Source organism: Centroberyx affinis, unplaced genomic scaffold (genome assembly GCF_046629955.1).
Source record: "Centroberyx affinis isolate AG114_WGS23_722 - 3 ecotype Tasmania unplaced genomic scaffold, CSIRO-AGI_Caff_v1 ptg003531l_1, whole genome shotgun sequence".
Classification (NCBI taxonomy): domain Eukaryota; kingdom Metazoa; phylum Chordata; class Actinopteri; order Beryciformes; family Berycidae; genus Centroberyx; species Centroberyx affinis.
Genome location: NW_027281475.1, coordinates 413,624 through 652,996, shown reverse-complemented (window position 1 = coordinate 652,996; position 239,373 = coordinate 413,624). Strand labels below are relative to the sequence as shown.

Here is a 239,373-nt window from a genome sequence, read left to right as displayed (position 1 = left end):
CTGCCTCACAGTCAATCATAGGCTTTACTTGGTTTCAGCACTCCGCCCGCGACCCATAAATTCACCCTCATCTACTGAAGAATTCTCCCAGTCTGCGGTAGGCCGTGAATTCCCGGAAATGTCCCTGTAGGAATCAATAGGTCCATATCTTTTCCCACAGTCCCTGCGATGACTGTATGCTGTCTCAGTAGGGGGAGATCTGCGTGAGGCTGGGATGGACAGAGGCTCCCTGGAGTCATGCTGGATGGCCTGGACACTTGCCAGAGGCCAACTCCCTGCGGGTTTGATGAGGGTCAGCCACAGTATTGATAACATGTGTGTTCTTTACAGTGATTATGGTGTAGACCACAACCTTGAGAGTGGACACTGCCTTTTAAAGCAAATTGATCTGAGTGGTTGCATTCAAATAACTTTGAAAAAAAAAAAAAAGCCTTGGGCTATTTACTTCAGAGTATAGAGGTTTGAGATTCTATTTAATATAAGAAGTTGTTAGCGTAACACACTTGATTGGTATCATCTATTTTAAAACAAATCAACAACACTGTTATGTGACTCCTTGCTAGTTTATCTGTGGTTCTTGTGACATATGTACTGAAGCTAAGATCGATTAACATTTGGGTATATTCACGAGTACAAACAAATAATAATAATCAGATGCATATCTTGTTATTAATTTAATTTATAATGGTTTGATCATTACAAATGGTGAGGGGTTGATTCAATATGTGGATGTATATTGGATGGAATCTTTATGTAAGCTATGCCTACTGGTACAGCATGAGTTTTATATAAAAAAAAATACGAGGAAAATTTTTAAAAAAAAAAAGTACATTTTGGGGCATTTATATAAGTAGGTGTATGTTAAGATATGGAGAATTAGCTAACAAGGTGAATAAGTCATTTTTGTGATGATATTTTGAACTCCGCTGGCAGCCCCTCACCCTTTGATGTACTCAGGCATCATTTGCTATTAATCTGAAGGAATTCTAAATCCACTTATTATGATCATTCATTCAGCACAGCTTCAAACACAGCCCAAACTTTGTGCAAAGCTGAAGGAGCAATGCCCCTTTATTGTAACTGCGTGAGCCATAAGTAGGGATCCTATTGTGTACCCATGTCATACAAATACAAAAAAGGGCCCATATTCAAAGCCATGTACGGCATTAATGATTCAGACATCTGAGTATCATATATTGAGTTCCTTTTGCAGTTGCCTTTGATAGAACAACCGCCTGCATCAGTTGGAGAGTTAATTCCCAGTGTAACATGCTTGCATGAACAAAAACCCCCCAGGAACCCCTTTCATATCACCCTCCCTCTCTTCTGTATCCAAGACATGGACAATCCTCCCATGTGATATCTGACTAGGGACCAAGCGGCACACCAAAGAAGAAGTCATTTACATATCCCATATCCCCTGTTTACATGGCCCCCCATTTATCATGAAAGACAACTTTATGGATAGGTTTTTCAGTGGGTGAGTAATGTTAATCATGCACAAATTCAATACGAAACACGGAAATCAGAAACGTGTGGAAAAAAGAGGGCAGCATCTTCTCGTCTTAGTGGTGAAGGCCCATGTCTTGAGTAAATATTGCATGCAGATAAAGTGTAAGGGTAAGCAGAAAAGGCAAAGGGAGGCAGCCCAGTTTGCAGAAAGCAGGTTTCTTGGACTCAGCACTTTGGCCCTAGGTTGATGTGCTAGATTATACAGTACATTGGTGTTTTTGAGGGACACGGTGATATGTTTGAATGAGGAAGTGTTAGGTTTCATTTGAGGGAACAGGATATTGATAGCATTACCAATGAAGAAAACATGTGTCAGACAGGTAGCAGCAGGTGTAGACATGCACTACACTGTTCCCTCGGAAAGGACAGCTTTGAGCAGTGGCTGCCGCTATGCCCACAGCCCCATACTGTGTATCCTGTGGAGAAAAAAAAGAACTGTTACAGTGGTGTAGGTGCAGTAGTGGAGACACGCAGTAAATGCCCACATAGCCCAGCCTCAACGGGCCCATTAAATGGACTGTGATGAAATACCCAGGAGCATGGGCCATTCGCTGTTGAGATCCGTCCTCTGAACTAAAGTCTTCTGGTTCGTGGTAGGGAGTTCAAAAGGATCTTAGGTACCATGGAAGTAGCATGTGGGGAAAAAGCCACCATTGTTTATCCATCCCTTGAACTGTGGAGACTGGTCAAGCACACAAACTCACACAGAAACACAAACTGCAGGTGTGGTCCCTCCTACACACACAGACACACACTTCCTCGTACGCCCATATGCACACACTCGACAAAAAGACACAGTCACACACACACATGCGTGCACATGCATGCACACACCTACAGTGATACACACATACACACACACACAGTTTTTTTCACACTCTTTGTCTCGCTCCACATAACACAGACATAAACAGACAGACACACACACACACACACACACAAGCACACACAGCGACACATGCACATCACCAGCAGCAATTCTCCCGGCTCTCACCACCAGTTTGTTGTGCTGTTCACATGTTGTCCCAAGAGTGCGAAGCAGCGAGTGGGGAGTGGGAAAACAGAACAGAGACAAAAAAAACAGCTATCAGACCAGGGAGGATTGCATTATGCAGTAAAATGCTGTCCAGTAACAATACCATGATTGTGTCTTCAAGGTCTCAAGCATGAGGAGTGCAATAATATTATTGTTTTTCATATTCATCCAGCAAGGTGCAAGTTATCTTTCGATAACAAGCTAGATTCTGTCATGCAAAGGTCAGCTATGGATACCATAGTCTCATTTCTAAAAGAGCATTTTGCCTAATTATGTGGACGTCCAGTCAGGGCTGGTTGTCTATGTAGGCCATTAAAACTGTAAAAACTTCTGTGAGAATCATATTGACAGAGAACAGGACTTCTCCTGCTCAGAGATCCTGTCCCACAGGGCCTACATGTACCAGCATGCACCTGAGGTTCTCAACAGCCAACCCTCAAGACTAGCTCAGCTTGGGGAGTGGGTGTGTCTACCTGGCTGCCAGTGTAAGCTCCCTATCACATTCGCCTACAGAAAGCAAGCGTTTCTGCTTGCCTGCCACATAAGCAAACACATGATCTCTGCATGTAACATTGCAATACACAACATGTAATAAAATGTGAAGGTATCCATAATGTCCTCTGTGCGTTTATACTGGGAAGTCATTTTAGCTGCTGTTCTCAACTACGATGGCTGACTGATATCTAGTACACGCCCCTAGGACAGATGCAGAGATAAGAAAACGAAGCTTATCTCAGCCAAACTCTCCCTGTTGTTCTAACAATAGGATTTAGGGAGCTGTTCATTCTCCAGACACAGGGAAGCATTGCAGCTGCCATTCACATGTTCTCCCAACGCCGAATACGTGGGGTTATGGTTGAAAATAAGAGAAATGCCCTTTTAATAAACAATGAATGGGCTAGTTGCAAGAAGTTCACTCACTGTCTGCAGCCTGCTGCACTGCATCTTTCACACAGACAACTGTGCGTCATGGAGACCTATGCTCATAGGACAATTAGATTCAAAATAACATGTTATTTTTGAGCTTGACTTCAGTACCTGAACAGCAATTGTCCTCAGCTTGTCTCACTTGGCACACAGGGATGGGCTCCATACTGTGTGAACTTTTAGTTATTCTCCCCCCTACATGCTATGATTATACAGAGGGAACATGGGGACTGCAGGAGCATAGCTCCAGGTAAGTGCTTTCATCTACAACTCTCTTGAAAGAGGCACTGTAAAAATGGGCAATCCAGACTTGAAGTAGAAAAGCCACTCACTGGCATGGAATTAGAAATGAAGTAACTAATAGACATGGCCATGCAGCTTACAGCAGCATATTTAAGCAGTAATGACTTAAAGGCAGTGGGCTATTGTGCACTATTATCACAGATGTTGGTAGACATCACAAAGTTACAATATTGCATTATATCCCACAGCTTAAGGTCAGTTTACTTTAATGCAAGTTTTTCAAACACAACCATGAAAATGACAACTAGCTTATGATTATCTAAGCATTTTGTTATCACATGTAGTGCTAGTTAGCATGCACAATACACATACATGTGTGTGTAGTGCACATACAATACATTTCATAATGTATGTGCACTAGGCAGGTGAAAATGCTGAATATCCAGAATTATGAATAATGTATCTAGAATAATTATCCTGCAATTAGTACATACACCTACTTGGCTATAATAAGTATTATGGTTGTAATAAGTATTGCAGTCACTGTTACTTCAACATAATGATGTTGACAGATCACTTAAAAACCAAAAGAGGCAGAGCAGAACCATATCAGATTTACATTATTACTCTCACATTGCTCTCATAATCTTATTATGCTGTGACAGAATTTTATGCTGCTTGAGACAATTCTTGAAAGTCACTTGATACTCCGGGTGGGAATAAGTTAAACTTCACTGAAACCCGTTCATTATTCATCTTTTCCTTTCAATGCCATCATGAAAACATCAATCAAACAAAAGAGAGAGTGAAATATAGACACTCTCGTGCAAGGCATCTATTCATCTATTCATCTTCGCCTCAGACTCTTTTGCCCCAAGTAGCTTTAGTGTAGATGGATTGTACAGAATTTCAATGTGACCCTGCAGTCTGCTAGGTGGATGGTATCTGACACCAGTATGTTTTCTTTTAACTGCTACATGTTCATGTTCAGTCTGACCTACAACAGACACGGGGACATCTCTCCTGGGTGACAATGCTTAGGAAAAAGGAGAAACACTTCAAAGGGAGACTATGACGGATGCACTGAGAGGAAACGGGAGAAAACTCTGGGCCCTCTTGAGTATTAGAGATGTGTGTCTTTGTGTATGTGAGGGAGGCAGGGGGCTACGGGGGGGACAGACAGGCAGACAGACAGACAGACAGACAGACAGACAGACAGACAAATCTACAAAGGGAGACTGAGAGGTTGGTAGAATTTGATAGAAGAACCAGACTCTGGCGAATCTTGCAAAATGTGCATTATTGTGGAGGAGCCATCGAGCATACAAAGAGTGTATGGGTGAGAGGTGGTAGGTCAACGGACCGATGATTCATCAGCTGTTGTGACAGTGAGGTGTTTTGTGTTCAACAGGGAATACATCATTTTCTGGAAAAAGCTTCTGGGGTTGCGACACGTTTACACTCATTTACCTGATCTTTTGACATCCTGACCCTCTGATGTGCCCACAGTGGTGTTGTGCAGTCTAAGTTGTTATCATTATGAGCAGCCTTTTATTCTATTAACATTTTTGTACTTAGATTTTTTTCTAATTATAAAGCTCGCATTGCACAGTACTTATCACAAATAATCAGCCAAGTGCCTCCTTTGTTCGTATGCATATGTTAGTAGCACTGAATGCTAAACTCTTAAGTGCATTAAAGTGCTCTTACTAAATTTGCAATGTGTTCCATAGAAAATGGTAAAGACTATGCATTTATGGTTGGATTTACTGTTGATGTGGCAACACTACATCTCTCTCTCTCTCTCTCTCTCTCTCTCTCTCTCTCTCTCTCTCTCTCTCTCTCTCTCTCTCTCTCTCTCTCTCTCTCTCTCTCTCTCTCTCTCTCCCTCTCCCTCTTTAACTCCTACCTTGCTGTCTTTAACACAGACACACACACACGTGCATGTGCACTTAGACACACACCCACACACACAAACACACATATAAGCACTATAGTTTAGACACCAAAAACAAAGACCCAGTAAATTCCCAAAAACAAATAGACTCATCGTTGAATGAAAACCAGCTGCAATTCCTCAGGTAGAAATAAGGCATGCAGAGCTTTTTGGAAGTGTAACTCCCCAAAGCCATTGCCAGCAGTTCTTGAAAACAAGAGAAAGATCCAAATAGCCTGCATAGTTCTGTTGCATGCAACATGCATGTGTTTTGTTTCAGGTCAGTGGTTCTCATTGTACTGGTCACTCTGCAATACTTCTACAGTACACAATTGCATCTCACCGCCCCACCCAACAGCTGCTGTTCAGTCACTTTGTTTTTGTTCTGGTTGAGCTGAATGTGTGATTAATAATTCTGACGTGTTTTTTCACACAACCCATGTGGGAGTTGCTGAACCACCAATGAGAAATAATGGAGTTATTTATTATCTAGAGCATGGTTTAAGTAATAGTTCTCTTGTCAAACTATTGGAATCAAATTGAGATCAAAGCTTGTTTTGTGTGCCACTGACTAATATGTAAATGTTTAACTACAACTGACATAAAAAAAAAAATCACTATGTCTGTGTGTGTGTCTGTGTTCACACATTCCTAAGTGGCTACAGTATATCCTTCATTTTTTCCAAGATAAAAAAAATGTATGGTGTGTAAATACAAACCATATGGAGAAATATCCCTAACAAGTGTGTAATTAACAGTGGTAAAGATGCAGAACAAAACTATTCATCTGCATTTGTTTGTGTGTTTATCGTGTTTATCTCATACACGCCCCTCTGAGGTTCATGGTTTCTATGGAGACCAACGTGGGTGGCAGTAGTAGGGAGAGACCTCTTACCTGATCAGGTTCTGATGTACTGAAGGACAGGCTCTGATTCACAACAGTCAACATGTTTGTGACCTTGCAAAATGCATAATTCATCACCTGGATGAAGATATTACACTCAAGTCCTTGTTGTGTTTAGTCCAGCAGCTTATTACTACATGATGATTTATGCATTTAAGTGTGGCTTTAGTTGAGCCTCAACTCAAACACAAATGCATAGAATAATTGTATGAATGTGAATATATTTGCATTGTGTGGTCAAGCTTTGCAAATTCATTTACACATGTCAATATATTGGCACATAACAATATGTCAAAAAACATTACAGTGCTACATTTCAGTCAGTTTCAAATGTTTGATGTTTCATGGGCTTGTTCTGAATATGTTCATATTCAACAATTATGATACAATTAGCAATCTCTGCTTGAGGAGAATGTGAAATGTTATATTCAAAAAAGACTCGACAGAGAGAAAATAAATCATTTCTTGGACTTTCTAAAAAATACTTTGGCAGTGTATAAGGACAGTTTTCCCCTTTTCTTTCCATTGTACTGCTGTGCTGGGCTGATCCAAACTGAACTGTACCCAAATTTATTAGAAATAAGCAGTTTTAGCTAAATAAGTAGTACTGTAGCTTGGCATTTTCAGAAGTCTCAGAAAAGGCTCAAAGCTCCTTATCGATGAGAAAAAGAGGATTTCTACATCTGCAGCTTCGCTTCCACCAGCAATGTGCTAATTACCCTGCAGTGTCCTCCATTCCCTCTGCTGTTTTCCAAATCAGTAAGGGAAAAAGAAACAGATTTTGGAAGGCTTACGCTCCTCAAAGATGGCCCTTGAATTGGAATGAAAAAATGTCAAGTGTGCCGCTTTGCAAAGAGAAGGATGAGAAAATTGAAAATCCTCCTTTGCCTAGCAGAGAGAGTTTCTCATTGCCTGACACAGCCTCAGCCAAGACAATCCCTTGCATAACCACTGAATTATTTACATCTTCCAGTGGGGTGCATAAACATTACTGTTACACGCCTGGCTGGGTGAGAATGGACACAAACATGCCATGACAGCTATCATGTTACAGCCTTCAGCCTCCGACCATGTGATGGTGGTACAGCCCAGAGAAGAGCCGAGAGGACAGTATCCACAAGCAGAGTCAATATATTGATCCCATCCCAGGGACCAATGGAACTGTCATGTCAGTGGCCATCTTGGCTCCGCTTAACTTATTGATCACTTAATAGTTTTTGTCAATTCAGTCAATGCTGATGCAGAGATGAATCTTTAACAGCTACCTTCCCGCTGTCGCAGTGAATGAGACTGCTGATTGCAAGATGGCAGGGCATGGCCTTCTTTTGTTTAGAATCTGTAAGGTAAATTGGGAGCAGATGAAATAATTTCTATATTTTCAAAGGATAATACAAACTCTTTGACAAAACAAGCAGATAAAGTAATGTGACAATTGCTCCCCAAATGAAGAAATCACATTGGAGTTGTGTTTTTTTTTTTTTTTTACCAAGCTACAATATTTTGTTAAGATTGAAAGGTTTAAAACAGCATTGTCTGTTTGGTTGTTTGCCAACCCTGAACATGCAGCTTTTCAGTGACACTGGGCTCTATCAATACCAGTTAAAATAATGTCTCTGCAGCTTACTAAAACATGAGGGCATTGGATTGTTTACATATCCAGATGCTTGTTTCCATTATAAATGAGGTCCTTAGTTTGGGATGCACGTCACAAGAGAAAATACCATGGCATTGTCTTCTGTTCCTTCCCTCCTGTCATTTCAGTCTATTTCACTTTTTCAAACACACTTCTGTTATGGTAGCTTTGTTTGAAAGTTATTCATTTTAATAGGTCTTTGTCACAACTACGCAAGTTTGTGCAACTGATTGCCTAGTCGTAACCATATGAGGCATATGCAGTGTATATCCATCAGTTGTTGAGCTTATCAAATATTTGTGAGAATCAAATTCATCCCACAAATGATTGAACAATTCAATTTCAGTAAAAGGAGAATTAACATTTAATACCAATCTGTGATATTTGCTGTCATAGCTGCTGTCATACTTTGTCAACATCCTCTTCTCAAATTATTCAATAATTCAAGGGATAAACAGTCTTCACACATATTAGCAAATAAACACAGCGATACTGCTGCTTACTTTCTATAAATGGAACCTTGATGTAAAGTGTCACCACTTGTTTCTCTCTTTCATCTCTGCCTTTTCCACCCACAGAGTGACTGCATGTCCTTGAAGTCTGCCTGGGCCTAAGATGTATCATCATCATCATCATCATCATCACAGTGCCTAGGCCCTGGAAAGAGTGCTCTTTGAGCGCTGAGAGGCACAGAAACATTTGCTCATACCCTGAGTCAAAGGTCTGAGATATCATAGGAGATGAATGTCTTAATTACGTTCCACACAACCCAAACCCAGGTAATCCCTTCATTTGCCGTAGAAAAGAGCCACAGGGCCATCAGCCCATTACCTCCAAATGGAGTGGTTTGCAGTATTGTTGCCTTGCCATCTCAGAGAAACCTCTGTGAAAGGCATGGAAATCTTTTTTCAGAAGCTGACAATGTAAAAGGTGTAGGTAGGTAACCATGAAGGTGCCACAGGGAGCTCAGGCATAGCTTAGGCTTTCTAATGGCTCAAGCATTATTTAACATTTACTGTGGTGCCCCTGAGACAAAGCCATAGAGTAAATGAAATGTTTTGTTGTCCATGTGTGTTTTTTATGACAATTTAAATGCCACACACATGCACGCACACACATACGCACGCACGCACATGAACAACAAACACACACTTTATTTATTCAATTCCCAAATGCCTCTGAAGTGCAGCTTGATCATGTGTGAGACCCTCTGGGCGGCAGTGAATACGTTCTATGGTACCACTAAAACAGTGGTCTTAAATAGCCTCAGTAAATGGTTTTTTAAGCAGTTCACTGAACCATGATGTCTCTTTACCAGAAACTCCTAACCATTATCCCTCACAGATTAGCACAGATACAATTTATTTTCAGGCCATTGCAGCACAGACCAATGATTCCCTTGATTGATTCTGTTGCTCGGGCTAAAAATCTGCTCTCCATCTTTAAAGAAAGTGAGTCACCTGTGCGTCTATGTCTTTTACTCATGGACTTTACAACCAACCTCTAGGAACTAGGGCATTAGGAAAAGCTAAATCAATGGGCAGTTTCTTTGTGAGTCAAGTCCTCTCCAGATATTTTTGGTGTAGGCTAAATGTATTTTAAGAGGGCTGTCTAGACTGAAGTTACCGCAGAGGGCAGACAAGGGCCGACTGCCACTGCATATTACTCAAAAGCAAGTTTCAGACAAGATTTATTGTCACTGCTGACATTGAAAAAAATGCTCTCTCCAGTCTCTCCTGTCCATTAGGCTACTCATCAGAATACCTGAAATCATATTCCAGCTTCATATCTCATAAACTGATCTAATGATAATAAAGCCACTCCAGTGTCTGTCAGTAGAGAATAATGAGGGGTGAATTAAAGAAAGCAATGTCATTAACAAACTCAGTGAAGAGAGTATGTACATCAAATAAACACATTATTATTATGTATAGGATCACTTTTTCAAGTTTATGTTGTCTTCATATACACAAATGAAAAGAGGCGAGGCAATGCCAAACACCTCAACACACTGCGGCTGTTGATTTGATCAAACTAGCAGCAGTGGAACAGCTGATTGATTGAAATGCTAATCAAATCAAACAAAACCTCTAGTAATTAACTCAATTCACTAAAGATTCCTGCAAAACAAGGATACCTTTTTAATCATTGAAGACTGTAACCTGCCTATACCATTTAGTTAACAAGGCCTTTGCTTCCTCTGGTTCTAATTGCTAGCCACAGATGGGAGGGAGTGTTTACTCAAGTCTTTGATGGTCATCATGGTGGAGGAGGAGGAGGATGGGAGGATTTGTTCATAACTCACACTGTTACGATATAAATCCTGCTGTCTCATGCAGGTGAACAGTGTATTGATCTTTGCTCGAGAAATATAGTCCTCCCAAGCCATTTGACTTTGTTGATATATGGCATTGTAGTGTAGAAAATGAGTTGCCGAGGCCTTCAGGAAGAAGACAGGCTGAGATCAAGCTCTTATGATGGCCTGACCTGTCCCTTAGAGAACCACCTTTCAATGTGACCATGCGTGTGTGTGTGTGTGTGTGTGTGTGTGTGTATCTGTCAGTCTGCGTGTCTTTCTGTGTCTGTATGTGTGTATCAAGTCAAGTTTATTTGTATAGCCCTTAATCACAGTCTCAAAGGGCTTCCCCATATTATGAAACAATAAATGAAAACCATGAGTGAAAACAGCATCTGTCAACCTTACACCCTCAATGAAAACAGGGAAAAACTGCCACAAAAACCTTGGGAAGGGCCTCACAGAGTGCGGTCCCCGTTCCAGGACTGTCAGAATGAAAACTTGTAGCCTTTGCTTTGCAGTTTCGTACAAATTCAATATAGTCTCATGAAAGTTTGTGAAATGAGCATGGAGTCTGAAATGCAGATTATGTGTTGTGGACACAGAATTATGTGAACAAATAGATACCAAAAAAACAGCCTAATTTCATGTAGGTAAACAAAGCTGTGAGTGATTAAAAGGGGTAAAAGTGCAAACGGAAACTTCTTTCAGTCTTCTTTGTTTAAATAACACCCTGCTAATCTTCCCGCTTTGTGGAATGTATGGGTTGAGCTAACTGGAGCCTTGCTGAGCATCAGACAAAGTCTGTTCTTTTGAAACATTTGTTTCCATGTCCTGAACTTGTTGATCACTGGCAGCTTCAGATGTTAGAGTGATGCTGTCTGAAATGAACATTGACAGCTATTGTATTGAATTTCTGTTCAAGAAGAAGAATGCCATTGACACAGAATGTATTCATAGGGTTACCAAAACATTGCCTATGCCAAAAACACACACAGATTCAACCAACAAAGCTTTAAAATAAGAAAATATCTCAGAAAACGAGGATAAATCAAATTGGAATTGATGGTATGCTTTCATTTTTGGGTTGAAGTAAAACCCTTTGCCTACAAGAAATACATACAGTATATTCTATTTCAAAAATAAAGTAAGTCAGTGATTTAGCAAAATCCAAACCTCAGTCTCCATTTCTATCTTCTTTGACAAAAACAGCTATCAGATATTGACACTAGAACTGGGATGTATGACAATTTACACAATTCCTGGTAAATGAAACAGTGTGAAATACGCTTTGTAGGAAAGGTTACAATAGGGTAAATGATCATGTCAGTCATTCAACAGAACCACCTATACACTGTTTGTTCCTTGTCCTATCCAGTCTATATATACCACTCTATTATGCATTCAGCACAAACTGACAAAAAGCTGCAGAGTGGAACGTCAGCGAACCATAGATGACTTAGTCAGCAAACCCAGCCAAATATAATTTCCAACCATAGTTTAAATTGAAAATGCAGGTTCGTGGATCTGGTGGCTCAGGCTTGTGTTTCAAAAGGCCGCCAGCTTGTTCCTTTGGATGTATTCGTAGTGGAAACAGATGGGAAGGGGTGTACAGTGGCAGATATTATGGTCACACAGTGGGGGAGAGTAACGGAAAATGTTCTTTGCAAGGCAATGTATCATAGTTCACTCACACTGGAACACTATGAAAGAAAATCAATGGGTGCCATTGTAAAACCGCATGGAAATCTTAAAAAATGTAGTAATATGTTTGATGAAACTTATTTTTTTGTGATAAAATACCCAGTGCTATTATGGCAGTTGTCAAATATGTCAAATCTCCAATGAAAAAATGCATGAAACAGCTTTATATTGCACATCACAATCAAAGCTCTATCAAAAGCTCATTTTCAGTGCATTTGTAATGTCAGCAGCCAGTGTATCTGCTGCAACTAAAGTATAATAAGCAGAATGACAAAGAGAGGGAAGGCACGAGCTGATGCCAGTGGTATCAATGGCCTGGGACTAACAGTAGAGAGAACAGAGAAACAGAGAAGCCTGCTGGGGGAACATAACTCCGCTCTGTGTCCCGATGCTGGGAGAGGAAGGGAAAAGAAGATACAATGCAATATTCTCTTTGGAATTAATTCAGTGTCTCTGCTCCTAGAGTATCTAATTTGGTGTTGCTTGCCTTCCTTACTGTCTCAATCTGCCCCTCGCTCTCTCTGTCTCTCCCACTCTCTTCATCCATCTCCCTTACTATCTCCCTGTTTCCATGCCGCTCTGTGCTCCAACCCACCCCCCCTCCCACCCCCCAACCACCACCTCTTCCTCTTCACGGTCTCTCGTTCCTCTCCTTCTCTGCCTAAGGCCTTTGTTAGACTGTCTTTGTGGCAAATGCAGCGAGAAAGAGGGAGGCCTTGAACACGATTCAAGAAGTCTGATTGGGAAGGAGAGCACAAGGACCTGGAGACATGGGAGATGAAAAAGGGAGCGAGTGGTTATGAACCCCCTCCCCACACACACACACTCCCCCTCCCTGTGAGAGACAGAGGAAAAGGGGGAGAGAACAAGAAGAGAGAGGGTGAGAAAGGGAGAAGAGAGGGAAAACACTGATAGAGACACGGAGAGAGGCGAGGAAGGAAAAAGAGGAAAAGTGGTTATCCCCTTAACCACTTTTTTAGAGAGGTTAACCTCATTAAAAGTATGCTTATGCCATGAGAATGCTGAGGGCATATTAGATAATAATGCCTCATGCCAATAGTACGTGTTCAGTTTGAATTCATAGAGACTACCCATTACAAGTCTGCATCTAAAGGTTCTACCTTAACATAAAAAAAAGCATTTAGCCCTCTTGTCCATGGGGATGAAAGAATTGATTATGCCCTTCAAAGTGTGGATTATGATTGGAAAAGAATGACTGGACAGCCCTTCCGACTCTGCAACTTGGTTAGAAATGAAAACACAGTGCCCGTTTTAGTGGCTGAAATAAAAACAGCAGTAAATGAGTCAAATATGAGAAGGTCACTGTGTTTTCCAGCCCGCTGCTCATCCTAAATGGGTCCCCGTGGTCTAAATGAGGATGGATGTGAGCTGAAGAGGATTCACTGGTCTGAGCTCAGCCTCTCAACAAGCCTAGGGAAGACAAGGTCAAAGGAGAGGAGAGGAGCTGTGTTCAAAGAAGGACTGGCTGTGAGGAGGTTTAGATATACTAGTCTGGAGGATTTGTTCTACAGAATAAAGTTCCTACAGTGTAGGCTGGGAGTAAAGACTGGGAGGAGGTCAAGGGACTCGTACTTACTGTATAAACTTGTCAGGAGGGCTGGTTGCCCCCCGGCTGTTAGAAAACACTCTCTGGTCATCTCTCTGCTGTTTGATAGCTTGCTACTTTTGGCACAGACGAAACAGAAGCCTAAGGAGAATCTCCTGTTACTGTTACTTTTGAGAGTGTCAATGCACAAAAGCTAATCAAATGAATAATTTATTTATATATTTATACATTTATATGTTTTTTTGTGAATTAAAAAACAAATCCAAGTCTAAACAAAAAGAGAGCACCACCAACATAATATTGTTGTTCCTGTACTTGTCTTGATACAAAGACTGACAAGGACTATATGCCACATTAGCATGTGATGTTCTCCGGAGATTCAGAAGACAAGAAAACTGTTTGGGACTTTTCAGTGTGCAGTTATTATTAACAGTTAATCGAAAGAAAAAAAAATAATGAAATCGCAATATGAACTTCTGCAATTTCTAAATCACAGAAGCTGCAATTAATTGCTTAAGATAGAGGGGCATCCAAAATGAATTTCTAAACAAGGTGTTTTAGTGCTGTGGGTAATCTTTGATCCATGAATCAAGTCCAATATTGGTGAAAACCTTTCATCATATTCAAACTCAGTAAATCCTGCACACTGACATCTATTTTTTTTTTTAACAAAATCATTTTTCTTTAAACAATTTTAAAGTTCTAAAAAAAAATGTATGACAATAAAAAAGTTTTAAAGTTTTTTCTAATCTAATTCTTACCAATCATACGTTCCACTAAGAACGACCTGCTGTGGGAGCAGAGACTGGAAACCTGAAACAATGGGAGGTGACTGTGATCATCGGAAGAGAGGACGATGTCTCATTAAGATGATAGCAGACTTTACTGTGGGCATTCTGGGTGATTTATTGGTTGTCTTGACCAAGTGCATGCAGTTATAGGTCTCTATCTACATTAAACCATGGCACACCTGATATCGTTCATGATTCCAGTGGCAGAGTTCTAAAGCACCTCAAGGTCAGACTGATAACCATGGAATGCTGGATGATGACATCAGCTTAAATTCTGAGCCTCGCCCTGTTCTTTGTGCAATTATAGCACATTCCTCACTGCAATGTGTGGAAATATTCAGGAGAGATAAAGAAAAAAAATCAGTGTCATGGCACTGCAAGTAACACATATAAATGGGTTCACAAGTACAGTACTGAACAAAGCAACATGAAGCATGACGCCCCCTACAAGTGATGCAGTCCTCCTAACTGCAGGTGATTATCAAATCCAAGAATCCAAAGTTGATAATTGTGTCCTTGAGGAAAACATTCTTCCTAAGTTCTTTTGGAGAGAGCAAACTTCTAAAGAATGTGAGCACAGATAATGGATCTTTAAAGTTTGAGATGGGCTGGCTGCCTGCTGTTGTGAGATCAGTTACGACACACAGGTTTTTATTTTCCCAGCTGTGTCAACCAGCTCTGTACTATAGGCCATAGTGCTGTTTGGATGTGATGTGTTGTTCTTGTAATGAATCATGAATCTTGGGGCCTCCCAGTCCTTCTCATTGGCCATGTTGCCATCCAGTGAATCCAGTGCAGACTTTTGGGATCTTTTTTCTCCTTTGTCCTCTTTCTTTTGTTTTGGGATAGTACTTTGGCCATTATATATTACATTAAATGGGTCATGGAGGACACAAGAATGCACAACGCATATTGAGAAAGACCTCTTGTTTATAGTGGCTACCGTAGGCTAATCAATGTAATTTTGAAAATGCCAAAATGCAATGGTGAGATGCATCATTCCTCCAAGTTTCATCAAAATCCGATCAGTGGCATCTGAGATATTGCACGTGGCACGTCGAGGAACAAAAAAGTAATATAGCGCCCCCGTTGGGCCAATCAGTGTAATATGGAGACTGCCAACACGTAGTAGTGAGATGCATCATTCTACCAAGTTTCATCAAAAACCAATTAGTGGTGTCTGAAATAACGAACATGGCACATGGATAAACAAACAAACAATGTGGCAGCACATGAGCCAATCAGTCTAATACTGAAAATGCCAAAACTCAGTGGTGAGATGCATCATCCATTTGACAGATGAACATACAAAAATATTAACAAACTAAAGACTGAATGAACGAATGGAAGAAGACTGAGACTTCCCCCACAATAAAATACAAAAGTAATAAACCAGTGCAAGGAGAAACATCTGAAGCAGGATGCTTGAAACCTTGATATGAAATGAAACCAATGGGCAATGGAATCCACATATGGTCTATAAGCTACGGCATGTCACCTCACTGTATATTATGCATTGAATAAACTTCACTGGGTCCCACTGCGCTGAATATAAGATACCACCTGGAGGACATGCCCTAGGAATATTGTGCAGTCATCACACTCAAAAACTAAAACTTTTATATTTATTGGGATAGAACAGATGGATGGATGGATGGATGGATGGATTTATATTTTTGAAATCCAAAACTGGACAATAAGATCCTTGCCTACACTGCCAATCTTTTATTAAAATCAACATATCTGATGTAATTCATCTAAGTAGCTTATCTGGATTTATCTGTGTGAACTGGAAAAACAAGGCCTAGGTCAGTAAAGTGTCCACAGCGGGTGCCATCCATTCTGAAGTTTAAACCATTTCAGTATGGACATTTGATAAACTTTAACCCACTTGCATACTTTTCAAATGAGCAGTGCTCATCGGAGCTCTTCAAAGTGACCACCTATACTGTGCCTCTTTTCAATGGAATGGCAGCATACCATATCACAAGAATCCAAAATATTAGCCTAATATAACATTATAAGATAATCTTATGTCCAAAGAAGACTTGAGAATCAAATGGTTCTATTTATGAATTTTGACCATTTACTTGCTGTTATACTGTTAAAACTCTCTTTTATGATGCAAAACAAAAATCACATCTAGTTATTGTGAAACCATCGAGGTGGACATCCTCGTCCAAAATCTCACCTCAAAACTCAAGAAGACAGAGGCTTTCCAGAAATAAATGGGACTTGAAACGGCTAAATTCATCAGTGAACACTCCAACCTCCTCGGGGTTGAAAGTGAAACCGTGGGGACTGAGAAGGAGGTTCGGGAGAGGTAGAGGCTGAAGAGGCTGATTATACAATTTAAAGTCCTAACCCCCCAGGATTTTGGAGGTGCTTTTCATGCGGCGGGGAGGAGCAAGGGTTTGTCTCCATCAGTGAGACAGCGCCCCAGTCGGTTCGCTGTGACCGACCGTAAATCGCTCTCTCCTCATCAGTCTCCGGTGAAACCGGCTGCCCTGGAAGCTGCGTCAAGCTAGACAGCGTCAGCCAGAGCAACACCGGATGTTAGGTGATGTCGCCTTCAAAACAAAAGCATAACATTTTTTCAGGGGGGGGGCGGGGGGGGGGGGGGGGGGCAGAAAAGTAAAAATGATAATTAGCCTATTGGACTCAATCTCCCCCTCTCTGGTGTTTGGGTGTTCGACTGCCAGAGCCGAAGTCCCCAGGACCAGAGAGGGGGAATAGCGCAGGCACTGCCCCCGCTTCTCCCCCTCTCTGGTGTTTGGGTGTTCTACGCAACATCACCAATCACATAAAAATGCTCAATGGAATAATTACATTAAACTATTTGTAAACCACCTTGCATAAGCCTACAGAGCTAGCCTATGATTAGGCCTTGCAAGCTGCAAAAAGGATTTTGTGGATATACTTAGGTTAGTACAGATTTAGCTCCTTAAACAGATCCTGTATTAAAGTTTATTGTCACTTTTAGTCTGTATTAGTGAAGAGATGTTGCAGCACATTTTCTCAACAGAGGTTTTATTTTGAAGGTTATAACCGGAAGTGCTGTTTTTCTTATTCTGGCGCGTTTGACACTGATTGTCCAGGAGTGTTTAGCGCGCGCGCAGACACACACACACACACACACACGCACACACTACTCTTTCCCACTATCGCACCACTGCGGTAAGAGAGGGGAAGGCAGCAGTAGCGGGGGACCTGGCAGCCTCTGTCCACTTGTTTCTGCACTCGGCGTAACATCCAGGCGGCGAGTGCGTCTCTGCCGACTTTTATCATAGACGGAGACTGGGAGGACTTTACGCGAACCAGTGTGAGAGGAGATAACCACAGCTCCCAGGGCAACCCCACGGCTCAGCGAGAGAGAGAGCGAGAGAGAGAGAGAGAGAGAGAGAGAGAGAGAGGCAAGGAGAACTTTTGGGTATTGCTCCGTGATTTTACCACATCCCCATAACCTTGGAAGTGAGACCTGCTTATTTTGAGAGAGGATGGGACCGCTACTCGTTTCCATCGTCCTCTGTTTGAGCGCCGCTGTCCCGCAGTTGGTGAAAGGTGAGTGGAAAAGTGACTGCCAATACGGACGTTGTCAGAATCACGTTTTATACGGGTGGCCTCTGCTATGTGGTATTAGGGACTATCACAAACTGATAAATGATGATTGGAGCATTTTTTTCCACATTGAAGCTAAAGTAACCAACTGAATAGCCTATTATTTTGAAGGAAACCAGGTAGCCCATAGACTCAGAGTTAAGGAGTAAATGTGTGAAATCTATTGTGCGACTGGATAGCTTATGTTGTCTGCGGAATGCGAGCACCAATAATTTATTGCCTGCTGGAGCATTAGCGTTTGGCTGTAGAAAACTGTCGCCTATAATCTGCCTGTGTGCACGTCTGCTTAGTTAACTTGATTGGCTTATCAAGGCTTAAAAGACACTTGTTTGAATTGAGTGAATAGTTTATGCATTTGCTTTTTTTCATCCGCGCGTAATTTCTCTGATGAGGGCACAAGTCAGCCCGTGCCTTAGGCGCGCACATTTGTAGGCTATTTGTGTAGTAGTCTTTTTGTCAGCAAGGTACACATTGCTACATAGCAATTTGTGCGACCTCTCAATGATAACGCTCATCTGTTTGCTGTACTGGTCTGTGATGTTTCCACAGGATGTAAAGAAGCTGTGTGTCCAGCGCTTGGCTCCTTGTGGTCCTCTTAGACAGAAGGACGTCTCTTTCCCTTCTTTAACAAACTGAATTACTTAATCACGAAAGAGATAAATGGAAAGGTCCCTCGTATTTAGGCTACAGACGGGACCAGATGCTATCACTCAGAGGAGGGATGCTAGAGAGCCTGTATTAGTAGTTGCAACGCGGTACCGTTATTGACCAGGATGACATCAGAGAGGGTCAATTGCGCATTGTAAATCTAATGTAGGGTCTCACCCAACACTGTCAGACCGCTGTGTGTAGAGATGGTTAATGCTTACAGATTCATTTGACCCACTGGATCAGCATTCAGACATTTCATGTAGTGTGTCCTCCTCCCTCCCTCGCATTTCCCTCTTTGCCCTTCCAGTTCTCTGGCGAAGAGAGCAATAGGAATGTTTAAGCAAGAGGAATGTTTCAGCTCTTGCCCACTGTAGATATTTCCTCCTACAGCACAGCAGCAGTATGTGGTGGATTTGCAGGAGGAAAGCAGAGTAGCCCTGTTAGAAGTGGGTCATGCTATCCCTCCTGTCTCTGTTCATTTGGCAACACACTTGCCTCAGGAGTCACCCGTGTCAGACAGACCTCAGTCTCTATACCAGGAGTGTGCCTAGAGCAGAGTTTGTAAGACCGCTTGGCTCCCTAAGCCTCACAGTGTCAGCCGTTACAAGACATAATACTCCCTAGTAGGCTGGCATAATGAATGCAGAGAGAGCGAGGAGCCGAGGTGCCGTGGGTCGACTTGTTTCAAGGCTCAGTGAGTTAAAAATACACCCTGAACTAGTACCTCAATTAATCATATCCAAGTTAAATTTGTGGAAATGTGGAGGGATTTTGTCCATCTGTTTCAAAACTGAGTGCAGCTGTAACCTCATCCACAGTGGGATGCTGGGTCGATGAGGATATGGTGGGATGAAGGGTGTTGCATTTTATACCTGCTGTGTCTCTGTATGAGTATGGAGAATACTGTGCCTTACAGTCCTAGTGGTCACCCTGGCTGCTATTCATCAGTGTATATAAAGAAAGAAAGAAAGAAAGAAAGAAAGAAAGAAAGAAAGAAAGAAAGAAAGAAAGACAGGAATTAAGAAAAAAAGAAAGAAAAAGACTTGCCGAAAAAGACAGATTTGGTATTCTACCAATTCTATTTCCCACTTATCTCGTCCTTGTTGCTCAAGGTAGCGGGTGTCTTTGGAGACAGTTGCTAACAAACGCTCTATTGAGGATGTCACAGGGCAGCTCTGCCCTCTGAAACAAATTGATGGGCTAGAAACATCCGCCTTCAGGTAAAACGGGCTGCATTGTTCCATGTCACTGTGCAATACATCACTTCCTCTGGTTGGTTGCTGGGGCCGACTCTCTCCATTGTGTGGGATGCTGCCTGGCCCACTGGGCGACCTGCACCCAGCGGACCTCTATATCCAAATGGAAGATGCTGCTGTTCCTGTTTAGAGAGTCAGTTGAGATGGATTTTATGTATCTTAATTTTAGTCTGACTCTCATTTTAATAGCTGTACAATTACAGCCTTTTAGGCAAATAGAGAGCCATCTGGAGAGGAAATGCGATAGCCTGTTGTTAGTGAATCATCATTTGTGAGTGTTTGTGCTGGGCACTACTGATGGTCACTGCTGAGTGAGCTGAATAAATTGCATTTGTGGAACACTGTTAGAAGTTTGAAGTTTGTTAAACCCAATCCCCCTGATGTAGAAATACTGCACTTTCTGTAATTATTGAGTGTGCTTTTGAATTGGCATGATCAGCACAGCTACCTATCATGCTTGCAGTCGCAGGATTTGTGGGTTTGGAATTTGAGGGGAAGACACGCTCAGAAGAAGCTGATTCCTTGCTAGCATTATCAACATCTGGTACATTTGGATAAATAGTATGCCTGGTTTGAAATGGGAGAGAGGGAAATGTTTGCTCAGTGTAAATTAATACTTTAGGGATATTATGGTGCCACAGAATACCTAAGAAGTAGTACATACTGTACTACTTCTTAGGTATTCTGTGTAATTCACTTGTATTTCCCATGGAAGTTTCGGTCATGAAAGTGGACTAATGATATTCTGTGGAAAATGTGTCATCTGTAGTATGCTTCATTTGACTATATGCATGAAGGGCTATTTTCATCATGGGGTTTGATGTATTGATCACTGTACCAAGGGCCCAGTCAGGTGTACAAAACTTCAAATCAGTTTATAAACAAATTACTCTAGCAGTAACAAGATACACTTTGGTTTATCCTGAAAACATGAAACCATTTATAATTTACTCTCCTGTCCTTGGAGACTGAAAAAAACAACATTAAAATTGCTGAATTGTCCTTGGTTAACTTTGAGTGAGAGTATTTGAAGTCAATTGGTGCTCATTTCCACAAAGGAAATATGAAACAAAAAGAAAATCAAAGACGCAGTTGCCCCTGCGCTGAAATAGCAAATAGATTTAGAGCTTGTTTTGCCAAACGGCTTGATGCATACGAATGGAAGATGTGCCGCTTAAATGCATGCAGATGATAGTGATCTATCTAAAAGCTCATTACATTTACCAGCCGCTGAAGGTTATGGACGGTGTACAGGTCACTTTTAATAACACAGACTTGCAATCTACCTCAACAGTGCCCTTCAATGTGGTTTTAAATGGCATAGTCTTCAATCAATGGAGAGAGGTCAGACCTCTGTCAGATCATCTGCCACGATAACCGAAGGAATCCAGGGAACTCATTGGACGACAAGCCTCGCATAAGGAAATGCAACATGGGATACCGGAACGTAACCGGAATTAATCTTTCCACAATGCTCTCTTCCCCCGATGGAGTGACATTGGCTACACTCATTGTCTTAGTTTTCTCGTGTTTGCGGGACTTGATTGGGCTATTCATTGTCAGTGCAGATGCTGCTTAATCCTATTAATATTTGAAGGGGAGTTCATTTGTCTTCTACGGTGACAAGTTAATGGATATAGTGCTATTTGTCTTTGCTGTAGTCACGCTTGTGTTGTCCTGCCTACATTTCATGGCTGAATTATTGGGAGGGCACTAGAAGGAGGGTTATAGAGGTGACAAGGACGCGCACCGAGGAAGTGCTTAGAAAAGAACTTCAGTATGGCACTGAGATGAGGATGGGAAGCTCAGTGGTGAAATACACTGTTTTACAAGCCAATACACTCTCATATAACCTTTTGGACAGAAAATAAATGTGTTGTTTTGCTTTGTGTTTGTATCAGGGTTTCTCCCCTTTAATTGATTGGTCAGCTAACTGGTCATTAAAGTCTTGTGTTGGGGACAAAAGACAGTTATTGTGGACAGTTCTATGATATATTTTCACTTGAGGCAAATCTGTATTTTGTACATCTAAGATTGAGGGAGAACGGTGTTTAAACACATCTCACTGACAGAAGAAAGACAAAGACTTTTCGGCAGTCAAAATAGCCTCTTTTCACAACCGACTTTGCCATTTTTCCTCTGTTCTCTAAATCAATGCTTGATGTTTCTATTCAGAAACTCCGGAAGGATTGATTCTGAGATTTCCCAGACACATTAAAGGTCTATCATTTACTAAAAGCAGCGTGTTAGATTATGATGAGTGGCTTAAGCAGTGATCCTCTTAGCATTCTATTAATGCCAGTGTCAGAATTCAGACCATGACTGTGCAAGAAAAAAGAAAAATCAAAGTCACAGTTACAGAAAGAGCCCTCTGAAACAGTAAAAAGATTATTCTAATGCTTCGTTTGTAGTTGATGCTGAGTGTACTTAACTTCTTCAGCTGAGAGCAATGCAGCAGCCCATTAGGGTTGGGCAATATGTTGAAATTTTCCAACCGGCCACCGTCAGCCCATCAACCGGCGATTGCCGATATATTTGCGCAGGTGTGTGTGCGGCGTGCGCAGGGGGTGGGGGAGTCCCCCACTCCCCACACGCCATCTTCAGCAAACAATCATGGAAGAGCTCATTGCCAAAAAGAATACAAAATCCCCTATTTGGGATTATTTTGGTTTTAAACGGACGAAACTGGCAAGCTGAAGGCCCTAAATGAAATCATTATTATTATTATTATTATTTTGTGTGATTGTTGTGTGATTTTTGTGGACCAAATATTTATTCTGTTTGAATAAATTTGCCTTCACCTTATCCTCTGACATCCAAGGTCTTTAATGTGAAAATCTAATTTTACTGAAACATTACAGCCTATAGGCTACTCTTCTTAAACAAAATAAATCACCTTGAGATCTTTGCTAAGCAATAAGCTGTAAAGACTGAACAGCTGAACAGCTGTCCAACACTATTTGAAAAAGAGTCCGATGGCATCAGATGAAGGACGCCTCCGCTTGCAGCCTCCAAATGAACAAACAGGTGGGGATAACATATTATGCTATTAAATTATCAGGGTGCACAACTGCACATACAGCTTTTGGTCTAGTTCTCAAATATGATTTATGAATTGACGTTGCTTTTCAGCACCAATCGATCGGACAGCAACCACTAAAGACAGCTTAATTGTCATTAGTCACTCACTGCCCTGTTTTGTGAAAGACTCTGACTCTGACTCCGACTCGGAAATCAGTGCAATAAGAACGTGCATAATATGGCCCAACTCCAACTGCCAGTTCCTATTCGTGCATGCTTTGAATTGCGCTTTACAGGTTAATTATTTACCATTAAATTAGACCATTAAATTAGCAAAATAAAATGACAAAAATCGCCCAAAAAAATCTACCGGCGATGGACTCAGCTAATCGTCGATAGCCGATATATTCGTCCTATCACCCAACCCTACAGCCCATCCTTTCATAGTTGGGGCATTCATAAGACCTCATGCTGGCGTTAAGTAATCCAAGTGAATCACAATAAATGACTCAACGTTTGGAGGAAAAATAGTGTGTGTCTGGCCCAGCTCTCTGTTGATCATGAAGTGCTGAAATAGAGTTTGATTAGAAGCACTGCTCTAACAGTTGGCAATGGACACCTCCAAATGTTTTTTCTCAAGTTCTTCCTGGTACCAGAGCTGTTATATTGGCTTCCTTCATGCAATACTTAATGCAGGTAATCTTAACACCATTATGCTTCTCATTTGGTAATAACAGCTATGTGCAACCTATTGAAAACAAGATGAACAGCGCATTATTTTCATACACATATTATTAGCATACAGTGGCTTCCTATTAGGACTGGGAATGGTGAAAATGCTGTCATGCTTTTTTGTAAATATCATTATATACATTTAATAAAGTTATATTTAAATGTAAATGTAGTGTTGAGGACTATGCCCTGAAGACATGATAATGTTTGTTATGGCTTAAGATAGAGGCCACAGTAATTATTTATCAGACTCAGTGATTTGACATACTGCATAAACGCAACAGAAGAAATGTGGTGCAAATACAAAAGAAGAAATGTAGACTCCTTTATATTGCTCATATCTTGCATCACAGCAATATGCTTGGCAAATAAGGAGCATTAGGCTATACTGTATGCTAGGGCTGGGCGATAATTACAATTACATTTTCCCATTTGGCAGACGCTTTTATCCAAAGCGACGTACATATGAGATTTTTATACAACACAAGCAAGGATCTAGTCTTGAGAGAACAATGAGAGTAAGTGCCATAAAGCTAAGTTCTGGTCCAGCAGGACATAGGTGCTACGAAGCAGTGCTACGAGGCAGTGTATAGAGGCAATGCATAGAGTGCATAGAGGAAGATAAAGATTTTTTTTTTTTTTATTACACAATCCATCAGGTGAGAAGGTGTTCACTAAAGAGCTGGGTCTTTAGCCTTTTCTTAAAGATTGAGAGGGACTCTGCGGATCAAATGGAGTTTGGTAACTCGTTCCACCACCGAGGAACCACAGAAGAAGAGTCTGGCTAGAGACTTAGGGCCTTGTTGTGGTGGCAGCACCAGGCGCCGCTCCTTGGCAGAGCGAAGTGGGCGGGAGGGAGCGTAGACCCGAATGAGGGAGTTCAGGTAGGTCGGAGCCGTTGTGGTTGCTGCTTTGTAGGCGAGCATCAAGGACTTGAACTTGATGCAGGCAGCAACTGGGAGCCAGTGGAGGGATATGAACAGTGGAGTGACATGTGCTCTTTTGGGCTGGTTGAAGACCAGACGCCCGCTACGTTCTGGATCATCTGCAGAGGTTTGAGTGATATTACAAGCGCCTGTACTAGAAGTTGTGCTGCATGCTCAGACAGGTAGGGTCTGATCTTCCTGATGTTGTACAGGACAAATCGGCATGACCGAGCAACAGAAGCCACATGCTCCTTAAAGGTTAGTTGGTCATCAATCATGACACCCAAGTTTCTGGCAGATTTTGTGGGAATGAGCTGAGCTGATTCGAGCTGGATACTGATCTGTTGTACAGAGGGACTAGCTGGGATGACAAGGAATTCAATATTATCGTTTATCGTCTTTCAGTGGAATCATATCGTGATGATATGAAGATATTTTGATCTCGTGACACACATTTCTGCTGTCTACATTGATTATGACAAGCAAATTTTACTCATTACCATTCAGTTCAATGAGATGAACATTCATTTGATTATTTAACGTGATTTTGCATGCATGAACCATAACGTGATATATATTGACATCGAGAAAAATCCTTATGATTATCATGATATTGATTTCAACCACATCGCCCAGCCCTACTGTATCCTACATGAAATGTAATATTCATGCAGATAAGGTCTGAGGTAATCTGGGTGCATTGTGCTTATTGTGTTTGAAAAGCATTACCTCTCTGCCTTGCTCACGATAGCTTGGCAAACTCCCAGCTTGGCCTACAGTTTCTGTGCGAAAATTGGAATAATATCAGTGCTGTTAATTTGAGAAATATAGTCCAAAGAGGTTTATATTGGCCTTGTTCTGATAGTGGCACAAGACATTGTGTGGCGTTAACGCGGCCTCATCCGCACGCTGCTTCTCTCTCTGTTACATGAAACAGGAAAGCAAAAATGTCATCATTCTCCGCTCTTGTTAGTATTTATAATTTCATTGCAGTAGCCTATTAACTCCCTTTGAGGGTCAGGCGAAAACACTGTGGAGTGGAGAGAAGAGAAAGAAAAGTGTGCGTTGGTGTGATTGAAAGCTCATGTTTTCTTTGTACTACCTGTCTTGTTGAATCAAATCAATCATCTGACTCAGGATGCATAGTCTGCATGAAGCCATATTTGTCTCATGATAAACTTCCCATGTGAATCTAAAAAACAATCTAGCATTGATTTGTCTTTTTCAAACAAAGTTAGTATCTGCTGTATGCAAGCTAAAAGTAGTCTATTTTCAATAGATGATTTTATAAGCCTAAAGAATGCCATTCATAGGATGCAGCTTCATCTAAAGAGCTATGGTCAATATAAGCAAGACCAGATGCACCTCAAGTTAAAACCTGCAGTCAGCACCAACAAAAATGCCCACTTATCAAAAAAATATAGTAAGTATATAAATGAGCCTCTTTTTAGCTGTTTTTAAACTTTGAAAACACGTGGTTCTGCAGCCCAAAAGTGAGTCAGCCCATTTAGATTTTGCCAGAATTGCCAGCCTGCCAGTATGTGTGTGTGTGTGTGTATGTGTGTGTGTGTAGGAGGGGGGTTGGGAGGCAGGAATGTGCATCTCAATGACAAGTATTTGAATGGATTTTCATTGTGTTTGTTATGTGAGCAGAGCGCCATCACTTGCTGGAAATTTGGAATCACTGAAACGAGTCTTTTAGTGGGCGTGGCTACTGAAGGCTCTGGCATCACCAAGTGCATCAAAGTAGTGTCAAAATAGCACTGGCTATGTTGGCCAAGAGTGAAAGAGTCCACTTTTACACAGCAGGTAGGATGAATTATATTGGATAAAGTGTGTAACTGCAACAGCATGGAAATCAGAGGGCTTGTGAAGATTTTCAGCTGGTTTAAGCTTTATTGTAAGACCAAAGCTTCAAGACTGTGAGATTAAAATTGAAATGTCATTTTTAAGAGATTATAATGCTGGTACTTGGACAGATGGATTGTGCATAGACCTTTGAATATGATGCTATTTTTTTTATCTATACACAAGAAGCCGGCTCCAGATGCGTTTTTACAATGTTATATTTGCTCTTGAAGGCCCAGCAAGGAGGATACAAAAACTCTTTCATGTTCAGTGGGTGAGTGGGTGGTTGTGATATATATATATATATATATTCCATATCTGAAGGACTCTTTTCTAAAATGAGTGCTTAATGCTTTCAGTTTCACAACATTGTTCGATCTGTGTAGGGCATCCCAACTCAATGATAGGCAAACGGATTAAGTTTGTTTTGTAGGTAACTTCCCAAATAACTCCAAAGCTTGTAACATTCATGCCTGTAATATAATGGATAAGGATGCACTGTTGTTGCTTTGGTAGTGTTGTAGACTGGACTTAAGCCTGCCTTAGTCAAAATAAGATTGAGGGGTTAAAGCAATGAGCTTTGCTTTGGTCTGATAAAGTCTCTCCATGGGGCTCCAGGACGCCACTGCATTTTCAATAAGCCCGATCTTCTTATTTGAGATCAGATGGGTGCAGGTGGCTTAAGTTCTTACCTCCAACAAGCCCTAAGGAGATGCGGCCTGCTCATTCCAATTCTGGAGACGTACACTCGATAATCATGGGCCTGCATCCAGGTAACACTCAAAACATAAGGGTTAAAAGGTTAATATAATGGTTAAAGGCTGAATAAAGAATTCAGCTGATTTCATAGTGCTTTCATCTTTTGGATGAATGAAGCCCACAAGAGTTTCAGAGAATCAAACATCTCACAAAAGAAAAAAAAAAAATCAAAATTCATGAAAAAATTTACATTATATTCTGAATTTGCATGTTTCTAATTATACTATATGTGCTGCTGAATGCATATACATTGGTTCTTGTATCAGTTAGGCCCATTGTCTAACGGATAAGTGATCAAATATTGAGATTAATTTTGCAAGGTGTCATCTTTTGCTACTCTCTGTCCATCTGTCTCTCTTTCTGTCTCTTGGCCTGTTTCTCTCTCTCTCTTTCTCTCTCTTGTTCTCCCTCTCTCCCTGCTGATAATGACTTAAGTGTATTAGACACAGGCGTTATCCTTGGATTTGTCTGTGCATTTCATCTCATTCCCAGACTCATTAGTTCTGTAGAGTTTACAGCATTTTAACTTTCATTTGATTTATGTCGGTACCTGTAACTGTACAGTACGCTGTGTGCTTGTGTGTTTGTGTGTGTGCATGCGTGCATTTGTGTGGGTGTATATATGTGTAAGTGTGTGTGTGTGTATGTGTGTGCATGCATGTGTGGGTTTGTGTGCTCGAAGCTTTGAGAGGTAACCCAGAAATGTCACCACACAAATTCGAGGCAGCTTTCCTCACGGTTCCCTTGCACAGTGGGGATGTGCATCCATACTTCACTCATTTGCCAATAGACAAAACAACATCCCTTTATTTATCATGTCAGCCTGCCTGGCCTCACACTAAATTGTGCTGAATGCCAACAAGGGGGTGTTTGTTGAGCGATTGATTGAGAACAAGATGGAGTGTATCTGTTAAAGGAAATGGTAAAATGCAAAAACGTCGATATAAACAAATATCTATATATGCCAACTTTAAACTCAAAGCTTGTTCTTCAACTGCAATGCGAACAAAACTCCTTTGGCTCATTGCCAAGTCCTTTTGAGTCGGGTTATTTGGGGTAATGACATGTATACTTTCCTTTGAGAACTGAAGTGCAAATCGTTAAAATGGAATATCTCCAGTCCAGATGTTTTAGATTACCCTTGGGATGTGTAGTAGAGAATGAGAGAGGGACAGAGAGAGAGAGAGAGAGAGAGAGAGAGAGAGAGAGAGAGAGAGAGAGAGAGAGAGAGAAAGAGAGAGAGAGAGAGAGAGAGAGAGGGAGCTGGGATGAAAATCCCCTTTAATGTGAAGTTCAATGAACAGCAGCCACTCACCTTCAAACTTCAAATTAAAACCCATTAGGAAACTGAAAGAGGCTCTTCTTCTCCGTTGTGTAATCACAGCCTAGTGTCACTCATAAAAAGGGCAAGGGTTGCAAGCAGTTGCACTATTTTGGCGATTAAGTGGTACAGTATGATGGGATGTTTTTTTTCTTTTCAAATTTGTCTTTTGAAGCTACACTTACAGGCAGTCCTGGGCCAAATTCTATTTCAAAATACGTTTTATGGTTTGTTCTAGCTTACCTGATAGAGAGATTGATACACATGCCATCCAGTTCCTCTGAGTTACAGCTACTTCACTAACAATGCCACCAGTCTCTGTTTATTTACTGTTACCTGTTATTACTTATTACCACTGTTGACACCACCAAAAAGCCAAATATGTAAGATACAACACTGAGAACATCAAAAGGCAAACAAATACAAAAAAGATTTAGATTTGGTTCACCAATGATCAAGAAATATACAGCTTTAATGTGAACATATGAGGCGATGAGTATGAACCTCTGATGGCATGTTTTTCTGCTTAGCTCTTGAACAAGTATCTGCAACTAGTGACAGAAAGTCAGGAAAATCTCAGGAAAATATCTAAAAGTCAACTGTGTATATTTTTCTGTGCTTGACAAGCTACTGGGTATGATTTGATTTGTTGATTTGGCCAACCACATCTATCCAGTACTCAAAGCAAGTGAGAATTATTTGCAAATACTATTTTGACCTGGGTCTGCTGGGAGGAGATGGTTGTTTAAAAGTGAAGTATGTGAAGCTGAAATGCTTCACCTTGTTTATTTCTTTCCTTTTTGGGGAATTTTGGAAATGTATTCACTTGATTGTATACTGGTTGAATAAAGACGGTGCCTGCTTTGATCTACAAATGTGACTAGATCTCAATTTTTTCAGTTTGTTGGACGAAGTAAACACAGTTTGTCTGACATTCACTGTACTGCATGTAGGCTCACTGCTGGCTTGTCACTCCTGCAGCTATACTTATTATTAAGACTTCTCACATTTTTTGTAGACAATAAGAACAATGAGAGGGTAACAGAGGGGGAGACACAGGCAAAAAGGCATGGATTCAGTCATAAACCTGCAGTGTCACATGAAGAGATTTTCACCACTACACTGGGTATCATTTAATGGCATTTACTGTAAAATGAATTTGAAAAGAACCACCCATGCATTATCCAGCAATTGCACAGCTTTCTAGATCTGCAGGATCACCCCTTTTGAAAAGTTCATGTTTTTGCTCACATTTATTTTTGTTTTCCATGTTACACAGCCAAGCTATTCCATTGAAAAGGACAAAAATGTTGAATGTTGTCTCTCTTCTCCTTCTGCTATACTGTATCCTCCAAACCAGGTGGTTTGACAGTATGGTCACTGTATTATTCACCACTGTTTGAGGTGTATGAAATATTTACTAGCATGATCTTTCTAACCTGCCCCTTCTGCTCTAGGTAGGCGTACTCCACTGCAGACAAAATCGTACTGAAATACATTGTGAACACTTCGCTTGCAAATCTCGCATGTACTGTTGAGGCTGTGAAGTGTCTGGCAAGTTAAATTAGCACCTGAAGAGGTTCAAATGTTACCCAAGTTCAGTGCACTGAAGAGTATTCTCCACACACAGGCGCCTTTGTAGGATTTTAGCACTAAGAATCATCACACATGCACGCACACACACACACATGCATGTGCGCGCACACACATACACACACACACACAGCTCTAGGAGCTCTAATTATAACACATCAAATCATGTTTCTTGGGTGGCTGCTACAGCTGCTTTCAGATTTAGTTTGGTGTCATGAATAAAACAATTTGATAAGTTTTGCCTACACTATGTACTGTATCAGTTGGGTATGTGTGTCTGATTGTGGAGCATATTGTGTCTGTGTGCATGCAAATCTGTGTGTTTGATGCCATCTGCATTTACAGTGTGTGTGTGAAGAGGAAGTCTTTGATAGTATACAGGTGCATCACAAATCCCTGAACCTGCTGGTTCCAGCCTGATGTCAGGATCAGTTGCTTGACGGCTTCAAACCATCCTATGGGTTGGTTTCACTTGTTCCTTTCTACTTCTACAATTGAACAAACCGAATAGTGATTTAAAGGGACACAAAATAATCACTGAAAAATAGCTGTAGTGTGGGATTTTGATGAAAAGCAAGGATCCACGACCTGCAACATCACTGATAAAGCCACACTTACCCTTGTCTTGCTCTCACCTACACTCTCTCAGACAGAAGAGCCTGGTGCACTAAATTCACTGAGCAAGGGGTAAGCAGGGTGAAAAAATTCAATTTGTCAGGGCCTGCCCTCTTCAGTGCACACAATGCACAGCTCTGGCCAGTGGGTGCGGAGTATGAGTGGAACAAGGATCTGAAGACATTTCTGACTGCTTCATCATGCGGGCCAGTTCTTACATGCAGAGTAGAACACTAGCAGGACATCTTGTACTACTTCCTGGCAACACTTTCACAGTTTAAGTCGCCAGCATGACCTTAATCAAACAAATTAACAATAAGCAGTAGCAGCTCTTCAAAGACCTGCTGTGTAGTCAGACAGCAGGAAGTGGTGTAGTGTTTGTTAGCCTGATGAGGCACGAGTGGGCATCTGTACAGCAGTACTTCCCACAGAAGGTTTGCTCAGCATTAAGTTAAGGTGAAAGCCCTCCTGAAATAACATTTAGACCACATGACCTTTAAGTTCTCCATTAAAACCAATGCACATTAAATTAACTGGGGGGGGGGGGGTAGCTGCCGTAAGCATGGAGCGTATTTAAGTGTAGCAACAGGAAATGTTGCTGTAGCGCACATCTGTGAGATTGATCATATTGGCCATCCAGCAGAGAGAAGAAGTCTATTACTCATGAAACAAAAATTCGGAAATGTTTAATTCAAGGCTATTCCAGAATTTATGAAACTTATTATCCCTGCCCCCCACCTACGCCTACACCCACCCACACACACACACACACACGCACGCACACACACACACACACACACACACACACACACACACGAACATGCACACAGACACAGACACACACACCCACAAACACAGAGCCAAAAAGACTTAACATTTGAATTTGCCGTACGTGTGCATTCTTTATGAATTTTGAATCAGAGGGTAGCTCAGTCAGTGAGTGTAATTGTGTGTTGTAATTTCCCTCGCATCCAAAATGTCACATGGAAAACATCATGACAACAAGAGAGCTAATGAGGTAAACATTTAATGAACAGGGTCACAGAAATGCCTTAATATGCTATTGAATATGCATTAATCCTGCAAATCAGTGACACAGTTTTCAAGTAAAAATGCGTTTTCCCTTTGCAGAATGTGTTTTTCTCCCTTGTTAATCTGCAGTGGCACCTCCCATCACACACACCTTCTTTCTCGGCACTTGCTGTGAAGATTCAAATCAGATGTGAACTCCACTTCTTTATGCATGTTTGATGAGTCTTTTTATGCTACATCTGGGATACAAGAATGAATGTGGGAGATCTTGTCTGGAAAAGAGGTACAAAAGATGGGAGGTGTCCAAGTTTGTAATGAGGCTAGCAAGGCTCTCCTGGCTCACAAGCAAACTAGGGCATCTGTAATGAGCGTGCAGAGCGACGGGGGTGGGGGCAGAGAAGAGAGAGAGAGAGAGAGAGAGAGAGAGAGGGACAGAGAGAGGGAGAGAGAAATGATGCTAACCTGACTGATGTGTTCAAGCCACAAGCTCTAAGATCAGCTGTCCAGTGGATGAGTTGTCAGTCGGGACTCCTACTCAACAGGAGGTACTGAATCAATGTGATAATGCCCACTTTCTATTCCCACTTTATCTAGATGTTTTTCAGAAAACATCAGCCAGCTACATTTTTTTCATAGATCTCATACTAAAAAAATTCAAAGGAATTTCAGATGGATGATGCTGTATGGCAAGCAAGACTAATGGCAGTATTCACGCCAATGTATGTCACCGGCAGGAAGCACAGACGGCACTGTGATCTAGAGTGTTAAAGAAATGTCACACCAATGTAAAAGTAACATTGGTGTGATTCCTTGAGTAACTTGAGTACATGCCATTATGCAGGGTTGGAACCATACGGAATAAGTCATTTGTGCAACACCCTTTTTGTGTTGGCAATATGTCATGATAGTCATATGTTAGTGCTGAATGTAGTGGGCATACAAATGTACATCAATATACATACATCATAGCCATAATCTGATAACTATTTGACAAAATTCACACTTGAAAATCACAGTGTCACAGTGCCAAAGTGACATTATCCTCCATACTTCCCTTCCTTGTTACAATGTTATATTGTGAGTCCAGTAACATGTTGTAATCATATGAGCTTAGCTGACGCTAGAACTTGAACTGGGAAACAGCCCTATTCAGCAATGCCTTTATTGGATGCAGATGAAATATTTTAATTAAAATGACTCATGTTAGATCATGAGGCTTTGATTTATTTCTGCCACATTTTGATTTAACACAGACAGAATCGCAGACAGTTATAGTTTTTTTGTTTTGGTGATTTGTTTTTTGTTACCAAAGTTTTGACAAACATCTATTTGAGCCATATGATCATCTTTTTTATTGTGGGTTTAGAAGATGTGTAAGTTAGCATTTGAAGACATGTTTATGTTTACTTTCATTATACAGCATATAACCAGTTTAGTTTACAATTTGGGAGATGTTTCTGCTTTATTTCATCATTAAGCTGTAGAGCAGGCATACTATTTGTCAACTTGGCATTCCAGCCATGCTTTATAAGCCTATAAAGCATGCATGGCCATGTAACAAGGTTAACGATGTTATAATCATTCATTATAAATTATACTCCACTATAGACGCGGATGCTAAAAAAATACTATCCCAACACGTAACTTACCTCTGAGCAGCTTGTATCAGTTCGCAAACTGCATAGGGCATCACAAATCACTGTAATACAATATGAGGCCAGCTAAGGGCGGGCAGAGATTGGCAAATGGCAGTAGATTTTGGGAAAAAGTTGATAATCCCATAGGAAATAGTGAGCAATAACATAAAGCCAGACTTGGTGTTGTGGTCAGAGACAGAGTGGATAGTGTATTATGTTGAGCTTACAGTGCCATGGGAGGATGCAGTATAAGCATATGAAAAGAAAATGCTTAGGTATGCCAGTGGGTAGCAGAGGTGGAGCAGCGGGGTTGGAAGCCTGGGCTACGCCCCGTGGAGATTGGAGGCCGAGGGTTTGTAGCCAAGTCCACTTGTTGTGAAATGGTTGTTTGACTGAAGCATGCTTGATGTTGCTTTTTGCTAGTATGTAGTATGTTTGCTGGTATATTCTTAGCAGGTTGATATGTTGGCTTGTTAGTAGCATGCTAGCTGACATTGTTTGCTAATGGCATGGTTGTTTTGGCTGTTTATTAGTAGCTGTTTGCTGGGGTATTGACCTGTTGAAGCTCTAACGTAAGACATTAAATATGGAAATATTTGAATATTCATCTCATGATTAAGACAGGAGTCACACATCATATGATAGTATGGTAGCCGTAATGAGTTAGATACACTAATTAGCTCTTGGTATAATTGTTTGCTAAACTGCTGAGCGGGCTGTTCGAAGCAAGCAGTGTTAGCTGTCCCTTTAGCTTTTTATCGCTGAACTCAATTGGGAGTTTAGAAATTATAGGGCTAAGCCTAAGTGTAGGTATAGGGTAGTGGAGGCGTCTTTAGCTGTGTTTGGTGTCCAGGGCGGTGGTGCTGGAACACCAGAAATCACTGTTGAGCCTTTCGGAGCTGTTGTGGGCCTAACCCAACGAAACATCTGTGACGGGATGTACGTGCCCATTTGATAACACCAGTGACATACCTGCACTCACAAACTCAACCATGTAAAATTAGATTAGGTGGCTGGTGAATGGTCTGATGGTTCTGCAGATTTATGACAGCATAGCCTGATGTCCTCTAGTCAACATTAGAGGGCTAGTAGATGATTCTTTTGACATCTGAATTGGGCTTCTGTGTGAATGCTCATATTGGATTATGGCACAAAGGATTGTAACATCATATCCTGTGTACTGAAATACTAAAGCAGCTTCAAGTTCATTTAGACTTTTTCATTATAAATGAATCTGTGAAAAGATCACACAGAGTTTTCACCATTTGTTAAATAGTTTTGTAATACAGCTCACAATCTACAAATTCAAACACATAAAATATCACCTTAGTTTTAAAACCCATGCACATTTTGATTCCATAATGACGTCATGGTCTCTAACGTACATGGGTAACAGTTTCACCTCAGGAAAAGCTAGAGTCTTTGCTCCCAGGTTGCTGTAAAAGCCTGTGAACCGTCCAGGCCCTGAGCTGAGTGCATTATCGCTGCCCCTGGCCCATGATGAGGAGAAGTATTGATCTTATCCTCAGACGAAAGCCCTCTGTGCACCTCTGCAGGGCTTAGAGTTGGCTGAGAAGAAGACCAGGCAGGACGCACAGTAATGAGGGTGATAGAGGGCAGAATGGGGGACCAGCTTATTCTTAACAAGGAGGGAGACCTTTACACTAACAGGAAAGAAGCTAGCTGTGCAAAATTTCTGTTGTTCTGTTCTTACTTTCTTTGAACTCGGTTTAGGCCCACACCACACAGAATGTAGCCATGATGGTTGTGTCTGGAATTTAGGACTCCAGTGGGGATTTATCTTACCACAAACTGTTTGAAAAGCAATTTTGGTTCAATCTCAGTATTAAGTCAGGGAAGCGGCAGAGGTGGTCTTAAACAATTGGAAGCCCTTCTCAGAAAAAGTGGTCCGCGCTTACCCAAACCTAGAAGGGTGGAATACTTTTGGCTGGGAAGAAAGACCCCCAGCCCTTTGACGCTATATAAGGAGACGGAGCTTTCTGTGGCAGCCAAAGTTGTTTTTTAACATGAACCCTGAAGAGAGGGATTTGTGTGTGCACGTCTTTGAAACTGAGGTGATGATTAAGTTGGGAGAAGCCACCTACCTCACAGTGGCCAAAGCTCAACCGCACCATGGTGATTATGGGTGTTGGTTCTGTGCCATGACTGCAGTAGTTTTTGGTCATGCTTGCCCAGAGCTTACATCACATTGTGCGGTCGGGGCAGTGATGGAGTTGAAACAGAACTTTGTTTCTTCTCCAACAACAGATGAATAAGATTGACTTTTCAAAAAGGAGTCATATCGCATAAGCTTTCGCCACGTGTCATGTCAGTCTGCATTAGATTTTCCCTTGTTTGAAATTAGGAAATCACTGCTTGGATCTCCCTAAACACTTTGGCCTATTCTGCCTCAGTCCCAGTAGCTGTAGAAATGTATTTAACTCAATGAGGGCGGAAAGTTTAAAGGACTGCCCTCAGCAATTTACTGACTTCACAGGAGCACCAAGGGCTCCTCTCATCTTCAAAACACCCCAGCAGTAGTGGAGTATGGAAGACCTAGATCCCTTCTCTCTGGACTAGGTCCTCCCAAAAGCTTTCACAGACTTACTGGCCAGCATGCTCCCTCTTATCAATACCCGTTTCAACTCCTGTTTGATGTGCTGATTTTCGCATCTCTCTTTCTTTCTCTCTCTTTCTATCCCTCTCTGGCACCTTTTATTTCCAGTCCACATTCTTGTGTGTTCGATTTATTCTCTTTTGTGCATTGTTTTCAGAGGGCTGTGTTTCTTTGTGAACAGAGCCTGTTTTGGCTTGCTATGACCACACTGCCTGTCTTTCTAGTTTTCCACGGATGTTTAGAGTTTCAGCCCTCTCTAAACATCTCTCTCTTCTCGCTTTCCCTTCCCCGAGGCCAAAGCAAGCTCATTCCCTCTAGCTATTACATCCAATTAGGAGGAGTGAGAGTTTCACCCCTCCTCCCTTTCTCCACTAACAATGTGGAATACAGTAGAATGATTCAGGGGTTTCTCTTCTGTTCTTTGATGTGAACAAATTATGCCTCAAATACTCACTTGGCAAGGACACAAAGATCCAGTTTATTCTTTCATGTTTTGATTCTTTGTCATTTGGTGAACAACAAGATACACAATGTAAGAATAGATCATTTGGAATGGAATTGTTGCCTTCTTATTGGCTTTTTTCAGCAATTCTCTTTCAACTGTCTTTGTGCTACTAAAATATAGTGCTTGTCTTTAGATGCGTTTTTCCTCACATACCATTTGCAGTGTATATTCTGCTGGCTCTTAAACAAAGTCTCTCTGTAGCAGCAAACTAATTATAGATTAATGTCTTACTAAAATTTGCTGTTGTGTGTCTTGTGCTTTGTTCTGCTTCCTTGTGTTTGTCTTACGTCATCCTGTTCTATGATTCATTGTTGATCAGTTAGATATAGTTAGGCTCATCCTCTGTAAAGTCCTTTGAGACATGCTTGTGATTCAGGGCTTATAAACTTACATACGTAGGTAGGGGTGGGCAATATGGGAAAAATATCACATCACAATATTAAAAAATTCTAAAATTTGAGTTTAATAAACTGAAGTAAAAGATTAAACAAAAACCACCAGGATCGATTAAAATAGGTTTTCAGGCGTATTTTGATTAATTTTCAAAGTAAACAAACACTGCAGAGCTTCCACTTACAAATGAAATGAGTAGTAAGACTCAAATAGTTCTCCGAAGTACAAATAGACCTGAAATTGCATTCCAAGTACAGTTGTGGACTAGCAGTTTGAGAAGATTTGAGGACATTTCATTATATGATTCAGTCACTATGAGCAATCTATTGAAGACTTCATTTTCATCTGTTTATATATGAATCATCCGTTGGTACGTACATTACAGCACCCAGTACCTGAGTGCTTCTCTCAAATGACTTGACTAGTAGTGTTTGATGCATGCTACCTTCAAGTGGTACTTGTAAGCTTTTACCTCTGAGTTTGGAAGTGCATTTGTTTGGAAATAAGCACAATTTCTGAAATATACAAGTTAAGATGAATTGAAATAGTAATGGAAGTGAATGAAATAATATAATACATATGCATTATGATATTTTAATGCACTAACCATGAAACACAAAGTAGTAGCAGCCTATTTTCAAAGCCAAAAATATGATATACTGTAAATTGTTGAATCTGCATTTGTAAATCAAATTATATGTGATGGTTTGCATTTTGTGAATTTTTGAGACTTTAATTTTGCTTGTCTTGGTGAACTGATTCACAGTAGGATGACTCCTGCCATCAAAGTGGGCTGTCTATGATGAGAGGAAATCTTTGCGGTGGTTCAATGTCCATGTCCAAGTGACAACAGCATCAAAGTGATTGGCTGATCCATCGCAAAGATTTCCCTGTGAGATGTTCAACCATGAAATTTTAAACTTTCAGCGTAGTAGAAAAGTTACACAGTAACTTGGGGGAAAAGTTGGGTGAACGCAGCTAATGTAGAACGTTATGGTGAAAGTTCTGAATGGAAATAAGCATGGATTGGAGCCACAATAATATATCACGATGTCTGCCATCTCCCTGTGAAGGCAAATTGTGATAAAATTGTAACCGGTCACAGAGTAAGATCATCATATTTCCCACCCCTTTCCTAGGGGTATAAGATTTTTCAGTGGCTTGGCTCTGGATATTATCAGCTGTGCAGAGAGTATTCATGCATAGAGCAGATGTCAGTCAGCTTCCAGCGGTACAAATTTTCTCTCAAATTTCACTCAAACCTGAATATTACTCTTACAGTGGTTATTTGTAGACATAGCAGACCGATCCATGAGAACGACCAGGTGCAACGCTTTTATTGCAGTGTCAAAATAAAAAGTCTTTTTAATGGAGAGAGCATCGTGCCTGGTTGTTCTCACCCTCATCTGTAAGGTAGCACCTCTTCTCTAAGTTGTTTGAGCTCAAACTTTTTTCTTAAACATAGCAGAGAGCTATAAATCCCTGCACAAACAAGTCGGCTTCCTGCATTTGTCAGGCCAAAGAGGCCTTTCAGCTGAATATTGAGTAGGGCTAGCTACATATGAGGGAGAGTATTTCAGATGACCTTCTAAATAACTTTTTTTTTCCCCATGAAAAATCCCTGGCCTTACGGAAGCCCTGAGGAGATGTGGTGGAAAAAAAAATCACGGCTTCACAATACTACTTTGTTCTCCCCATATTTTTTTTCTTTGCCACCATGTCCCCTCAAACCCTCCGTACTGGCCTATGATCTTAAGTTACAGGCTCCAGAGAGAATCATTTCATAAGAACTGAGCTAATCTTACATTAGCATCTCCTTTTTTTTCTCCACAAACCCATTTTTTTTAGCACTTACAAATAAAATACGTAGAAAAGGCTATATCACAATTCAAGTTAAAATCAGTATTGATAAAAGAAAAAAGAAAGAATGATATTTTTATTAATATTGTTCAGCACGAGCAACATGCTGTAGGCATCATGAGTAGCTAAGTAAGATCTAAATCCTCTAAAACAGGTGGTAGCGGTGTGTTTGCATGGGTGCATCCAAAGCCCATGATGGGCCCACACTGTGCCACAGATTATGAAGCAGGGACATGTGTGACTAACAATGTGGTAGCAATGTGTTTACAGGTGGCGTGGTGTTCTGTGTTTGTATTCTCAGAGGGACAGTTCAACCTGAAATAAAAATGCTAAACGTTGTTCTCTACATACCCCCATGTCAGTCAAAACTTTGAAATTGAAATGTGCATGACCACCAAAGACACTTTGAGTTAGCCTTTGGAGTTCCAAGTGTTCTCACAAACAATTGAAGGAAACAAATTCCTATAATCCAAGTGTTTTGTAGCCAAACTATTGCGTATTGCATTGTGAGTTCGGAAAGCCTGTATTTACCCCATTCATTCCTATATTTACCTCACTGACACTTCCTTTTTTTTGGGGGGGTGCTAACACTCTAGGAGCTAACTCACTAGGGCTGTGCAAAAAAATCGATACGAGTATTGCAATATTTTTTCCCATGATACTGTATCGATTTTCCAGCCCCTTGTATCGATACATAAAAAAACAGATTTAAAATGTCCTTAAATTTCCCTCAAATTCCTTTGAATTCAATAGTTTTGACTCAATTTGTTGATTTGAGTTATCAATATAATGTGATGTACATATTAGACTACCCAGGTGGTACACAGCAAGTTGTATTTCAGCTCTATTTTAAAATTTTCAGTAAATTATGTAGAGTATTGCAATGTATCGCAATATGTATCGTATCGCAATGTATCGTGATACGTATCATGAGGTCCTTGCCAATACCCAGCCTTATAACTCACTGTGTGTTTTGTGGTCATACACACTTCAATGGATTTTGACTGACCTGGGGGTGAGATAATGACAGCATTATCATTTTGGGGGGGACTGTTCCTTTAAGATGGAACCCATCTGTTGTAAGAAGGCTTTGCTCGGCTTGCACTGCTGTACTTTGCTGTCGGTTCCTCCTTCCGTTTCTTCTTCTCTCCCTCCTTTCCTCTCTCCCTCTGTTTTTTCCTCCTCATTGGCATTCTTGTGGTTTTAATCCCCACTTTCATTATTCATCCGAGTACACAGATCAAACTAATATTCCATATTCCTGAATGTTTCTCTATTTCGTGGAACTTCAGTCACTCCTTCCACTCTCTCTATACACATCCACATTCCAGGTCTATGTTTTATGCACATACACACATGCTGCTTTAAAAGCCACAAAAAGTGAAACGAGAGAAGCTGGGGGTTTTGACCTGACCACATGTTCATCATAATGCAAGTGCTGTGACTTTTAGAGGAGACAAGAGCAGCAGCTGAATGGCATTTGCATATTGTAACAGCTTTTTACAGGAACCTTTTTTGCAGTAGAGGCAATATGGGTCTGCACTCTGTTTATGTGGATTTCATTTTTTTTTTTTTTTTCAGTAAAATACATGAGGGAACACAATACATTCAATGCAGGAAGTCATTTTACAATTCAGCTTAACAGCACCATAGCTACTGCATGACATTTAGCAACTGCTTTGTCCCCCCGACTCTCAAGGGATGAGCTGTGCTATCTGACAGACTCCAAGTCCCATGTATGAATTAAGTGTCAGGTTTAAGACCTTGATATGACATCCATGTACGAGAGTGGTTTGGGTTGTAAGAGCATTTTTGCAATGCATCGGGACATGGAGCAAGATGCAAAAACCCGCTGGAGTAACAACATCTCCTTATTGAGAAGCAACACTTTTCGCACTTAACTCTACACAGAACACGCATATCAGCCATGTTGCCAAGGCATCTGGTAGTTGCTCACTGAATAGAGAATCAGACATTATTTGTTTGGGAATTATTTTTGGAAGAATAGAAATGATTAATTTTTAATTATACAACAGGTAGTTCCGACCAAGCAATCTGATTGGTCAACTAGACATTTAGAACGTGATCAAATCAGCATGACAGCACACCTAGCCGTGCTCATCGCTAAAAATATTACTCCGCCATATATTATCATACAATATATTTAAATATAACTCTGTTCAGCCTTGATGTTACTAGACACTCTGGCATCCTTCATCAGCCGTGCCGGGGAGTCGGTGACACGGCGCTACTAGCTTAAAAATACATGTGAAGTTCGCGGACGTAGTAGCTAAATCTGTCCATGAAAAAAATATTTTTTCAGCAGATATCTTAGTTACAACAAGATTGAGCTAGCAAGGCAGTTTTGTGTTTATATGTGTGGTATTTATTCAGTTTGGGAAATCCCACGATCTCTAGAAAGCATTAGCTCAAGTTGGCTGGCTGACTCAACAGGGACTAGAAATCGTCTCTGTTGCTAGGTCGTTACTAAGGGTCGGCCTACTTGCTGGAGTAGTAAACTAGGTTTCGTTACATAGGAGTCTACTGACGTGACTGATTGCTTTCCAGTTATTGGACAAACCCCATGTATTTCCAGGGAAACGGAGATAACACTAGCAAAAAGTTTTTTATTTTGAGAGCGAATTGCCCCACAATATGAATACATTTTGATTATATCTTTTATTTTGTTGGTAACCGTTGTATAGTCGCAATATTACACGAGAGGGTGAGCTTTACCATCATTATTGGCACGACAGTGATGCGGTCAGTAAGCATCACTGAAGCTCCGTAAGCATCACTGAAGCTCACGGGGGTCAGGCGGGTTCGGATATGTGTATGTGTCGGATCGGGTAGTCGCGGGTTGAAAAAAACCTGACCAGTGCATCACTAATGTAAACAGTAACCTGATAACTCCTAATCTGCTGCCCTACAAACGTTAACGGTAGGTAGCATCATTACCTTGTGGTATTTAAGTAACGTTAGTGTAATTACTTTAATTGATAACCATGTTGCAATGCATTGAATTGAATTGAGCTCAACACACGCGCTGTCGGCCTGTCAAAGATATGCACTTTTAACAGACAAAACAGCTTAATTCAAAGGCTTGATGAATCCAACACTTATAAAAACAATTAACTTACATCTGTCTTCTTCTTTTATTTAGAACACAACCTTTGAACAAGTGTTCTCCCGTGTGTCTATTTTTTTCCATTATGTCTCTCTCTGGAGTTGTTTTCCTTTCTGCCTGCTCTGCATGTGCGCATTTCGTCACGTGGTGAAACGGTGTTGTCACTTGTCAGGAGCGCTTGGTTTGATGCAACAGATGTCCCTGATGAACATGCGACAGAATCATTGCCATTTAGAAATGAAATCGCATAGAGGTATGAATCGAGATCGCGATTTTAATACGATTAATCGTGCAGCCCTGCACTATGGAGGACATAAGCCACAACATTAAAACCACTGACAGGTGAAGTGAATAACATTGATCATCTCCTTACAATGGCACCTGTCAAGGGGTGGGATATATTAGGCAGCAAGTGAACAGTCAGTTCTTGAAGTTGATGTGTTGGAAGCAGGGAAAATGGGCAAGCGTAAGGATCTGAGCGACTTTGACAAGGGCCAAATTGTGATGGCTAGACAACTGGGTCAGAGCATCTCCAAAACGAAAGGTCTTGTGGGGTGTTCCCGGTATGCATTGGTTAGTACCTACCAAAAGTGGTCCAAGGAAGGACAATCGGTGAACTGGCGACAGGGTCATGGGCGCCCAAAGCTCATTGATGCGCATGGCTAGCTGATGCGCGTGGGGAGCGAAGGCTAGCCCGTCTGGTCCGATACCACAGAATAGCTACTGTAGCACAAATTGCTGAAAAAGTTAATGCTGGCTATGATAGAAAGGTGTCAGAGCACACAGTGCATCGCAGCTTGCTGTGTATGGGGCTGCGTAGCCGCAGACTGGTCAGAGTGCCCATGCTGACCCCTGTCCACCGCCGAAAGCGCCTACAATGGGCATGTGAGCGTTAGAACTGGACCATGGAGCAATGGAAGAAGGTGGCCTGGTCTGATGAATCACGTTTCCTTTTACATCATGTGGATGGCCGGGTGCGTGTGCGTCGTTTACCTGGGGAAGTGATGGCACCAGGATGCACTATGGGAAGAAGGCAAGCCGGCGGAGGCAGTGTGATGCTCTGGGCAATGTTCTGCTGGGAAACCTTGGGTCCTGGCATTCATGTGGATGTTACTTTGACACATACCACCTACCTAAACATTGTTGCAGACGAAGTACACCCCTTCATGGCAACGGTATTCCCTGATGGCAGTGGCCTCTTTCAGCTGGATAATGCGCCATGCCACACTGCAAAAATTGTTCAGGAATGGTTTGAGGAACATGACAAAGAGTTCAAGGTGTTGACTTGACCTCCAAATTCCCCAGATCTCAATCCCATCAAGCATCTGTGGGATGTGCTGGAACAACAAGCCCGATCCATGGAGGCCCCACCTCACAACTTACAGGACTTAAAGGATCTGTTGCTAACGTCTTGGTGCCAGATACCACAGGACACCTTCAGAGGTCTTGTGGAGTCCATGCCTCGACGGGTCAGAGCTGTTTTGGCGGCACAAGGGGGACCTACACAATATTAGGCAGGTGGTTTTAATGTTGTGGCTGATGGGTGTGTATTATTTGCTGACACTCAGTTGGTTTTGCACACTGACACTTGAGAGCACACTTTAAAAACATATTGATTGAGAGTCTGAAACATAGTAAAACTCAGACATTGGACAGGTCTGCGCTATGTATTGACCAAGTTACAAAAACACTTCCCTCCAGACAGTCTGAGCCAATGTGTTTTTCTTTATGTTATGCTTGGAATAGCAATTTGCTGCTCTATTTGACTGAACACTATCCCAAAGAAACATACACTCAGTGCACTCCATGATATTATAGATTTGAAACAATTTCATGCTTTCTTTTATTTGATCCAGCCACACTTTTTAAAAGAAAATGAACCCAAGATCATTGCTTTGTTTTTAGAACTATTCATACTTTCAAATGTGTTATTATTCAATTAAAAGAGGTTGAAATGGCATGTAATGGATTTCCAATGGAAGCCAGATGAGTGGCAAGGAAAGAAATCCGTAATATCATTCCGGAGTGCGGTGTATTTTTTTCCCCTTCCTAAACCACATGTTAACAAAGCAGCCATTAGTGGAGGACTTTACCCCACACTTCTGCTCTGCTGACAAGAGGAAAATAGGGATGGATGGATTTCTTACTTACAGAGATATTGTAGACCATTCTAGCTGAAATAAAGGAGTTTGCTACTGCACTTCCTTGTCATTAGTTGAAAGAACATCAACAATGCCTCCCTAATTATCACATCTCTGAAAAGTGTGTGTTTTTCACTGTCTTAGAAGTCAAAAGCTGTTGGTATTATGTGAGTCATTTCACAGATAGCCACCCACACAATGGTAAGCTGATTTAATGTTAATAAGTACAGTTATGGAACAAAAACTATAAGAGTGATGTTATGTGGGAGATAGATGACCGGGGGGACTAGGGAGTGTGTGTGTGTGTGTGTGTATGTGTGTGTGTGTGGGAGTGGGGGCTGGTACAAGAAAAGGTGATATCTCATGTGGTAATGTAGAAGAAATACCATATGTGGCACAATGTGGCAAACCAAAAATGTATTTTCATTTTTTACAAGGGCCCTTTGTTCATTTTTTTTTAGCACTGGTAATTCAGCTTTTGTCAAAAGAAAAATTGTGAAGATATAAATTCTGAGATAGTTGCCAGTTGGATCATGCTCTATAAATATGTAAAAAATAAATATATAAATCAAAATGTCTCATCCTTGTTCACCAATGCGGTCGGCTATTCCAAATATTCTAACCATGTAATTATCTGTGAGTGACATGAAATCACAGCGAGCGTAAGTGCTGATTTGGTGCCTCATATATTACTGGTAGCGTTAACCTAGTATTACCATTTCAACCACATAGTTTTTATAATGTTTATTCTGTCATCTGAGGATGCATGACAGGTTTATTATTGTAGTTGTTAATGTTGCTGGATTAGAAGACAGTTTGATGGCTAACTGCTCAACATCTCTAGATAGAAAAACTGATGGAACATTGTAAACAGCAACTTCATTCTGTGGTGCAACTGCAAATTTGCAAAATGTGTTTCTATGAAAGATCATTTTAAGCCATTCTGTCTTTTTCAAACTACCCAGTTTAAAATAGAGATCTTGCTCATATCTCCCACTCACTGCAAAATCCAGGAGAGAAATGCTAAACTCCAACAAAACCCAAAGTTTTATTGCTTGAGATTCATGACAAGGGACACTTGACAGACACAAACAGGATTTGTCAGCCCCAGAGAGTGGTGTCTGGGCTGCCAGCATTAGCGCTGACAGCACACTGTCACTCTTGATGCCACACTGCTAAATAGAGATAAGATCCATTACCCAGATTGTTTCTGACTTTGTCATGGGCCATCGGCCCAGTGGCCATGAAGGTAAGAGTGATATGCTTTACACAGTCGTCACGTCAGATCCAGCTCAGTGTCAACACTGGCCAGCCATCATTGTTGCAGTTTCCATTTCCAAGATGTGCTAAGTTGTTACATCACACGTTACTCATGTTAAGCAAGCTAATCACTGATATTTGGCATTGGTAATTTCTTCCAGGTCTGGGCTTACTAGCAACCCACAGTAATGGAAAGCATCTTTACTCCCCAGCATTACAATTAATTTCAAATATATTAGTCTAATGCAATGAACACCTACAATTAGTCGCAATTCGCAATTTGCTAGTCGTTAATTATTTTATAGATGTTTTGTGTGCAAAAGCTTCTTCTTTATCATAAAGCCTTAAAGTGTTAGAAAAAATACAAACTATAAGGAAAACAGGACAATAGTTCTAAACAGAGCATGTAATGCTGTCCTACTCAAAACAATCACAAACTACTACGACTTGTCACAGCCTCATCAAACATTCTCACCTACTATGGACAATCGGTCATTCCAATTATAAAAAATATTACATAAAATATTTATAATGAAGATTTGCCAATGCAACAGCTCAAGCACAGTTCATTATCACACACCTGCACACATTTTATTAAATGTATTGGTGATGATATCAAAATGATTTGTTGGTTTCTATGCCCAGAGTATCAATCTCACTCAGCAGTCATAATGTAATCCAAGACGGTAAACAGATTACTCCAAACCCTTTGTTGTCACAGTGATTGGTGTTACCAAAAGATTCCAAGTGTTGTCTGTATCTACGAACCCCCCCCCCAAAAAAAACAAAAAAAACAAAACACACTCACGTGTTGCATTATTTGCCAAGACGCTCACAGCTGGCAAGATTGTAAGTACTGCTAAACTAGTTTTCGCTTGTGTACTTAAAATTTGAGTTGGCCACATGAAAGAGAAAGAACTGAAAGCAGCCATAACTGGACCACAGACCAGATGAAACACTTTGTTGTTAAAATCCTGCACATGCTGCAAAATCTCTCACGGAATTCTAAATAGATGACTTTTAGTAGAAGTAATATTCTTTACTCCTACATTGGTTTTACCAATTTATATAATATTGCCCACCAATGTGGTTGGGTGGGGAGGGGATGCAATATACTGATATTAGCAATTAGGTCCATCGTTTTCTCAGCTTAAGTGATTAATTAGGGGCCTGAAGTTTCTCTCACTCTCTCTCTCTCTCTCTCTCTCTCTCTCTCTCTGTCTCTCTCTCTCTCTCTGTCTCTCTCTCTCTCTCTCTCTGTCTCTCTCTCTCTGATTCAGTCTTGGTCTCTGTCAAGTCATGAAACTGAGATCACAAGGTTTATTTATTTATCAGAGATGTTCCGAATGCATTTCACACTCTGCTTCAGTTCAAGTGAATCCTACTCCTCTTGGCACCTCATTTATCACATTAGCATCTGTAATTCAAGGTTGATATTATTCTCAGGAAACTTACCTCATGCACAGTGGATATTACAACACTAAACCCAGTCCTGCCTCTCACTGCCTCTCCTCATTGTACATGTATGCATTAAAGTGCCACAGGCTTTAGTAGTACAGTATGTGACATATTATGTCATCATATTAGTTCCAAGGTTGGGAGTCAATTAAGAATTTAATATAAAGTAAGATAAAGAGGATAAGATAAATTGGAATTTGATTTTCCTACAGGACGTTAGTTCGAAAAGGATGTTGGAGTTTGAGGTTATTATACATTGGAATCTTTTAATTTCATTCATTTCCATTTATTTCCAGTTCCATTTGAAATTATTGATTTAAATTCTGGATTGACCTCAAACCTGCATATTGAAGTGCTTTGTGAATTCACAATAAAATGAAATACACAGCACAGATTTTTACTGCACCTAATTTCTTGTGTGTACTTTATTGTTGTTGTTTTTGTGTACAGCGGGTTGGCATCTACATTGACACAGTCGAACAAGGTGTTTCTATTTTTTTCTTGGTCCGTAGGTGCAGATCATGTTTCCAAACCAACAGTGTCTCATTCAAAACTCCACTGAATGGCAAATGGAAAGAGAGATTACATGAACACATTCCCCACAACCCCAATCCAAACTTGTCATCTGTTATGTGTGTATCTGTGAGCACTTGTGTGTATGTACTGTATGTGTGTGTGTGTGTGTGTGTGTGTGTGTGTGTGTGTGTGTGTGTGTGTGTGTGTGTGTGGGGGGGGTTATACTTGTACGTGCTGTGCATAGCTCCGTCTATCTCCCCTGAACACCTTGAGGTCATATCAGCCCGGTGCTGGACAGACTGGCTGGTTCCCATTTAGATTATGGATGGTTATTACTTCCTCCTGGCTGTCAGTCAGATTAAACCAATATGTCCCAGGATGGAAGCTTATCATGCTACAGAGAAGCCCTTCTCCTGGAAAAGAGGAGGGGCTATTTGAATGAAGTCATCTCAAGAACCTTCCGTGTTTCACTAATTTATTAGTAATAGGTCTCTTGATGTAGCCCTGTGTTGAGTATAGTACAAAATGGGAGAATGGGTTAGGTAATGACAGTGTTGCAATGGGTTCGGACTCCAATGGGACATCACATCTGTCTGTCTGTCTGTCTGTCTCTATCTATCTATCTATCTATCTATCTATCTATCTATCTATCTTTAATACTCTTGTCATAACGTGATTATCACTACAGTACACAAAATGACATTCTCACCCAGCTACATTACCATGCATTACAGGAGTCATCTGCTGAAATTAGACTTAGCAAAACAGAAGTAAAACAAAAACAAATCTCCACTGGTGCATATTAGTCGTTCCATACATAGGCATGTTACACATCCACAGGCCTACAAAACCTCTAATTTGCAGCTTTCAAGGTGGCAACTCAAGCATGTTTACAGATCAAGTTGATGAAAGGGATGGAGTTTTCATTTTCACTACTTCTTCATGATGAACTGGACAAACACTGAACTCGATCACACCACTTACCGAGACATGAGCCAAGCACACTAGAGAGGTAAAAATGATTGTTTCAAGATTTAGATCAGTTAAAGGAATAGTTCACCCAAAAATGAAAATTCAGTGATTATCTACTCACCCCCATGCCGATGGAAAGTCGGGTGAAGTTTCTTAGTCCACAAAACAGTCCTGGCTTCCGGAGACTTGGATTACGCCAGACGAGCTCTATGGAGCCATTTTATGGGTTTTTTTTGGTTGTTTTTTTTACGTTTTAAGACAAGTCCCCAGCAACTTCAGTTGTTTAGGAGAATGCTGCAATGCTGTTTTGCTGTGAAGCTCCAGGACTGTTTTGTGGACTAAGAAACTTCACCCGACTTTCCATTGGCATGGGGGTGAGTAGATAATCACTGAATTTTAATTTTTGGGTGAACTATTCCTTTAATGGTCCCAGCCCTGTAGGAGATAGGCGGTTTTGGGACTGATGACAAGTGGGGAGGGAAATGAAAAGATCTGCCAGATTTATAAGATTTTATGAATAGAATGATTTAAATGCTAAGAAAGAAATATGACATGCACAAACACAGACATGTAAGTGCTGCCAAGATCTGGTTCAAATCAAGCCTGTGTCTTCCATCGTTTTCATATCTATCTTTTTAAAATTTCCTTTCGAATGTTGACTGTATAGGTGCAGTATTTAAATAGGTTGGCTCTGTACTTGATATTCTCATCTTGATATTAGACAGTTGTTCTGGCATGGCTTTGTAACAAAATATTAACTCTTAAATATATTCATATGGCCTTGGAAAAGAACAGTACATGCAATATTGGCTCTGGTAAAATAAGCTTTGAGCTTAGTCGTGCTTTTTATTGCAGTTTTTCTCAGTTGCTTTGGTACATTTCTCGAATCATCCTTACAGTAACAGTTGCAAAACAGTGAGTGCATTTCTCAAAACAATTTGTACAAACAGCACCACACAATGGATTACCTGCAAAAGCCTGTAACTTGCTCAAAATCCTTAGTTTATCTCTCAAAAGTACATTTTTATGTCAATGAACATGTCAGTGCCATCAGAATGACAAGTCCTTGAGTCATTGTTTACAAACAAGATAGTCAAAATGCTTAGCCATGTTGTCAATATAACTGTACTCTGTAAGTATTTTCTGATGTAAACTATGGCTAAGGTTTTGATGACAATGACTGAAAATGCACAAGGCTGCACTTTTTCTGTATGGCATATATCAATTTCAACAGTACAAAGTTACACATTACTGTATGTGGGAGATTGATTGCGAGAGATTGGACAGGATTCACATTTACGCTTTTACTGTTTGTACTGTAATTTGTTGACAGACCATTTCATTGCAATACAGAAAAGAAAAAGACAAGACTGTTTTACAGCACTGCATAGCACAAAAGAAAAAAATGCAAAATTAGAAATGTAAACATAGGAAACACCCTTAGACAGAACTGTACATGCAGCGCTGTATGGGGACTTACAGTGCAGTATTTCTACACCTCCTGACGTTCCTGCCTGTCTGCTATTTTTGAGAACTGGTTGATCATTGGTTGATCTAACGCTTCACACATTCCCCTTCATTAGTGAAAGTCAAGATTCACCTGAGAGCAATTCATCAATTCAGGACACATTTACAAAAAAAGTCTAATAGAAATGTATAGAAAATATGCTTGACAGATTATGACAACTGGATCAGCCATTTTGCATGTGATGACTTATGCAATGAACTAATGCCTAGATGTTTTGGGGGGTAAGACTATTCAACAGAGAATCAGTGTAATACATTTTGGTCAACATGACATAAGCAATTGATAATGTAGGAAACAGCAGACAATTGCACATAATCATTTGCATGAATGTGCCAAAGCATTTGCAATTTGTTCAAAATAATGATAAATTGCTTTAATGATGTGCACAAGTGACTAGATGATGTGGAGGTTGAACAAGTAGTTTTGAGAATTTCAATGCTGATCTGAGAAATGTACCAAAGTGAGAAAAACTGTAATCTCTCGGATAAATCTAAACAGTTCATATTAAAGACAGCGCATCATTCACAAGACTCAGTTATGTGCTACTCTACACACAACTTTTCAGAACTCTCAAATGTAGATTTACTGGATATTTGTAGACTGGAACAACCAAAGGGAATAATATGCAACAGCTTTTTGCTTCTGAAGTGGTTTTCTCTGTCAAGTCAACAGTCAAGGCTCTTTTTAAAGACATTTTGGTAATTTCTTAGCTATAATTAAATTGCATTGATAAACTGTTACATTACGTTGTTAAATAATCCTTCTGTATTGACCACCATGTTTTCACATCTGTCATAAGTGGGTAATAATAGACAGCAGATGATTTTCATTTGAAGACAATTTAATGTCAAAACATATTTGTCTCAAAACCAGCTGTGTCATCAACTATGGTCTCCAGGAAGCAACATCTGCTCTTGCTTACTGGCACTGCTGTGTTTGCCATCATGCTGGCTCTGTCTGTCAAATATCACTGGTGTGCAGCAGTTATATATGTTGATAGTCCTAGAGCTTGTATACAGGATTTCAATTTGTAATTTTCCTTTGAAACAATCAAAAATGACTTTACCTTGACCTAACACACTATTACATCAATGCTATGGTAACAGCAAAAGAGGAAAGTTTCAAGACTTCCATTTCAATTAAATTATGTTTGGGATCTTTGAGGGCAAGCATGAGAACATTCCCTTCCACTGGTTGTGGTTAAATTTGTGGGTTGAACATTTCAATTCTATATGACAATATGTTGTTTGAAAGAGTGATGTTATTGATTGCGAAAATCATGTGTCACAGCCACTGAAATTGAGCAATAATTCAAGGCAATGCCTTTGCTCATGTTGATTTGCAGCTTCCAGCGTTAAGCAAACACATAGCCATAGGCCTTTATCAATAGCACAGAAAAACTGGGACTACTGGCTTTGCTTCTGCAATAGCTGTCCAGAAATTTCCCTGGTGCATAGTGGACCGCGGTCTGAAACAGGGACCACACAGTGGGAGGATTGCAACATCCCCGAAATCTGCACAAAGAAACAACGGCCTTGTAACTCATGCAATTTATTATGGGTGTTCAAAATAGAGGTCATGGCTTGTTAACCAAGTTTTATAGTGGAAGTCCAAGTAAGCATAAGGTGTTATGTCACGGGCCACACCCACATGTGATTGGCCAGACTAAGAGATACACATTTTTGGCATTTGCACCATCCTCCATGGGTCAATATCAAAATGCCATTACAGTCTTTGTTCCTTACCTGTTTTTTTTTCATGATGATTGGATAAACTGTTCTTTTATACATTCTTTAGTTAATCATGGCCATATTGTTATTCCAATTGGGTTAGGGTTAGGATTAGTCACTATCTTTCAATGCTTGGTGAAAAAATGAAATGAAGCCATAGAGAACTAACTTCTTCCAAAATGGGTTCAAAATTCATCATGGTCATCTGTATGCTCACTTCAGGCCAGTTGAGCCAAGTCTTGCATTTATGTTTATATCACAGCTATTTTTTTTTTGGTGGCTCTGAGTTAAACGTGTGAAGATGATGGTAGATGATGTTGATGGACATTACAAGTGCATACATACTCAGTAGAAGTAATGAAGCCTCTCGGATGAGTGGCGAAACATCCTCAACTCTTCTTTTTTAAGTACAGTGGATTTTGTTTCTATTTTCTTGGACATGTTACTACCTGGATGACTGAAATGAATCTACACAGACATAATGCATACACACATGATTTGACAAACACAATGCATCTCCACAAGGAATGCAATCGCATCGCCTTTACGATCACTGGGAGGAACATGTGATTTAGGAGATTAAGTTTGTCAGTACAGTGCATCATGGGACTCGCCCTCAGTCTTTGCCTTTATGCGCTCTTGGCGATTCTACAATGGTATGCTTGGATAAAAACCTGCCTTTTATCTCTGTCTCCTCACCCCCTCACATAGTGTGTGTTTATGTGTGGGTGAGCGTAGCTGTTTGCACTTGGAGGCATGTGTGTTGGTTTGTGTGTATCTCTATCTATGCATATATGTTGGCGCATATATGTGTTTATGGGCTTCCATGTGTATGTCTTGACCCCTGTGGTGAGAGAGAAGAGAGGAAGCAGCAGAAGGAAAACCACACCAAGTGAGGCGTGGAATGTGCTTGGTCTTGGGATTACAGTGGCCTCTTCGCTGCATGGGGAAATAAAGATGAGAGGTTGGGAGAGTGCTTGGCTTTGGCTCCCTGTGACTTCAATTTAAGCTTACCCTCTCTTTTGCAGCAAAGTTAAAGGCTGTGGTTCATAGTTTAATTCTTCGTATCTGTTAGAATGGTGTCTGAGTAAATCTTTTTTTTTTTTTTTTTTTTTACAGTTCTCAACTGCTAAGCAAAAGATTCATGACCGTAGTTGGAACCATATGTTCCACGAGTGTCCTAAGTCTGTCAGAACAGTTAGTTCAGTTCTCCTTGCTGGAAGTTTAGTAGACCGACCCCAAGATAATAGCGTACCACATTCATTTAGCTTTGGCAATGTAAAAGTTATTCAAACACTCAGGGACCATTTTGTGTCTGTGAAGTGAATTTATTTTTAACTCCAAAAACACCTCAGGGAATGCTGGCTGACACAGCCACTGAAGTTTGGTTTGAGAGAGGAAAATAAAACTCTATTCTCTGCATGTTTTTCTGTGCTATGATTGGAAATGAAAAGACTTGATTAGTTTTCTAAGAATTGGATACACTTGCAGCTGCATGGCACGCTGACATCCATAACTGTCTCCCTCCCTTCCTCTTGATCTATGTGCCCTTAACCCTCTCCACATGCTATTAATATTCCTAATTAGTATTCAGTGCTTTAGATGAAAACATGCACATGACATTGAATCCTACTTTAATTAAACCAGCTTATACTCAGTAGTTGGCAGTCTCATTAGCCATTGAGAAATAATAGATAAACGTCTTTAATCTGGTGTTTACAACACTAAAGCCAGATACATTCATGTCCGCTTTGTTCTTCTTACATACAGAATGAGAAGAAGTAATGAGAAGAACATTTCCTCTAAAATATCTCAAAATATTGCAGATTTTTCTTCAGAGATATTAGGGACAGTAAGATGAGGCATTTTTGCAACATTGGATTTTTGGTTGGTCATGGTTGGCAACACATTTCTGACCACCTGACTGTAATGTTTTATCTTGTTTGTCATCCCATGCATCCCACACCCTCGGTCCTCCATCCCTGTATCTCTGCCCAGCACCCCAGCAGGGTTTTGGAAGAGTTTTACTGTAGCAAGTGATGAGGGAGATAGAGGGCTTCGGTAATGATGGTAGACAGCCCAGACCTCAGCCTTGCCATTCAGCCATGGCATTAGACTGGGGATTAGGAGCCAGAGGATGCAGCAAGCATGTATGTATGCCTCAGAGGGTAATCCTACACTGGTCCAGAATGATGAACACATATTAGTCAAAGGCCACTGACCAGGACTTAGTGGAAGGCTGTGGTTGGGGGATGGTGTCTGATACAGTGCTAGATTATGTTTCATGGTGCCACTGTGTAGTATTTCTGTTGGTAGGATCTTACTGTACTTCCTGGTGTCTCCTGGTTTGCACCTGCTCCCTCCCGAGTGTTACTGTAGTGCATAACACAATATATAGGCTAATATTGTTGGATCAGCAATATGATGTTCACCTGTGGCATTGAATATTATGGCATACTTGTGATGAAACTAATGTATTTTTCTCTCTCTCCTTCCTCCCTTATTCCCTTCTCTCTGTCTCAACAGCAGCAGATGGTGAGGAACCAACTTCAGCAGGTGGGAAATTTTTATGCTTGGTAACGTGCACTTCCCTTCATTTGCGTGCGTGTGTGTGTGTGTGTGTGTGTCAGAGAGAGTGAGAGAGAGAGAGAGAGAGAGAGAGAGCATTTTTCCCAATATTGAAATAATATGATCTTTTTTCTGACCTCTCTGCATCACACACACACACACACACACACACACACACACACACACACACACACACACAGCTCTTAATTCGTAAAGCTCATCCAAGCCTCTTCCTTCTCCTCCATTGACTGTAGCTCCTATATCGATTCACTGATCACGCCTGGTCAGCAGCACTCATGATTGTATCATTTGGTCGTCTGGTTCATAAGGCAGTCCTACTTCAACCTCTAATAATTGTATGACTCATAAGAAATATCTCATCCAGGAAAGAGTTGTGCGATTGTTTAGAGATCCTCAGAATCCAATTCAGTGTTTAATGTTTCGTTTTGAAAGCTTTCCCTTGTGAGTGAGATTTTCCAAATACCTGAGCATGCAGCAGCATTTGTCTGTATGCTGCCAAAGAATACAACATAAGAATTCAGTCATGACACAGTATAGGCTGAGAGTGAATCTCAAATAGAAGTAATTATTGACAAATAGGGGAGCAGAATCTAGGTTGATGAGTAGATGGGATTCTTGTTTTGCAGAGGCTTTTATATATTCTTCCATTATTATTGCTAAGTGCCTTTTCCAAAAATCATTCCTGGTGTACTAGTATCAACTTTATAATCCATTAACTCAAAAGAAGCATAAATCAACTGCATTTTTAACATCTCAAACCTTTACCATTTATCTCAACTTAAATCATTCAGCAGTGCAATGCATCACATCTTCATGAGAAGCAACACGATTGGTTAATGTTACAACTCTTTACAGGGAAGTGAATCCCATTAGCATCAGTCTGAACATAATCCAGTCCCTAAGGAGGAGTGTGAGTGTGTTTTCTGCTCTGTCTTAGTGTAGTGCACGATACAGTAAAGATCTGTGAATTACTGTATATGAAATGTCTTTTAAAGATCCATAGCCGGAGAAGCCATATTTGGTGTGCAGAGGTATTACTTCTCATTAATGAAAGAACTAATGTAACAAGAGTTTTATTACAAAAATGAACATCACAGAGGACAACAGTAAACAAGAACCTGATTAATCTTAATCAGAGATAGAATTAAAATGTCACTTCACATCCTGGAAGTGCTGCAACTGAATACAAACTTCCCAGTTGCAAGTGTAGTATTATTGTTGAGTTGTCTTTGTCTATTATGCTTTCGTTAATGTTAATCTCTCCTGGTTTATTTAAGATCAAATAGGTTGAACAATAATATTTTATTTATTTTATCAAATATTATATCTCAGAAATGAAAGGCATGTTGGTGAGATACTAAGCGTAATGTAATCTAATGATTTGTCAACAAATACAAATACAAATGCATGCACACATGCACTACATATACAGTTGCTATGATAGAACTCAAGCAGGTATGGGGGAGATTTGTGAGCGTTTTGTAGAGTTTGCAAATTTATACTACATATAACAGTAATTTTGAAACTGTTTTTTCAATGAAATTGAAACTGAATATTGAAAAACTGAATTTCAAACAAGTAAATACAAATAAACAATTCAGATTCAAATGCCAACAATCAATTTCTCTGATCACATTCAAATTCAGAACACATAATTCGACTTTAGTTGTTTGGTGTCACAAATCTCACCCCATAGACAGGCCATTCATTCTCTTGGCAGCACAAGGATAGGGGATGGTAGAGTAGATGCTATTGCCTGGCTAAGTTCACTGACCTTGGCAAATTCATATATACCATCCCTACCCTCATCATATATATAAAATAAATTATTTTAATGCACATACTTCATTTATTTGCCATAAATGATTGAAAATGTGTAGGCCTTTTTGCAGCTTGCAATAATAGTTAATAAAATCCTATTACCAAAGCCTTTCCTAAGCTTTTCCGATGCCCCCCACATTTCAACTAAAAGAGGGAATGAGGCAGACAGCATAAGAAAAGGTAATCGGGTCTTGATTTTGAAAACGATCTGAATTAGGTGTGACTAGTGAGCACTGACCTGGAACTGGACTTGGAGTGAATATAGGACAGACTGATGCAGGAGCCCAAATTGCTCATGACAGGCATGAAGAATTTAACATATCAGCTGTTATTTCACACTCTTCATATCCATAATATACATACCCATGTCCTTTGTCTGTATGCATAGAAACATAAACTATTCTTACAGCACGTCTGTATTTATTTAGATCTTGTTCTATGTGTGTATGTCTTGTCTATATTGATCTGAGTCTGTGTTGCAGTCTGTGGACGTCGCCCCCCACCCACACAGCACCCATGCCTCAAGCTTCCATTTGTATTCAGAGTTTGGGGTTGAGGGGGGGGGGGGAACTGCTTAGGGTGCTAAACATGCCAGAATATTGGATTTCATTTTGCCCCAGTAGAGTAATAAAATAAAGAATAAAGAAGTATTTTATCTACCTATGGTATGGTGTGATTCTTTCTGTAGAGAAAAGTCCATTTCCTTTGAAAGAAATGGAAAATTCCTGACCACAATAAGGAATGAAACACAAAGGAGGAGGGCAATGTACCTTCATATTTTTGCTGCATAAAAACCCATGGAGAAATTGTAATGGCTCAGCCGAATGTGACACAGAATAACAATATGGCCCACATAGACTTCAAGTGCCTCATCTTTCTTTTTGTCCTTCATGATTCTGAACATGGTGCAATTTGTAGTTTTACTACAAAATATGTTAAAAAAATTACAGTATTGCCCCTTAGCTAAATTTAATTCATAATTACATTTGACATGGAATTTTAATATGTGTTAAAGGAAAAGTTTTGCCTAATGGGGTCGGATTAGCCACCAAAAACTTGTGTAGTGCATTAAATTTGGATCCGTTTTTCTGTTCGTAAATGGGAAATGAAGTTGCAGTTTTAATGGACACTGTACTTCCACCATGTAACAAAAGATTGAAGCACTCAAATACTCAAATATCTGCATTAAGCAGAAATTCTCCTCCTCAGCATCAATTCTGAGACGTCCGTCCACTCAGGCTGTCACATGCTAAAAGTGGCTTTCAGCAGCGGCTGTGCACCGATAGACATGCTCATGATGTGCATACGGGCACCTCTTAAGTAGCCAATTCATTTCTCTATATTGAATATCTGAGATATCACATTTATGTCAGGAAGGACAGAGGGAGAGAGAGAGAAAGAGAGAGAGAGAGAGAGAGAGAGAGAGAGAGAGAGAGAGAGAGAGACAGACAGAGAGAGAGAGAGAGAGAGCGCTTGCCGTAACAATTTTGCTTTTGTCAACAATTTCCTTTAATGCCTTCTTTCCATTTCACTATATAGAAAGGTTCCTCATAATCAGCTTGATTTGCATTTTGATTTATTTTTGTAGTTCACTATTCTACTTTTCTACACTATAATACACAGTTCTTCAAGTCTGAGCATATTTGTTTCATGCACATTATTAAATGGGATGTACTTTTAGTATATCAAATTGTGAGATGCATATGAGTTACAGCAATTAATCTCTACCATTTTGCCCTGCCTGCAGACAAGCCAATTTGTGAAATGAACAGAGCAAACATCAAACGTTTGGCCTAACAGTCCTTTAGATCCACAGCGTACTGGGTATTGATAAATTAAGGTTAAGTGGATATAGATAGCTGACTGTCTGGGAGCAAAACACTGGCCAGCAGTCCTCCATTCACCCTGTGGGGGAAAAAGGTTGGAGCCAGTCTTTGCATGATTATCTCAAATCTCATTAGGTTAGGAGTTAATGGCTTTTAACATATACGGTTTGGCGTCGCTCACAAACTTTGGGAACAGGAAATGCCTTCTTTAGAGGAGACCTTTGGATGACAGGGACACTGCTCTGACATTTCCCTGGCATTTAGTCTCTGACAAGACATACCTCCGTTCCCGTCTGTCTCAGGATCTTCCCAGAGTGATGCTGATCTTTAGTGTGACCTCACCATTTGGATATTTATTTGACATATTCAAGTCCCAAACCATTATGTTTCTGCATGACTCTTAATACTTTTCAACTCTTAAGTGCATTTGTCTGACATTGTCAAATGCTGATGTGCTGGCTCCATTTTGTAATGGCCGAGTTGCAAGGGCGCATGAGAAAAGAAGGGTAAAGCTGAGGACTCACTAAAAGCATCAACGTACAACGGATCAGGAGAGCAACTGATGTTATATCGGTGGTTCAATGCCAACTTTCATCAGAGGATAGGTGAAGGATGGGTGCAGTGACCACAAGTCTGTGAACCAGTGAAACCATCATATAAAAAGAAGCTGGGTTAAAATAGATTTGACACAATTAGGCCATGTCAGATTTCTCTGTGATCTGGCTGTGTGCACACGCAGAGCCGAGGCTCTTAAACATAAATTTAACATCCTTGAGTGAGTGTAGGTAATGGCCGTGGTTGAGAATGTATGGGAATGTGACGTTTTTTCAAGCAATAACTCTTTACAAAAAGGTATTAATGTGGTTTGATAGGCTGGATTGGCATCATTGTTCACATAATGCTGTATAAAATGCTGAAATAGGAACTTGGATTTACAGTTGACAGTTTTATCTGCGGGAGTGTTTTCTGTTGACAATCATTTCAGTTGGCTAGTTTAGATATCTGCTGAATCCACACTCACAGTTTCTCAGTAAAGGCTGTAACTGGAGGAGGGTTGCTCAATGCAGCCTGCAAGATCAAGGCATGTGTTGGGGGTGGGGTGTGGTCAATATGAGGGCCAGATATGCAGGAAAGCACTGAAGTCTCCTAGTACTGTAAATGGTCAGTTCACCCCCACGTCTTGACCCACTTAACTGGGATCAGCACAAATCTATATCAAGGCACAGGCAGCCAGTCGGTAATGCCAAAGGGGCTGAGAAGCAAAGCACTGACCTCGTCCTGACCCTACTCGACCATGTAAAGGTTATTAAGATTAACTGAATACCAGTTCAGTAGCGAAACTTATCTTTTAATTTCCCTGTGTGTTACAGTCAATAAAATAGCTGCCATATTGTGCACATATAGAGGAACGAGTCGCTGTAATAGAGAAATAGAGTGGAGAAGCTGCTCAGTATTTAACAATATCCCTCTTCTGAAGTCAAGTGAGTCTCAATACTGGAGGCTTCTCAGCTTTAATAGTGCAAAAAATTCACTGTGGATATAGTTTATAAGAGACTTTGAATTATAAGATGCAGTGTGTACAGTACATTATCCCTCCCCCTAATGAATTTCATGTCGGAACTATTCATAGTAGCGCTCCTACATTTGAAATGAGGTGATTTTTGTGAAAGCTGCCACCTAAGATTTAGGAGCACACATGTAGCCTTAACCCTGGAAATGTCACGCCTCGGTGATTGATCTGCAAGGAAACAAAGGATGCTTTTCTGTGTTTAACCATTGGTCAGGTTTTCGCAGCTGATTGATTGGGCTCTCTTCGCAGCCAGAGAGGAAATCACAGCGCTCGTGCCGGACGTAGCGCAGGCTCACATCAATCACAGCCCGAGGGTTAGCTTGTACAACAGAACAGCGGCTGACACTCGCACAAGAAAGCTGCCAACGTTTCCCGCGGACACGCAGCTCGCAGACACACGCATGAAAACGTACACTTACACCGACGGGAGTATCGAGTGAGATCACCAGGGTTTGGTCTTGGAGGACACAATGCTCACTTCCCTCTCTCCCTCTGTCTCTCTGTCTCTGTCCCTTTTTTATTTCATTTACTCAAAAAACAAACACTATTGCCAAAGCAGTTTACAGAATCCAATGTTTATATTCTTAACACTAACGGTTATATATTATTGCACTGATTTGCAGATAGTTGCATAATATTTTGCACTGAAACTCTGTAAATATAGTAAAAATAGTTATTATCATCAATATTCATAACAATCTACAGCAATGCCAAATTCAAAAATATGTATTTATGGAAATCATTCAAAGGCCTGTTATTGAAACAACTGATTTATTTGTGCTTGCATGTGCTTGTGTGTGTGTGTGTGTGTGTGTGTGAGAGAGAGAGAGTGTGAGAGAGAAAGAGAGAGACAGAGAGAGAGAGAGAGAGAGAGAGAGAGAGAGAGAGAGAGAGAGAGAGAGAGAGAGAGAGTATGTGAGTGTGTGTGTGTGTGTGTGTGTGTGTGTGTGTGTGTGTGTGTGTACACGTGCACACATGACACCCTTCTCGTGGAACCCAGCATGGCCTTGGCCAAGGGGGTATGTTTACTAGTTGACAGCAGTCTTGGATGTGTGTGTGTGTGTGTGTGTCTGTGTGTGTGTGTGTGTCTTTTTGTCTGTGTGTATGTATTTATTGGTCACTCTGTGACAAAGAAGCTGTTATTGCCCGCAGCATAAAGTTAATTTCTAATCAATTAGACTTGCTACGTTGCAGTGTGCAGAGCTTGCTGTGTAAAGGGCTTGAGGTCGTCGCTGGCTGTGGACAGAACAGCACACTGACTGCTCTCCCTATGGCATTGTTGTGTTTTGTAATTTGTATACTTTCTTTCATTTCTGAATGGATGTCAGCTTGCCCAGGGATTTTATGTGGGAGTACCAAATAAACATTGTTGAACAATACAAAAGTGCTACTGTGACTGTGCCATCTGATAATGGAGGGCAAAGCTTCGCCTCTTGGCTCACAAATACTGTCAGCATCCTTTAGGTTGTGGCATTTATCAACACATCGGGTGGAAAAAATATGTAGTGTTTAACCCACCTACAAGTATTCTTGGCTTAGAATTGTCATCCGCATCTGTAAATTGTGGTATCAGTAAATCAAACCTTTTGAAATATTGCTCTCAAATATTTTGAAGCTTTTCATATCTCAACAGAAAGCAAATCTGTCTCAAACTCACCCGTTGTACAGGACATGCTCTCTCTCTCTCTCTCACTCTGATTTTCTCTTTCCCTCCACCTCCGCCTCCTCCCCTCCCTCCCCTCTCTCTTTCTGCTTTATGCGCTCTCCATTAGGGAGGCTGTCAGTAAGGCGCGGTGCGACTATAGATTGTCACGTCAAAACAGCCCTGAAACCTGTCACCCCCTCTCCCTCAGAGAGCAAGGCCTCTGTGAAAGCTATTATACGTTCCTCTGTTCAACTGATTAGCCACCGGTCTCATTATTACTGATACAGGTCCAGGCTCTGAAATGGCATGACTTCGATAGGATTACCTCGTTTGTAATTCATATCCAGAGGCCCACTGCTGCTGACTAGAAAACAGTAATAAGATTGCTTGTAGTGTTTATTTATTTATTTGTTTATTTATTCTTTACTGACTTCATTTTGAAGACTATGCATTTTTGTGCTAGTGCTGATCTTTAAGAGCCGAGCAGATGATGTAGTATACAAGTCAAAACTTGACATTGTCAGTTGTGCTGCTTGTAGCTTTTAATTTGTCAGCGTGACTTAAGAGGGCATGATAGCTTCACCCTTGAGACTTCTTCTTGTTGCTTATCACTTAAAATGAAATAAGAGACCTGTCAACGCACAGTTTACCTGTCACTGGTAAGCTATGACTGGAATAGATAGAATAGAAATACATGTCAAATATTTGAATGAAAGCTTGTGGACTTCATATTGGATATTTGTCTACCAACAGACTTCACTTGAAAGGGTTGTTGGAGTTAAAATAATGTTGTTTTAAGGTTCCTAATGTAAATGTTGACCGTATCCCTGTTCTTCCCAGGTAGACCGACCTTTACCGAATATAGAAACCACAAGCCTACGATTTCTCCTCTATCTTTTATAGTATATCCTTCAATTCAGCTGTGTTTGCATTAATATCCTACCCATGAGAGATCACTGAAGTTTTTCCATCCAATCTCCATCTGTGAAGTTTTGACAGCCTCCATGCAGTTGTACAACTCAATGTTTAAAAGATGAGGCAGCTATTGGCAGGCCCTGAGTTATGAATCCAATAACCCTGCGTCAAGGCCTTGTCATTTACATTTGGCCCCACACTGCAGGTTAGCCTGAGAGCTTTTAGATGGCAGTGTTATGGCACCATGTTGTGGTGGGCACTGCCAGTGAAGAAATATATTGCTGTGTCGTAAGCAGTTGGTTGTAATAACTTTGATTCAAAGCCTTGGTTATCATCATTGCTCCCAAAGAGATAACATTATGAGGAGAATGAATTGGAAAAAAAAAACAAAAAACACAAGAGCCCAGAGAGAAAAAGTGCTCCAACTGAGTTATTAATCATCACCAGCCATGACAGTGCCGGCTCTCTGTATTTTGTAAGATTTTATTTTTTTTGTATTGAGATTTTGGTCTTTCTTTTGTTTGTTCTGTTTAGATCCCTTAGGCTTGAATTCACTAGAGGCTGCAAAGCTTATGAGTGTGCCCAAACATTGAGGAGAAAACAATGGCAATGATGAATGGGACATTTCATGCACAGGAAGAATGTATGTGCTTGGTGGCTTTGAATATGAATTCCTTTGCAAATTAGGGTTTGGCATTTGTAGGGTTTTTCCGTACTCAGCTGTACTAGCCTTACTAGGGCTATGTTACACTGTGAGCACTCTTTGGTTTTCAGCTGGAATCCTAAGCTGTTGTAGTCATTTTGGTAGAGAAGAGCAACATGCAGAAACCTTTGAAAGTGAGCCATTACCCAATGTGATTGGTTGCCTTACGATCTCTGTCTGGGAAACTTGCCCTCAGACTGTGTATAAATCGAAATTGTCAAAGTAAGTTTTCAATGTTTTGCCAACTAAACAAATATCTATTAGTGCTGAAGTTATGCGCTAGCTGCAGAGCATTGGGAGAACATGGAGAGCCTGTCCTTTTTACCTTACATCTATCCAGGGAAACGTTTTGCTGAGCATGCCTGGTTTTTCAGCTTTACTCTACATCATATGCATTCATTAATTCATACACATTCACACCTGGTAGCTGCCCAGTAACCACACAGTCTTCCTAAGAACACCTTGAGTCAGAGCATCACCCAACCCAAGCTTGCAGGGTTTTCTTTTTCCAAAACTTAAATTAATTCTATTCATTCCATTTTACAGAACTAGGCAGTGTGTATAGATCCATTACTTCTATGATTATTATTATTATTTTTTTTGGTCCCAATTCTGCTACAGCTCCCATACTTCCTGCCCAGGGGCACCAACTGTTGCTCCATTCAATCCTGCTATTTCAAGGCAACAGCTCTCCCCAGCACCCAGGACTTGTTGCAGTAGCTGGTCACTACCTTACTTCCGTTATTAATAGAATGACTAGCTGCAACAATGACAAAAGGTCAGCCACTAATTAACCAGCTAGCCGGTGCTTCACAGAGAGTGGAGAGGGAAATTTCTATGAAATCATTCAAACAAACACTGTTTGAAAGATGAGCACTTTGCACTGTGGAATACAAATGGAATCACTGTGGAATCACTACTGATAATTGGCCCTGGACATTAAGACACACAAAGACCAAAACGAAGCAATTTACATTGTTTTAATGATGAATTGTGCATTATTATGTTCACATGCAGTTTGTAAATAATTTTTAAGAAAAAGCTTGTTTGTATTGTAACAAATAACCTACTAATTGCCTGTATTGTGTTTTGGCAATAGTAATGTAATTATTTTTATATCTCAAGTTATTCCTTTGTCCAGCCAACCAAAATCTAGCAAAGTCTATCTAGAGCATAGGCGTAATCAGCGGACGCGTCAAAGTATAGGCAAAATTGTCGCCCCCAATAAAATTGACGGTTCATATGCTGCGTATTTTGCAAAACCTCATATCATCAATCACCAAGCATGCCAATCATATCCCAACCTCATCCCAAACTGGACTCTGCCTTGTGTTTGATATCTCTAGCATTTTGACTCGTCATAATGTAATAAAATATATCTTAAATTAGCAGTTTGACTGGTCATAATGCAATAAAATATATCTTAAATTAGCATTTTGACTAGTCATAATGTAATAGAAGATATCTTAAATTAGCATGTTTACTAGTCATAATGTAATAAGAGATATCTTAAATTTGCATTTTGACTAGTCATAATGTAATAAAATATATTTTAAATGAGCATTTTGACTAGTCATAATGTAATGAGAGATATCTTAAATTTGCATTTTTACTAGTCATAATGTAATAGAAGATATCTTAAATTTGCATTTTTACTAGTCATAATGTAATAGAAGATATCTTAAATTAGCATTTTGGCTAGTCATAATGTAATAGAAGATATCTTAAATTAGCATTTCGGTTGGTCATAATGTAATGAGAGACATCTTAAATGCTAATTTACAATATCTCTCATTACATTATGAATAGCCATGCTACTTTAAAATATTTATGATATCTGTAATCAGAACTAATGGAACTACCACTACTAGCCCTATACTGCTGCAGCAGCTGTAGTAGTAGCAGCAGCAGCAGCAGTGTTGTTGCTTGCCACTACTGACTACGACCACCTGGCTTAAAAGTACTGCTGCAGCAGCAGGGGCAGCAGCGGCAGCACTGACCACATTCCCTGGAGCCCCTGATAAAGCTCTTACTTACAACTCTATAAGATAAGATAGCACTTGATTAATCCCCTTGGGGAAATTCAGGGAAGGGAATTGAACCCCGGTCTCCTGCAGGGATACTAGCCACTATACTAACGGGGAGCACAAACTGTTTGGACTAGGTGGCAGGCTTGCTTCAGCGGGAGGTGAACCGCACCTCAACCGTGACCGCCAGACCACCGTTTGGACTGGCTGGCCTCTGCGGGAGGCGAGCCACGTCTCTTCGTACCAACCACCAGCTCTTCAACGAACCGCATTCACTAGCTGCCACGCCACCTGGTCCAAACTATCAAAATTAACTAGAAAAAAAAAATAAAAACTTCAAAGCGAGCAGGTTTTGACAGGATTGTGATCATATGAAGGCCTGTTTTCACAGGGTCCTCATTTCACTCAGAAAAACATTTCAGTGAACTATTAACTTAATATAAGAGAAAGTTTCCAAACACGCCCATCAAGCCAATAGCTACTGGTCTGAAATGAGGGCCGGGTAAAAAGGTTCCCAAAGAGAGCCTCTTGCTGCGGTCCAAGCAACAGCTGTACCAGCACCAACACTCTCTTCAGCTTCATACCTGACCACACAGGTCAGGTATGAAGAATCAGAATTCTGATTGTGATGTCATCACTGCAGCTGAGGCAGGCTCTGATTGGTAGAGCAGAGTCCAGCTCCATCCAAAGATGTCATAATCGGTTAGAATGGCAAAGCGAAGCCATGTTCTGATTGGTGGAGGAGAAACAGCTCAATTCCAATTATTTGAAATGATATTATGTAGAACTTTTTTTCTATTTGGAGTAGGCTTATAGATGCATGCATTTATAAGTCAAACTTATCACTTAATATGTAAAATAAGTCAAAATGTATGTGCAGTTGGATGTCACATGCTTCTTAGGTGTGTGCGTGCGTGCGTGTGTGCGTGCGTGCGTGTGTGTGTGTGATATAGGCCTAAATGTTGTCTAACAGCCTTGCAGCATAAACATGCCGCCAAGGCTCCAGCCGGTCCAGCTGCACCGGGATGAAAGCGGCAAACAACTCAGAGAAATTAGAGAAATTGTGTGGCTGAGTTCATAAAATAAATAAAAAATAATAAATAATAAATGTATATGAATATAGTTAAGCTCTCCAAGTAGTCCATTCTGATCTAGAGGTTTGAGCGATTTGTTCTCACTATGAAATCTCAGTGAATTTGGGCCTCAGTCTTGTACGTGCGTGTGTGTGCCTGAGCGTGTGTGTGTGTGTGTGTGTGTGTGTGAGTGTGCCTGAGCATGTGTGTGTGTGTATGTGTTAGCATGTGTGCTTTTTTGAGTATATAGGTGATAGCGCTCTGCCTTGCACCCGCTCTGTGCTCGCCACTTAGCGCTGTGAGAATGATGTGTTGCCTTCCTAGAGGGGACATATTCAATGATTTTTAGACTGTGCCTTGGGCTGCCCTCCAGACCGCAGAGACCAGCAGCAGTCACTGAAAGCCAGCCACTCCTCGCTCTCTTGTCATCCCCGGTTTTGCCTGTCAAACAGTTTTAGTCATACACTGTTTCACAAGGTCCAACCCACTTTATTTTATTAATTTAGACTTTTATGTAGTCACTGTGAGTGTGTTTAAATTCAGGATTCCAGGTCATATCCCGGTTAAGGTCACCTACAACAATATGTTAGCTGTGATTACCAGTACTATCTGGGATACTGAGGCGTGTAAACACCTCATCCCATTTACTGTTGGTTTTAGCAGTCTGTGTAAGTTCTGTTATTATGGTAATATTCCGAATATTCTGTTTATTCTTGTACACAGTGAGGAACAGAGTGATCGGGGTATGAAAATGCTTATAAACAGCTTATCCTGCATAAGACCTAAATTAGGATATGAAGCTATTACCTGGGGCACTGTGTACAAGTATACACAGTGAATGAGAATGGGAAAGCACATTATCATTGTGTCACAATCTACCTCACTGGTTTCAATAGTGGCACAAAATGGACTTTTTGACGATTAGTTGCTCCCTCTTTTCCCACTCAGGTCCTTGCCATCCAAACCCTTGCCACAACAGAGGGACATGTGAGATCAGTGAGACCTACAGGGGCGACACCTTCATTGGTTACGTCTGCAAGTGTCCACCAGGCTTCATTGGAATCCACTGCCAACACAGTAAGTCGGACCGCAGTCTTCTTTGCATGTGTGTTCTTTACGGCTGCCTCTGAAAACCCTGAACCACTTTAATTCTACTGATTCTGAATGCTAAATCAAAGAGACGATAGGTCGGTGGACTATCTCTGCGCCTCTTTTTACACATTTCCACAAAATATGACTTGGCATTTTAATCTGGAGGATTTTCCAGCACAAATAATGACCTTGTGCGGTGAATAAATGGTGTACAGCTGACAGGAAGTAAATCGCTGTTGAAAGGATGAGTTCAGCAAAATGATAGTGAGTTTGGTATAGAGAAAAGAAATGCTGAACTTGCTTTCTTTTGTTGAGCATGCTCTTAATAAAGGTTAGTGTCAGAAGGTTTTTGCTGCCTATGAGGTAATACCTTGTGTTAGATCAGGAGCATTGTTCTCACCCCCACTACAATTTCTGTTCTTTCTTTAAAACCACCCTCTGAAAACTTTGCAATGAATTTAGGAGCTATTGCAGGCGTTTTACAAAGGGAAAGAAAAGAAATGGGAAATCAGCAACAATACTGTCCATAAAACAACGGAAAAGGCGCTTTTGATAACTATGCAAAGCTTTCTCTAGCATTTCTCCAGAAAATTTCATACAACAAACAACTGTGAGCTGTTTGATGTGATAACTGTTCACAGCAACAACAAGGAGCAGCCAGAGTGAGCTGTTTTGACATTTCAAAAAGTCAACTTACTTTTTGTGCAACATTTTGTTTCACTTTTAAGTATTCTCAGCAGCAGTTACTGTTCTCAGCAGTTTTGAAGTCAATTTCACAACAAATATTAGATGGTGTCAAGACTCTCTTGTGCCAATATTACTCGCAGCCCCACTTACTAAAAAAATCTGTTATTTACTGTCAGGAAAGCGAAACCTAGTTAATGGAAAAAGGAAGGATGTCAAATAACAGGCAGGATCAACATCAGCTAGCCAGGGGTGGAAATACACAAGCATCAGTATCAATTCCATACATTCACATCCCGTCTTGACATCTTTACCCATTCTGTACAGATCCCAGGATTTAGAAAAAGCATTTAGGCTTTCGTGAGTGAGCGTTAAATGTTCGTAAATCTCCTTGTGTCTGCTTGGCTGAACATTGCATTAGCCTGCCCCCAACACAGTTGTCCCTCATTGCAGGTGCGCTTGTAACTAATGAAAGGGGGATTTAATGTATTCTGATGAAAACTGCTTGGAGAGATGGATATTTATTGGTTTGAAAAAGAGAGAGAGAGGGAGAGAGAGAGACAGAGAGAGAGATGGTAAGCAATACTTAACCATCTGCATCTGCCTCATAACTCTCCCGGAGTCTTTTCCCACTTTACATCAAGGTTAAACAAGACCCCAAAGTTAGAGACATTCTAAAGGGAAGAGGTTTCGTAGAAAGAGTCTGCGAGGCACAAATTATGGGACAGTCATTTTCATACGCAGTGATATTTTATCATAGAACGGCCCTTGCTTACTTTTTTCGTGTTTCTAATTTTGTTAAGGTATACACCAGAGACTTTCTAGTTTGTTGTGAATCTCTCTGATGCTAAAGAAGAACATCTTCCCAAAGAAAAACATTTTACCTTACCTTGTTTGTTGTGCAGTACCCAAATTTGTTTCCCCATCTTGATTGTTCATTTATTTTATCAGGAGGACATAAAATACAAGAGGAAATGGAGCAAGTGACCATATCACCATTAGTCGATTCATTCGATATCAGTCATTGTCTCTAGCCAGAATTGAGTATGAGCAATTGGCTAGCATTCATGCCATAATTCAGTTATTGTTTCCTATTAAGCCCTTAGGGTTGTGAGGAACCAATTCGATACAGGCTGAATACACATTAATGGCTGCCAATTTTCTTTACGGTCATTACAGTTGAATGAGAGAGAGAGGGAGTGAGAGAGAAAGAGAGAAAGAGAGAGAGAGAGAGAGAGAAATCTGTATCTGAAGACATTAATAATAAAATCTAGCGTCTGGATAATTCCTGCAATTAAATGATAAAGGCACACAAATAATTGTTCCCTGAGAATGACAGCTTAGCTGGCTTTGTTATGGTGCGGGTGGGCTTTTAATGGATGACAAGCTTAATGAAAAAGATAAAATTGTGAAAAGTGTTGGCTGGGATTTCTGTAGAAAACAAGCTGACAGGAAACAAGATGAAGAAAAGTGGTTGACTGTTTAGTACAGGCTAACAATCTTTCTTATAATGTATGTGCTATTTTAATGAATATCTCCCAGTGTAATGGTTAGATAATGATGCACAAGTACACAGTACATCACCTAAGACATGCACTAACACCATCTTTCCACTGCTGAAAAACAAATCCAGAGTGCATAACTAAGTACTGCATCCATTGATTCCATGCAGTGTCCTCTCCTTAATAACTCCACAGCTGTTAATAAAGAATGGACATCCGCTGCTCGGGATACTTCCTATCCATCTAAAAACATTAAGCCGCATCCTCAAGCTGGGAAACAAAAACTCCACCCTGCTTATGTTTTATCCTAGATCAATTTATGGATTGCATCGCATAATAGCATTATCTTTTTGCGATATCAGATCCAGAGTTATAAGCCAGTGTGTGGATGTTCTGGATTGTACTGTACACTATACAGAAACACATGGTAACACAAATATGTGTAGGCCAACCCCAAATTTTCACTGTTGCTGTTACCTGCCTGCTCTGTCAGAGCCAAATCCAATTTCACACCTTTGAGCGTTATCCTAAATACAGACTGTGCTACACATCCTGCTTTTTAGACCAGATTTATGAAGCACAGACAGGAGTGATGTTGCATGGACAACTAGGATAAACACAAGCTAATTCAGACTGATGGACAGATGTGTACTTCAGCTGACTTTTTTCACTACACAACCACTTATGAGTCAACTACAGGTGCTGGGATTTCAACAGTGAGGGCAGATATCACACAATGAAGTGGGAGATTGCCAGCTTAAAGTCACAAAGAAATGGCATTTTGAGGGCATTTTGCTTCATTCATTTAATGTTTTTACTGTTTAAACAGGATGTTGGGGTGAGACATAGTGCAGGGAGGGATCATTCATCAGTGTAAATCAATGGGATATTAGTTAGGGAGAGAAAGGCAGTTTTATTTGATGGGGAGGGCGGGAATGTTTAAAAATCTGTGATGGTATAATTGTATTTTATTTACAGCTACTGGTACACCTTGAGGTCACCATTAAATTGTTTTCCTGGAAGTGAAGGATTTTGATATAAAATACAAGAAAATAAAAAATATATATCATTTATTTTTTTTGGCATTTATTGGTAAATACATAGGTGTATATTGTGCCATAAAAAAATAGCTAACAAGGTGAAAAAGTCATGTTTCATTTCATTCTGACTTTAAGGTGATGGCAGTGTGCAGCCAGTCAGGATTTTATATGTTTAATTTAACTCAGCCATAAAGTACCACCTTAAATATAACAAAAGTGCATCTTGGTTCCAGCTCAAAAGTACATTTTCTTACATTTTTAAATGCCACATGAGTAAATACTTGTTGATGTTGAATTCAGTTTGTATCTCCTTCTCTTATGTTCAGGGGAAGGTGTTCCTTATGAATTGCTCCTCAGAAATGTGTTATTGTTGAATAGCACTATATAATAATAACATTAATCTTTATTTGTAGAGCGCTTTTCTTGACCCAAGCCGCAAAGTGCTTCACAGGAATACCGCTACTCCTGATAATAATAACCCTGATAATGGTTAAGTCTTGTGGGTTGGGCTAGTATCACTGCTGCTATTATCACAGCTCTTATTATCACAAAGTGAATCATCTTTCAAGCAGCGTGGCGTCACGTCCCGGTGGTGACAAGAGGACAAGTGGCAGGCCACGGTTTTGGGAAAGTAGCCAAATATTGTAATGAACTGTCACAGTGTGAAGATGGGGAGTGATTGCCCCACTAGACATGAGGTTGCAGGAGAACATTTTTTTTTTTAGGATGCATGTTCTCAATCTACCAAGGACAAACTGAATATGAACTGTACAGGTTTTTCCGAAGATTTGTTGTGGATAATTTTGCCATAATATCCCATAACACAGCTGTGATATCTTAATTGATTTCCTGCATGTCCGGTCCACTCCTGTTGATTTGCCAGCCACATAATATTCTGCCCAGGATGAGTGCTGAAGCTTGATCACTGTTCTCACAAGTTTCTCTGGCTCCTCCTCCATCTTTATTCTCCCTCTGTGATGTTGGTTTTGTCTGATTCATCTTTATTCTCAGTGAGTGATATGTAAGGCTAAGATTACAGTGGACTCACAGTGAAGTTTATAATGTCCTGGAAACTGTCAGAAAGGGCTTCCAGTATGAGCCAGTGGGGAAGGCCTGGTGGTGATTAATGCACAGTTATACAGTATATAGGCACTGCAGAAAAAATAAATAAATTTAAAAAAACAAACAGGTTAATTTGGTTAAATCTTCTCTCAGATGACTGGTGTTCACTCTTTGACTCTTGTCTCCCTCCAACCCTTTCTTCCTTGGCTAGAAAGTCCTTTGAGCGCATTCCATCTTGCTTCTTGATCAATAAACGTCTTTGCCGCTGCTTTTGAAACACTCCAGCAGGGTGCGATTGATCGGGGCTAAATGTGGGATGTGTGGGTTTTTTTAAAGAGTGCCTCCATATTTGATCATGATTTGACAGTTGCTATCATGGCGTGTTAGCCCTGCTGCCTCTGCAGCTTCTTGCCACGGGATAATCAGCCAGTGTTTATGGCTGTGGCCTGATGCAAAGCTGCGAGGAGCCATTACTGTTAGTCAATTCACCTGGGGAAGATCAGAGACTGCCTTTCATCAGCACAACAGAGGGAAACAGACCCCATCTGGGCTCACGGGTGCTTCAGTTAGGACTGCATTAGTGAACTGTTTATTTTGTTGCAGGTAAGGAGGTACCTAGTAGTGCTGTGGTGCTAATATCTCCTCCTCTTGTTTATTTCTTTTATTTTTCCGTTTCCTCCCTCACATTTGGCCCGGCCCCTCTGACACATTTCTCTCACATTGATTCACCCAGAGAGTGAGCAAAAGAGTGACAAAAGAGAGAACTCATCTCCATCCAACGCTCTCAGTAACTTGTTTTCCATTCGCCTCTATTTCTTATGCTCTATGTTCTGCTTAAGGGCGTGATGATCTCATCGACAGGACGGCACCACAGCCTGAGGGAGGTGCGTGTGTGTTTGAGTGTGTGTGTGTGTGTGTGTGTGTGTGTGTCCTCAGCCTGTCAGTATGATCAGTGTGTGTCAAAAGGACAAGTGGTTAGCAGTTTCCCTTACATTATAACCCCGTAAACATTTGGGTACAACAATAGTCGCTCTTCTTCACTGTTCAGAAGTCTGAGAGACAGATCTCTTGCAACCACTTCTTCTTCACCCCTTCCTCCAACCAGCGACCCCCAGCCACCCACCCACCAACCCACCCACCCCTCCCATCCCCCATCCCCTCACTTTACTAGCACACCTCATAGTGGTTACCTGCACCTCTTCAAGCGAAAAATGACTTTCAGACTTCTCAAACCTGTCACTGCCTCACAGGAGGTGACTTTGTAGCGGCAGATCTATGCTGTGATAGCAGGGGTTGTGTGTGTGTGTGTGTGTGTATGTGTGTGTGTGGGGGGGGTTCTTGTTAGAATTTCCTCCACCTCTCCCATGGAGGCCTGCGAGAAACCACCAAGAGAGGGCAGTGAGTGAGGGAGAAAGAGCGGTGGGATAGCGGTGGGCTTGTGGTTTTTCTATTCCCTCTCACCGTGACTGAAGCAGTTATTATCTCCTCCGTACTGTGAGGCTCCACTGTTCGAGTCACATGTCACACCGTTTCCAGTAGAGACAGGGATTAAGCATGAAGATTTCCTCCTTTTTTTTTGGGTGAATAAATACGGATTTTAAGAGATACTTAAAGATGATTTGTATCTCACTGGGTCTTAAAAATAATCCCAAATTGTTTGACGTAGTTACAGACTTTCCTTTTCTAACAAATATGTGCTCTATGCATTGCTTAAAACATGGATATATGTATTTTGTAACAGGGAAAAGCTGAGCAATGTCAAAAGAAAAATAAAATTAAGATATGTGTGTATTGTAGTGTGAACTACATGTGTGAGTGTTTGTTTGTTCTTCCACATACAATTAACTTTATTTCATGGAAATGGTAACAGCTCTGAACCAGGAAATAGCTAGAAAATGACCTTGGATATTGCCACAGTGTCTGCAAAGTCAGGCTCCTGTTCATCTCAAAGCAGCAGCTCCAGAAAGTGTTGTTGAGCCCTTTTGTAATCGCTCTGGGGGAAAAGTGTTCATGTACAGAAATCGACTTAACTGTCTGAGATCACAGGAGAAGCATATTTGAATTTTGTTTTAGGGCGGATTTCCGCTTTGAGTTTGAAAAATTAGGTTTTGGGGGTAGGCTTAGCTAAATGGATTTAGATTGATTTATGTATGACTAAAAGTTGCTGAAAAAAGTTTCCGCCAAATATTTTCCATGGTTCCAGGAGGTGGAAGGAATGTTTTGTCCAGAGAAAATCAACTTATTTCCCCAAAAAAACAGAAAGATAGGTTTAGTCATAGTGCCTCAGGTCTGTTCTTGTAGGTATAAATCTGTCTCTCCTTAAGAGCCTCCGGGATGCAAGGGGAGAGTTTCATTTTTTATATGTGTAAATTAGTATGAATAAATTTCACTCCCAATAAAACATCAGTCTATTTTGTCAACATGATATATACAGTATATCTATATATACGTACAGTATATCTGTGGCTCTATAACTTATAGTCTACTTTCTGCACCCCACAATATAGGTATCTTATTGGTAAGACAGAGGCATCGATTGACTGTTCTTAGATGCTGAACAGGTAGAAATTTTGAAAAGTAGTATAGCAGTTTTAGGTAGTAGAATATAACAATTATTGTCATAGAAATGGCATATCACAATGTTAATATCTCATATTTTTCATTCAGTCATTGGGTCATGGATGATGAATTAATCAGGACATTTCTTTAATGCAGTTTTGTATACAAGGTAGATTCCATCTGAAACATACTGCAGTATGTAGGAATTTCTAATGCTTGTTAAAAAGGGGAAGAATAAAAAGGATACTGGACAGTGTCATATTTTGTGAAAATCTTAAAAAATCGTACTCAGTTTGCCTTGAGAGTATTCATTTGCAGCAGAACATAAAAGCTATTGAAAAACAGAGGTTCACCCCTGCCACAGCACTAGAGTTTCCCAAGATCATCATCATCATCATCATCATCATCATCATCATCATTGTATCACACATCTAAAAATGTGCTTCGCTACTCCAGTTGCCCTCAGAGCTACAATGAACACTGGAAGCCTGAAGGCTCTCCCCATCGGTCCATTACTGTGATGTGGAGCTGTGTGGAGGACATGCCCATTCCAACATTACATTCACAAACCCACAGCCCACCCACTGCTCTCAGTCTGCGGCCAGAAAGCACCATTTACAGGAAGAGATGAGTGTAGAGAACCCGGGGGAAGGGTCTGTAGTCCACCAAAAACCCAAAGAAGAAACCACGATCACAGAGCCAAACCAACAGACGCCACTGATCGGCAACTCACGGAGAGACAGTAAGAGTGTGTGTGCTGACTCTCTCTCACAGGAGTCACTGCACATCAAAATGGAGAGATGGATGCGTTTGTGGCCCAGCAAGCCCTCTTGTTTTAGCCTTATACTGCGCATTTGCTCTTTCATCTTCCAAAGCGGAACACATTTCTGTCGCTGGAAACAACAGAGGATCTCCTTCTGCGGTGGTTCAGTCTTACAATTGTAATCTGGTCAGTCAACATATCGCTTAAATCCAGCCCACAGATCAGTTGCTCGTCTCTGTGTGCAGAAATAGACAGCAGCACCTAAAACAGCTTTTAACCCTTATTTTGGGAACCTTAAAAACATCCACTTTGTGAATTTTATCTGTATCAGATTTTGAGCTTATATTGGGATGAACACAGAGTTCACTGGAGCACAAGAAAACACATCTATCCCATGTATATTTTTTGTCTTTCCTCACATAAGCAATCTGTGCTTCCAAAGTTCTACCAGCTGTATCTTCTCACCTGTTAGATAGCTTTGACTTTAATGAAGAGGGAATAACACATGTATTAAAACATTTTTTGCTATTTTTAGTAAGCCTAAAGGCAATTTGTGAAAAACAAAACAAAGCAATACCTCTAGATCATTGTCAGATTAAATAAATGTCATGTCCATGTCATTGTTGGTGCTACACTCTATAGGCCTTGTGAGTCGCTCTCTATCAGGATGCGTCAGTTGTTCCCTTTCCTTTCCGTTCCTCATTTTACTTGTCAACTCAAAGAGTTTTGCTGAGTTTTGTAATGAGTTGTACTGAGTTCTTTTTTTTTGCCACAGAAATCCTATATTGGACACAAAGAAAGCTTCAAGCAAATAATTGCTTATACTGTTTTCAGTTCACAGTAATTTCACACTTATATGCTTATGGGAAAATCCATGCAGAAAGTACCCATAGCACTTTCATTTATTTTTTTAATATCTACAACTACAAGGCTTTGTGTCAGATGCCAAAATGTAGCAGCCACTATTCATGGATGGTGATACAAAAACAAGTTCCGTTCCATTCTTGAGTAAAGATATCTTCATGAACATTACATTTTCTAAAAGTTCTTTTGAATAATCTAATTCAAAAATATTTTGTATGAAATGACTTACTCTGCACTTTTATATCAGGCTCATAATAAACTCTCAGTGAGTATGAAGCCCTTTACTTTGACAGGTACACCAATACTTTGTACAATGTCGTGGCCATTCTCTCATGCACAAAGTTTCCAAACCTGGAAAACACATTTATTTTTAACAAAGCTTCTTTCATTACCTTCCTTGGTTAGAGGCCATCCATTTCAGCAAAATATTTTACTTTTTATAATGAGATGAGTCTGTTTAATAGAGCATTTTGTGATTGGTTGCATGGTAGCTAGGAGCTAAAGTGGAAAAGTGTTGAGTTAAATGTGGTCCTTCCAAATCCGTCTCTCCAAGCTATGTTAATGAATAATTATTAAGTGAGGTTCATTTACATAGACAATAAGCAAAACAACAAAACAAAAAATGGCAGGCAAGGGCCTGGGCAGAAGCTTTGTTGTTAATGTGCTTTGTTAATGAAATTATGTTTTTTGCTGTTTCTATTATACTGTCAGACAATATTTTATTCATAATCCTGCTTCCTGTTCTGCTATGTATGTTGGTTTTAGATTGCTTTTTTTAGATTATCAATGTGTGTGTGTGTGTGTGTACGCGTGTGTGCGTGTGTGCACATGCATCCAAAAAGTGCTGGGAACCCAGTCAAAGATCAGCATTGTATTTCAAATGCCTATTTTCCTGGGTGAATCCAGCTCCCTCTCTCAGCCCAGGAGGAGTTGACCCTATCTCGCCTCTGTCAGAGGGCATTCTGGATAACAAGCTGGGGAAACAAGCTGGAATCAAGGTGCTTAGGGGCACGGAGTGCTGTGCCACAGACATAGATGTCTTGTTTAGTCAGATGAAACCCTTTGCCTTGCAGATCAAAACTGACCTTCAATTTTTGGATGGGGTCGTCTGCTGAGTGACCCGATGTGCATCCGCACACGCAGCTCATTGGATGCTAAGACTGGCACCAGTCAACGTTTGCCGGGGTCAATCTGCGCTTGGCCCTTGTGATCCTCTAGATGTTGCTCTTACGCATCTGTCTGGCAGACAGGCAGATGAGGGCTGATGCAAGTTGACAGTCTGAAGTCATCTGTCACCTCTTTTGTATGCACCTACAGTTATCATGCAGTTCTACAAATCCCACTTCTTAATTAAGAGTGCTGGGAAATACATACTTTGTGAGCTAGATGACATTCTTAGTGTTTTGCTAGCAAAATTACTGGGCCTTTGTTTTTTAACAACGCAATTCTGCTGTTAAATCAAGTATAATGGCACAGTGTGCCACTGAAAAGTTGAAGTGATGTTAAGTGGTCAGACAGGTGGCTGGAAGTGCAGTCTTGTTAGCAAAACATACTGCGCTAGAGAAAGGCCAGCACTTTATGAGGATGTTAAATATGCAGAACTGCTACTGGAAGATGTGTCATTAGAGCCGAGGTTCTTCAATAAAGTTTATTTAGATTAAAAGAAAAAGGGAAAGAAACAAGAGGCTTGCAAATGTCTGTACTTTGGATGTTATGAAGAAAAGCAACAAGAAAATAATGAGATGCGATTAGCCGAGAATGATCCTGGATACATTTGTTCCAGTTAGGATGTTTTTCCCTCTCCCTCGCTCTCAGTCCCTGAACACTTACTCACGTGGTATCCTTCCTGTGGAGGAGTTGTAGAGATCGAGCCGTTACCAGGGCCTAATTGTGTAAGGCCCCTTCGGTCACTTGAGTTGCACTGTCACCTCCTGGCCTCTGCAGTAAGGATGGACCTGTTGGCAGATGGCCAAAGCATAAATAGAGATGCATTTCCAAATCCCAGGTGGCAGAAAGAGTTAGAACTGAACCTGCCTGCGGCTTTCGGCCGGCGCTAGCAGTCAAAACGGAGCATTACTGAATGTTCAGCTTGACCAGACAGAGCTGCATTAATTCTGGATGGTCAGTGTGTGGCCAAATTAGGATCAGTGTTATTTTATTACAGACTTTTCAGAAATTTTCAAAATGGATGGATTCAATTGGAAGACAAAGCGGTTTATAAAGGCTTGATGAAGGGATTTAAATCATAATGAAATGCAAGTTGTGTGGTCATGAGAATGCACAGCTGTGAAGCCATAACCATAGCAGGCGGTTCTTACATTAGTTTTGCAGCTCTTAATCATTTATTTGACTTTGCATAGACATAGTGATATACTGTAGCTCTGTGAGAGGCTGTTTTAATATTTATATCCCACTGAAGCATTCCTCGAATCTCCTCTTATGTTCATTAAACAGAGAAAAGGGATAGCTTAGAGGGTCAGCAATGAAATGAATTAATGAATTATGTCTGCAATGATTCCCCATTCAAACCACTGCTGCCCTAATTTGTCACAGCAATATCAACACTGAACTCTGCATAAGTCATTAAAGTTCTGATTATTTCTCAAAACCATTTTTTTTTCAATGAAAATGATGTCAAATGGTTAGTCATGATGCAAGTATTTCTGTAGTTTCTCCAGATGTTGTGTTTTAAATCACTTCTTACAACCTATTTTCATACACTTGCTTTTACACAACCCTAACCCTTTGTTATTTTTACCCTCATATTGTCTTACTCTGTGTTCTTACATTTTATTTGTGGTTTCTTGTTTTTACCCTTTTTTATCTTGTTTTTACTTATATTATTTTATGATTATGCTGTTTTATTTGATTGTTGAGCACTTTGTAAACTGTGTTACTGCCAATTTATTTATTTATGTATGTATGTATTATTTTGGATGTTGGGTTACATGGGAATTGCACTGACCTGTGATATTGTGTAAGTAATCTGGAACTGGATTTAATACAGTTTAATACAGTAATACAGTGTCAATGCTACACATTTAAGGTTGGGTTACCATACTCTTGTTGATGTTTCCAAGAACCCTTTTGTTCTCCAATCATTCCAGGACCATCTATATTGGATTTGAGTGGTATACTGTTGGATCACAGATATAAAAAACAAAATGTGCCAAAAAATTCTGCTCAGTTTTGTGGACACAGTATTCTCATAACAACAGATCTCACTCACTATCACTATTTGCCCGGTGTTCAGCTCTCCCTTGTCTCTCACCTGCCCTCCACCTCCTATCTGTATCTCTTACCAACTGAGTGTCTCTTAGACAGTCTAGTAAGTGTACCTTGGTGATGTTAAAGTGGTTGTGGATCAGAGTCTCTTGTTCTGAAGTAGATCAGTATTCCCCTCACACACCTGCTGTGGATGCTCAGTCTCTAAGCTTAAAATGACACTTAAGGCTTTCCTCAGAGTGTCATTGTGCCTCCGAGTCGAGGGTTCTTCACATTCCACGCAGCCCAGTCCTCGGCAGAGCCTCCTGGTCTACATGTCCCCGAAATGATGGCTGTTTTGCCTCTCAGATACACAACCCCCCCCCCCCCCAATGCGTTTTAAGATACCTTTCAAGGGCTGCTGAAGTGCGGCTGTGAATAACTTCCCAGTAGGCTAATCCCACTTCAAAAAGCATGTCCTTGGAATACACTATTCTTAATCCCTCATTCACACCTAAATGCATCATCATATCCCTCAGCTTGAAACATAGTATATGTGTCGCACACAATAACAAGTAAAGGGAAAGCTTTCTAAGTTGTGTATGAGATTGGGTTTAAGCTATTTCTGTATGGGAGATCAATGAAATCAAAGAAAATACTCATGATGCTAAGCCTAGAGATCCATTCATCATTGTGATTGAGTATGACCACGGCTAAGATATAATACTGCAAAAGCACATTTCAAGGATACACAGGCAGACTTTAAATGTCTCTCTCTCTCCACTGGGCTTGTCTTGTTTTGTGACTTCATCAGTCCCTGGATAGTAATCCTAGTAGGGCTGTATAATATGGTTGAAATCATAAGATAATCATAAGATTACCCTAGATTCCCCTAAGACCCCTAAGATACCCTAGGCACCCTAGATTTTTTATATACATTTCTTAGAAGTCTTAGATGTTTATTTGTTTTCTGCATTAGTGTGCCAGTAGACTGCTGTTTATTGTAAATTTTTGATATTCAGAAACTTTTCATTTCATTAGTTTTGAAAGCATCTTCGCTTTATGGATATCTTTGACATATGCCTAAGACTTTTGCACAGTACTGTATATCACAATATGTCTAATGTACTGTATGCAAAATGTTAAATAATCAAGGGTAATGTAGGGTAATAAATACATTTATTTTAAATACATTTTAAACATTTTGTCAGTTTTGAAATAAAATGTACTTGTTATCAACAATGTAGACAGCAGAATTGTGCCACAATATCCCAAAGTCATCATATTATCACAATATGACTCCACTGAAAGACGATAAACGATGATATTGAATTATCGCCCAGCCCTATGTAAGAGTAGTAATTAGTAGCAATAGTAATTTCACCTGGATTTGGTAAGGCAAGCACAGGCTGGCAGGTTTAGATTGACAGTGGACAGCGGAGACAGGCACTTCCTTATTCCATCTTCCATCTCTGACTCGACTTGTAGAGACAGGCCTTGTCTTGGCCTTGTGTATGTCACAAGTGTGGACAAGACACATCTCACTGCAGCAGAACCTGTCAAACACAACATCCAAGGCTGATCCACCCTTAGACATATAGGAAGTTGCAACTTTGAGGACATGTCAGCACTTGTTGAAGTAGCACTGGTCTATTTAAGTATCCAGCGCAGGCTGGAATTTATACTGGTAAGCCATAATGTATTCATCAGGTCAAATATTAGTGAGAAAAATATATAAACACAATGGCATAAATATATAAAACAAAGGACAATCACAAAGATATGTGCAATATGTTTGCATGAATGTGTGTTCTCTGCATGCTTGGGTGTAAAAAGTGTAAACACACTGCATGAATGTGGGTTTATGTAATAAAGCCCTCGCTCTGAACACTCAACCTCCTGAGGTGTCCTGTCTTTCCCGGTGAGATGTGAGCAGATGGCTCTTTTATCTCTGCCTCTTTCGAGTGGGTGCTGCGTTACATCAAAACTGCCAAAAATGAGTGAAAAAAAAAATAATTCACAAAAGAAATAAATAAAAGAGTGAGGATTGCACCGCAGAATAGATGAGCACACCAACCCTGGAGGGAGTTGAGGACAGCCAAGAGATATGCTATTTCTTCTCCATATGCATTCTTATCAAAACTGAAACTCTATCATTGCCTGGGCGTATGTTTATATCTTCTCCACTGTGTGAATTATACGGTATCATGTGTATAACATGGTTTCTATTGCTGCCCTTGCTCTGCTGTACGGTTTTCACGCTAGCTAATTTTGTCGTGGACAACATGAAATCTTCTCTAATGTTCTCGGCTGTTAGATATGAATCTGGGTGGTCACTGAATGATAATACCAGGTGCTGCTGAGTATTTTTGATGTACAACACTATTGAGCTAGTGTTGTACATCACGTCCTTGAGGTGGACCCCAAATGAATGTAACACATGATCTTTATCCCCAGACCTGGAATTCCCATAAATTATTGTTGTTATCGCTTCCAGTATAAAGTGCTCTGTCATAAAGCTGATAAGCTGATGATACACATGTCTTCCTACTCAGCTTAACACAAGTAATGCAAATAATGGGATGTCTGTTTTTCATTTTTTACCCCTGATGAATTCACTCCAGGTGTCCAAGGATTGCAATCTTTTCCAGTATGATATCTAACATCTGCAGGACCACCATGAATCACAAGGTATCAGCCGCAGCAGTGTGTCCTTGGATAGAGCCTAACCCCTGTAAAAACTAGGATGATTACTTCCCAGGAAGTATGCGTGTTCGAGGTCAAGGGTTAATTATGTGGCAGGAGTAAACAACTGGATGTCCACTTCATCCCTGTCAATCACCGACCCTCGAGGTCAAACCGCCGCTCATCGCATAGACAGAGGGTTCAAGAGGATCGGCTTGCTTACCCAATCGTTTGTGTGTGTCCCCTGGCTTGGTGACACAGGATCAGACAAGATAAGATGAAACCTTCAGGATTCCTGTGGGGAAACTGGGCATGCGGGTCACAAAGATGCACAGATGGAACGCAAGGATGGAAAATCTTTTCATTAACGATATGCTTTGACCACCCTTCAGTTGTGTGCCATACGCTGTATATTGGCAGAGAAAAGGGAGGCTGTACCCAGTTACACTCAGCATCCGACTGTAATTTAATGAAGGGGGTGGGTGAGATGTAGAGGCAGCTCTGCAGGGAGATTCCCTCTCATTCTCTTAATTCGGTTAATTCTATTAATTCAGACATTCATTGCAATCAATTATTGAATTTATTTTGTTGTTAAGGGTCAGTTTAGGCTTTCCAGGACTACTGAATATGTATTAAAACATGCGTCAGTTCTCCAACTCCTCATTTGAAGAGTCACCTAACAGCAATTACAATCATGTAACACTCAGGCAGGCACAAGAGTCTTAACTACAAGTGATCCAGTTTCATCTTTCCATTGCTTCATCTTTATGGCTCATTTAAATCCTTGAATAATTCCCCTTTGTGCGGGATTTGACACAGTATCAGTACTATTGAATGAACTGGAAAGTAGATGACTGGGCCTGTGTGTTTCATGGGCTGTAGCAGGTGCAGCCTCTGCAGAGGTCAGTGCAGCCTGGTGGAGCGGGCGCTGCTGACCCCTCCCACGGCAGGCCCGTTCCCCGTCCCCGGACACACTACAGCCAATTTAGCGCTCACCGCCAGTGTTAGTTCCTGACACATAGCGCTATTCATTGCTCTCATTACTATCCGACTGAGACACTTTTTAGAGAGCGGTAGGAGAGCAGAGCCAGGGAGTGAGACGTTCCAGTGGACCAATCAGAGCTTGGTGAGAGTCTACCTCAGGTGTGTAACAGGGTCATTGAGAGCCCACAGTGTGGGAGTCTTAGGAAGCTTTGTGCCAGGGTTAGTGATGGTAATTCTGTGGTATGTCTTTGCTATTTGCATATTTTTGCATATTTTAGCCCATTTAGTGCAATTCATGTATACGTTACATTACTACGGACCATTTTCCAAAGCATTCCATACTTTTTTAGATGTTTGAATGTGTTTTTCCTACCTTCCAGGCAGCCATGGTTTTCCATGCATTTCATTACGGTACAAAAATCTACTTGCAGAGACTTGCTTGAGAGGTAATCCATCACAATGAACATCCTGCCCAGGTTTATTTTTGTCAAAGTTACTTTATCGTTATGTGGATGTTTAATGCCCACATTAATTTGAAAAGTCTAAATGTATTCTGGTGCGTTCACATGCTGCTGTGAAGCTCCGACATCCGGAACTTGAAAGTTGGCTCCCAAACAGCATTGCATTCACACACTATTTGGTCGGAAAGTCAAACCCAGAAGACAAAAGATAAGCAAACGTGGACATCGTGAGAAGGATGACTTGGCTTCTCATTTCTTTAAAAAAAGTTATATTAGTTATTCTGGCTAACTATCAAATAGGAAATTTGTTTTTATGATTTATTCAATAGCATGTGAATGTACTACTCCTCTCTGTCGAACTTGGAAATGCTTTCCATGCAGAGACACCCACACAACAGAATGTACGTCCTTGAAGAAAATATATTGTTTTACGAACTAAATTTCAAATGTCCAGGACTTCTAAAGCCGGGCACAAATGTTACCTGGAGCAGCAGAGAATTTTAAGGTAGGTTTATCACCTCAATGTTTGAATTAAAACAAATAATAGAAATAGGGAAATCAAGTCAATATTAAAAAAAACCTTTATGGAACCTTCAAGTGCCTTAATAGACTCATGCACATGCACAGTGACATACAACGTATTCAAAATGTAGAAATCTTCACTTAAACAGGCCTGTTTAATTGTCATAACCAAGATAGCATCATCCTCATCAAATAAGCATACTCAAGATTTCTTTCACAATATGGTGTGCTGCCATGCTTGTTAAGGCCTTGATGACATATTTAAAAGCAAAGAGGCAGACTTGGAACAGTATCAGTGATTATAAGTCCTTGGACGCGCGCCTGTAACTGTCTCTGTGTTGGAGAAGCAATGCAAAGGGAGTTTATTTACCTGACCATTGGACTGGCACTCTCTCTCTCTCTCTCTCTCTCTCTCTTTCTCTGTATCTCTTCCCTACTCTCGCTCTTTCACCCTCTCTCTTTCTCTCTCTGCTTCTGTCTATCTCATCCTCTCATGCTCTTCTCCTCATCTCTCTTCTCTATTTTCTTTTTTTGCTGGGTGGATTAACTGCATTCCCTGAAGTAATCCCTTTTCTCCCACCTGATTTACTGACAATACACAGCTTTTAAGTCTCACTTTCCCAGCGCTGATCTTCCAGGGGCTGATGGCCTCTCATAAAAGGGAAGGAAATCGCAAGACTGTCTGGCTGTGTTTTCCTCTCCCCGTGGTATGTTGTGCTTCAGGCTATTTGAGTGGCTTGCCCATTTGGCTCACCTCCGTATTTGAGCCCACTGGTAGCCTTAAACAAAGCAGGATAGGAACATAAGATAAGAAAGAGGAACAACAGCATCAGTTATCTAGGTGGCATGGAATGTAGTGGTGTTGTAGTAAGCAACAACAGTAAGGCATGGAAAGTAGTGGAATGTAGTAAGCTGTTGCTTGTTTAACTTTTTTTGTCCAACATGACTGTTTTTTTTTTGCTTCTCTGCCTGTTCCTGTGATACTTGATACTCCAGGATAGAGAGCAGACCATTCACTTTCTGCATATTATGCTGAACAACCTGTGAGCCGTTCATATGGGATTAAAATCTACAGTGTAATTTGTGTCATTATGTTAAGAATATTCACACTGGTACTGAAGTGTTGATACGTAGATTGACTCACATTCAGTTGATTCAATGGCCCTTAGATCAACACATCTGAATGCCGACAAGTGGCTGTACAATCACAATCCCATTTGGCAATTAGCAAATTATTCAGCTCTGAAATGCATGGCTGATGTTTTGTATGGATATGTTCTATCCTTAGTCATATTATTATTACTGTTATGGTAGATAACACCTGGTGGTTGATGTGGATTAGAGCCATTTTCAATGTTTGTTTAATGATGATTGGCCATTGTTGTCCTCAATAATGCACTTGCTCTTGTTGGCATTTGTTAGGTTAATAGTTCTTAACAAGATTGTAAGGCCCCTCTAGCTAGAATTAATTAAAACATAATCCCCCTTGATTGCAATAACCTCCCACGATCAAGATGTTTCCCCTCTGACAAGTGCTTGTTGGTTAATTTCTGTGCTAATAATGTGTCAGTAGGAGACTATTCCAAACTGACTCATTTTAGTCATGCTGACCTTTTTTTGATGTGTAATTACCTCTGATTGTCCCATAGCAGCTCCTCAGAGCAGAGTCACAGCCGAGGCTGGAGTGTAGAAAAGAACATAGGTAAATTGGAGATAGGCTCTGTAATTTGAGTCAGAATAACATTTAAAACATTTTATTTACTGGATGCAGCTCAGGAGAAGTGAAAGTGAAAGTTAACCACTGTACAGTTTGTACAACATCATAACCCTGCAATCATATATGGTCGTCAGTAACAACTGTGTTACTTCTGATTTTCTTGACAAGCAGACAGAACAGTCATAGGGCTGCAATAATAAACCAGCAAACAGCCAAGTCCACCTCATTCATAATATATTTTGAGTGATAAGCTTATTGAAATTGAAATGTTTTCAATTTCAATTTCATGAAATGGAATTGACCAGATTAAGAAATAATTTTTTTTTGCTGTTTGTGGTGCCCCCTATTGCTCAATTTCAAAATTAGTTAAAACCAGTCTGGATAAGATCACAGAATCATTTTTGTCCCACAGCCTCACTAAGTTTTGCTTTAATGGTTTTGTCTCTGATGGCTGCAAGTATGTTTTGGTGAACAGACACACAAAAGCAGACAGACACACACACACACACACACACACACACACACACACATATGGCGATCACAATACATCTACACAATAACAACATACTAAAATCTGTGTGCATCTATGTATCTAGACCTCTTGACCTCTTAGCAATACTAATGCTATAACTGTGAAGACCTGTTTCACTTCTCTCCCTCCTACTTTATACCTTCAAATATTGCAGTATGTCCTCTCCTAATTGTAATCAAAGACAAGTGGACCCTGCAGTTTGCTTTTGATCAACTTAATTTGAGCCCAGCTTAGCTGTGAGCTGAAGCAGCCCATCTTTCAGGACCAGTGTTTTCAGCGCCAGCTGTGAAAATCAGCTCTCTTTTGGTCTCTGTAAAGCAAAAGTCTGGATGCTGGTGTGCTATAACTATTTTCTTCAATCTTTCATGCAGTGATGGGCTAAAATGTATATTTTATATACATTTGATATACTATTTCACTACTATGGCAGCATAGCAGAAGAATAACCAACAGCAGGGATCCCCTATCATCCAATACATCTGAAGCAGGGGAGGCCTAGCTTTATGCTGTGAGAAGATGTGTTGAATGAGAAGATGTGTCAGATGTGTTGCAAGAGCTGTTTAATATTTGAAATTATACGCAAGACTCCATACATGCCTTACACACACATACACACACATGCACACACACACACACACAAACACAAAAACAGGCAAAATGCCCTTGCATATACACCAGATAAATATACACCAAATAGATGTATATTTAAAGTTCAGGCTGCAAGACTTGTGGTGGGGGTTTTTTTTGTTTGCTTTTTTTTTTTTATCATCTCTTGGGAAAGGTTCAGATCTCATTTTCATCCAACACATTTTCACCCAAATATAGCTATCTGGATGTTCCCCCATGGATTGTTTGGGTGAATCACCAATTTTTCTTTTCTCTATTTCTCTCACTTTTTATTTTTTTATTTTTTTATTTTTTTAATTCCGCTCAGCTGTAGATTAAAGATGGCACTATACTTCTAGTCACAGCACCTCAGTGACCATTATGTGTGAAGAGCATGACTATATTTCTCTGGAGCGTACGGCATCAGCCGATGAAGATATATTCTGAGATATTACAAATGTGCTCAAGTGAATATTATAGATATTATAGATAAAATCTCAGAGAGATGAAGCACCGTAACAGACTTACTTTAATCATGTTTCACTTTCTTAAGCTTGCCAAATCTCAAGCCTAGTTACATATTCATAAAGTAAAAACTTGGAAATGTGTATGTGTGAGTCACTGAAGACTAGGGGTATGTTTCAGAGAAGGATTAAGCATCTTAAAGCTGCCATGGGCAAGTTTGAAAAACAGTAGGAATCTGTTAAAAATTTAAAGTTCACCCCTTACCTTTTCCTTCCTCCCCTTCTAATCCATCTCTTTAATCTCCTTCCCTTCAACCATACCGATAATGAAATGGAGTTCACATGGGTGCGATTGGCGGGGATTGGGGGTCTTCCACCTTCTCTAATTGGTTGGATGAATCTGTCAGAGCAGAGGTGTTTGAGAGAGTAATTACAGAGCAAAGGAGGCTGCACCAGATGCTAATTCTGCAAGAATTTCTGATATTGGCAGCAAATGGCTTGTAACTGCTGACAATTGTGCAGCAATTCTGTTCCGCATAATTTGTACTTACGTCTCCATTTCTCTATGATATTAGAGGGTGAACAGAATCTAGGAATGTTTAACACTGCAGCTTTAATTATTAACTCATATACCACATATGGGTATGTTGTCAAAATCAAAATTGTAAACATGTTATGCTCCCTATACAAACAAATCTAACTTTCTGCTTGTATTTACAAGACCAACAAAATCTTGTAGAATGGATATACTTATATAGATCCATATCAGCAAACCTTAAATCCAGACATTTCTAACAGCAGACATTTCTAACAACTGACCAAAATCAGCAACAAATCCTAGCCAAATCCTAGACAAATGGTTGTAATTGTTTCTGAAATCCAATCACTGCTGATCATTTACGATACAATAAGACTGCTGACTTTTACTTTCCTCAGCATTGTGGGATTTTGCAAACGTTGATTTGCCGAGCAATCAAAAGTTATTGTGTATAGTTTGAGCGCTCTCATTGTAAAGCACGATAATTCTTTAAACTACAAAGAAAGTACACTAGGTTAATTATTCTTAACAATCCCAAACTTAAGCCTGTGTTCTAGCATTAACAGTCTCCCAAGGAGCTATTTGATTTATTAGTTCCAAGAAGCCAGTGTCTCCGTGAAAGCTTCTATGGGCAGACACAGAATCAAGTAACAAACAGAGCAAATTCAATAAATGCTCCCCACCAATGCATGCTAATGAGGATGAGGTCTTTTTAATTGCCTACATGTCTGCTTCAAAGAAATGAATGCGCCTTTTTTTTGTTTCCTTGGCTCTTCTAGATGTTAACGAATGTGAAAGGGACCCGTGCAAGAATGGGGGCATTTGCACAGATCTGGTTGCCAACTACTCCTGCGAATGCCCAGGAGAGTACATGGGGAGGAACTGCCAATATAGTAAGTGCTACTGCGTCTTATTTTATGTTTATCTTTTCACTCTCTTTTTTAACTACCCGTGTGATTTCTTCCCGGTACACCTGCCGATGCAGGTAATTATACAATGGGTAGTATTAGCCAAGCAATCTGATCAATCCAAGAGTAATTCAGATTATCTGCTGGTAATTCCCATGAAGCACAGCTAACCATGCTTTATGGTTAGTATACCAACTCTTGTACTCATCAGGGAGCTAGTCAACAATCTTTTTAGTAGTATATATACAGTATACTACTTTGATGAAACCTTTCAGACATTACACATGTTGGTAAGTAGTAAATACCCTTGAGGACGCTATTTGCTGTGAGCATGATGATGGTGTGGTTAGATATGGAAGGAAAAAAACAGGCCATCAAATAGCTCATGTTTTCTCACTGTTCATGCAGAAAGCCATAATTCACTTGATCTTGTTTCTAGAAATATTCTGACTCAAGTCCCTCATTAAGCTGTACATTATGTCCTGACTGCTAAGTATTAGTGAAGGAGTACCATGCAGGATGTGCAGACATATGCTTACAAAATTAGATTAATTTAAGGAGGACATATAAGTGTGGGAGCCACCATGCGCTCACTGTTCACCGTTGCATTTAGAGTACTACATTTTTCAGAGAATCTAGAGTGGCCACAGGGAAGGCAAGTGGGTGTTAGCAAAATTTCAGAGAGAAAAAGGTTTGAGGGTGGACTAGGATGCATATGATACATTTCAGAGAGAAAAAGAGAAAGCAGGGTGGGAAGGCTTTCTCTGCAGGTACTGTATCTTATAACATCAGCCTAATCTTTCGCATTGTGTTAACACAGTTTGATGTTGAGTTTGAAACCGGTACTCAATTTCAGTCCACGCAGTGTCTCGCTCAAGAGCTCAGAACATGGCCGCACAGTTTGAACTGCATCACAAATGTTCCTCCTCAACAAGGATTACATTCTGCCTTGTGAAATTGATCAAAGTTTGACTCAAAAGTCGCTAGAAAGCAGACCCCCCACACCACCAGCATTAATGTGTTCTGGCAAACCCTGATTTTTTTATTGGCCCACCATTATGGAGTAAGCTAGAAATGGCTCTCTTGGTAACTGAACTGGGAGAATGAAACTTTAATGTTTTTAGGGTTTCTAGACAGCACAGAATGTACTGAAATATCTCTTGGTTATATTGTTTAGTGACACATTAATGGAGCCTTGAAGCACACAATATAAAATGTTTGAGTACACAAAACAACTACTTTGAAGCAACTTTTGAAAGTTCAGAGTTTTCATCAATACAATTAAAGACAGTGAGCCTGTGGAGGTTTACACTCTGTAGTCTCTAGAAACATCTATGCATAAATGGTGAATTCATTTACATTGAGTGTACCAACACCATTAGAGTTGTTTTTAGTACTCATTGTTTACACTCTTGATTGCATTTTGTTTTTTGTTTTTTTGTTTTTTCAAACACAATTTTGTGTTAAGGCTGTATTTCCACTAGTGTACATAAGGTGCGGCAAAGTATGAAACAGGTTATATTTATATATAAGCTACATCAGATAATTGGATCACACCATTTTTTCACTCTCATTAAATTTGACTCCAGCCTTCAGCATGTAAATCAACACCACACCTTGTTATTATGTTATTATAAATTGTGGTGAGCGGTATTGAGTGGTATCATATTACTCAGTAACGTCTTCCAGTAATATTATTACTTTCCTCCTCTAGTGTCATGAATTAATTCTTCAATTTCAGTAATAATATTACAGTTAGCAATCAAAAAATAAGTTGTGACTTTTGTTATCACCCCTCTACATATCAGATTGAAGTCGAATTATCCAAAAACTCTATCTTACCCCCATCCCTATTTCATTTACATCACTATTAGTTGTTGTTACGTAGGGTAATAACAAAAAAAAAAAAAATTTTTTGAGTAACAAACCCAACTCTAGTGGTGAGAATTCAGTAGATGAGACTCTGACGTATATAACCCCCCGCCCACCCACAGATGTCTCAATAATCAAGGAGGTGGCGGGAGATTCCTCTTATTCAAGGTTTTGCTACTGTGATCATGTAGTCATGAGTTGAAGACGTCTTCCAAAAGGACTTTAAAAGCTTGAGAAGGATGAGCAACTGTGAGAAAGGGCCTTGTAACTAGAGAGAAAATACAAGAATATAAATGCTAAAGCACATTTAAGCAAACACAATAAACCCTAAAACACAATCAAACCTTAATAAACATCAAAACATTTAGACGCTGAGGAGTCACAGCCACTTTATGCCAGCATGCCCTCATTTCTTTTAAACCCCATGGCTGTATAGAGAGAGAGAGAGCAGTTCTCTCACTTTCCTCAGAAGTGGCTTGCTTTTTACAAGACACAAGAGAGCTCAAAGGGGCTTCATTTGTTTATTATGCTGTTGTGGGGAATTTTGTCTTCTCACTCGAGGAACATGCTAGGATTATTATATCAATGGACTCTTGAGCCCTGAGCCAGTCCCTGAATTGCTTTGTTAAATAAATATATTCATTTGTTTTTCTTACCAACAAAGTCTAGCGTAGGTGCACCCCAACTGGTCGCCAAGGCAACTTGCCACATTTTTCTATGCCAAGGATCGTTGGCAGACTGCTGTCTTGCAGTCGGATGTTTTGGACGAGTAGGTTCCTTGATCTATTTTTTGAATATATCGGTCTGTTAACTCCCTACATGGGCTTTTGTTGTAGTGCCTATCTCCATTTCCAAATTTCCATTTTCCAAGTTAAAGCTGCACTAGGCAAGATTTATATATAAAAATACACCGGTCTTATCAGCCAAAATCACAAAGTGGGGTTGCAACAGAGAAGAGTTTCCCTTCCCCTCTGATTGGTGCACCGCAGATTTGCCCTATTTACCCAAATTAAATTCTGGTGCTGTATGTTCTTGTTATGGACACTAGAGGGAAATGTTCTTGGTCCACGTGAATCAACACTTAAGAGAAAAATACGAAATTGTTTCCTAAACAGCAGTGTGCTCCAAACCTGGACTCAACAACGACGGTTGAACCTGCTGCAAAGATTTTCTTCACCGTCTGCACCGCTACCAGCTAATAGGAAATTGCAGTGCAGTTAACTGATGTCACATTACATGATTTCTGGGTATTGCAGTGAAAAGAAATTCAGTTACCTCTTGCTGCCAATGTGCTGAAGTGGCCTTGTGCAGTTTTTTCTTTTTTTTTTTCTTTAATAATGCCTGTTTCCATTTTCCAAGGTAAATTTGACCCTTAGTTCCCTGTCAAAACACATTTTTTCACATATAAATATCAAACTGAATGACAATAGGAACACAATCTGTAAAATATAAATGGATATCCCTTTTGAAATTTTTTTTTTTTCTCACATGTTTTAAAAAAGGTTGAAAACATCAAGTCAAATATATTGTGCAAAAAGAAAAAATACACAACAAAGTGGCCAGGGATCTCATCTGTGGTTATCTTCCTGCTGGAAGGTGAAATGTATGTTCCTTCGTCCTGCAGGAACTCAACCACAGGCTGACCTCAGTGAATGAGCATTGGACAATTTTTTATTTCATTTTAAATTGTAATTAATTTAAAAAACTATAGCAACAACTGCAAAACTGCATCCTGCATCTAACATCATTTGCCACTAAAACATCCAAACCCCCGACTAAATTTCTGTGTACAAGAGGAGAATTGACTGATAACAGACAGGATATTATTTTGTCAATGTGATAAATTACTGTCACCAGTGTCACCAAAATACCATCTTCATAGGGAACATTGGTCCTGAATGGTCCCCTGATGTTATAGCTTAATCCCAAATTTGATTTTCCAAGTTAAATTCATTATTTGTTCAAACAGTTACAGCCTAATCCTAATGAATACAATCAGTTCCCCGCTGCACACTGGCTGGAATGCCTGGAATGTACTTTTATGCAGGGACTCATCGTCTCCTCTGTCTTGTTCCTTCAGCCCACGGTGTTTGTGTGGGCAGGTCCTGCACACAAATCGGTTGTTGCAGATCAAGCCGTCAGCACAAATGCTCTCTGACTGTACCAGACATGAAATCAGCGTGAGAATATTATGCAAAAGCAGTAAGCTTTTGGGGCATCGCCTGTCTGTTCGATACAAATGACTATCCTGCTTTACGGAAATAATTAACACCTACAATTATTGATGTGCACGATCCCCGGCAATCATATCCAAGTTCAAGTTAATTTATTTATAAAGCGCTTTTTCACAGGCACGTCTCAGAGGATATCCCTGCATCCCATTGTATCCCAACTACATATGTGTTAAGTACTGTAAGATAATAGTTTGCACAATCTGGCTCGTCCGTCCTACTGAGACAAATGTGGGACTGTTGTTGCTGTAGCCATCCAGACACATTCCCACTTTCAGACACTGTGGTTTGACACTAATGAGGGTTAAATGGTCAGTGAAAGATCCAATATTGAGGAAAGGTAGGGACTGTTCAGGATGGATTGGGAGATGGGTGTGGCTCAATCCATTGAACTGATCCTTGAAACTATAGGGAGACATTCTGGTTTGCAAAATATTTAGTAAATCTGATTGTTGTACCATTGTGCTTAATGGCTGTCTGGAACAAAGCACATTTAGTCCAAAAGTTGTTATGAAGTTGCCTTTTAATTACCTTTTTTTAATGACTGTTTTTTCTACATTACACATCCCTCTTAGAAATATACATGAATTAATGCTCACCTTTCCTGCCAAAGAAATATTTTTTTATCTGACAAATAAATCAGCGTTATAGATAGTTTAACAATCTATCTATAACAATCCAACATGCAGTAATTAACAGTAAAGGGACACAGTTTTATGGGGAAAGAAACTTCTATAAGTGCATCGCATGTTCATCTATCAAAAACACACTGTACATTTCTTGGAGAAGTAGTCGGGCTGGTCTTCCCATGATGAGGTTCTCAGTCGCCTTGAAATTTTGCAGAGTGTGTTTTCAGCATGCTGGGGGTCGACCCATCGAGCCGCACTGCTGTCTCTGAGTCACAGCGTGAACTTCTTCTTTTGGCCAGTTAGTAGCACTTCAGAAACATGGGAATGGTCAGGCTGTGTGGGTAAAGCAGGCCGTGTTAAGATTAGAGCTAGGCCCTGTGTGTTGGTCAGTGCTGTCTGTGAGGACGTATGCACAGGATTAGCTCCAGTGAGACGCTAGATGGCGTTGAGATTGGATGTGCGAGCATGTGTGTATTTACAATACAGATGCTCCCTGCCACTCTATGAGCAACTAAAGAGCACTAGTGCAGTTGTTATTGTTCAACTGTTAAGATTCTCTGACATGTTAATTAAGCAATATCACACTCGAGGTTGTGCTGTTGTACTGTACTGTATATCAGCAGTATAACAACAGTTTATACAACAGTTGTATAAACAAAGCTATTCATCAAGTAATGGCAATTTGAGACAACAGATGATTTTTGTCTGTTATTTGTCTCTGCCAACAAAAAGAGTTCCCTCAGGATTCTACTACCAAGTGTTGCCAAGCAACAGGTAAACTGTTTAGGTTAGCACAGATTTCACCTTACTTTCTTCCCAAACTTCCGCCTCGGCCGACTGTTCATAATTAAGGTCAAATCTATCCATATTTGCGTTGTCGCTACTAGGTGCGAATGAAGTTAGCGTTTTGTGTGGACAGATATCTGGTAAGCATTTGTTTGTTGCACAACACTGTATTGTCTGCTATAAGTGCTAACCAGCTGGTTAGCTTGCCAGCTAACTTACTCAGCTAATGTCAGATGACGTTGTGGTGATCCGCTTTTTATTTCTCCTCACAAGAAGCGCTCCAGGCAGAGCTTTCTCCACACAAAAAATGCTATGTGCGAACACAGCCTAATCAAGGTTACATTAGAACACCTGTGAAGCGGAGTGATACATACAGTACAGCGACCCAGTGCTGTTATACTGTATATCAGCACTCATGGAATGCCTCTTGTCCAATCAAATTGCTGGACCGGAACTAACTGTTGTATAATGATGATTCAGTAACTTTTAAGGTGGATTGGAACAATTTCAGCATCAGTCTAAACCCTGCTGTGGTTGGCTGATTGAATTTCAGGATCAGTGAATGGCAAGCTAAGATCAACCAACTGCAGATGTTCTACTACTTTGATGAAGTATGACCTTCAGTGGTGACAATTGTGAATCACCTCAAACCCAAGAAAATGTGAATTAGAGAAAACAGTTGTCATGCGAAACCTTGTGAGTGATAAGCAGAACCACAAGTCTCTTATATTTTTACAACAGGTAACATATTTGCACCTCTACTGACATTTTTTAAGCTTTATACTACCTGTACTCTTGAGATTTCAAAATATTCCTATTTTTGACCTTGTATATACAGTATGTTCTGTATGTGTATATATGAATGTGGGTATGTATGTGTGTATGCATTTGATTGTCTGTTTATCTGTTTGCGTGTTTGTTTTTTATTTGTTTATTTTAAGTTTAAGTACTACTTTTGAGCAAAGTGTGCATTTTTAAATGCATGAATAAACACTACCGTTCATGTGCCTGTGTAAACACACATACAGTATGCAGACACGCATGTGTACACACACATACAGTGCACACACACACCAAAATAAATGTGAAGTGCACCCAGCCTCATTTGTCACCCATAGCATCTCTATTGTATGGCTAACGTCTATTTTGTGTGCTTATTATTCTCTCCCTCGTCCCCTTTTCCGCCGCACGCTCATTAGTATTGCTGTGCTGGCATTAATTTCAGTGGGGCTCTAATTTGTTTAGGCTGTAGGTAGGGCTTGTGGGAGATGGATTCAGCTGTCACATCACGGTAGTGGTGGCGTTAGTGATGTGTGCTGTCGCAGGGCTGATGTATGCACAGGGGCCAGCAGGCCAAGGCCCGGGGGCTGGCTGCCTCTGCTGCTGCGACGGACGACTGGCAGACAGCTCGTTAAGACTGGCCCGTCATCGCCGCGAGGTGAGAAGGACCGCAGCTTTGCAAGAGTGTCTTGCCACAACATCCAGATAGAATATCTTACAAGAGAGCTGCCCAAGAGGTAACGATACCACATCTATACAAACATTATGCTGTGCTGATGGAGGGCTGCTGGTCATTTTGCTGTATGGCAACTTTGTACTGCAGTCTTAACAGCCAGGCAGGAATAAAACGGATTCCATTTCATTTCCACAAATGAAATAATGAAGATATGCTCTTGTGCACTTGTGCCTGCATAGTATGTGTAAGTCCATGTGGTCCCTAACATTATTGAAATGATTTATAAAAGCTATGCAGGAATGAAAGTAAATGGCCAATATCATAATTTAGACCAATCATATCATAGCTAATCATAGCCAATCATATCTCCTGCTATAATAGGCTACATTAGCTAGAAGTTACTTTTCTGTGCCTACCTTATCCTAGGCCTACATATGCAATCTAACATTACAGCACAGGTAGGATCGGTAGCAAGTTAATTTCCACTGTTGAATATTACCTAAAGTCAAGGTAACTAACTAACTAAAAAAGCAATATGTCAGCACCCATAAACCCCTTATTTCTCAGCACTTTCTGCACCATTTTGAAAGGCATGGAAAATCAACAGGGGAGTGGGCGGGGCCAGATGATACCTTACTTCCATATAGTACAATAATTCCATGGCCTATATGCACTAATCGCAGCCAAACTTTTCATCACATAAGGTACATGAACACATGAACTACATTTTCTAGTCAATTTGAAAAGGTTAAAAAAAACATATTGAATATGTTTTTCATGTCATTAGTCTCAGCAGGTGTAACATAACATTCTTCTAAGTTCTGAAGTTTATAGAGACTAAATGGTGTGAACACAGAAAATGTTTTTCTTGCAGACAGAAGGTTTTATTATTAAGGCACCTATTGCACGCTCAGCCGTCCTGGTGGGGGATCCCTCATTGAATTACACCACCCAAGGTTTCTATCATTTTTGCTCCTCATCAGGTTTTCTTGGGAGTTTTCCTTGTCTTCACTGAGGGTCTAAGGTTGGTGCTGGTTAGGCTAGGCTGGGCTAGGAAGGTTAGGTAGGCTTGTTATGTATTTTAAACATGGTATTTTTTGAGTTTTATTTTGTTTGCATACTGTATTGCATCATTTGGTTTGTGATTGACTGTTGATTAGTTGGATCTAGCTAGGCTCATTCTCTGTAAATTCCTTTGTGACATGCTTTGTGGTGAAGGGCTATATAAATAAACATGACTTGACTTAACCATGCGTGAGGCTTTGCCAAGACATGAAAAACTCTGGCAACTGCAAGAGTGTGTGCATAGGGACAATCCATCTTATAACTAGAAGGCACTTGGAGAGCACAAACCTCTGCCAACGCTGAGCAATTTTACAACTTGCTGTTACACCCAAAGGCATCATTCCTATCACTTAAATATCACTTTAAGTTGAATTGATTTCTTGGCCCTGTAAACATGCCCTTAGGATTTAGAATCAATTCTCTATCTCCGTTAGTGTCATTGGCTATAAGGAGATAATTGTCTAATTGTGAAAATCCCAGATCTGGATCACCACCAAATTCTAATCAGTTGTTCCTTATCCAAAATACTATCTGCCCAACAAGTTTTATGAAAATCCACATATACGTTTTTGAGATATCCTGCTGACAGAGAGACAGACAAATGAACAGATCATAACCTCCTTGGCGGAGATAGAAAAAAATCACTTAATGGTGCACTTTATTCATTCCGTGTCACATGTTTCAAGGAAAGACAGCCACACAGGTAGAGACAGTATTCATGGCCACTGAATATCAGGGATTAGACAGAGGATACGAACCTGCAAGTGGAACTGGGATTACTGCACCTGTACTGTGTATCGCCACACAATGGCGTTTCTGGAAAGTGTGAGCCAACACGACTGTCTGAAAACGACCCCCATTTTTCCCAAACTTTTAACGGGTTTGCCTTGTCTCAAAATGGAAGGCAGCTTCCTTGAAGCCATTTATCTTCTCTAACCGTTTGCGAAGAGAACTAAATGAAGTCGATCACACTTCTCTTGCTGAACTCACCCTCTGACTCACCAGCAGCTCCAGCAGCACCAAATCCACCTACACCGCCCTCTCACCAGTCTGGAAGGGGTGAGTCATGTAGTGAAGCGAGAGTGATTTACCATAGTGGAATATATAAACACGTCTCTGTCAGTACACACACACACTCGGCTGTGACGACATCACAGCCTTTTGATGACTGTTGCTCCAGGCTTCCCCTGAAGGCTGGGCTTCACTGGCACTCACAATTGGCAGGGGTAAGCAATGCCTCTGGCTGAAATATTCACTTGATATGTCCTCATCCTTTGGGGACATTTCCAGGATCCCCCAGCTTTGCCCAACACTTTTTGGTTCTTAGGCTCTTTCTCACAGTTCTTCATTCAGCTGTGACCGGAGAACCAGTAACCTCACTTGGGAGAAATCACATGTGCTGAGGTAATTTTATATCAGTTCCACCATTGTTCAGACACACACACACACACGCACGCACGCACGCACACACACACACACACACACACACACACACACACACACACATATATATACATGTATATATATATATATATATATAAGTTTATATGGCTGTGTTTCATTACCCCAATCAGTGTTTTCATTAGAAGTGAACACCAGGAACTGAGATTCTGGGAATTCCTTTCTGTATCATCTCCATTTTCCTCTATTGAGTAAATTGGATGTAATTAAACATAGCATCCACAACAATCTGTTTACTGTAATACTAGAGTATCATGCCACTCTGAAAATAAAAATTGAACAACAAAATGTAAGTAAAAAATGTGCTGGCATCTCCAATGTAAAACTGTCAAACCCATTGGTGCTCTGCTGCTGCACGTTAAATAAGCCGGTGACACATATTTGATTTTGCTTCCCGCTCCAGGTTTATGCTCAACCTTATGATTTTCAGCTTTTACTGAGAAATAAATGCCACTGACTGCAATCTCAGGTATACTTTTTCTTTCCAACGCTCACTGCCTTGCCATTACAGAGGTTGTTAAAACGTCCAGCAAACTACTAGTAATGTTCTTTCTACACATAATAAGCTCCCGCATTAGGTTTTTCTTATTTTGCTCCTGAGATTTTCTCCTAATCAATGTGCAGTCTGTCACTGTATTGGTGGTGTCCACTTTGCTGTTGTGAAGGCAATTTACCACATTTAATTGCACTGCAGATTTAACCAGCTGCCCTTGATATTGGAATCTGCATGTTTTCCAGTTAACTAAAGGAAAAATAGGCTATGTGAAGGGTGTGCTATTCAAAACAATCACAAACTACTCAACCTTGTTACAACCTAATCAAGCCTCTCAGCAAATATGCATCAGTTATTAAAATACTTTATTTATAATGAAGATTGACCTAGGACCTACTCAATCACACTCCATTATCACCCATCCACACACTTTTCGTTAAACTCATTTATAATAATCACAAAACATTTCAGCTGCAATATAATAAATGAGATTAGATATGTTTTGTTGTTCTGTATGCTTAACTTGTTATTCTCGTCACACAGCAGTCATAATAGTATCCAAGACGGTGAACAGATGACTCGTAAAATCTCTCCACTCCAAAGCTTTTGTCATCTCAGTGAGTGGTGTTTCTAAAAGATTAGAAGTGTTGTTTGTATCCACAACTGAGAAAAAACATTTACACTTGCATTATTTGCCAAAACACTCACAGCTGGCAAGAATGTAACTAGCTCTAAGCGAGTATTCACTTGTGTCTACTGTGTGTGTGTGTGTGTGTGTGTGTGTGTGTGTGTGTGTGTGTGTGTGTGTGTGTGTGTGTGTGTGTGTGTGTGTGTGTGTGTTCACTGTATTTTTCCTTGATACTCTATTGATCCCCAAAGAAGACATTTCCGCTCACCCCCTCTGGGAGGTCAGAGTGCAGAGGCTTGAATGTTGAATGCTTGTTGTCATGGGGGCTTGAACCCACAGCTTCTGGTTAAAGGATGGTCTACAGACTCACTACACTTCCCTGCTGCCCCTACATGTTCAGCACTAATCATTTGCTTTCTACCAAAGGTGGAATTAGGGAAATGTATTAGGCTGTAAGTAAAGGAGACACTACATGTCATTCATAAAGCTCCCAAGCAGGCTTTTTATCCATCCATGTTGGCTCTCTTCCCTTCATGGTCTCGAAAATCTTCTGTTGCCTTAATAAATAATAGCAGGTACTGAATGAAAGCTGAAATTAGTTTCACTGGCAACATTCCCTCTCTTAAAGTTAATTCAATATCATTTAACATCATGTGTCCCAGCACAAATAAAACAAACAATAACGTGTTTGCAATATAAAAGACAGGTTTTCACTGAAAGAAGCCCAGCTCCTCATGACAAGAGAACAAATACTGTTAACAGCAGCCCAGTTGATGCAGTGTAGGATACACAATAAGATACATAGTCTGAGAAATAATAAATACTTAATTAAGTTTGAAATGAAACAATGTACAATGCACTGTCTGTTAAGGCAGTCGGTTAACAGTTAAACATACATTAGTAGAGGGATAGTCAAATGTCTCATTTACTCTTTACACGTATTATATAACATATTATACTTGTTATTATAATAGATAGTCATTATTATTACACAATCAGAGAAAGCATTGCATTTGCATACAGGGTCTTCTTCGTTTCACTAATGCCAGTGTGCCACATACTTAAGCCTCAGTTGCTGTTGTGCCAGCTATTTCTGGAGAAAACAACCACAGGAGGTAGACATACTGTTTATGGATGCACAGCTTACTTCTTATATGCAAAGGGGACAGCATATTGAACAATAGCATTGTCACCAAAACCAGCCAAATCCTCCATAATACACACCGTGAGCTTTTCCTTATACAGTGAAAATGATAGTTGAATGGGTGGTAGCTGCACAAACCCCAATCATACATTCATATATTGCAAATCATGTTCAATCAGGGAAGCTATTTTAGAATGAATGAACTACTGCTCTAATTACTTGCATTTAAGTCAAGTGTATGCTTGACTAAAAGCACTAATTAAAACTTAAGCATCTGTCACAAGTGTTGCAAATGCAGGACATCTTCAACATAGTTGTGATGCTGCTTTACTTTTTCTTCACTAATGACACCTTTGTTTATCTACTGAGAGTGAGACATAAGGTAGGGTGGGAAAAAGGTGTGTGCGTGTGTGTGTATGTGTGTGTGTGTGTGTGTGTGTGTGTGTACCCATTTAGTGTCTTGCATTTCCACAGTACATATTGTACAATGCTGTTGATACAGCCTTAAACCCTGAGAATAAATAGAACTAAATTGAAATTGAATACATTTAATTAAACATTTGTCACTTCTTTTGATAAGCGGTCTGATGAACTCTGTTGGATAATGTAGCAATGTTAAGTTGCTGCATAGGAAACGTAGCAAACTGTCTAGCAGCATATACCAGCTCCGTGTCGCCTCTCAGCCCTTTTGTGTACTTCAGATCATGCCATTTTTAAACGGGTCTTGCCTGGCGTTTGTTTGGCTTCGCTGTTCTTTTGTTTATTAGTGCTTTGCACCACTGTTGTTGCTATGACTTCCCTGTAGGGATGCCCCGAGTCCTGATCCAATGCTTTTGTCATTACATCTATATCTATATCTATATCTATATCTATATATATATATATATATATATATATACAGATATAGATACAGATATATATATATAGATATGTATTTATATTTTTTTAAACAATTAAACATTTGTGTGCTACAAGCATCACTCTGCTGGATCAGTAAAACCAAACTAAGTTAGGAAAGATAAACTTAATACTCAAGTTACATAACTGCATTAAAAATAAATAGCCTACAGCCTACTGCAACTTTAATAGTATTTGTCATTGGTATTATGTTCAAAACAAAGTACAGAAATAAATACCTTTGCATTAGACTAACCACCATATGCCATCATCTAGCCTATTTACTTCACTATTTACTAGCCTGTGCCCGTAGATCCCTGTCCCACTGAAGACCCTAACCTTTTTGTGTGATATCTTCTCCTGGTCGCAGTCAAATATTTTACAAGACTGGTCTGCATTGCTAATAGCTTTAAGTATGACTTCCATTGGCTTAGCGCACTTTCAAACAAAAAGATATTTGAAAACATAAATTAAACTTCCTTTATAGTCGGCGCCATCTTTAACAGCTAATCAGTGTAAACAAGTGCTTGTGCCTATCTTGTGTCACTTAGCAACAAAGCAGTAGTGATTGTGTGTGAAAGGGTACAAACTGGCAGATTGAGGGTTGCTAAAAGTTAAGGTGCTTGCTAAAGGTGATAAAGGCTGTTTATGGCACATACATTTTTTACCACAATCGGTGTAAATGGAGGAACGGGAGAGCAAATAAATAAATGGATTGGGATTTGATCAGGTATCATGTTGCCAATACCGATCAAACAAAATAAGCCTATTAATCCTATTAATATATTGTTATTTTAATGTGAAAAACGTTGCATATAACAGCTTTAAGTCAGAATAAAATCCAATGACATTGCAGTTTCACAACTCTGTAAAACAATTTATTCAGGTTGAAGTCAGAAAATCTGCAGTCTCATTTGATTCACTTTTGATGCCAATGCGCTACAACTGTTGAGAACAAGAATTGAACCCCAATTGAACTGTTTAGGATCTGTTTTCTTGGCACACCTGGGTCCTCCATCGCCATGCCTCTCCAGTCTCCACAGCCTCAGCTATCATGACTATAGTTCTCATGCATATCACATCCTAATTGAATCCACCCTGAGCTGATGGAATCTAACAAAATGTGGTGTGCTTTGATAGCAATCCAGATGTTTTTGTGTGTAAATGAGCAATTCCGAAAATCTCATTTGGCTAGTAACAATGGCTACTTTGTTCGGCTTTCCTTTTAAGACAATGATACATTTGTATGTTGTGGCATGTATTGTTCTTATCTGGCATATATACTGTATATACGCCCCCTTTACATTTGTCTCTACACACTTAAATTGATCGTGTTTTTTTTTTTATTATTAGATTTTCCAATGATCTTTTTTAACAAGACTTGTACTTGTTGTGCAGCACAAGAAAACCTTTATTTCTGAAAAAACATTGGCACAATCTCTTTTACCACAGGTATGTCTATTAAAATGCTCTCGTTGTGCCTGAATGTCCCAATTAGAACTAAGAGGGAAAAACAAGCAGTTCAAAGAAAAGATAGATAGGTCTTAAAAAGATTGGTGTCACGCCTCCCCACTTTAATGTTGCAGCCTTTAGGATATTTAAACCTGCTGCAAACCATGTTGACTTTGGGGATGATGCTGGCCAGAAGACGTCACAGCTCCTGGGGAGCGAGCCTGCGGGCTCGGTTTCTGATGGAAGAGATAAAGGAGCACCCTATTGCTCCCTGGGATGTGAATAGCGTGAAGGGGGAGAAGAGCCCTCTTATCAACGGCTGTGACTCAATAGGGCTTTTTCCTAGTGGAAACATTAAGGATTTTCCTGTGATGAATGAAAGCAACAATGGAAGTGAGATAGACAGGAGTCAGGGTGAACTGGTCTCGGATGACCTCAAAGAAGAGGTCTCCATAGGAGATAGTAACAAAGAAACAGTATCAGACAGTGAAGGAAAAGGTGCAGCTTCAGTGACAGAGACAGATACAGTAGAAGCAGAGTTGACCGAGAATTCCATCTCCGAGAGCGAGATGAACGAGGACGGCAGCTCTGACGAGGGAACGGCGAAGAGTGAAGTGAAACAAGTTGAGGAGGAAGAAATCGTTAAAAAAGAAGAAAGCATTAAAAAGGATTGCTGTCCATGTGGTACAAGTAAAAATCTATATGCAATCCATATACTGCGTTGTATTTCTGAGTATTGGAAGTATATAGACATCAACTGTAACCACACAAAACAAATAGTAACATACTTGCTCCTGATCTCTCTCTCTCCCTCTGTTTCTCTCAGAATGCTCCGGACCACTGGGCATGGAGGGTGGTATCATCTCCAACCAGCAGATAACAGCCTCCTCCACCCACCGCGCCCTGTTCGGCTTGCAGAAGTGGTACCCGTACTTTGCACGGCTCAACAAGAAGGGCCTGGTCAATGCCTGGACAGCTGCCGAAAACGACAGATGGCCGTGGATCCAGGTAAAGCACAGTCACAGGACAGGCGACACACGAAGCCGGGCCAGGTCCAGACACAGATGAATGTAGACACAGGCACAGTCTTAATCACAGATGCTCTTTGTTTTGTTGTTTGCTATTGATTTAAAATGTTATTTTTTTTGTTTTACATTTTTCAGTTGCCTGCTATATACCATCATTCAGTCATAGTTGACGGTTTGTTGATTCTGAGAATGTGCCTTTTGAGTCTATTTTACTAAGTTGTCAGATTTTACTGTTAATTACTGACGCAGTTGATTTGATGGCTCGCTACTGATTCATTTTAGAGGGCAATTAAAAGTGTAAGCTGAGGGTAGAACAGATGCTAGGTCTAGTCAAGTGTGAGGAACCAGCGTAACAGGGCTCAGCTATTTTCAGCTAGTGCCTGCTGCGTCTCGCTCTGTGGCAGTGATTTCCTAACAGTTATTCTTTACTCAACTGTGCCATCTCCTATGTTTTGATGTGCAGTTGTGGTGTCATTTCAGGCATTTCACTGCTGGCGGTCACAACTGCATGGGCACATTTTGTGTAATTAATGAGTTTGGCAATAGAGGTACCTTGGTAACACAATTAGAGTGAGCTGGAATGTGATTAATTGATGCATCACTGCTTTTCCTTTGTCATTCCATGCTGAAATTTGATGTGCAATTTGCTATGCTGTCTCTACATATTTCCACTAATAAAAATAATAATAATAATTGTTATAGTACATAAAAAAGATGGACTTAAGCTCAGCAATTCTATGCCTCTTTTTGTCCTTTTGTAAATGCCCCAGAGTATTTCCCTGAGCGCCTACATCTAAACCAGTCGCTCAGGGCAGTAAAATGAAATGAGTTATATGTCCACAGACCAGCAACTATCCTCTTAGCCTTTGTGAAGTTAACCTTCAGAAAAATCCATCAGTTGGTGCTTCAAGTGAAAGAGCAATAGACAGACAGACAGACAGACAGACAGACAGATAGACAGACAGATAGATAGATAGATAGATAGATAGATAGATAGATAGATAGATAGACTGTTTGGTTTTTAGTTGCAGTTTTGAACATATGCGAGCCTGTCCAGACTCATATGTAACTATAGCAACAGCAGAACCATTGCAACCAGTCTCAACATCAACAACAGACACGACCCACAGACCCACAAGAGTCTATTGTTGTCTTTTGCCTGGGATTGTATTTTTCTTTTGAAATAATATTGCATCAAAACATACCAGACACACAAACTGCAGCAGCAACAGTTAGCGAACGCAATATTGATCGGCCTTTTCTTGTCAGCTCATAGCGTGATTAGTGCTTGTATTTCTTCCGATTCCCATTGTTGCCATGTTTTGTTGTTGTTTTTCATTGTTTGTTTTGTCTCTTTCTCTCTCTGGCCACTTTTATTCTGTTGGTTTACACCAACTAGGTATTTAAAAATGGTTGTAGTAGCTGATCGTTGCCCTGTGCGTTGCTTGTGTGTTACTTGCGTGAAGAGGAGAATGCTGCCAGCACCTTTTGAAAGTGGGCTGGTGCCAGACACCTAAGGGTGTTGTTTCATCACATTCTGACTGTGCCTTAATCGTACTGAAATGTTAACAAATAGGATAAAAAAAACACACTATACTGGTTCAGTATGGCACAGTAGTGCAGTGGAAAGCATAATGGAGAGAGTGAAAGTGAACCAAAAAATCAACAGAATAGAAAGACAGGGCAAAAATGAAAAAAAAAAAAAACATGTTCAGTGTGAGAGAGAGAGAGAGAGAGAGAGAGAGAGTGCCAAAGAAACAGCAAACATGAGTGAGAGGAAAGAAGCCTGGCACACAGACAGTGTAAGGAGAATGGGACATAAAACATTCAGGCGGTTTGTTTGACTTTAATGATGCCACGTGGGATGTTGCACCGGATGCTGGAGGCATTGTGTGTTTCTAGAGAGGGCCTGGGTAATTGGGACGTGAATACAGAGGTGTACAGTTATGTCAGTGCTTTGGGATTATGCTAAGGAGCTGGTGTGCTTTTGTAGCGTAGTGTAGTGTAGTGAGTGTGTTTGTGATGTGGAACAGGCTATACTGGCACATGACAAACCTAGACTAGTGTGGTACTAGAGCTGTCTGGCTATTTGTAATGTTTTTTTGTTTTTTTCCCCTGGTACAGTGTGTAACTCTGTATGCCAGCCACTCCCAGCTCAGCTCTACCCCTAGACCCCAGCAAATGAATCAAACATAGCACAACATACTTTGAATAATACATCACAGAGCTGCTTTACAACTAGTGTAGACAAAGCGTGTAGGTGTGTGAGTATGTGTGTGTTTGTGTCTTTATGCTGATTTGCTTGTTTGTGTATGTGTTTGTATGTTTATTTGTTTATATGTATGTGTATGTGTATGTGTGTGTGTGTGTGTGTGTGTGTGTGAGAGAGAGAGAGTGCACGTGTGTCCATGTGCGCTCACTAGTGTTCACACATCTATGCATTGTCAGAATATCAGTTTCCCTCAGCCTCTCCACAGCTAGCTCACACATAAAATTGCATTTGAACACTCCAGGGAAATATGCTGCTGGTCTGACCAATATCAGCAAAATAGCTCTGGTGGTCTGTGTTGAATGGGACATGAGACAAATGAAAGCACTTTTCAAGACTAAAAGGGCCTATACATAATTAAATGGAAGCAAAACAGTTAATCACTTAATATTCAGTTATAAATCACTGATGATTATCCATGTATCTCTTCATATTTACTTAGATATATTAAAAAAAAATCCCTGCTTGGACTCATGGGGACTGCTTTGTCTCTGTCTGAGAACTTTCCCCTTTTCATACCATTGTAATCTTTTTTATTGAGTTTTAACATTCAACTTTATAGTCATGTGGTTGAGAGATAACTCTGAGAATTGCCTGTTCATTGCAGTTTATCTTAATTACATCAAGACTATAATCACCTTCATATGATTTATAAACGAATAAAGCCTCTGGATACATACACTGCCATGAAAAAAGTATTTGTCCCCCGTCTGGTTATAGTTTTATACTGGATGTTATCAGATTTTCAACCAAAGCTATTATTAGATAAAAGTGAGTCTGAGTGAACAAACCACACAAATCCCGTGCTTCAGCTCACAGACAGATGGCCTGACATCCTCCTGTAGAATTTGTGATACAGTACAGAGCCAAGTTCATGATTCCTTCAGTGGTCCTCCAGGACCTGATGCAGCAAAGCATCCACCACCGTGTTTGACTGCTGGTGTGAGGTTCTCAATATGGACCACAGCCATAACGTGCACATGTTGCCCAAACAGTTCCACTTTTGGCTCATCGGTCCATTGAACATTGTTGCAGAACTCCTGAGGATTATCCAGGTGCTTTTCGGCAAACTTGAAGCAAGTGTTCATCTTTTTTTCTTAGTGAGTCGGGGTTTCCGCCTTGCTCCTCTACCGTGAATCCCATTTTTCCCCAGTGTCTCTCTAATGGTGCAGTCATACACACTGAGCCTAGCTGAGGGAGGAGAGGCCTGCAGATCCCTGCCTATTATTCTTGGGTTTTTGTGACTCCCCGGATGATTGTATGTCTTGCTCTTGGAGAGATATTGGCAGGTCACTCTTAGGAAGATTCACTACTGTCCCAAACTTTACAACATATAAAACATATTTTTGACTTGTTACTTAGACCCCCAAAGCCCTGGGAATGGCTTTGGAACCTTTTCCAGATTGAAAGGTTCAGGAACAGTTTTGACTGTCATACTATGTGCCTCTAGAACTTGTGTCCTGATGGTAAGAGCCAACGTTTGTTAGATCTATATTGGACAGGGCTGGCCCAAAACCAAAGTATTCAAACAACTGTCCCAACTCAAGCTTTGGCAATGGATCCCGATTTCTCACACTTCCTGAATTCTGAGCGTCATCAACAAAGAAATGCCTGTAGTCAAGTATAGGGAATGATATATTCATTTTGATACAATTTATTTTCAAGTCATTTTGTGATCAGAACTCTTAAAATGCGATGGGAGGACACAACTACTTGCTTGATTTTTGGTTGACACTGCAATGTTTCAGCGTTCATCACTCACTGCATTTCTGTTAGGCTGCGTTCACACAGCGTTTTTTTGTATGGAAAAAGCGCTGCCTGGAGCGCTTTTTGTGAGGAGAAATAAAAAGCGGATCACGATAACACCATCTGGTTAGCACTTCTAGCAGATAATACAGTGTTGTGCAACAAGCAAAGGCTTACCAGATCTTCCCAATTGTATGATCGCAGACTGCCTCTTTATGATTGGTGTTGCCGTAACGGAAATTCACTTATGACCAATTTCTCCACAGGCACTTTCTCCATCTTTGTTGTTGTTATGGAAAACGCCCTCTCCTTCAATGTGATTGGCTGGCTTAGAAAAAAGTGGTTCACGTCACCCGGCTCTTTTCTGAAAAGCTGAACTTTTCTCAACTTTTGAAAGTGCTCCGCTCCACCAAAAAAGCCGCCAGGCGCAACACTTTTTCGGGACCGGCCACCTTTTGAGCAGCTTGCAGCTGCTCCCTATATGTTTTAATGTAAAGAAGGCTGTAGCAGTTGGGAATGTGTGAACAAGCCCTTAATGGCTCAACTACACCTTTTGCGTTTCTGTTCCGTCCATTTGTGTCGGAAAGGTCAGATCAGTATTACTGTTTCACACCTTAAGCTCACATGTTTGATTACCTTGCACAGCAAACACCAAACAAATGACAGAAGAACCTAACTTTGATGGCATTTTTTGTTTCTCAGTAGCCACTGCTAGGACCCTTTGTTCTTTTTTTTGTTTTGTTTTTTTATCCTGATACTCTTTAATTACAAAACAGTAAATAAAAGTAACAGTAACAAGGTAAAACAAAAAAAGATACAAAATGAACAAGAGTAAAATAAAAAGTCAGAGAGAAACAAAACTAGGGTTACATGAAAAAAATATTAACATGATATTCATCAATAGGCTATTCACTGGTTGGTTTAGACCAGTAGTTCTCAACCTTTAAAAGCAATGGCACACCTTCATAAGACAAAGAAATCTACTACATGCCAACAAGTTATTAACTGTGTGGAAATGTCACATATGTCACAGCCTAGGCATAATGCAATTTGGCATGCAGTTTGAGTTTAATTTTCTTTACATATGAACACAATCTTTTTTTTTTCTTTTTTTTTTATTATTGAGCAAAAACATGACATAAATCACCAGAAGACAAACAAACAATAAGAGAGAGGGAGAGAGAGAGAGAGAGAGAGAGAGAGAGAGTGAGAGTGAGATAGGGCTCTTTGGTCTGTGTAATCAACACACAGTATCTGTTCGGTTTATATGCTTTTGACAGGTCTGCTAACTTTGAAATTGTCAAGATGAATGTGTAGTACAGTATGTGCTGTTGAATTTCATTCAGTATTAAAAAGACAAAATGTCTCACCTCACAATGTCTAATGTTCCATTTTCTTGCTTGTTGTTATGGTGATATTGTATAACAGTTAGTAGTCTTAATATCAGAAAAGCAGCCTTATGACTGGAAGGTAGCCAGTCCAGATCCCTGCATGGCTGCAACTACAGCCCCAGGCTATTTCTGTAAATTAATGGGTTCTTGCCTGTTTAAATAAGGCTTAATGAACCCTGGAAAGCATTTATAGAGTATGGAAAAGTTATTTCTTCTTGTTCTGCAATGTTAGGCAGAGGGCTCTTAATTTCTGATATACAGTAATTAGATAATTTCAATCCCTTAGAACAGGAACTCGGTCTCAAATTTCACCAATGCTGAAATATGTATACTTAACATGAGGACATTTAACTGATATTTTAGTCACATTTCATAATTAAAAACTGCTTCTGATACTGCGATATGTTCATTAATATTCCTTTTCATCTTCTGTTTGAGAAAATGTCCTGTTTGTTTAGGTAGTTAAAAGTGCTACATGCAGAATTTGTCCATGAATAAATTATTATCACATTCATGTGAGACATTAGTATAATTACCGTAAACAAACGACACCAGCATTTACACAAAATTTTACATTGTGTGCCACCTTGTCGGGTAGCACGGGAAATCGTCTGGATTGCTTTACAGCACAAAGGGAGATTACTTTACGGCACAAAACGGGAAGAGGGCCGCTGTTCTTCCAGTGCAAACAGAACTTCAGGATTCAGAGTTTCTCTCAGTGTCAGATGGTTGAACAAGTGAAAGGTCGATGGAAAATCACTTCCAGCATGTTTATCCTCTTCAGTAAAATGAAACTGAAAATAAATGCTCACAGAACATCACCAGAGGGGGGACTGGGGGGGCAAGTAGCAACACCCTCTTTTTTTTTTTGACTGGAACCAACTGGGTCTATGGGAAAGGTGGTGTTCATTTTGAGTAACACTATCAGGAACAAGACAACCGGTATGAGATAGAGGCTGCCAATCATCTTGACTAATGGTCTCATTTGTTTTTGGTAATTATACCAAGATATCACAAATAGTTTGACAATGATATATTGATGTTTAAAAATGATAGAACCTTTAAAACGTGGATACTGTCACCATATGACAACGTGATACTTTAAAATGTCCTGTGTGAGTCAGTCGGTAAGTGAATTATAGATTTGATTTGAGTGCTAAACCGTAATCATACCGGATCAACAGTTTTAATACACCCCTATAATGACTGGCATTTAGTATACATAAGTAGTAGTTTTAGTCTTCTGTTGTTGTCTTATAACCTGAATGAGTTTTTTTTTTTTAGTTTTTTTTTTTTTTTCCTTACTCATAAAGGTCTTTAGGTAGGAATGAGGCTTCTGAATAAAAGGTTCTACATCAAAAAAGGTTCTAATTTGCATATTCTCAAAAAGAAAAGCTGAAGAACCTATAATTGTGCTCAGCTGACTCGCCACAATAGTTTGTCCTTACGTCCCACGTCAGGAACATGACAGGCATCTATTTGATTTTGACTGCTATGGATGTTGTAAATACATACTGCAGTCTTAGTGAATGACAGTGGCTATGTTTACATGCACAAAGTAACCCGGCTATTGACCATACTGCAGTTGAGGTCTTATTCAGGTTAAGCTGTGTACATTAACCCGCTACCCTACAATTAAGTATCTCTGTTGCTATGAATAAACCATTTAACAGAATATTCCTGTCCAGCTGTGGTGTCCCGCCCACAGACAGGTCAGCAAAAAAGTATGATAAAGGTCCAGCTGCCAGCTACCCCCTGTTTGACTGGGCAGCAGGCCGGCTTCTTTTAAAACACAGGATATAAATAGTAGTAGTACTATCGCCATCACTATGTATCACCATGTTTTTTGTTGACATAAAAATGTACCCATAGCACCATGGGAGTCTGAGTTTGCGCCATGTGAGTCTGAGTCTGATGGTGAAAACCAAAAGTGAAAGGAGTAAGACGTTTATATGCCACAGTAGCCTGTTTAATTTAACTTAGTTTAGAGTAAGCCAGGCATCTTAACCGGTTTCTCATAATCAGAGTATGAGCTTAAAGGATAAGACTGTTTTGCTTTTTGTTTGTTTGTTTGTTTGAGACACTTATCTACGTTGCCCCTCTCCTTTTACATTATTCCTGGTGGTGTCTGCAAGCGTAGATGGAGATATCAGAGCTTGTTTTCCTTTTGTCAGAAAAAGCGATTTGCTGCCATTCATTCTTGTATAGCATGGAAAACAACTTCCACAGACTTGAAATTTGCACAAGCTGGATTATCAGTCAAAGTAAACATGAAGCCTTAATTTGGTTTTGTGAAAGTTTCCGTTTCATTGTTATTTCACTGTGCCCGAGCTGATGTTTACATATCACTGCTGCATTATGTTGCGCTCTGCTTACTGCTGATCACCTCACACCCACAGGAGGAAATGGAAGTCTCATCCAGGAAATAATCCCTCAGAAACATGTCTCCTTACAACCTTTATTGCCACATCCATGCGTTTTTACTTAGGGTGTCTTTGTTAGCCGGGACAGCAGTTAATTTCAAGCTAGGTTTGACACTGTCAAGTTTGTATTTTAAAAAGAAAACGACACCTGTTTAACCAGATTACTTGAGTAACCAGGTTAAGAACAGAACTCTTGGTGCAAGTAAACGCAGCCAGTGTCAGTGCTACAGAAGACAGAATCAGCATGACTTAAAAGACCTGCCACATTACAGGCTTAAGATGCAGTTCCTACTCATTTGGTGCTGTTAATAGTTTGGCTGAGGCTCTGCCGTTTCAAAAGGCCACAGGGAAATCAAAGAAATGCTTGTCAAGAGGACCATTACTTTACTAATTGACCATTTTCAAATAATTGCTGTAGAAAAACAGGTCTGAACATATCATGGAGCTTCAAAACTGCAGACTCTGAGGGTGGGATATGAATTATAGCAGTCAGTTACAGCTTGTGGCCTGTCCTTACTGTAGACACTGTTCTTTAGACAGAAAGAGGTGAGATAACACAATTCAAAAGAGTGATATATGCTTTGTGTTGCAAATAATGCTATAGAATGCAGAAACCATTTGATGTAGAACTGCCTTTCTTGCAGAGGTGCATGCATTTTACCTAGAATCCTTCATACACATGATGGTGTATGAAAATAAAAAGCCAAGCCAAGTCCAAGTGTTTCAGAAAAATGAAAGGGGGGAAAGGGGAAAAGTTCATTTCAGAACTTTCTCCTCAAGAAATCTCTGTGAGCTTGCTTTTGCAAAAAGTCTCCAAGACAAAACAAAAAAGATCTAAGCGGCCATTCATGATGAAGAACCCTTTTAAAATGTTTTTATTTTACAACCTGTATTTTTCTCTATATACACAGAAATGTATGTTGTTAGGTACATCCAGACTGTCAGACAAACAGATTGAGATAGACAGAAACAGGCAATACAATATAGATAGACAGATGGCTGGATAATGACTGAAAGGTATAACCCACTTTGCAGCACACACACACACATACACACACACACACACACACATTTTCTCTCTCTCTCTGTCTCTCTCTCTCTTTCTGTCTCTCAAAGATATTCATATAGACTCATAACTGAAAGCCCCTATATGTAAAATATGTACCTCAATATATGATTCTCAAATTAATTTTGATAGCATAGTATAATGGCTATAGAGAAATTTGACCATCACGGTGAATTTTTTTTAATTCTTTGTGTTGCTCTCTATGTGTTTATTCTATTTGTCCCTGGGTACGATTCCTCACAAAATGTGCAGAATTGACTTACGGCATAAAGATAGAGCATCAACCAAGCATGTGGAAAATTACCGACATGCTTATCCCTATGTGTATGTGCCATTCTGCATGTTTTTGTGTGATTTGTCTCAAGGCAATTTCCCACAAACTGACAAATAAAGGTGTGTAGACAAAGGTCTATAGATGACAGATGTTGCCAATAATGCCTCCCTCAAACAAATAAATGCATCACTGTTGGGACTGAAGTGACAGAGGCGTGTTTGTGAGTGGTCATTAAAGATGTGAAGGATCACCCCAATTACCCAGGCAGTGGCCTTTTAGTGACAGTGCTTCTAATTAGCGAGAGAAGTATCTATCTCTATGGAGGAAATTGAGAGAAGCAAGAAATGCTGTGAATGATAAAGAGTGTGTAAGTGTGAGTCATTGCAGCTCTGAAACTCTTAAGAGGGGTCCTTGTGGATAATTGACTTGATATGTTGGTTTAAGTATGTAGAAAAAATAATTGAGTCATGTCTCTAGGAATGGAAATTGGAGCTGAAATCCACCCCGAAATCATTATAGACTATTCCAGTGATCTTTGACAGTCCAGACAAGATGGGTGAACATAAACAAGTCTTTTTCTTCTTCTGGATCCATAAGAGCCAGTACTGTAATCTATGGTTCTCAGGAGACACAGCTTAGAGCTGTTCCATTAACAGAAAAGGAGAGAGTGACTTTGTGGGCTCACATGAGCTTTTACACTCAAATATTTAATATGCAAATTGCCTGCACTGGAAAATGTGCTCATGTCCCCAGAAAACCATCCTGGATATGGTCACATTGTCCAGTTAGACTTCCAATCATTACTTTCCAAAGTATTAGAAAGAATTCTCTTGGATAGGCTTCAAGAAAACATAATAACCACTGACAATCAATTTGGTTTTAAAAATAAACACGGCACAGATTTGTGTATATATGCATTGAAGGAAGTTGTTAGTAAGTATAGAAGACATAACACTACAATATTTATGTGTTTCCTTGATGCGTCCAAAGCATTTGACCGAATTAATCATGGTAAATGATTTGTTGAACTACAAGAGCGAGGGGTCCCTCCATATTTGATAAGGATCTTGCATTTTTGGTATTCGCATCAAACCATGCAAGCTAGATGGAGTAAGAGTATATCTGCACCCTTCCTAGTGACCAATGGGGTCCGACAAGGTGGGATACTGTCACCTGTTCTCTTCAACCTTTATATGGATGATCTTTCTAAAAAGCTAAAAGAGTGTAAGACTGGATGTATAGTGGGGAATAGTCTTATTAACCATCTGGTGTACACTGATGACGCCCTATAGTGCTAGCTTACAGCAACTGCTTAGAGTCTGCTCAAGTTATGGTGTGCAGTATGACATTAAATTTAACTCTAAAAAGAGTGTTGTCGTGATTGCTAAAACCAAGGAGGATCAGAAGCAAAATTTTCCTACATTCAAAGTAAGAACAAAGTAAGATGTAAGAAGTAAGAAGGGTCATATCATCAGGAATGATTTATGTGATGACGACGATGTGCGCCAGTGTTGCAAACTGTATGCACAAAATTTCATGTGTACAGATGATGTTACAATAGCTCTTTTTAAAGCCTACTGTACTCCACTCTATACAGCCCACCTGTGGTGCAGTTATAGTAAAGCAAAAATGAGAAAGCTTCAGGTGGCAGTTAATGATGCATTCAGAATCTTGCTTAAGCTCCCAAGATGGACAAATGCAACTCATATGTTTGTGACTAGCAATGTTCCCACCTTTCATGCTGTGTTGAGGAATTTCATGTATAAATTTATGTGTCGGCTAATTGATTCAAAAAATGTAATCATAATGGCTTTAACTGAGCCTACACAATGTGACACAAGGTATTCCTCTTGTTTTTGGAAACATTGGAACAAATGTCTGTATGTGTTTTAATCACTTGTGGACTTGTGAACTGCCATGATCTCGTACAGATTTCTGTGCTGTTGTGTCCTCGTATTGTACTTTTTATATTTCTCTTTCTTTGCTGATATGGACCTATGTGTCTGAAATAAAGTTAAATTGAATTGCTAGTGGATCAGCTCCAGTGTCTGATGATGTCACCAGTAAGTCTGAGCTTTCTGGTTTCTAGCTTTAGGAAAGACTTGTGTATGATCACAAATATAGGGCACCATTTTCGGGAATCAATGGCGCATGGTGCAAATGTTTGGTAATTTCATGGCCAGCGGTGCACCTGCAGTGCAGTTGTGTGAGGTTAGGAGGAATACATTATCAGTAGGTGTAGTAGGGGCTGGTTTCATCATGACCAATCAAATCGCCTCTTTTCCTTCCCTTTAAACGCAGCGCTCTGCACCACACTGTTTCAATGTTTTGTTGGATTTGAAATTGGCCAACATTACAGCCACAAAAAGGGTTGGTAAGCGCACCATGCACTTCTGACCTGGTCTGAGCAGGTGGGCGGTGCAAGTGCAAATCCCACAAAAAATTCAAAAATCATAGGAGTAATTTACTTCTTTTTTTTGTGTGGATTTCCTTTTTTTTTAATTTATTTTTTTTACATTTTTTAACCATTCCAGGTTAATGGTCCTTCACTTTATACTCACTCAATACTGTATTACCGCTGCCCTTCTGTTCCTTAGCTATGGAACACTAAACAGCTGTGTTTTTATACTTTGACAGAGGGTGAACTAGATGAGCCGAAGTATTATATCTAAGAATGAAGCAGCATGGTGTGAATATGGTGCCGAAATAACCGATGAATAATTGTCATCACAGTTTATTTGCATTATCTTCTTTGTCAGAGACCATTACAGATGTGTTACAGTATAATGACACTAAAATTGCCTTGCGTTAATTTGGCCTACTTTTTGTCAGTATGAATATTCATTTTAGGAACAGGCTGTGTGTGTGTGTGTGTGTGTGTGTGTGTGTGTGCGTGTGTGTGTGTGTGTCGCCCAGCACAGCGCCGCTCCTTAGTCACCACAGGCTTCACAATATTACAGTGAAGTGAGCTGTCTTCATGTGGAGCTATTCAAAATAATAATCCTCTGAATCCGCTCTCATTCTTTAAACAAGCACACTACATTTTCTCTCTCAAGTTCACCAGTAATATACCAGGGTGAGAAAGTCCATTTGCATTGGATATTTGCACATTTTTAAGGGCCAACGGAGGAAATTTACAATCTGGCAACTGTAAATTTACACTTGTGACTATGTAATACTTTAGTGTCCTGAAATGTAAACACAAAAACATGCATTAAACGTAGTTGCTCCAATGATAGCAAAATCTCCAAACATAATGAAGTGTCAGCATAAGACCTTCAAAGTAAATGATCGCCCATGTTCAGTTCAAACTGTTGTTATCTTGAGAGTGTAAAATTGTTCTCAATCGAGTGGCATGGATAAAGCACTAAAAGGTGTGTTTTGGATCTTGCTGAAGTGGATACAATGGGGTACTCTATAAGAGTGCGCCGTCATTGAAAACCATGACAAAGCACACTTACATTCAGGCATCCACAGAGTTCCGACACTGATGAGCGTGCTTTGTGTGCGCTAAGCGGGCGCTATCTAAGCATTCATCACATTCCTCTTCCTCACATCACCCTCTTCCCCCTGGCTCTCTGAGGCGCTTTACATCGGCAGCGTATTGACAGTCCGCACGGGGCTGACAGACTGGATCTGGAGCATGAGGATTGATTAAATGTTCCATTCGATCACAGGCTTTCTGAATAAGATGGATGGCCCTGACAGAAACGATACAAGGGGGGTGAACTGATCCCCATGACTTGCACGTGCACACTGCCATCCCCTCCCGTGCGCCCACGTGCGCGCGCACACACACACACACATTCATATTATCTCAGAATAAAGAAGTAATTTCTTTGGTTTTTGCCTTTTTTTTCTTCCACAGATAAACCTGCAGAGGAGAATGAGGGTCACAGGCCTAATTACCCAGGGTGCAAAGCGTATCGGCAGCCCAGAGTACGTCAAGTCTTACAAAGTAGCCTCCAGTGACGACGGGAAGACCTGGAGAACATACAAAGTCAAGGGCACAGATGAGGATATGGTGAGGCGCACACATGTGGGCATACACACACACAGACACACACACACACACACTCATTATGTCTCTCTACTCTTTCCTTTTTGGCCTCTCTCTCGGTCACACATGAACAAACATGCACACACACACACACATGTGCGCACACACACAGCAACTGGAGACTGCGCGCTCAGTCAAGGGCAGGGTGGAGGACATGATGAGATGGCTTTTTAATTAGCTAGCACACACCGGGCCCATCTTTCTGCCCCTTACCCCCCTCCACTTTTATGACTTCTAGATTGAATTTTTATACTATTTGGGGATAAACGGCCACCAAATAGGCCACCAAGCATTCTATCATTTCTGACAGCAAACCACGGCTGTCCTCCATTTGGCCGAGCTCCGAATGACCCCGACCTCCAAACTTCCGCTCAGATGTATTCCCCGGATCAATGACTCTGCACAAGGATCTTGGACTTGTGATCTCTATTTATTTTCTTGTCTCTTGTGCATTTTTTTTTTTTTTAGTTTGTTGTTATACTAGTTATACAAAAGGGACATGCAGAAAGCGGGAATGCGTGTGTCTGAGTGTGTACAGTTGTTTTTTTGGAAATTGAAGTTATGACTGCAACAGTGGACAGGAGCAAATACCTGTAAGACCTGCCAGAGTGTTTGAAGTAATCACACTTCCTGACCCCTGATCTATGAGGCCCCGCCTGTAAGGTTTTTTTTTGTTGTTTTTTTATGTGGTTGACCTATTGCCATCCAGTGACAGCTCCTATTGCCTGTATTCCATAAAACACTCTCTCTCTCTCTCACTCACTCACTCACACACACACACACACACACACACACACACACACACACACACACACTCACTCACTCACATCAGACAGTCCTGTCAGACACTATCTCAGGTCATTTGGATAAAACACTCCAGAAGGTATAGCTATATAATTGGACCACTAATTTAAAACACACCAGTGTGCGTATAAATTATGGACTCAAATGGTGCGAGAAATTGTCTATTTTTCCCTGTAATTCTAGCTCATTGACCTTGAATGACAGCAATTTGTTGAGTGTGGAGTAGACACTAGAGACAGCGTCAGAACTGATCTGCTCTTCTATCCTGTCCACCCCCCCCCCCCCCCTCCCTCCACCATTCCCTCCACCTCCACCTCCCTCCCATGTGCTGTTATGTCATCTCCTGCACCAGATTTTCAGAGGAAATGTCGATAACAATGCTCCATCGGCGAACTCCTTCACCCCTCCTATTGAGGCCCAGTATGTGCGTATCTACCCCCAAGTCTGCAGGAGGCACTGCACTTTGCGCATGGAGCTGCTGGGATGTGAGCTAACAGGTGGGTCACCATGAGTGTGTGAGTTGTCAGAAGTCTGAGAGTTGTCTTGAGTCCACGAGTTGTCTTTCTGTTTCATCCACACACAACTAAATATATGTTGTGATATGGTTTGAAAAATACAGTGTGCCTCCTTCCCAGTTGTATTATACTCTATTTGTTATATTGATTATGCAATAACAACATAGAGAATGTACTTATTGTGTTGAGGTTGTATAGTCAGGGAGGTTAGAAGAAATGCCGTTACAATCTGCATTGTTTTGTTTGCGCCAGGCTGCTCTGAGCCAATGGGAATGAAGTCGGGCCACATCCAGGACTACCAGGTGACGGCCTCCAGCATCTTCAGGACGCTGAACATGGACATGTTCACTTGGGAGCCAGGCAAGGCCCGGCTGGACAAGCAGGGCAAGGTCAACGCTTGGACAGCTGGACACAGTGACCAGTCGCAGTGGCTACAGGTAGGAGGTTGTCTGTGGGCGAATCAGTGAGCGAGATTTGACTTGATGCATGAAGAGACTACTTGAGACTTGACTTGAAAATCTTTCTAAAGTCTTGACAAAAGATCTTGTGTTTGTGTAAATGACTTAGATTGAAAGTTATGAGATTTGTTCCACCAGACAGCATAATTTAAAATCTGTTTTCTGAATTTGTATGCAATGATTGAATTTATTGACACTGATTATGGAAATCAAACTCATGATGCTCTTACCAAGTTTTTATACTATAAAAACGATATTGGATTGAAAAGTCCTAGATATTTTGTTTTCTTTAAGAGACTAAATTGATACTGGACTTTTGTTTTGTTCTGAGTTGACTTGGTGTTCTACATTTAGACTTGAGACTTGACAATAATGACATGGACTTGACTTGGTAATCTACATTTAGACTTAAGACTTGATTTGAGACTGACATGGGACTCATTGTAATGATGTGAAAGCAGTAATGCAATGGCAATGGATTTCAACTATTTTATGTAGAAAATACTTCATTGATGTGTACAGTGACGTCGCTGAATATAACTATTGCTTAAAAACTTTACTTAGAATCTACCTCTTAGTGCCATTGTTCACCAAAAACAGTCACTTTTTTTTTTCATACCAGCCTTTTGAAAGCAACCACCCACACTGCTTCAACTGCTGGATGTGTTCAGCTGTTATCTTTGGCTACAGCTCAGGCTTTCAATCTCAGTGCAACCAGTCACCAATCCATTTGTTTTCATTACAGTAACTGATGGCTGAAAATGTGTCCTCAAAGGGACAATACACAAGTCTAAGTGAACGCTTATATTCCAGTGTGACTGCTGAACAATTAGTGTGATTTGATCTTGAGTGTATGTGAGATTGCTAGAGGACAAGCGAGGTTAAGGTGCATATCAATCAGACTCAATCATGCCCAATTATACCCTCACATATACCCTCACATATTGGATTTTTCTTTTTTTGAGCCAGTAAATGCTGCTTCTAGAATGACAAATCATTTCTCACTTCAAGCTGTAAAACAGATAGAAGATGTGGATGAATCGAAGATGCAAGTGATTTCTTTGCTTTCTTGGCCTTTCAACTTCACTCTGTCCCTGCATGCCGCTTCCCTAGCAGTGACACAGTTAGTGCTCTATAGTCACACTGGCTTGTCTGGCCGTTATTAGATTGGTGGGGTCTTGAGTCAGATATGTTTTTTTATTACGCTGAAAGCCTTTTGCTGAGGATGAGGGTATGCAGGGTTGTGTGTTGGAGGAGACAGGTATTTAAGCAGGCCCCATCCAGGCCATGGAGCTCAGCTAAGCAAAATTGATTGCTGTGGGTAGAGGAAAACTTGTGGTCTCATATTACATGCTGTGCCGGCAGGAGAAGGAAGATGCTATACAGATGCAGTGAGAAAATCAATGGCTTCCACTGCCAAAGACCTCCTCTGTACACACAGGCCTATACTATATCTGGTGTTTGAAAAGTAGACAGTATGACTTATATAGAGTGCTTCACTGCTCTCCATCTTTACTGTGCTACAGTTGTTGTAATTGAGCCATGTCCTAATATGTGGTGATGGTATTATACACATTTGTTAAACTCCCACACTCAGCATCTTCTTCACATTGGTTGCCATGGCAAATAATTGATCCTCAATGACATTACTGAATGACTTTAAACCTGATAGATTCATGGAATTAATCAGACTTAATGACAAATTAAGTATTCCAATTAATCAAGACAACTGCTATGCAGTGCAGAGAAGCAGTGGAGAAACACTTTTCGGACTCCAAATATCAGACTGAATTTTTCAATGCAGAGGACGGGACAAGATCCAGCAAAGAATTAGCAAACAATTCAATCATTATCTGAAATGTAGATTTTGTAAAAGCAGTAAATGCATTTTTGTTGCATACATGTAAACATGAAAACATTTCTTACCCTACTCTGACAATGTAAATTATTAATATTAAATTCTGCTTATCCTAGTCATTTACCGTGATAAAATCTGCTTAACACTTTTGTGTTCAGTACTGCCCACTAAACATACTGGATGCTGAAGCATTGGCATGCAACTAAACAAACTAATACCAGGCACACAGATGAAACTCAAAAAAGTCAATGTATTAATTTGCACCAATACATGAATATATGAGCTGTATGTTTTTTTTTCTCCTAAATACATACACCAAAAGATGGTCTTTTACATAGAATGCTGTATCGATTGGCTAGACATGCTGTTGCATAGTCATAGGACATGCTGCATTGCCTGAACATGTCTGTTTGACAAGACATTGAGATGTTTTCCATCATTTTAGATTATGGAGTAAAAGAGCACACTTTGCTCCGTTCAGTGATGTCACGTCCATCGAAGAAATAAACAGTACAAACTTTTAATGAATAATTTCAAAGGAGTAATTTGATAAACAAGTTGAGTGTATAGTTTTCGGCAGACTAAATACTTTATAATTGACATTTTGTGTAGGCAAAACAATGTAAAAACTAATGAAAACAGCAAGCACTGGACCTCTACTGGGTACTATCCAAGCTAAACCTATTCTTGCCTGGCGGGAGATAAAATTACACAGAGGGAGATTGAACCAGAATCTTTCAAGATGTTTTCAAGAGAGAAGCTGAAGCTGTCAGACTGAGCTGCCAAGTGTTCCAGCTGGCATAAGCTGATTAGTTAATTATGCACATTAACATGTCCACATAGCGAAGGGAAATTGCCAGAGAGACGGTAGCTACTTTTCAATTTCACGATGTCCCTGTTAATGCGTAGAACACGTGCACTGCAAAATGTCTGGCAAGTGCTGTTCCAGCACTGCTGAGACTTTTGTGGTTGATTATGGTAAACACTCCTCAGACAAAAAACTGAACAAGAGTGGAACGGAATGCCTTAAAGTGTGCCTCTTCATCGCACATCTCTTAATTGTATTGCAGGCTCCCAACTCCTCAGCAGAGATTCACTTTCCTGAATTCAGCTGAATTTTAACTAGGCGATTGTATAGTGTTGTGACTAGAATATGCACATTTTATTGTTTTGTTTTGTTTTTGTTTCATACCGTATACTAAGTTCTTTATTCTTGCTCTGAGCACTCCGTCCAGAGAAAGCTGGACTCATCAAGGTTAGGTATTTTACCTGTCTCGTCCCTCTGGTATAAAATGATGAAAGAGCAGTGGGGTTGGTAAACACGAGCGTGCTGTGTGCAGTTAGCTGGCGTGATAATATATGATTCCTGGGTGTGTAAGTTCAGCTTTTTCAAACAGTTGCCTCTTGCTGCCATTTGGAGCCACCGACGTCCAAAATTGCCTAGTGTAGCACTCCTCCCATAGACACAATATGTTTCAAAAAGTTTAACATGGCTCCATTTTGTGACATTGAGATACTGATGTGAATACAAAAATACAGGTAATGTAACTCTATTGTGTTTGAGAATCTCAACACAAGAACTTCTGAGTTAAAGAAAGATGTACAGCCACCTGTCCAGCATAATCAATAGCCAGGACATGAGTTCAGCTCTTAGTGATAAGGTAAAATTCTCAGATGTAATTTCATCACAGTGGACTCTCTATAGTTGTTTTTTAAGTTAACACCTTTACTCTGAAGCTGCAGCATCAGTTTGAAACTTTAATGTACCAAATCATCGAGTCACCAGTGGTGAAACAAAAGGCATTGAGGCAAATGATTATACAAAAAGTTCTAAAAAAAAATCTACCTGCATATTGTGCAAAGTTTGGTCCTTGAATGTTTGATAACTTTTTAACTTGTTTGGGTCATTAATAGACAAAGCTGGATAGCTACATTGTTGATACTGAGACATTGTGCACACTTAGCACAAACATCATTGCTCTTAGTGATGAATAAATGCCCTTGTACAAAGAAACAGAAAACCACTGTAACCTTCATAACTATATAATAAACTATATTTGTTGGTCTATTTTACTAAGGGCACTTTGCCAGGTAAAGACTACTACGAGTTTGCAAACTATATTTGTTATTTTCATAAATAATAAATCCAAGGGGTATAAAAAGCTAAATATTCATATGTTTAGAGTTGTTGTTTTTTTAATGTATTTATTCAATTATGTAATTTTCTAATTAATCTAATGTTTAGAGGCACTGCTTTACACTTCAAGTCATTATGGGTAGTTAAAATAAAAAGCAAATTTCCCAAATGATCTGGGTATTCATTTAAGATCTGAGTTATACAGTTAATGCAGTTATTAAAATATTTTTAAGTCTCTAGCTCAGCATGCTTAAATAACCGTTTTTTGTTATCACATGCATATATCTTACTTGAAAAAAACGTAACCTTGCATAAGACAGGTGCTCTAAATATTGCCAAGAGAGTTCCAAACATTGTTTTTGGACATAAAAAGATGTAATTTTACTTGTTGGCTACATACTGGAATTTGGTTCAGTTGACAGTGTGTTGTTGTTGCTGAAAAGAGCACAGCATTGTAGAGTCGTACGTCTCAGACAAATTGCATTCACCTCAGTAAAGCAAGTTTAAGACTGTTCTGTTACACTCTTGTGAGCTTACAAATCCCTGTGGCAAAGCAGGAGACATAAAATATGGCCCTTGACTTCTCTTTGGTTGCGTGTCATCTTTGAGCTCTGTGCAGAAGATAAAACAAAGCGCTAGTCCTCCACTGCAGCCCAGGGAGTGCAGCTTCTGTCTAGTGGTAGTTTCCAGTGCCACACAAGCTATTGCTGTGCAGATGCTTCCCGACAAAAGAGATTCTTCAGGAGAAGCACATGAATTTCTAAACACTTCATTACTGTTTTGTATTAGCTATTCCATCCCATTTGTGATTGTACTGTAGCACCTAATGATTCCATATATAAGCAACCAGTTCTACAATGGTTTTGTGGTTCTACACAGACGCATTGTTCTTAATAGTATTATAATTGGTCCATATTGGAAATTCTGAGCTTTTTTGGCATGTGAGCCTAGAATATTACGGATTTATGGATTCAGCATTCAGTCTCAGCGTTCAGTACACACACACACACACACATACTGTGTTCTACAGAAGACTACTGCTCACGTCCACACCATTATAAATTGCATCCTCACCAACAGCTGTCAAATTAACCATTTGTTTTTGTTAAATGCTGTGAACTCCATCTTAGACAACACCTCCCACCCCTTCTGCGGAGAGCTGTCATTCTCCCTCAAGGTGCACACAGAGTGTTGTGTGCTGTTTTGTGCCAACATCCTGAGCGAGACTGTACAATGATTCCTGCCTCCATAATAATACCCCATTTGCTATATTCTTATTCATATTCTATGTTTATTTGCTGTATCCTATTGCGGCACAATTTCATTAAAGTTCCATCTCATTTTATGTAACAGTTCTAGCTTAAAGGATTTTTTGCCATTTCTGAAACAAAATAGACTTCTATTATGCAGCCACCAAAGGCTTCTGGCTTATAATGAGAGGATAATATGAATATCCATCCACTTTATGACAAGGACATATCCAGTCCAGTAAACATCCATAACGACTTGAAAAAATCTCTGTCAGGCTGTCTCAGTTTGAATATATCAATTTATTTGTAACCTGAAAAATGTATTTGCCTGCAAAGGTTATAAACAAGCTATAAAAGTAATCTCATTCCCGTGGTTCATTTGTCATCCCCTAGCCCCTTGGTTTTCACAGCCAATTATCTCCTTTACTGTGATAAATATGTGTGGCGTGTGGCTGTGGCACCCTGATAATCACTCCCCACCTCTGATGATGAGGACTGAGAAACAACTTGTGTGCAGAAACTTTGAAGGAAGTAGCCCCTGTGCTATTGGCACATCGGTGCTAATGACGAATTCAGCATACTGCCTTCGTTACACACCAGCGAACTGCCTGGCTAATGTAGTGATGTAGTATGAGCTGTAACACAACTTCCTTTCTCGCTATCGGCTCGTCTGACGAGTTGCTCTCATGTGCCTAGCCAGGTAATGCAAGTCCTCATGGACCAGGAGAGCAAAAGTCTGCGTGTTGTAATTGTCTGAGTGTAAAGAAGGGAGAGAGATTTCACTTTTCCACGTCGGTTTGTTTGTGTTTATAGCTTCTACAAACAGAAAGGTAAAAACATAGATAATGACGGCTGTGATGGCTTAGTATTTAAAGAACTTCTTAGTTTCTGTGTTGGAAGATACTCTAGACCCGGCAATAGTTCAGGCAGTTCATTGTCCTTGTTCTACTTCAGTGAACAGAGATTGATGTGTACATTATATTAGACAGGTGTTCCCAAATATTGCAGTTTGGGAAATTCACTTTGAAAAGAGCAGCGTATTCATAATTTGAAATGAAGGTAATGGAATTTATTTTTAAGTAGGTTTTCTTGTGCTTATAGTTTGTCAGAATAGAAGGTAATAACATCGATATGTCAATGATTTATGTCAATGTCAAGTTTCTGTAGTGGAGCATAACACAGAGCTGGCAACAATAAAGCTGTCCTTATTTTACTTCAGTACACACAGATTGATATAATAGTGAACATTTTATAAGACAGGTGTATCCAAGCCTTTTACAAATTAAATTTGTAGGCTAGTTATTGGTTAGTTATAAGGTTAAAGGATGAATCAGAAAGAATGGTGCAAGTGCAGGAACCTCAACCACTCAGAGGTAAAATTAAGTGTCACTTTTATGCTTTTAAGTCTTTTGATTGACATTCCTCTTCTATTTCTAGTGCTTTCAAATTTGTTCATTAATTTGCTACTTCCATCACCCTCATCATGTTTTATAGCACAATTCAAAATGTCTTTGTGAATTATAATCGCATTAATTAATATACTTTCCAAATAAATGAGCCCAGATGATTGTCAATGGTCCCTAAAACATTAGTGTGTTGACACACCACATGCAGCATTGTTCCAAGTGGAGTACAGGATAGAAGGGACAATAACTAGTGGTAATGCAAGACTGATTACTGCTCAGTGCCTGTGAGCATGCATTTGTTACAATCAAACCGGGTATTATCATTACACCAATTTTAAAAGCACAGCTTCCTAATCAAATCGCTGCCTCAAATACATCTCCACTGACAACAAACTCAATTTCTTTTAATCAACAGAATTAGCTGGGTGTTTGTTTCGTCCGTCCACAGTGGAGAAAGGCTTTAATTCGTCCCATTGAAACTCTGGTCTCTTCTCGAGTGTTTATGCAGCAAAGATGAAGCATGTGTCCTGGCTAAGAACAGAAAAGCTGCCTGAAAGAGAGAAAAAGGCAATCTAGCATGAAAGGATATAAGAGGGATTTTGATCATCTGGAATAGCAATGATCACAACAGGATTTCAAGAACAAGACACTAGTGCTTTGCTGAAATTACATGCATGGGAAAAATGGAAAGTAACAATTCATTGGGAACTTTCAAGGGTGAACAGTCCTCTGTGTCCTTCAAGTTTGATCCCCTACGGGAAACATGGTCCTACAGCCATGAATCCTCAGGCAGCAGCATATATACAGAGGGTGTCTTCTTAAATCTGGAATTTCTATTACAAGCATACTATATTGATCTGGTCCAAACTATTCATAATGGCACTTTGTCCCTGCAGACATGGAAACCATGAGCATTCAAAATTTTAATCAGTTTAAATATATTCTTTATTCTGCCTGCTGCCCGGTATTTTATCATTATTTGTCTTATTACTCTGCGCACAAAACAGAATCAATAGGAACAGCACCTGCGGCCAAGTTGCCTTGCTGAACTAATTAAAGAAACAGAATGTTAGAAAGACAAAGTCTCCAGGTGGTTTCCACTGCAATCAGAGAGAAGCACACAACCGTTTAGCCACAGCTGTGATACTGAAAGTAAGTGATAAGTATGAAATATACTAACAAAGACTTGGGCATACTTTCTGATCTGTCATGCCGAGTCTGCACTTTTATGAATTTCTTCTTGATTAAATCTTGACAGAAGTTAACATCACAATGTCCATAATCCAACACAATTTTGCACAAGTAGCCTTTCCAATAAGCCCATCAATTTTATCAGTATAACCACAAACAAACCACTGATTAACAGCGTCATAGTATTTCTAAACGCACACCTACATCCGCTATCAGACATAAAGGCAAGCCCAGTCACAGCTCATGTGTAAAGCACAATTCCAGCATGATTAGCATGAGTTTGCAATTTTTATTTTTTACAATTTGTACATGCATGTGCTATGATATAAGATATTTTTAAATCGGTATTGCCATGCCTCTTGGTTTCATTCACTCCCATTCAATTCCAAATGACACAGAAAAAAACTCTGGATATTTAAATGTGGTTGGGAGAAGTAATCCTTCACTGTGAACGAGAGGCTGCCAATCGCGTTTTGAAAAGCATCATAACACAAATATCAGGCAATAAAGTAATATATTTTGAAAAAAGTTCTGCTCACTGTTGCATATTAATGCGTTGCATTCGAGAACACCGTGAGAGCCGAGGCAAGACAGCAGGGGCGTCATACTTCCACTTTCTGCTTGTCTGATTTCCATGTTTAATTCTCCAAAATAAAAGTTTCAACCAATGACTAACCAATAGCTAACATTCTCTGTGGTTACATTGCCTTCTGTCAATCACAGCCCATTCAAGCCAACAGACGAACCAAAGCAAGACGCACAGAACAGAAAATAAAGTTAAGAAAATAAATTTCGTCTTAAAATTCCACCTTCCTCTTTACTGGGAGTACCTTTAAATATTTACACAGCAGTTATTTCAAAATATTACATTTTCAAAACAACTACGACGAAATAGCAAATATCTCATAACGTGATAAAAATGCTGGAAAACGATCGACAGTGATGTAAAACAGCAAGGGAAAACAGGAAATGAGCAAAAACTCCAATAATGCTGGAATTGTCCTTTAATGCCTGTTTTTGTTTTGGCCTTTTCCAGGCTGGTGTAGTAATGGCATCATATCCTCTTTCTTCCACTACAATTTGTTGACAAGATGGGATCTGAGCAGTGGCACTGCCCACTGATAAAAGGCTTACGAGACAAGAGAACAAACATAAACATGTTGCAAATTGATCATCCAGCTCTTGTTTAGGCAAATACGCCAGTCCAATTTCAGTAAGCAGAGATCAAACTGACTTTCTAGTCCATACTATGTTCGTGGATCATTATATGAATTGGCACGTGCATTGGTGAACTTGTTTGAATACTGTGGACAGGCTGTTGTGGAGGGTCCAGATTTGGTGGGAAAAACGAAAGAAGCACATGAAATGGGGACATGTCCGATAACGGATTTCTATTTGATAATAGAAACCTTTACATTACATAAATGAATCTGATTTGAATGGACATAAATATATAATTTCAAAAATATTGCTCAGTATCATCACCAATCCATTCGGCATAAGAATATTATCCAAGAATTCAGGACAAATCCTAGAAAGAACTCAAACTAATTTGAAAACATGTCTGATGCAAATTTCATTAAGGCATTATCGTCACAGCCTCATTTTAATCCAGTCCAATATGGCCCTTGCTTTGCTCTATTTTATTCAATTTCCCCGCAGCTAGCATGGTGATTCAATTAGCCGCCAAATGAAGTTACTGAAGGGACGGTGAATCCATCTGTTTCCCTGATTCAATTGGGTGCTTTTTAGTGTCCCCTCCTTCCCACCACATCCTTAAATGCACAGGTCTACTTGGAACCTGGGTAATGTTACACTTCTGTTTTCATTATCTGAGGAAGCCGTCTTATCCTCCCGCACCACGTCTAGATCCTCATCTCTCTCTCTCTCCCTCCCTCTACCTCACTCGCTCCCTCTCAGCTCACATAGGATGCATTTATCTGTTTTATCAGAGGATGATTGATTCATGAGTCTGCACCAGAGCCAGCTGTAATCATGGGATCTGCAGGAATTGTCAGAAGTGAAGGCGCCAGAGCTCGAATCAGTGCGGCTGAGATTGGGTCCAACGTGTTCGGCACATGTATCTCATGGTTTCAGTATGTCTCTAAGCCATTCCATCCCTTGACAGGCAGGCTATCCTCCACTCATCGCAACACATTTCAATCAGATATCTTTTTGTCATGCTCTCAGGAGAGCATGGGGCTGTACTTTAGCGATGCTGCTACATGATAATATAATGATTAATTCAGAATAGTCCGTTGCTAAGCCGAGACGGAAACACTGTGGACAACTGAGCATTGATTCATTTCAATGGAGGTCTTGATTTGCAGATGGCCACTTACGTTTATGAATGTTATATATTTTGTAATCTCATAGTTGACTTTGTTTTTTTATTGTGTGTACAGAAGAGGGTGTGTAAATGTGTGTTTTGTTGAGTGTGTGTGTGCGTGAGAATATGATATGAATATTTTATATACCATGCAAGGAGGAGGGGGAAACGGAAGAGAAGAGCGAAGTATGATGAGATGTAAGTGCAGCAGCCCAGACTGTAAACGATTTTATTTTTAACTCACCTATTTTCCAGGCCCTATAAAACCTGTACATCCATAGTCATTCCTATGGAAATGGCGTGCTTCAGACTTATGGAACCGCTTAACTCTTTTTTTTTTTTTTTTTTTACACAGTTAATATTCTAATGGAAAACAAAAGTCTTTGCCCTACAGCATGATTTACAGTTCTGAAGAAGATCACACCGGCAGACACACTACTTTAGATTATATCAGTAAATAGGTGTCCATCACCTGTCAAGTCAAAGTGAACATTAAACAGAGTGTGAAATCCCCCAAGTCCTTTGCCAGTGCAGCGGCGAGGCCATTTTTCACGCATATGGATCGGAGTCCCTGGCTTCACTCATACTGACACGGCACGCAACACAGCGGGCCTACGGATGCCCTCCTCCTCGCTGTAATGCCGCTAAATGATCCATATCCCCATGGTTAGTTCCCTCCCTGTTCCTTCCACCATGGCCGACTCCCTTCATCGTTTCGCGCACCCATTTAGAGTTAACTTGACAAGCTGAACTGAGGCCACCTCTGTTTTATGACTTTAGAAGATCAGCTGGTACTGTTGGTGCTTTTATTAATTGGGTTTGATGAAAGGCTGCCTTTGATTGAGAGAAAAATGATCACAAATGTAATCATGGTTTTATAACGTCCTGAATGTGCACTTCCTCTTAAGGCACTTAGCTGCGGCTACTTGTGTTAAATTATAGATGGAGGAAAAAAATCTCTCCACTAAATGAAAAGCTGTCAAGTCCATTCAGTTGTATGTTTGTTGCCAGCATTTAATTCTGGGTGAATTTTCAGCATCTCTTCACACAGGCACAGAGCTGCCACCCACCTGCCTACCTTTTTTAGCATAACACGCACACCTGTGAAGAGGACACACGGTAGATATTTCACTAGATAAACAAGGCATTGAATTGAATTTCAATCGCATGCAGCATTACTTCATGCAAGTGTGCTGGCATGAAGATTGAGTGAAAGTAGTAGGGATACAGTGAAGAGATGGAGAGAGGAAGGGAGAGGACGTTTAATGCATACTAATACCCACACCATGTAAAAATGTTTGGCTTACAAATTTGCGTGCTTGCCACTATTCTACAATGCACTGTGAGTGACTATACAGTGCTTTTCCTTTATTTATATCCCCAGCACTTTGGCTGTGAGATGCGCTTTGACCGGCCGCTGACTCTGAGGTAGTCTGCCACCAAAACAAGTCATCTTGTTCTGCAACAAGACATCTATCTTCGCATGTCAAGACAACACACTGCACACAGCAATGCGCTTTTTCCCCAGAGTGCTTGATTTAGCACATTCCACAAACACTATCGCGGGTGACCTCGATAACATTTAGCACTCTCAAAAGCATTGTACGCGGGTCAATTTTCAAGGAAGAGGGAAGATTTGTGTGTCTGGCTCTGACCACACATACCAGCCTGAAACTGGAATTGTGCTGACGTAAGGAACCTTTTACTCTGTGGCGTCATCTGTGCTATCCTCAACGCCCCAAGGAGGATGAGAGTTCACACTTCAAACTGCTGCACACCTCCCTTTCACCATGTGAGCAGCCAGCAGGCATTTTATACCTTCTGACATCTAGCCGCCCCATGTGGAAACACTGGCCATGGAAGGTGTCAGAGAGGAGTTTTAGAGTGTGTGTGTAGGTGTTGGTGTGTGTATCAGGTGTGTTACACTCAATCTCATGAGGGCCACATGGTGAAATAACAAAAAAAAAAATGTTGAGGGACGACCATTAATTTTAAGCAGACAAATTTTAATCTTTGACCTTTCACCTTGTATTTAAATCATATATCAATCATATAATTAAAAGTCATATGGATCCTACTAACATGTAGACTTTGACGTAAAGACCTAAACAACATGACAATGGCTGTTTGAGTTTAAGTTTATTTGCACTGTGATAAAACACAGAAGCAGAGTGATAAAAAACACAGTGATAAATCACAATGACAAAAAAAATAGACACAACTTGGTAGAGAACAAGAGAAAAACAATAGGACCCATAAAACGCTATAAAAATTAAGTAGCCTTAATGAGTGGGAGGGTGTGTGTGTGTGTGTGTGTGCGCGCGTGTGTGAGAGAGAGAGAGAAAGAGAGAGAGAGAGAGAGAGTGATGAGGATCAGGACATGGTGCTGGAGGATAAGACAGCTGTCTCCGATAATGAAAACAGAAGTGTAACATTACCCAGGTTCCAAACAGACCTGTGCGTTTAAGGATGTGGTGGGAAGGAGGGGACACTAAAAAGCACCCAGTTGAATCAGGGAAGCAGAGTGTTGTGTTGTAATCTCCGTGGCATTTTGGTTAGGTGTTCCGTTGTACTATATAATTAACAGATACAGTCTGCTTCATAGGCCTAAACATGACACCTGAATTAGTTTGGCATTTAGTCAAACAAAGAAATATACACAGTATATCTTGAAGAAAACTGATGCATTTGTTGACCATGTCTTCGCAGGTCCCATATAATTAACATGTAGTCTGTCCCACACGCAGAAATATGACACAACTTTGACTGTGTGGTATTTAGCCCAGTATAGACTGGCACCTGCTCTTTGAATTAAGGTCATCATTGGAGTAAAATCCTGAGCAGTGGCCATTTTCATAATGAAGATAAGGTCTTTATCTGCCAGGTGGGATCTGTGTGATAGTTAAATAATTTGTTGATCTTCATCAGAGAGAACATTTGATCACACAGATTGGTGCTTCCAAACATGCTCAGCACATAGGCTGGCTCTAGGCGGAGGGGCGCACTCCCTCGCCCCAGGACATTTAAATTCGGCCATCAGCAGGCTGTTAGCTGTATAATTTAATTTTTTCACCTTGACTTGCAGCTATTTCAGGATAGGCTCAGCACCCTAATTTTCACATTTTAATAAGTCATAAGACCTTCATTGTCCACCAGGCTACCTTTATCCATGACTATTGGCTGTGTGTGTGTGTGTGTGTGTGTGTGTGTGTGTGTGTGTGTGTGTGTGTGTGTGTGTGTGTGTGTGTGTGTGTGTGTGTGTGTGTGTGTGTGTGTGTGTGTGTGTGTGTGTGTGTGTGTGTGTCTGGACCTGCTGACCAGGCCAGTGAGTGTTCCTGTTGCATTTGGCTCTCTGACAAATGCAGTTTCTGTTTGGAAGGCTTTTACTGTGCCATCCTTTTTCTTGATCCCCAGTTTGCATCTCTTCATTTTCACCTTTATCACACTGAGACACTGTTATGTCACACAGAAAAGCCCAAGATGTTACATAAACACCTTTAAAGTTCAGTGTGACTTTCACCCTGATACATCTCATAGATTTGGCTTAGCCAGTATGCCTCTGTGTGGAACGACACATCTTCAGATTCAGAAAGGTCTCATGATACAAACAGGCTTTTCTTTGCACTCAGGAGAGAAGTACCCAGCCAGCCACCTGCCTTCAGCTTCATCCCTCCTTTTTTTCATCATTTGGCTTGCTAGAGAGTAGTGGGTTAAGAGGCTATGTTGGAGACTGTGGGGGCTACATATGTTTAGCAGCACACAATAGTGCGCTCTGTGTGGCATCTAACACTGTGTTCAGACAGCAGGCACAAGACATCACAGAAAAGCAAGTCTATAAAAAAAGGTTTTAAGAAGTGATTTAAAATATGATGCTGACTCTGCTTGCCTCAGCTTCTCAGACAAGCCGTTCCAAAGCCTAGAGGCCTAAATGGTAAAAGCCCAGCTACCTTTAGTCTAGGCGAGTGGTTTTCAACCCTTCTGGTTGAACTAGCTGGTAGAACAGAAAAACAGCAGTAGTCTGGGCCCCGAGGACAGGGGATGAAAAAAAGGGATGGTCTGGGCGCACTAAAATGAACTGACAAGCCAGATTCATACGTAGGCTGGATTGAAAGTTATGACAGCCTGTAGACCTTGAGTTTGATGTATGTGGCGTTTGTGCTTGTGTATGTGTGTGTGCGTCGGTGAGTGTTGGTGTGTCTGTGCCTGTGTGTGTGTGTGTGTGAGAGAGAGAGAGAGAGCTGAGCTTGTGTGGATGTGTCTTTGACCCATTCAGGTGCTCTTCATTCTTCAGTAGAACTCAGTTTGTTCCCTCTGAATAAGTGCAACCTGAAGCCTGATGGAAGTGCAGTCACCAGGATTTATTCGCAACATGGTCACCTCTTCAAAAGCCTTCACCAGGCCCAGTGGCTGAGTTTAATCTATTAAAATGTACGGCATGCTTTAAGTCTGTGTGTTGATATGATAGGAGGCTGTGGTTTGTGGTCGGCTTTATCTGAGTTACTGACATACTGCTTTTAAGCATGTTGTGGTGGCATTCAGTGTATGATAACACTGTGATATAGCCACTTGGTAGATGTTTTATCCAGACTGTAGAGGAAAGGGCAGTGAAATGGAGTATTTTTTTTCTGCTCTCACCTCAGCTTTAAGCTTTAATGATGGTTGCCCTGTCGTGGTGTTGATGGGCCTCATGGCTTTGTGAGCTGTGTGCACAGAATCCTGGATCCTGCAGTGTGTCCTAAGAGAATACACAGACAAGGGGCGCACACAAACACATACACACACTTTTCCCGCAGGCTATGAACTGGGTCAGAGTATACGAGCAGTGTAGATTAAATGAGTCTTCAATACATACAATTAAATTAGCACAGCTGGAGGGACAGTGTCAGCAGGGTGCTTTGTATGTGCTGTATTCATAAAGCAGGAAAGTGGGCCTCGTTCTGCTCCTTATGAAGCTGCCTCTCATTGTATTTATCTCTTTATCCTCCATTGGCACTGCCACTTCAAACAGGGACATGAGACTCCTTTTCTTCTCCTTTCTTTGTCTAGAAGTGTACACATGTTGCCCATTTGCATGATGCCATCAATATAGATAATTAGTACTGAAACAATTTGTTTATTTAATCCATTAGTTGATCAACAGAAAATGTATGTATCGTTTTAGTTTGTTTTTATCAAACTAACAGCTCACAAATGCAATGAGTTACTTGCTTTTCTCTGTTTCATTAGCATTACCATTATAAAATGAATACTTTGGAGTTTTTTCAGTTCAGACTAAGTAAGCTATTTTAAGACTTCACTTTGGACTCTGGTAGACCAGATCAAGCGAAATAAAAACCTTTCATTTCTCTGTAGGGTCCTTTCCATAATGTTGTCAGACACTTATAATAACAATCTGAGCCTGTCAGTGGCAAAAACAAGCAGTGGACGTACATTGACGGTGCGCATTTGCCCCGTGGGATTACATTGCAGCCCGTTTCGCGGCTGCCGACTGAAGCGATCTCGCTCAATACTGGACCAGTTTCAAAAAGTTGTCCCCTTTAGTCACTTAGACATAAAAAGATTGGAAAATAGGGTCCAGGTTGAAAAATACCTAAGTTACCCTTTAAATCATTAATCCGTTAATCAAAAAAAAAGTAATAATCGTTAGATTAATTGATAATGAAAATAGTAGTTAGTTGCAGCCCAATAGATAATTAATTAACCCATTTCTCCCTGTGGATGTACGACTGTACTGTTGGGAAAACTGACAGCTTAGATTAGAGCGACTTGAATCTTATTTTTAACCCCTGAGAAACAGCAAGCACAACACAATCCTGAAATTGATTCTCATGTTTTATTTCTTCGGAATGTCTCCGCCACAATCATCCAGAGATTGCTACAAAGACTTCACACACCCCCAGTCTGCCTGGGTTAACTACTTCTGGAGGAGGGAATAGGGTTGGGTGTGTGATGGTAGGAAGGAGAAAGGGTGGGGGTTGGAGGAGAGGCCTCGCTTTAACAAGCTTATCTCGCCCCCTAATTCGGTTTGGGCCATCAAAGTGTTGAGAGCCAGCATCGCTAGGGGCGGTCGTATTTTTTGACCGCTACCTGTGACAGCAATTACAGGTTCCCCTTCAGCGTGCCTTTGTTTTGGTGGCAGACTCGACTGCTTGGCTAGAATGAGATTACCTCTGTGCGCTGCATTTGGACCGTAATCAAAGCCTCACAATGCGAGGTGTCGTGCCCCTCTCAATGAGCGGCTGTTTCCAACCAAGCAGCAGCCCCTGCCACTGTGTCTTTATGGCCCCTTTATTCAAGGGGCTGTTGTGCCATTATTGTCATTATAAAAGAGCTGTTGTTTAGAGCCATTCATATGCATCACAGGAAAATATAGCCCACTCCTGCCCCCCAGCCCCCCTCAGAAATAGACATGAACACTACATTACACAAAAAGCCAAGCACGCTGTTCCCACTTGAAGGAGTAACTTCATGAATAGTGTATTCAAGACAAATGAAGCATGCCTCCATACTGTTCTGTATATGCATAATTTCATACCTGACATCAAATCAACCCTTTTCATCAAGAGTTAAATTATGTCAGCGACCGTGCAACACATACTTCAATGCCTTGTTCCTACTTGCATTAGTTTATATTGTAACATATCACAAATGGGGAACTGGAAGTTCATCCACTCGCATGCCTTTTAGAAAGCCAAGAGCTTGCTTTGTACTTACTTGTACTTTGTGTAACACTGTACTCTGTATTATAAGAGCAGAGCAATAAGGCTCGGCTTTGCCTGCATGTGAGTCAGGGACCCAGGTCTGTGTCTGCTCATGCTCACAGCAGGCTTTCTGCATTTAAGAAGGCCCCTCTAATTCCCAGGGAATATTTCTCAATCTCTGAGTAGCTGCGAGGGAAAAGTTAGTCTCCAGCAGTATTGAAAGAGAGATGAAAGCAACATGAGTGAGCTCATTCACATCCCCACCCAGAAATAGGATATTGTTTCAGGGTGTGATGTAACATATTGCAGGCAATAACAGTGTGGTGTGGTGTGGTGTGGTGCGCTGTGGCGTTCAGCAATGTGTTGAGAGCAGGAGGCAGAGTGAAACCGAGCTACCTCATGCATTACTTCAATTTGTTTGCTTGTTTGTTTAATCTACATGGGGCCTATTTTGTTTTGTCAGAGCAGTGTGACACAGTATATACTGGCCTATGACCAGGCCAATTAGTGTGATGTATGGTAGCCTCAATGTTGTGAATTCAGCAGAATAAATTTGCATACTTGCTTCTCTCTCACACACACACCCTCTCCTTGCCTCTGTGCTCCTAAGTTTTAACAGTGTCATCCCATATGATAGAAAATGTCAACTTGCACCCTCTTCTTCACCCTGTACTGACTATGTGTTGGTTGGGTATGTAAAAAGTATGACAGATTTACAGTGATAAAATCTATCTATCCATTAGAATTTGAGAGTTGAAGATTTACCATGAGCGACAAAGTTAGCAATAACATTTTCATAAAAAATAACCTGCTTTAACCTAACAGTTAAAGTAAATCACATGAGAAATATTTGTTGCGTGTTTGTATTATATTAAGAGCATGAATCACATAATTGAATTTAATACTTTATGATGTTGCCTTTGAAATAAATAACTTTGTTAGACTACATATTCTTTGATGATCAGGCATATTTACTACCGTCAAAAACTACTGTCAACGTTTGGTTTAATATGCTACAGAGCTGTTTAGGGATTTCTAGACATATTTCCATTGCTTGGAGTGACTCTTCACTGGGAGGAACCCTGTTATTATGAGTAATTCCACATCCTCTAATGCAAAGCAAATGCTGATTCATGCTCAATTATGAGAGATCAATGGGAATGACTTATTCTATAATTCTGCCCAGATAACTCCCTTGATCTCCCATTAAATTACAGTTTTTTACTCTGCCCTAGATCGTCCATCCTAGTAGGCAGCGCCTTCCTCTTAAGTTCTACCTTAAATTGTTTGTTGCTATTCAGCATTGTTGATTCACATACATTATTCATTTGACATAATTAACATGGTGGAAAAAATATAAGCTTGCCAAGACAAACCATTGTGTTTATTGGATATAATTGCAGTGTATTTCCTCCTTGGTGCAGAGTGAGTCAGGTAACTGTGGTGGTTCACGTTGTTGTTATCGTGCATTTTGGGCTTCAGCTCATTTTGCGCCTTCAGTCTCAAACCAGCAGTGCTGTGTATAGTTCTAAATAATGAAGCACAATTGAACTCTAAGATGTCAATAAAAGTAACAGTCTATGTGTTTACTGCCAAGCCCCCATGTGCTGTAAATTGTTTGCAACAAATGAGAACCTATTAAAAATTAACCCAAATGGAGCAGCCTGGGTCTCAGAAGCTGCTGCGGCCTGCGATTTCTGTTTTGCTGAGGCGAGGTTGTGGACTTAGCCTTGTTGTTCAATATTCTGTGAATAATTGAAACTGACTTCTTGCGCCGAAATCTACAGTGTCTTTATAAATCCTCTGACGACATCAAAAGGGGGAAAAAAAAAAAAAGATGCTGACTAGATTGTGAAAATTTAGCATCTCTGACACTTTTTTACAGAGTTTGTAGGGTGATGAAATTTATCATTCTGCCCCCCCCCCCCCCCCCCCCCTCTCTCTCTCTCTCTCAGATGGACATGCTTGTGCCTACCAAGATCACAGGTATCATCACCCAGGGAGCTAAAGACTTTGGCCACGTCCAGTTTGTCGGCTCATACAAAGTGGCCTACAGTAACGATGGGGAGCGGTGGATTGTATATCAAGATGAAAAACAGGGGAAGGACAAGGTAAGCAGCTCTCACATCCCAGAATGACTGCGATCAAAGATGCCATTTTTATAACACAAGTTTCACAAGTTAAAGCCGTGACTACCAACAGATTCACTGACAAGGTTGAATTATCCAGATAAATACACAACCATAATGATGGCATTCACACTGAAAAAAAATATTGTGGAATCGTAAAAGCATTGCCTGTGAGGAAGTAGTGATTTTTTTAAATTATGTATCACACTAAAAAGGAAAGGGGCATTCTAGACAGAGAGACACAGCATGAACAGAAAAACGGACAGAAAGGACAGAATCGTGAGGCAGACAAACAAACACAAAACAGCAATTGACAAAAAAAGACAGGTATTATTAAGTGTGAAAATGTCCATCTTGGGCCTCGTCTGTTTCTCCCCTCCACTTCCGTTAGCATCTCCTTATCTATGGCTGCAGCAGGGCTTGCCTGGTCTCTCTCTTTGCCTCTCTCTGGGTACAGGATCAGATAAGACCATGTTGTCAACCGGGCCTGGCCAGAACCATGCTGAAATTCTTGTTTACGGCCCTTCAACAGAGTACACATGTCCATTCCAATCGCCCACGACAACAGAGACAGTGGACGGCTCCAGCAGCCCCTCTGCTGATATCAGGAAGGCAGCAGGCACAGGGCTACAGCTGCTGCTGGAGCCGCTTGGTTTTTTTTTAGTTACTGGTGGCAAGAGAGGTAGTGTTTACTTTTCTCCCTTGCTGTGTTATTGAAAGATAAGCACTACCTCTTCTGCCTATTCATTTGCTGGTGATGGTTTGAATTTGGACAACTAAGAAGTCAGGATCCAGTTGAATATTATGCAATAAGCAAGCAGCAGTGCTTGAAGTCAGTTATCATATTATGAGAACGTGGAATAATGTAACGCATTGTAATGCAAGGGCTGATCTATGGCTTGACAACCTGCCCTGCAGTCTATGCACACAAAAGCATGAGCTATGATGTCTGGCTTCCTTGTAAAAAACATAGATTCAGAGGAGTTTGCACAGTTTATGTGGTAACTCCAAATTGGCTGTTTTAAAATGTTTTCTTGAAAGAGGCTTTTATTTTGTTGGGCTCGATATGACAGTTCTAAAACAGATATACGACAGCACCTTGTCATGGCACATAACACCCTCCAATAGCCACATATCAATTTATGCCCTCATGCCCTCAGTTAAACAGCCGGTGCCTGGAAACATTTTTCTATCTCTGCACTTCAGATTCCTCACTTGAGGAGTTCATAATTTCAACACCCATGATGATCTTTGGATACGGGCCGCCGCATACTGAGCATGATTTTCAGTAAAGCAAACTCAATTCTGAGCATTGGATGACTTCCAAAGGTTTGGCAAGCATCATCTGACAAAGAGAGGGAAGAGAGAAAAGCACGGGTGACATCTGAGGAACCACTGGTGTTTAAAATCATCTCATTTTCAGGATTAAATAATTTAGGGGAGCCCTTTCATCCAACTACAAATGTGGATTTTACAATCCCTACACACAAGACACAAGTAATTTCTACAACCATTCATAGCCTTCCCTCTGTTGTTCCCAGTATTGATATATATTTCAGAGCAGAACCAAGGATAGGCAGTCAATCGGAGTGTCTGTGCTCTGTATTAGAGGGCAGGCGTGTTTAGCAAGGCTTCAGAGAATGTCAATCAGTTTGTCCCCAGACAGAGCCAAGGGGCTGTTCAGATGTATGATTCTTCAAGGTGTTTTCCCCCTTCAGTCAACTGAAGCAGCCATTAATGCTAGAGGACACATTTGGCTGTTGGACTCCTGAGGCTCCTCCTGCCACACCACAAGGCTCGGCTTGGCTTGGGATGCGTGTGTGTGTGTGTGTGTGTGTGTGTGTGTGTGCGTCTGGGTGTCTGGTTCAGGCACAGTGGTGGAGGCTTGTAAGTATTCTCCTCAGCTCCCTCCTCTAGCTCCTATGTGGCAGAGGCTGCAGGCAGTTAGATCTAGATTGAGAGAGGAGGCTCTGTCAGAATACAGATGTCTTCAGACACAGGCACAAACTGTGGCACGCACAAACAGTATCCCTCAGCAAAATCCATATAGTGTCACGCCTTGTTTGCCTTCTCTTTACACACAAGCCCCAAACACCTGTGCACTTGTAACCGAGACAAGTAATTATATACTTCATTGTTTTAGAAGAATAAAAAATGGATAGTGCTCCATAATTACAGCTTAAGTATAGACTGAGCTCCCACATGCAAACTCTTTCCTCACCTTGGTCACTAGCTGCCTAGTCCGGCACCAGTGCAGTTTCCTGAGTGTCAATATTTACACAGTCAGTTGATGGGGGCAATCAAGCACAAAAGTAATTGATTCATGTTTAATGGTGTTCCACTTAGGTGCCACAGGGTTAATTAGCCACTGGAACCTACAATTCCCTCTAGGTCAGAGGTTAACAGAATGTTAGATGGCGGTGAATACAATCATAGCTTAAGATTAGCCACTAATAGCCATAGTTTCCTCCCCTCCAGTTTTAGAAGTTATTGGCGGCAAGGCTCTCTGCACCACGGACTCTGAAACGCACTCACATAAGGGTCAAGATTAACTTTGATTGGCTTCCATATTGCCTGTCTCTTGGAAGAAGTGGTTCGTTTGTGGCTTTGAGTTTGATTGAGTGCAACTGCCTCCCCTTTGCCAGCAGGCCGCTCTTGACTTCTCAATGAAGACGGGCTGAGATTGCCTCGTATCACCACGGCCGGCTCGGGCAACATGAGGGCAGAGAGCAGAGAGAACTGGGAGACCTGCACTCTTGACCTCTGCAGCAGGTTTAAATAATGGAGTATGGCTAGTGGTGTATCCCCAGAGGCCTGCAAGGGCTCCCCTAGTAATGCATGCCCTTGACTCTTTCAGCCCGGAAAATCAATGCCTAGGAGCAGAGTTGTGGCTCCTGGGTCAGACTGAAGGCACACAGAGTGATGTGGCCAGTCTAGGCTTGCGTCTCGGCTGTTGGATAATAGTAATAGGAAGCAGGGTTAGTCACACAGAAAAGGACAGCAGCATGCAGTCACTGAGAGTAGAAGTACATATTGTGTCATGCACTACACAGCACATTGCAACTGTCCAAGAGATACAGTAAGGATAGAAATATGAAGTCATGTTTTGTTGTCTTGACAAAGGAGAAATGATACATCTTTCTAGTATGTAAGAAAATACTAGGGCTGTCCCGAATACCATTTTTTGGGCTTCGGAGCTTCGGTAGTAATCAACAGTGAATATTCAAAGCTTCGGCCGCGGGGGGGGGGTGTCGTGTTAAAAGTCACGCACCTTCAAACTGCTTGGCTTTCCATACACGGGCAACAGTTCACCCGACAAAGTTCACACATAGTCACAGTTCCTCCTCACAAAAACACAGCACTGAAAACATACTTAACATACATATAACTTCAATTAATAGCCAGAGAGAGAGAGAGAGAGAGATGGTCGAGCGAGCTAGAGAGAGAGAGAGAGAGATGGTCGAGCGAGCTAGAAAGTGAATGTAGAGAGGGAGCGGTAGTATCGAGAATGCCGGTGAATCAGATAAATAAAACGTTATTTTCTGATTGTTTCACAGCGGTTACGTTCTAAAGCACAGAGAGAGAGAGAGAGAGAGAGAGAGAAAGAGAGGGAGAGAGAGAGAGAGAGGGAGAGAGAGAGAGAGAGAGCCCCGTATCAAAATACCGGTCGCCTACCTTAGAAAAAAGATTTTAAAAAAAAAGATCAACGATAAATGTCTTGCTGCTGCTTCTCCTGAGTTTTGTTCAGCAAATTTGACAACTGACTGCTTGAATTTCAGGTCGTACTTTTTTGCAAATGTGACTGACATTTGAATGCAAGTAAAAAAAAAAGAATAAATAAAATTACATTTAAAAAAACGAATATCCGAATCCCAAAATTGAAAACCGAATACCTACCCAACGAACGAATATCCAAATAGTCGAATATTCGGGTCCAGCCCTAGAAAATACATAGATTTGCCTAATGGAGGCACTATAATAAAAGGGCAAAATTTCTAACTTTGAAAGGCCATAACTGCTACACCACTGGTCCAATTTTGACAAGATTTTGAGGGACGATGTATCTTGGTGCTGTGTTCTGGTGTTTAAGTGGCCTGATGGGAGCCCTATAATTAAAGGTCAAAATTTCTAACTTCAAAAGCCCTGGACTCCTACACCATAAGTGTGTTGCTACACACATCCAGCTATCATTACAAATTACACTGACTGGCATATTTAGGGTTCAATAACTAAAGGTCAAAATTTTAAACTCAAACACCACTTTAAGGGATGATGCATTACGGCACTTCTTCAATACTTCTTGTTCATTACATTGATTGGCCTGATGGAGGCGGTCAAAATTTTGAATGGCCCTGTCTCCTGCACCAAATGTCCGATTCCCACAAAACTTGTTACACAAATCTAGCTATCCCCAAAAATGTCACTGATTGGCCTAATGGGGGCATCATTCTGACAAGTTAACTAAAAATTCTGTGGTGTCTGAGTTATGATGCAGGACAGCATACAAATTAATCTACAGACAGATACCTTACTCTATACAAGCATGGAGTAATACAATTTTAAATAATTGCTTAAATTTCTTGTCCAGTAGGTATGTTTCATAGCCAATAACAAATCTATTATACTGTATATAATATCCCTATTGGGAAAAAAATGTTACCTGATGTTCACTGTTATGATACCATCAAATATATTATTTTTTTTGTAAGAAAAATATATATAGTTAGCTAATAGTAATATAGTCCATAGTAGTGGCCATCTCATTTTGAAATGAAACTCCATCTGTTGCACCGTCCTGACTTGACAGAGACAATTACAGTAGTTATGTATAAAAGCTATCTCAGCTTGTCTTTCAATTGTATTTCTATTTTTTTTTCAATTACCAACCTTCTTCCAGGGACATATTAGCAGACGCCCTTACACCTGCTTGGTTTGAGGTTAAAAAGAATACATACATACCAAGCATTACACAGGATCACTACCTTACAGTGACACTCCATTACATCAGTGGAGTAGAGCACTGATAGAGAGAGTATTGATAAGTATCAGTATCAATAATGGTATCGGTAACCTTACTGGCTACTGCTTTAAATTACTCTCCTTTTGGTAACGACACACCATATCCTCTCTTTCTGTCTTTCTGCTACAGAATTTTTCACAGACTTAAAATTGTTCACCAATATGGTTTTGTCACTTTCAGTCCATATGACAACCACAAGTCATGATGATACTGTCTCCTTTCATCACGTAGCCCATCCCTTTTATTTTTTCTGGGTTTTTTTTGTTTTTTTCTATAATATTATTTGTCCTTTTATTGTGATTCTTCACATATCCTGTTCCAGACAGTTTATTTTAGAGACATTGCCTCTGACAGTGTGCAGGTCCCCAGACAGTCTAGGAGAGATTCTTGTCATATTTCAATCAGCTTCTGCTTTTATGGCCTTCCTGTCCTGCCTTTTATATTGCTCTATTGTGTGCCTTGGTTGTCACATTACAGTTGTGGCAACACTCCTGGATGTGATACACCATTTCTCCTTTCCCCAATGTCATACACTTCAATTCTACAATACAATATCAAATAAAATGGGGAAAAAGAGGTCAATATAGAATGGTTTAGAAACGTGTAGAGTTTTATGCAGGATCTCCCCAAAAATAGTTTTATCCTACACACTAGCTTTATTCTAACAGTATAGATTGAAATGTAATGTATTTGGTACACAGCTATGAAGTCAAAGCTCTGAATTGCCTCAAAGTAGGAATGCCTCAAGAGATGAACCACGGGCCTCATCTATGAAAAAAATAATTTTAATAGATGAGTCCATCATTTAGCTGATCATAAGATTGTTAGGTAACACTGTACAATAAGGGTACATTAATTAAGGGTTAGTTAATGCTTAATAAGGGTTAGTTAATTAATGTACCTGTATTGTAAAGTGTTACCTTGTTGCATATAATACATCATGAAATGTGTTATAAAAAACTATCCTCATGTGTGGCTAGCTTGCTAACATGCAGTATAAATCAGCCTCACTTCAGTCACACTTGAACAAGCTGAACAAGTACTGTACGCTGTGAACGCCCTGAACAGTCGGCATTTCAATATACACTAGATTCTAGTTGAGAAATAAGGCTTGACACAGCAGGCAAGGCAGAATGAATCAATGAATCAATCACTGTATATACATACATACGCACCCTCGTTTCACTGAATTTTTAGCGCTGGCCTCAGCCCCCTCTCATCGCCACATGCCACTTCTCCTTCTTTTTGTCTCTCTCTGTTTTCTCCTGTCATTATTGTTGCCCATGAATCTGTCAATGTTTTGCCCGGCACCTATTGCACCCTAAGCCATCGGGGGGGATCCCTATTTCCCTCAGCCTGCCCAAGGTTTCTTCCAAGTTTTCCTACTAAGGTTTTTCTTGGGAGTTTTTCCTTGTGTGCATTTAGGGTCTAAGGCTGGGGTTACCGGGTAGGTTAGGCTATGTAGAATAGGTAGATTGTTTGTCTTGCTAAAATCTGCTCTTGCCTTCCTTGTGTTTTTCGCTATGCTTGTCCTATATAATTTTGTTCACCATTGATTGTGTTTAGTTAGATCTAGCTAGACACTTTCTCTGTAAAGTCCTCCGAGACATGCTTGTGATAAAGGGCTGTATAAATAAACTTGACTTGACTTGACTTACACACACGCACATGTACATACATACATAAATATACACACAGGTCCAATAAACAACAGAACATTATTGTTTTTGTTTGCACACTTGTGTCCAATGTCATATGTTTTGATTTTCCCTAACTGACAGAAAAAGAAAATTAAGACGGCCAGATGGGAATAGAGGATTTCTGAACAAACATTTACTGATTTAAAGTATTCCCTATCGTAAAATTCAGCTCTATTTCTCACTGCAATGGTCAAATGCTAGAGGCAATTTTAACTAATCCCAAACTGCATTTAAGACATTAGAGAAATGAAAGCTCACAGAAGTGTGCATTTTCGACTAAGTAACCCTGACCCAGTTGGCAACAGATTTCATAGAAAATTGTCTAAAATTTGAAATACTTCATCAACCTGAAACTTACCAGAATGGGTTAGCTAAAGTCTAATAATTTCACATTGCAGGATTTTCTCTTTTGTCACCTAAGTGATGATTGGAGACTTCTGCTGCAAACCACTCTGTGTCACAGTTGGGTGTTAATTTAAAATCTTAACATCTTTACAAAATTGACGGGAAAGTGATTAATTATATTCAGGGACTGTTCTGAGTTGAAACACCCATGAGATTCAACGACTCTGTGCCACTTACAGTCTGAAAAGAGATATTAAAGCACAGAATAACACAGGGTAAGTAAAGCTTGAAATGTTTTTTTTTTTTTTTTTAGGTGTCCTCTGTTTCTTAAGCACTTTAATCAGGGATTCTAAATTTGTAGGCAAGAAGCAGAGAGGACAGTGAGAAAAAGGAGAGAGGGGGGGGGAGAAATGACAGAGGGAGGGCAATGGGCTGTGTGATGTAGTGTTGTTTGCTTGTCTGCAGATGCAAACCTTGTCTGACTACAGTCGAAGATCTGTGCTACAATATAGATGAGAAAGAGAGGGAGGGCGAAAGAGAGGGGAAGAGAATGGGTTTCACTGCGGGAGGAAAATGATGAAAAAGACTGTAGGATGAAAAGCCGGTGTGTACTCGTTTGTATTAGAAATGTGACATAAGGAAAAGAAAGAAAGAAAGAATACACCTGCTATATGTGCTCGGCTTTAGCTCTCAGTAGGAGTAAATAACAAAAACAGTGAAAACAATTGGACCAAATAGAAACATGCACAGAATAGAGAATTATACAAGAGAAGTTATATTAATGGAAACACACACACACCGACAAGGCGGAGGAGGCAGAGGTTTGATAACGCGTCACTACCTTGCATACTGATCAGGGACAATTACATCTCATATGTCCGACTGCCGCTGGATAGCCAGAAGCCTCTTGAGATCATCTATTGCATCTATAAACCATAATGTGTTACTAGAGTTTCTCTAGACTCTAAGCAATACTAAGCCATGAGTAATTATTGCGACTTACACAATAACTTGCTCCATAAAGATTGGTTGTATAAAAATTAAATATTAGCATGATTAAAGTGGCATTGTATTAGATGTTTTTTTCACAAACAAAAGGTTAGGTTAATTCACTAAAATGCAAGTCTCAGTCATAACATCATACCATTTCTTAACTAAAAGCCACATCAAGCTTAAGTAGTCGAGGAAATGTATTAGAGTACTTTAACATACCTAGAGAAGCTATTATATGCTTGTGAATAATTACAAATTACACATACACAAGCATGGATGGTGTTGTAGAATTAATTTCAGTAGCATATTGGCAAATATACATTCTACATATTAGCATATCTACACATTGGCCAACAACATCAAGAATTCAAATCAACAAACACAACATAGGGACCCAAGTAAACAGATAAATAGGCTGGATATAAAGAGCATATACACAGCCAAGACAATGTTCAGATAGCTGTTAACTCTGCACACAAAGACACAGAGAAATTAAACTCACAATGGTAGCTGCCACATTTAAAATGCTGGTTTGTTTGAGCTTCAGGGGCTGCATTGTGTTGAATTAAAGAATCAAAAACATCTCTCTTTTTGATGTCCGCCTCAAGAGGAGCTTACACGTGCTATGCCGGCAAAGTTCACTGAAAGGTTGGGTTGGGTTTCATTTTATAAAAGATTAATAATTAAAGTCGCAAACTTTAACATAAAAATTTCAATTAAGTCGATTACATCTTCCATTAACTTTTACTGTTTTACTTGTAACATACTTGTACACTCTGCCACTTAATCATGGTTTTTGTCTCACAGTTTGTACGCTCAACTTGCAACTTTGCATATAAAAACTACTTTCATGTTTATTATTAGATGAGAGTACACACTCACTCGTGGCATAAGACTAATCAAGTAGTAGAGACTATTGTAGTTGTGTGTTAAATGAGCTTTCAGATAACCATATATAGTCATGATTTTCTCAACTGTGGTGTAAATAGATGCACATGCCCCTTTGAGTACTGTGAGTACACTGGATTTGTGCACATCCAGATGTCTTCTGTTTGTAATTAAGGTTACATAGAGGTAGAGGACATTTGGTTTCACTTAAGGTAGAGTTGGTTTGGCACAGTATTCAATATTTACTCATCCTGGGTAGCAGCATGGTGTCTGCAGCTTAATGTGTTTTTATATCCATGGAAAGATGATGTATGATCATGTTGTTTAAGATGATATAAAGACATTTTGAGCAGTACTATGATAAAAAGATGAGTGAGAAAATGTTGTTGTTAAATGATGATACATGAGATGCAACAGAATTATTTTTATTATCTTCTAATGTACAGTTACAATTAGCCATCACTCTAGGGGTGGGTGATAATGGCTTGAATTTCATATCATATTTTTTTTAATTTTAGATAACGTTATATATCACAGTGTACTCATTTTTCTGGCAATGTCATTTGAAACGTGTTAAGTACAAGAACCTTGGGGGAATGCCTGTTTTTGCCTAAGGGAAAAACAGGCATGCCGTTACTGTAACATTTTGTTAATTTAAGGGCGAGTATCACAATTATTTGACTTTCTTTCTACTGGTGTATCTTTTCTACTGGCATACCTCCCACCACTAATAATAATAAACTTTATATACTGTATATAGCACTTTTCTAAACAGATGTTACAAACTGCTTTCCAAAACAAATAAGATAAATATATACAATAAAAGAGTACTTAGATCAGCAAGCAAGAGCAGATAAAAGGACATAAAAAGAGAATAAAGACAAAATAACATAAAATAAAGTAGGAGACAGACAGGATTTCAAACAGGGATAAAATAAGACATAAAAGGGCATTATAAAAATGTTTTCCTGTACAAGTGTGCTTTGATAAGTGATTAAAACGATGACACTGGTCTGGCCAGTCTGAGCTCCTCTGGCAGGGCGTTCCAAAGCTTGGGAGCTCTAACAGCAAAGGCCCAGTCACCTTTTGTAACAAGCCGAGTCCTGGGAACAACCAGTAGGGCCCTGCCAGAGGATCTCAGGCTGTGCTCCAGCTCATAAGGTGTTAAAAGGTCTGATGTGTAGCTGGGTGCCAGACCCCGTAGTGCCTTAAAAGCTATCAGTAAAATCTTAAAATCAATTCTGTAACTAATGGGCAACCAGTTAAGAGCCTTGCTGCATATTGCACATGTTGCAATTGGGAGAGGGAACTCTGACTCAGGCAGGAGGGAATTACAGTAATCTAAATGTGAAGAGATAAAGGCATGGGCAACTTTTTCAAGTTCAGCAGAAGATAAAAAACGCCTTATCTTGGAAATAGTTTTGAACTGAAAGAAGCAAGACTGGACAACCCTCTTAACCTAATCATTAGCAGAGATCTGAATCAGATATCACACCCAGATTCTTAGCTATAGGCATAATGATGTAGGATAAGTTACCAATATTGATATGAATCTGGCTGATGGAGTTTTGGGGGCCAAATTGAACAATCTCAGACTTATTTTCATTGAGTTGTAGGTAATTTTGTGACATCCAGCACCTAATATCTAAAAGGCAGTTTTGCAATTGAGGGTGATCGAATAACCTGCATTTATGGGTATGTATATCTGAGAGTCATCTGCATAACAGTGGAAGTGAATATTATGTTTGCGGATTATGTCCCCCAGCGGAAGTATATAAATGGAGAAATAAAGAGGGCCTAAGATTGACCCTTGTGGAACACCATATTTCAGATGAGCTGTAGAAGATGTGGCATTACTTAGCACAACAGATCTGTTTATCTGTTCAGAAAATAAAAATGTAGACCAATTCAGAACAGTGTGTGTGAGCCCCACCCAATTTTCCAAATGATTAAGCAATATATCATAGTCAACAGTGTCAAAGGCTGCACTAAGATCTAAGAGAATCAAGACTGAACAGTCACCAGGAAGGAAGAGGAAGAGGTCATTAGTAATTCTCAGGATAGCAGTCTCTGTGCTGTGAAGAGCTCTAAAGCCTGACTGGATTTTTTCAAAGATGCTGTTTTTATTCATGAATGATATGAATTGAAGAGAAAACAACTTTTTCCAAAACCTTAGCTAGAAATGGCAATTTGGAAAAAGGCCTGCGATTTTTAAGAGCAAGAGGATCCTACAGAAGCCCTGAAAGCCAAGTTGAGTTACTAAGACATTTGGACGAGTTACTAAGTCGCTCGCAATAACCGTAGAAATTGGCAGCACATGTTTTTTCTTGCATTGCCATTCAGGGCTTCCGCCAGTAAGTCAACGACATAGCACTGGCATGGAGTAGGCTTTCCATATAAAACAGATTCATGAAACAGCCCAAATCCTTTTCATATACTGATGGAAGCTTAAAATTTGACTGGGATAATCAAAAGCGTCCTTTATATATTTGCCTCATTATACCAACATTAACCCTATGCAAAGGTAACGTTTGAAGGATATCTGAAGTCTGCTTATAAATACAGATGAATAAACACCAGCACAAAATAGTCTAGCCATACCCAAGCTGCAGGGAGACATCAAATAACTCAAAAACAAAAGCATCTAATCCATCCATTCTAGACTCATTCACTCCTCAAGACTGTAAAGAAAATGCCCCCGGCATTAATTGTATCCACATCTCCACTTAGTAGGAGCAGGCACAAATATAACAACGATCAGAAAAACCTGCATGCGCATGATATCACAGGCTGGTGGAAAGTATGGGAGTGCAGATACAAAGGACACTGAAAGTTTGACCAAAATCTAAAATCTTGCACATTGGGTATAAAAAAAATAAAAAAATAAAAAATAAAAAAAAACACAGTGTATTTCAGGGCTTCCGTGGGATCCAGGTTGTTTTGGGGTTTTTTTTTTAGTAGAGGTTGGACAATGGCATGTTTGAAATAAGACGGGACCGTACCAGTAGTCAGTGAGCAGACAGCTAAAAGATTTGGACCGATGGTACCAAGGACCTCCTTCAGCAATGTGGTAGACATGATATCCAAGGAGCAGGATAAGGATTTCAGATGATATCAACAAGGGACTCAGGGGAAATATACTCAAAAGTGCTAAATATGCTGGGCAACCTGGGGAGGTGAATACAGCACCTCCGGGCGGGAGAATCTGACACCTAATATTCTCCACCTTATCAAGGAAATACTGCAAAAACTCCTCACACCTTTCTGGGGAAGCCTCAGCAAAGAGGCTACATCACACCTCAAAAGAGATAATTTCTCAGGCTGACGTCCAATGTCCGATTTTCTGAAATCTTAGACATATCAGAGTGGAGATTTGGTACAACAGTTTATTTCTGTGTCCATAGAGATCTCAGAACTCTTATGCTATTGCTTTCAGCTGCATTGACTCTGACCTTCTACCAGTGATAAGACATGATCTAAGTGCTATTTGTGGTTAAACTGAGCGCTAAGCCTCAGAAAAAGCAATTAGGACCATGTCCTCCCTTAAAGCATTTTTTACAAAGAGGAACAGTACATTAAGACACTTATTCTCAAGAGTGTTTGCCTACAAGCTGATACCATTTTGTGGAACAAAAATATTTTGATACCTTTCTTAGATAGATTGTTGTACCACCATAATATTGTGCTTCCTACCTGTGCCATAACTGTGCAGGAAACTCTTTTGTACCGTTATTACTCTTCACACGCTCTTAACATGTCTCTGTAAAATGCTTACCTGCACATGAGCTACATCCTGAACAAAAACTAAAAACGTTTGACAGAATGCATGATGGATGAAAATATGAAAAAGTATGAAAAGTGGTGACTAAAATGACTAAAATGCCAAGCATAAAATGAACATTAGCCATCTGATCTGGACTAAGTTTTCAAATTATCTCAGGATTATTTTGAGTAACTTTCTTGTTTGTGCACTTTCAAGAGTTCAGGACATATCTCTATAAGTTTTAACAGTTGTTTGATGAAAGCTGCAAGATCAAATTTTGATTAACTAAATCCAAACTGGCATATCAAATGGTACCCATGATTACTGGAAAGACAATTCGGTTGAAGCTTCGTAGGGTTCTTACTCTTAAGAGGGTCAACGCCCATACTATCTCCAGCACCTGCTTGGATTTGGCCCACTGATTTTACATTCCACACAACAGTGAATCCCATTACATCCCAATTAGTCAGTCATAATCATGTCTGTTTAATTGAAATGATCATATCCTTCAATGAAGCAGTCCCCGTAGGTGCATTTCTCCCATATTATGTTTCATTCCACTGTCAATTAACCACACACTCACACAAAGCTTCTAATAATCAACAATAGAGTATGCATCCCAGTATGACAATTACACTGTCATATCTGGAAATAGTTAACCCCTGCGCAGTTGTTGAAAGATTTGTCTTAAGGCTCTTAAAAATCTTGGAGCCTATGAAGTGGTATGAAAGTGGTGGGATGAAATCTGTCTCTCGGTATGATAGTATTAAGTATGATCAAAGTTCAAATGGATGGATGGCATTCTGGTGTAATTTCAGATGTGTTCAATGATGTGTGAGGGACTTTCAACTGTTTCAAATGAAAGAAAGCCTGATCAGCAGGAGGCCCCATCATCACCCAGAGATGTGCTTTTATTGGTTACTGACTGACTCAATAATTGTATTTTCAATACAGTGAAGACTATGCATTAGTGGCATACTGACAATCAAGTGTGACAATCAAGAATTCATATTAAGTTGTTTGTAGCACTGTTATGTTGAATGGCAAGGTTTTTCCTGCACAGGGAATATTTTGGCAGCCACGCAAGCCTTCTCCATTAAACGCAAAAGAGAAAAATCAAGGAATTGGAAAACAAATTTTTAGCGAATGACCACAACTTTATTTATCAAAAGTGACTACTGATAAATCTAGCTACTTTATTGGACCATGGGAAAAAATGTTAATGCGTTGAATGGAGGCCCTGACTTTGATTACCTATGTATATTCAGGGCTTAAAAAGTCCTTAAATACAGCCTTTCAGTTAATTTTCAGAAGTTTTCTTGGTGCGCCATTTTTGTGGTGAGATATCAGCCCAGTATTCTAATCGGACAGAAGTGATCTTTTTTTGTTTGTTTTAATTTTCACATTTGTTTCAGTGGTAAAAGTGGTCATATCTGGTATTCTAACTGACAGTAAAAAGATGCTGAGAAGTCTTCGATTTAACTTGCAGACACACTTCAGCGTGTTAAGCATATGATGTCATCTGGCCCTCAGAATGACCCATTATAAACCAGGCAAAATATAATAACAGTAAGTTGCAAAAATAGTAATGCTCCATAATACCATGACCTTCTGCTGTTTTTTATAGGTGTTCCAAGGAAACTTTGACAATGACACACACAGAAAGAACGTGATAGATCCACCCATCTACGCTCGGCTCATCCGGATCCTTCCCTGGTCATGGTACGGCAGGATCACTTTGCGTGCAGAGATACTTGGATGCACAGAGGAAGAGTGAATCCCTCTCCTCCATCTTTCTGCCCCCTTCCCCTGTCCCTTGGCATACTGGAGTATCTCACCCAGTATTTCAGCATAAACTGTGCAACCTGTAAAAAGAAATCGATTTCCAATGGATTTTTCAAGAATAAGTGTTTGGTTGTGGTGGGTTGCTGTTTGTTTTTTGTACAATGATTTAAACCTGCCCCTGTCCCACTTTTGTCTTTTAATTTCCTCTTTAAAGTGTGATCTTTGTCTTTTTATTCCTCTCAAGATTTTCCATCCTGTTTGGAATGAACTTATGTAACATATAATGAGAGGGATGGGGTGGGGTGGGGGGAGCTGGAAGGGGGATCTCACTGTGGTTTGAACTTGTTGCCATGGAAGCTATTGTACAGTGTCACTTTTTAACAAAGACGTGAAATCTGTCTGCCATGCTTCATTGGACATGATTAACCAACTTGATTTCATAACTAAACTGTCTAAATACCATTGAAAGATCACATGAAACCACAATATCAAATATATTTTTACTTTGATTATGACACTTCCTCAAGCCATGCTTTTATCATAACTGACACTGACATTACTACATGAATCAAAACAATATCAATGCTCTTGTATTATATGTAAAACACTAAGAAATTGCATGGTGCATAAATTATAAATGTATATTATGACAAATCATTTAAAAACTCCAGCCCTAGGAGCAATGGCTTTGATTTAGGGACCTATTTTTATGTGCATTTTTAAATAGTTCTGATACAGTACAACACACTGCAAAAGCTTATTGAGTGACTGATATGTGAGACAATAAACAAGTGCTGCAGTGAAAAGAGGTACTGCAGTATTGACACTGAGGCTTATGGGCTGTCTCTAGTTGAAATGTCTTAATGCTCTCATAAGGAGTTTACGTCTATTTAATTTGTATCTATTTGATTATCATAACACCTTGTCTGATATATCTGGAATTTTTTTTGTTTGTTGATCTTTTTTTTATTTATTTGGATGTATTTGTCTCAATTGTCTTTAATTTGTAAAATTTGTGTTTCATGTTGTTTTGTTGTTGTCTTGGCGATCTAAGTTGAATTAATTGAAAAGCTCAGGATATAAGTCATCCATAATAACCCACAAATTTATAATTTCTGGACACCTGTTTAGCATATTCTATGTGTTAATGTTAAGAAATGCCATTGCAGTGAAAGCTGTTATTTAATTAATATTCATTTATTCATATTTCAAATATTGAAACAAAAGCCTTTATTTCCTTTGATATAAAAACTATGACAATTCTTGTTCATTTTCAAAAGAGAGCAAATGTCCAATATAAAATATATATGAATATCTGTATTTATTTGAAATGTACAACGAAGATGAACTATTGTACAGAGAGCTCTAAATTTGGACAATGTCTTAATTTTGGGGGGATGGGTCTCCATTACGATGTTGGATGTCAAATGATATAGTGAGGTTTTTTTTGTTTTTTTGTTTTTAAGAGGTTCAATTTGGGTATTTTCACCTGACATGACAGCCATTTTGTTCATGATCCAATAGTTTAAGGGTGCTAAAAGTATTTAGACAGATTAACATTACACAAAATAAAATAGTTGTTTCAGTTATCCCAAACATGTCAAAACATTCTGTATATGCATTTCTCTCTATAGGAGTTCTGCTGTGGGCTGCACCCTACAGTAAATGAATAGGAATGGTTGGTTGGTTGGTTGGTTAAATAAATGCAAGTTAACAAGTGCCTGAGGTATCACAACCGCCTCAAACCATAATGTTCATGCTACAGAGCTTAAAAATAGGCTTGGGTTACTCTAGTGGTTGCTACTCTTGACTAATTTCCCCATAGCTCTCAAGTGCGGTCAAATAAGAGCTGAAGTGAACCATGTCTACTTTTATGCTACTATGCATGTCTTTCGTGTAAGACTTGTTACCTTTCAGTCATTTAGCTAACCAATCATTTGATATTGTAGGCTTACCTAAGTCAAAACACTAAATGTTAGTACATGTTCAAACATTATGTGAAATGACTACTTAATTTAACTTACATTAATCTCTCTAAATAATTTTGGTACCCTGGAAAAGGTAGAAAATGAAAGAGTGCCGCTGTCATTTTCATCTCTTTATCTGTAATGAATAAAAATACTTTGAAATCAAAACGTTTTGGACTTAAACTTGAATTTAAGCGTAATTCTGCATCCAAAATGATAAAAGCACAGCAACAAAACATCAAGAAATGTGTTGCTGTCCAAAAAGTTTGAAGCTCACATTATATTGCTCTATGTCAGAGAATTTCAAGCTCTATCAACAAGGTTATTGTTGTGGCTGAAAAAAAAACAACTTAAAAATCTAACACTGAAAATTCTAACATAATTGGGGGAAAAAGCCACTTGTTATCCTGGTTTGGTAGATTCCAATAGAGATGGCCCTGATGAGTCTAATACTGGAAAGGAGATCGTCACTCATGTGTTATATTGCCAAACCCAATTCATACTCACTAATACAAGTTTTGTTGAAAGAACCTTCTTACCAATACGTGAAAATTGTTATTGGTGTAAATCAGTGTCTATCATTCCTTAGGTACATGGACACAGCATAAGCATCACTGAACTCACTTTTTTCCCATGGATGTATTTGGCTAAACATCATATTCTATTTTGTCTTCAGACTTTTTCAATTATTGTTTTTTGCCAGATACCTATATCTTTCCCAGCATCTGCTATGATTGATTTTTGTAGTTGGCTGCCTGTGAGCACTTTTCACAGAGCAGGATTGCTACTAAACATTGAGGAAGTCTGCATGAAGTATGGAGTTTGAACAATACAGTAGATGTCCACAGGCACATTATGTTCTTACATATACAGATCTAATAGCCTTTACTTTGTACTCACCATTGATTGTCTTGTGCATTGTAAAACTTCATATTACGGATGAAAAGGGGAGCAAGAAGTAAAACTCATCCTGTATTTGTATTTCTGCGTCAACTGTTCACATATTATTTCTTATCTCCTCAGTCTGAGTGTCAAGCACTATCTAGAAAATGTACCAATTATATGCTGGTTAAGTTCAAGTCTGCAGAGGAGAGTCAGAAACTATTACTGTGTACAGCCAAAAAAGATGTTGCTTCAAACAAAAGCTCTTTCAGTTTGACAAATAAAAAGATATCTGTGAATTGATATGCTTGCCTTGTTTTCTTTTAGCTCATTGGAAGTATGTTCTTCGTACCAGTTCTTCATTCTTGGGTCATTTGTCTCACCACACTTTATGGGCTGTTATCTCTGATAATCTCTTTGATTCTGAAAATTCCCTTAAAGCTACAATGTGACTCTTTTTGTGACTTCCTCTCAGTTGGTCAAGTCCCCACCCCAACTTGTCATGTATCTTGATCAGCTGTCTGCCTTGAAACGCCGTCTTGCCTGAGGCAAAGGTAACCGTAAAAAGACAAAACAGCTGTTGAAGGAGACAACAAATGCAGGGAATTGGCATAAAAAAAAATGAATGAGTTTTATCTGCTGCAAGTTTAGCTTCACTGTTCTTTCATTCCTAACTGCTTTCCACCATTGATGTTGCTATGGTTTCCATGCACTTGATAGAAACAACCAAGCTCACTGCTAACCGCGTGCCTACAGCAAATGGTACACCCCCCAAAACGTCCCGAGTACACACACATATACACACAGCGTCACACACATACCCAGAATGATAAGGTATGACGTTATTACTATTGTCAAAAAGTTGCATATTGTAGCTTTAAGTCTATTTCCTGACTACAGGGACAATTGGCTTTTTGCATTCTTGTCCTTTCCTGTGTCCTGCATTACACTTTTGATGTAATATGTAATTTATATATGTATATACTGTATGTATATATTGCCAAAGACAGAGGACGGATAAAGATCCCACATGTTAACTTGCCAACCAAGGATACAAAGATTCCAAAACAAAGGATTGCAAGGACAAAAGACAGATAAATACCAACCGAGGATGCACTGGACTTCGCCGACGAGAATGGGAACCCCCATTGTGAGAATGACGCATCACATCCAAACAGTGATATAATCTACTACAGAGCTGGTTGAAACAGATGGGAAAATCAGCAGCTGTACATCTTAATTGATCACATGCGCAACATCAAGCCGACAGCCCAAGTGTCAAATCAGCAAGCGTTATAGCCTGACAGTTAAAACTAAACATCTGTAGCTCCGTCTTTGTAGGTATCTGAGTGAAATGACACAGAAAACAGTCACAACCAAACAGGCAAAAGAAATAGCTAATGGCATTATGGTCATATTGGCATTTTAAGTTACCAATGCCAGTTTATTGTAGTTGCTGTCAGCAATGCTAATGTCAATAGCTGTAAAACTTGTTAAATGTAACATTACAATATCTTTGCATATGGTGCATTCAAGAGGTGTCGTGTTTACTGTGTTCACAAGGAGAGCTGTCGACATCGTACTCATCAGAGGGAAAGTTTTCTGAGAGCTATGACTTCATGACTTATGATGTTAAAGTGGGCATGCCAATAGTTTCAACTGTCACACACTTGTGCTTCACCTAATGCGCATCCTTTCCTTTTCATTATGTTACTAAAGCGCAAAATAGTTCTATATTTCTTTGGTGTGATGAAAGAACAAAAGAAGCACAATCACTATTGATGCGTTCATATGTGTGGTATTTATGACCAAAACCACTTCCAACACAAAGCAAGTCGTACGTTCGACTTCCTAACTTGTAAGTAGGAACTACCAAGGAGCATTACATTGTACTGCCGTTGGAAAAAACAATAACAAATCACAAAATTATGTAAAATGTAGTTTCAGCTTCTCATAGTCAGAATCACTGAGCATCCAAATTTTCTGCCCCAGGGCAACATGCACACCTCCTACTGTTTACAAACAAGAAACAGGTCTAAAGTCTATAGCACAGAGCCGGTACTACTGGGAAAACAAACACTTCTGTGTCTTAATTGATGGCACGACCTCAAGCACACAGTTCATCTCAAACTGTTCTCTGTTATTGGATTCTTGAGAAGTTCATTCTCCCCAAAACAACTTGGGAAGAACATTCTCCTTAAGGACACAAGTATCGACTTGAAATTCTTAGATTTGATAATCACTGTCCAGATGGTTATCATGATTAGGTAAACAAACATCTACATAAACAAAAGTAAAGAACATTTTCAGAAAAGCATTCATTTATGCTTTTTTGTTTCCTTAAAAGACCCAATCTTTATAGAACTTACATTACAGTATATATCTTAGAACTTACACTTTTTAAACTTACACAATTGCCTGCCCGGGGACTACAGATGAAAATTAGCCCTTTTGGCTAACTCTGGCATATTTTCAGAAATGTCATTATATGCACTGTCCCTGTCAAATAAAGTAATAATGTAAAGTAAAGGACACACTATTCCACTGATGAAATGAGTAAACTGAGTTTAGGTGAGTTTACTCTCCACTACATCCATGGCACTTTGTATTTTTATTTAGCAGTTATAAATAACTTCTTTGTAAAACAATTGAACTGCTTGGCTTTGTACTCCATCAAGCTTGGCTCTGTACCAACATGGTTTTACCACAGTATGTTGCTTTCATTGATTTACCTTGAGCTTGCCATGCCTAGTTTCTCTGTCTCTCAGCTGAGTTCTCCTAGTTGTGGCAGGGGATCAAAACGTGAGTCAAAGGACAAACATGCAAGGGTGGCAGCTGCACTGTCCAGTAATGATTCAATTATCAAAGTGCCAGTGTAGGGGGAGATAATTGCCTCGTAACTCAGGTGAGTGAAGTTGCACGGCAATTAAAAGCTGATTAATAAACAATCTGTTTAGTCTGCTTGTCCTATCCATTAAAGCATGATCAGGAAAATACAAGATGCCTCATTCAAAGAGAGAGCGGCCACTTTTTGGTGGTCTAAGCTACTTAGCGACTAAGCTTGTTTGAGCAGGCTTCTTTCTTCCTTGAATTACTGCTTCCCATGTGGCATTTCACCTGTAACAAATCAATACAGGGAAGAGAATGTCACCCCATACACAACAAGCCATTTCTACATAGATTTGTTGTCTAGGACCAGACTTACAAATGCAAGTGACTTTCATCGTGTCTGAGTGGATTAGTAAGTTAGTTTTTCATGCAACTTTATGGTAACAAGCAAGGTGCTGCTCCTCAAATTGTAAAGAGGCTTCATTATACAAACATAAATAGTTTATAATTTGTTTGATTAATGGATTCTGCTTTAATTAGTATAGCTGACCATGCCTATCATACTTTAGCCTAATGTAATCATGTGAAGACCAGACTGAATTGTTAAAACATATTATATTCATCAAGAGCAATTATGCTGAAAATCATTACTGTTATTAAATAAAAAGTGAGAGATTCAGCATTTTGTGGGGTGTCAAATTTTATAATTACGTTCACTACAACCTACACTGCAGAAAAAAACTTTTTATTAGGAGGCAAGATTAAGTTAACTAGAACAATTACAAATCTGCACTCTAAAATCTACATTAAATACTATCAAATTTAGCTAGTCTAGTGTGGGTGAACTATCAAACAGGGGTCTTAAAGGATAATAGCGGGGTTTCTGCCAATCATCTAGTTTGCCCCTGTCCTTTGCATTATTCCTGGTGGTGTCAGTCAGTATAGTTGATGACGTTTTCAGCTACTGTGCCAGCCACAGGGGTCAGCAGCATCAGGAATTCAACCTAAAACCATGGCTGTTAGTGTCAGGTAAAGAAGACAAACTGACCCACAGCCAAAATCTACCAGCATTTGGCTGGTGGCTGGTGTTCATTTCCCATTTGCTGCCATTCATTCTTGTACAGTATTAAAAACAACTTCCACACATTTGAAAATTGTCTGAGCTAGATCATCTATCACAGTAAACATAAAGTGTTATTTTGGTTTTGTCAAAGTTTCTGTTTTATTGTTATTTCATTGTGCCTAAGTTTGAGCTGTGCTCGCTGTCAATCACCTGACACTCACAGGGAGAAATGGAAGTCTCCCCCAGGAAATAATAACACACAAAACATGTTGCTTACAAACAATGCATTTGATTTGCCTGTCCTCAAAATGCCCAAACTGTCTGTCAGATGTTGATCTAGAAGTTTGAACTTTAAGTTAGAGCTCCACTGCCAGCATTGCGCCGCGTTGCCATCAGCGTTGCTCCAACGAGACGTTCTCCCTGCTCCACTGAGCGCGTTGACTTTTGAATGGATTCACCAGAAAACAATCAATTCAACTATATTTCAACAAGGGAGAATGCCTGCGTCAGCCATCGAGAATTGAACCTCGGCGATTTTGTAGCTTGGACGCAGCCATCGGACGCAATGCGAACGCAATGCGAGCACTGGAGCATCTTTCAGTGCTGGTAAAGGAATCATTCCTTCGATGGCTGACGGCTGATGGCAATGCCTGACGCCCGATGGCTGTAGTGGAGCAGGGCCGTTAGGTTACCTGAATTGCAGTTTTTATGAGAATAGCTAGTTGTTTGCGGTAGTATAGCAAAGTGGCAGTTGCAATACTCCCACCATGCACTTCAGCTACCAGTTGCTTTATTCTATTAACCAGAAGTAGCAAGCTGTCCAATGTCAGGAAATTCTAGCCAAGTACACCTCCATTGGCTGAGACTTTTGTTTTTGTCTTGTTTTTCCCTTTATTGCTATAATATTCCCATCTTCTGAATAATGCATTACAAAATACTGCAATGGAAATTTCTTGCATATTATTCTACCATCCAAAACAGTAGAAACTACAGCAGTTCTTCGCGTGTGTGCGTATTTTCATCACCAAAAATTCAATGGTTATCCAGTCATTTAGCTGTAATTGAGTGGATTGAGTGACATTTTTACTCTGCATAGATAATGTATTTCAAAATACAAAGGTATAAAAACATGCTACTTCTGGTCCACAAGATTAGAAGCTTGTTCTCTTGACACAAAAAAATGGACTCCAGGATCTCAACTACGAAGTGCAGGTTTGAAAGTGATGGAGAGGGGAAATATAATCAAACACGGTGGTAGTATCGACACCAGATTATACATATCTTGCATTTCTATACAAAAAAGAGTTATATGAATATGATATGGTAATATGTGTTACAGCACTATCACCATAAAATCTATATTATACTTACATACGTACATAAAAAACCCACAGTAACCAGTGACTAATATATTCATATTTACACACATACACTTACTTATACAGTTAGCTACGTACAAACGTACGGCATACTTAAATACATACAGTACATTGATGTATTTTTGTACTTAAAATGTTTCATGTATGGACTGTTTCTTGACCTTTTTATTTTCTTTCTAGTTAAGTTTTTTCCTTTTGTTCTCATGCTAGGAGCACAATTCTATTACTGTGATCAAAAGGCAAGACATATTCATCCTGATGACCCACTGAGCTTTACAAATTGTTGAAATGAATCGGCACATTAATGTGTCACTGCACCATGTAAACCAAAGTTGGAAGCCTGTACCACGAGCAAAGCTATGCAGATTGGACGGAAGAGAAACAACTGGGTGCTTTGGTAATGTTCAAGTTAATTACAAGTGCAGCAAGTTGAGTTGCACTAGGTAAGATTTTTAAGTAACCGACCGACCGACAATACCATCCATAGAGCCCCTGCTGTCGCGGAGCTAAAAATACACCTGACTCACTCATCAGCCTAAATCACAAAGTGGGGCTGTAACAGAGAGAAGTGTTCTATCCCCCTTAATTGAAACACTGTAGATTTGCCCTATTTGCACAAATTACATTTTAGTCTCAGGTATGCTCACTGGTGAATTGAAACAAGAGCAAAATACAAAACTTGCTTCTCAACAGCAGAGAGCGAGCACTCCGTCAAGAGAAAGTTGGACTCACCGACAATGGCTGAAGCTCTTCATCACCTCCATCCCCACTGGGCACTAAAAAGAGGAAATTTAGGTCTGAGAGGTGTGCAGTTTACTGACATCAAGACACACGATTTCTGGGTTTTAAAGTCTTTGAAATTCAAACAATTACCTCTCACTGCCATTTGAAGCTGCCAACATGCAAAGTTGCCTAGTGCACCTTTAAGGTTAGTTTCCTTTTTAGCCGCATGCAATGCTCCAGTCAGTTGTAGCCAACTGTCAGCCAACTGTCTGCACTCATGAAACAATGAAAGATGACAACAGTTTTCTAGATAATACACAACACTTCGATTCACATTACATTGAAGCTACAGTATACATTTTTTTCTGCAAGATATGTTGCTACTCCAAATGCGCATATCAAGGAATGCATTATTAACATCAAAAATGATAAAACTGAACAGTGGTAACATATGACTTTAATAATATCAAATACAGTAAGAGCAAAGTCTTGCAACGATCCCTTCGATACCTTTCCCTTTGCCACTGTTTCAGATGTGTTTTTACATTGATGTAGATTGGTAATCTTCTCTCTCTTCTTCTCCAGACTGCAGATTTTAATAATATCATATAATGATTCAGAAATGTTTTAAAGATTTGCAAAGGACACACTCAACATTAACTGAGACATAAAATGTTCACAGAGGGTGGAATGTAATTTGGAGGCTCTCTGTCTGCCTGTCTCTAGTATGTGCAAAGCTATTTGCAGAAACATGTGGAGATTAGAGACCTTGTTCCTATCAGGAGCGTTTCCACCCCTACGCTATAAAATGTATATTATCAAGTGAGCAGAAATGACAGGCCTTGATCACATTAAATACTCTCTTGTTGTTCCCATGTGTAACTGACTGACATCTAAAACAGTGCAGTAAATGGATTGGCAAAGGAGAGCGAAAAAGAGGAAAAAAGAACTGAAACAGGAGCTGCCTCCTACAGTGCAGAGCAACCTAAGTTTGTTCGGTAAAATGCTGAAATCGTTTTGAAAATGTTCATTTACAAAATAAAATGTGAATTTCTGTAGGTGTGAATGTGCTGCAGTTGTTAGACACACATCATTCCTTAAAAGCAAAAATTAAGAAAAAAATATTGCCAATTCTATAGAAGGTGTTATATTTTCAGAGAGCGATAGCTGGCATGTCTTCTGTGCTGAAGTTAAAAAAAACATTTCTGACTGACTTGCTGTAATGCGGAGCCTGAGAGTGGCCACAGGGGGAAAAAAATATGTATACTGTATGTCCCACTGACATAACCTGCAATTTTGCATTTTTAATACTGTGAAGCACTTTGTAACATCTGCTTTGAAAAGTGCTATAAATACAGTTCGTATCATATTTTCAAAACAAACTGGCCTGGTCCAAAGGGATTTGGAGCCAGTGGTCCAATGTGTGAAATATTTCCATTATTGCCATTTTGAAGGCAGTTTGTCATGTTTAAGAAATAATACCTAACTTTTGTGCCTTCAATTGTAAGCTTATAACCTCATAACAAGGACTAAATCATTTCAGGCCACCAATATGGCAGATGTCTGATAAAGCGAGTACCAAGTGCTGCTCGATAGCATTGGTTTCAGAATGCCAAATAAGGATTTCTATCTCAAATCAGGAGCCAAAGGGTGCTGTGAGGTGCAGGTTGACAGAGGGTTATGTGTTTTTAGGTCAGGCAAAGTTAGGGTCAGAAGGGAAACCTAGCCTCCAAGGAAGTTGACTGGCAAGTTTGTGATTTCTTATCCAGGGTTAAATCAAATCAGCTGCTGCATCTGGGGGCCAAATAATTATATAACTCAGGACTGAAAACATTGATTATGGTGACTACCTATTCATAGTTATGGGTATGGTAATTTAGGTATGGTAATTTATTATCACATATTTTCCTGTTAAGGCACAGTACTTACCTGGTAAATACATAGTACTAAAAGGAAGGGTTACCGTGAGAACCCGTTGTCCTTACCATGTGTATGTATTGCAATACTCTGCAAGTTGATGCATCTCTATTCAATGCCACCAGGACAAAATCCTGCAAACTTCCTGCACATGACGAATAAACCGATTCAGATGCATGATGGATAACATTAAGCAAATCGTATATGGTGGGTTATGTTCCTGTGTAAATCAATCTCCAGGCGTTACTGAGCCTGTGTTTATGTGTTTCCTCCTGTCTGCGGGTGTGTTGATATGTAGAGGGGGTTCATTTTTGTGTCTCACAGATATAGCACACTTGGTCAGGGTAGCTAGCTTAACAAGATTTACCTCTGAACTACAATTGGCAGATTCCTGCCTCACACAGACAACAGCTGCTACACATAATATGATTTCCAGCACTGATGTTAGTGTAACACTCTGACTGGCAGGTTTGAGGGATGACAAATCTACTCTTTGGAAATTTAAGATTAAGGGACAGGATGATATGTAGGAGAACCATAATGTCAGTTTATGCGATCATGTCCAAACACCATCTCAATTTGCTCAATTGATTGCATGTGTCCAATTCTTGATTAACGTTTGTGAATGCAGCACCCAGTTGTAGAAGGGTGCAGGCAGTTCACACATACAGTGCTGCTGAGTAAAAGTGTTATGCCACGCTGCATGGATCAGAACATTTTTATGCCCTACACGGTGCTAGACCCCTCAGTAGCCACGCCTAAAAAAAAGACTTACATGGGATTCCAACTTTCCACAAAGTGATGGCACTCTGCATGCGTAAGTGAACAGTGGTGTAGTCAAGAGTGTATAGGCTGTATACAGACTTAATAAACGAGTATGCCCACTTAGATACCTTTGGTTAGCATTCACTAACTTCAAACAGCTAATGGACATCGGCTGAAACAGATTAGCCTAACTCAACTATAACCGCTTCCACTCATGCACAGATGTTAAAACTTTTGACCTACTTAAAAAGACAGCAGCAGCTTGTAAAAGAGCTCCACCTAGTGGAGGCATGAGCGACAACTCAATTCAGCTGCAAAGCCAGTTTTCCACTGCTTTGGTTCTTGCTGCAAAACCTCTCGCCTCAGCGACTTGCCGTAAGTTTTTTTATGGGCTGCCCACACTTGGGCCGGCCTACAGAAAGCCCATGCGGGCCCACTGTGGCTTTGCCCATGCGGGGCCCACAGTCTTTTCCCACCTATGGGTCCTGTATGGGTTTTTTGTGGGCTGCCCACAGAATGCAGCATTTATAGTTAAAAATGGCACGTTTTATGGCATTTTTTTGCCTCCGCGCCAGCGATAGCTGTGGCCGGAGGCATTATGTTTTCGGGTTGTCCGCCCATCTGTCCCATTCTTGTGAACGCGATATCTCAGGAATGCCTTGAGGGAATTTCTTCAAATTTGGCACAAACGTCTACTTGGACTCAAGGATGAACTGATTAGATTTTGGTGGTCAAGGGTCAAAGGTCAAGGTCACTGTGACCTCACATCCGTCCCATTCTCGTGAACGCGCTATCTCAGGAACACCTGGAGGGAATTTCTTCAAATTTGGCACAAACGTCCACTTGGACTCAAGGATGAACTGATTCGATTTTGGTGGTCAAAGGTCAAAGGTCAAGGTCACTGTGACCTCACAAAAGACGTTTTTGGCCATAACTCAAAAATTCATATGCTAATTATGACAAAATTTCACACAAATGTCTAATAGGATAAAATGATGAAGTGATGACATTTTATATCCAAAAGTTCAAAGGTCAACTTCACTGTGACATCATAATATTTGCTTACCACTGTAGCTGAGAAAACGATTTTGGGTCATTCTACAAAAACGGTGGAAGTGCTGTCACTTACTTTTGCAGACACCAAAATCCTTTAAGTTGACCTAATAATCACATTAATTATATATGTTCAATAAATAAAGACTGTCCTTGCAATGATAAAACAAAGTTTATTGGCGGGAAAAAAAAAAGCCCCTATGTGTAGGATTTGAAAATTCTTGATTTTGGCGACTCCTAGTGGTAGTGCCAAAAAAAGACACTGTCGCAAACGTCTTTGCAACCTCTTGCTTCATACAGCCATGCTATGTAAACAAAATACTGCTGCAGATAACTGTAGCTCAAGCATTAGTTCCTATAGCCTATTATTTCTAATGACAGCATTGTACTATGAAGTAGTTTGCTATTGTGAGATTTCGGGTTAACATATGTTTGGGGGATCGCTGTCTTTGTGAACATAGCCTATCCAACATTTTACTATTCTGATGCTATGAGCTGCAGCTAATGGAAAATGCTAGCGCTAACAAACTAGACTAAACACAAATCAAGTAACGTAATCGAAGTATGGAGTTGTATTAAATGTGACGATTACGGCCGATCAAGCTCGCAGAAGGCAGGACGCATGAACCGGACACAGGATGTCGGAACCAGAAGGCAAATGCGAATTAAAAGACGTGATTACAACCTGCACACACACTGGACAGAAGGAATACCATGGTCTGCTGACAAGTGTAAGTGGCTATAATAGTTTCTTTCCATTCTTTACCCCCACTCTGTCGACAGCTGGCTATGTACCAACAAGTGAAGCTAATTTGCTAGGCTAGGTTACATAGCTTAGTAGCTGTACAGGCAGCTGACTACACATCTAAACTAACGTTATGCCATTACACATAACCGCAGATATAAACTACATGGGTCCTAAAAAATAGTTAAAAGCTTCAGTAACACAATTTGAGACCCTTATTGGTATTTCACTTACATGCGTAGGACAGGGGCGCCGGATTCATTTCAGAAGTGCGGGGGCCAAAAAGTGTGTGTGTGTGTGTGTGTTAGTGTGTGGCAGTATAATATATCTTAAGTAGGGGTGGGACAAAATATCGATACTGGAATATATCGTCATACTTCCTCTCGCGATACGTTATCGATACACTGGCACCAAATATTGATATTTTTATTAAAACATGCGGGCGCTCTAAACGGATTCCCCCGCATTAAGCCTGTTACCATTTTGACTTACCAGAGTCACTACTTAATGACTCCTCGCGGTGGCGCTTATCAAATGAATGAGGGTAAAGTGAACGGAGGTTAACTAACTTGCGGTGAAGAAGACGAATAACTCACAGAGGGGAGAATGGCGGACAGCGGGGGAAAGCAAATCAGAGAGGCACCACAGTTCCTGCTTTTTGCCTTTTTAGGGGTATTTTTTCTTCTTCAGTTACACAGATATCGTGATCTATTGTAGATGAATTGTCTTGCAATATATCGAGTATCACAGAATCGCTGTATCCTGATACCACCGTTATCGTGGGCAACATATCGTGATAGTATCGTATCGAGAGTTACTCTGTGATTCCCACCCCTAATCTTAAGAGAGAAAGAAATGACTTTTCAGTTGCCTCTTCGCTGTCGTCCAGTTGAGCACGGACAGTGCCGAGCCACAGTGCCACTGTGTCGCTGTCCCAGCGGCGTACTGAAACAGATGAAAGGCATTTTGCTTATGCAAAGAAATTAATTTATTTAAACAAGATATTTGCTTGCCACAAAACAATTCTGTGAACTGACAAGGAATTAAATTAATAAATTTTGTTAGTGAAATATCCTTCAAAAAGTGAAAACTAATGGCTTTCTACTGTATTATGATTTTTCTTATGTTACATTGAAAAACCATTGTGCCCCCCGAGAAAATGTAATGCCCGTCCATGAATTTGTTTCTCCCACCGGTCTGCTGACGTGCAGACGTGCTGCTGCACGTCAGCTGGTCCTCTCTCATAAAGAAGATGCTGAAGAAAGAAAAATATTCAGGTAATGTATTTAACAACGAACTTTATCTTTGAAAATACAAGCAAACAGAAATAGCTCCGTTTATTTCCTAAATGGGCTGGCCTGAAACCTCAACACTTTGGCTCCCTTTACTCACAGGGATTACGAATATTACGTTAGTTAACAACACAATATTGAAAAGAAAATGTAGCCTAACCGCATTTGTAAAAGTTCACAGTGCCACTCGAACTGGGGCATATCACCAACGCTGAAAAATTGACAGCTGGGTGGACAGCCCTTCCATGTAACATCGCCAACAAGTCAACCACATTTTGGGGAATGCTGATGCTGCCGAATCCCGGGGGACTGTTTACTGCTGTGAGGAGTACCTATCTGTTCCATGCTCATCAGGCTAACACACGTCACAGCATTGAGTTTTTATTGGTTGCAATGTACACTGTATGCATTTGATTTTGTCCTCTTTGATTGGATTCAAATGTAAATATTCTTCCTGTTTTATGTTTGCCTGCTTTATTTTACCTAATGTCTTAAAGTGGGCGAGAATGATTGAAACGTCTTTTACCGTAAGTATTGCAATATAGGGGCATTTGAGGGGATACAGTGATTCGCGACTTAAAAAGAAGGTGGGAGGAGGGAAAAGTGGGGGGGGGGCAATGGCCCCTTGGCCCCCCTACTTCCGGTGCCGGTGGCATAGGAGAAAGAAAGCCAGCTCTGTTTCAGTCTTAAACCCCTTCAGCTCCCGTCTAGCTCTCCGACCAGTGAGCAGTTAACGCGGTTAACTCTGGACGGTCTGACGCCGTGCTTTGTCACGCTCGTTCGTAGCTCTTTTAGCCTCTTATAGAGTGCAGATGGGTCCGTTGGGCTCCCGGGATTTGGTGACCGGAGTCTCCGGTCTGCCGTGTTGCGGGGGGCCGGGCAAAGCCGATCGATTCGCGGGGCTACTGGGAGCTCTGGGTCTCGCGCTGCCCTCCCTCTCCCTCTTAACTGTTTTAGCCTCTTCTATTATAAGCTTGTTTTGTTTTGTTGCAGAGGGTCCAGCAGTTATAGTCCTGTCTTCCATGTTACCACTATCTGCCATATTAATTAGCTTCACGCTGTTCAATCTAATAATAATAATAATAATAATAATAACAATAATAATAATAATAATAATAATAACCTTTATTTGTATAGCACCTTTCATACACAACATGCAGCTCAAAGTGCTTTACATCAATAGATGTCAGATAGAAATAACCGCCTCGCGGTTGTATGCCAATAAACTTTGTTTTATCATTGCAAGGACAGTCTTTATTTATTGAACATATATAATTAATGTGATTATTAGGTCAACTTAAAGGATTTTAGTGTCTGCAAAAGTAAGTGACAGCACTTCCACTGTTTTTGTAGAATGACCCAAAATCGTTTTCTCAGCTACAGTGGTAAGCAAAATATTATGATGTCACAGTGAAGTTGACCTTTGAACTCTGGGATATAAAATGTCATCACTTCATCGTTTGTCTGAAATTTTGTCATAATTAGTGTATGAATTCTTGAGTTATGGCCAAAAACGTCTTTTGTGAGGTCACAGTGACCTTGACCTTTGACCTTTGACCTTTGACCACCAAATTCTAATCAGTTCATCCTTGAGTCCAAGTGGACATTTGTGCCAGATGTAATGAAATTCCCTCCAGGCGTTCCTGAGATATTGCGTTCATGAGAATGGGACGAACGTGAGGTAACAGTGACCTTGACCTTTGACCTTTGACCACCAAATTCTAATCAGTTCATCCTTGAGTCCAATTGGACGTTTGTGCCAAATTTGAAGAAATTCCCTCAAGGCGTTCCTGAGATATCGCGTTCACGAGAATGGGATGGATGGACGGATGGACGGACAACCCGAAAACATAATGCCTCATAAAAACAAACAAAATGCATTGCATTAAAAGAATCAAATCAAGTAAAACAGAAAGATAAAAGAACACAACAAATACTCCCACTTTTAGATACACATTGTAAGTCAACCCATATGTTTTTCTTCTTATCTAAGCAACTAGTCTGCATTCAAACTGCGTCTGTTTTCTTCCTAGTTTGGTTTTACTTTCTGCCATAAATTAGTACGGCACTTCGCGCCAATTTGTACCCTGGACACAGGAGTGGAGAATGAACAGACTGGAAGCAACACATAGACTAAACCAATTTTCTCCGTGATGGTCTCATTTTTCTACTGACAAACTTTTATGGTATCAAAATTAATTGGAGGATGATATAATCAGATACAAATTCTACAAATAGGGGCTTTAATATTGGTGCTCACTTGTTGAATTTGACAATTAAATACAAAGTAATTGGTTTAAAACCATATTTGTACCTATTTTAAAATATTGCGCTTTTATTTTGAAGGCTAAATGGCCAAACCGGAAGTCTTGTTTCTGATAATTCGAGCTAGTCTTACCTATCAAGGCCGGGATGCACGCAAATGTGACGTATTTTGAAATAACAGCTAGAGTGGCAATTTCAGCTAAATAATGGTGTAAATGTTCACTTTGGGATCTTTGGCTTCAAGAGACTTGGATTATGCTGTAAGAGCTGCATGGAGCCATTTTATAGTTATTTTCCGTTATTGTTTGAAGTCTGAGGACAGGTCTCCAGCAACTTCAGTTGTTTTGGAGAACGCTGCAATGTACTTCTTCCGGGATCTCCGGGACTGTTATATGGACTAACAAACTTTACCAGAACCTAGCTGGGCAGTGCATCTCTTGGTCTGTCTGTGTCTTGCTTGCTTGCCAGCCACTTCCAGGGCTGTGCTCTGTGACTTTGTGCGGGCAACGGTGTTTATTTAAGCAATATTACACTCGAGGGTGTGCTTTACCGTCATTATTGGCACGACAGTGATGCGGTCAGGACCGAGGCGCTTGCGCCGTCTGAAGCACACCCTCGAGTGTAATATTGCGATTATACAACAGTTACCAACAAAATAAAAGATATAATCAAAATGTATTCATATTGTGGGGCAATTCGCTCTCAAAATAAAAAACTTTTTGCTAGCGTTATCTCCGTTTCCCTGGAAATACATGGGGTCTGACTAATAACTGGAAAACAATCAGTCACGTCAGTAGACTCCTATGTAATGGAACCTAATTTACTACTCCAGCAAGTAGGCCGACCCTTAGTAACGACCTAGCAACAGAGACGATTTCTAGACCCTGTTGAGTCAGCCAGCCAACTTGAGCTAACTAATACTTTCTAGAGATCGCGTGATTTCCCAAACTGAATAAATACCACACATATAAACACAAAACTGCCTTGCTAGCTCAATCTTGTTGTAAATAAGATATCTGCTGAAAAAAATAATTTTTCCATGGACAGATTTAGCTGCTACGTCTGCGAACTTCACATGTATTTTTACACTAGTAGCGCCGTGTCACCGACTCACCGGCACAGCTGATGGACGATGCAGAGTGTCTGGTAACATCAAGGCTGAACAGAGTTAGCGTTATATTTAAATATACTGTATGATAATATATGGCGGAGTAATATTTAGTGATGAGCACGGCTAGGTGTGCTGTCATGCTGATTTGATCACGTTCTAAATGTCTAGTTGACCAATCAGATTGCTTGGTCGGAACTACCTGTTGTATAATATAAACATTTATTATAAACCGCGCTCTGAAAAGATAACCGCGTCGCGCATGAACATGCGTTCATATGCGCGTGCACAAAATGAAACTCGCGCTTTCCAGCAGCAACCTCTGTGGGGACCAGTCCAGACAGTATATGGGCGTAATGCCACTCCTCATAGGCGCACATACTTTTAAAACAAGACAATGATTATCTAGTCTCTCAGTCAAGGTTTAGTTACAACTCTGGACTAATGCAAGATGGAAAGCAATGGATTGACATTGACTATTGATTAAATATTGAATTTAAAATGTTGATTAGCTGGGCATACTGGGCAACATGGATGCACATTTCTCAGTAAATAATAACCATCAAGTATTCAGCCAAGCCATAGTATAAATAGTATTTTATATTTGAAAATGTATAAAAGGAAATCTGGGGGAGCCAGTTTGAATGGGCCTGATGCAGCTGATAAAATTAATAATAGTATTGTTATCTATAATTTATAGGTGCTATTCTTAATTGTCGGATGGTAGTGGGAGCACTGGGGTGTCAGGTGTGACTGTGTGGCAATGGCAAATGGTTTACATGGCTCACGGGTCAGGTAGGAGGGCGGCCCCTTAGCAGAATTTTGCTTAGGGCCCCAGGGAGGTCAGGACCGGCTCTGGACAAGTCTGTCAAATAATTATTTCAGCACACTGCCTCCAACAGAGAGGAGAAGGTACACTGAAAAAATGAACTTAATTGGCCTCCATCAATGTCCTTTTTCAATAAAGCTGGATAAATGAACCCACACAGTGGCCTGAAGTGAAATACTTCGACATTTACCACTACTTAATTTAATCACCAGGTAAGATAATAAGTTGACTTTGAATAATTTCACTTCATATTTAAAAATTGCAAATACAGCTATGCTTTTCAGACTATATGCGCAACGCTGATGTGACATTGGTTATTAAAGTGGATTGTTGCTAAGTTAACTATCTTATGTTAGCTAACAAGTCAGTGAGATTTCTCATTACTTTTGCACCCTGGAATGACAGTCAATACAAAGCAATCTAACCTCAGAGACCCACACATGGACACAACTCATCTGAGGAATTGGCTCAGTAATGTTAGCTTAGTAGCAGCCTAATGTTAGGACAGCATGCAGCTTTTAAACACATTTTAACATTCAGGTTATCTTACAAGAATATAACTAGATAATTACTGGTAAGTCACTGACAAAATGCTGGCCACATTATAAGTGTACTTATTCTCAGGGTCCCAAAGTTTCCCCCTCTTCTACCATGAGCCACTGTCAGCGCCTCTCTCCTTACGGCCTAGATTCCCATTTTTCTTCTCAACGGCTCCCTTGGAGCCCAAAAAACTGTAATTCACGGTTTTTAAGTTTGTTGGCTGTGAAGCCCACCACACAACAGTTTTAGGCATATTTAATTTGGGGAATAATGAGAATGATGTGCATTCAGTCACACAAGGTGAATGGAAAGCAGTGGAGCGGTTTCCCCCACGATTGGCGTGGTCTATTTTATGCATTGTCTCTATGGGGGTGAGCAGATAATGACTGAATTTTCATTTTTGGGTGAACTATTCCTTTAATATAATTACGAAAACCTACATCCAGCAACCATTTTAACAAAAAAGTCCAACAAATTATATACTCCCTCACTCCTCTAACTTTAACTATAAAATTCACTTACCTTCTGAGAAAAATGGAGAACTTGGTATAAATCTGCCGGTTCTGTGTACACTTTCACGACCAATTTAAATCGCACAACAAATTGAAAATGGAGAAAGCATTCCAAATAGAAATAGAAACGGTGTTCCAAATAGAAATAGCTGAGAAATAGTCAGCCACAAAAGACGCAATTACATTCAGTTCAGCAGGGGCTTATAATGAATCCTGTGTACACATCAACACGGACCCCAGTGAAATGAATAGCAAAGGGCAGCTCCAAACCACAAATCCTATTCCTATAAGCTTGCCTTCATAGTGGCACATTTAAAAAATCGCATTTTGTTTGATGTCTCTTTTGTGCCCACAAAGATGAGCAGTCTGTAAAATAATTATCCCTCATTTCTTCTCCATAGGGTGAATCTAATCACAATGTCCATTCAATAATAATCGTACAACCTATTTGCTCACAGTGTTTTGACCTTGTTTACAGTTTGGGGAAAACTGTAATGATTTCAATTTCATTATGCCTCGGCAAGAGCATTAGATGTACAGAACTTCAAAGCACCACCAAATGCAGTTTGAGCTATATATAGTGTCACTTGTCATGCACACTAAATTTGTCTGTATGGCTCTCTGTTTGTCACAATGAGTATTGAGGGCAAATGGGTTTCAAGTGCCCTGTGATATCTCTCTTGTTATCTTGTTTGTGTAGTCTTTGGGGAGTCTTTTGGCAGAACTGGGACAGTCTTGTGTGCACTATTCACCTCTCTAATGAAAGTGATGCAAATGTTATTTTAGGTTCAGTTATTGTACCTGTAGAACATTCAAGTGGGACAGAAATTACTACCAAAAAGCGTCTGAGACCATCAAACTATCTCTCGTCATTTATTATTGAGGTCAGCTCCAATGCCTACTTACATATGTATTCTGCACTAGCAGTACGCCAAAGCAATGTGTCTTGATAAAGTGATAAAACAACTCCCTTTTCTGTGAGAGAAGAAGACACAAACAAAATCCCAGTTCAATCAAAATAGCTATCGCAAGGTCATCTCATAGGCATCTTGGGTAGAATCTGGGCTCCAAGTCAGGTGAACATGAGCATTATTTTCACAATCTTTCCATGGAGGTGCATGCATGTGCAAGCCAATTTAGACTCTGTCTCCTGATGTCCCCTAGATAAGTCATTATTCTAACATGTGACAGTATGTCTACCTGCTTATGAGAAATGTATTCAGAAAGTGCAAAGACTCATGACAAGCCAAGTTGTTAGGTCTTGATTATGATTATTTTGTTCTTGATTTAACAAGTTATGCAAGCAAATACTTTGGGCTAAATGGTTATAAAATTTGAAAAAAGTATATTTCTCTGAGTAAAACACATTTTGTGTAAACAAAGTAGTAAGATACATTAAGTACAAGTCATACACTCATAGGCGAACAGCATGCAGTTAATAATAGTGTTCTGCAAATCAGAGTTGAAGTTCTGATATGGACGTTGATTCAGCTGAACCTTTTTGTCATTTTGGACAAAGATATTCTAGCAGGGCCAAGCTTAGTTTCCTATTGGCAGGGTGAAAACAAATGTATTTTTGCCAGCCAGGCTCAATAAGGGTTAAATACATTATTGGTATCATCATTAGTATTAGTATTAGTATTATTATTAGTAGTAGTAGTAGTAGTAGCAGTAGTAGCAGTAGCAACAGTAGCAGTAGTAGTAGTAGTCATAGTTGTTGTCGTAATGGTAGTATAGTTTAATAATAAATATTTTCTTCATATAAAAATTACTAGGATCAAGGATAAGTAGGTAAAACTACATCCTGCATTATATGATAATATGAGTTAACGTTTTAAATGAATGCTTAATTAACAATGATATGGACAGATGATGAAATTACATAATCACAGCAGGCAAAGTGGGGCTGAGCACCGAAGACAGACTGACTGAGCACTATAAACAGAAACTGTCCACACATCGACACTGACAGGCGGAGTTGCCACCAGCCGCCTCTGTCTTCTGATGATAACTTCTGAGAATTATTTTTAGATTCTGCTGTATCTTTTACTGCACGATTTATTAATGTTTGGGGTGTCTGGGTTTTGTGTTACAGTATTCTACTGTTTTTGGAGTTGTATACAGAGGACACTCAAGTAAATATTCATCATTCAGGCTTTGATTCAAGGTTTCATTGATGTTATCTTCTATTTTATTTTACTGTATGTGTTTGAGTGCTGACCATAAAATTGTCTTTTACAATGCTCTGTCCAAATATGTGGCAACAGAATGTAGAGGGTTAAATGAGAAGATTTATTAAACCATATGACCTTATGTTGCCGATAACAATTATTGTGCTGTACTGGTTAGTGCAATAGATAATTAATTGGAGAGAAAATTAATGAAGGAAAATAGAAGGTAGAATAGTTGTTGAGACAAGTGCAACTCAAAACAATGACACAAAGGAACAGCTAAGTGAAATGACCTATAAACTATTTAATCTGAACAGTTTCCTTATCCCCTTAGGTTTCCCCTTAAAAGCAATTTCAAAGATAAGAAAAAATTAATATGCTGCTTTGTTATTGCATTAGCCTTACATCACCATTAAAAATTGGGATGTCTTAAGCTCTTTCCCGTTTAGCAAGCATGGCATTTGTGACATTATCAGAAATCTTGGAGCCTCTTTCATTTAAAATTGAGCGCTCTAGATATGAGCAAAGCCTGGCTATGCTACTTGCATTATAATGTTCACAGACTGACGAAAGAGAGGTATAGATTTTAAAGGTTGAAAAGTTAAGTGACAGTCAAAGGTTGTGCAGGAGATGATGAGAGAGAGAGACACACAACGAGAGAGAAGTCAAACTGGAAGAGGAAGAGAAACAGTGTCTCCTGTTTCAAGACAGAGAAAGAGGGAGAGGAAGTCAAGTCTGGAAAGAGGAAGGGTGGAGACCGAGAGTCGAGGTCCTTGTCCCTCAGTACTGTGACTGTGTGACGGAGGTGACAAGAACCTGGCAGCAGCGTCTATGAAAGATACATGAGCTGAATTCCAGTGAGCTTCCAGTCCGTGTCAAGAGGAACATGAGTTTCCAGGGCCTGTGAGAGTCGACTCATAGCTACTTGCACAAAGCCAGAGTGGAAAATATTGTCCAAACTACTCAGTAGGTTATGCTTAAAGCTTTGTGAGAAAAGTTGGAAAGCTTCACTGTCGAGGCACTTTAGTCCCCGGAGTCCTCAGCTTGGTGCACTCCCTTAATGTCAGCATTTCACATACTACTTAGCCAACTTAACTTTCACTTTTTACAGTCAAACATCTTTATTTTGGCCTCATTCTGTGGACTAAAATGCATTCAGATGATAAGAGGGATGTGCTACTTTGAAACTACACTGGAAAAACTTGAACGTGGCACCATCACATTTTGCCACAGTATTTTGCTTTGCAGAGACTTGAAGGTCAGAGTTTACTTTTACACTTCATTGCATCATTTTGACTCCAAATTGTTACATATAATAATTTATTTGACAATATTTTCCCTGTTTTATAAAGTGTTGTTGTAACATACATTAAAAAAAACAATAATAATAATCACAGTGCCAGATGGTGGCCATGTAATGATTATGGTGTATTCCTTCTCTGTTTGGGAATATCTAATTGTCTGATAAAACAAAAAAATTTCCCTTTTTTTCAGTGCCACTGGTTGAGCTTTCATAAAAATGAATTTCATCAGAGAGAATATCAAGGGCATGGCATTGAGAAATGGTTTGATGTGATATCTCAAAAATCTGATTAATTATTTTCTCCCACCTCACCACCTTCCTGTCGCTCTGAGGAGAAAAGTACCTCCGAGGCCACACACACTGACACACCTTTGCTTTGTCATCAGTGATTTTCTGAATGCAGTTTTTTGACTTTTTATAGATGTGAATAGATTGTGGAATAGATTATGAAGGCTTTTGTTGATCCTGTAGGCTTGTGAATCACAGCCAACGTGTTCAAATTGCTTGTTTGTCTCTGGTTCGAATATGCATGCTGCTCTACATCCACTGTGGACCCAATTAGAATCAAATAATACAAACAAAATCCCTCAAGGTAACATTAGAGTGGTTTGGATATTTCTGTCTGTAGTGATATGTGGTGCTTTTGTAGCCTAAAGCATTTTCACTGCAAACTTTCTTTAACAATACTTGCCATTTGCCTTGTATCATTTGGATTTTGCTTTGGATCATGTCCTGTTGTCTGCCCCAGTCAATTTGGCTTGTATAGGCCAAACTGTAATGCAGGACTGTAAGATAAATTCAGGACCTACCCCATTTTTTAAAATGTTATATTGTCTGTCTTTATTTATGCCCCCATCCCCCTCCACCCACACACACATTCATCCTTGCTTTTCAGGTTCAAGTCACAATAAAATCAATTTGTTATATAATTAATTTCATACAAAGTAAATAAATAAAGACCTGTATACTGTAGCATCTACTTAATTTCCTTTATAGAGAGCTGTGGTCTAAGCATTAAAGGTACCATAATTTACTTACTCTAGCTTATTGTAACAATAACATACTATCTTTGCAACAGCTTTTTATTGTAAAGCAAAGTGATTGTTCCCTATAGCCAATAAGAAATGCCTAACACTATTCAGTGTCATAAGGATATGCATGTTCATAGCCTTGGAGTCAAGAAATCAGTGATCATCAACACTTGTGCTGCATAGTTCTTGTCTATACAGAATCACCTCATCCCACAAGCCCCACTTTGTTCTCCTACCATGGCAGGATAGAATCTGTGAAGAGAGCACAAGTTTGATGCTGCCTCTCTCCTCAAACATCTGTTGACTAATTACAGCAGTGGCTATTTATCGCTTCTCATTTAGAAAAAGAAAAAAATGCAAAAGCACCATTAGATGTGGAAATATTTTATTCCCTGTGGCGGAACATTTTGTACAATTCAATCATCTAGTATCCTCCTTAAAATGTGCATGGACTGAGAAAGTAAGGGAAAGTAAGCATGCTTGCTTTTTTCTTTCTTTCTTTCTTTCTTTCTTCCTTTCTTTCTTTCTTTGTGTGTGTGAAAGAGGGTTGCCTTGGGTCTTCTTGATTTTTTCATTATTTTATTTATTGCTTCACCCCAATTGATAGTCCACTATATGTGGCTTTATTATTCTGACATTGTTCAACAAGCAATGATGTCTACACCGTGTCCTTGGGCTTGAATGCAGCTAAACTCATCATCATACCATTATCCCATGCTTTGCTCAACTTTAACAATGGGCCAGTGTATTCAGCCAGATGTGACTGAAGTGTTTTAATGGGATGATTCCCTGGGAAAACATTTTGCGGTGCCTAGTGATCCTCATGCCATATCACAAGCAATTGTCCAAGGAGATGAGAGATCTTTTGTGAAAGACTTGTGTGTGCGTGCCTTGTGTGCTTATGTGTGGATTCACGTGTATATGCATGTGTGTGTGTGTTACCAAGTACAATGCTGAAAGCCAGTGGATTGAGCAGTTTGATAGCTTGTTGAACTGGGCAGGCTCACAAATTGTCTGTGCTGTATGAGATGAGTACTTGAGCTTGAGTGAAGAAGCACTTTCTTGCAAATGAGCCGTGTTGAGCCTGTCCTCTAAGAACACACTTCAGTGTACACCCTTTGTAGGATATTTGAAGGATAATAATGTTATCTGGATGGTAAACATACTATCTCATTCATGATCGCAACCTCCTAGAGGACATTTCAACTAGACAGAGATTGAATCCCTGGGTCAATGTGATGGATGCAGCACGTTCCTCTTGATCAGTTATTTCCCCACGCCATCTCACCTCTCTCTTCTACCAATGTGTTATTTACTGATAACACAGAGCTACACGACAGCATTGAATTTGCACAATTTAATTCAGTGTGACTTTTTTTTTCTCACAGTACAGAAAATGTTGTGCATCTCCAAAACAGGAATATAACAGATAATGCATAAGCAAACAGAACCATACCTATTTTTTTAGTTCAAAACTGCACAGTAAATTTATGAAACCAACAAGTAAACTGATTAGTCTGTCCATGGATATTAAGATAGGGCATGTTCAAAACTTTGTATGTTCTGATTCTCTCAACGCCTCACAACTTTACACTTCATTTCTATGTGACTTTTATCATCCAGTCATGTCAGAACCTATACAGTGGCAAATATGAACACATGCAAGCAAAATGCATATAACCAAAGTAAAGAGATGGAGAGGGACAGCAGAAAAGTGCACACATACAGACATACACATAAAGAAACACAGCCAAAGGAGATACATAATAGCCATTTTCAGACCAAATGTGGACATACAGTAATGTGATGTGTGTAAAACCCCATCTTCAGAATGAGATCTCCAAAACCACTCGAAATGACAAGTGTAACTGTAACTTTTGATTTGACAAGTCTTCTCTGACATCTGCCCTTCAAGTCACATTGATTTGTTTTATACTTATTTTGTTGTTGCTGATCCTAGCCTAGGCCTTATTATTTACAGTGAAGATTACATTATATTCAGATCAGATGTTTTGCTGAATTATGTCTAGCCTGGTAATGCAGCAATAATCTGTTCAAATTTCTGCTGCGTGGGCAAATCAATATTGGGGAGGCAATTTCATCCTTTTGTAAGTTTTTGGTTTCTGCTGAAAAGTATTCCACTGTTGTCAAAATTCCAAACTGTCCTCAGAACTGTCTTGTTAGCACCTGCATGCTGATATTTCTCCACATCAATAATACAAAAGACACACAAGGAATTGAATGTATCTCAAATAGCCTACATGTAGCAGAACTGTGTGTTTGAGTACAAGCAAGTCACAAGAAACTTTTGACTCATTTACTCTTAATTTGGCTTCTTTCATGGAAAATAGGTCTCACTTGGAAAATCATTAAGCTTTCTATATATTTTATCTCTCTTTTCTTTTACATTTTAAGAGAAGATCATTAAAACCTGTCATCAAATAGAAATATGAGCAATCATATTGACCCCATATTCATATGTTTTCCCAACCACTTCATATAAAAACTACATATCCTCCCAGGGAGTCCTATAAGTAAACAAACATTGAAATCTTTGCTGAAAAAAAAATCCCTCCAATTTGCATAAGCTTTTTTTATTTACAGTTTGAGATGGCAGAGATCATACCAAATTGGCATAAAAGCCCAGTGAGCCATTACGGTAAAGCGTTACACTTCAGAGAGCCTTTCAAACCAGCCGCCCTCTCATCTGCGCCAATGAATGCTCCATGTCATTAAAATGGAACGCCAAGACACGGGAAGGGACTCAGTAGTTTTATCAAAAGCAAAAACTGTGACTTGAAATCCACAGCAGGAAGGAGAGAAAGACATGAAGAGAGAATGAAATGAAATAACTATTGATCTCATCAAATGTTATACACATATTGCATCAGAGGAAATATTTACTGAAATTCAGTTCAGAGAAACGAAATGGAGCTATGTGTGCAGGAAACATAATCCTCATACTTCATATATTTTTGAAAGGAAATATAAAGCTTATCGGTTGGTTAATAGTTCTAAACAGCAGGTAGATTGTACTGATGTTAAAAGGTTGGTAAATCTGATTTAGTTTTGAACTTTTTCTATGCCAGAGGATGATGACAGAAAATTGCATTTTATAATCTTAAGTAAAATGTTACTTTTTGAGTGCAGTGGGAGATATGTATGATGCATAGAGATAAAGTTAAACTTTGTCTTCCATTCTTTTTCATGCTTTTATATTGTATGTAACTTTTGGGAAATCTCTGTGTAAATTTCTCATGCTATAATACTTGAAGAAGAGTTTGGCTTTTTGGTTGTCAAGAGCCAAATGAGTAATTTAATCACTGCTGTTTAAGCTTCACATAAAGAAACCAAAATTAAGAGAGAGAGAGACACGGTGAAAGCTGGCCTGAATAAAGCGCAATCAGATGTGAGTGGAGCCTAACACTGGGAAAAGAAGCCAGTAAAGCTTGAGAGACAGGAGAGGATGAAGGAGGGAGTATGGCGGAGGATGTGACTGGGAAGAGGAAATAGCCTTGATGCCTGAAATCTAAATCTGGTCAATCAGCAATCAGAGCGCACTGAAACACTAATGAGGGGTTTCAACACTAGATTCACCACGGCTGCTGCTGATGCAGATGTGATATGACAGTTAAATCAACTGTGGGATGAACATTCGCTGGGCGTCTGTGGTGCTCTTAGGAAATGAGCTGCGTCATGGTGATTTTAAGGGTGATTTCAGAAAAAGAAAATGTTGTATTCCTACCAGTACGATACCGCAATCACAGGAAGGTAGCAGTCAAACTGTCAAGGAGAAGCGGTAATGATCAGACCGCTCAACATTCCTACACATTCATGTTTCACAACCTCAATTTCCCAGTTCTGTAACAATCAAAGTCTGTCTGCCTCTAGAGATGGTAATGCTATTTCTCATTTAAAAATAGACTTATTATTTCTTCTGTTTTTTCATTTCAACAATTTGTTGTGACATTAAAGTGACTTGCACATTATTTATTCATGTGATAAGTTATTGAATGTAAAGGGAGCCTCATTAAACTTGTCCTTTTATCCCACTGTGTCATAAACATGCCAGATGAACTCATCAGTAACTAGCCTGCTGGCTACAATAGCATGCCCTTGTGTGCAGTGTAAGCGCACGCTGGCATCTGTTTGCATGCGTATTTGTGGGCGTGTATGCTAGAGAGAGAGTGTGAGAGAAACAGAGACAGAGAGACAGAAAGTCTGCATGTGTCTGTGCACGTGTGAGAAAAAAATAAGAAAGGGTGATTGAGCACAAGAATAAGACAAACACTGAGAGGAACAGAAAAACACTTTTCTCCTTCCTCCACATGAAAAACCCAGAGGAGACGGCATTTCAATAAAAGCGGCTGTTGGGGCACAGCAAGCTATATCTGCATTGTCTGAGGTTGAAAACATTGTGCAGTAGCTGCATGTGCCATGACTCCCATCTGAGGGCTGTTTCAACAACCCAACCTAATAACACGGACGGTTAAAACCCAGTATTGCTCTCCAAATGGCGGCATCTGTCCCCGGCAGCTGTCCCCACTCGTGTTCTCATCTGCTGAGGTCAGGCCACCTACCTCGACCTCTCCTGGCTGGCTCGGGGCCCTTGCATCACCAGGACTGCCACTGCCAGTTGTTCAGCCACCAGGACGGACGAATTGTCTTGGCTGCGTCCAGCATCCAGTCGTCGCTCAGCCGGTTTGATCTATGTGCCCCGTGTGTAACACTACAAGCTCAGCCAGCTCTGCTCAGCAATAGGCCCCGGTTCAAGCATTGGCTGTGAAACTTTTACAAGGGTCAAACAGATGGGAACAGCCAGTGGGGAACAATGCACAGAGGAGATTTATGAGACTTTTGCTGATTTGTCAGACAGAATAGATCATCTAATCATATTCTTCTGAAAAAAACAAACTCTGCGTTATGGATGAATTTGACTTGGAGTTCTCTCTGGGAGTCTCTCCATGCCTCCCTTCCCCAAGTTTCCCATGTCAAATTTGTGATCTAATATATTTCCTAGTGCTACAACACCAAGCCAAAGTGGTTGTTCTGTTGTTTGGCTTTTATCTGATGGTGGTTCCCAGGCCTCTCGTCTTTGCCAAACAACTTCTACTATTAGAAGATGTCTGGCAACACTGCGGTGTTGGCAGCCCAGCTAAAAAGGAGAAATTTAATAGCGGTCCACTTGTGGGTAATACAAGGGGAATACCACTCAATTTAAAAATGCACTTGCAATATTCCTGTGGTCTATGTGTGATCAGAGTTTATGAACTCTTATGAACTTGTAAATCTGTGATGTCATCAAGACTTGTATCCTGGGGTTGTTCTGTAGCCATTGATGAAGGTTCTATTAATAAAATGTTTGTTTTTGTTCAGATAAGGGAGTGGGACACACGCTTTCCTGCTGTGGTAATAGGGGACAGAACTGAATGTTCTCTAATAAAAACTGAACTGTTTAGGGCTTGATTGCAGTGTCTGTCACACATGTTGGTCTTTGTCATCTGCCAATGTGAAAACAAATACCATATTAAATGGCAAATTTTTGTGAAGTAGAAACACATGGAGACAGCTAAGTGGCTGTTATGTAGGTGTTTCCAAAGTTTCCTTCAAAGTTTAATTCAGTTGTATTTTCATTTCAAGAAGGCACAAGGAACACAATAAGAACATTGCATATTCATTTCATGGAATTCACTTAGATTAAAGGAACAATGAAACAATGTGTAAAAATACATAGTGAGGCATTGGACTTAATGAGTGCTGATTGTTGATAAAAGTTTGATGTTGTAAGACTGCTCATTCCACACTTTATCAGTTTGCATTCTATCTTGTCCAATTCCATATGGCCTTCTGTGTTTTGATTCCTCTCTGAAATTCCATGGCTCATACTGAAATCCTAATAGCTCTACATGGAATGTTCCCATATGTTCTGTAATGAGAATCTGAGAGGAATGAGATAACAGTGGATCTCCATTATGAATGGCTATGTATGAAATTACTCAGAGGAAATAACAATTTGGACATATCAGGCTGCAGTTCCATTTACGGTGCTAAGATGAAAATGTCTGCAACTGAAGAACATTAGTATGCTGGCTCACTTAATATGCATCTGATATGGGATGCATGTGCATGTGTGCGTGCGTGCATGTGTATGTTCACACAGTTGCATGCATGTGTTAAAATGTGCGAGCATACATCTGCAATTTGATGGGGAGGGGTGGTGAATCATCAGAGCTAGTGATCATGAAACCTAATTTACTTTTTTAATGAGATATTTGTAGGAGGTGACCATTTCTACAAACGAATCCCAGTATTACACAGATGAAATGTAATTGGGTAATTGTCAAAACGCCATGCAGTCTATTGCAAACACATATATCCCATTATTGAGATAGCTGATTTGAGAGTGCTAGCAGCATGTGGTGGTTTCTGGGCACACACCAGCTCTATCTTCCTCACAGGCCTACATTAAGGGCTGTCTGTGTGGTCTGATAAGAGACCACAAATTAATGATGTTTTAATTACAGAGCCATTCTGATTCTCTGCCTTTGTTTCAGAACAAGGACAGAAAGCTAACCTTTAGGGCGCTTACAGTGCCTCGTCCTATCTTTTCAGCCCCCGCTGTCCTACAAAAGACAACAATGAAGGGTACAATGTACACACATTGTTCTAATATCAATCAAAATGAAGACATTCTCTATTGATATTTGCCCAAAAACCCAGTTCACAGAGAAGGAGGATGACAGCAGAATAATTAGTTACAACTTAAATCAATATTCATTTTGTATGTGACAAACATACAACCGCCTCACAGGCACGGATCTATCATTTTCTGCTTTTCTGTGTTGCGATCTTTACTTCTCAACCTTCAAAATTCTTCCACTTGGTTTCACAGCTCACGCTCCTTCTGTTCACACCATCAGACTCTGGCTTCTCTCGTGAATTCACTCCTTTCAGTCGACGAGTCAGCAGTTCAAACTTACTCTCATTAGTTTTGAATCATAGTTCGCAGTCACCCTTCACAAATATGAAGAGCAGTATGTTGTTTGACATATCAATGGAGATGTGCCTCTTCCCTCGGGTGAAGCACCTGTGTGTTCTTCCTCTCTATCCATACGATACGATTTATTTCTTCCATTGTCGTCTCTGTGTGAAAGGATAATGTTTTGGATCGTGTAATTTGGCCCGGTGTTCAAGAATAATGAAGACTGAAGAATGAAGAACTAATCTTGCCAATCCTACAGTGAATTTGGTAGGCAGCAATATTTTCTGCATGTAGTAGATATAAAACTTCCACGGTGAAGGATATAAAATTGCCCCTTAAGTTCCAACCGGCCTTCTGCCTTTTGTATTCACTCTGCCAGCACAAATGGACTCTTTGGCCAGCGAATGAGATGTTAAGTGGTTCCTTCTTGTTTTTCATCCTCTCCTCATGTTTTGTAGCACTAACACTAGGTTGACTGGAGCTCTTCTGTGCTTTTTGTTCTTTAAAAGCGAAGCCAAGTTGAATGAATTGCAAGATAATAGGCTACTGAAATTACTGTGAGCCAAAGTACAAACAAGTTTATTCTTATCCTAATGTGGACTGCTGAGCACATTCACTAAGTGTTCCTTAACTGTAGAATTATTCACATTCACTGTTGGTAAGCTAATATTTATAGACTTCAATACTGTATTTAGCTTATGGCTTTGTATTTAAAAGTAAAAGTGTGTCTTTAATAGCAATACATCAATTTAAAAAACAATCAAATTCTTCTGCAGATAAGATTCATGCCATACAAAACAAATTGTTCTATTTTTTCCCCTGTATCAAAAACTGGTGTGCGTTCATAATGAAGGCATTTGCCTTTAATAAAGTAAGAAGGGTGTGTTGCCGTTCTTTCATTAGGATTTAAAATTCATTAAAATCTTCAATGAGTACTTTCAAATAACATGTTCAGGCAGCCACTCCTTTCCCATGCACTCCAGCTCTCTCTCTGTTGAATCAATGGATGGAGAACCACGTCATTTTATGATGGCAAGCATTTGCAACTTGTAGGATTTTTCCATTACTCCTCCGTTATGATGTTTATGTGTTTAATATTTATAAGGCATCAGATGGGGAAACAGTATCACCTCTTTTCCTTGTATTATCAAAACCACTCTACCCTGAATGCTTCCAACTCATCTTCTCCTCTACAGTATCATGGACGGGAAGAACAGTATCTGGTGATTTTCCTGCATGTAACCAGAGAGGGCAATGCTGCCAGCATAACAGACGTTTCATTAGGACATGAAAAAGAAGATGAGGGAAAAAAACACATTTGCATGAAAATAACATTAGTGAAATAGCAATCGGTTGGTGCAGGGCCATGCTGAAGTGTCATCCTCCCGAGACAAGACCAGGCTATATCTTTAATTGAAAAGAGAAAGGGGGATAAAACCTTTCATAGATAAGCTGCATGAGCGCTTTCATCTTTTTTTCACTCAAGTTCTCATATTGTCTTCCTCTCTTGCTGTTGTTTTTCCCTCCACTCACTCCTTCATTACTTATTTATCTCTTGTTTTTGGCATAGACTGTTCTGGGATTACTGCATTGTGAATGGAATGACTATGAGCTGCTATGTAACTATTTGATGCCGAGAGAGATTTGGCCAAATTGCTATAGCTTCAACATGCGAATCATGGCAGACATGAAGACTGTCTGCATAGAAAATGGATATATCAATCTGTGCATGGCCCCGGGAGGATATATTCTGTTAATTAGTTTTGTGTGGATGGATAAGATGGATGCTAGATGCAATGGATAAGTTAGAGGTGAACCTTCTTTGAAAATTGTGCCAAGGTAAGCCTTGATATTTGTGTGCAAACAATCTTGGGGAATTTCAAAGGCACACCTTGCTTAGGAGTATTCAGGTGTGATTAAGAATGAGATCAAATCCATGATTTGGAATGATTGAAAGTCCCCTTTGTGTGTGTGTGTGTGTGTGTGTGTGTGTGTGTGTGTGTGTGTGTGTGTGTGTGTGTGTGTGTGTGTGTGTGTGTGTGTAGCTGTGCGTGCATGTGTGTCTTCCTCTCTGCCCATCTGTCCATCTGTTTCTATATAGATGCAAGAATAAATGTATACTCATGTGCACTTGAAGAGCACAGTGAGCACTCCATTACATTTCTAACATGATTAAAGAACCTTTCCAGTCGCAGAATCAATGTCGCTGAGTCGCCGATGCCACAGAGGGCACATATCATTCATCAGGCAAAATGAGAGGAGGGTAATGCCCTCCTAACGAGCTAGCAGTGGTCTGCTGTGGTATCGCGTTGGGCCACATGGTCCTGTAATGCCGTAATGAGGAGCAATGGCCGAGGCGTGAAGAGAAGCCAAGTGGCGGGGTGAAGGCCACTAATTCCCCTTGCCTGGAACAGGAGATAAGAGACAGATTAAGATTAACAATGTCCAGCCTGTTGAAAGACTAATTATAAGGCACTCTGTGCAGTCGCTAACTTCTGTAGGTGGCACCTCACAAAGGCAGTCTTGAGCATTTCGGTTTTGCAGTTGTGTGTGTGTGTGTGTGTGTGTGTGTGTGCGTGAGTGTGTGTGTGAGCGTGCATATGTGTATGTCAATGCAGTAGTCCTCCAGCCCTGAGCAGGAACCGTGTTCATTATGCCTACCATTTCTTTTTGTTCTGTCTCTCTTTTTTTTCTCCTACTGCATTCAGAGTCTTTTGAGTCTCAGCTAAGCCTCTCTCTCTCCATAAGGTTTCACATGTCAGCTATTTCCACCCTGCCTGGCTTCACATAGTAGTTCAACTCATCTTGTCCTCTATTAGAGTCACTATATAGTTTATTGTTTATTGTTTATTTGGATCCCCATTAGTTGTTACCAAGGTAACAGCTACTCTTCCTGGGGTCCACGTTAAGAACATAAATGTATACACATGCTTTCACATACATGCATACATTAATACAATTACAGCAATAGTGTATACTGCTTTTTAACTGACAACCCAGTGGCAGTGTCATCATCAGTGTATTTCTATCCTTTTTTTTTTTTTTTTACAAAAAATTGGGGAGCAAATAATTTTTGCTTAAGAAACACCCAGAACCTAAACTTTACAACTAAAAATAATTAAAAAAAAATTAAAACTAAAAAAGTAAGAGAGAAAAAGAAAAAAGGAGTGACATTATCACCCTAATTTCCATAAAATTAACTCAATACACTGAGGAGTGTGTGCAAATTCCTGTTGCCAATTAATCTGCATCATTAATCTTCTATAGTTAATTAGAGACATCATCAACACCTGTACCAACCGAGGATAGTTAACACTCTACCTACAATATCAATCAAGAAAACAAAGGAGGACAAACCTGAACCTGCAAGGAGTTCTCTGTGGGACTCTGGGAGACGTAGGCAGCTGACTACTGGATATACGGTGCTGCTGCTGACATCGGGTTTGTAATTTTTGATCACTGAAGCGATTTTACTGTAGCTCTCGTTGCCTGGCCCAGAACAGAACAACAGATGGCGAGACCTGAGACTTTCCTTTTAAAGCTGTTCTCTGCCGGTGGGCACTAAAGTGCAGCTTCAGACTGCCTTCTGAGCCTGAGGGAGAGAAGAAGAAGAAGCCGGTTGTGGTGGGGGTGAGTTGTGGGCTGTTTGTGCATGTACAAAAGCTCACAAGAGTGTGTGTGTGTCCTATATATACGCATGCCTTCTCTTATGGAAATGTGTTTGAAACAGCATTGACTGCACAGTGTACTTGTCTAAATAAGACCATTAATGAATGTTGCACAGGCAAGTACAGTATGCCTCTGTTCAACTGTATGTGTAACCATGAATATGTTAGTGTTCTTTTTATATCCTGCCTCCCCTACCTCTCCCATGCATAATGCATATCTGTCACCTGTGCTCTGTCTGAGTGAGTAACTCTCTCTATATCAAAGAATTTCCTGACCTGTAGAGGACTTCTCTCCAAAATTTGTTGGCATAGACACACAAGTACACAAGCATACACACCTGGATGCTCACACGCACTGCAATGTGATGACTTCAGTCCAAGTCAGGCTTCTTAAAGGGAAATGCCACCTACAAAGACTCCATAACCGCACCACCCTCCTTCAGGGTGGTGCGGTTGGGCAGCAGCATCCGCCACCTCTTCACTGCAATTAGCTAATTTTCCCCTGTGATCAGTACCCACACCACATGCTAACAATCAGCTTACATACGTCATCCTCATTGACTTAATGTCCCACATTTAGAAAAATTAGTCCATTAGATACAACCAAAGGAGGTTGAGATAACTTGCTTGTATCTGTTGGTACACATGAGAGGTACACGTCATTTCACAAAGCACAATGTTGATGTTTGTGGAGGAAAAGTTGCATTTTATGTCTTGCTTTAGGCTAGGATATATGCTTTCTTTAGAATGTGTCTGTGAATTTAAAACTTTTATCTTTCTTTTGATATTTAGCTACACTGTTTCAATGTTTGTACTCTGCGTTTCTAGGGGGAAAGCTTGCCATCCACAGCCACATCCCTGCTCTCCAGTATCGCCTCCAACGCTTCTATAGTTGTGTATATTGTTTTTTTGCACAATTGGAATCAACAGGCTGTTTCTTTGTCTGCTTTTCACATGGGAAACAAGCTATTGAAAGTGAAATGCTTATTCATAAGAAAAATATTTTCTTAAATGTTGAAACTAGTGGTTGTAAATTGTTCTTTCTGTTCCAGTAATCACAGATATATTCATCAATGTGTTGTTTACAAGTTATTGAAGGTGGAAAACAAATTTCCACTGTATATCCAATATCCAATATCAAGCTAAATTTACTCTAGATGGAGAGAGTAATAGCAACAGCAACAGCTGTTGTTGCCAGTCAAGAAAAAGTGAGAGTCACGGCCCTTACTCAAACTGCAACATATCTTGTGGCTGCATTGCATTATGGTCTATTGAGGCCACTGTTGGTGGAGAAATTGGTATCTCTGGACCTTCAATGATAAATTTCTCCATGAATGATTGTTGAAAGTTGGAACAAAATGCTATCAAACTCCTGCTGCGCTGGAAATATCTCAATGTCAGTCATGTCATGTTGTCTACATTTGGCCACCCACCGGAATAAGAAAAATAGGTAACGCTTTATTTTACAGCCCACTAATTAAGTTGTAACTAGTTTGTAATTAAGGGGTACTAATAAAATATCAATACTGTAGTTACAGAGTAGCAAAACAAGACGTCCAGGAATTAAGGGGTAACAATTTTGTAATTATGAGAGATTTATAAGGTAGTTATGGTGTAATTGTTTTCATAAATACCGCATACTTAAAAAATAATTACAGGGTACAATAACATAATTAGGGGGAACTAAACAAATGTTATCGGTGCTTAAAGGTTCATGCACTGGAAAAAGGCCATTGTAAAGTGCTACCCACGTTCCTATTAACTACATGGGTTGATGCATAGGTTGTTCTGGAAAAAATAAATTGAAAAACTGAAAAGCATAATTGAAGATGAATAACTTTTCTTTTTATTTTCCTAAAGTATCCCCTCAGATATGATAGTAGGAAGTCGTAATAGGTAATAGTAATATATAGCAGTAATAGTAGTAGGTAGAGTGAGAAAACACTTAAAACAGTGAAAGTGCAATAGGAATTAGCAATTAAATAGATGTTTTCCGCATAAAAAATACAGTATCTTAATACAAATTCCAAATATTCAGTTATGTGTTTTTTTAATCATGTTTATAAACCATGTACGAACAGAGACATCTGTCATCAAAGTTTACTGGGGCCTGAGCTTCATCTGATGAATCATAATGCAGCTGGACAGAATGCAGCAGAGTTCATAGAATTTAGAATGTCAGTGTCATAAAGGAGCAATTGACCTGAACACAGACCCAGGGCTTGTTCGGAACCGGATACTAACGTACTGCCTACTACATACTCAATATGTATGTACTGTATGTACTGCATACTGCCTACTAATTATGAAATTAAGTATGCAGACTGTTCACACTGTAGTATACAACCAAGTATCCCAGAATGCATTTCGCACTCGCCGGCAGCGATAGCGCGAATTTTAAAGCAGGACAAAAGCTGTTTTAATTTTGGCTCTACGACTGTTAATATGTCACTTTAGTAAGTTTTAATATTTTTTCAGGCGAGAAAGTAACCATGTAGATTCCCAATATGTGGTCAGTGTATCCAAATAACGCCTGTTTGTAAATCTGCTGCGACGTTTTCGGAGATTTGAAGGTAAACAAACCAGACCAGCGCGCCGCCGCTCCCCCCCGTTCCCCCGTTCGTTTTCCTACCTGTACAATAACGTCCTGTGCATCACGTTCACTCGCCATCAACATTTTAACATTTTACATTTTATTCATTTCATTTTACATTTTATCCAACCATGCCTCTTACCAGATTTCCCCCAGAAGTAAGTATTAGCACAATATCAGCTCACTAGCTCCCAGTATATTAATGTGAAGTCTGAAGACACGCAATGCATTTTGGGGCGGTTGAGTATATCCAGTAAGCTCACGGCGCATACTCAGAAATTCTTGCTAATCTAGTATACATCCGGGCATTTCTCGCGTACACAAAATTCACATACTATGCAGTTGGAACGTACGACATACTTAATTTCACGTCACACTTAGTATGAATAGTACGTTAGTATGCGGTTAGTATCCGATTCCGAACACAACCCCAGACTCAGTTTCATCTCTGATCGGTGTTCACTTGCACATTGAGACAGAAAACTCACGTTGCATTCATTTGGAGAAACATCAACAATATCTACCTTTTAGAAAGGAAACTATGGAGAGTGATTTCCATCTTGGTAAGCCACATGTATTCATAAGTTTATTATTTAACATAAAAAAAATAAATAGCACAGAGGATTTTGCTGAACAGGCAAACAAGAGACAGAGAGTCAGGATAGACTAGTTAGATTTGTTGTTGAAACAAAACTATGATGAAAAGCATAAGATGAAGCTATGATGAAACATGTTGACCTTGAATGAAGCTACATCAGGTGGCCTTTGGTTATTTGATTAAGACGTTGCCATTGCTTTTCTTTCAGCATCCATGCAAATGGTCGCTCAACTCAATGCCCTTAATGATGATCGCCATGAAAACATCAACTGCATGTTTGCGAAAGTCCTGAACAAGGAGCATTACCTTTATGCTGAAGCCTCTAGTTTCTCTGGAGTGACTGCTGAGCTCGACTGTGATCTTTCACCTCAGTCTGCTGTTGGTCTCGGCTCCAAACCTGCTTATGGATTTGAGAGCCTCAATATATGGGAACCAATAGCCAGTGCAGCTTCATCAGCATGCAAACTTCTCTGGGATATGGACAAAGAAGACCTTCCTTCCAATGACTGATGACTTCAAAATCATTGAGAGATTGAGGCTGCTTCAGCACTCCCCTAATGGTTTTGACGATGACTACCACCTGGAGGCAGTTGGAAAGAGATACCTCTATGCTCCCCCATGTGACACATCTGGATTTGTGGCTGAGTGCTGCTCACCCTGTGGATCTACTCTGGGCTGCCTGGATGAGTGGGAGCCACTGGTCAAATCCCACTTTGACTTGGAGGAGGGATTTGGTGAGGAGCTCCTTTACCCTTCAAGACATCTCTCTAGATTTGCAGTTGACTGCTCTCCACAGCATGGGCCGACTCTGGACCAGCTTGACAAATGGGAACCTGTTGTCAGCAGCATTGATTCTCACCTGATGCAGTTCCTCTCATTCCTCCTGGAGGAGGAGGAACTTGGTGAAAAGCACATCTATGCTTCCTCAGCAGTGAGTTCTACATTTATGGCTGCCTGCGCTGCACACCATGGCCCTACTCAAGATCACCTTGATGAGTGGGAGCCATTCGTCAAAGCTGATTCTAAACTGATGCTGTTCCTCCAGGACGTGGAGAAGGAGGACGAACAATGTCCTTTTATCATCAAGAGGGAAACGGTCAACTCTTGTGCACAGACTGAGGCCACTGCTGAAAGCTCTGTCGCCGTCCTGCATCAACCTGAATGTGGTGAGGGAACAAAAGTCCCTGTCCTCTCTGCTGGACCTGACAATATCTCCACCTCAGAGGAGGTTCTCCCCGCCTCTCTTGCTGAATATACCCTGATTCACCTGCTTAAGTTCATCAACCAACCTGCTTCAGGAGTCCCAGGTTGAGGTCAAAGCTGCACCAAGCCTTGTGGTTGAAAGTGTAAAGGACACCAAGGATCTGTCCTGTCTGACCCTGGAAAAGACACTTTCAGCCGTCCAACTGGTCAAACCTACAGGACCTCAGAGTTCCAGTGCCAAAGACAGCCTGTCGACAAAACCAAAGAAGAAGAAGCATGGCTTCTTTTCTTGGCTATCCTGCATATTCCGGCGGAAGAACAAGAAATCTGCTGACAACATGGCTGCAACAGCAGAGACGCCACTCCAGCAGACCTGCCAAACAGGAGCAGATGAGCCAAAGCCCTGCTTGAACACCCTCTCATCTGCAGTCCACTTCTGAACTCCTGTCAACTTCCTATCCACTTTACACAATTGAATCATTTTATTTGAATACATTTATTTGCACACTACTGTTATAGTGTCTTTGCTCATTTCTTCAAAACACACCTTTATTCCTGCAGTTATGGGTAACCTGTAGCCTAAGGCAGTGAAAGTGTAATGGAATTTGTAAATATAGGTTGTCCATTAACATTTTTACTAACAATATAATTAGAGATGCACCGATTGCAATTTTCTTGGCCGATTCCAATTTCCGATTTTTTAAAAGTCTGACCTGCCGATTCCGATTTTGGCCGATTCCGATTTTCTTTCTAAGAACTATAATTGACAGCACACACAAACATTTTTGTAACTTTTCTTTAATGGAAAATTAAAATTCAATTGTATGTTCATAATAAAACATTGACTATTAATAACTTACATTTTCTCCAAAACCGCACCAGGTTACAGGACCTTCTCTCACTCTCACTCAAACAAATCTCAAAATAAAAAAGTACTCCAGGTTACTGGACAGAGCTTTTTTGAACAAATAAAATCCAAATGAAAATGAATTGCAGTATATCCCACTTTATACTTTCCCGAAAGAAAACAGGTGCAACAGATCTATATAACAACACACGGACTATTACTATTATGGACTATTATACAACAGGTAGTTCCGACCAAGCGATCTGATTGGTCAACTAGACATTTAGAACGTGCTCAAATCAGCATGACAGCACACCTAGCCGAGCCGTGCTCATCACTAAAAATATTACTCCGCCATTTCCATGGCAACATTGTAACTGCTAGAGCCGGAGCAAAAACCAGTAGCCTACAATACTGATACAAAATGGATCGTTTTGTTGTTAATTTTGATTTATATGGCGGACTTAGTTTTGATGAATGGTTGGAAGAGGATGAGAAGAACACAAAACCAAAAAATGAGAGATATGTCGCATTGTCAAATGAAGAGCTCAATCAATTAGAGAAGTCTAGGAATGAAGCCAGTACGTCCCGGTCAACTTCTTGGGCTGTCAAATGTTTCCAGGACTATCTGAAAAACAATAAGCAAGCTGTGGATTTTGCAACTATTACAAAAGATGATCTCAACAGGATTCTCCGCAAATTTTATGGTTCAATTAGAAGTAACCAGGGTCAGCACTACTCCATTAGTAGCTACGTCGGGTTGAGAGCTGGCATTAACCGCTTTATTAACGACCCTCCTCTTAGTTCATAATAAAACAAGATTCAACAGGTGGGTTAATCATAGAGCCCCATTAAAAAGGCTAAAAGACTTGTAAAGTCTTGCAAAATAGCATAATAATAACAAAATAATAATAGCCTAAGAGGTGTTATGAAAAAACATGGTCAAACTTGCCTAATAATTCGTGTTTTATTTCTACCTTAAGGCATCAAATATGTGACACTCACCTTCAACGAGGAAACAAAGAACCACAAAAACCATCATGAAAGGGATCGTCAAAGCAGAAGAGGGGCTATGTTTGAAGACCCGGGGAGTGAATTGTGCCCAGTTTCATCATTTGAAACGTACCTATCTAAAATTCCTAAAGAGCCTAAAGCTTTTTACCTCCATCCAAAGAGAGGAGCAAAGTTAGGGGCGGTGTGGTACTCGTTGGAGCCAATGGGTGTCAATTAGGCTACCTGGGTTCTATGCTAATACGTATCTCTAAACAGGCAGGCACATCAGTGATTTACACAAATCACAGCATCAGGAGCACTACCATCCAGAAACTGGCCGAGGGCGGACTGGAAGCGAGAGAAATCATGTCCGTTAGCGGACACAAGTCCGAGACTTCTTTACACAGCTACTGGGCACCTTCTCTGGATAATAGAAAACGGTGGAGCAATATGCTATGCGCCAGCCGTGGAAACGTCATGCCTTTGGAGGCCAGCCCCTCAAACAGCTCTACAGCATCACCTGCTAAACGGCAGAGATCCAGCATGGACTTTATGGACAGCTGTTTCAACAAATGTTCTTTTAATGGCAGTATGCAATTCAATTTCTACGAACAGCCCCAAATGCATCAGCATCCGTAAACAACATTATTTGTGTTTGTGTAGGCCTATTAGATTTCCAACACAGCTTAATTAAAAAATGTATATGGGCTAAAATGTATATAGAAACACTCTTGTCACAATTCTGAAAATATATAATATGTAAATAAACATTTATAAACTCACTGGAAGTCAACATTTAATAAACTAATAAATCTGAAACATTTTTTGTTATTTATTTCAAAGGTAACTTAGACAATAACATGAAAAGCTGATTAGCAAAAAGCCACCTAAAAATAGGATGTCTTATAAACCAGCAAATTACCGATCAATGCTCATATCTGTTCAGCCTTGATGTTACTAGACGCCCTGGCATCCTCCATCAGCTGTCTGTCATCTTCCATCAGCTGTGCCGGTGAGTCGGTGACACGGCGCTACTAGCTTAAAAATACATGTGAAGTTCGCGGACATAGTAGCTAAATCTGTCCATGGAAAAATTATTTTTTTCAGCAGATATCTTAGTTACAACAAGATTGAGCTAGCAAGGCAGTTTTGTGTTTATATGTGTGGTATTTATTCAGTTTGGGAAATCCCGCGATCTCTAGAAAGCATTAGCTCAAGTTGGCTGGCTGACTCAACAGGAACTACAAATCGTCTCTGTTGCTAGGTCGTTGCTAAGGCTCCGCCTACTTGCTGGAGTAGTAAACTAGGTTCCATTACATAGGAGTCTACTGACATGACTGATTGTTTTCCAGTTATTAGTCAGACCCCATGTATTTCCAGGGAAACGGAGATAACACTAGCAAAACGTTTTTTATTTTGAGAGCAAATTGCCCCACAATATGAATACATTTTGTTTGTATCTTTTATTTTGTTGGTAACTGTTGTATAATTGCAATATTACACTCGAGGGTGTGCGTTACCGTCATTATTGGCACGACAGTGATGCGGTCAGGACCGAGGCGCTTGCGCCGAAGTCCGTAAGCATCACGGTAACGCACACCCTCTCGTGTAATATTGCTTAATTACAGCGGAGTTTTTACCGTTGTCTTAAATTTGACCGGCACAGAATCGGATATATGAGACTGATCGGCTGGTCACCGGTCATGGCCGATCAGCTGAAAACCGGCCGATTCCAGTCACCGGCCGATCGATCGGTGCATCTCTAAATATAATCAATATTTATTCTAAAGGTGGCTGTTTTTTCACTGAGAGTCAATTTTGCTTGTAATATACCACTTGTTTTCTGTAAAAAAACAAAAAACAAATGCTTTATTTTACAGCCCGCAAATTACGGTATAACTAGTACTTACTCCATAACTACAGGGAACAAGCACCGATAACATTTGTTTTGTCCCCCCTAATTATGTTATTGTACCCTGTAATTATTTTTTAAGTATGTAGTAGTTAGAAAAATAGTTATGCCATAACTACCTTGTAAATCTCTCATAATTACAAAATTGTTACCCCTTAATTCCCAGACTTGTTTTCTTACCCTGTAACTACAGCATTGTTGTGTTATTAGTACCCCATAATTACAAACTAGTTACACTGTAATTAGGGGGCTGTAAAATAAAGTGTTACCGGAAAAATACACCACCAAACACCAAAATTGACCCAGAAATATCATAAGTGTTTTAGGCTGGATCTTTCCTTTAATTACTGATTAATCTCTGCAGCTTTGGTGTGAGAGTTGCTTAGCTGTTTGTGACTAGGTGAAATAGATCTAGTTACTGCATACATTAGAGTTAGCAAACCTTTACCCCAGCAGTTTACATACACCTATTATAGATTATAGGAAAATAAATCCATAAGCTCTTTTATCATAGAGGTTTAGATAGAATAACCTTGTTTTGGTTGTGGTCCATATCTTATCTTTGGATCATTTCCAAAGGGTGTAAATCTTAAGTAATATTATGCTATTTATTGTAGATGCACAATATTGCCAGTTTATTGGTTACTCACTGTCCTAAATTGCCGGTAGCCTGCTAGCAAAAGCGCTTGCTGCACAGTTTGACTTACTATTTTGTTTTGTTCTGTGGACCCAAAAATAAACACAGTTGTGTGATTGCATGTCTAACAGTGTTGCTCTATGGCACACACGAGTAATTGGTCAATTCTCACAGCCTCCAACTATGAATACTGTATGTCAACAAATGTGGCTCTGAAAACACTGCTTGATCATGAATCTCAGCATCCGGCACAGAGAAAACTTCTGACCAGTTTTTACACATAAGCCTGTAATCTTATGGTTTTGGGGTCTTCCATATTGACATTGGCATACGTCTTAGTTTTTCCATAGTGTATTTGAATGGCACTTGTCAAATCACAGCTTTGTTGACCAATAGGAAAAGCTTTTCTTGAATCATTTCTTTCATAGTACGTAGTACATCGTTTTTACAGTACAGATCAATTAAAAGAAATTACTGTTTATGTCAAAAGCCTTCATGAAATAGTGGTAGTGGATTGTCTGTGTTCAGTCTGCTTATAATTATCAGGGTCCTATAATTATCTGTACTCAGTCAGTTACTCAGTATGTGTCTGAGTCAACAGAACAGATTGTCTGCCTGAGATTTTCTAATTTGGTTGCTTGGTTTCAAACTCTTTCCTCATCATTTCCTCCGAAATAGCAGACGCAAACCAGGCTCCATTGCACTAGGGCTGTCAAAAAGGGAGTCAAAGTGTGCACATGGATGCTGTTAAAAACACCTGAAGGGGAGAGGAGGAGGGGGGAAATAATACACCCAGTCTTAACTCCAACTCCAGGTGCTGGAGCTCTGACACTCTGCTGGAATCATCACACACACACACTCACACACACTCATTCACTTATCGCTTTTAAACTCAGCGTGTCTCCCAATGCACCACCCTAAGCCCCTCATCATCTAGCGCATTGGTGTATGGCGGTGATTGGATAATGACTCATCTGTAAGTGCTTGACTGTTTAGGCCACATGTTCCTTTCATGTAGGTTCTGCAGAACTTACTGTAATATAGTGTCTCCTCACTGCTAGAATTTCCAGGACAAACCTAACGCAACGCGACCCATTTCTGTGCGTCTGCTCTTGAATGGAGGCCAGTGATCCAGGCTGTACAGATGGTACATTTATATTCATTTTACAAATGGTACACTGATTCTAGAGCATCTATCGCATTATGGGAGGTTTTCACTTGCAGCATTCTGCAGTCACAATTGAATTAAACCAAACACTTACTAGGAGTGACACAAAATAGCTGTAGCAAAATGGCAGCAGATGAGAGTTACGACAGTAAGTGAAAGCAATGGATAACCGCTATGCTCTGTATAGATGTTAAGTCCCTGTATTGTATTCTCTTTTCTAGTTCTGACCCATTTTCCTTTGAAGTAATGAAATTCTGCCTGTGTGCGTCTCCTAGTGACCTGAAGCAGGTCAAGGGATTAATTGCCTTGGCATTCCTGGTGATCCTCCTGCCACCCTAAAACTATTTAAGTATGGGCATCACACACCCGGCTGGAAAGTCATAGTCTGGAAAGACTGAAACACTGAATAAAAAACACAGATGAAAGAGAGAGCTGCAAGATATAAGACATCAGGAATGCTATAACATTGGTTGACCCGTGCAATGCAGTCACAGATACTTCAAAAATTCTGCCCTGTGCAGGATGTTGGTCGATCTACCTACTCATGTGTGAAAGCATAGGGGAGCTCTGGGGGTTTCAGGAAGGAATGCTAGATGATCCATATGATGTAGGCCTAGAGTTTAGCCTAGCAGTGGCACTGATGAGATATTTCTTCTTGGGATTGAATGTCTGTTTATATACCTCTCAACTAGAGGCATATGTCTGAGATGATTTAAAGGTTGGTCAGTGGTTCGAGTCATGTGGTTTGTCAGAAGAGAAACCAAGCCTTCTATATTGCGGTATCCCAGTGCTGGTTTATTGGGGATACATTGGGGATATGTGTTCACTAGAATCGTGTTTGTTTTATTAACCAATGTGCATGTTTTCAATTTAGGGAAAAAATGGGTTGCATTGGATGTTCGATCTGAGCTTGTTGCTTTGCAATTCTTTTTTCCATTAACTCTTGTTGATAGGGATTAAGCCCCTTGAACTCAACATCAATGATGTTAAAAGACAGACAGGATCCATTCAGAGATGATTAACAAATGGTAATGCCCCCCCGCCCCCCAAACACACACACACATGCACACACACACACACACACACAAATTTAATTCTTGTCAGTTGATGTCCTAGAACAGTTTTGACCCTGATTCAAATGTAGCTCGTCCCACACAACTTGTCCAGATTCAGTAACTCTGACCCGGTGTCTTGTTTTCTGGCCATGCTGCAGCATGTTCAATAATGCACGGCCAGAAAGCAGTGGTGCAGGGTGAGTTGAGAGCATACCTCAATACCACTTTCCTCCTCCCTCGGCGAACAAAGCAAGAGGTGAAGAAACCAGGCAGGAAAGAGAAGATCTTGACAAACTGTAGACGAAAGACAACATGAGCACAGGAGAAGTCTTGATGTCCAAATATGAGAATGTGGGAGGACATCGAGAAACTAGAAAAAAATGTTGACTTAAATCACCAAAAGCGTATTTTTTCCCATGTGTGTTTACTCCACAGTCCAGTGGAGAGAGTGAGAAAGGCCGCCTTTAAAATCAAACCAACCGTGTACATTTAATATCATGGTCAAAAAAGTAATTTCCTCTTACCAGACCATCTGAGGTTTAGCTGGAGCTCAGTGACCTCGCAGTTGAACTGAGCAGCGGGGGACTTGGAGGGAGAGTGCTAGCATTGAGCATAGCCTGATGCATTCCACACCTACCAGAGACCCACTGGGCCTAATCACTACTATTAGATAGGATTTTCACAGCAAGAAACCCACTAATGGAATTTATAATCACCTGGTTTAGCATGCCACAGCAGAACAGAACTGTTGCTTCAGATGCATTTTAATCTGATCGGTTAGATGGATTGTTCAAAAGAAGGACACCATCGTGAAGTTTGTTTTGATCTAGGTTATTATTTTTGTCTCAGTGTGCCATGAATGAAATGGCCTGCTTGGGATGCAACACCAAAACCCATCATTAGCTCATCAAATCCCTTCCCCCATCTCATCCGTCTCATAAGACAGTAAAGTTCCACACTGAGGAAATGTCAAGTTAGAATCCAGTCTTTTCTCCCTGGATTCCTCTGTCCGGCATTTGCCCTCAAACCTCCATTGCCAGAGGACTTTACTTTAAAAACCGCTGATGACTTCTATCCAAAATCACTATTCATGCTACCTTGCCTATTCATCTATTCACTACAATTTGGTCCATTTCCATTCACTTGCTAACTTATTTTTCCTTTTCAAATAAACTCATTAACTGTATCTTTTGTCATATGGTCCCTTGATAGAGCACATAAAAGCAGGGATATACTTCTGGACAGCACTATAGCACTTGGATGGAAGTTCAGGACTTCTATTTTCAAGTTTTTATGGTTTCATTTTACAGACATGCAAAATGAATAACACCATCTTTCCCGCTTAAGTGTGCTGTGGATGCTCTGCAAAAGTATTCAGAAACCCTAACAAACATCAAGTAAAATATAAAATCTAGGAATAAAAAGAAAGCTACAGTTATGCACTCAGCAGCCACATTGCAGCCACAAAAAGCCACAAATATTCACATATACGCTGTTAGGAACACTTACTCTTTTCATGAAGTACAATGATGAGGTGAATCCAGGTAAAAGCAAATTGATTTCTCTTATTAAATCTCTACCAGTCACAAAGGAAGAGATGCAGATAAAGAGAAGCAGATGAGTTAGACAAGGATTTTTAAGCTTTGAGCCGTGGATTTGAGATGTGGATTGTTTAAAAGTTGCTGCAACTCAATACCAGGAAGATGTCCCTAATATTTTGTACATTCAGTGTATAGCCTGCTCTACACATCATATATTTATCTATGTAATGCACCTGCATATGCTGTATGCACATCTAGGAAAACATAACTAATGTACAAAGCCTGAAAGCACAGAACTGCATTTCTATTTCTAAGTTGCACTGAGCATCCTGTGAAGCAGACCAATAAAACAATCTGAAGATCTGCTGGAGTGCCAGCATCTTCAGTGTATGCCATAATACTTTGACTTTCTTGCAGCATTATTACAACACACATTTATTCATGTAATTAGTCATCCAAACGTAACATTATGTAATGCTCCAGACAGTGGATGTTTTTCAGTACACTGTCGAAGATGGAATACATCCCCCTCCCCACCCACTCTCTCTCGTTGATGCTTTGTCGATGCAGGCCCCTTAACACTGTAAATTGCATTTTGTAAGAACAACCTTGGACTACCAAAGGAGCGTTTCATACTATTTATATTCTATTTAGTGTTATCAAAAAATTGATGTGATTTGAGGGCACCGCAGGTCAGCGGAGACACTGCAGTGCATACATTATGAGCGTGCAGAGAGCAGTGATTGCAGCCATCTACCCCTTTCAACCCACTTCCTCACTCAAACTCATTGATTCCTATAAAGAGGGGAATGTGAGCATGATGAGTCCAACGGCGCTATCTGCTGTTCACTGTGTCACACTGCACTTGATTGCACACTGCACTGAGATGTTCAATGCCTGTGGTTAAAAAAACAACATTCTTCCATATACATTTACATTTTCACTAAAGTATCATAGTGATGTTATCCAAGAATTGAATCTCACCTGCAGAAATTCACGTGACTTTGTACTGATTTGCAAATTATTCACATTCTAATTCTACAACTGCTACTGGTGCTGCTATTTCACACATCCTCTTAACACTGAAATCCATACTTTTTCATACTTCCATCCACACATTTCTACTCGATATGTTCTAGTGTTGAAATTGTTGTTTCTGTACGCTTACACAGCCCGATTTGCTCTATTCTCGTTTATAGTATTTTTTTCTTTGCTTTATCCTATTTATATTTGTTGTTACAATGGCCCAATCTCTGCACAGGGATCATTAAAATTTCATCATATCTTATTTTACAGTGTTCTTCATAAACAAGGACTCCTTACTATAACATTAACACTGATGGAAATGTAGGGATTGGAATTAAATAATGTACTGCAGAAGGTGCTTTGTTAACAAGATACAGTATATTCAGACCCAGGCAATCCATTTAAGTGTGCATTGTTGTCTACTTCATTTTGAAGAAAAGGAGGCTTGTTTTGGGTCCATTAACCGTACAGACAGCTCCACCTGCTGTTTAGACTTTATTTATTATCCACAACAGCTCTCTTAAGTTGCACGTTGAACCACAAATGGGGCAGAATGGATATGTTGTCTTGGATGAATGTACTGCAGCTATCTGTCTTACGGAACCCTGAAATGCAATATACATCAAGCGCATCCTTTCTGTAGGCTTATAAAGGAGCTGTGTCTAATAATCTTCAGCGCAGAATAACGTGTTCTTCAGAGCGAGAGTGGCTGACACACATCTTACTCAATGGAGAGCATCAGTCCCTGATCTATCATAACAAGTACGGCCTTAAATGGTCTGTTGTTTAACCCCCCACACCCCTCTCCCTGTTCTCTACCCCTTCTTTATGCTCTCTTCCTCTCTTCATCTTAGTAACTGAATGCGGGGGTGGTCCCACCCCATTACCAGCCCCCTGTGAGATGAACGATATCCCTATGGTGACATCCATCACGGCACTGGCCCTTCAGAGACTAATAAGGGGAGAAAAAACTGGGGCACCTGGAGGCGGCAGTGATGGATGATGTGCTGGGGTCAATGTGAACAGCCAATCATAGCTCAATAATGCCAACGCTAAGCATTAACGTATCAGGCCTGTTCATATATGGCTGGCTGAAAAAAAAAAGAAGTTGTCAGGGTGTAACAGTTTAATTTGTATGTGTTTATTCCTGTATTTGTACCTGCAGCAAGCGAAAATGGTGCCACTGCCATACTTGAGGATTTATATGTGTGCCTGTAATGTCCTTGGGGGAGGGAGGAGGAGATGGGGGGTGGGGGGTCTCTTGAAACATGTTTACCTACGTTCAGACAGCTGTCTATTGCCTGCTGTTGTGTGGTATGTGATGCACAGGAATGTTTGTGATTTCCTTGCGCTGTCATTTGCCTGTTCAAATGCACTTATCACAGCTAGCAAGAAGAAGTGTCTAACGTGTGCTTTGAGGAACAAGTCTCTACATCTATACTGTGACAAACCTGCTTGTAAAAGTAATTCTTGACACTTCTGCAAGTGACAGGGATTTCTTTTTCTCTTTTTTATTTTTTTTCTAACACAGAAAAAAAACTTGCGTTTGCTCAGCTGGATAAAGGATGTTTACTCATTCTGCCCTCTGAAACCCTTCACATAGATTGGATGTATTTTCCTTTTCCTCAAAAGTCATCTTACTTTTTCTTCCTTTCACTTGTACTCTTGTTGGTATACAGGAAGATGAAAGACCCGGAGAGATCCTGTCATCCTTGTAAAAGTGATAGGTTCTATTCTCTGCCTCAGGCCTCCCAATAGGAAGAATGTCGGTACACAGACAGAGTCAATATTGACCTCAGTCTCCTGCTTTGTCACCTTTACTGAATGATGCTGATTGTCTCTGACCTCTGACTGGCCTTTCACTTTCTTTGAATGGTTCACAAACTCCGAAAACTAGGGAATTTCACTTCTCAGGTGCTCTGCCAGGCTCTGTAGGTGGCTGGATTGTCTGCAGATTTCTTGCCTGCAAAACTAGATGATAGAAAGTGAAAGCAGGGTGATTGTATTAATACATCACCAAATAGAATTGTTTCACAAAATAAAATACATACAAACAATACTACAAATACTGTATTTTTCTCGTCATATGTGGCATGTATAGTGACAGAACAATTAGGTTAATGTATGGTCTGTGAACTTGCAACACAATTTCACTAATATGCAGGACTGTTAGGATTCATCACTTTAAAAGCAAAGAATGTCAGAAACATCTACTTAGTAAGGTCGGTGAGTTTCAGAAATCCAGTAGGTGCCAAGGGAGACAAGCTCTAGAGGATTTATCAAAAATTTCCTCCCTCTAAGTTCTGTAATGATTTGCTTAAATATGCTCTCACCTGGCACCTGTGCATTCTTAATCAATGTTTGACTTGTTTTCCATATCTGATGAGTCACTATATGCATGTACATAAGTAAAATCTGGTTCAATATGTCATTAAATATATAACCCATAGTACTAACTTAACAGATCTTATTTTGTGAGATGGAGAATTTATAGATTATCAACGATATAGTATGTAGATATATAGATATCATATTGTTCTTCCAGTCAATTGCTGCCACATATTTATCAAGAGTAATTGAGTAAAATTTGGCCTCAGTCATAATGATTGTTGGTAATTGTCACATAGCAATTTGCCCCTTGCTTGCATGCAGCAGGCAAGTTCAAAATGCTTGTGTTTGACTTTTGACCCCATAGTCCATGGGCCAGACCAGATTTCGGTACCACTCAAGGTGGCAAAATCTAGTTAAAAATTTTGAAAAGGTACATGTCCATAGATGATATTTTGGTATGATAACCATTGCTGAATGGTAGCTTTGTCACAGTAATCAGCTCATGAAGTTAACCACCCCCTACAATAAATTGGATTGTAGGCGCTGATGCATATCCTATTTTAGGCTCATTTTCAGGATCTTTAGTCAGGTTTTATGAGAATATGTTTGATATCATTTTAAAGGGTAGCTTCTTAGCTTTCATTCAAGCCCACTTGTGAGTCTGTCTGACAAATAAAGAGGTCACATGGGCTCTTCAAAGTGTCAGTGACATTCATTTTTCCACAATTTTCGCCTAAACTATAGTCTTTATTTGAGCACTGTGACATCTAGGAACATCACAGACACAAACATCAAAAACTGGAATACTCACAGGACTGTAAGGATTCAGAAAAGATATAATCTACCCATACTATCCCATCGTGAGGGGTGATTTTGGGTCTTAAAGTAGAAGAATGACTTCTCGAGGGAAATCTTATGTTCTTGATTGTGAGTAGTATTGTGAATTGTGAATGATTGTATTGTGAACTGGCCATAGCACATAGGCCTTCTATTTAATGACACATACTACTCTTCAGACAATTCCCTAAAGAATTTCAATGTTCAATAATTTACTGCCATTTCACCAAGAGGTTGCTAGGAATTTGTTTTAATGTGCCCAGGACTAGTGATTCTCAACCTTTTTTATATCAAGGACCCCTAATTTAGTCCACATTAGAGCCATGGACCCCCATTTGATGAGATTTTGCCTCTTGGACCCAAAGCTGAGAAGATTTTAATTGCTAGATATGATTTTTTGTCCAGAATTCCATGACTATAATGCAGGTAGAGAGATAACAGTGAAACTATGATCAAAACAGTCATTCTCCTACATTCTCTAATTGTGTTAACTTCTTGTAAATTAAATAATGGTGAAGTTTAATTCACAACAATTCATCAGTTTGCTGAGGACCCCCTGGGACCCCCTCAAGGACCCCTGGTGGTCCCCGGACCCCACTCAGAGAACCACTGCCCTGGACAAGACATACACTAAACAACCCTGTTCTATTTCACACAGGCTTCGCCCTCTAACGGGGCTTTATTGGCTCAACCACTCATCTAGTCACCTCAGCGCACTGAAAATATGCACACATACGCTCAGCCAATCAGGATGAGCCTAGTCAACTCTGCGAGGCCTCACCCTATATAAGGCGAGCAGCTCATTACTCAGCATCCACTTTTCATCAGTACTCTGATGAACAACGTTGCCTTGGATGCCATTGATTGATAAAATACTGTCCAACATGCCCCAGTCTGGTCGCTGCTGTGGAATGCTTCGATTGCCTTGGCCTGAACAAGCTGCAGATGGGGTAGCTGACCTGGCGGAGTGCATTGACTGGTGGGCTCTGTCTTTTGTGCGGTGCCAGCAATAATGGAAGCACTTCCAGTGCTACCAGTGTTCTCCCGAGATCCAGCTCCGCTGCACCGACGGTGAGGCAGAATGTGGTGGCGGCTCTGCCAATCCCTGCCCCTCTGCCCCGGTCACAGATCCACTAGCATTGGCTTGCCCCCACCCGGATATGGTGGATGAACCCATCCCACAGACACGGCCGATACAAGGCCGATATTTGGCGCCCCCATGCTGGATGAAACTTGGAAGTGTGTGGAGGCATCGTGGCTTCTGTCTCCGGCTTCTCCGACTACACCAGAGTGAAAAGGAAATAGGACGTTTTGCGTCATGGCATCCTCCACTGGACGACATGCTGGCTGCCCACTTTTCACCTGGTTCTGCTGGCTGGTCGGGAAGCAGGAAGCCTGCTCCCCCTGCTAAAATTTTCTACCTGGCAGGCCCAGTCCGCAACGGCAGCAAACAACCTGTTGGGTGTGTTCCTGTCGCACCTACCAACAAGCAAGACCACAAGAGTTGTATCTGGTGTCCCGCTTACTGGGACAGATGAACAACCTCACCAGACTGATGGCAAAGAGGGCCGAGGTTGTATATAAAAGCTTTATAGCCTCCATTCCACAGCTTGCCACCCAACCCCTGACAGAGTTTTATCACAAATAGCGGAGCCACTTTGTTTTGACAGAATGGATGGACAGGATGCTTAGATTGGGTTATGCACTCCAGTTTCGTAGCATCCCACCTCGTTCACAGGAATGAGAGAGTCTGTCATGACCTTGCCAGAGGACGTGGACACCCTGTTCAGGGAAGTCCAGGAACTGTTACAGAAAGACGCTATTCCTGTAGTTCCTCAGCAGGACAGGAAAGTGGTCTGTACTCTGGATCTCCGCTCACTCAACGTGTACATCACACAGAGGACATTCCGAATTCCGAATGTGCACAGCAGACTACCATTGGCTATTCCCTAGTCCCCCGTATCTTTTCCACTTGTGTGGATACAGCACTTCAATCGCTGTGCCGTCGGGAATACGGGTCTCTTTATATCTAGATGACCTAATCCTCATGGCCTGGTCCAAAGAATGGGCCATGTCTCACATGATCCAATTGGTGCAGGACCCTAGGACATTAGGCTTTGCGGTCAACTGGAAGAACAGCGTACCTCAACCGTGCCAGCAGACGCTGTTTTTGGGCCTGCAGCTTGACTCGTCCATCCTGAGAGCTTGTCTGTCAGAACTCAGACAGACAGCTATTGCGGAGTCAGTTCAATGGTGCAGCATGACAGGTTCATGACAGTACTTACTGTAATGCACCTTCTTGGTCTCTTCTCAGCAGCTCACCATTTGGTTCCAATGGTGCTGCACATGAGATGCCTGTAGAGGTGGTTTGCCAGACTGAGTTCGGACCCACGATGGCACAAACAACACCTGGTGACCATACCCCGAATAGCCAGAAGCGACCTGGACTACTGGCTACAAGGCAAGAAAATGCAGGAAATGGTGTGGGGACATTGATCCATTGACTAGCTCAATTGGTCTCTTTCCTCCAGCTCCTGCTGAAGAGACTGGCGCTTTCTACCATTAAGGTTTATGCGTCAGCGATGAGGGGCTTGGAGAGAGGTCGGTTTTTGGCCACCCTCTCCTGAAACGTTAGGAGGGGGCTAGGAGGAAACACCCGGTGATGCATTCCGCTGCCCCCCAGTTGGAGTTGCCCGTGGTCCTCGAGGTCCTTTCAAGCCCACTGGGCAGACCTCTGATAAGTTGTTGTCAGTCAAGGTCACGTTGCTGCTTGCTTTGACTTCGGCTAAGAGGGTGTGTGATTTGTGTGCTCTTTTGGTCCACCCCAGCTGTATGCTGATACTTGGATACCTGAGTGGCGCCACAGACTCAGAGAATCCATCCTTGTGCCTAAAAACATTAGGAGTAAATTTAGGTCTCGGATGATTCAGCTGGATGCATTTTATCCCACTTCTCATGAAGGGGAGAGGATGGAGAGGTTGCATTGCTTATGTCCAGTAAATGCATTGGCATGTTATGTGGAATGTGCAGGTGCACACAACAGTTGTTTGTGTGCTATGCACACAGGGTGGCTGGCAAGCCCCTGTGAAAATAGGGGCTGGCCCATTGGCTCTGCAACGGCATTTCTCAGGCGTATGTGTTGGAGGGAGCCTCCCACAGCCACACGTTGTATAAGGAGTGTGGCTGTGGTTGACACCCTGTCCATTTATCAGATTTTATCTGTTGGATGTGACTGGGTCTCTCAGGGTCAGTGTTCAGGACAAGGAACTGGAACCCAAGACCTGTGAGTGAGAGACCTGTTGTGCTGAAGTCTTAACATACTGGGGCACTGTTGAGACCATCCCCGAGTCGCCGGACGTAGGAGTGCTAACACGTAGGAGTGTAGTGTTGGTCCGCCCCCCCTGGCTGACCAAGGTGTTTACAGTCAATTCAGGCTGGTGATACAGTATGTTGTTAACGTGTTGGTGCAGGGAAGGGATTGAAGTCATCAGACTTAGTCCCCTAAGCCAATAGAGCTCTGAATCTTAAAATTGTTTGGGAAATTGTCTGAAGAGTAAAATTGTCTGAAGAGTAGTCTGTGGCATTATAAGTAGAAGGCCTGAGGCATGTGCTATGGCCAGTTCACGATACAATGACAACTCCATCACATTACTCATTTTCAGTGCGCTGAGGTGACTAGATGAGTGGTTGAGCAAATAAAGCCCCGTTAGAGGGTGAAGCCTGTGTGAAATAGAACAGGGTTGTTTAGTGTATGTCTTGTCCAAAGCAGTGGTTCTCCGAGTGGGGTCCGGGGACCACCAGGTGTCCTTGAGGGGGTTCCAAAAAATCATATCTAGCAATTAAAATCTTCTCAGCTTTGGGTCCGAGAGACAAAAGGTTGAGAATCACTAGTCCAGAGCACATTAAGACAAATTCCTAGCAACCTCTTGGTGAAATGGCAGTAAATTATTGAACATTGAAATTCTTTAGGGAATTGTCTGAAGAGTAGTATGTGTCATTAAATAGAAGGCCTATGTGCTATGGCCAGTTCACAATACAATCATTCACAATTCACAATATTACTCACAATCAAGAACATAAGATTTCCCTCGAGAAGTCATTCTTCTACTTTAAGACCCAAAATCACCCCTCACGATGGGATAGTATGGGTAGATTATATCTTTTCTGAATCCTTACAGTCCTGTGAGTATTCCAGTTTTTGATATTTGTGTCTGTGATGTTCCTAGATGTCACAGTGCTCAAATAAAGACTATGGTTTAGGCGAAAATTGTGGAAAAATGAAAATCATTGACACTTTGAAGAGCCCATGTGACCTCTTTATTTGTCAGACAGACTCACAAGTGGGCTTGAATGAAAGCTAAGAAGCTACCCTTTAAAATGATATCAAACATATTCTCATAAAACCTGACTAAAGGTCCTGAAAATGAGACTAAATTAAGATATGTATCAGCGCCTACAATCCAATTTATTGTAGGGGGTGGTTAACTTCATGAGCTGATTACTGTGACAAAGCTACCATTCAGCAATGGTTATCATACCAAAATATCATCTATGGACATGTACCTTTTCAAAATTTTTAACTAGATTTTGCCACCTTGAGTGGTACCGACAAGTGAAATTTTGGGCTTTGGCCCATGGACTACCAGGCAAATATGAAGAGAATAGGCCCATTCATTGGACCGGTCCCATACCATACCCCTGGTGTTTCTCCTCAGCTCCATTACCTGACACACTGACAGATATAAATGAATGTGGGAGCTAAAACACTGAGCCAAAATCTTCATGGTAGTTAAAGGAGGTTTAAAGGATCCTTACACCAGCTCATTTTAGCAGCTTCCCCGCCCACGGCATTTCTCCATTTGAGGCAGAGGGTGGTGCATGGAGAGAGGCTCTGAGGGGGCTACTTTACAGCATACACACCGCAATTTGCTTTGCTCAGCAGAAATCATTTTCTTGCATAAGATATGCTAATGGTTAGGGCTTTGAACATAAGAGAGCTATTGTATGTTTGCTCCTCCTTTTGTCTTATATGTTGCAGGGGGTGGGGGGGTTTGAATATTCAGGAATGGTTCAATGCCTATTTGTTTCAAATTGTACAGTTAACCTTGTTTTAAGCTACATGAAAAATGCTCTTTTTTATGCCCTTTTTTCACTTTCTTCCCCTCTTGCCTATACCATGAAACTCACTTTTTCCTTACTTACTTATGACGGTAATTCCTTATATTTCAGCCGGGGGGGATTATTGTGGGCTTTGATGATAGCAGACAAAGCATTTTCCATTGCTCTGGGTCCTATCTTAGGAGAGAAAACAAGTTAGTGCTGTTCAATCGGCCTGTCAAAATATAGCAGCGTGACCATAGATAATCCTTATGAGAATTCACCCAGAAACAGATAGGGTTGGCGTCGCCCCTGCATCAGAGACTAGTGGTGTCTCTTCTGTTGCCTCCCCCACTTTTCTCATCCCATCTGAGTAGAGGAGAAAAGAGGAAGAGCAGAACGAAAGGGGGCAAAAAGAAAAGAGAGGACAAGTAGTTCTGAGACTCACTCAACTAACATAGCAGACGTGCTTCTCGTTTGCTTTTGCCTGGAGAATATTCCAAAGTCCATTTCATCTTGTGATGCTGTTTTCATTAAACTCCCAGTTCGGTAATCCACGAAACTTCTCCAAACCGGACCTATCGTCAGGCACACACATGGGAAATCAAATGCTACCATCCATTCCAGCTGCTTCTTCCCTCAGTTTGAAAAATGTGTGGAGGAGCCTCTCAACAGTGTGAAATTACTCCCCTGGGTGGGCAGAGAAAAGGCAGTCAGCCAGAGAATGTCACCTGGATTCCAGTCAATGTCCCCTCATTTGTCATGACTCTACCGCAGTGCACAGGCACGACTTACAACAATGTCATTTTTTTCATGGAGGGCTATAAACTGTTGTTGCTGATGCTGTTTTTCGTTGTCACGTTGAGAAACAACCTTGTAGCCCTTTGTGTGGTTTTGCCAGGGTCCTTGTCCATGCATTCAGTGTGACTGACGATTTAACAGCATCTGGCAACGGCTATTTTCACAACTTCAAAATTGTCTGAGGTGTGCTTTTACTGTTCTTCAGTGACTTACAATCTTTTTGTTGCCTACAACTTAGAGTAATAAATATGTTAGAGAAAAAAGGGATATCCATGTCCTCATTGATTATCCCTGCTTCCTCACTTAATCCATACAGATTGGAATGAGACGTTTTATCCTCATATGTACAGTATTATAATAAGTCCTTGGTATTTCAAAAAATCTGGAAATGATACAAAATGAAAACAGAAGGGGTGGAGGAGAGAGATGGGGAGAGAAAGAGAGCGAGCATGAGTGTTGTCGTGGCAGACAGAGTCTGAGTGGTATGAATGTCACATTGTGCCCGGGGAGTGTGACGGAGAGTCATTACATCCACAGAGGAAGCAGGGGAGGGTCTCTTTTTGAACTTTGTGCATTTGTTTTGAAGTTTGCTTCCAATTATCATGACTAACTCACTTCCTCGGGGTAACATTTGGTTTTTTAATGTGAACATGTCACACACACTTTCAAAGCTGGTGCTCATTTGTTCTGGACTGCATTCTGCCAGGCGTTTTTGTGAATGTCTGCTTCAAATACTCTACTCCCCTGTTTTTGAGGGTAATTAACTCTTGATCAGATTGTATCAGAACACATTTCCGTAGAGGGGATGATAAGTGAGGGGTGCTTTCCCCACATTTTAACTGCTTAAATAACCATTTTATGTTGCTTATTTCAGCCAGACTCCACGGGGGTGACCAGTGACTGGAAGACAGCGTACACGTGCCTGCTCTATGTAATGGGTGTTACTGTGAAGTCAAATTCTCTGATTACCAATAAAACTGCACTCCGTGTCTTCTGCCTTGAGTTGGCGCGCAGCTGAGTCCACGCACTGTCTTTATGGGCTGTGCCTGCATCACTGTTTAAGACTGCTCACGTGTGTGCGCTGTGTGTGTGTGTGTGTGTGTGTGTGTTTGTGTATGTGTGTGTGAAGATGGTTACATCCAATTGTGCACGTAATTTTAAAAAGCTTTGGCAAACATTTACTGTTGATCTACATTTTCCATACACATACAATACATTTTGATTTTGCAATGCTCTGCTGTCCATATGCCTGTGTGTGTGTGAGAGAGTGAGTACGTCCATGCATGAATCTGTCACTGGCTTTGTGTCTTTGTGTGAAATTTTATTTTATGTTTGCTTTGCAGTCTGTCCAGTCATGTCTTGGAGAGGTTTTCTGTGGGTGTTTTGCTGGCCGTCGCTCCAGCAATCCATCTTTCCTCCTCTCCCAGCTGCTGATTTGCCACAAGCTAAGTGGAAACTTGCTGAAGGAATTACACTGGGATTTAACATGGAATCTGCCACAAAAATGTTTTACTTTTGCCATGCAGTGACTATCTAACACTCATTTAAGTCGAGTATTTTGTCGACTACATCTTTCTGCTACGAAAGAACCTAGCATTGTTAATGACTTTGAAATATACTGTATTCGCTGTATTGTAAGATCAGCATCATTATTCAGAAGGATTGTGAATTTAGGTTTGTATTGTGTGTTTCTATTGTTTTCTATTGGGATACTGTCTGGCTTGTCACTACTGTGAGGGAAATTGAAAAGCTTTTTAAAAGAAATACTATTGGAGACAATTATTTTCACAGGTTGAAAAATAGCCTACACAAGATCTGACTGGTTGTGTTTGTCTTAATTTCAGATAGACCTTCAGACAGAGAGAGTGATAGACCCAAAGAGCAAAGCACACAGAAAGAGTTAAACTAAAACACTGCTTTCCCAGCTGTTTGACCAAGAACCCACAGGACAGTCTATGATGAATATAGAGAGTCATTGGTCATTGCATAGCCATGCCACATGTTTTACATGCCTGTGTCCCAAACTGCAGTCTTGCCCTCACAAACAGACTGCTGTCTGAGGAAAGTCTCGCTCCATAAAAACCACTAAAAATGTCTGAAGCACGGTTTTATCACCACACAGGAAAGAAAAGTTACTTCTCTCTACACTGCACGTTTGCTCTTTATGGACCCTCCTTTATTCAGGTATAGATTAGTCTTTATTGCATTTCATTATAAATTCAGTTTAAAGTCCACTTTGTGCAGACAGGAAGGAAGCAGATATTAAGTACAGCTACTGTATGTGTTACAATATTGGCACAATTCCAGTGAGGATAGAGGACAGAGGAATGTAGATAGAGGACAGAGGAAGAAGTTAAACATCAGCACAGCTGCATGCATATAATTATCAATTATACTATGCATCTGTTCTGCTGGGGTTTGCAATGCATTTTCTACTACAGCACATAGGATCAGTGACCAACTTGTATTGTACAGTGCATTTTGTTTTTCCTGTTCTTTTGCCATTATTTTCTCCAAGTAATTAAAGAAAATCTGATTATTAAACACTGCAAATTGCTGATTCCATACCCAGGATCTGCTTTCTTTCTTTTTTTTTTTTTTAAATCCTTTTTTAGTCAAATGAAAATCTCCAAGGAGCTATAAGCCGGTGACTATGGTTTGCCTGATTATACAACATTATCTACAGCATGTTGCATCTACAGCTCAGCTCTTCCTCCCTGGGTCTGCAGTAACCGGTATGTACAGTATCAGGGAAACACCCGAATGTACAGCGTCAGTGTAGTGACATCAACCATTACTGCTGTCATTACACAGTCATTAACCAGAGGCAGAAACCACTGGAACAATGGTTAGAGAACTGGGAAGGAGTGCCTTATGTAAGAGATAGCCATTGTGCTCATACACAGAGAGATAATTACTTGTCACTCATGCTACTGACTGTACTCATTGTGTGTGTGTGTGTGTGTGTGTGTGTGCGCGTGTGTGTGTGTGCTTGTGCATGCATGTGGGCATGTATGCATGTCTGTACTACATGGATCTAGGCAGAGATTTCCATCTGGCTGAACTCTACATATTCTGTTCTATACTATATATTAAGTTGTTAAGCACTAACACTAGATAGATCCTATAATAATAACATATACAAATGACCTTCGACAGACCTGCTGTGTTAGCAAGCATTTAGTCTTGCAAGCCAGTGCGCTACAGTGTTTTAATGGTGTAATGATGAACAGTGTGTCTGGTGCTGTGGCACACAGGTTGACCTGGCTGCCAGAGATCATGTGGGCCATTTAGAGGAAAACATACAGTAACGCAGAATAAATAATTCACAAGATAATTACCCAACAGGGACATTGCAGTATATATGAGGGAAACCCTGTGGGATGCTGTTTGAAGGTATTATAATACAATCTCCCTGCTGAGGGTGACAGTTTTTTAATAGCATCGTTTTGGAGCCCATTTACTGCATATTCGATGCAGGTTTTTTTCTGCATTTTTGTTAAATCGTAAAGATTCTTCTGGAACATATTCTATTCAGTTGTGTGACAATATAAGCATAGATGGGTGATGACGCCATGGCATGCACATATGTTTGCGCGATGACCCTGGAGGTTGGGAAGTCAACTGCTAGAGTACTGGCCCCTGTTGATGTCAAGGGTCAAATAACAGGTCTAACATCAGAGCTGCCAGGTTCAAGGACAGCTTGTAGATCCACCATTCAAGTTAAGTGTCATCAATAGTGTTCAAACGTTTTCCCATACATGTGGTTATCGCATCACCTTGAAGGTAGGCAAGTGTGGTCATCTCACATAAAAACAGAGAGTGAACGTGAGAACACTTCACGTGTCAGTATTTGCCTTAGAAACATACTGTAGTGCTGAATGATGTATGGTTGTTTTTACAGTTTTTGGCATCACATTTCTGGCAACACACAAAGAAATCCCCAAAGCAAGTTACTGGAAAACCTAGGTGTTGGTGTGAAAACTAGCACAAATGAGACCATCGCAGTGAAAATTGGTTCTATCTGTTGCTCTCTGTGTCTATTCTATTTGTCCCTGGGCACCCTGGGCTATTTGGCACCAAATGTGCAGGACTGACTTATAGCACAAAGATAGAGCATCAACCAAAACAGAAAGAGGACTCATTTTGAATTGCTCTAATTGTTTGTACGGAAATAAAGTCCAGATGCTGTCCAGTCCCACAACGCCTAGCTAGGTGTCCTGCATCAACTGTTGCTATTGTTGAAGTTACTACAGTCCTGGAATAAGGATTCTCAAATATAATGTCAAGAAGAATAGATCCACTCTACTACAGTATATTGCTACACTCTGGTAGGTTAGCTGTCTTTCAGGATCATAGCCTGTTAGCCAAAATGTTTCATTAGCATTGCCCAAACTTAATAAACTCCACATCTGTTAGGCAAAACTGCTTTGCTAGCTCAATCTATTATAACTAAAATATGCCAAAATATGTTTTGTCACACATAAATCAGCCACTGCAGTTGCAAAGCCATGCGACCAACACTAGGAGAGTCAGCATTACTCAATATGAGTTGAGGCAGCGCTGTCTGACTGACTAATAGACTGACTGACCTGAATTTGGCTCCTGATGAACACGTCTTGGAAAAATAACTCTCCTTCTTAACACAAGTTTATGCCAGTTCCATTATTCAGTTTGCGTGATGACAAGTTCATGTCACCTTCTCTGTGTAGATATTTGTTTCTCTGGCAACAGTGATGTCAAACACTACCACCGAAGGACTCAAGGGGTTGCCAAAGTCATCAAGTTTCAAATTCTACTGGTTTTACCTTTAAATCAGAGGGGAAATGACTGTGGGAATTATGTCTGTCAACCAATCAGCAATGCCAAATGTTTCTTTTTTTTCAGGCACTATAACCAACCAAGCCAAGGAGCATATAACTTGTATTAATTCAAGTTTTTCAATTTGTTACACATGGTTACATGTACATGGTGGAGAGTAGCAGCAGACTAGTGGTTTTGTTGAAAGAGATGATTTCCACTCATGTGGCTTTATATTGTTCAACAAAAAAAACCATCTTGTGTAACTTGTGTTTTATGTTCAGACAACCACTATTTCTTTTATATCTTCACATTATACCATAAAGTTGAAGAGAGTGCAAGAGGAAAAATAGACTGAAATAGATTTACTTTTCTGTTGCATGACTGAATCCTGGCTAGCCCTCTGTCTAATGTAAATACAATTAAAGCAGGCACCATGGGTTGGACATAGTTTCCACGTCGTTGAGTGTCAATGCTACAGTATATTATTAAGTGTGGTCTCCAGGGAGCCATGGTGCAGCTGTGCCAGTGAAACCCCATCAATCAGAGTGGGCATAAGTAATGTTGATATAGCTCACAGTTAAGAATTTATCACTTTAATCCCATCTGAACTTGAGCAACCACAAGGTCAGGACTACTTTTAATATTTATCTACTTAGATTTACCTTATATGCCTCATATAGTCAAAGTTATCCCCCAAGTTCTGTTTGTACACGTCACACTAAAGCTATCCAACCAACTATAACCAACACCAGGATTTTATTTGGGTAAATAGGGTGAATCAATGGTAGGCTATCTCAGTTAGATGGTATAGGATACTCTTCTTTGTCACAGCCCCATTTTGTGATTTCCATTGATAATATTGATGTATTTTTTTATAGAAAAATCCTAGTGCAGCAGTAATTAAGCCAATCACTGATAAGTCAAATGAGTCGAAATTAATAAAACAATGGATCCATGAAATTATTATTTTTCTCTGTTTTTGTTAGAAGACTTCCTCTGCTGGCCAGATTAAAACAGATTAAAGTTTAAATCTGAAAATGAAACAAAAATGAGTATATTTATCTTTTTTTTTTTTTTAACACATTCTTATCAGACATTTAAAGATGTCCATTTTGTCTGATGTTGCTGCATCAAGCTGCCAAGGGGATTATAAACTAAATTTATAAATTAGGCAATAAAGTAGATAAATGCGAGTTAAAATCTGGACGGCGATGTCACCACTCATTTTCATTATGCCTTTCAACATTGGACAATACAACTTTAATGTCCCAGCCAGGTCAGTTGACGGTATTGCCTAGCAACGGTAAACCTTTTAGCCCTTGAGGCTAGCGATAGCACACCAACGTTATCAAAACAGTTATTACAAATGACGGTTAAATTCTCACCTCTAGTTTTCACTGAAGAACAGACAGCCCGCATTGCCTACGTCTCTCCAACCATTTCCTCATCCAAATTTGTCTGGCCCTTCGCTTTTTTTGGCACTGCAAACTACTGAACACACCAAAGCCAGCTGTTCTGCCTCCATCTGCCTCCCCATGGTCACATGAGTTGTTGCGTACAGCAGCTCCCTCAGGCAAGATAATCTTAATAATATCTTGTAGTGTGTGATGCACCGTAATTTTCTAAACTTGTAGTGTGAGCTTGTTTACGATTTGAGAGAAGAAAATCAGTTAAGTTTCTCCTGATGTGCACGATGCAACCCAATTTCAAAATCGGTTAGGATTTTAAAACTCCTGTAATCTGAGCCAGCATTACTGTGCTTTGAGATGTACAGAGCAGACAGTTGCATGGACATCATACATGGTAGAAAATTCTTATTTGGTTTTCAGTTAGCACCACCCAGTGTGCTGGAGAGGCTACAACATCACGCTTTTCAGCGTGGTGAGCACAGCACAAGAACGCAAGTGAATGAATTAAATATTTTGCTCAGCATTTCTCTTAAATACAACACTGTGCTACCACGGCACTTTGGTGTTAACAGGTGGAGTTTTTAAAGTTACTTCACTCACTCCAATCATGCCGAGCCCCCACCCCACCCCTCCAGCCTAGCACCGATAAAGCGCTAGCACACTTGTTTATTTAATACACACTTTTCTCAATTCTTATTTATGTGGGATCACTGAAATTGAAATTTACATCTACATTATGGCATTTGTAAGCTTTTTATTGAATCAGGTTGTTCTTGATTTCTAATGCTGGAGTACAGTTACAGAAACTTTGTCTTAAATTGTAGTGTTTGGCAACGTATTTGATCCTATCATAAAGTGGTAATGTGCTTTGCAAACTATTTGCATTTTTTGCAGCTATACCACACAGCAGCACAATTGTAACATACAATCAGATAAAAATGTCCATGAGACATTATCAAATAAAGACAAATCTCGGGTGTCTTTACTTGCAGTCTTAAAGGAATGAACAAGCGTATATGGGACCCTCAGAAATAAGTGGTACCAAATGTTTTTTCCCCTTTTTTCTAACAATGGGGCAGTGTTGAGCTGAATCATTTGCAGCAGTGCAGCAGACCAGGGGTTGTATCTAAAGCTGTGGTCTGGGCCAACAAAACTTAAATACCCCCCCACCCTGCTACCATCAATGGGTTGGCATCAATGGGCCATCAAGACAATTCAAAACATACACAAGAGGCATACAGTAAATCCTCTACTGCTCCTGTGAGTTTCATAGGTTTTATTTCCTTTTGTGCAATAAATTGCAACAGAAGGACGGCATGCCAGGATGCAGTGGAGGTCAAAAACCTTTCTTCAGACATGGGCTCTTTATCATTTTTATGACCTTCTATTATATATTAATCTATGTGCGTTACACCTGTGTATTCTATGGCAATATATTTTCAGTTGGTAGTCCTTCTTACGGTGTATTCAAAGAAAGATAGCCCCCATATGCTATTTGTTTCCGTTCCTCCACTTCAGCTTTGTTAACTGAAAGCAGGAGATGCACATTAGAGACCTGATGGTGTAGTAGATGACAGGACTACTGGGTTACATAATCACACAGAAGCCTGCAGGGATCTCCCTGGTACCCGAAAGCAAATCTGGGCCTCCCCCTGGGTTACGCAGTTCATACAGAGAATGACCCAGAAAAGACTGACACAACTACCTCTACTGTGTCAGCTTTATGGATACAGTAGGATAGTATAATCCATGATGTCAGGCCCTGAGTGTGACCTGCTGTGCAACAGGGATTATTTTCCCTCACTGTGCTAGTTATGGAATCAAAGATCCATTGACCTAAGTAGATTTTATGTAGGCACATACCCCCCATAGAGTATGTGCTTAAGTAATAGAAGAAAATCTTCAAGAATATTACCTTGAACAAGTGATGCTTTGTGACGTGAAAGGTGGGAGAATGGTGTCGAAAGGATAGATATGAAAGAGATTATGGTCGAAAAAACATTTGGTGATGAGGAGTCTTAAATTAGTGTTAAATTAGGAGAACTGTATTGAAGGGAGGTCCTGAGAGGGTGAAAGTCAAGCATCAATTGTGGCAGGGAGGCAGGGGAAAGGAGAGCTGTTGAAATGAAGGTTTCTTTACCTTTGAGGGGGGTAGAAAGGGGGAATAGTTTAGTGCCAGAGAATGGCCAATGTGACTGGCCGTCTCCCATGGAGTTAGATGTCTATGGACTGGAATTCTGGGCTGCTACACTGAGCTCTTGTTGTTTGAGTGATGGGGGTGGAGGTGGGGGAGTGGTGAAGAATGGGGCAAGGAGGGCGAAGGCTGCTGCAGACACACAAAACTGACTGTAATGAAAGGCAGCGGGGTCAACCTATACCTCAAGACTCCAAAATGGATAAATCTGACCAGACACTTAACTACCAGGACTCAGCCTTCAGACATCCAGCCAATACAGGCAGTTCCTCTTCATGTTTCAAGTTTTCATGCATTCATAATCCTTACTGCTTGTTACTACTTGTTACAACTGCCCTGTTTCTTAGCTTCATTGTCACCCATTCAAACTTCATACAGTTTAATGTACACCATATGATTTCCCTTACATAATGCATGTTGGGAGCATATGAAGGGGTTGACACCCCTTAGATGAAAGAACAAAAAAAAAAACATGCACAGCTCAAGTGCTGTCAGAGGAAATTGATATCTACATAAATGTATCCCAAGCTGGGCAAATTGTGGCTCACCGTATTTCAATTCATACTGAAAGACGCAGACATCAGGGTGCATTCTGGCTCACTTCACACATTAAGATATTTATGCCAACTGTAGGCCCATTCAGAGTTTTCACATGGCCTCAGATGGCTTTGAAAGAAAAGCCACCTCCATATAGCTGAGGGCCGACTCCCTGTGACCAGGACCGAGCAGTGAAACAAGGCAAACCACAATACTAGGCTCTAATTTCTTCCCTTTCTCAGTTTCTCCCAGACCCTTTTTCTCCTGTAGCTACTTCATCAATAATATGCCTACACAGTTCTTCCTGTAGCTACTATATGCTTTTTATCCTATTACTGCCTGCTGGTGGGAAAGACAGAGCAATAGATGAGAAACAGCTTCATGTGCAGTAGCCAATGAGCTTTATTGCCCAGCAGGGAGTGGCAGCATGCACGTGGTCCAGTCCAGGGGATTTATGTTCTATAAAGTATAGACCCCAGAGAGGAAAATAATCATATCAATATGGAGGCTTTTACTGATACTTTTTTTTTCCTTTTTCTTTCAGAGGCACACATTAAACACATTGTATATGAGGGAGATCTTTGTAATGATTTCCATGAAGTAACCTCATCCTATAGTCGCCTCTATTGTCAGTTTGGTGTGCCTTGTCTACAGCTCCAGCATCTGGTTTATTATACAAGACTGATGAAAGCTTTTTATTATGAACTCTTCAAGCACAAAACAGACCCCCACCCATCTTTACACACAGAAAAGTTCTGGTTCTTAAATGGTTCTTTGAAGTGGATAGTGGTGCTATCCAGTACCACCATTACACAAAGAACCGTTAATGTCCCATGGTCAGTGTCTCAAAGAACATGGTTCTTTGGCAGTTAGTTCTTCTGTTCTTCCTGTGAAAACAGTTGGTGAGGTGGGATTTGCTGCACGTCCTGATTTTGCCGAGTTAGAGCTATCCCAGGGTCAACAAGGACGGTGCTTGCCTTAAATCTGCTCAGCCAATCCCAAACTTTATCATATAATATCACTACCTGTGCACTGTTTGGTTATGTTTATTTTATTTTATTTTTTTTTTGTGCTTTTTCTTCAGCACTTTTGTTTATCACATCTTTGACTTGGAGGTAAGGACCTTTCTTTTAGATTACGGTGACCAGACGTCCCGGTTTGTCCAGGATTGTCCCAGTTTCAAGATGGGTGTCCCGAGTCCCGACAAATATCTGTAAAACACTAAAATGTCCCGGTTTTCAACATTCACTACCAAATTGTCCCAGTTTTCACCACATTTAAAATAATAATAGTATTATACTTGTTTTCAGCGCTTATCATGTTCTGTCCTGCTCATTATTACCTAACCCAATCAAGAAACATAAACAATGCACCACGCGTCGGAAAGTTTTGGTGGATTTTTGGAGACAAAACATCATTTTTGGTTTGCTGAGGCACTGTCTATGGTGTTGAAAGGTGCAGTCACTAGGTGTGCTAAGCACTGAAATAATTGTCCCCCATCCTGATGAAAACGCCTATGGTGCGTGCATAATGTGCGCGTGCATGAATGTGCGGTACACTTAAGGGTCCCGGTTTGGGGGTTTGAAAATGTGGTCACCCTATTTTAAATATTACTTGTTGACATGATTAGCATAATGCATTGGTAGTTTTAATGACACATAAGAATAGTTACTTTAGCTAATGTTAGCATGCTTGCTACCTAACTTGGCTATAGCCATTGCTACGTTACTTGCTGATGTGTTTTCATACTATTAGAATACTTGGAACCTGCTAGAACAGTTGCTTCACTATATTTTTTACTGTTGCAAAGTTGCAAAGTTATGGAACTGGTCTGGATATGTTAGCTTGCTTACCACTTAGCTAGCTAGCAAGCATGGATTTCATACTTTTGTGTTGGCCCAGTGACATCATGCCTAATGCTGACCTGGGGACATCATGTAGGTGTGTTGACCCAGGGACATCATGCCTAATGTTGACCCAGTGACATCATGCCTAATGCTGACCTGGGGACATTATGTAGGTGTCCCAGGGACATCATGCCTAATGTTGACCCAGTGGCATCATGCCTAATGCTGACCTGGGGACATCATGTAGGTGTGTTGACCCAGGGACATCATGCCTAATGTTGACCCGGGGACATCATGCCTAATGTTGACCTGGGGACATAATGCCTAATGTTGACCCAGGGACATCATGTCTAATGTTGACTCAGGGACATCATGCCTAATGTTGACCTGGGGACATCATGCCTAATGTTGACCCAGGCACATCATGCCTAATGTTGACCTGGGGACATAATGCCTAGTGTTGACCTGGGGACATCATGTCTAATGTTGACTCAGGGACATCATGCCTAATGTTGACCCAGGCACATCATGCCTAATGTTGACCTGGGTGGCAAGCCAAGTTAGGGCCAGTATATTAGTATGTGTTTATGTATTTTCTGTTCCTACACTTACTGTAGGGTGCCAGGTCAAGTTTGCCAGTGGATGCGAGACATTGAATTGGGGAAATATTGTGATGTTCTCTTGGGTGAGCTTCAGGCATTCAAACGTTATGTATCACTGCCCTAACTGCCATGTAAAATCAGTTTCCTTTAATGTCACTTACATGGGCACTCCTCCCATGTCTTGCACTTATCTCATAATGTTTGTCACAGGTTGCTGGTTCCAAGGCTCTATAAATGACTTTGAAATTGCTAGTGTTTCAGACCCCACACCTGTATAGCTATATGCAATAGGATAATCAATATGCGTTGTCCTCTTTCATTGTGTATATATAGGAATTTCCACATTTCCACTGTGATTGCAAGCCAAAGAACCAGTTCTGGATACTGTTTAGAACCTTTTGTTGTTAGTGTGTACTTCAATCTCTCTCTGCTTCTTTCCCTCGCTTCACCTCTCCTTCTGTCTCATCCCCCCTCCTCTGTAAAGAACATGTGGAACCCATTCTCATGTTGCAGTGGGGACCCCCAGTTAGCTGGGAACAGGGACAGAGCTAGAGGCAGCTGCACATCACTGTTAAAATGGCAGCACAGTCAGCGAGGCTGATTTAAAACAGGCAGGGATACACTGGAACACGCTGTACAGACTGCTGCAAGGACAAGACAGGAGAGAGTGAGAAGACTGTTGTATTCATAAGACCTTTGAGGCATCAATCCAATTTTCAGCTCCCTCTGCACTCTTGTATATGATCTTTGTGGCTCGCAATCCTTTTTATTATTAAATGACACAGTTTTGTATGAGTAAAACTCATCTAATGGGCAAAGAGAAAATGAGAAGAGTGGTGAGAGGGAGGGTGTTATGTTTAGCGGCAGAGAAGGAGGGAGGTGTAAGGGAAGAAGGGGATGTACAGTACTCTCATTGGAAATAAATGGGCATGAGGAGATCATTACACAATGATCATGTAAAAGAGATCATTTCTGTTGCCCAGAACTTTTGGACAGCCAGCTAAAATATTAACTTTTTTGAGGAACAAGTTCTGGATCATATAGCTACACTGTAACAAATTGCTGTAGTTTGTACAGTAAAATTCTACAATAAGTTATTGTTTCATCAGTTTACAGCCTTTAAGTGTAGTTTGCAATGCATCATGGGTCCACAAAACAAATACATTTGTTAACCGTATTATTTACAGTAAGCAATAAGCACAATTACAGGCATGGGTGTCCCTAGTGTAGTTTGTGCATTTTCCAATAAAGTGTTGTAGTTTTGTATTGTAATGCGCGGGTTACATGCGAGCAGTTTGAAAGTGGAGCAACAGAAGTTAAGACCGGTGAAGAGAGATGGCACAATTCTGACTCCATTTGCGGTAAGTTCAAATGTAGCTATATGAATTCTCTATGAATTCATATATGATCTGGATTAATCTTGATAACATCCATTGTCTAATTGCATAGCTGATGTTACTCTGAATGATAGTCGTGTCAGTAAGTTAGCGTGAGATGATATTTCAGACATAAACAATCCCTGCCGACTTTTAATGACTCTCAGCGTTAATTTAAGTCAAAATTGCCAGTGAAGTTTGTGATATTTAACATTAGATAACATTACATTGGATAACGGATGGATGATAGTCAGCAAGAGATCGTTAGCTAACGTTAGCAAGTTTCAGTGTTTGCCAATAAGTTAGATATAGCCTATCAGTAACCGAGCATGTCAGACTAACTTCATTGTAACATTGCAGGCCCGGAGCAGAGATCATTGTCGGTGAAAGGACGTTTGAACTGGAGAGACGAGCTTGCAGCTACTTGGTGAGTGTATTATTTCTACTTGTATGATTATAATGTGGAAATAATCTTGTGTGTGGGTTTGTAATTCGTTTCAGTCACAGTGTGAGATTGGACAGCTTTGGCTAGCTATCTGCGCATGCTTGTTAGCCAGTTGGGATTCAGCAGCACAGGGTCTAAAACAAAATAGCTTACTAGATAGGTTGTTAGTGAAACCACCAGTGAATGGCACGTTTTTATGCTGTGTGAAATTGACCCATTAAGTAGGCTAGCTACCTCTCAGATATTTTTAACCAAATTAAGTTATTATTATAACTAAAGTTCGGGAACAAGACCACGCCTCAAGCACACATTCAATTTCCTGCTCCACCCTCTTCATAGCGCCTAACCATGATCTTTTCTCTCTCTTGTATGTCTTGGTTCTCTCGGTTTTGCGTAACCCAACACTTCCTACTAACCTATCCTTTTACGACTTCATGTCCATGTGAGCTTTGTGGTGCACCATCCCATCCCGCTACAGCATGCACCATCGCTGCTCCTCTTCCACGCTCCTTTGTTCCCGCTACACGCCACCCTGCTCCTGCTGCACACTCCTTAGTTCCTGCTACTAACCCTCCAGTTTTTTCTCGCCTCTCCCCCGCAGCCCCTCCTCCACCCATCACTCCCAAACCAGTTGATACTCAGCCACTTCCCCACAGCTCCACACCTCAGGGCTTCGACAAAAGGGGAAAACCCATCCTGTACCAGGGCGGCAGGATGGTTGCAATAATTTCAATGATTTAGGCTGCAACGTGTCCAGCTGCTGTTTCATCCACACCTGTTCCTTCTGCGGAGGCGCCCACTCCAGGCCCACCTGATCCTCACAACCCCACCAAACACAGTTCATGACTATCTATCATCTCAACACACCAATAAAAATCGATGCCCTAGCCACCGCCTTAAAGAGCCACCCAGATCCCGAGTTTGTCAACTTCCTCATGCACGGCTTCACACATGGCTTTCACCCAGGTATCCAGGTCATCCCAGATTCCTCATATACATGTCACAATCTTCAGTCAACCCTCGCGGAGCCTGACACTGTCGATAAACTCCTAGCCAAAGAGGTAAAGGAGGGTTTCATGATTGGCCCATTTAGCAGCCCTCCTTTTCCAATACACAGAATCAGTCCAATCGGGATTGCCACCAGGAAATACTCTGGCAAGAAGAGGCTCATCATCAATCTTTCATCCCCCCATGGTTCCTCCATTCCTAGCATCACAACAACAGTCTCATCCCCAGTCCAGATTTTTCCATGCAGTACGCAAGCGTGAATCACGCCATTTCACTCATCCGTCTTGCAGGCCAAGGCACCTGGTTGGCCAAAGCAGACATCACCAGTGCCTTCAAAGTCCTCCCTATACACCCAGACTACTGGCGATTTTCGGCGTCCTCTGGAAGGGTGCTTATTATTTTGCCGTCCATCTTACCTTCGGGTGCAAGAGCAGCCCCAAAATATTTGACTCCCTCTCCGAAGCACTCTGCTGGATCTTCACCAACAACCATAAACTCCCATACGTCGTCCACCTGCTAGATGACTTCCTCATCGTCACACCACCATCCTCACCCCCATCATACGGTCTCACGACTCTGACATCTGCTTTCTCCGAACTCGGCGTCCCTCTCTCCTCAGAGAAAACAGAAGGACCCAGCACTTCACTGGAATTCCTCGGCATCACACTGGACTGGACTTTCTTTCAAACTACCTCCTTGCTCACACATGCACCAAACGGCATCTACTCGCTCTGCTCAGCCATCTCAATTATGCCATACGCATAATCCCTCAAGGTCGATCTTTCCTCTCTCATCTTCTGTCCATAGCCGCTGCCGTACCTTCTCTGCACGCCCAAATCGTCCTAGATGACGCATGCAAGATGGAACTAAGGCTATGGCAACACTTCCTCTCCTCCTGGAATGGCATAACCTTTTACGAAGACCACATCACTCAGCCCAAGGACTTCCGGCTGTACACCGACGCAGCTCCCTCTATCGGATTTGGTGGCTATTATGGTGGGAGGTGGTTCTCATCCCAATGGTTGCCTGAATTTTCATCCCTCTCTCCTTCCTCCGCTCTTCACGAACTGTACCCCATCGTGGTAGCAGCACTCCTTTGGGGGCACGAGTGGTCCAAGAAGGCCATTCTAATGCATACGGACAACACCGCAGTCGTTGACATAATTAATAAAGGGCGGTCTCACTCACTGGACATCATGCAGTTCATGCGCAAGCTTACTCCGGTCTCAGCTCAGCACCAATTCAATAACCGCGCCAATCACATTCCCGCTTAGAAGAACACCATCGCTGACTCCCTGTGTCGCTTCTCATTCCAGAAATTCAGACTCTTGGCACCAGACTCCGACTTCCATCCCACTCCAGTTCCACTGTTTTCAGCCACCATCTTCAACTAACCCCGCAGCTCCAACACCTGGCCTCAGCCATCCTCTCTGCCCCAAGAAGCCATCCTCAATAGCCTTGCTCCCCGAACACTGTCATCATAACTTACAGGATGGAACTGCTTTAAGGCCTTCCACACATGCCACAATGTGCCGTTTCCTTCCTTAGATGTTTTAACCTTAACTAATTTCATCACCTACGCCCACTCAGCCCTCGATGTCAGAACTTCAACCATCCACATCTACATCAGTAGCATCAACTTCTTCATCAAATTACTCACCGGTGCACCATGCCTTTCTGTCTCTCATTCCCACATCAGCATGCTAATTAAAGGTTTTCGAAAGGCCGAGCCGCAACTCCCATCGAAACGGTTACCCCTCACTTCAGACCTCCTCACACGTTGCATCCAAACCCTTCGCTCAGGATACTTATCCCCCTTCATTGATGCCACCCTCAAATCCATGTTCCTCCTGACCTTCTTTGGGTTTCTGCGATGTTCAGAATTCACCTCCACCACCTCCATCTATGATCCATCTTGCCATGCAAGTCTTTCTGACCTCTCTGTCCACACTCCCGACTCCCTCGTCTTCAACCTCAAATTTACCAACGACCAACTGAGCATGTCACATCCCATCATCCTGTTTCGCCTAGATTCATACTTAAGCCCATTCAAACCTTTATACAACTACATAAATTCCAGACTAGTTTGCCACGCTTCACCCCGAGACCCTCTTTTCATCACTGAATCCCACCAACATCTCCGCCAAGTCCTGTCAAAATCAGGAATATCCCCTGAACTATACTCCAGCCACTCATTTTGTATCGGAGCTGCTTCCACTGCTTCTAGGCAAGGAATTCCTGATCATACGATCAAAATTCTAGGCCGTTGGTCATCTCAAGCCTACCACAGCTACATTCGCAGCAATCTCAGCGATGGTTGAAAAGCCCATGCTCATCTCTGTGCATGAAGCTCTCTTTGGGGGATATGATGTAGCCAAGAAGACTCCCCATGAACGAGACAGTGCCCCCACCCTGAGTCTCAATTCCCTGGTTCCTCAAGCTATCCATCGACCCCAACTCATCCGACCCCCTCGATTCATTCCTTCATCTCAACCCCTGATTCATCCCTCCACCCTCAACCCTTATTTCATCCCTCCATTCTCGACCCCTCTTTCCCTTTATAAACCATCTAAATACATATCATAGTGGCGTGGTCTTTGTTAGTGAAATAGCACATTGGTGTACCACAGAAATAGAATGCAGACAGTGAAGAAATACAGCTGTGCCTGATTATCTTTCTCTTAGCTACACCCAAAATGTAGCCCAAAAATGTATCACTGCAAACTGTGTAGCCATGAGAGTAATTTTATACTAGGTTTCACTCAGCATATGAAACTACACAGTAATGCACCAAACTGCCCATTCACCTGTGGTGTACTTGCTTGCTCCCGTGAATTCAGAAAATGTGCTGCCTTGAAGTCTCATCTATAGAGTTCATAAGGGTTATCACAATGTTTTTAAATCTGTCATGAAGCATTACATAAACTGTGGATGTTATGTCTGAGTTTAACAGTTCAGCCTGTGGATATGCTATGTGCAAAGCCAGAAATTGTGCATTTACATGGAATTCTTACATGTTTATGGATTTTAGGTGCTCACAGCAACCCTATGGATGCTAAGCATCGAGGATCAGGTGGTTGTGCCTCCACATCCCAACTTTGTGACTGGAATGGCAGGCTTGCACGCTGGAATTAATTCAAAGGTAACCATGTGCTTATTAAGATTTTTTTAAGCGCATTTTTATAGAATTGATTCACAGGTGCAGGACAGAGAGCACATATTAAACATGAATGTAGAATTTGCATTTCATGTGAATTATATTGCATGTGTTGAATAACATCACTGTGATTTAAATCAAGCATGCAGCCATGCACACAATTTTTCTAAAGTTTCTGTTCGTGTGATTTTGTGATTTCAGATGGACTCAACCCAACCACTGGTACCAAGACGGCCCCTGCAAAAGTTGTGGGAAAAAGAAGTGGAAAGGTCTCTGAGAAGAAGAACAACGCAATCAACTCTCATGTGTGTACACTCCTCAGATGATTAATGGACTTTGAATGGCTCTGCATGTAAGTCTTGCATATAATATGCAAAGAGAAACCACATAAGAGGTTTCTCTTTTGAAACATGCTTGTGCCTTATGGACATTCAGGTTTTCCCACCCATGCTTGTGTGCTATGTGTGAATGTGACTAGTTACAGAAATGTTTGTTTATCTCTGTCACTACCACCTTTGCTTATGTCCTTATGTTTGGATTTCTGAGAACAATTGGTGACTTTAATAGAGTCCAAAAAAAGTAGAAGAAGCCATTATTGTACTGTTGTTTAATGACACTTTGTTCATCTACCTTAAACAATTTAATGTGATAATATTCGTCAGTGTAATTTCCAGCGAGATGAAGACCAAGTTGTATTTACAGTAGGTGATTTGGATAAGCAATTCCATTAGGTGGCTGAAAGGTATACAAATGTTCCAAGTTCATGTCATTATCCCAATTCATGTCACCTTGTTCATGAATAGATCTCTATCTCAGGCTAAACGTGCTGATGCCTTTGTGCGTTGCATTTTGTCAATTTTAATAAAAATGTGACTTTGTAGGACCTCTGATGTTGGTTTTATTGGTTGATTTGTGAAGAGAATCTAATGCAATGCAAAAGCTATTTGGATTTACAGCGGTTTATTGATAAAGATTATTTGACTGGCTACTACTGTAATTAATACATTTTCCAACTTCTCATTGTAAAAATATTAAGACTTTATTGGCAACTCTAGTTGCCAGGTAACTACAGTAATTCAAGTAGATTACAAAAAAAATGCTGTAAACTGGATTACAAGTTCAATACAATGTTATTGTAAAAAAAATATATATATATTGTAATTTACTTACAATACACTGTAAATTGGTATACTGTAATATACTGTAAATATTTTTTACAGCAAATACCAGTGATTTTACTGTAGTTTATTGGCAACTTTTTTGCCAGTAACTTACTGTAAATTCTACAGTAAATCTTTTACAGTGTACCGTGCTTTTTATTTCATTACACTTTGGGAAAAATGTCTCTTTCTTGTCAGAAAGAACATACCCTGAACTTTGCACTGATTGGTCCAACTGTGATTTTAGAGCTGGCAGAAAACATAAGGGAGTCAATTCCGTTAGACCGAGCTATTTTTAAATTGTTGCATTATGTCAGGAAACAAAGGAACATTATGCAGTAAGTTATGTCACTGCTACAGATCACAGGAGAACAGATAACGAGCCTCAATCCAACAAAAGTCTCCGTTAAACCCACATGTTTCTTCAGTTGTTGAGAGTCTTGGGGACCTCAGTGGAAAATAGCAACAGCTGGGCACTGTACCATAACACTGTCCCTGAACCCATTTGAGGTTTTCCGGGTGGCCGTCCTGCCTCTGCTGGCACTTTAGAGTTATAGGGTGGTCCTCAAACCTCCACTCCCCAAACCCCACCCCCACCCCCACTCCCATTCCCTGCTCTGGGACTGCTTCAGGGCACGTCTATTGAAACAGTATTGACAGAGCGGCAGCACTGAGAAAACAAGGAAGAAGGAAGATATATGTTGTTTAGTAAACCCACTGATACAAGGTTTATATCTGCAGCCAAACACTAAGGAAATTCAGGGGTTAATGTCCACAAAAAATAATCAGCCCCAACCCCTGATGGGCTATACACATGGGCGTGGGGGGGGGTTAAAATGCTGTTAACTTGCCTTAAGGCACCCTTGTAAAAGTTGAATGATTATTCTTTTGTTGAATCACATGAGCGTTAATAGGCTACTTCAAAATTGTTTATGACCACTTTATAGTTTGTTTGGGCCCCGCCAAGCAGTGGGGCTATCATATAATGTAACATACGTCAAAGGCTCTATGAATCATTGACCTAAAACCATCAACCTTGGAGTGTGATCACAGCCACTCAGATTCTGCCGTGAGTACAACACTCCAGGCCATGTGCCCCCTCTCACCCCTCCCCCTGAAAGTGCGCCCCTTTAGATGCTGGGAAATGCTCCAGCCTTGCTATAAAACCAATAATGAGAGAAACTATGTTTGAGCTATAGAGTGTTTTTAATAATCTTTGGTTTTCAGGTTTTTCTTCTCCTCCTTGTCCTCTCATTCATTCCCTGTTCATATGTGTCTGTCATTCTTAATAGATGGCTCATCGTGAATGCATAGCTGTTTCTGTGTCTGATTTTTACTTGTACCTCATTCCTGGAAGAAAGCGATGAGGCTGTAAATGGTTTCGGGTAAAGACGATGGAGCCTGTGATCCATGTTGCCCTTCAGGCTTGCATGTGAATGTAAAGAGACATCTGATTGAAGCTGGAGAGAGAGAGAGGGGGAGAGAGGGACAGAGAGAGGAAGAGAGAAAGCTAGAAAGAGAGATACAGAGACAGCGGGAGAAAGAGAGACTAGCTGTAATTACTGCTCCGATGATGTTGAGGGATTAATAGAGTTCATAATCACCAGTCCATCCAAAGGCTCTTCCCTCTCAAACAGCGATCCGTTCAGGAGGACCAAGAAGAGAAGAGGACGGAACAAATTCATTCCTCTCCGTTTTCTTCTCTTTTCTCACTGCTTCCTGTTACACAAAGGATCCTCTGTGAAAAGGAGAGTGAGTGTGTGTGTGTATGTGTGTGTGTGTGTGTGTGTGTGTGCGCGCGTGTGTGTGCGTGTGTGTTGAGGGGAGAGGGTGGTGCTCATTTGCATGGGATTGTGTTGTGCTGCCAAATCATTTTGGCTAAACCTTTAAATGTAAATTTTCAATAATGTACATAATGTTGCCAAACAATATTAATGTCAGCATTGTCAGAATTTACAATGTTTATTAGCAGTTGATCATGCTTATTGGCAATAATAAGATTAAAGTTAATAATTATTTTCCAATTACTTTGGTATGTATGTAAAGAAAGAAATTCAGGGACTCAAAAGACATTAATAGAATGCATCTCCCTCTACTGCTATGAAAACCAACATTGACCTGCATTGCTTATTGGTTCCAGTATTGCTATACATCCACTTATTAATACAGATCCAAAATTCCCAAGAAATGGGTCAATTGCCAGTTACACCAACAAAGTAGTGACATCTCAACACCACACGATAAGCCCAAATCTACCATAGTTCAGTCCATTTTAGCCCTAAATGGAGCACTGTGTTAGATCAGGCAGAACTGAAGTTGTGCACACCATCAGCTGATCGGCTATCAACTGTCCCATCCAAACAACACACCAGCTGATCAGTATCAACTGACTATCAATCACCAAACATATTCAAAGTCAATGAGGCGGTCTTTATAATCTGACAGCTCACTGTTCATTCATGCCACTGCTGCTATAGACCAGGTTGCTGCAAAACTCCCTCCACCTCCCCAGCCTCCTCCTGCGATTGTCTGTACGCAGGATGTTGTACAAGCTATCTCTGAATTATGTCTGGTTGTATGTTATGGTTTTAACATATCGGGGGGTAATTGTGCTCGCTGCAGAATGTCATGCATGCTGCTTGGATTCATTGGGGAGCATCCTCAAGAGCAGAGCCAAATACAACTTTATAACCATGTGTTGCAATAAATGCTCCAAACTCCTTTGACATAAGTGTCTCTGACTGTCCCATAACCTCACAAATGCAATGTAACTCAACTGTATTGAACTTAAACAGACTACCTTGTAATTTCACGCCGTGTAACTTAAACCAATAGCCTTGCAACAGAGCTGTGTGCAATTTAATCCAATTGCCTTCCAACTCAGTCCTCTGCAACTTTAACTAACCTTTCATCTCAACCTAATCTACAGTATGTTAAATAGAAATTAGCCTTTCTCAGGAGGGTGAAGGCTGTAATGACTCTAACTTTCCAACTTAACTTTATGCACATTTGCTAACATCCTAAATTGGACTCTAACCATTCAAATAATATATGAAAGAGACAGGGACACACCGCCTGTAACTGTAAGGAGCACTGTTCAACAGGCTTGATCAAAATTTATGTTTTGTGAAGGCCTTAAAAGAGTTTGCTATTCTTAAAAAAAGAAGAAGAAGAAAAAAAAAAAGGGTTTTCCTGTCAAGAAAAATGTTACTGATGGTCAAGGAAAAAGTTTCTTATGTTTCTGACCAACAACTTTTAACTTCCACTTCCTGCCACTTCATTCATACAATATGGTACCTCCAATTTCATATGGAGTTTTCATATGGAAACAGCTCGTAATACACACATACACAAATATGCATGTTATGTTATCTACATCTGTAAACTGAATATATTTGATAAATTGGATATTTTGTAACAAATGTTTTTCTGTGCATATTGGCCATCTGTACACCTGTTATTGTGATACAACACACACCTGACTAATGCATATTCTGGATATATGCTGTATTCAGATGTGTTTTATTTTTTTATTTTCATATGTTTTGTTATTGTGTTTTTGTCATGTTTATGTTTGTCATATGTCTTATTTATATCCTATTTTCTTTGATGTATCTGTGGCTGTAGCAACCCAATCTCCCCAGATAGATCATTAACATTCATTCTGATTTAATCTAAACTAATCTAATCTAATATAATGTCAGTTGGTCTTTGACAAGCTGCTCAGGAGCAGAAATTTGAGTGCTCATATTTTACAGGGACATTTACATTGCTAGCCTTTTACTTTAAGTGGAAAGTTCTGTGATCAGAAAGTTGTTTGGCCAATGAACTCCATCATATCCCTGAAAATCAAAATACGTAATGACATTTAATTTTAGTCTATTGTTTTAGTTTACCTGCCTCCATTTCATATGTGTTACAAGTCAATGCTCTTGGAGCTATTTCTTGATTTGCTATGCAATTTATTTTGCTTTGATTGAAACAATGAGCTTTATATGAATACTAATAAGTGAGAGAACGTTGTGAACATCTGCAGAGGCAGTCTTCATCAGGAAACAGTGGGTCGCTACTCATTAGTTTTGCTATGTTTTGGCTCTCTAAATGGGTTTTATGTTTAATCGATTATGAATGAAGGAACTGCTCTGGAGTAATTACTATTCTCTGTTCAGTGCAGGCCTTCAAACAAATCTCACAATTTGTCTTGAAGTTATTTTTCATTCTGTACCACAACTCTGGTGATAAGAACGATAAGAACGTAATTTCTCCAGTTTTCACTTGCTGAAATCTTTGCATTGGGCTGTTTTTTCCCCCACCAGTACTCAAATGGATACGTCTTGGCCTCGACTAGCATATGGTATAACTTTACTATAGTACTGGCTTCTCACTCACTCACTCTCTCTCCCTCTCTCTCTCTCTCTCTCTCTCTCTCTCTCTCTCTCTCTCTCTCTCTCTCTCTCTCACTCTTTCTCACACAAACACACACACACACACACTCTCTTTATCTGTGTTCTGCATCTGGCCACACACCAGGGCCCATCCATCCAGCTGTGCTATGACATGATTCCTCTAAATCTAAAGATCTGCTGGTTCACTGACAGACACTGACTGAAGTGTCCAGCTCCTGATATATTAATCATGTGTGATCCCTCAAGTCAGGTTCGTTTTTCAAAGCATCATAAAGTTTTGATCAAGCTCTACTTGGAGTTTGAACACCATCTGTTTCCAATCTGTAAGTTAATGCAAAAGCCCACTTTTTTTTCGATTGGAAACATACTGCTCGACATCTCCGCGTTGTGCTGGTTTACTCACTTTCAGGAGAGCCATAATGTTGATTGATTTCAACTGAAATGTAAACATCATGCTAGAGAAGTGATTGAAGTTGATATCTGTCTTTTGTTTACAATGCCAGGTGGCTGACTGACCCCACCCCATGTCCTTGGCCGAAGCTCCGGTTGGGACCCTGAAGTCTGAATGGATTGTATGACTTTTTATGGCTCCTTAAATCAGTCATGAATGAAAAGCACATGTGGCTTTAAAGTTGGCTTCGTCTGGGCTCCTGGGCTATTCATTAAATCGGTATGGGTGCAATAATTTGCCATGAATCCACCCAATCCATCCCCTTAAACTTCAACTCTTAATATCTACATTGTCATTTGATGCCGATTTTTCATCAGCCGAAGCTTGAGTCCAACCACATTATTAACCCCATGCCTGAGAAGAAGTAATTTCCAAAACTCAATGTTTCTCTCGTAGTTCAGCTCCAATCTCGGATCTCTTTAAATACAATAAATGGGGTGATAATGATTTCACACTGAAACAAGGAAACTGAGTTAAAAATGTGTTGTATGCTGTGTTTTTTTCTCTTCCGTCTCTACCTGTATGATAAAATCTTTTGGATATGTTTTGGGGTAAAGGATTAGATGTCTCCTGCAGGCCCCAGACCAACGTAGCAACTGCTTAAGGGTCCATATCCCATCTATCTTACTGTAACACCAACAGGAGAGAACCACACAAATGTTATTTTCCGAAATGTGTCCCTTGAGCTGCACAAGGTATCCAGTAGTCTGAGATATTTCAGAAGGCCTTGCTAATGATTCATAAAAGCAACTTTTATGTAAGGATGAGTAATACTGAAGAAAAGTAACCCACAGAGCAGAGGGAGGCCACACAAATAGTTGGAAGGTGACACACTACACACTTGTGATGTTAACAGTTTTACCAGAAGTAAACTGAAAGTACATTGGTTTCCCATAAATGATGTCTCTGCCAAACCAACTCATGACTGAGGCAACAGTAAATTCTCTAGCTGTGCCAATGTGGTCTGTAAATGCCTCCCAGACAATCTAAACAGAAATGTACTGTATGGGCTTTGACAACACACTTTAATTCCATCGCACACCCCTTTATCTTTACCCTAATCCATGAGTAAGGAATTTACAGCTTTCCATTCAAAATACATAATGAGACATAATTGGTTTAAGCTCATCTATTTGTTTTAAAAGCAACTGAAAGAGGATAAAGAGGGGAAAAAATGTATTTGATTGTTCCATGCCAGTGAATTCTGTAGCCTGTAGCCTGAACACAGGCATATCTGTCTTCATGCTGACACAATTAAGCAGCATTTATGCATAAAGGAGATGACCACTTCCTCATCCTTTCCTCTTTCCCAGTGCCTGGAAATGATGGGGAGTGTGTGTGTGCTTACATCAGTGCCTTGGCTGGCTCTAACATGGCAAACTCAATGTGTTACTCAATATGTTGTGGCTACCCAGACTGCATTAGCTCAACCCAAACACAGGTCAAATGAACCCAGTTACAGCTACCAATTATACCCCACTATGCATTTAAACCATGGATCGTTTGTTTTATGATGCATCACTGACTGCATGCTGGTCTGAGTCATGCCCTACTAAGGTACTCTCAATGTCTCGATTTTGCCCCAGCTGTGTGTGTGTGTGTGTGTGTGTGTGCGTGGGTGTGTGTGTGGGTGTGTGTGTGTGTGTGTGTGTGTGTGTGTGTGTGTGTGGGTGTGTGTGGGTGGGTGTGTGCCTGCCGACAACTTGTGCAACAGAATGCTGCAGCAAACCCTCACTAGTGAAGGTTTTACAACAAATGACGTTTTAAGAAAAGTTAAAGACTAATGATTTCCATTACAAGCCATCTGGATCATCAGCAGTCTATTTGTAAGAAAAATGGCAGCAAAAAAAATATTCTAGCACATAGCTCAGGCTATTTCTAAAGCGGTTTGAGGTGGCTTGCATCAAGATTCAGTTTTTTAAACAGCTATGGCTATATTGAATAAAGTCATCACACATGTTTTCCATAGTGATCCATATTGATACAATAAATGTATTGTATCAGCTCTGTCAAACAATAAATGTTGTCTGCTTGCCAATAGCCAGGCACCCGATGGTGAAACCATGATTTACTGTACTGGTGTGTTTGCTCAAGTTGTGTTCTCCTTCAACAGTTATTGTGGCGACTCCCACAGTCCTCAGTCAGAGTGGCCAACAGCTGTGGTTAACATGGAGCCATACTCCCACATGCCCCCCGGCAAGAAGGCTCAGCAGCCAAGTGAAAGAAGAACCCTGAAGAAGACGAGAGAAAAGAAGAGGGAAAGAGAGAGAGAGAGAAAGAGAAAGAGAGAGAGACAGAGACAGAGGCAGAGGCAGAGGCAGAAACAAATGACTGCTTGTGACACAGCAATTTTTAAATATTCATACCATCCCCTCAAGAGCTGAAGAGGTCCAAGGTGTGCACCCCAGTTTTTATGTGGTGCATCAATATGCCTAAATGCTGTGTCAAATTTCCAGACAAAGATAACATTATTTGGGAAAGTTTTCAAGAGCTTAACCTGAATCTATTGGTTCAGCATGGGGATTGATTCAGGGTTGGAAAACTTTATTTCTCTCAGTTTCATGAAAAAGACGATCCTCTATCCAGCAAAAGTGGGTTGGTCGACCTATGTTTTCAATTAAGATCATATGCTTTGGAGCAGTGGAGTATCAAATGTTACCCAGTCTGCAAAGTAATTGGGTATTGATGAGTCCGATGGAAAGACAGCAAAGGCAGCAGAGATAGGAAACAGATCAAAAACATCAGAAATGACATTTGAGAAGGAATCAAACATAAATTCCCAAGACACTTGAAAATAATGTTGTAGGGGTTAACCAAGTCCCAGTGACATGAATCAGACATCTGATAAAGTAAATGTCAGGGTATATTTTGTCTGTTTTTGATCCTTTAATCACATTTTCATTTCACTGTACTTTGGCACCGTGTCCCAGACATGGAATCATATGAGACACTATGTTCATTGGTTTCATAACTGTTATATGGTGTTGTGGTTTGTGTGTTTCCATCTCAAATCAAGCAGATGGATCAAATGTTAATCCAAAGCAGTCACTGCCATTGAAGTGATGTGTACTGACAAGGAGCTGGCACCGACCAAGCACTTTTCTGCTATGCTGCTGCCTCTGCCACCCTGGACATCATTCAGACAGCGCACACAGATGGCACACGGAGCAGTCAGGGTTGCCAAGAGAAGCCCACCATGTGTCGAGCCATCTCTAATCAGGATCTGATGACAGAGCATGTCGATGATAAGGCGGCAAAACAAAACATTTTTGTTCCTCCCTGATCTGATCTGAAGGGGCTGAAACCATGACACACCAGCTGTATGGCGTCAGAGCTGCTCTGCTCACGTATGTTCCTATTCAGCACAATCGTTTTCTCATCCCACCCAGACCATTCAAAGTGCCTCTCGCCACTTTGTTTCTTTCCCTGCCTCACATTACCAGAAGCAAAGAGAACATTTTCCCCGCGTCATCTTTAGAGATGTTCCCCCAGCCCCATCACATGTTGTATCGGTGAGGATGATGAGGAACACATGTTTGGCGGTGCCTAACGCCAATGTGGCTAACACAGGATAACCTCTCCTTGTTCAGCTATGACCTTTTCCTGTTCAGCCTCGTGGGTACGTTTATGTAAGAGGCTCCCATGGGTTCCAGACAGCGCCCCTCCGGATGCTGCTTGTCGTCTTGCCCCCATGCAACTGATGGCTGGGACCCAGAGAGCTGCTATATGTTAACTGGAATCGTACCACCTTGCCAAGAGCAGGAAGCTCAGCCTGCAGAGAGCCAGCTGCGAATGCGCTCAGACTTGGCTCTGACGCAGGAGACTCGTGAATGCGTCTCTGGGTGGGACTCCAAATCCTTTTAGCCTCCAGACATTCAATCTACATCTATACGGGCCAGCATGTTCAGTACTCCCACACACACACTCTCACAAGTATACAGATGCGCAGGATTATACAATACCAACGCAGATGCAAACATGGTTACACACATGCCCGCTCACGTGACATGTCCCGTATTAACTGACCGATAAACCAAGTGCCAACACAGGAACTTAGATAGCTGTCCCATTTGTCAAAATGCGGATTACTACTTTCCATAGTTGCTTCTTTTGCAGCAGGAACTGAGGTGAGTTGAAGTGTGTTTTCCTTGGTCCACTTCTCGTCACTAACCGCACAGTCCTGTATATTAAATCAGGGCCTTTTGTCATTCTTGACTTAGTAGCTGAATTGACTGTGCATTAACTTGTGAATTAACCCTTTGGTCTCTCATAAAGGGTAGAAGAAGTAGTGGGGTCAAGCAGGACATTGCTGATGTATTTTTAAGGCTTTTCTCCCAGATTGTTTTTGGCAGTCAGTTTGGAATAGCTGCATAGGCTTAGTTCTATTTGTTTGACAATTGTATGCATTTTGCAGCATTGGATCTTACTTGACATTACTCATTTTGTATGTTACAATATGTGGAACACACATGGGTTTTCCATTGGACTTTTTAGTTTATTTATTTATGGTTACTTTCAAACTTTCTCAGCCAAGTCTCCTTTTGGCCAAGTCATCATTGATGAAGTTCTCCAGACAGTGCAAGGACTTCCATTACATAAGAAGAACCTATGGTCAGCAATCTTTTGCTTGGCTTCTCCAGATGAGATGTGTAAACTGACGGAGGTTTTCCATACATTCCAAAAGTGTCACAAAATTGAAAAGAAAAAATATAAATGAAAACAGAAATGATTGTTAAATGAAATACATCAGGAAGGGAAGTGGAAGGTGATATGCGAATATGAAAGGCTGATTTAAAACATGAGCTGCCAAAGCAAGACTGCTGTGATTGCCAAAGGTCTCTCTCTCTCTCTCTCTCTCTCTCTCTCTCTCTCTCTCTCTCTCTCTCTCTCTCTCTCTCACTCTCACTCTCCCTCCCCCTCCCTCCCTATCTGCTAACATCCATGAATTAGTCCTGTCATTAGTGTCAGTGTTTCCCTTCATGCAGGTGATAATTACAGCAATCATGAGTTATTTTTCATGAGCGGAGAACGTAATTTGTACATTGAGTTCAAATAACACAGTGATTACATCAAGCTCTGCAGCGTCTCCTAGCCTACAGCAGCACTGCAGTTCTCATGTGAACTGCCAAGCCCTCCCAAATGTGACTCTTTTGATCACCCACAAATTTACAGTGTAAATTTTTCATAATGTGGCTTTGATATCCATTGAAAGATTGGGAACCCACACTAAGCCAAGTGACACTTCTGTTGATTATGGTGGTATGTATCATCCACCCATCATGCATGCATCCTGCGTCTATCCTGCATTAGCGCTGTCAAAGCTGCTGCAACCTATTCTTTTTTTATTTGTTAAGTGGGACTGAATAGGCACATTGTAACACAAACCTCTTTTCTTTCAAACATATGTTTGCCAGACGATTCCTCTCTCTCAAACAACTGGTTGCTAGACTATTCTTTGTGCCTTCTGGCAGTTTAAAAATACAAAAATAACTGGTGGTTTTTTAGAGCATTTCTCTCTAATAGGGAAGCTTCAGTACAGGAAATGCTTGCTGTCGTGTAGCAAATCTCTGCGACGGCGACTGCGTTGCCCCTGATATTCTCAGAGCATGTCACAGATGCTGCCACGGTAGGTGACTGCAGCTCTGGCTTGAGCTCACAGTCAGTGTCAGGAGTCTCTGCACTCTCAGACTGGGACTGGGGGCGTGTGTGTTTATAATTTCCCCCTGTGTGTTGGGCCTATGGCAGACTTATATAACAGTTCCTTAGATCTCCAGAGGATTTGGGGATCCAGGGTTGGGGTAGAGAGGATGTGCCCAGGGCAAGCTGGGACTTTAGAATATACAAAGGAAGCCCACCGCATCGTCAGTGGCAGAGGTGTTGTCAGTTTCTCTCTCTCTCTGTTGGGTTTGAAGGAAAGAGTGACTGGGCAGAATAGGGGGAGAGAGGGAAAGAAAGATTGAGTGACAGGGAAAGAGAGAAAGAAAGAAAAAAAGAGAGAGAGACAGACAGGAAAGAGTTTGGGTTTCTCCAGCTGTAACAACTCCGGTGATGGAGTGGTACAGAGCAGCATCTGCAGCATGTTCCTCCACACCCAGTCTTGTCGTCTTTCAAGGACAAACTGGACGGCTGAGAAAACGTTTAGGGGAGACCACACAGGCCCCCTGCTCATGGCTGGTCGCAAACCTACCTCCTGCCTCCCTAGAGCTGCTCTGCTGCCTCTGCCCAGCCATAGAATCAATACAGAGGGAAATGTGGAGATAGTGTTTAAATGTGGAAACCTCTTGAGGGGAGTGGGTATTATCTGGCTTGGTCTCTTATCTTGTCAGTTATAGACCTTTTTAACTGTAGGAACTTCAAATGCTAGAAATAGATGAAAGAGGCAAGACACAAGAGGCATTTGCTATATATATAGAGTAAAACTGACAAAGGAAAGAGTGTAAAGTAGAGGGGGAACGAAGAAATAAAAGGACTTGTAGGCAGATTTACTGTGTACATTTTTGTGACCAGGTTACATTTAAGTCTGGCATCAGAAATTTCTGAAAATTTCAACCAACGGGACTGCAAAGTGGGTAGACGTCACTTTTATCACAGGTCGGGGGGAGGCTCTATACACCCAATATACAGCTATTTAACATACAGCATCCCCACTCT

The 239,373-nt window shown here is 40.4% G+C and overlaps 1 protein-coding gene and 1 pseudogene across 1 annotated transcript; both read left to right on the top strand.

Annotated features, from left to right (window-relative positions):
- The first annotated feature begins 17,887 nt into the window (after positions 1-17,887).
- On the top strand, positions 17,888-151,656 carry LOC139661469 (EGF-like repeat and discoidin I-like domain-containing protein 3). The gene is made up of 10 exons (XM_071539907.1): positions 17,888-18,110; positions 54,192-54,221; positions 66,783-66,911; positions 87,893-88,006; positions 102,962-103,143; positions 116,201-116,356; positions 117,549-117,693; positions 117,964-118,148; positions 136,997-137,152; positions 151,507-151,656. Exons 1-10 carry the CDS (start codon positions 18,047-18,049, stop codon positions 151,654-151,656), a joined length of 1,311 nt encoding a protein of 436 aa, XP_071396008.1. The 5' UTR covers positions 17,888-18,046.
- Positions 151,657-205,184: 53,528 nt separating this feature from the next.
- Positions 205,185-226,982, top strand: LOC139661476 (uncharacterized; annotated as a pseudogene).
- Positions 226,983-239,373: the final 12,391 nt, after the last annotated feature.

Bases quoted from the DNA above. Each gene is read 5' to 3' on its own strand.
- LOC139661469 (XM_071539907.1), top strand. From the start codon at position 18,047: ATGGGACCGCTACTCGTTTCCATCGTCCTCTGTTTGAGCGCCGCTGTC. The intron at 103,144-116,200 runs GTAAAGCACAGT...TTTCTTCCACAG, and splicing joins ACAGATGGCCGTGGATCCAG to ATAAACCTGCAGAGGAGAAT. The intron at 117,694-117,963 runs GTGGGTCACCAT...TGTTTGCGCCAG, and splicing joins GCTGGGATGTGAGCTAACAG to GCTGCTCTGAGCCAATGGGA.